This window comes from Lonchura striata, chromosome 2 (genome assembly GCF_046129695.1).
Source record: "Lonchura striata isolate bLonStr1 chromosome 2, bLonStr1.mat, whole genome shotgun sequence".
Taxonomy (NCBI): domain Eukaryota; kingdom Metazoa; phylum Chordata; class Aves; order Passeriformes; family Estrildidae; genus Lonchura; species Lonchura striata.
The window spans coordinates 87,255,662-87,538,962 of NC_134604.1; the positions used below are offsets into that span (position 1 = coordinate 87,255,662).

General features: G+C 41.6%; 6 protein-coding genes and 1 non-coding gene across 10 annotated transcripts; 3 read left to right on the forward strand and 4 right to left on the reverse strand.

Annotated features, from left to right (window-relative positions):
• The first annotated feature begins 34,771 nt into the window (after positions 1 to 34,771).
• NPAS2 (neuronal PAS domain protein 2) lies at positions 34,772 to 139,039 on the forward strand. 2 transcript variants are annotated; one of them, XM_077781540.1, is made up of 21 exons: positions 34,772 to 35,067; positions 85,532 to 85,585; positions 90,331 to 90,479; positions 93,661 to 93,752; positions 97,051 to 97,140; positions 102,985 to 103,105; positions 104,131 to 104,244; positions 113,147 to 113,265; positions 115,670 to 115,752; positions 116,669 to 116,775; positions 117,948 to 118,095; positions 118,683 to 118,764; positions 119,435 to 119,576; positions 120,293 to 120,399; positions 120,572 to 120,664; positions 126,391 to 126,537; positions 132,191 to 132,385; positions 133,599 to 133,735; positions 134,192 to 134,284; positions 136,186 to 136,372; positions 137,534 to 139,039. In XM_077781540.1, the coding sequence occupies exons 1-21, from the start codon at positions 34,775 to 34,777 to the stop codon at positions 137,714 to 137,716; spliced, it is 2,736 nt and encodes a 911-aa protein (XP_077637666.1). In that variant the 5' UTR covers positions 34,772 to 34,774; the 3' UTR covers positions 137,717 to 139,039. The 2 variants fall into 2 exon arrangements, with proteins under 2 accessions (XP_077637666.1, XP_077637667.1); XM_077781541.1 differs by lacking the exons at positions 133,599 to 133,735; positions 134,192 to 134,284; positions 136,186 to 136,372; positions 137,534 to 139,039 and having other exon boundaries at positions 34,774 to 35,067; positions 120,590 to 120,664; positions 132,191 to 133,142.
• Positions 139,040 to 142,652: 3,613 nt separating this feature from the next.
• On the forward strand, positions 142,653 to 147,637 carry RPL31 (ribosomal protein L31). The gene is made up of 5 exons (XM_021538551.2): positions 142,653 to 142,727; positions 143,296 to 143,412; positions 144,890 to 145,015; positions 146,997 to 147,109; positions 147,572 to 147,637. Exons 2-5 carry the CDS (start codon positions 143,306 to 143,308, stop codon positions 147,601 to 147,603), a joined length of 378 nt encoding a protein of 125 aa, XP_021394226.1. The 5' UTR covers positions 142,653 to 142,727; positions 143,296 to 143,305; the 3' UTR covers positions 147,604 to 147,637.
• Positions 147,638 to 148,167: 530 nt separating this feature from the next.
• On the reverse strand, positions 148,168 to 196,841 carry TBC1D8 (TBC1 domain family member 8). Of its 2 annotated transcripts, none has more exons than XM_021538527.2 (20): positions 196,675 to 196,841; positions 182,723 to 182,833; positions 178,179 to 178,297; positions 176,628 to 176,856; positions 172,840 to 173,080; positions 165,336 to 165,543; positions 163,967 to 164,161; positions 162,538 to 162,720; positions 162,011 to 162,161; positions 160,740 to 160,954; positions 159,859 to 159,976; positions 155,649 to 155,934; positions 155,053 to 155,182; positions 154,702 to 154,800; positions 154,117 to 154,185; positions 152,569 to 152,809; positions 151,267 to 151,332; positions 150,565 to 150,654; positions 150,301 to 150,401; positions 148,168 to 149,131 (listed from the first exon to the last, which is right to left on the reverse strand). In XM_021538527.2, the coding sequence occupies exons 1-20, from the start codon at positions 196,799 to 196,801 to the stop codon at positions 148,673 to 148,675; spliced, it is 3,438 nt and encodes a 1,145-aa protein (XP_021394202.1). In that variant the 5' UTR covers positions 196,802 to 196,841; the 3' UTR covers positions 148,168 to 148,672. The 2 variants fall into 2 exon arrangements, with proteins under 2 accessions (XP_021394202.1, XP_021394190.1); XM_021538515.2 differs by having other exon boundaries at positions 182,678 to 182,833.
• Positions 196,842 to 218,601: 21,760 nt separating this feature from the next.
• Positions 218,602 to 230,465, forward strand: CNOT11 (CCR4-NOT transcription complex subunit 11). Its single transcript, XM_021538502.3, has 7 exons — positions 218,602 to 219,007; positions 220,216 to 220,380; positions 224,752 to 224,904; positions 225,457 to 225,659; positions 226,429 to 226,631; positions 227,842 to 227,938; positions 230,114 to 230,465. Exons 1-7 carry the CDS (start codon positions 218,602 to 218,604, stop codon positions 230,309 to 230,311), a joined length of 1,425 nt encoding a protein of 474 aa, XP_021394177.1. The 3' UTR covers positions 230,312 to 230,465.
• Positions 230,466 to 232,516: 2,051 nt separating this feature from the next.
• RNF149 (ring finger protein 149) lies at positions 232,517 to 255,439 on the reverse strand. Its single transcript, XM_077781542.1, has 8 exons — positions 254,959 to 255,439; positions 247,407 to 247,657; positions 244,557 to 244,625; positions 241,643 to 241,725; positions 241,082 to 241,178; positions 238,198 to 238,393; positions 235,921 to 237,955; positions 232,517 to 233,112 (listed from the first exon to the last, which is right to left on the reverse strand). Exons 1-7 carry the CDS (start codon positions 255,422 to 255,424, stop codon positions 237,897 to 237,899), a joined length of 1,221 nt encoding a protein of 406 aa, XP_077637668.1. The 5' UTR covers positions 255,425 to 255,439; the 3' UTR covers positions 232,517 to 233,112; positions 235,921 to 237,896.
• Positions 234,814 to 234,926, reverse strand: LOC116184356 (small nucleolar RNA SNORD89). Its single transcript, XR_004149125.1, has one exon. It is a non-coding gene; the product is annotated as a small nucleolar RNA SNORD89 (small nucleolar RNA).
• A 3,308-nt stretch (positions 255,440 to 258,747) lies between the features above and the next one.
• On the reverse strand, positions 258,748 to 278,133 carry CREG2 (cellular repressor of E1A stimulated genes 2). 2 transcript variants are annotated; one of them, XM_021538483.2, is made up of 4 exons: positions 277,732 to 278,133; positions 275,425 to 275,594; positions 264,153 to 264,266; positions 258,748 to 262,393 (listed from the first exon to the last, which is right to left on the reverse strand). In XM_021538483.2, the coding sequence occupies exons 1-4, from the start codon at positions 278,128 to 278,130 to the stop codon at positions 262,246 to 262,248; spliced, it is 831 nt and encodes a 276-aa protein (XP_021394158.2). In that variant the 5' UTR covers positions 278,131 to 278,133; the 3' UTR covers positions 258,748 to 262,245. The 2 variants fall into 2 exon arrangements, with proteins under 2 accessions (XP_021394158.2, XP_021394166.2); XM_021538491.2 differs by lacking the exon at positions 264,153 to 264,266.
• Between the last annotated feature and the right edge of the window lie 5,168 nt (positions 278,134 to 283,301).

Below are 283,301 nucleotides of genomic sequence, written 5' to 3' on the forward strand. Positions count from 1 at the left end.
GGAAATGCCTCTCTGTTGGATGAGAGCTTCTGCATTTAACTGGCTCACAAACTGTTTCAGGAGACTCCCCCACCCTGGCTGGCCACTTGGCATTTCTCTGGCCCTTTTAGGCTGTAGCAGTGCACAGGAGCACACTACACAGCCTGCAGAGCAGGTAAGTGCACGTGGCTCACTCCAGGATCTTGCCTGAGATCAGACACAATCAGCAGTTAATCTTGTTGGGATACTGATGGCTTTCTCTGCGTTAGGCTGGGGCAACTGTTGCGTGACGCAGAGTTTGATTCTCTCACTAGGCTCCACCAGAGCTGGGGAAGGGTGACAAGAATACACAAAGGTAAGAAGAGAACAGCAAAGGCTTTTCTTGAGGTGGAAGTCAGGTGTCTGTCTCATGCTATCGAGCAGCTAAGAGACAGTCAAAACCACAAAGGCTGGCAGGCAAGTCAAAAACAGAATATATGTTAGAAATTAAAATAGAATAATGTATTAAATATTTGAATAATTATATTGAAATAGAAAAAAATGTTGTAAACATTTATCTTCCATATTGCCAAAGACAGTGGCTCTCATTTTCTGTTAGGGCACAAGGCAAATATCAGTGGAAGCACTATAACATATCACGTTCAACTTCAGCAAATTCAGAACTGTTATGGTACACAAATATGTGTAGCTGAAATGCCTGCCTACACCATGACAACTGCTTTTTCAGGCTAATTCTCTGCCTCATTTTTGTCTTGGCTTCTTGTTGAAACTGGGATGAAAATAAATAGGCAGGCAGCCTACCTTGCTAGATAGCCTTAATTAATTAACACAGTGAACAGAGCAATTTAGTCCTGTTTTCTTCTCAGAGTCAATCAGCAGCATCCCCATAAAGGCTCTGCATTGCTGAAACTAATCAGACCTCAAGAAGTTTGGCATCCTTTAGTCCCCATGAAGACTTACAGAGACCCAGACAAATATGATACAATAAATTTGGCAAGAGAAGTCACTCATATACATCTGGTGCACGTCACATACTTCATCTTCTTTACAGGAACCAGCCTGAAGCCTTCTGCTCTGTAAATGGGTGAGTATTCTGTCATCACCAGTCTTGGGGGAACCTTTCTGTTTAAGTTGTCACGCTTAACTTAGGATGTTTGCAAGATCTAAGGTGGCTGGTCACTCGAGGCTTATCTTGTAATGGTTGATGAGACTCTGTAACTCCCCTGGGGCAGCTGGTCTGACCTCCTGCTAGACCCCAGCGCCACCATGAGATGAAATACTCTCTGCAGGTGCTTGCCTCTGTCCTTTGACTATGAAAGGGAGTTTGGCTGACTAAGTCAAACCTAGATGTCTGACTTTCAGATGCCCGAGTTACAACAGATATATCCTGCCTAGACACGGTACAACTGGAGTAAAACACACAAAATATGTTGAAAGCTTAATAAAGTTTAATGCATTTCCAAATGTGGAGCTTAAAAAGCTGTAATGGTTTGCATCTCCTGCCCCCAGCAGCAATTCATCTTGAGGTAATGCAACTCTTTCTTTTCCAAGTTTACATAACTTGTCTATATTCAAGAATAAACATGTTGGTTTCTTCCATATTTAGGAGAAATTATGAAAAATAAGCAGATTTTTATTTGTAGCTGTAGTACAATGGACTTTTTGAAACAAAATGCCTGACTGGAACATTCACCTTCCCTCCAGGAATTTAAGGATCACATTATATTTTAGACAGAGATTTCTTGATCAACTCAGGGAACTTTGAACTTATATCCGTTATTGTAACATTTATATAAATATTAGCTGTCACGTCATACATTCTAAATGCTGACTGTAATGATAAGTAAATATTGTTTGAGGGGCATAGGTAAGGCATTCCAATATGATGAAATGTTAACAGTATAAAAAATCGAGGACAAATATTAATAAACTCCAAATTCCTATTAGCTGTGTACCTCTGGCAATATGTAATCCAGCTGTCGCTGAAGAAAATAGTGATTTCTTTTTACTAAACTTCATGATTTTTAAATGGGAGTGTTGTAAATCTTATTTCAAGCATTCTCCAGAAGGAAAAACTTAAGCTACTCTGGGACATTTTTGAGCTATGTCATTTTTAAACTAGACAATAACATGGTTTTATAACAGGTCACATGAACCCGGTTCAGCTGCAGGAGCAGTGCAGGCGTGCAGTGGATGTGCAGGCACTGGCTGTGGGTAGCTTTAGGCAGAAGAAAAGCTCAGTGTGTAGAGATGTGACAGAGAAATGAGCAAGGCAGTACAAGGATGGAGAGGGGTGACGTTATGCCACCAACACAATCCCCATCACCAAAAGCTGCCCCCTGCATGTCTGGCTGCACCTCCTGGACCACCATTAATATAAATCCCAGTAGCATTTACAGCCTGTGCACTTGGTGGTCTGCAGAAGTAACAGTGGAGTCACAGGAAAGAAGAATTGTAGGTGCTTTGAGGGCTTTAAATCCAGTATTACATTCAAAGTTTGATGGAACAGAAGTTCTGTAACGACCAGCCTGAAAGTTAAGCATTTCCCACAATGCAGAAATCATTAATTCAACCAAGAATGAAGACAGCACCATCTTTTTCATTATCCCCTAATTTAATTGTCACAGATTAAAGCCTGGCAAATCTGGGCACAGATTCCTGTTGTCAGACTTCAAAGAGACCTCCTGAAGTCTTCTGCCAGAATCAATGATCATCGCTATATCCTTTTCTCACACAGCATCTTATCTTCCTTAATGCTAATGAACATTATTTTTGCATGCTTCTGAGCAGGCTAAAAAATACACTTTTGAATGGCATTTCCCATGTGAGGGGAGAAATGAACCCTTCCACATTTGTTATTCTTCTCTAACAAGGATTAAACCATGGTGTGGGTACTAATGAGTGACTTGCAGTTGCCCGCCTCTCACTTTAGTTTAGTCCTCAGGAATACTGAAGATGAAATTTCTCAGCTGAAATCATAGCATGCTCTATAGATTAAATGTTTCAGAGCTGTTCTTATAACAAATAATCAAGCTGTCGAGATTGCTTGCTATGCAGACTTGCAGACCTCTTGGGTCACTGTTGCCAAGGAGTAATTTTCTTTAAAGTAGACTTGCTTGTCCATATTATGAAAAAGAAAAACAGAAATAGCAGGTTTCAAGGAACTTGGTGTGAACCATACACATTAATTTCACATCAATTTGCCTACTCTATGTGCTATATTTCAATATGCACCATAGTTGCTAATTACAAAATGAATTAGGCTCCAGAGCTGAATTAAGGTAGAAAATACCTAAAAAGAATTTCTGATGGAGCTATGACACATGATAAATTTGCTTCTAGATGTATGTTCATTTTTGTTCTAATAGCTACACAATAGTGAGAAGTCAATCACTACCATATTATCATTGTCAAGCAGAGGTCACAGAGACAATTCTCCTGTGTGCATATGTGTCTGCAAATCAGTGTCAGAGAAGTACCACATAAATTTATGTCTTCATTCTTTACTGCCCTGTTGATATTCCCCTCAGTACTAGAGCAAAGCTCATGCATCTTTATTCCTTTTCCATCCACTAAAATTTTATTTATGGAGTGGCACATTTACTACAGTGCAAAGTGCTCATACCTGGCTGTAAGCAGATGATACAAACTATGAGACATGGTGCATTAGGCAAGATGTTATATGCACTTTTCCAAGTAATTGATTTCCAAGCTAGCACTGGCTAATTGAAGGACTCTGTCATTCAATATGAATTAACCAAAAAGATCTATTGGATGCAGTGACTCATTTTTCACCATTCTGCCCACTAAATGGAGAAGAACAGAATTATAACAACAAATACAGCAAAATATAACACTTGGTGTCAGTTAAAACATAACACCTGGTGTCAGTCATTAGATCGCTTTCTTTTTGGGCTCCAAACATCAAAACAAGCAAATCTCACTTTCTCAGCAATTAGCCAACAGAAATTAGGGAAACTGATGTAGTGAGCGTCATTCCTGTCTGTGAAAGGGAGAAGGGACAAGAGGTTGAAACATAATAATCATTAATGTCCATTCCAACCTAAGCCAATCTGTGATCATCTGGAGGGCAGGAAGGCTCTGCAGAAGGATCTAGACAGGCTGAAATAGATGGATAGACTGACAGATGGGCTGAGACCAGCAGTATGAGGTTCAACAAGGCAAGGTGCCACATCCTGCATTTGTGTCACAACCCCAGGCATCACTACAGGCTGGGGACAGAGTGGCTGGAAAGTTGCCCAGTGGAATAGGACCTCAGGGTGCTGTTTAACAACAGCTGAATATGAACCAGTGTGAGCCCAGGTGGCCAAAAACACCAGTGGCACCCTGGCTTGATACCCCTGTATCAGCAATAATGTGGCCAGCAGGACCAGGGCAGTGATTGTCCTCCTGTTCTCAGCAGTGAAGAGGTCACACCTCTAATCCTTTGTCCAGTTTTGGGCCACTCACTGTAAGAAAAGCATTGAAGGGCTGGAGCATGTCCTGAGAAGGTCAACAGAGATGGTGAAGGGTCCAGAGGGTAAGTCCTGTGAGGAGCAGCTGAGGCAACTGGAGCTGTTTAGGCAGGAGAAAAAGAGTCTCAGAGGTGACCTTATTGCTCTTCACAACCACTTGAAAGGAGGTTGTAGCCAGGTGAGAGTTGAGTTCTTCTCCCAAGCTATGAGTGACAAGATAAGAGGACACAGCCTCAAACTGCGCCGTGGGAATTTCAGACTGGACATCAGCAGGAATTTCATCACAGAAAGGGTGATTAGATGTCAGAATGACCAGGGAGGTGGTGCAGTCGCTATCTCTGAAGGTGTTTTAGGAAAGGCTGGAGGTAGCATTTAGTGCCATGGTGGAGCTGACAAGGCAACGGTCAGTCAAAGGCTGGACTCAATGATCTCAGAGGTTTTGTCCAACATAAGTGACTCTGTGATTCTGTCATGATTCCATGATTCTATGAAACTTCTTTAATTTTCTAGGAGGACATCTGTAGCAGAAACAGTGAAACTGGAAGAAACCTGTCACCAAACAAGCTCCCATCAGAACAGAGACTCCTGGGCTTCCTTAAATTCACACTTTCTAGGTAAATTTGTTCCTCAGAAGGAAATCAGATCAAGGAGATCAGACAATCTACTCTTGGGAGTCTACCAGTATAGGTTTGCCTTTGGAGCATAGTCAAAGGACAACTGAGGTCAAATATGGTAGGGGAGGCATTTTTCTGGGAGCAATAGTTCTGGTATAAGGACATGCCATTTTCCTTCAGAACTTTCTGAAGGCTGCAAAGACCTGTGATATCAGCAGTTTCAGGAGATGACTTTTTCTAGTTTTATATTCTTTCATTTGGTATGGAAGAAGGGACCAAACTGTCATTCAGAGTTCATTTGCTCTCCCAGAAGGTTATCTGCCTGCTGGCTAATGACTTCTTAACAACTTGTTTGCAAGGTGCATGAAGCTCTTAAAGTTCAGCTGGCCCATGACTTTGTCATAGCTTACAGAGGTGCTGCCAGGGAGATGGCTGCTGGTACAGAAGAATTCATGTAGAGTCTATCTGAGAAAGGAGAGACACCCTGGTAAATTCACCATCATCTCAGTGAAGACACTGGGAACCCAGGAGGATGCAAAAAGAGCAGCAAATATAAACATACATATTTCAAAAGGGATTTAAAGCACAGACAGACAATGCAAATACCTTCAGTGAAATGGAAAGTGTTTCTACACATGGAACAGAAACCCTCAGAGTTTACCATCTAAGATAAATACCTATGCTGTGGATTTAAAGAGAGTTTTCCTATGGTAGATGTTTCCATAGTGGTCTATTATGGAGGTGCTTATACTTCTGAGACTCACCTTAACATCAGCATGATCCCCCATCATTTTTATGTAAGAACAAAGAAATGATGCATAGATTTCATACACTCTCAACTGCAGTTGTCATTAAGAATCCATCAGAATCTGTCTTTATTTCTCATTCTTCCTCAGAACCAACCTTCTTCATGGTTCTGCATGAAGAAACAGGCAAAAATAAATATCAAATTTATAATGATACTGCAAATGTAAGTCAAAAATACTCACAGATGGAGAGAATATTTGGAAGTGTTAAAAAAGCTCAGAAATGCTATGAAAAGAAACCAAGAAGTTCTTCCAATGGCTCCATTTCTAATGTCCACCTAACAACTTTTACCCTGACCTACTTTTTCTACAAATAAATATAGTCACTTGCATTTTATCACCAAAATAGACATATTCAGAGATGACAGAAAGTCTGAATATGATTCAGTTAGAAAAAGCAGTCAGTCAAAGCCATAGAAAACCAGATATTCACTAGAATTGCTCAAAACTGCTTGATAAGGTGAAAAGCACAAAAACCCACCCCTGGTAACCCATAGCTGTTGAAAATCTGTCCTCACCTCTGAACTATCACAATCAAAATACTTCTTTGTAGCAAAAAAAATATTTCTAAATTGAAGACAGGATCCAAATCCAAAGAGATGATCCTTTTGAGTTGGTTCTGAAGTGAAAAAATGCAGGAAAAATTACAGATCCTTTTTTTTTCCCACTGAAAATGTTATGTTTTCCCACTGCAGTCTGTTGAGACTGTGTGAGACCTAGCATCTGGCTACCTGAAATGAAGTATTCAGTCCTACAGAAGGGTATATCATAAGATACAGTCATTTCTTGCTTGAGTGCAGATTATTAGCAAAGACTTTTTTGAAACACAGTCATGAGCATTGCCCTTAGGGCTGAGTTGTGCTGCAAGGTTCTTGAGGAAAAGAAATAAATATATAAAAGGCTGGCACAGGATAGAGCCATTTCATGGGGTGCCTTAGGAAAAGAACTCCAGGGGTACTCCAGGAGCTTCTTTTCTCCCCATGCACCCCTGGCTTTCCTTCCCAGCCATCTACATCATTGTTAACTGGCCTCTTTACAGATTAGACCAGCAGATGTAGGTGTGGGGATGATTCCCCACCAACTGATGCTGGAATACTGACAGCACCTGTTATCTGCTAGTTTATGCAAATATAACAGGGAGGAAATTACCTAACCTAAGGCCATCAGAGGGAGCGACTAAGCTTTAAGTATCAGTAGAAACAGAAAGAAAATAATATACTCCAGCATTGTTCAGTTATGGACTTATGGGAAAGTGCATCATACTGATATCTTCACGATGCTGAAGATCTTCTCTGAGAAGCTGCGAGCCCTTTACTTGCTGTGCTTGATTGCTCTGAGCTCATCAGCAGAGTGATCAGTGTAGCACTTGGCTGGGCTCTGAGACATTTTATGGGAAAGAGTTTCCAGGGAAAGTTTTCTGCTTCTGTGGCTATCATGAAGCTGAATACATTTTGTCAAGGGACAGAGGGGATTTATCTCCAGGTAATCAGAAATACTCATGCTGGACTGCAGACTTCACCCCTGGGATTTCTACATGAAGGGAGTGCTGCTCAGGGACCAGAGGCTGTGACAATACAGAGAGTAAAGGCTCTCTCAGGCTGGCCTGGGACTGGCACATCTGCTCCTGAAAATGTTCACAAGGAAGGCTGTCTCCAAGTAAAGGTCTCAGCAAAGGTGGCGACAGTGTGGAGGAGATTTAAGTTTCAGGATCTGACCTGGCTCCTCCTTCACTTAATAATGCAATGTCCTGTGGCTGCAATATCCCTCTCCAGAAGATACCATTATCACACAAAAAATCTTTAATCAGAAAGCAGGCAGGTAAAAACTTTCCTTTCTGGATTACCACTGCAGTTAGTAAGGAGATGAAAGTCATTTTAGCAAACCCTTCTCTCTGTATTAGCTTTTTTTCTCTTTTCTTTTTCTGTTGCAACATGAGTGGAAACTTAGGGTCATGGTGATCACCAAGGAAACAACTACTTTGAAAAGAGAAGATACAGATTTAAAAAACAAGTGTGGTTTGGCTTGAGGGCTAGCTTGGTGGCTGCCAGACCCATATTGGATGATGTTGAAAACCTGCCTTCAATATCTTTTCTGGAATCTTTACGTAGTCTTTGCAAAGGTTTTTAGTTACTATCTAGATCTGAAACTCAACAACATCAAACATTGGAGCTCCAGGTGTGGAGGGAGTGTGTCCCACTTCTTGGGAACTGATAACCTCCTCTCCTCATGATTTGGAAGAGGGAGCAACTAGAAGGCTATGAGGTGAAGGTGATGTCCAATGCTGGCTACTAAAAGGTAGCAAAGATGGAGGGAATTCAAGTTTTACACTCTTTTTCCTATTGCACATCTTTGGAGAGGACTGCATTTGAAAGCTGAGCCAACCCAGTTGTCTCAGAGTCCATTGTGCATTGTGAATATCAAGAGAAAAGTGGCCTTCTTTATTGAAAGAGTCCTTTCTGACCCAGAAAGAGGAGCAATTAATTCCTGCTGCAGTATAGCCCGATGAGCATACCATGCTTCTTTAAATCTGTTTTTCTGGGTAGTGTCCTGTGGGAAGGATGTGGATGTTCCATAGTTTCAGCTCTGCAGTTTTATTAGAGCTACATCAAAATGTTGTGGTGCCAATTCTCTTCCATTTTTGTTAATTGTTAAAGGAAATATCTTAATTCTGTAGAAGAATGTGCAAGAGTAACATATGACTTATTATCGAGAACCCAATTTTTTTTATGCACTGTAAAACTCCATCTGTCCTGTCATCTGGAGTTGGCTACTACTCCTCTAGCACACAAACACAGATTAAGAATAAGAAGTTTTAAATATCCAGTGTATTAACCAAAGCAGGGTAGGATTTTATTTAACAGAAAGTGTTGGAACAGCAGACTCATTTCTGTCCTGTGGGTATTTATGAGGGTATTATGTAGGAGTTCCTGTTTCTGACAACAGGTAACCTAATTCACAAATTTGTGAAACTGTGGTCTATTCTTAGGGGTTTCATAAGTAGCCAGGGCCACAAGGCATTTTACTGCCTTTGGAGAGAATATGGCTTTTTCTTTTCCTACCCACTGCTGATAACATAAAGGTGTTCACACACCAGACTGCTCTGGTGTACACTGTCAGAAATTGTTCCCACCAGCTCAAGGTTTCTCACCCAATAAGCACCATGACTTTATGGCACTTGGAAGGACTGATTTGCACAGAGCCAGCCTGTCCTCTGCTTGCTGGCAGATCATGCCAGATCTGCAGTGCTCCTTCCTCCTCGCTTCCCACAGCCAGAGCATGGACCTGTCCCATATTCTTGGGAATTGAAGACTGTCAGTCTTGGTTACATCTAACGTGGCATTTTCAGCTACATAAACTCACACACAAAGATCTTGATCAGTCAATAAGGTTTGGAGTGACTTAGATATCTAAGCACAGGAGTGAAATATATGCTGGACAATTTAGGCTGTGGCTGAGCAAAACCCCATAACTTTGCTCATGTCCATTCATAGCTGCGGCCTCAAGATAAGCATGTGCTTACATGATGCCCTGAACAGCTGGATGCTTAGTTTCCCACATTGTATGGATTAGTCCTTTCTTAAAGAAAGGAAAGCAAAAGTCATTGTTGAAAACTTGGCCTTTCTTGTTCTTTCCAGAAACCTTGTGGTGTGGTGCTGAGTGTGAGATAGAGTCTGTAGCATCCACAGAAGACGAGAAGAATGGTAACAGCAGCCCTTGAAGAAGGGCAAAACATTTCACTTGGTAATTTTTTAAATATTATATAGATCTCTGGAATAAAGCAAGAGTGTTAGACAACAATGCTCATTCCTCGACCTGATCATCTCTCATAGAATTCAGAGATTCTTTTTATAAAGAATATGTTCAGTAACTATAGAAAATAATTTAATTCAGAACTGATTTAATTTTCCATTCACTATATATGGAACAGATTCAGGACTATGGTAATGAAATGTGCAACAGAAATCTCTGAAAAAAAAACCTATGGACTAATAACAGGTTCTAAGTACAACTATGTATTATACAAACATTAGATTTTTATAAGGACTCTGTGAGGGCAGAGTAAAAATGTACTTTGATGGTCCAACAGCAAAAAATAAAACAAGTCAACAAACAAAAAAAAACTACAACAACAAAAAATAATGCACAAAAACCAAACCAAAATGAAAAAAAAAACAAAAACAAAAACAAACAAACAAACAAACCTATCCCAGGTTTATTTTTATAATAGGACTGCCTCAAAAATAACCAAAATATTCCCTCTAAAGGGACTTCAGCTGAAGGAAGAGGCCAAACCCAAATTTTCTACCAAATCCTGCTGGTTTTGAGGGCTCTGCATTTTTCCCCAGTTCCCCCCAGCCTGTGGAGTTTGTGTGTGAGTCTCCCACCAGACGCTGCCCAAAACCTTCTGTCATGGGAGAAAAACTCATGCAGGCTAGGAAATCTGCTGCTATGAGCATTGAATATTCTTATTCTGCAAAAGCAAAAATGAGCGTGAGTGTCAGACAGAGACCCTACACTGTCCCCAGTGCATTGAATACACTGCCAGGGCTGCTTTAAGACAGGCATAAGGGAGGGGGCAGAGGGGATCTCCCGGTTCTGGGTCCTCCCAAGGCTACCTTGCTCTTACAGGGCAGCTCTGGGCATGCCTAGCTGCAGTGGTGGGGGGTAGGAGGGGTAAAAATTATGGTTGTAATTGATTGTGAGGTATATCCCTATATAATAAAGCTATATACAGAACAAGAAGCTACCAGGACAGAAGTGATGTGGGTAGTACAAGTATTTTTTTCCTTGAAGACCAAATATAAAATACAAATATTCCAAAACTGGAGAGGAGAAATGCAGGCATTTTCCCCTGGATGAAGTAAAAATGCACTGTGCACAAGAGGTGTGAATTCCCAGGTGAATCCAAACAGAAAAGGTATGAGGTCCCAGCTACCATCAGATAAACCAATTCACTGCAGTACTGCTGCTCTTCAAGAGAGTTTCTCCACCACTGGGGACTGTCCTGGTGACCAGATATGCTGATTTCATCCTCTCATTTTGTACCAGTCAATAGCACAAGATGTAGGAAGGACCTTTTAAGAAAGGAGCAGACGAAAGAACCATCAGCTTCCACTAGGATCCAGATTCCCTGCTCTGCTGAGCTGTGGGGCTTCCCAGGACTAGCCACCCACTTTAATTCAAAAATGTAAGAATCAAACTCTCTCAAGATTAGTGGCAATGATATTATTGCCGCACAATGGCATAGTAAGGATTTGCAGGGATAAAAGGAAGAAAAAGGGAACTCGGGAAGATTGCATAAATGACTGCCTGGGTGCAATGAAGCCATGCATGCAGCCAGCTCCTGCTGCACCACTGGCCAAGGCAGGCGCGGCTGCCCCCGGGTTAAGAGCAGCTGGGATCTGTAATCCAGCGTAACTCCACAGGCTCTCCCCGCCGGGGTCAGCTGAGGACTGCAGCTGCTGGGGAATCACAGGAAGGATCATCGGGTAATTCCTCCTTCCTCCTCTCCTTGTTTGCTCTGCCTGCTGGTGCGCAGAGCCGGGGGGGTCTGCAATTCTGTGATGCCTATTTGGGGAAATGAACCCGGGAATCGGAAGTACAGAGGGAATGCACCAAGCTTTGAAGCGCCCAGGAAGTCCTTTCCTAGGTGTGAAAACAGTGACCTGCCACAATCCCTTCGTTTCCCTGCTGCGAGCTTAGCAAGAGCAGGCTGTTTCCTCAGCTGAACTGACACCATTCTGTCAGTTTGGGAGCTGTTTGATGATGTACACTAGTGTCCTTAGGATGTGCCTAAAGACTGCTCTTTACTTGTGAGTCAGAGGAAAAAGTATGCATTTGAGAGACTCTAATGTTCTTGGTATTAAATCTGGGTTATTTTTGATGGAGTGAAAACTCGCTATAAATTTGAGCAGAAATTGGATTTGACCAGTTGGTTCACATCACAAACACATATGGAAATTCCCAAATGCAACAGTATCCCTACAGAGGAAAATATAAGCAGCAAAGAAGCAAAACCATAAAATGCAGTTTTGTAATTTAAAGGCAAGCTCAGTACTAGCCCTGATATAAGAGTTGGCTGTAATAGCTTTTTTTCCTCTTATTGAGAAAGCACTTGAGCACTGTAGTGCCAAATCCCATCTTTCCCCCTAGAGGAACCAATCAGCCCTTATAAAGCTGCCCTAATGGAGAGAGCAAGTTTGCAGTACAGAATCTCCTTGACTCATGTGATATGCTTTTACATTTCCTTCTCTCTGCCAATGCTGCTGTGCTGCGCTGCGCTGAATGAAAGAGGCAATTTAACATGGCGTTAAGCCGTGCGCTGCCTGCCGAGCCTGCAGGGATGGATTCATAGGGGTGCTTCTGTGGCACTGAGCCAACATTAAGGCAAAATGTTATGCTGCAGCATGGATCTTGCCTGGTGTGTGGCCTCCAGCTGCCTCTCGCAGGGTGAATCTGCTGGAATTGTGCAGGTGAGAGGGGATGGAGCTTTCTCTGATGTGCTGAAATAAATTTTCAAGTGTAATTTTCTCAGTCTCCCCTCTCTCCCTTCCAAAAGGAGTCAGCAAGCACCAGAGCTGCGGCATGCTGCAACTGTGCTCAGCTGTCAGGAGTGGTTTTCCCACAGGCTCAGGACTCAAGGCAGTGCTTTTGTTTTGAGGAAAAAATTAGGTACTTCAATTTTAGACAGACATTGGCACTGGCTGCCCAGTTTGACCCTTTGTGGAGCAATGATCCAGCTCTGCTTGGAAAGAGGAAAAGCAGAAATGCCTCAACAGGGCAAACTGCATTCCAATTTTGTTTCCTTCTCATGGCTGCCCGAAGTCTTATCTTGGGTAAGTTGCCTTGTTTTGATTTTTTTTTTCCAAAAAGAAAAGGAAATGACTGTCAAAACAAAACAGAGATTTGCCTGCAGGAAGATGAGTGATCTTGCTGCAACCAAGAGTATGAATGCTGTGTGAAATGCCTGTTAGAGTAGAGATGTTTGGATAAAATAAAAAGTTTTCCACTGGGGCTGGAAAAGTCATGCCAAAGGGAGCACAGCACTGCACTAACATGCTGCCTCCACACCATTCTTATCCGGGCTACTGTTGGGCACCTCAGACTCAAGTTGGCAGTAGGGTTAGGGGTCAGAGAACCACAGAGCCCACAGCTCTAGAGCATTGGGGCTGGAAAAAGCATACCAAAGGGAGCACAGCACTGTACCAACATTGCTGTGTACACTTAATTTCTAATCTGGGTCATTCAGGATGCTGGGGACCTCAGCCCCAGCCCCAGGATGCCACTAACGTTAGGGTTAGGGGTGAGAGAACTACAAAGCCTATAGCTCTAGGGATACTGGGGCTGATGTTACTTGCAAACAAATATTCCCTGAATTATAAACACTAGGCACATATAATCTATAAAATTATTTTAAAAGTCAAATGTTCACACAAGCTTATTTTCTACAGCAGATTTTTGGTTTGTTCACTATCCCAAGTATTAAATAGAACCTCTGTGTTTCTGAATGTTATCAACAACTACTGTTTCCTTGACAAAACCATGAGAGAGAAATAAATCTCATAAAGAGATTGGTAGGCAGCTGTTTGCCAATGGCTAAATGCTTGCAAGAGTTACACAGTATTATCTCTGTGTTTATGCTGCTCAGCACTTGACTAGAAATCATGAATTCTCCAGACCACCTGGTTGCCTAGCAAAATTTGGTGCATTTACCAGCACTGGATCCTTTTCTAAATAAGTTTCAAGATCCAAATCCTTCTGTATCAGTGCAGAAAATGACCCAGGATCCTTAACAGTTACTATACAAGTATATATATATATATAAGACGTGAATACTTTGGTGGAAAATTCTGCATGCCTATCACAGAAGGCTGCTACACAATTTCTGCTGTCATGAAGCAGATCTTCCCTCCTACTATCCAAAAACATAGAAACAAGTATAATAGGGTTTGGTGGCTTTTTTTGGTGGCACTCAAGACAAATTCTGGCAGAGCTTTGGTGATGTCAGCAGTCCAGCAGCCATATGGACAGCACAGCACTGCAACAGTAAATGGGCTTGTGCTGCCCAGCTGCGGTGTCACACGAGCACAGGGACACGGCTGAGTGCTCAGCCCACCTCTGACGGCCACCACGAGGTAGCCCTGCTGCTGGCAGGGATGCCAACAGCAGATCAGCCTCACCACGGGGCAGGGAGCAGAACAGAGCCTGATGGGAACAGCTAATCTCTGGGGACGCTGGGCAGCCGTGCCAGCAGCAGCTGCAGCCCCACCATCACCTCACTCAGCATCACTTGCGACTCTTCACTGTGTTTGTCAAAGTGCAGCCGGAGATACCGCACGAGGGATGATAGCCTGGGCTCAGCTTCTCCATCGCTCCACATCGACCTAACCCTGGGCTGCTGCTGCTGCTGCTGCTGCTGCAGCCCGGGCCCACCCCTCACATCAGCCCCAGTGGTCAGGCAGCCGTCGGGGTCACCCATGCAGAAGCACAGATCTCTTGCTCTGTGGCCCCATGTCACTGATAAGGGGTTCCAGGGAGAGCAGGGTGCCATTGAAAGCAGGATGGTTCCTTGGGTTGTCCTGAAATTGCCCCTGTTAAAGGATAGCTGCTCCTCTCCTTGTAAATCCAATGATGACTGTGAGAGATTTGAGTCTACAGTGGTGGATGGGGACGATCTGAATGTCCATGTCCAGTGAATTTAAAGAGCAGACCAGACAAACCTCTATTAAAAAGATTTAGAGCGGAACTGACCCTGTCTTGGGAGTAGAAGTGAGACTGGGTATCTCTTTCAGCCACGGCTTCTCTGCTGGGATCCACCAAAATATTCCCATAGATAGGAAATAAAATCACTGTACAAACAACTACACTGTGTTACTGTTTTCTTAAAAGCAGAGCTGCAAGAGAAGGCTTAAACAAAGCACATGTGGGTTAATCAAGTGAAGCTATGCCAGTCTCATGCTTGACATATGCATGCACTCAGGCATGACTCACCCTTCAAATGATGATTCATCATTAGTTTTTCTTGTGGGTTTCTATGTCTTTTGTCCATCCTTGTTACACTCTCTTGCCATCAAGTCACAAGTCCAGTGCTGATTAAAACAACACTAAAATTAGATTTTTAATTGGGACATGCACTGCAGCATGCATGGTAAAGGGTGGAGAGGTCACATGCTTTTTGTTCTGGTGAGAGATGGGGAGCCAGACTGTGGGTAATGTTTTTGAATAGGAGAAGGAGGGAAGGATAGAAGCAGAGGCGACTGTAGAAGAGTTGATTCTAGAAGGAAAATGTTTCCAAACAATGTGATCATATTTGGTTACTGCATAAGGAGCTGCAGCAGTTTGGTGAGCTTGGGAAGAGTGGTTAAAAATCACAGGACCTGCATAAAGGTATTTTACATCTTGCACTACATTTTCTTCTCATGTTTGAAGACCTGAGTTTGCAGCCAACCTCCAGCCCCAGAGGCCAACACAGCACTCAGAAGGAGCATCCCACACTGTTTTCCGAGGACATTTTCTGCAGGGTAGGGCAGGACACTGCTTAAACTATAGTGTTGTCTTCTCCTTTTGGGGTTGGCAACTCTCTCCCTGCAGGAGGAAAGGCTCTGCATTCCTCACTCACCAGGATTATCACCATTGAGTGCCCTTGCCCATCTCTCATAAATGTGTAAGTCACATCCTCTGCACTCCCAGTGCTCAGATCATGCCAGGTAACACAGCATTGGGTAGCTCCAAGTGCTTGCCTGGCTCCTCTCCACGCTCAGCACAGTATGCAATTCTGGTCCTGGGCCTGCAAAGGAGGAGCAAGGAGCCTTCCAGGAAGCTGGCTGGAGGCTTTGCTGGCAACAAGCAGCTGTTCCACAGCACCTTATCACTTGGAAAAGAAACTACCCTTTGCCAAATTGATCAGTAATCCTTCACACACCATTCACTGGTAGTAAACAGAATAGACTACTGCATCTCCTAATAGTGGAGATATGAAATAAAACTGTTTTCTTTCTAGACAGACCCCACAGCCCAATGTTTTAACCATTTGTCATTTGGAAAGAGAAATTTGGCCAGGAGATCAATGGTCTCCACATGAAAAGAAAAAAAAAAAAAAAAAGAGTCTCTTTTCATTTCAAGTATCCAGGTCTGTTTGTGTAAGCAGAGGGTAAGAGTTTACAGTGGATTACAGGTCATCACTTGTAATGGCATTTGCTCTTAAACGGTCACCGGCTTTATTATCTGTACCCATTAAAAGCGGATTTGAACAGCAATGCCAGACTGTACATATGTTTCACTTCATACTGTACAGTTCTAAAGAGAAAAATGAGCTCAGCAATAATTTTTAAAAATACAACTTCTACACTTAATGTTTTAAAACTATGTTACATGCACTGCTTCCTTTTGTTCCACCTGCTTCCTTTTTTCACTTCATTTTCTTTTGCTCTCTATTACAGTTTATGCCTCTCCTTTTGTGAGTCTAGCTTGTAATGTATTTCTTCAGTTTTCAGTACTTCTCCCCTTAGAATCAGCCTGCTCTCACCTCTCTTTCTCAACAAGTAAGTCTTCCCTTTCTTTAGCTCCTTGCCTATTTTTTTCCTATTTAATACATTGCTAAGACTTTCTTTTTCTTCCCTTTGTTACATGTCTCTCTTAAGTTAGTGCTCCTCTTCTCTTTCCCGTCTCAGCTCACTCCTCGTTTACCTGCTTTTTCAAATGTTCAGGGCTTCTCCCCTTTGTTCTCTGCTTTCCATCCCTTCCACTCTTCACCTTTCCTTGTTCTCTCCTCACCATAGCCTCTTCCTCTTCTCACCCTTCTCTTGTCCCTTCAACACGGCACATATTTTTTCCCTGTTTCTCTACATTTTTTCCTCCTCAAGAAAATGATCAAAGCCTGAGAACTCCTTTTCTGACTCCCCAAGGGTCGTTGGGGAATTTATCTCTGTTTCCAGAAGGAATGTCAGGAGAGCTGGTGTGATCTTGTTTGTATTTCCTAGGACCCTGGAGGAGGATAAAGCCTCAGGACTTACTGACGAAGTTTTTCTCTAGTTTTGTGGTCTGTAGGCATGAATGAAGGCAAAGGCTTCTTTGGCATGGCTGCATAGCCTCAGCAGATGTCTCTTTCCTCCTGCAAGACAGGGATCCAGCCCTGACCCTCTCCTCCATGGTCCCAGTTGGAAAAGTCAGGCGGTGGAACACAGCAGGGACAGTAATTCCACCACTTGCTCTGTGACTTTTGGTGCAAAGGACAGTCCTCCTTCCCCTCAGCATGGGCAAGCAGCAAAGCTGCCCTGCATCACTAGGAGAGAGACCAGGATGGGGTCAGGCTCCTGCCTCACGTGATTCACCACCTACAGGTGACTGTCCATGCCTGGGGCTTGTCACCTGAGCATACCTCAGTTTGCCTTGAGTCTGTAACTGAGATTTCAAAGTAAAACCAGCAGGCGCCTGAGCGGCAACATCCTGGGAGGAAGATATGGGCTCCTGCTGTTTGTGTTGTACAGCACCAAAACACACCAGATGTAAGCAAGGTTTGGAAACACTTCTGTAACAATAGTGAGTAGTATTAAACAGAAAAGCAATTGCTTATCACTGTTGTGCTGCTAATTAATCTTTAGCATATTGCCCTGAAAACAGGTACAAGGCACTGTAGAAGGGTCTCATCATATCCTGGGCTCCCTTCGAACTGCTGCCTAGGAGGACATTCCCATTTAGCCAGTGCATATACGTAAAGGCTGAGCAATTGCTGCAGGACCAAGCCAAGTGTGCCATGAAATCTAATTAAGGTCAACAGGCTCTGGTGTCTGGTGGGGCCTGAGGAGAGCCCTTTCACTGCCTGTGCAAATGGGGCTGTCATTACCGGTGTCCCAGGGCAAACAACCCATTAAAGGCCACTGGAAATGCTCCTGTCCCCTCAGTGGCTTTCTGTCAGGCCTAGTGTGAATATTACAAATTAAGCAGAAACAAGCAAGATTCCCTGCAGAATCCTAATTAGCCTTCATGTGGTGGCACTTCTCATCGGCAGCTCTGCTACTTGTGGTGGCACTGCCCATAGAGTGGGGGATGCCAAAAATGCCTTTTGGCAGGGATCCTCTGCCACCATGATGGCACGGCAATTGGGGGACACCAAGCACCATGTTCTCATGGTGACAGCAAATATGGCACTGCTGTGTGCTCCCTGGCAATGCAGCAAGGTGCTCAAGGCGTGACAAGCAGCAACAGGGCATCATTCCCACCTCAAAAAAAATCACTTTGGGACTGCAACCTGGGAGCAGATCTCACAGGAGCAACTGGAGAAGCATGGAGGACTGGACCATCCCACATCTACAATGTCCTTTCTTCATAGGGAGAGTTCCACTTGTAGCCATTGGTCCTGCCTGTGGAGAGGTAGGATCCAGTCCTTCCTCTCCTCCTTTCCTGTGCCCACCACTCTCTTCCAGATCAGGTAAGGTGGCAGCCTGGAGCTACTCCAGCTCTGCAAACAGGACCATGGAGGTGAGCAAACAGTGAGACACATCAGACAGCTGAAAGAAAAAAGCCATGTTCTTCTGAGTCTTTTTAATGTACAGGACCAATATTTGTGTAATATTCATGTCATAGGACTAAATATTTGCTATAGGATTAAGTATTTCTGCACTGCTCTAGTGACTTCACTAGCCTCCAGTGCCTGGAGCTGCTGGTAATGAGCTGGAGTCACATACCAAACTGAATTATTATTACTAACACGTTTAGATGCAGCCTCATACCTGATGAATGACACCTGCTGTGAAAAATGAGTGATGCTATTTTTGGAAGGTGTTTATCTGGTGTTTGGAGGGTAGCTTGAGACGTAATGCAATTCAAATGCATTTCTTTGGGTAGGATAAGGATTCTTATATTATCATATTCAATGAAAGTATATCTACAAGTACATGTTGTCTGTGTGCTGTATGTGTGCGAAATGTGTATCCTAGATACCTAATAGCAATGACAGATCCAAGCTGTAAATAAATTGAAAAGTCAAATGTGCATTACTGGGCCCAGATCACTAAAATTAGTAGGAACTGATTTTGGGAAGGAGTGCAGGATTGAATCAAACACAGTAAAGAGATACATTATTATTAAATTTTTGGAGATTAAAGCAATATTACAGATTTAAACTTGGATGACATTTTGCACACCACTTGGAAAATCACATTACAGATTTGCCAAGGCACTTAGAGCTTAGAACTCCCTTATGGAAAAATTCATAATACTTTTTTCGAAAACTGCAGGTACATTCCCCCAGTCTCTCCCTCCTTGTTCTACAGTCCTTTCTTCTTCTAATCATGTTCCACAAGTTAAACAAAATAAACAGATAAAATATTTACAGACAATGTTTACACAAGCAGGTTTTTTTTTTTTTTTAATTAGTATTTTTCACTTTTCCTGACACACAGGTGAAAGTGGGAATTAACAGGAAGCACAGGTGTGTTTGTACAGTTGTCTTGCTTGATCCCTGTTGATAGAGATATTGCCCTGGACAGTATTTAAAGTAGGTTTGAAGTGGGATTATAAATGTGGACTTTCTGATTTCATTTTTTTTTTTGAGACACCACCTTGTTCCCAGCAGTGTCACTTGGACATTCAAAAGAAACCAAAGAAAACCTTGTCCTCTCTTTCTCCCAGTAAGAAAACCCCAACATTTTCAAGTGGCCAAGTTTGGATTGTCTCAAGACTTTATGACAGGCACATGAATGGTTGTCCCTGGAAATGTCAATGATGCTGCCATCAGTAGTGTTCTGTTCAAGGATGGACCCAGGAAATAATCAGATCTGAAATATGCAATAAGCACTATCAGGACTGCGGGCTGGCAGGTCTATGAACTAAAGATGGAGGAAAACCAAAGACCAGCTTAATTCTGAAACCTTCCTTGCATTTACTGTTTTCCATCCTTGTCTTGTGGCTCAAAAGCAGGTTATTTCCTGGGCAGGTACCTGCACTTGGCTGTTCCCCAGGAGGGGCCAGAACCACAAGCCAAGTCTGGGTAAAGTGCTTGTTCTCCTCTGTCCTCTGACATCAGGCACACCAGACCCCCTCTGCTGGGGACCCATGCCCTGGCTCAGGGTTCTGCAAGCGTGATTCCCAGCCTTTCCAACTAGAGCTGCCTGTTGGCTCCAGTCCCAAGAGCCAGCAGAGCCTCTTTGCCCATGAAGCGGTGTAAAGGCGCATGCTTGGATCACCCACCTGAGCCCAAAGTACTCACATCCTAATCTAATCAGAAAATCCATATTTCTATGCTTACAGACCATGGGTTTGCTGTCAGCATCACACTTGGTGGCCTCTGACACTTGATAGCACACTTCACTTGGTTGGAGAGTTCATGGGCTATCACTCACTGGCATGCTTTTGAGATGCACAGGGTACACTTGCAAATGTGTTTTCATTTTCCCCTCCAAAATACACCTAGACTCTTATTCCCATGGGGTTTTTTTCATCAGCATAGCTCAACAAAATCACTTTCCCCTTCTTAATTAGAAAATTGCTTATCAGAAAATAAAACAATTATTTTGTCCCATTTTATTTCACATTTTCTTCCTTTTAGATTCCAAACTAAATACTTTGCTTCACAAAACTCTTTTTCACAATAGCATGATAGTCTACAATAGTATCTCAGAGTTCTCTAAACAGCCTTAGGTGCTTAACACATATATTCTTTAAACACAGTAATTTTACTCCTCACAGTGGGAAGCAGACATCATTCATAAAGTCCCTGTTTCCCCAAGAGATCAGCACTGACTAATGCTCTGAACAATTAAGTATTTTAATTTAACTGTGCATGTGAGAAGTTGAACCAGGAGCTTTTTGCAGACCAGGGCATGCTTTGAAAAACTGTAAGAAAGACAGGTGCTTGAGCAAGCTAATGTCTTTTAAATTAGTTTCCCACCCCACTCAAAATTTATCATACAATAAACTAACTTTAAAGTTAGTTTCCCACCCCACTCAAAATTTATCATACAGTATACCATGTCCCAAAAGCACAGGTTTGGTGAAAAGCTGTGATTCAGTGATAGATTGGACATACACACAGAGACAGGAGCCAGGTAGGATAAACAGGGCTTTTATGCCAGCACAGAGAATTTGAGATCTAGAGTTTCTCTTCAGAGATGATGAAAAATCTGTGTTCTACAGGAGATTGAGTTGTCTGTAATTTATGCTGCATTTATTGGTACTAATTTCTCATGCTCATCTATCAGTTTCCAATCTTTCTCTCAGTAATATGCACTCAGTAATATGCACTCAACAATCTATATTCCTGTTAACTGCTGAAATTATCTCTTGTAAGTACTGCTCAGTAGATCTATTAAATGCATTGAAAGTATTTACTGTAAAATCCAACTGAAATTTATCTAGTTAGTTTTCCCAGTTTGCATTAAGTAATGTGTGAATAATAAAACAATGGGAAAAGTATATCCTCTTATCACTGAAAAGCACATTTATCTACCAAAGTGACCTAACACAAGTAGACCTTTCTCAGCACATGAACCAAGACATGTACACCTTCTGTCTAGAACTGCAAGTCAGTTATGATTAGGGTTCTGCATTTTATTATGGCTGCATTAAAATTTGCTATTAAGCATAATATCCTCTGGGACTGAAACCTGTTAAGGTTTTAAGTTAATGTGAATTACATATAAGCTTTATCTAAACTAGTAGTGTGCAATATGCATTTGTAAGTATTTCTCATTTCTTCATTCCCTAGAAGTGCAAGCTAATGATACCACTAGTAATACATTCAGCTTTGAGGGAATTTTGTGAACAGGTAAGGATTTAATACCTTGGATCTTATATGAGAACTAAAACAAGTGGAGAAAGACGCTCCAGTTAACATCCATCTTGTTTCACAGGAACCAACAGCTCATGTACTAAAAATGTCTGACCAAAAAGAAGGACTTTAATGGGACAAAATCCAGTATTAAATCTCTAGAGGTTATTATTTTTTTCCCTAGGTATTTTATATTCATTAGGGGTGTCCTTCCACTGTAAGCTCTTGCTTGGGTTCCTAGAGTTGATTATCATACAAACTGATGTCTTTTCAAACATTTGCAGCTATTGTAAACAACATTTGCTCTGGCAGAGACAGAATACAATAGACATGGAGAAGGTGAGTGGGGAAAGGCAGTTCACTATTTCACCTGATGCTAGAACAAGGCAGCACCTCTGAGAAACACATCAGAAGAAAATCAAAGGAATGCAAAGATTTTGCAGAGAGAATATTTAAATTGTAGAGCTTAGTGCCATAGCAGTAGGTCCTGAATTTCTCATCCTAAAGAAGTGCGTGTTAACAGGTTCCAAGACAGAAACAGGGGTTTGAATTCCAAAAGGGTTTGAACTACTTCATGGAGGAGAGAGCCCACAGAGGCGCTACACAAAGTTGTCTGGATGCATTCTTCAGCATACAAAGTACCCAAGTGGTTGTTGATTGCTGAAGTTGAGTTCGCACAGAAGGTGCCAACTCTCTTTTGGACTGTCTCCTGACTGTCTGCATTGAAAACTGTGTGTGAGGTTGAACCAACCTTAACTTTGGTCTAGTTCAGACTCTCTGGTAAGTTTTGGTGACAATCAGCCCCATTATTTTTCCTGCAATTTCAGGATCATATTCTTTGGATGGCGCATTCAGGCATTCCTTCAGACATTTCATTTTAGTTCTCAAGAATCTGAAATTTCAAATGTATTTCATCTATATAAAACATATTCTGAAGCAATTTATTCTGTTTTCAGACCTGTCACTTCAATGTTCAGTTTCACAACATGAGAAGTTCTGCACTAAGGTAATGCATGCAGAACAAAAGTCCACTCACCTGCCCAGATGAGTCTGATCAAATAAGCCTTACTGATGGGGATTTGGCTGCTGATAGGGATGCTTAAATTTAGTTGAATGGAATACAGGTATGTCTATGTGAGCTACATGTCTAAGCTTCCACTAGAGCCAATGGCAGTTTAGTCAACAGGGAATGGAGTTGAGAGAAAAAATTCTTATTGTTAGAAGGTAACGTCCATCACTTGCTTAGCTGAACTATCCTGGCTCCATTGACTGTAGTCTTTAGATCTCCAGTGGATATTGCAGAAGCCTAGGTAGACAGGTAGACACAATTTGGATTCTTTGAATGGGGAGCTGAAGTAAATAATAATTTCAGCTAAAGTCTATAGCATTATAAATAATTAGTCTATATTGGATGCCTTTGGTATGTTTAGGAGTCTCAGATTTCCCTTACAGCAGACCATAGCTCTTCCTTCTGTGAAAGAAACTATTTCTTCAGGAAAACTCAGTTCTTTCAGTTGCATAGAGTTTGCTGTATTTCCTTCATGACATCAGCTGGGATTTCCATCCTTGATACAGAGAGGGACTGTCCTTTGGCATCAGGAAGCTTGACCAGCTTGTCAAACTACGTGAATTCCTGAGGTTGCACATAAACTTTTTTCCTGACTTTGGAAGATTTTTGAAATCCTGGATACTGCCTCTCTGAAAAGAGATACACTATGGCTATGTTTACACAAACAGCTTGCAGTTTCCAGATGTATTGCAGTTATTGTCTGAAAGTCTCTAACCCGGATTAAATCTCCAGTCCTGCATTCACATGTGGCTCTGAGAGGGCAGAGCATCCTGGTGCAGCACCCAGGCCTGTAGTGCTAGAGTGCAGTTGGATCCAAGGCTCAGACTGCAGTTTTTCTTCACTGTGCCAAGCTTGTGTAAACAAACTGATCCACCAGAGCAAGATAAGGCATAGCATCACATACATGAGAACTGAAATCAAACTCAAGTACATCCATGAAGACATAGCTGATTTTGATTAAAAAAAAAATACAAAGTAGGACTAACATGTTTCTCCCTGAGTATTGTTAAAGGATCAGTTTAGCTGATTGTGCTCTGCCCCATCAAACAGTAGGGGTTTTTCAATGCCCCATCCTTCTTTAGCAGCTAAAGACCAAGGGAGAGGGGTTTATGTAATTTCACTGTGCTACATTTATCTCTACCTGGCAATGATTTTGTCATGCTGCCTGAGTGCTGTACGTTCTGTACCTCATCTCCAGGATCATGTCTCTGCATTTAGAGCTTTGAACATAACAATGTCAGAGCTTCTGAAGGAAGCTAAAGTTGTCTCATCCCTTTCCCCTAAAACACATAGAATCATGTAATCTTTTGATTCAGGTCCCATGTCCTCATTGTTCAGCTACAGTATAATTTATCTTTCTTTTCCCTCTCTCTTGACAATTCTTTGTTGATGCTTATCTGATGAGCAGGAAGAGATTTGGGGGGCGGGGAATCTGAGAGGTGGGGAGGTGAAGTGACTTTCCAGTTGCCATAAAGCAGTTCACTGAACTTCTGACTTATGCCGAATTATCCAGAGTCTCAGCAAAGTGCTTACATCACCAGGTCACACCACATCCCTGGAAGTTTTAGTCCATACCTCCTGCCAGACTTCTGTGCATCTCATCCCATCTTCTCAATCTCTCTGTTTCTCAACGCCTCACATGCTCTTCAATAGCCTCTTCAACCTTGCTTCATGCCTTGCTAATATACTGCCAGTACCCTTCTCTCTACCTGCCTTTCCCAAAGCCTCTGTCTTAACCAGGCAGGAATGAATGGCTCCGTGCCATTTTGCCATGTTGGTCTCGTATTGTTGCAATTGTACAACACACTCAGATTTCTGTTTGAATAGCAAAATGTTACCAAGCTTCCACTGTGAATAGTGGCTGCCTGGGGCAGTCATGCTCACAGAAAAGATCTTTGCTCTCTATCTAAAAAAAAAAAAATATCAAAGAAAGGCAAAAGTCAAAAGCTCATCATGCCCCAAAGAAATGTCTGTATCTCCATGGAAGAGTTCCAAGTATATAAGCCAGGCTGAAGTGGTAAGGGTAGTAAATTTTCAGATCAAAGGTTTTGAAAACATGAAGTTCTGTTTGTGTGATGCAGACCAGAGCTTTTTGTGCTTCTTAGAAGTAGCAAACAGGCCAGCACACTCATGCCAATAAAGCATTAACTTCAGCTTTTGAAAGCTGAATGCCACTGCTGATTATTGCAAGAAGACCTGGAGCAGAGCTTATTTTAATTGAAATGAAGCTTTCAGGCCATTTCACTCACTCTCATAAACCAGCTGGAGATATTTAGGCACAAGTTTGGAAAGGCATTTTAGGCATGAGTTCAATATTTGCACCCCACGTCACTTGGCTTGAGGTTGTCAGACTAATCACAGGGTGGTGGCAGGGAGTACAGGCCAGTGCTGAAGGAAAAAATGGTGGAAAACCTGAAGCTGGGCATCAGCTGGGGAATTTGGGGAGTTTTGTGGTTTGCTTAGTGGAACCAAGTGGGATATAAGTATTGGTTATCCTGGAAGTAGGAAATGTTGGACTGAAACTTAGGACATCACTGCTGATTTTCTATAGTGCCGTATCAGTCTAACTTAGTAGTAGCAGCACAGATTAGATTAAATTTGTGAGATTTACAATAATACATCTAGCAAGGATTGCAAATGAAAAAGGAACTGGGTAATTATGATATTTACAACTGATTTCAAGTAATGCAAACATCTCACTGCATCTTTAAGGGCAGGGAGGATATTTTTAAACAAACAGGCTTCCTTCCTGCAAGTAATAGATTATAATAGCAACTGGCAGAAGGATTCATCTATTTTAGTTGTTCTCATGGTTTCATCAGTTTTAGCTCTAACAAAAATATTTAAAAGAAAGGAGTACATTCTATTGCAAGGAAATTATTGAAGGATTTTTTTTATTATTCTGTTCTATCCTGTCATACTTTTATTTTTATAAGTTTAGAACATTTTGAAACATTTTCTTTTTCTATTCAAGCTTTCTGCAATTGATCCCCCTTCCCCTCCCAGCATGGCTGTTTTTTGCATACATACTTAAATATAGCCCCTTCAGAAATCTTGGAAGTTACAATGAATAGGAATACATTTTCTATTTAGCAATATGCTAGCCATTCTTTTTTTTTTCAATAGAGTGAAATATGTAGATAAATTAAGACAAATTTTTATTATTTGGATTCAGACAGGCTATTTAAAAAATAAAAGGTAAGTGGAAAGGACTGTTCTTGAGCTCATGTAACTGAACTACTATGCACCTCAGAAGGTCTTAAAGACACAAGAGCCCTGTTCTAGCCCTGTGCTAGCAAATATTAGTAAAGAAAAAGCAAGAACACCATCATGCACCTGTACAGATTTAGTGTGTGTGCACTTGGATTGCCTGTTGAATGCTACATGCAGTTCTGGTCCTCACCTTAAAGGAAATACTGCAGAAAAGCATTCAGAAAAGAATCACGTGGATGACAAAAAACATGGAGCAATTTCCATACTAGGAAAAGTGATGACTGAGAGGGAGTATGCCATATGTCTATAAAATCACAAGGAGCATAAAGAGAGTGAAGAGAGACTGATTATTCTCCTTCTCTTCCAACCCAAGAACAAAAAGGTACCAAATAACACCAGCAGGTTCAAATTGAGCAAAACCAGATGGCTCTTCATAAAATGTATAGTTAAGCTGTGGGGTTCCCTGCAGGAAGATGTTGCTTATGGTGGTTACATGGGCGTATGGGAAGCTCCTGAGAATAAACCATTGATGGCTGAGAAAGCACTCCAGGGAAGTGCATGCCTGCTGCTGTTCTTACTCACCTCCTCAGACTTCTCTTTCTGGCCACTGTTAGAGGCAGCATACTTTGGTCTGGCCCTGCATTTCTGTTCTTATTTTCATAATTGCTTCCTGATAAAACCACCTGAGTCCCTTTCTTTGCCCCATATACATACCCAAACTCACGTAAGAAGTAGGACTGCAATTGCAGATATGTCTGCTTCTAACAAGGTGCTGAAGTAAATGATTTACTGAAATACACACAGCAAATCTAATCAGCAAACTGTGTTGGCATCAAGAACAGGAAAAGACTATAAGAATTTCAAGAATGAAGCAGTAATTCAGTTACTTTAGGATCTTGCAACAACTGGCACTACAACAACACAGCGTGTGAAATTCTTGTTTTTAAAAGGAAAAGGGTTTCTCCATGAGAAGTGACAGCTATTGCACTATAGATGATGGACTGTTCTCGTCTACAATCCAGCCTAGCAGAAATACCTTCTTGACCAATGTTAGCATTAAAATGCTGAGACTCACTCTTAATCCAAATGACAAAGGTGCAAACTTCCCCTTGGAGACATGTTTCCTACACAGATCCTGTAAATAGCCATTTGGAAAATATTTTCCTCTATTTAGCATTTTATTAAAAGCATTGTGTAAAATGAATTCTCTGTTACTCTGCACTGTTCATCTGCATGTACTACAGATGTAATACCAATAATGGTAATTGATTTTCTGATGGTGCATGAACCGCTAATGTAAAATGTCTGCAGAAGACTTAAAGGTGAAATCTCTTCTCCCTGCAGAAAGCCTATATAATCTGGCTTTACACAGGAGAAGTGTATCTTAAAGGAACTGGAGGGCAATGCAGTTCCTGCATCCCACTTACTGCTCCAACCTATGGTGAGGAGGTAGGCACTAGCCCACCTTCACTATGACTTCTGCAGAGGTGGCAGCATCAGCCAGACACTGGTGACAATTTAAACAAATTTGAATCCAGTGTTAAATTCCTTACACAATTTTGCACCATCAGCTCATTTAAATACATATTATTCACTGAGGCTGTGTGTTTGCCTCCACACGTGCCACTGTTTTCATCTCTGCACTCACCACTTCCATTCTGTGCAAACCTTCTGGCTGCTCCCAGTGGCATGTAGAGGGAGGACACTGGCTGCCTCGCTGGGCTATGTCTGTGTGCAGTCAGTGCCACCACACCAGAATCATGCCCTGCAGGCTGAAACAACTCACAGCCTTCTCAGCAAGCAGAGCTGGGGGCAAACATTGCCTACAGTACCTGCTGATACCGGAACACTGCAAATACTTCCAAAATCTAACCTCATTACAGTTGCTGAAGAATTTTTCTCCATCCTCTCTGGCTCATTTGCAGTTCTACCACATTCTTCTTTATGTCTTCTTTCTTTGAGTCAATATTTACCTTTTTAACACTTTCTCTTCCTATGCTTCCTTTCCTCCTGCAATGCTCTGTGAAAATCACAGCCTCTTCTAGAAGCTACATCTGTGCACTACCTGCCCCAGAGATGGAAGCCAAATGCACCCTTCTTACAGCCCCCTCTCTGACTTTGCAAAATCAAGGGAACACCTCAACGGTTTTGGGCTAACAAAATGGTTTTGTTTATCTTTTCACACTCTCCTGGGGCAGTCACAATGAAGTAAGAGACACATTTGCATCAATATGAGGGTGAGGAGCTGACAGCCACAAAAACGGAAGATCAGTCCATGAACTCACCCATTTTCATTGACAATAGAGAAAAGAAATAATCTAGTTTAAAGGAAAAAGGTTTCTGGAGTTTTTGTTGTTGTTTTTTTTAATTGTACGACTATGCTCAAACTAAGAGTTTGAAACAGTAAATAGTTTTTAAATGCATGGTTTAATTTAAGAGGTTTTTTTTTTAATTGTTACCAGGAATTTAGTATCTGTTTGAACAAGGATGAGCCCAAGGAAGTACACACCTAGGGCCTCATTGATATCTAGTGCCTATGGACTGCAGTAGTTTAAAATAGATTGAAAGACACAATGAAGACAATAAATCTGATAACACCAGACTTCCACACTGTCTTGATATGATATGATAGTTGTTTACTTCTTTGAGAATCAGAGATGACAAAGTTGAATAAGTGTGGACAGATTATACACCCCTGAGTCTGAATATTTCTTTATATTTCTTTTATTCTTTACTAAACTTCCACATTTAAATTATCCATATTTCTAGTAGCATGTGTTGTGACTAGCAACAGTATCATGAGACTTAGGTAGGTGCAAAAGCAGAGTGTTGCACAGAATCAAAGCAAGCTGAGATTAATTTGAAAGAGGGAGTATGTGGTGGTGAGTAGTATAACACCAAATATGTGAGCAAAACTGGTACCCAGAAAAAAATAGGAGGGAGAGCAGTTATCAAAATTATTTGAAAAACTGTGGAATCCTGATGGTGATGATAAAATTCAGGCCTAATCCAGCTTCTGCCAGAATCACTGGACATGGCAATCAGGCTGTGTCATGTAAGGAGATAGGCAATGGTTCACTACACCTTCCTTATGCTCATAAGAGCTTCTGCATAACGTAAGAGATCTCTGTAAAACTGGCCAGGAATTAAAACTTTTATACAGGTCCAAAAAAAGCTAACACAGTGCAATAGTAATGCAAGATGTAAAACGCAATAATTCTTAGAAGTAGTCTTTTATTCTTAGTCAAGGTAAAGACAAAGTTGCTGTGTTTGCATTCAAACTTGTCCCAGCTGTTCTTAATTCAGTTGTAGCACTACAACCCCTTATTATCTTCCATTTCACTGGGACTTCCAGAGCAAAAATAGCAGATCCCTTACTCCTGGGTTCAAACTTGAGCTTCCTTTTCTTGAACAGCTCTCAAATCTGGACAAACTCCATCAGTCTGATTTGAGACCAGAGCCTTTTTCCCAGGCACAGACATGCCATAGTTTCTTATTCCGATTAACCAGCACAGTCACACTGAAACTGGATGTATTCCCATGAGATGTATTTCCATTCTGCTGTGAGTCAACCAAAGGTCTTGTATGGGCCAAGAGGTGCACTGGCATAAAGACTGCTGTCAGCCAGAGGGTAAGCGGATCATCTCTTTCCCACACGAGAAGAAATTATTTCCACAGCCTTGAGCTTTGGCTCGCCAGGCTGACACACACACACACACACACACACACACACACACACACACACACACACGCAGTATGCTCCATGGCAATTGAGTGCACACATACAGCTCATGCTGTCTGGAAATTCTTCCCAGAAAAGATGCAAATTCTCAGCCACAAGATTTCCAGCAAGCTTTAGGGCTTTCTGGGCACCCAGCAGCAATTTCAGCCCTTCCAGACAGCAAGTCTATTCAATGATTAGCAACTAATTTTTCAACCCACACCTCTTCCTCCCAACTCTTTGCATTAACCACTAAAAGGAAACTTACAACCCCTTTTGTGAATAAGGTGAGAAAGTCAAACGCTCAGGTAGTTTGTACACCTGGCTTAGTTCTTACATGAAAACCCTGGCAATGGATTTTTTTTAAAACCAGATCTGACTGAAATAAGTTCAAATCAGCAAATTGTCTCTTGTCTTGTAATAACCGTGCAGAAAAACAAGGAGTTTGGATTTCTAGGGGAACAGATCCTGACAACCTATCAAACATCCTACTCCAGTGCTTGGGGCAGCTCCAGTAGGATTCATTCAAAGTCCATTTCACTGTGGCATCTCGCTGCTTTTCCCTGCTTCGAAGACTGTGCTGCTGGTTGATAAGTATGCACTACCTCTCCCTCCCTCAGAAAGCTGCAAGCCACAGAATGAAAAATAATGCTGATGCCCAGAAGACTATTCCTCCCTGCAGAAATTTCTAACAAAATTGGTTACAGAAGTACATTATCCAAAGAACAAGCTCCTCACATCTGTCCTTGTGCTCCCATGCTTTCCTCCCCCAGCCAGCCTGTCTGGAAAGAAGCACAGAGCTCCCAGCAAACACAGCTGGTGTGACTCTTCTGACTAACATGAGACATTAGATTTATTTGCCATTTATTTGTTCCTGTTGCTCCTGCTTTCAACATGGAAGGTAGGAAAAATTGCCCACAGTCTGTTGTGCCCCTTAATTAATATGAATCAAATGAATCCTTGTCCATATCCTTACTTTCTTGAAAACGAAACAGTTTCATATCCAGTGGAATTGGTCAGGTTTTTGTATGTCCTTTATTTTTTTTCTACCATGCAGTGCCATCTCTGACTTTTGCACCACTGTTGCCATTTATGTTGATTAGAGGATGATTATTTGGGAGAATCCTATTTACCTCTACACAAACACTAATCTGAATGTAGGCTTCACATTTCAATTATGGGCTGCAAATGACATCTTTTTCCCCACAATATCTACTGGTGTCTGCTGAAAATTAAAAGCCTTTATGTAGCACAGCCAATCAGAGAATCATCACAGAACCTTCTGGGTTTCAAAGTACATTAAAGATCATCCTGCTGTGGGCATCTTCCATTAGACAAAGTTGCTGAAAGCTCCATCCTACCTGGCCTTGATCACTGTGAGGGAGGGGCACCCACAACTTCTCTGGGCAACATGTTTTAGTGCCTCACCACCAACATAGTAAAAAAAAAAAAAAAAAAAAATCACCTAATATCTCATCTAAACCTGTCCTCTTTCATTTTAAAGCCTTTATCCCTTGTCCTATCACTACATGCTCTTGCAAAGTGACTCTGCTCTCGTGTAGGCCCCCTTTAGGTACTTGGGACACCTCTGCTTCCAGATTGTGGTGGCCAGGCTCTGACTCTGGAGCCAAGCGATGTCCAAAGTAGCTCTTGTGCCTTGCAGTGGCAGCACCTCATAAATTTAACTCCTGGCAGCAAGAGAAATCAACAGAGTTAAACACAGTGTGTCTGGGTTGAACTCACACCCAACACCAAATCCCTCCCATGGTCTTGCCACAATGGAGCAGCCGGATCCCTGGGGTGCTGCTGTCCTCTCAGGCTCTTCCCCTTGGTCTTCCTCCCTGGGAGACACCTAGCCTGTGGTTCACAGCCTATTGAAAACCCTGTTGCCTTGTTTTGGGCTGTGAAGGTTGGCCAGCCTATTCTAGTCGAAACAAAAGGGATTGCGTCTTTGAATCACAGGCTCCTGGTGTCTGAAAAGCTGCTTACTAATACTTCATTATTATTAAAAGATTTCATTCTTTAAAATTGAACGTTGGGCTCCTTGCCTAAAGTTCTTACGTGTAGCATCTAGCATAACCCTTTGGTTAATTTCCAACCCAAACATGGGATTGACAGCATTTGGTTATTTTCCATGTGTCACTGGATGGGGAGAAAGGCTTTGTGTTTTGAATGGCTGGTATTTCACAACGGGATTCAGGTATGAGCTGGGAAAAGCCTGCCTCACCCTCAGCCGCTCTGCTCTTTGTTGCCCTAATTAAAGTTTACTCTGGTAACCTAGGGAATGAATTAAGAAACAAACCTCAACCAGTCTCACTTGTTCACTTGTGCAACGGTGTCCTTAGAAATTCACAGGGAAGATGTAAAAACACAGTACGATAGAGATGTAATTTTGTACATGAGCCCCTGTGTGTCTCTGATTGCATTTCTCAACCTGGTATTTTCCTTAAGGTACTTGGTTTCCCAGCTTCTGAAAGCACAGTGTTGGTCTGGAGAAAGGATTTTGGTAGGTTTTCAAAAGGACTGGAATATCAAATCATGTAGTGTATATAATCATGGGAAGTTCCTTTTCTCTAACCTTACAAGGCTTGAAGATTTTATGTTATACTTCATTGTGCAACACAAGAAAAGTACCTCAGGAACAGAAATGTCTTTTATTCCACTCCCCATGTATCTGATGCTTTATTCCCTCAGGCACTACTTGTTTGCCAAAGGATTGTTTAACCACTGTTTGACAATTTCCAAATGGGAAAAAATGCTGGCTTTCATCCAAAGGAAGGGAGGAGCTTTTTGAAGTTTTGTATTTAATCTTCGTTAAAAGTAAACAACGTTACCCTTTCGACATTAGTCATGCCCGTTGTATAAAGAATGGTGTAAAAGTGCTCAGCAAAGGAGCACAACATTTTTCCATACTTTGTAATTACTCATATTTGCATTGGGGATTGAATTGGATCAAATAACTGGCTGGATAAGGTGTATGGCAGGAGGTGAACATCACAGCGGGATAACTGGGTGAGCTGGGTGGTGAAGGTAGTGGGAGAAGCAGCACAGCTCCCTGCAGGAGACAGGTAGCTGGAGCAACCATCAGTCCACATGCTGCACCCACACACGCATACCCGGAGCAGGCAGTGTTTTCTGCTGGTGGATATTTTGCAAGGATTAACGTGTCTTTACCGAAGGAGGCATGGGGGGGCACGGGGAAACAACACCTGCCCCACCACACAAACTATGGAAAGAGGCATGGCTGTGCAGTCAGGCCTTTTGCTAGGGACACAGCTTGCACCTCGATACGGGGGCTTTCCCTCCCCAGCAAACTCCTCTGAACAGAAAAAATACAACTCTCCTGAAAGCAAATACTGTATATCCGGGGAAAACACCTTCTGCCGGTGAAAGGTGTCCGCCAGCAGCGCCAACAAGCCCCGGGTACAAAGCCAGTGCGAGGGCGACAGCAGACAGGGGGCAATAGCCGGCGGGGCCCGGGGGACGCGGCGCCCGGGGCTGAGCCGGGGGAGGCTCGGGGAGCGCGGCCGGGAACGGCGGGGAGGCGGCGGGCTCTGCCTGAGCCGTGCCCCCGCTCCCCGGCCACTTGTGCCTTCCTGGGGAAAGAAGGGCAACTCCGGAAAGAAGGGCAACTCCAGAAGCCGGCAGGAGTGCCCGTCCAGGCAAGAGCAAGGCTCCGATCGCTAGCTCCTATCGCGCTCCAACACACCACACCGCCTTCTCTCTTACTGGTCACTTTGCAGGAAGAGTATTAAAGAAAAAAAAAAAAAAAGGCAAAATAGGGAATAAAAAGAATGACCTACTTTGAAACAAGAAAAAAAAAAAAAAAAAAAGCGCTCTCTGTCAAGGTTTTGCTCCAATTGCCTGTGCGCCGTTGCATAACCAGATCGGGAGCTCCTGTCTGTGCCCGGCGAGGCCGTGAGCCTGCCCCGGGCAGCGCGGTGCCGTGCCCCGCTCCGGCCCGGTTCCCGCTGCCAGCACCGCCGGGACAGCGGGCACGGACAGGGCGCAGGACCCCCCTCGGCGCGGAGGCCGAGCTGGGAGCGTGTCCCGAGCCCGCCGGGCGGAGCCGCGCAGGGTCCCGCCGATCGCCCCGGCAGCCAGGGCCGGGCACCGGGCGCAGTCCGGCCAGCGGGGCCGGCGGTGCCGCCGGGGGCTCCCGGGGTCAGGCTACCGAGGCGTCCGCCGGTGCGCAGCGGGGATATCGCTACAGACATATGTAAACGTGGGCACGCCGGGGTTCGCTCGCGGCGGCGGTGTGAAACCATCCTTGATGCGGGGCTGGCTCTTTGGTTGAGGATTTTTTTTCCCCTGCTTCCCCTTTCGTTCTCTTTCCAGCTTCTCCTTTTCTTGGATCCTCGCCTGTCTCCTCCCACAGAACGAGAGAGAGAGAGAGAAAAAAAAAAAGGTCACGTATGTTTGGAAAAATATGTAGGTCAGTGGAACATTCCCTGCACTTGTGCACAGGAGCTGGGGCGGGAGAGCTCCTCCGCAGCCCTCTCGCTACCCACCGCCCCAGCCCGGCCCTCCCGGCGCCCACCGCGGGTAGGGGGGCGCCTAGCGCCGGGGTCCCTTTCCCCCTCCCTGACCCATTTTGAGCAACAACCGCGCGTTCGGGCTCCCCCTGGCCCCCACTCCCCCCAGCTCCCCCCGCTCCCTGCCGGAGAAGGCTACGAGCGGCGGAGGAAAGCGGCACGGGAGATCCTCTGCCGCCGGCGCCGCGGCTGCGCCCATGGGCGCGGGGCGCGGGGCGCGCCCCCGCAGCGCCGCCCGCTGAGGGCGCGGGGCGGCGGCCCCGCGGCGGGGGCAGGCGAGGGGAGGCGGCGGCGGGCGGCGATGAAGGGCCGGCGGAGAGGATGCCCCCGCCTCGCCCGCCGGGCTCCAACTTCGCGGAGAACTATCGGCCCCGCAGCCCCCGCGCCCGCCCTGCCTCTCCAGGCCGCGCGTCCAACTTAATGCCCCAGCAGGAGCCCCAGCCAGCAGCCCCCCCGGCCTCCGGCCTCCGCACTCCCCCGCAGCAGCCCGGGCTCCCGGCGGCCTCCCGGTGCCGGCGGAGCCCCCGGCCCCGGCGCGCGTGGGTCCCGCGGCGCCCGGGGCGGCGGCAGAGCGGCATGCGGCGGCCCCGCGCACCATGAGACAGGGCACCGGCACCGGCGGCAGGCAGGAGGCGGGCAGCGTCCCCGGCTCCTCGTCGGCGAGGAAGAGTTTGCCGGCTCCCGAGGCCGGCCTCCTGCGCGGCTGGAGCAGCGGCGGCCGCTGCCGCAACGGCACCGGGAGGCACCGGAAAAGCGGCGGCATCCAGCTCGGCGGCACCAGCACCGGCGGCGGTTCCCGCGCCCAGGTGGCCACCGCGGACAGCAGCAGCAGCGGCGGCGGCGGCGGCTGGGGCTTCCCCGCCGCGCTCCCGCAGCACCGGCACCCCAGGTAACGCGCGGCCGTGCGGCCCCGACCCCTGCCTCCGTCCCGGGGGGCGCCCACTCGCGACACCCGCCCGGGGGGCGCCCGCCGGGGACACCCACGCGGGATGGTCGGCCAGCGTGACCCCCGCGGCGGCGGCCGGGGTCAGCTCCGCGGTGCCCCCCGCTCTGTGGGGGTCACGGACGCGCCCGGTGGTGCGGGGTGGCATGGCTCTGCCGCGGGAAAGTTTCCGTGGGGAGCACGCTTATGTGCGGCGTGTCTGTCCCGGCCGGGCTGGCGAGGTCCGGCCGGGCGAGCCCCTCCGTTTGGAAAATAAGTTGCCCCCTAAGCAGTCCTCCTCGCCATCTCGTTTTGGTGTGGTTGGACATTTCCTGACTTTGGGGGTTCCTATAAGCCAGACAGCAACAGGGTCTGCGATGCGACCGGGCGGGTGTTTGCTCAAGGAAAACTTCCAGTAGGAGCAGTGGGGATTTGGAATGGGTGAAAGCTCCTGGGGGGAGCAGAGGTTGTGCCGTGCGCTGGGAGAGCCCTGCTGCTGCAGCAGCCCTGCGCAGAACTCCCTTCCCGCGTGTTTGCATCCGTGTGTGGCACGGGGTAAACCTTAAATACACGGCTGAACGGCACCACCGGATTCACACGGGGTTGTGCCGTGGTGTTTTCCTCTGTGGTCACTACCTTGATTTGTCAATTAACAAGCACGCTCATCCAGAAACTTTGCTCCCTACTCCTTAGCTGTCTACAGGATGGCAGCTTACTTTCACTCAAGTGACTCAGAAATAATTAGCGGTTATAAGCGTTACAGCCAGCAGAGGAACTTGGATTTTTTCATGGCGCTAAACCTCCAGAAGGGCTGTAGGGATCTCTCGGATGGGCGCAGGCAACCTGAGCATTCAGTTCAACAAGTGGTTGCCTCTTGAAGTGGAAAATTATCTAATTTATCCCAGTGTGAGATGTTAATGCACTAAACTGTGGGTTTAATTTGTTTGGTGGTACTAAATAATTAGAGTTCACAGTGTCCAGACATAGCCAGCTCATCCACTGATGCACATCTGATTCTGAGAGCTGGTGGAGGGCCCAATACTGCATACATTTCAGTAGATGAATAAGAACACAGGGTTGCTCTGCAGAGATGCCCAGGAGTATTTGGAGAATGTGATTACCAAACTGCACATTCACTGAAGATGTGAAAATGAAGGTTTTCTAGAACTAGGTATGTGACATCAGGGTGATTCCTCAAGCTGGCAGCACTTGTGTGCTCCAAAGCCTGGGTCTTCAGTGAGCTTTCCTAAATTAGTTCTCCTTCATAAATAAAGGTGCCTTCCTGCACATTAGCAAGGTTGAATCCACAGAATTATGATTTTTTTTTTCCCAAATCTCTACACTGAAGCATGCAAGAGCCCTTGAAGGAGTTGTTTCTTTTTTCATAGGCAGCAATGTTGTCTACAGTTAAAATTAGCTAGTGCTTTCTAGTACAATGATCTGCTGTCAGGTGGTTATGCATTTCCTAAGCTTGAGCTTAGGCTGGTATTTTCCAGGATGAGTGCCTTCTGAAGGCAGACTGTCTTTGGGAAGTTTCAAATTAAATGGTTTGGTTATTTCTGAGAACGTGGTAAGACAAAAACTTGTTCTTTGACCACGTATTTGATGAAAATGGTTTAGGTATACATCCTGCATTAGGAGACCTTGATCTGGGAATCTGAATTTCTTTCACTGTGCTAAGAAACACTTTCCTTCAGATTTAAATTCTTGTGGCATCATGTTTTGGATCAAGGAAAAGATATTTTGCTTGGGATCATCTTGTGATGGGGGTGCGCATTTTGTTGATCCTCTGAGAATCTTCCAGAATTTCTTTCCAGTATAATTTTATCACAATGCTCCAGGCATGTGCTCTTGGGAGAGGACTTGTTGAGGGCTTGACTGTTGCACTTGCTTGAAGATGTTCTCAGCACAAGGCATGCTGAACATCCCAGCACTGTTAGGAGCTGAGCAACTGCTCCTCTTCCTGGGAAGGATGAGAGCATTCCAGTTGGTGGCTGATGGGCTGAATGGACTTTTCCCCCAATTACTCTTCCAAGGTGTTGCTTCTACAGTGAGTTCAGGAAGGAGAATAGAAGACTTTCTCAACTGTGCCTTCAGTGGCAGGGTGTGCCTGGTGATGCAGTGGAAGAGTGAAGCAGGAGACTGTTTAATTCACTTGAATGGTGACAAGAAATTGTGGTACTAGAACTGTCCCACTTTTGAGAAGTACTGGTGATGGATACATGGAGAAACTGAAGACAAGAGAATAGAGACAAAGGATTTGTGGGATCATGGATGACAAATCTTGGGAACAAGGTGCAGGGAACTGTAGATACAGGTGGTAAACCCACGCCAAGAGAAGGAATGGTGGAAAGGAGGAACTTGACACTTGTGTACAGGGACAGGAGACCTGAACATCCGGAAACACAGTGGTTTCCATTCTTTCAATAACCAGGACATGGTACTACTGCTTTTTCATCATTTTCCTCCCCACACTGCCTGCTCTGTGTTTCAGCCCCTGCCTCTGCTTATTTGTCTCTTCCCTGGATTGGTAAATGTCACACAGTTAAAAATAACAGCCAAATACACATTTTATGTGCATTTAATTGCTTTTCTTTCTGTGTTAGATGAACTTAGGTAACTTCCATTTGTGTTTTTAGTTTTGTGTCTAGGCTCTTAAGGGAGATGCACTTGAATTGCAGATTTTGCAGAAGGATCATTATCTGTATAAAAAGATAATTTTCCTGGATTTGGCTTAACTGTATGTTGGTCCTTGCTCTTAATAAGACTTCTTGAAAAGGTAGGCTGAGGCCATGTAAATATTTGTATTATTTTAGCTAATTTAATTCAGTGGGTAATCTGCATCAGCTGATAGACTGATTTTATGAGTCTGACTGCTGAAGTTTGAAAAGGAAACACCATGTAATAGCATTTAAGCAGAATGCGTAGATGGTGGTAGATTTATTTATGCAGTGCTGCTTTTGCTATTGCTGTTTTTTGGGAGGGTCTAAAGCTATTGTGACATGCTATGGGACATAGAATATCTACATATACATACATACATTATATATATGTGTGTGTGTGTGTGTGTGTGTGTGTGTGTGTGTGTGTGTGTGTGTAAAACAGTATATTGCCAGCTGAATTCAAAAATACAAGAGCTGCAAGGCAGAAAAGGCAAGGAGGTGACAAGAGATGTGGGTCATGTAGGCTCATGCTCTGAATAAGGAGCTGAGAAGCTGCAGATGTGGTTCATTCTCTGCTCCTTGCATTTATCTTGTGGTGGCCCAGGGATGTTGGCAGATTAGATTGAGGAATTTAGGGGAATGGCTTTCTTGGCCTCATCCATATAAATTCAACATACATTTTGGGGACAGAGGGATAAATACTGGTTTTATGCTTCTCTTCCTGTGTCTCTTCCCGCTGAAGGCAAACCATGAGGCACAACTCAGTCCCACAAAAATGTTGGTTTTAATTACTTTGATAAAGATTTTGGTGAAGACACTTCTGTTGTTTTATCCAAGGACCATGGCAGAAATCAGTGTTTATTGCAGGCTGCCTCCCATGTTTGGGAAGAATAATCTTATGCATCCCCAGTACTATTTTTAATTCTGCTCTGGTCTGAAAATCCACCTGTCACTTCAGTAAAATAAAGCTCTCACAAAACTTAGGTCACTGGTGAGCTTGGACATTTGTTACTAGGAAATAGTATTGCCATACTATTATGCCAGTATTACAGTACCCCATCTGCCTGCTGTTTCTTGTCCTCTCCTTTAGCTGCAAGCACTTTGAGGCAATGCCACCTCTTTCTCCTGTGTCTTTGTGGCAGGTAGCATGCCTTGAGCATCAAGATACTCCAAAAATGACCATGTAAATTGTGGGAACAGGGTGATTATCTGACCTTCTCCTGCTTGGGCACAAGTCTGTGTAAAACAGCTGGGCTTCTGCTAGCCTGATTATGACAGAAGGTATTTTTCATCTGTTTTACTACTATTCTTAGGGGTCTGCATAAAATATAATATTTCTAGCCAAGTGGAATGATGATACAGGAAAAAAATTTAGAGGACATGTATGTATGTTTGAGATCAGAACTCAAATTTGGAAATTTGGAAGTTCAGGTATGAAACCTCTAATTTCAAAATGTACAGGCAGTGCTGGCATGACAGTGTCATCTACTGGGACATTTCAATCACCCTTTCTCCTTGAGTATATTCAAGTGATATAAATGTAATATGCATGTCAGTTTGAAAATAAATAGAAGAAAATATATCTATAATCATATAAATTAATGGCTACAGGTCACCAAAGGTGCCAAAGCTTAGACAAAATCTTCCATGGACACCTCAGGGGGAAAAAAAAAAAAATCAGTGCAATGTGCAGGTGTGAGTTAAAAACCAAAGGGAAATAGAACATTAAGATTATTTTTAAAAGGATGGAAAATAATAAAAAAGAATAATCTTTATTTCACTGTAGCATCTATAATGTGCTATATCTTCAGTGTCCTGTGCTGTTGATTCCCCCATATCAGAGATGGATAATGGCAAGAGAGAAAGTTTGGAGGGATGTAGCAAAGGTGATCAGAGAAACAGTGTGAGGACTGACAATGCTGATAAAGTGATGGAACAAACATCTGTAAAATTAAGCAAAGCATGGAGAAGGCAAACCAGGAATGACTGATCACAGCCATAGCAGCAGAGGGCACTGGGAAGGCAGTTGCAGGAATGGAAACAAAAGGAGATTGCTCTTCACATAGCATGGTCAGACTGCTGAGCTCCTCACCACAGGATGTGGATGCTGAGAGGTTACATCAGCTAATGAGGTGACTGGATGAGTTCATGGAAGAGAAATCCATCAAGAGCTATTAAACTTAAAACCACTGCCTCTGGCATAGGAAGTTTTGAGCTGCATAATTTGGAAGCTTGGTGAGTATCCTGAAGAAATGCCACCACTGTTTTGACTTGTTCTTATACTTGCTCCTCAGCACCTGTGTCTGACCATGGCTGAGAGGGGCTGCTGAGCCAGGTAGTCTCCCTTTGTCTTCTCTGCAAAATAAAGTGGGCCAGCCCCCCTCAGTTCCCAAGGCCAAGATGCTGCTGGTGGCTTGTACCTTCCCTGCTCAGGGCTGGCCCCATTACAGCACATCTGCCATGGAACAGGCTGGCTGGGAGGAGCTAGTTGAAATGCTCCAAAGAAGAGCCAAGGCATGGTCCAGAACTGTACCACAAAAAGCACTGTACACTGCTTGAGTGCCCTCCTTGGTGTCCTGTTGTGGAGCTGTGCAGTCATGGTGAGAATTAGCTTCTTGTGTTCAAGTAGGTTCAGAAAGCAGTTCATTCAGGGAAGCAATCCCACCTGAAGGCATTGAATAACAAGATACAATGCCTGGCTGAAGAAGTCCCTGCTGGGAGACTGTAATACTGCTACATGCCCCCTGACACAGGCTTCCCCAGCCTTCCCTGCTGCCCAGTGTCAGGGAGAGCATTTGGGCCAAGATTGGGCATCTTCTCTGATGAGGTGTTGCTGTAGTTAGAGTTTCATCTGTCTCTACAAGACCAGGCTTTGACCTTCTGAACTGAGAGGACTGGGAATTAAATTTCTTCACTATCCACTGAATTTAAGCACTGGTTAAAACAGAAATGTTGTGTTGACTGCTGTTTATTAAATGGACAATTTGCTTAATCATCTGAAAGGCAGATTTTAAAGCCATGGATTGCATTTACAATGGCTGTGCTAAACCGAAGGCTGTATTGCTGTCCGCTTAAGCAATGGTCAAAGCACAATGTATTAAAGCACAGCTCACACTGATGGTGTTTTGCTGGCTTTTGGATGAGGTTTATTGCTATTAAAACAGCAAGCACCAATCCCAAACTTAGCAATGTCTTAAGCCTTTCTGGTAGTATCCTAAAATTTCCAGACACTAACTGATACAAAAACTCCAATGCAGCACTTAATGGAGCTCACAACGCCTAGCTGTATATTTTTGGGCTACCTTATGTAATAAAATGGCAGGCCCTTGCACTGCCTGCACAAACAAGGTTGCATAAGCAGCCTGGGGAAACAAACGGAGCTCCAAGAGCCCTCCTGAATCCTGCACGTCTTGTTTGATCTCATTTAACATTATTTAATAAGCAATATTAACCTTTTCCTCTCTCCCCCCTTAAATTATTTAGAACCAGCGATACTGACTTAATTTCATGCACAAACATCACTTTTTAGAGAAGTCATCAAACTTTCCGGTCAATTGAGCAGCCTGATGTCTGGGTAGCCTTGAATTTTCTGTAATCAGCACTCAATCTAGTTAAAAAAAAAAAAGACATTAAAAACAAAGCCTGGAACAGGAAAATACTTGTTTTTCACTCTCATTTCTAATTTGGTAACCATTCTTAAAGTTCATCACTATGGTTTGTTCTGTCAAGGGATAAGCAATTCATTATTCAAGCAGCTTTGGGGTTTTTTCCTTTAAAAACAGACAATGCTATTCAACCATTAGGAAGAAAACCGGCACAACAAAATTGCAATCAATTTTAACAGGCTTGCAGATGGCAATGAATTTCTTTAAGCATAATATTAGCCGTACAAACAGTAATAATTGAGTGTGATCATTTTTTATCCTTTTATCATTGATAAGCAGACCAGACTGTTTTTCTCTTGATTCCCTCTGTTAGGTGTGTCAAATTTTTAAGCTGGAGGACAATTTTAATAAGGCAGCTTCCACCTGTAATCTCTAAATCAACAGGTGGATGTAACTGTGCAAAACCTGAGCATTCCTGGTTATCTGATTGAGTCAGTGGCTGAATAAATCTGACTTTGAACATGTCCTAGACTTATTGGTTTGGGTGGGACACTCTCATTAATACTTTGGGAGAATTGACATATTTTCCATATTACGCATAAGAATGGCATGCTGGCAAAATCTAGTCAATAATAAATACTGTGTGCAGCGTGATCAGCTAGAGATGAGATATTTCTGTTATTTCTAATTCTCATACAAAATATCTGCCTTGGTGTTTTTATTGGTTATTCCATGGATTTTAGTTGCAGTATTTGGACTGTTCCTGGTTTTGACATATTAAACAGGAAAAGCTTTTAAATTGGAGGCTTTGCGTTAGACATACCCACATTCCAGTTACACTTCCACCGAGGGTTCCTTTAGTTTATAATTTATAAAGGGGAAGACAGCTATATGATTTCAAAGTGGACCATTAAGGCCACTATTTACTTAGGCAAAATCTTTATCCTGTTCATCAGATAAGCAACAAGTTATTATAATTTGCTTTATCTTTGGTTATGATGATGAGGAAAATATTTTATTCTCCAATACTTTTTAATGCTTTTTTTTCCCATATAGTAATACAATATTTGGGAAAGATCGTTTCATATAAACAGCCTAATCAAACAATAGTTCTGTAAAGCAGCTGGGTGCATTTCCAACAATTTCAGCAAGAGCAAAACTGATGAAAAATAAATAGGTCACTCATAGTCATTCCTGTATTTATATTTTTTTATAAAAAGGCCTGAAGAATCTTCTTTGTTTCTGGGCTGTCACTGAAGTTGATGGAAGCTTTGCTGGAATTATTCTGGGCCTTTAATTTGATTGTTTGTAGAGTGGCACCAGTCATTTTTTTTCAGCTTTTTTCTTTCTTCCCAGCACAAAGGACCTTATTGTCAGCTGACGCACACTGATGTAACTCAGCTCGTTCTAGCAATTACATTTATATTGCCTGGCTTCTAACATCCGTATTTATTCAAAAATGCATCATCTTTTTCAGCTACAGAATATCTTGTTATGTCTTGCTGTTATTCAAGTATAAGAAATGAAGCTGCTTTTGGAGCCTGTCCTGCTGTCCTCATTAAGGCAAAACTCCCACTGAAATCAAGGAGAGTTTGGCTTACAGAGAATTACTGACTCGAGTTTCTGAAAGGTCTAAACTTACTCACTTTCTCGGTTTGATTTTCTTTAAATGTAATTTTAAATTTTTATCTCAATTTGTATTCTAACTCTTCCCTCTCCTTTTATATTTCTGGTTTTGAATCTTTAGCTTCCTTTTCTAGGATCTTTCTTCTTTTTACTTCTCTCAGGTCTTTGCACCTTCTACTTTCCACCTTGCCCTCCCCTCTTTTATTCTCTTCTCTTACTGTCTCACACTCTCATTCAGTGTTATTCTCAACTTCACTGACTACAGCACTGGAAAAAGTTGATCTACATCATACATGTTTCCAGGAATTTAATTTAGCTTGTTTAGACCCCTTCTATGTACAGGTGCTTATTTTAAGGTACTTGCCTTAGGGCAAAGCAGCAGTTTGTAAGATTGGTGATCCAGGCAGAGATTTATTTGCACAATATTCGTCTCAGTAATCCTTCCTCTTCTTCTGGGTAGAATCTTAGAATTTCCTCTGAAGTATTGATGCAGGGTTTCAGCAAATTGAGTTTTGGACTGATAAAATAAATATTTGGCATTTTATTGCAGTTGGAAAAAAATACTCGTGGATTTTGAAGTCTGCGTAAAATGGGTTTTGTTGAGGGTGACAAAACTGGAAATCTCCAGAGAAATGGGTTTTATTCATAATTCTTCTCCTGTGCAATGTTATGAGCTTAGACCACATACATAATGCTTTCTGTGCATCACTTCTCTGATCTGTAAACTAGGACAGCTTTACAGGGTATTGTAGGGTATGAACAATTCTGGGTGCCAGTCATAACCAGAGGGGCACGAAGCAGGGGGCTCTGGGATGCTAAATAAGCCATTGGCAGGAAGAGGAGCTACAAGAAGGGTTCTTTTGGGTGTTGATGCACCTCTGTGGTTAGGATACACCAGACAGTACCTTGTCACTTTGCACCTGATGGCTTTGGAGCTCTCCCTGGATGTCCTGGCTCCATTGGTTTCCTGCACAGTGGCTTGCGTCCCCCTGCCCCCCGCACCCTGCTACCTCTTAATTGTTTGCATTTTTCAGATGGAAAGCATTTGGAGAGTGCCAAGTTATTTTCTTGCAAGTCTGACTGAAAGTTGTGTTCTTTTTCACAAGACCTAACTCATGATTGTGAAATAAATAGTAGGTATATGGCTTCTTAATGCATAGTATAGCATTTCAAGCTAAGGTTACCAGCTTTCTGCTTCTCAGCATCTGGATCCCTGCAGACATACTTCTTAAAGTAAAAGACATAACACTAAACTCTCTTATTCTCCCTTAAACAAGCAAATACATTTTCTCTTATGGGAATGATAAAAAATTTTCATGGTTCCAAATTGCCTGTTATTCTGGCAAACCTAAAATGAATCAAAAACTACAGGCTATATATAGAGAGTAATGACAGTTAAAGAAGCATTTCTTCTTTGATGCAATTTCTGTTTGATTTTCTTAAAACCCTCCTCTTCCAAAGACCCATTTCCACTACATCTGAACAATAGATTTATTGTCGTCAACTGAATGAGAAATTTGATAAAGATAGCTTTTCTATTTCCATTAAAAATAGATGATTTTTCAGAAGACTGAAGGATGTAAGTTCAATTTTTAAGTCTGAATTTCACATTTCATTTGACCAGTCTATAATATAAATTTTCAAAGTCCTAATTGGCATTAGACTTGGCGTATTTCCGTGCGTATTTTTTCTTGCCATATTTTTTCTCAGTGTGAAACTATTAGAGGGTCATTGCTCTGGTTAATGAAAGAGGGCTGATATTCTTTGTAAGTTGTGAGTGTTTAAATATTCCTCTATGTAAATTTTTCCCTTTAATGAAAAAGTTTAAAGAGACATCTTAAAAAAATTAATGTAAGTGTGTTGAAAAATTCAGGTTACATTCAAAATCTATGATATCCAGTGGTATGAGGTGATGACACATTTCAAATTTGCTACTGTATTATTAAAAGGGGATTCCATATAGGAGATGTAAGCATAAAAAATTGGGTACAATTCACAGAACTGCTGGTTTTGCTTCTGAATTCTTCAGTAGTTTTGTTAGAGTGTATAATCAGTTACACTTGTGCTGATTTAATCAATTATTCTTGTGCACAAACAAACACACACAACACCCATCTAATTTCAGACTGTATTTGAAACATCAGAACTAGAGATTTCACTTAAAATGAAAGAAAATGTTATTTTCAAGCCCCTAGAATGATTTTAAAAATGGCAAAGATATATTTGGGAATGATCATATTATTGGGTACCAGCAGCTGTATATCCTCATTCAAAAGTGTATTTGGCTGAAAGACCAATTCATAAATATTGTGTTTGAAGATTGCAGCAAGCTTTCATATTTGCAAGACATAATGTAAAATGTGCAACATTTTTTTTCTTTGCTCCAAGAAGTTTAGACAGCTTGGTCTCCCAAATCTAATGAATAATGGTCAGCAAACAAAAGTATCCATGGCTTCTTGAATAATGGAGGCTGGAGACCATTCTGTCTGTGGTGTGGAAGCAGAAAGGTCAGCCTGCTGGGTCAGTTTGAACACTCTCCTGCATACTGCCAGCCTGTGAAGTGGCTTGGAGGCGGAAGATACCAATAAATAACTTGACACTTGCACTCCATGACTTCACATCTTGTGGTCTATGAACTTCCAGGCAAGCAACAGCCTGCTTCTAGCTGCATTGCTTGGAGAAACCAAGGGATCTGGGGGAATGTCTTATTTTTCTGATGGAAAATGAATATATTTTTTTCCTTTTTTTGTAGTCCTCCTCTGCCTTGATCTGCTGTTTGGGGAAGTGAGGGGTGTAGCGGGGGAGGTAAGACTTATCTTTGATCTGATGGCTCCTTTCGTTTTGGGCTGCTCTCCAGGAAAAACTTTTTCCCCCTTCGGGACACAGTGCTTTTCATGGCAGAGGCTCTGCAAACAGGAGTGCTGTGGAAGATCCTGAGTTTGCCTGACACGTGTTTGACATATTCACACAAATTCAGCAGAGCAGCTTTATTCAGGTAAACACTTAAGCACATGCTTTACATTACTCAGAATTTCATCTGAGTTTCTTTCCTTGAATATGGAAAGACTGAAGCACATATTTAGGGGCTGAACAGGTCTCCAGTCTGACTCATATATAGAGCAGTGAGGATGGGTTGGATGGAAAGGGAGCAGTCATTGCGGTAGCATGGCAGCTGTGAAGTAAGATGCACTGTCTGAAAATCAGAATGCTACAAAGGGGCCTTATTCTTATGGAAGGCTGCTTTTTGTCTGTGTATGGTCTCAAGAAGAGGAGCGGGCCTGAACTTTTTGCTTTTGTCTACCCATTTGTTCCTCTGTTTCTCCTTATTTTGAATTACTCTGCATATGGCTTGGATGATGTGATGTAGATTTATAATTAGAATTTTTTGGTTGCTCTGCAACCTCATGTTTGTCAGTTTTAAGATTCACCCATCTGGCACCCCAAGAAGAGGACAGTGTTCTTTTGCAGAATACTTTTGGCTATCTGCATATGAAGATGATGCTGTATGCTAAGTCCTCTGAGGATTTCTCATGTTGCATCAGCCACAGAAGGTTTCAGAAATTTATTAAGTATTTGTCAGCAGTGAACACGTACCCAAACCTTTTGGCTCTTTCTAGCTACTTCATTCATGAAAAATGTTTTTTCACAGTTTTATGTGCAAAACTTAAAGTGACTCAGGCACTGATGTAACCTTTCTCGCTTCTTTTGAGGATCTGAATTACAAATCTAGATTAATGTTTTGCAACACAGAGAAGGAAAGAGAAAAGCACTGCAGTGAGAGCTCAGAAATGGTTCTGCAGGAAAGGTTGTTTTAGTGAGCCAGATCTTGTCTGTTCTTAAACATCTTTGCTGATACTAGCTCATGTAAGGGCACAGTGGTAACTTCCTTTAACAGATGTGTATTGTGTGCAGGTACTTTACTGGCAAAACTAAACTCTTCCCCTGAGCAGAATGAACTATCTCAGCAAAAGAGTGTTTCAGGGGAGCATAGTAGAGTTGGCAGAAAGATGTTTCTAACATAGGGTTTGTTGAAGGTTCTTTCACATTCCTCACTGACAGTGTCCCCTGAAATTTAAAATACTACAGACTACACCTGGATAGAATATGGATAATGGGTTCCAAAATCTCAACTGATCAATAGCCTTAATCGTTGCATTTCTTCAATGCAACAATGACTTGGTGTGACTACTGTGGAAGTTGCTTGTTTTGGGAGGATTATAATGTAGGAAGTGTCTCACTTCAGGCCAGCCCTTTTTTTTTTTTTTGCATTTTATTCTGGAGTTAATAATGTTTTAGAAGTTTCTTCCTAGTCTTGTTTCGTAGATAGTCTGCAGGTTTCTTTTGGAGAAATATATTTGATGTGAATCTCCTCTCACTCTGCCAAAGCATGACACCTCTTGCAAACCATTGTCTTAAAGAACAAAGCAGTAACTGGGAGTCATGTTTCTGGCATGAACTCAGGCAGCACTGCCCATATAGTGTATTTTTCCATTTAAGACTGATTTCCCATTGCTTCCTCAATTCTTACCCATTTTAGCTAGGGCCGTAATTGCAAGACTGCTTTTATCCATTGTATTGAATTTGCATGGAAAGTGAAGGCTATAGGTGTGTATTTTCTGAGAAACTACTAGAAACTTCCCTGGTGTCTGACAGAGCCAATGCCAAGTGGCTCCAAGACAGAGCCACTCCTGGCCAAAGCTGAGCCAGTCAGCAAATGTACTAATGATTTTGGGATAACATACATAAGAGGGAAAAAAACAGTTATGGGCAGGAGTAACTGCGGCCAGAGAGAAGCAGCTTTGCAGACACCAAGGGAGGTAAAGAAGGAGGGGGAGAAGGTACTTCAGGAGCTGAGATACCCCTGGACCCCTGGAGGCTGTGCTGAAGACCATGGTAAGGCAGCCCACACTGGAGCAGGTTTGCTGGCAGGACTCGTGACTCCATGGGGAACTCACACTGGAGCAGACCATTCCTGAAGGACTGCACCTTGTGGTAGAGGTAAACACGCTGGAGTGGTTAGTGAAGAACTGTAGCCTGGGGGAAGGACTCCTGTTGGAGTCCTCCATGAACTGTCTCTGGTGGGAGGGACCCCACACTGGAGCAGGGGGGCAACACCTTTCCCTGAGGGGGAAGCAGTGGCAGAAACAAAATGGATGAACTGACTGCAGCCCCCATTCCCTGTCTCCCTATGCTACTGGTGGGTAGGAGTTAGAGAATCAGAAATGAAGTTAAGCCTGGGAAGGAGGGAGCAGTGGCAGGAAGGTGGTGTTAAGATTTGTTTTACTTCTCATGATTGTACTCTCATTTTGTTAGTAATAACTTCAGGTAATTTCCCCAAGCTGAGTCTGTTTGGTCCCTAACAAAGTAACTCGTGGATGATGTCCAGTCTCTCTCCCCATCTTTAACTCTTGAACCTGATGCTACATTTTGTGTCTGCTCTCCAGCTGAGGAGGAGAGTAATAGAGCAGCTTTGGTGTGCCCCTGGCATCTGGCCAGGGTCAGACCACCACATCCATGTTCTTTCTGCTGCTACTGCAAAGGATGATGATGCCTTACTCCCAACTCTGGACACCAGTGTGTCAGAGCAGAAAGCTGATCTTGCTGAAATTTAGCCTTTTATTTATGTGGATGGGTTAATTGTCAGCTGTTGTATTTTCCTAAGCTGGGTTACTGTGCAGCCACACAAATTGCAGAGGTGGGAAGAAGACAAAGGATCTCCTTTGGAACCAGTGTGGGTTTAAGCCACTTTAGAGTAACTGCTAAACTTTTTACTCTAATTTCTGAATGAGAGGAGAAGTGGGGCTTGAGGGGAACTGAGTGAAGAAATGGAGTCAAGGCTGAGACTCAAGGATTTGTACTGGTCAGGCAAGGACATGATGAGCTGGGGTGAAAAATGGATCAGTAGGAGTGGGAACAGTGGGCATGGATGGAATTGAAAATGATGACCAGTAGGAGAAGGAGCATGGACGAGGAGCAAGGGAGACAAGGAAGTTTCAGCTCTAATTCCTGGCAGTGAGGAAAAAGAAGAAATGAAAAAGAAGTCCTTAGTACATGCTTGGCTAAGGAGGAGTGGTGTGATCTACTGGAAAGAGAGGATGTCATGAAGGGAGCAGGCATGGAGCTGAGCCTGGATGGCAACAGGGGAGAAAGACATTGGAGGAGAAGAATTTGCACTGAGAAAAATCTGAAAGTGAGGTTCATAGGAAGTACCTGGGACTTGGACAGCCAGAAATAGAGATGAGCATGTGCTTATCCTGCAGTGTATAACTTGGGTGAGGAGGAGTCTGAGGTACCGAAGGAGGCATCAAGCTGATAGTCAGGGAGGACAGGCAGGAAAAGCTGGCCAATGTGGGCATCTGGGAGGGCATCCCAGTGCTGGCAAATGTGGTGCCCCTCTGTGGTGCCTCAAAGCCCAGCAGGAGAGCCATCTTATCCCTACCTCTTACTGCAGCCCATTGTCCCTACCTGCCTCAGGACCCAGGGACCACTCTGGCTGATGCAGCTTGTTAGCTGTAATGAGTGTAAGGCTAATGATATTTTGGAAATAACACAACAATGCCAAATAGCGAGGTTTTCCATTTTTTTAAGACCTAACAAAGTCACACACTCACAGAAACTGCCTTTGCTACGGATGCAAAGCTGAGCACTCAGAAATTAGGAAATAGTATAATTAAGTCCGCCTGTGTAATTTTGATTTACTCCCTTCCTGTATATTCATTGTTATGCAGTACTTAATGGTTTCGTAATTACACTGTAATCAAATAATTTTTTTGTTTAGTTGTTGCTGGCCATTTTAAGTTAGCTTAATTCACTGGCAGTTCACAATCAGTTCACTAAGTCAGTTCACAACTACTGGCATAAGCTGGAATGGGCAGGGGAAGGATATGATCACTTTTGTGTCAGCAATGTTCACTTAGCCTGGCCCAAACCAATACTCAAATAACAACATTACTGTCAATGTAGATGGGTAAAAGCTCCAGTTTTATTAAACATTGGCCAATTCAGGCAGATTTTTAAATGGGGTTATATCCTTGTTGCAAAGAACACACACACCTGCAAAGCAAAGACTAACTTTTCTCATTAATATATAATCTCTACTTCTTAACTCTTCTGGCTGAAAATAGGAATCATCAAAATTCCCAGGCAGAGCACAGACTGCAGAATTTCGGCCCAAGTGGTTTAATCATGGAACTGTTCTGTATAACCAAGTGTGGTGGTTTCTTCTAAGATTATAGAAACTGGAAGAACCAGGCAAGGCTTCCAGGCAGGCTCTGTCCCCAGACCACTCCCTGGAAAAGGTAGAAGCTGAGAGAGCTCCAATGAGGCTAGCCCTATATAAAATCCATATTTCCTGCACACTTTCTTGTTTGTTTTCAGGTGTTTCTGCTGCTAGAAAGCATTGAGTTAGGTATGTTTAAATCATTTTCTTGAGATTTTAAGTTATACATTTTATCTGGTTTAAATAAATTATTTTTTTTTTCTTACTAATAAGTACTAATTTTTGTGATTTCCTTGGTGATATAGTTTTCATTTTAAGGAACGGTGCACCATTTTTGTATCTTAGAAAATATCAGTTGCTCAGGTTCAGAATTATATAAAGTTTTAACGGTTCTTTCTGATACAAATTATTTCAAGATTGTCAGTATGTAACCAAACTCTTGAGATCAAACACATTTTCTAATTAGTTTTTTGATCACCTAATTACATCTTTTAGAAACAGATTGACAGGCATTAATGGCAGTGTTAATGTGTATTTATAATTTATCAACAAAACCTTGTGTAGAAGGACTTTCATTGTCTGGCTGGATACTCCTTAAGCTAAGGAAACACAGTCTTTGAGAATCTTGAATTATCTTTCTTGCTGAGCTAGAATTGCATGTTTTGTAGAATACCTTTGACTAAACAAGGTATTAAGACTTGTGCTTAAGTTTGTTGAGTTTTAGTGCTAAAGTGACTTGATTACCCTCATGCATCAATGTCTTCAGAAGAGTAATAGGTCTTATTTGTATCATATATTTTCACACTCCAAACCTATATGTATGCAAAATAGCATCCTTTAGTTGTGAGCTCTTTAAGAACAAAGCTTTACACCTTTCTGCTGTGCAAAGCTGGAAAACTCTGAAAAGTAGAATAATGTAAGCAGTGAGAATAAAAACCTTTGTGATGTCCATATGTCACATCCTGTCAGATTGATGCATTAACTTTCCAGATTACAGGTTTCAGTCAGCAAAAAGCAAAGCAAAGAGGTGAACAAAAGTTTGACCTGGTTTTCCATATAATTAAAATAGTCAGTAGATTTAAACTGATGGAAGGCAGTGGACTTGGCTGAAAAAATTGAAAGCAAATAAGTTTCCTGTTAGATAGCTCTTCAGGAGAGAGTAATTCTTTCATTTATCTTGGTGTTTGGAGACCAAAAGCTCTCCCATAGGCTTTTGAGGGATCCAGTTACTATCGGAAGTCCATCTATAATGGCCACAATAAATACATTGTTGTCATGGTAATAGAGCGATCAAAGTCTGAGAGAAAATCTAGCATTTCTGTGGTTCATAGTGTAAGATGAAAGACAGACTTGACAACAAATAAGATTGATTATTTCATTTTTTTTGTTTTTCCCCTCTGGACTAACTTCAGCAGGTTGATGTTCTTTATATGTTGGGGGTTCCAGAGCTGAGGTCAATATTCCAGAGCACAACAGAGGGACAGAATTGCCTCCTTGACCTGCTAGTCACACTTCTTTTGGTTCAGCCTAGGATATGGTTGGCTTTCAGGGCAGTAAGCACACAAGTCCTTTTCCTCAGGGCTGCTCTTAATCCATTCTATATCCAGCCTTTGTTTATGTTTGGCATTGCCTGACCCTGGTGCAGGACCTTGCACATGACCTTGTTGAGCTTCATGAGGCTCACACAGACCCACCTTTCAAGCCTGCCCAGGTCCCTGTGGATGGTATCCCTTCCCTCCAATGTGTCAGCTGCACCACACAGCTTGGCCTTGTTGGCAGACTTACTGAGGGTGCACTGAGTGCCACTGCAAAGATGTTGATCAGCAGTGGTTCCAGTTCTGACCCCCAAGGAATGCTACTTGTCCACTTGCTCAGCAAGCTGTTGACCTCAAATCTTTCAATGCAACCATTTAGCCACTTCTTTACCCACTGAGTGGTTGATTTATCAAATCATGTCTATCCTGTGCAGGGACAAAGACATTGTGCTGGACAGTGTCAAACACTTTGCACAAGCCCAGGTAGATTATGTCAATTGCTCTTCCCTCATCCACCACTGCTGTAACACTCTTGTAGAAGGCAACCAAATTTATCAGGCACAATTTGCCATTAGTAAAACCATGTTGGTTTATCAGTCATCTCCTTATTTTTATGTACCTTAGCTTTGTGAGACTGACTGGCCTGTAGTTCCTGGAGTTTTCTTTTCTTTTTAAAACATGGGAACCTTCCCAGAAAGATATTCTGAATTTTAATTTAAAATTAAACTATTTCAATTTAATAGTGTAATCTTGCATAGTTATTCTGATATTGTTAGTACTCAGAAAGAATAATGCTGTCACTGTTGCCTGGGAAAGGTGATAGTCTTCCACAATTCTATTTCTAGTTTTTGCGGCAAAATTTACACAAACTGGTCCAATAGAATCATAAATTCATTGAATCATCAAGGTTGGAAGAGACCTACAAGATCATCCAGTCCAATTGCTCACCTGGTACCATCACTGTAACCCCTAAACCACTAATCCACATCACCCAGCACCAGATCCACATTAGACACCTCCAGCAATGATGATTCCACCTCCCTGTGCATCCAATTCCAATGTCTGACAACATAAACTGATTTTTTTTTTAAGATCTAATTTGAATCTCCCCTTTGTCAGCTTAAGACCATTTCCTCTGGTCCTATCACTGAAGGCACAGTAGAAGAGATCTGCCCTCACCTCACTACATCTCCTTGATGAGGTTCCCCCTGAATCTCCTCTTCTTGGGCCTAAACAACCCCAAACTAGGCCTCCCTGCAAGGCCATGCAAGGAAGTTGCAATGATCAACTGAGAGGATTCATAGTGAAGTCTACTGATGCCTGAAAGCTGAGGTTTCACAACAGACTACAACTTGCTTATTTCCCCTCTGCCACCACAAGTGCACTTTGGTGGTGGAAGACCAGTCCCATTTATAAATGCTGGATTTCCCTCCCATGTTCCCTGCTCTTAGCTGGGCATTTCTGCCAGTTGCCTTTTCTGTCCTACCTAACGAGGCTTCTGAAGAAGTCTTGCCAGCTTTCTCAATCAAAAAATAAAATAAAAAATAAAGGATGGCTATTTGTTTTTTTGGGTTTTTTTGCCAAATTACAGAATTTAGTGAGCTCACAGAAGGAACATGGACCAGCAGTAAAGATAAGCAGTGCAGGAGAAGCAGGGCGATCAACCACGTCCATTTGGTGGCCATAAGCCAAATTGACTGTCCCACTCTTCATGGCTTTCAGCATTCAAGATGTAGAGCCTGAGCTGCCTGCTCACCTGGCAGGCAAAATGCATGTCCCCAAGGAAGTGCAGCATAAAAGGGAGACTTGAAATCCTACCTTCTTCTGCTGCTTCAGTGCCTTAGTGAGGGCTGTGCTTAGGGCCATCTGTAAGGCAGGAATTTAAAGCCACAGTCCCGTATGCATTTATGCAACAAATCTTCCCCTGTGAGTTATTAGTCCTACAGAATATTACCCGGCTCAGATCACTTCAGAGGAATCGTCTCCTTTGCCAGCATGCTCACAGTGTGTTCCTAGCCCCAGTCCAATATTACTTGCTCACAATGAACACCTCATTATTCCAAAGCAGTGTCCTTCATTTCAGTGGTGTAGCCTAATGGGGTATGCCCATAAATCCAAATAGATCAAGCTGTGCAAGCTTTAGTCCCAGTGAAAGGGGATGACTCACCTGATGAAGTGCTCACTAGTCAAAGCAAAAGCAGCACAAAGGAAATCTGAAGTGTCAAAGTAGTCTTTTGTCAACAGGGACAGATTCTGACCTCCTTCATCACAGTGAGTGCATCTTACAAGTAGTCCCATGAACGAACTGAGACTACTTGTAGAGTAATAAAGTAGCTCTCCTAGGAGAAAGGGCACTGAATTCCAGCTCTAGGTCATTAAACTTGTGTTAAAGTCTCAGTCCATTTCTTTGGTGTCTCACAGTTAATGTTCCGTGACAGCCCTTTAATACACAAGAAAACAGCTTAATCTGAGAGCACCCTCCTGGCACGTTATAAATTTCATCAGTATTGACGAGACTATTGAAGTTCCAATTACAATAAAAGATGTGAAATGTCACACGGCATGGTGATGATCAAATGCTGAGCACTCTCCTAGCTTACCTCCTGGACATTTGAGTAGGCCCACAGCCCATTGCCCAAAATCCTTAGATAAGGGCCTAAATATGGAAGGAAAGGTGAACACAAGGGGAAATTCAAAGGGGAAAAGTGCAAAAATGAAAATAATAAATTGAAATTTCACTTCCAAAGAGCTTGATTGTCTGAACAGAATTGATGACAATGTGGAAACCTCCATGCAGGACTGACGCATAAGCAGTACAAAAAACTTAGTGCATGTGAACCATCATTCATAAAATCTGTATAAATACTGTGACTACTAATCTGGAGCCATTGCTGGATTTTTAAGAAAATCCTTGCCAGAAAAGAACTGGTGACCTTAATATTATTTTATTCAATAGTTAGTGTGTCAAAAAACAATTTAACTTTGCTGACCTAAATGATAAGGAGGTAGTTGTATTGCAGATATTAACTGCCTCATGCAGTTTTCAACCTAAACAATGTAAACAGGAAAGTAGTTTTGTCTGAGTAAGGACTTTATGATACGCCCCAGAGGAATTAAAGCTCCGGTAAAGGAAATGAAAAAATCTAGAAAATGTAGAAACTGTAATTTAAAAGCATGTTTAAAACATCCATTTATTTTAGAGCATGGGCTCAACATCTTCCTTTACTGGGTAAGAACCAGGTAATGCACGTGACTAAATCACAAAGCAAAGATCGATGAACATATCTGCAAAACTTGCATTTTTCTTGGACTCCAGCCTGGCTATAAAAAAAAAGAATTAAAATAGGACAAGGAAATTAAAGTATTAAATGCAGCTTTTTACCTCCAAATAGACTGTAAATCAACCTTCAGGCAGCACTTAGAAGTATAGAATATCAAGCATCTAAAGGAAAGACCATTACATCTGAGTGGCAGTTACTGTTCTCATTTGTACTGTATGCTGTAAATATACAGCAGTAGAACACTAATGCTCTTTGGTTAAATTTTTAAAACACAAAGAATACTGAAGTCAGAGGGACATGCTCAGTCTGACAGTCTGATAATTTTTTAAGAATGAACTCAGAGGGATTTCAGAGACTCCTAACCCCTGAATCTCCATCTTGAGCTTTTACACTTCTGCTCCTGAGTGTTTAACACATTATCTTTCTCCCCATGTCTGACAGGGCCATACAAGCAGAGGACAGTGCCAGGCCACATGTCTAATAGCATAGTAAAATAAAGGATTATCGTATAAACAAATTAAAGGTGGTTTTTTTTTTTTTTTTTAATGACAAAGATTTCTTAATTTTCGTTCAGATCACAGAATCATAGAATAGTTTCAGTTGGAAGGGACCTTCATGATGTCTTGGTTTCAACCATAACCAAGGACACCTTCCTCTAGACCAGGTTGCTCAAAGCCCCATTCTTCTGGCCTTAAACATTGCCAAGGGATGAGGCATCCACAGCTTCTTCGGGCAACCTGTTCCTGTGTCTTAACACTCTCACAGCAAATAATTTCTTTTGAACATCTGGTCCAAAGGTACTGTCTTTCAGTTTAAAGCCATTCCTGCTCATCCCATCACTCCATGACTGTGTGAAAAGTCCCATGCAGCTCACTTGCCAGGTCCTTTCAGGTACTAGACAGCTGTAAGACCTCCCTGAAGCCTTATTTTTTCCAAGCTGAACAATCCCATCTCTGTCAGCCTGTCTTCATAGGAGAGTTTTGGAATGATCCAGCCCTATGATCATCGGGGCTCACCCCAACAGGTTCACATGCATCTTATGTTCAAGGCTCCAGGCCTGGATGGAATACTGCCCTTTGGCGAGGTGTCACCAGAGGGGAGTAGAAGAGAATCACCTCCCTCAACTTGCTGTTTAGAGATGGTTGTTCTTGTACATTTTGCTAACTCTTCCTTACTGCTTTGTTACTCCTTGCAGGATTTGGTCCTTGAACCTGTATGGTTTGGGTATTGGTATAGCAACAATTTTATTGGGGAAATAAGGACTCTTTAGTCATGTTGTCTACATGTGTTTCTGTGTACTTGTGTATTTGTGTTTGTGTGTCTTTTGAACCTGCTGGCCTATTTGTCAAGTTTGAGAGAAAGATAGAGATACAGAAATTGTTGAATTTCTTCAACTTTCATTACAATAGATACCTGCAGACACTGGAGAACCTACTCAAGAGCTTTCTGACAGTTTCACCGCTCAAAAAACTTACTTTCTTCAAACACTTCCTTTTGAATTTGAATGCAGTGGAGGATCAAGTGTCTCATATTTGAAGTGAGTTGGGCTTGGTTTTAAAAAATAAACATTTTAAAAAGAAAAAATTTGCAACCAGGAAAGAAGAGAAGTAGGAACTGGTCAGAAATTGAGAAGAGTTGATGGTTTTAGGACCAAGTGTCTTGAATTCATGGTGATAGCAGTTTTGGCAGATTAAGTATTATAGTAGTGGTTGTTCTGGAGAGATTTTTGTGCCTTGACTGCATACTTTGTCACTTGTAGTCACAAAAAGAGAAATCACAAGTGAGAGAGGTTATTAATGGGAAATGCTGTATTACTTTCTTAGGTCTAATAGATGATGTGAAAAAGCAATTGTCATGGAAAGCCAGAATCACTCTGTAGCATTTTGCTATTCTAGAGATGTACAAAATTTAAAAAGCTAGAAGATGTGGTGCTGTTGATTACGTCAGTAGGATCCACTGATCTGAGCACTCATATGCAGTCAGCTGGCTCCTCTTTGAACTTTCTGAGGCCAGCCTTGCCTGTGGCACGTGAGCTGGGTGCAACAAGAGAGAAGGGCAAACACCATGAAAAATTGAGGGGATAAAGAGACTGCCTGCTGCGCATTGAACTTGCTGCTCACAGGGCCGCCAACAAATATCACAGGTTTTATCTGGAAGGTCTGAGGTCTTCCCCATCACGAATTTGTAATTTTTCTCCTCCTCCACTCCTTCACAAATCAGAGCAAGCAGAAGCTGGCTACTCTGCTTGCCCTAGATGAGTCACTCCTCCAGATAAGCCTGACTTCAAAACTGAAGTTACTCTGCAATGAGTTGAGATAGAAAAAAGCAGACTGCAAATGAGGAAATGCTCCTGCCAAATTCTAGTACCCATCACAAAAAGTAATGCTATTTCATGTGTGAGGTGACGTGCTGTTTTGAACTGACTTCAGCTGATCGTAAAACAAAAATGATATTTTAATTGTCACATAAAGGCTCCTGACATAGCAGGGGAGAAGACTTCAATCTGTCACAACCTGTTCTCTTTGAGGAAGAAAAGGTGACTGAGAAAGTGTTATTTGGCACAGAACAGTGAATCAGAAGAAGAAATACAGTCTTCTTTCATTTTTTTGGATGCGTTTACACTTGCTAATAGGCCACTTGGTGCTCTTAAAAACTCAACTATTCGCTTCTACCTGGCAGCAGACTGAGAATCTACTTTCTTAGGAACGTACCAGAAAAATATAGCTTGTTCAGAACCAAAAGTTTCAGTCAAGTTTGCAGTGCAACAGTTTAAAACAGAGAATGTGTCACTGACCTGCGGACAGGATGCTTTCCATATCCAGCACTGTGGCTGGGGATTTCCTGCATGGCTCTAAGGCAGGAAGATTGCCTTTGAGCTTTCCAGTGCCTCCACTTCTGAAAGAACTCAGCTCACTTCTGAAAAACTTAATGTGGAAACAAGAATGTTACAAAAGTGGATATTCAGACCCTCAAACTTCGGTTGGAATGCCTAATTTATCATTAGAGAGGTTGGGAAAGAGTGGGAGAATGTAAGCATAGAGAGACAGTGAACCTGCCTTCAGAGGAGCCTCCTGAAGCTGAGCAGTACTGTTTTATAGCAGTGCAATCAGGCAGTCACCTCATCATAAAGGATATGAGCCAGGCCTTTTTCAAAGGAATTCTTAGATGAGTCAAAAACTGTCAAAAACCATTTGCTTGATATTTTTGTAGAGAAGAAAGATAAATGTTCTGTGTAAAAATACTGAAAAACTCTTTACTATTCTAATAGCCATAACCAGACAATAGTATATCATCCTGGAACAGAGGAACTTCTAGAACATAGTACTAAATGGAACTCTTCCATCTCTGCTCTTCCTAATCCTGACACCTGATGGGTGTGCTAAATGGCCCACACCCAGCAGAGACTGAAAAATCCTCATCTTGCATATCTGATAGCACCCATTGGTGAACACAACCTCCTGGACCCAAATACTGGTGGCAAAATGGGCCCAACGTCAGTAAGGAATACCAGTCTCAAAGCTGCTCTCAGGCCTTTACTCCACACAGGCCATCTTACTCTGCTTGGCTTTGGGGTAGAGAAAATTAAAACTGAGATCAACATTTGGGTTATTGCTAGCAATCACAAGAGCAGGAGAATTCAATTTATTGCTACAAGAGTTCACTGGGATCACTTTAATACTGGATGATGAGAGAAAAACCTGAGTTTGAAGTCGAGCTGTGGAGGAAAGGAGGAGACTGGGCAACTTACGCAGTGTTTGTGAAAGAGATACTATTAAGTTTTAGCTGTGGAAATACTGAACAAGGAAAAATATTCATGGATTGCAGAATACTGACCAGAAGGCCAGTGTGAAGTGAGCACTGATAGCACCAAAAGCTCTAAGCTGAATTTTGGCCCCATTGGGTTTGATATAGGACAGGTAAGCAAGCTTGGGGATACGCATGAAGTGGGGCTTTGGGAATGGGCAGTTCAGTTTGCTGGTGGATCCTGCGCCTGTAGAGGGAAAGGCAAACAAGACAGGAGTCAAACACCTTAAATTTACTCTTCTAACTGTTAGAAGTCCCAGCTGATAATTAAAGATATAATAAGGCTTAGGATGGTGATTGCAGTTAAAATCAGGCAGAAGTGAGCCGCTCACTCTGCTGGGACAATCAGCAGGAATTCTTGGGCTGCAGTGAGGGTTGGGACATCTGCTGAGAGGCAGATGCTTTGCTGAGTTTTACTGTCTTCATTTTGATTTGGGTTAAGGGAAATGGGATCTGAAGTGTTTAATCAATTTTTGGTCTAAGACCCAAGGTGGTAGGATGAAAGCAGGTTTCCCTAAGGAGCTTAGAGAAAATTAGTTTTTATTTGAGGTTTGGAGGGACTGCAGAAACTGAAGGACCCCAGATTTGGAGCTAAAATGAATCCTCAGTCATTGTCTCATTCTTTTCCCAGCCCTACAGATCCAGTCAGATGTAAAACTTTTATCAGGCTCATCTCTAAACCTAACTCGCATATCAAAGGAAGTTCAGGTGCCCTTCCTCACAGTACAAATAACTATCTGCCCTTCAGCCCCAGTCCAGTCCAGTGACCTTGCAGGGTCAGTGCTATTAACACTCCTAAAGCTGGTGATTCCACTACCCCGTCTTTTAAACCTAGCTCTAACACTAACCCTCATCCTTGGTATATTTTAGCAGCCTATATCTACTCCAAGGTTATGCACAAGCCATTTGCTCTGATGGCATTTTTGCTCAGTCCAGCTCAGTGGGTCTCTTGAGACGTCCTAGCATTGCTCATCCTCATTCCCATCACAACATGGACATTCTGCTGGACTCAAGACAAAGAAGGTGCTTGCCTCAGCATCTGTGATGTGAACACCCCAGCCAGAGGGGGTTTTTTATTAGTAAAATTGAGACAATGCCAGATGACAGGCAAGAACCCTAAAAATCTTTGCTGATGAGCACATCACATGCAAATGTAACAAACCATAGAAAGCTGAAAGCTGCTTTACTCCTCAAATAATTGGTTGATGATCCCACTTCCTCATTTACTCAGAAGGAACAAGTCATTGACCAGACACCGTTCTTTTCAGCAGCAGAGACGGGGTGTCAAGAAATGGTCCTCTTTAAGGTTTCTTAAGGGGGTGTCTTGGGGCCTGCTGCCTTATATGGTATTATTCCCAAGCTACCTGCCTGCCAATCCTTGTTAGGTTCTACACAGACACAGCCAGTGCATGATAGGCCTTGGAACAATGTGTGTATTTGGTGAGACTGTGAAGCCATGCTTTTGTTCAGATGACTTTGTCCTGGCTTTTTATCTAAGCTTTTTTTTATCAACAACACTTTCATTTCAGTAAGCTAATAACAGCCCTGGAAAAATCTGACATAACAGCTTAAAGGCTTCCCATGGCTAAAAATCAAATTTGGAAGTATATTCTAAATAAATATTCTAATAGTCTAAATATTCTAAATATTGCACAAGGGTGAGCAATAATGATGCTGATATGTTGGCTCAGGCTAAGGTATAGCCTTGTGTTAGCTTGGGGAGGCATGTGGTGAGGTTTTGCTGTTGTCTTTGTCTGAATTATCAGTTAAGCCTTTGAGATCCAGTAATTAACTCAGTTCTTTGGGTTCAAACTAAGTAGTAGTTTGGTAGTTCTACACCAAGCCATTAAACCCCAGACTAACATAACCTAAAGCACATTATTCCCACTCAGCTCTACAGCTGGTCATACTTTACTGTGTTTATGCTCTTCTGAGCTTTATGGTCTTCCCAGCAATAGCACCTGCTTTTCATCCCCATCAGTCCTCAGCCCCAGTCTCAGCTCCAGCCAGAGTATTAAGAGACTTGAGCAAACTCAGGTCTTCAGAAGTCATGAATACCAACCTAGATCAAATCACAGCCTCTCAGTCTGGAGGAGCCAGCCAGAAATATTCCGCTCCTGCTTTTCCAAAGCCAGACTCCAGCTGATGACATTCCTAAACTTGTATTAGTGTCCATGTGGAACAGCCTGTGCTGTCTTTGAGCCATGAACCCGTAAGGCAGAACGATGCTTTGGGAAGCACTCAACAGCAGATATGAGTATCTTTGTTTATGGTATCAAACTTGTCCTTTGAAAATGACAGTACAATGTGTATTTTAGTTTACCTTTTAACTATAGCCCAAACACAAGCCCTCAACAATGTCCTGTGTTATCATCTAGTTTTCTTTATGCAGAAGTACAGCAGTAATTGCACATACAAGTCAAGAAATGCTTGTGAATAAAGATTACTTTTCTGAATGCTTCATTGTAAAACTCACACCTCAAAAGACAGACATGTATGTCATGCTGTTGTTGGTATTTTGGCACTGCTTTTGAGAAAGCTGGAGTGCAGTAGTTTAGTCAAGGTCACGAGAGCTGTTCTGTTAGGATGATGCACATTTTCCTGGGCAAAATCATAGTGTTATTTATCTCCAAGCTATGTTTTCACAACAGAGTAGAATCAATGTATCTGATTCCAGTTTACATACATTTATTTTACTTACCAATGGAAATTGATATTACTGGTCTTTGATAAGTACTTAAATTAATTCCTTCTAGACATTTCATTTAATGCCTTTCAGTTTGATGGAGTTAAATTAGCAGGACTAACTACTTAAGAGTACTGAAAAGAAAGTAAAACATTTTTAGGATTAGACATTTGAGGCAGATTTACACATTAGTATATTAAATCCAAGCAATGCAGGTGTTAAAAAGGGCTTCAGTTTCTCCCTAATGAGAAACAAACCTTTGATAAGACAGTGTGTGAATCTCCTTGTGAGTTTCCGTGTGGATGGGAGAACAGCATCTCTATGCATACCAAGATGCCACAATTATTTTAAATAGCACTGTGATAGCCCCTCTTCTAGAGAAGGCTGCATTCTCAGAGAAAGTGGTAATGTAAATTATTTTCCTTGGTTTGTTTTAGAGCAGTATTCAGAGCAGCAATGCTGCTTTCACTCAGCAGGACCATACTGAAGCCTGGGATCAAGCACCCACAGGTCTCCAGCCACACAGGGAGGTCAGATGGGAAGCACCACCTCTGTATGGCTTTACTTTGCTCTCTTACTGGATCTGTTGGCACCTCAGTGTCTCCTGCCATTTTGGGGGAGAAGGCCCAGAAAAGCTTTCTAATTGAAAGGCGTGAACTACTAACCCCTGCTGGTCTGACAGAATGGAAAACTTGCATGGGCAGTTCATATTTTACCCACATCACCTCCTGGATCAGGGTCTCAGGGTGATGATTGCCCAGTGTGGGGGAAGAAGCAAAAGATAATTTCAGTTTTTACTCTGGTGGACATTGCCTGCAAGTAGCTTATGAGTTGTGTGCAAATGAAACACATCCAATAAGAAATTCTGGAATATTTAAGTATCTTCCCAAATGTTTTTACTGAAAACGTCAGAAAATCTGAATTATTTCATTAAAGAGAAGATGTATTCCAGTTTTCTGTAAAAGCAGTGTCCCAAAGCTTTCTTTGAAAGATATACAAAGTGTCTCTGATGTTGGTTTTTTCCATGAAAATATTCTATTTTTCAGACAAAAAATGCTTTATCGCCTGTTTGGCAGTTTTCTCCTTAATTTATAGTTCATTAATAATATTTTGCACTTGCATTTGTTTAAATGTGCAAGGCCTAGATATATGAGGATCTAAAAACAATTACTGAAGTCTTCAATAAAAAAATAATCTCTACTTTTCATTCCTTCCTCCTCTTCGCTCCACACCCTCCACCCCACTACTCCTCAATGCAAAATAGGAAATGCAAGCTTGGAAAACTTGGAAAAAGCTTGAATTGAATGTATTTGAGAAATACCTTTTGTCAGAATTAGCACAACGCCATGTTCATGTATGGAAATGTCATCCTTCAAAGTATTTTCCATACAATAAAATATTTCCAGTTAAGCTACTATGAAGTCACTATACTATGTTAGCTATGTTATGAAAATGGATGTTTATTTTCCAAATATTTTTTCTAGGAATATGGGTGTGCATTATAGCCTTAAGTTTGCTTACTTCCTATCTCTGGGTCTTATGGAACCTTCTTGTTAATGTCTCAGTGATAGTAGCACCTTCCATTTCCATCTTTATCGTTATTTAATTAGTTCTTTTACTGCTTTACAGATATGTCAACTAGGAAGAAATGTCATTGTGTACTTTACATCTGTGTCTTTAGTACTGGACATTTTTGGTGGTATTCACAAGCCAGGATTTTTTCCTCTTTCTTAGATCTACATCTGGCAGTAGTCTATATGTGCTAACAAAACCTGGCATAATAGAGTTTTTATTCTTACAGAAGTAAATAAAAATTAGTTCTGAAGTGAAACTGCTGATATTTCAAGTTTCCCCTAAAGGGGAAAAAAAGCAAAATCTGTTACATTTTATATTTACAGTCCTTTCCAGAATATTTAGATCTCTGGGTAGACTAGAGTTTTAGCAGAATTCAGTGAGATAACCTTGACTCAGGATGCAGGTGTAAAGTAGGCGTGAAATTAGAAAGGAAAGTTTGTGAACATGGTGTTGCTTCTGTCTTTCACTTGTTTATTCTTCCTTGTGCCGAGAACCAGAAAAATGAGGGTAGGAAAGGTCAGAGAGAGGAGATGAAGGAAGCGAATCTCAGGGTTTCTTTAGCTTTCTCTGCTGCTCCAGGAAAAGCTTTTGCAATTCAAAGAGCACACATTCAAACAAAGAGGCAGACCACCAGTCGAGCAAGCTCATTTCTCAGCTCCAAAAGGTGCTGTCATAGGTTGTGTGTCATGGGCTGTAAGTGTCCTCATTTTAGGAAATAATTAAATGCCAAAGGGAAAGGTCCTATATTGGAGCAAAAGCCAACCTGCTTGTGTGCATGAGAAGAGCTGGATGGTGCCAGTAAGGCTGGATGTGCAGGTGTGGGAGCGCTCGTTTGTACTGAGCAGTGGTGGCAGCCGTGATGGATGGAGAAGAGAGAAATAAAGCACTTCTGGAAACATTTTGGTGTTGAAACTTTTTGCCCAATTGTTCAATACAACATATTTTGAAAAATAACATATCAAAACCAAACAGAAGACATTTGCATTTATGTGACTTGAGTTAGCTCAATGCAATACCGTGTTCTCCTAGGTGTGTATCATTGCTATCCTATTGAAAACAAAATGGTTCTGTATCTGAGCTTTTTGTTATGTTTCCTCTTTTCTGACTTGTCTGTTGAGAGTCATTCTTCCTAATCTTCTAAAGTGTGATAAATACATGTCAGCATTGCATAGCAGGCTAAAGGAAATTTAGTGGTAAAGGGAAAATAATGGTTTTCTGTGTCACTTTTGTCCTGCAGGAACCCAAAATTAAATAAGTATTAAATCTGAGGGAGGTGGAAGGAAGTGGTAGAATGTTAATGCACTTAGTCTCCTATTCCTTCTTGAGCTTTTTACTCTCCTGCTCTTTCTGTTAAGCACAAGTATCTCTCAGATTTCTTGCTTTCTGAGAAGAGTCACGTCTGCATTTGTAGCTAAGGAGACTCAAACTCAGTTTAATCAGAGTATTTTAGAGTAAGTCAAATGTTGCTTGGTCTCTGGTGCACAGCACAGCTTTCATTTACACTAGAGGCTGACATCCAGAAGCTCAGGCCATGCTGATTCTGCCCTGGCTTCATCCTCTTCCTATGTCCTTGGTGGCTGGCATGAGAGCCACAGGCTGCCCTGAAGTCCAAGGGCTTCCTTGCTCACCATGCTGTGCCCCAGCCTTCTGCTGGCAAGTAGGTGCAACATCTGCACACATGAATCACAAGCCTCAGAAAGCAGGGCAGGCAAAGAGGGCTCACTCTTTCTCTCTCTGTTACCTTACTGTTTTCTTTAAAACTGTGCATTCCTCCACAATGGGACAAAATACCTCATTATTTCTCAGGTCTCCTGAGGTTGCGTGTTCTAGTGATGGCATTTGCTACCTGCATGACAGGAGAGAAGATACAGGCAAGGGATGCAATGCTTGGATTAGCTATTGCAGCCACCAAAGTGGTAAAGTTGCTTGTGCATGCTTAAGTAATGACAATGCTGAGGGTAGTGGAGGAGAGTCCCCCAGGAACAGAACATGAACATTAATTATAGGGGGGAAAATATATTATTAACATCAGACTGCACACTACAGGAGATCCCAGTGTGACTATTAAAGGAAATTAATTACTACCTCTTTTTACCTTTCAGATCAACTCTTCTTTATAATGAGAAAAATTCCTTCATTGTTGCCACCAGTATTATCAACTGTAGGAGAATAATTCTTTCCTTGTGTTCCATTCACAGCTATTGTGCATCTCTGTGTTTTGGAAATAAACACTTCCAGTGGAGGTATTGCATCCCCTTTAAGGGGAAATTCCCCAGACTCAGCTCAGGCTGTGTAAAATGGGGCAGCATGCTAAAATACTCATTCCTCTGCACTGATACTTGTAAAATAGTATTCTCTGTTTAAATTATTTTCCACGTAACTCGCCACCCTAAAATAGAGCTGTTGAGAAGATACTATTTTTTAGACTACTCTAGCTTCACAATGCTCATTTCCAGATCCCAGTGTATTTTCCAAATACATCTTGCATGAACTCGCATGAGAATTTTTTTCTGGCAAAGTCAGAATTGAGGTCAAAACTGGACTAAAAGAAAGCTCATTACAACTTTAACATCTGTAATCCACCCTGAGGAGAGAAATGAATGCAGCGAGCAGGCCATGGATGCATTGTTTCCATTGTACTCTTGATTAACTTGTAATTCACAAGTGAGGGACTGTGAAGGAGACTACTGACTGATGGAAGGTCACCAATTCCAAGAGGAAATAAATGATATATAGGCATCCCATTCATCACTTTATTTGTGTAACAGCATTTGGGACTTTGTCTCTGTAGAATAAAGCCCATTTAAAATCTTTTAATATTTTTGCAAAGACAAGGCTGGGGAGGTTGTGTAATCTCGGTGACAAAAGAATTGTATGTAGAATTGACATCATCCCAGGGCAGGTGGTGACTTTTTCCTTGAAGAGGGTGCTAATACCCCAAATTCCTCATGATTGTCCTTGGATAGAGGCCAGTAATTTTCATGAGCTTTTCCATGCTGTGTGAAGATCTGCTGCCACCCTATGATTTCTAGTGCAATAATAATTCTAAGCTTTGCTTCAAGGTTCATCTTTGTATTTCAAGGAGCACCCACTTCTCAGAAAATCCTTTATTACAGGCTGTATCTTTAATTAATGTTAGGTACCCCAACTCAGGTACAATGTGAAGATATGGCATCAGTTGATCACTTTCTTTGCAGAAAAGCAGCCAAATGTGTGCAAACACGCATCAAGCTGCTTGTAGTATCTCTCTTTACCACATGGAAATGGAAGCAGTGAAACAGGAGCTAGTCAAGCCTGGAAGAAGTACGAAGAAGTCGGGATACTCCACTTGTAAAGGCTGTAGAGAGTTTGAGTCAAATAAGATGAAAAACCAGAAAGTGGGTGGTAATGCAGACATCAGTGCCAGATGAAGAAAAGCCCTTTGCATATATATCCCTATTTTTCTTTCTGTTAAGTAATACCGTTGCAATAGGGCAGCTAGACATGAATGAAATACTTTATTTTCTCTACAGTTTATTGCAGAAATAATACATGCTGTGCTGCACAGACTCAAATTGATGTATGTGATCTTCTATGTTTTTGGTAGCTAATAGGATTGCTTTGGAGCAGGTCAGTGCACATTCACACTTTCAATTGCTTTGGACAAAAGCAAACTAAGTGTTCCATGAAAAATGTCATCATGTAACATGGCATCGAAAAGATGATGTATGTCTCTACTGTGATATTTTTATTATGCCTCAGAGAAAATCCACTTTAATGCACAGCTGCAAAACACCCCACTGGTCTTAGGGCAAAAAAGACACACACTAACCAGAATGGACTAGCATTTTCTGTCACATAAACTGGCAGAACTGCAAAAATGCATGGAATGGGACATAAGCCTCATCTTTCTGGGTATTTTGATGGGTTAGTGGTAAATTTGAATTAATGAAGTTTTAATGCTGCATTTTTTTATAATGCCTGTTTGGAAGGACTGAAATGCTAGATAAAGAAACAAGGGAAAGCTATAGCATGTCTGCAGAATCTTAGGGTGTGGAGGAATCAAGGCACAATACTAAAATAAATTCTTAAGCAGCAGAGGTCTTCTTTGTTCAGCCTACTATACAACAAATATGACAAGACAGTAGGACCAAAAAAAAATCTTCAGCCAAATTTCATCTCTCTCATATGTAGAGCATGCAGCATGATTGGAGCTTTCCTGAATGGGCAAATCCTCACCCAAACCACAACTCCAGCTTGCAGGAAACCTCTTCATAAAAGAGGCAGCTGCTGTATTTGGTCATTATAGCTCCATTTCAGTGACTCTGTGTGCAGTGCTTGATCACAATTCCAGGTCAGCTTTACAGAGCTTTAGCTCCACACATTTCAAAGGACTTACTGTTGTTTCTCACTGATGTAAGAACAGTGACTGGCCTAATTTCTTTGTCCCAGCTGATGGTGCTGGAGGATGCCAGTAGGCAAAGAGTGTTTCCCCTGAACCACATCTGGATGAGAATGGCTGCGGGAAGGGTCTGTTCTTACCAGGGGTGCAAGCAGTCAGGAGGGCAGGTTCAGGCACCACAGAGAGGGCCAAAATCCAGACTGAGCCCGAGGTAATAGGTTTGATAGTTTAGGAATAAGGAAACAGCAGATGTCTTTGAATGCAGGTTAAGAGCAACCAGGTCAAAGACTTGGTTTGTGGTATTTAGGTTTTGAGAGACAGAAGAAGCAGCAGCCTGTCTTCTGACACATGGCACAAAGCTTCAGTCTTTATTTGAACATCTCTTTGGATTGACAGCCTGAGATCTTCTTTCAGATGTGTAGTGCTACTTTTTTTCCTTGCTTTGGTTTCCACGTGACAGTGGCTGCTTCTGTCTGCAGTTTAGTTCTTCAGGAGTAGTCAAGAGGAGGAAAAGTGTCTGCATCTGTGAAAGGGGATAGTGCAGGAGGTCAGAGAACATCTGTTTCCCAGGGAGCCTTCTTAATGTACTTCACCACTGACCCAAATATACATTGCAATCCGTGATAGTCAATGCAATTCCTAGCAGCACCTGGATTTTCTTTCAAGGTTTCTTACCCAGCTTTGCCCAGTCTGTTATTGCTTGTCTGTACAATCGAAAATCATCCTAGCAGCCAACATAAAATAGTTGAAAGCTAGCTATGAATTTAGAAGCTGTTCTAACTGTTCAGAGATTTATTATCTTTTTTTTTTTTTTTTCTGGGTAATGGGCAAGTTAGAACCTTTCGATATTTTAGCAAAAGAACAGCAGAAAATACCCCTGAGGACAAGCTGTCTAAGCTCTGATACTGTATCTGAAGTCCAGTACCAATGTTTTCTCTCAAGAACAAAGTAATTCATTCAGCTAAAAGAGAGTGAGATTGACTTTGAAAATTAAAATCAATGCTTTAATTCAATACACATACAATTACCAGCTGTCAAATGGCATGTAATACACTTTTACTGAAAAAAAACAACGGCACAAAAGACGAGAAAGGAGGCTTTGACAAATGTTAGGATTCTCATAATGATGTTTTTTGTGTAGTTTTGAAAGCAAGACTGCAAAGTTAAGCACTGTAGATGATAGGGCATTATGCAAAGGGTGTAAAAGGACCAATGGTGTTTTTCAGAACACATATCACTGCTCTCTGTAATGCTCTGTTGTCACAAATACATGGTGATTAGCTATTTATCAGCATGAAAGCACATCATAAAACATTCCACATATCATTGAGTTTCTAATAATCTGTGTCACTGTGAAGATTAATACATTAAGTCAGTCCACAAACTTCATGAAATACATTCTTCTGCCAAGATTTGTGTTGGGTTTGGCAAATGAAGGATGAAACACTGATGAAATGGGAACCACTTTTGTTGACTGTGAAATAACACATTTGTTTTTTCACTCTTTGACACTTTTCAGGGGATAATAAGGGTGCCCCTGGTAGCGCAGTCAGCTTCTGAAATAATACCTCACATGCCTGCTCTGCTACTGCAGTCCTTCTTAAACTGTTTTGGACTCTGACTTACCTATATTGAACCCCTGCAGACCTTTTCGCAGTGTGAGGGCATACTAAAGACCAGCATTGCATATCAAGGTCCATATTTTCAATTGTGTCAAGAGATCAGCATTTAAATCTATATTTACCCACTGCACTAACTACCCTCCCAAGCATCCACACATCCTTCAACTCCAGATTTATGACTGCCTCTATTGTCACGTGTACTTTCCCAGAGTCCCACTGTGTCTAAGGATACCCTGAAAATCATATTTTATCTAAAAGACAACCAGTATAATTACTGTTTTTGAAAACAAACAAACAAAGAAATGAATCAGCCTTAACATTGCAAAAGGGGAATTGTCTCAAATCACGGAAGAACTCTGAAAATCCATCCAAATATTAAGATGGTAAATATACTGCCATCACTGGTTTAAAACCATGTGTTTGAAAATGTTGCCCTGAGCCCACTCAGTACATGATTTGGAATTAGATGAATGATGAATCCAAAGGAAATATAACTTTCCCAGGTTAGAGTGTGACTGATGACACCCATCTCCAGTTCAGGGGGGAAGGTGGAAGTTAATTTAGATTGATTTATTAATATTTTTTTCCAGAGTCAGTAAGATACTTGATAATTAATGGCACAGAAATATGAGTTCAGCTGAAAACCTTCATAAATTAAAAGTATTTAATTTAATAGTAATTTAGACAATTTTGCAAAGTGCCAGAGCAAGATAACTGCATTTGCAGAGGAAGCAAGATTGAGAGAATTGCCTCCTGGACCGATGCAAGTAATACATCTTTATAGCCATGTGGATCAGAATTCAGTAGCAATATTACAGTCCTTCAGATCAACATTTCCATGAAGAGAGAGAAGATCTATCAGGAAAAATATTCTCTCACATTTCACCCCTCACTCTTTAGCTGCCTAGAAGTTTACTGTGTGCTTCACACAGTACACAGTGAAGTATAGTTTAAGACTTGTCATTATTCAGTTGTCAGTTTGAAAATAGCTTAGAACAAGACAGTGGACTGAGAACAACAGTGGACTGAAGCACAGCTGCAATGGCATTGCGGTTCTTTCCTGTACAATATTTTCAAGTGATAAAGAGAGAAGAGCAAATCTAAGTAAAGAGAGCCTTTTAATGCATTTATGTTCCAATTTCCCATGAGTAACAATAGCTTAAACCCTTTTGGATACCCAAGCAGTGGCAGTTGGATGCCTGTTTCTCGTGGCCAACATGTACATCAGGCTTTGGCTGTGGTAGCAGCACTCACGTGTTCCAGATATCCAGCACCAGCACAGAAGCAGGGCCTCTGGCTCGGGCACTGGCTCCAGTGAGGGAGGGAGTGGGGATGGTGTGTGGGGCAGGAGGAAGAAGCCCAGTGCCATGGTCCCCACAGTCATTGCTCTCGAGAGCAGAGGGTCCTGGCCCAGATGCTACAGACAGCTGCAGAAGCAGGACAGGGAAAAGCTCTTGCTGCTGGACATAAAGCTCATAACTGGGTTCCCAAAATGTGCCTCTATCAGCTTCCAGAAGCTGGACCAAGCTAGCTGTTTTTCAAAAAAACAGGGCAGTTAGACATAAATGGAGCATCATGGAAAAGGGTGGGTGACGTAGACAGATGTCAATATGCACTGCAAAGGTGATTATTGAATTCTCTGTGCAATTTTCCCATTTATTTAGGTAATATGGTTAGGAAAGGTAGGTTTTACTTTTTTTTTGCCCCTTGTCCTTGAGAGGGACGTGGTTTGAAACTGCAGGGTGATAATTTTCAAAGAACAGAGCAAAAGGGCTGGGGCTGAGATTTGGATGAGGATGTCCCTCTTTTTCTCATGCTTGTTTGAAAAAGCCCTACTTTGCTTTGGGGGATTTGAGTGATTCCCTGCAGCAGATTTTAGGACTGGAACATGTTCAATCATGGTCAGCGAGGATAAAGTGTACTTAATTCTCTGCTCTTTAGGTGGTTTACATTGGCACAGGCTGAAAGATTTAGAGTGCTGAAGTTTACACATTCACAGAGACTTGGTGTTCAGATTTAACATTATGTACTTTTTTCACTTGGAAGTAGAAAACAATAGGAACCAGCACAAAAGTTTTCTCAGGATCTTGCCTTTTGAATATCTGAAGAAGGGAGGCTGAGGAGAGAAAAAAAACATCCACGAAGAACCTGAGATTTTTCAGTTTAAAAGCAAAAGATCCCCAGACCCAAATACCCCTGAAATAGTGTGGCGTAGGATAAAGTATAAATATTTCAAATTTATAAGAAGTGCTGTGACATCAACATTTATACTACCTTTGGCACAGTTTCTATAAATTGGTATATTTTCACAGACACTAAAGTTGTTACAGTTTCAATAACCACCCTTGAGTCTGCTTTAAACCTACCCAACAAGAAGGAGCAATAGCATTTTTGCAAATAAACTTCCCAATCCATCCAGTAGCAATAGCATTTTTCCCTAGGATCCCCAAAACTGCCTTTGGGATCTCTCTTTTTGTGTGGATTTTTTTTTTTTTTTTTTTTTTCAGAAACATGACATGGGACTTTCCCTTTCTCCTCATCTCAACTCACAACCCTGTGATTTACGTGTCCCAGCTGCTCACGAGACTGTGAGCCAGACGACCCAACCCGACCCAAATCTCAGCTCTCTGCCAACTACTTCTTTTTCCTTCTTCTTTCTTCCTCTCCCTGCCCTCCCCCCTACTGAGCTGCCATACACAAGCCTTTTTTGGTGACACTGGTAAATATGTAAACCAGCAGACCTATGGTGAGCTGCAAGCTGCACTGATGCTGAACTACATCTCTACAGCCACATTAGATAATGTTTCAAGAGCTGCAGTTGTAGTTCTGGCTACAGAATAGATGGGATGTAAAGTACCTTTTTTTCTGCAGGATATTTAGTCCAATTTTTTAGGTTATCTGCAAAATTCATGGTGCACTGAGGGTTCAAGTCTTATCTTTTCATATGTGGTGCTCCATTAATGGGTATGGCACTCTACATAAATAAAATGTCATACAGCTTCAGTTGAGATCTAGAATTATGTCAGATTTTACCCCCTCCTAGTTTTTTCCCCTGGTAATTATGAAAGATAGGAAACAGTGTGCAACAACTGATGCCCTTTGGGACATGGACACACACTTAGCATGCCTATATGGATATTTGACACAGATGGCAAGTAAAATAGCAAGTCAGCTAGAGATTCTGACAGCAAATTTTGTTGCAAGTGAAAAAGGAAAATGCACGTTATGAGTGGAAAGCAGCACCTATCAGAGCCAAAAGATGCTTTTCTCCCAATATCATTTGCCACAGAACAGAGATTATTTTGCAGTTCTAAGTCATGCAGTACATATTTGCAAGGTGAATCAGCACATCAGTATTTCACTGTGGTTTTCTGACTGTCTCTATTCCTATTCAAAGTTACTATCTGGCAGAGGCAGAGGCATAATTTGATCTTCTGCTGTGGGGCTTTTAATGACTTCCCTGTTTCTGAACTGCTGCATTTGAGTGAATAAGCTAAAATCTAAGTGCACTTTACACTCTGTGGACTGTATCCTTCATTTAGCCTGTGTTCAAGAAGACATTAGCCTGAGAATTCTTAAAATCTCTGTTTCATTTTGGTCAATAGGGAGAGTTTAATGTACAATATGAAGTAGGAAGATTTTGATGTATGAATAAAAAATATTAACAAAAGCAGTTATACTTCTCTCTTGTTCCCATATTTCATCAGTTTAAAGCTGGTTTTACGCTAATCAGTTTTGAATTACTGGAATGCTCTATGGATAAAATAGAGTTTTTCAAGTTATTTCCTTGTGTAGGATCCTTAAGAGGATATCTGAATTCTGGAGCCAGATCAGTTTTAATTGATTCTAAATAATCAGATTCCAAACTGACCATATATTGATATTAATTATTTCAGACTCTGCACTTAAATTGAACACACAGCTTAAGCTGTAAATTTGTGTTCTTCAGAATCCCCTTTTTCAAGTCACAGATATATAAATGGATTGTTGGGATGGGGTTTATTCCCAAAGGACCAAGAGAGAGCAATTCTAGCTGCCTTGCAAGCTCCCCATGCAGCACTGCCACTCACATCATGTAACACAGCCGTGTTGCACCACAAAAATAGAGCATCTATCAATTATGGTTGAAGAGGCAAAACCTCCCTCTAAAATCCAAGACAAAATCCCCTGAGAATGTTGAAGCCAATAGCAGAAAAAGGGACACAAGGTGCAGAAGAACTGACAAATTAGATAATTTCCCATGTGGGAAGGCAATATCAGCCCTTAAAACTGGCCTTCCACTGGAGAACAATTATGAAGAGATTTTTCCTGTTTCTGTACTGGCTTTGGGGGCTGTTTCTCTACATCTTATTTTTTTATCATGCTGACCCATAAGAGTTGCCACTAACAAATAATTCCAACCAGGAAATGCTATATGTTTGCTACCGTAAAGGTTTGAATTTTCATCTTACAACATTTTGGTTTCCAAATCACTGTATTCCCAGTAGCACAGCAAAATCATTTGCTTTAATGCAATTGCTAATAATGATGATATCAACACAAACCTCTGTTTGTTCATATGTTGAGCTCATTGAATAAAGAAGCTTATCATTTATCTGTGTAGAAGCTTTTAATTAGTTTTCTGAATTCACTCCAGAGATTAATGGGCAAATGATATTCAATATATGCTTTATTGTTTTAATTTCTTTATTGAGATATCTGAATTTATATGCTCTTCCCCCTTTGATAGTTTACTTTTTTCTCTCTGTTAGATAACTGTAAAATATTTGTCTGCAAACAGACTCATAAATTCCACTAGGCCGTTGCACCTGGATGGTGGTAGGTGGGTCATAACACAACAAGGCAGCAAATTCCACTCTGTCAGGGATTATAAACTTAGAAAAGACAGTGTCACTGAAAAGAGTCGCTTGCTGGCACTTTTCAGGATTTCAAATAATTTGGGGAGGTACCTTTTCCTGCTCACACACACCATTAATAGTTTGTGTATTCAGGCATTTCTTTTTTAATTAAGATTTCTTTTGACCTGTTTCCTCAGCTGCCACCTTTTCCTGTGGCCATCAATTCCTGTTGGCCACTGCAGCATGGCTCCTGCTATCCCTCGGTATCCCGCTTACCTTTGGGACTCTTCCAGTATGGCACAGTTGTCCTGTGCAACTTCCTGCTGCCTCCACCTGACAGGTGTCTCTTTCATGCCATGGGTCACATCCTCTGCTTACTTGGGAGGTGCACGTGCTCCTGTTGAAGTCCACATGAGGACCCAGAGCAGATGAAGCTCAACCCTTGGGCTGTTTAGGGAAAAAACTTTGTCCTTTCAATGGAGCAGTGGTGTCACTGACTCCTGATGGCAGCCAGTACTCACAGCTTACTGCCGTCCTGGCTTAGGGACTGTACCCTTTTGTTGCCAAGAAAGGAAATTGAGCCCAAGCTGCTGAATCCATCTTTGCTTTTCTTGTGTCTTGGGAGAAGGTGCACCTTCGAAGTACGGAGAAAAGGGAATGGAAACTCCCAGTAAACAGTGCATCATTTTTCTTAAAAATAGTGCCCTGTGTAAATATAAAGTTCAACATTATGGTTTTGTTGGCCCAGTAGGAGAGGGATTGAAAATGCTCGTTAATGGGATTTAAAAGCAGGAGTTCAGTTTTACTAGCTACAAAAATATAATTATCATAATTAAGATTGCAAAGCACTAACGAAGTTCTTTAATAATTATCCTTTTTCCTTAGAGATTCATTTTGTAAAACCTGATTTGAATTTTACATCATGCTGGAGAAAAGTTATTTTTGTAGAAATGGGAGCCACTGGTAGCATGAAGGGTCTGAGAAAAGCGGTACTTTGCACATAGCTGGAGTATGGCTCAGTCTGAGACAGGAGGGACTCAAGGGCATAAATGTTCAAAATGGCACAAAATGCAGGTGCAGCCTTGGTCTGATGCTGTAGCTGAACTCTTGGCACATTTTTGGACTCAGATAGAAAACTGGGAGTCTGCAACTAGAGAACATTCCTCCTCAAAGTATCATGCAATCAGGCAGGTTGAGTGTCTCTATCCTTGCTGTCTTTAGGTTTAGTGTTGCCCAGGCAAATCCTGAAGCCTCCTGCCTTGCTCTGGTCAGAAATTACCTTTAAACTCCATAGGATGTGTTACCTGCAAGGGAGACAGCAAGTAGTACAGAGCTATAATCTGTATAGTCACAGGCTTGCAGGGTCCTTTCTGAAAAGAAAGAGACAGCAAATCTCAAAATTAAATGACAACAAATTGTCCATTTAAAAATATCTCCCCAAAACAGCTTTTCATGATTCATCTCCCCAGATGATTAAATATTTAGTTCTGCTGACAGGGATATGATAGTTACTATAGAGCAGAAAATTTAGTACAGTGTGTGAGTTATAAGCAGATATGTTATCAAGCTGTTAACACAAAAGTGATGGGATCATTGGTGTTGATATCTGTATTTATTTCCGTAATATTGTATAGAGATTTTATTCCTGCCACCAGCAGATCTAGGCTATAGCTTTGGCTCTTGATGGGTCAGTGAACTTGTCTTGCAGGGTCTCTGCAGGGACAATCATATTGTCCCCTCATGCCACCCACCTCCAACCCCATCTGCTGCTCAGCAGAGCAGCTGAGCACCCATGAGTGTCACCATGCTGCCATGACCATGAGGGTGGGGAGGGCCAAGGAGACCACTCACTGTCCGGTCAAGTCCCAGTCTGCTCCTTGGAGCTTGGCCCTCCAGTTCCTGCTGGTTTGAAGAAGCAAACAAATCCCACATGGGCAGGGAGAGGGCAAGGACACTGAGAGAGGACAGCCCTTCACCCTAGGTCCTGTTTAATGAAGAGGGAGATGCCACACTGGGATAGGTTCCTAAAACTTGAAGGAAATTTGGATTCATGTTTAGTTTCTTCTTTCCTGATGAAATCTCCCCAGAAACATGTAATCTGTTATTTCAGCATCTTACGTATGGAGGGAATGATCACAGCTGGTGTAAATTGTGACAATTAATTGAATAACACTGTCAAAAATTCAGAATTTATTTTTAGAACAAAGTTTTCTGTTAGCAGAGCCTTTTAAAAGAAGAGTCATTTGGTTATTTGAGAGCCATCCATAAACACTTAACAAACAAAGAAGTGGGGAGAGTAACACTTAACAATCAAAGAAGCAGGGGGAGTGAGACCAAACTATGTCACCTCCTGGACATCTTGCTTTGCATTCCAGTGCCACCATAGCCTGTTTAATCATATGGAAAGGGTCAAAATGATCTTGTCAAAACTGTTGTTGCCAGAAAACAAAGAGAATGGCTGATAACAATCCCATTGAAAAAGACTCATTTTTTGCTTCATTGGTGTTTCCCAGGTAGTTAATGTCAAACAAAATAAAAATCCTTGCATTTTTGACAAATACATCTTTATAGTATTATACTTGCATATTTTGCCTGTATCAGCTGAGCATTTGACCATCAGAAGATCACAGGTCAAATGTTATGTTATTCTACTTATTTAAATATTTGCAGAACAACATCAATAGATTCTTACAACTATGAATACTTTATAACTGAGACCCTTTTCAAGAGAAGGTTTCAGAGCTAATAATTGCAAAATAATCTGTGCAGTTCTACCTCCACATTTTGACCTGGATTTTGCAAAGATACACATAAATGAGGGCCTCCTTATAGCAGTATAGAGGTAAGCATATTTTAAAGTCTTTGTGCATTTGAGACTTCTGATATTATGAGGATTAAAGTTTTATAAATACCTAAAACAGATTAAGAACATGAGAAGTAGAGAGAGAAGAAAACCAGGTTTTACATTCAAGGGCCATTCTCCTGCGAGGCCTTTTTCTTTCTTTTTTTTTTTTTTTTTTTTTTTTTGGGGGGGGGGTTTGATTTTTTTTTGTTTGTTTTTTTTGCTAATTCTATCATAAAATGAATTTTTTAAAAATTAACATCTAGGAGTGGCATGACAAACACCTGACATACAGACATACAATGTCAAGATGTTTACCTGTTTATAAAGCAGGAGCGATGTCAATGTAGGGGAGACAGTGCACAAGCTATTTCTAGTACAGAGACCAAAAGCACAGTAAAATACATTTCAAAAATATATATATGATATAGGAACTAATTCAAGGGGACTGATTTGCTTAGGATATGTAGCCAGCTCAGTAGATCCAAAATGACTGGACAATTGAGATTTAAACTGAATTCAGGTTGAAACCTCGGAAGGTTTCCAGTCCAGCCTCCTACTCAAAGCAGGGCCAGCTCTGAGGTCAGACCAGGCTGCTCAGGGTTTTGCCCAGTCAGGCCTGCAGGGATGGGGATGGCACAGCCTCTCCAGGCAGTCTGCTCTGTTGTCTGGCTGTCCTCATGGAGGAAAGTTCCTTCTCTCTTCTTTAACCTTATGTCTGTTATTTTTCACTCTCTCATCCGGCACTACCATGAGGAGTCCATCACTGGTTCTTCCCTGACCCCTTGTAGGCAATAAGAGGACTCTTGGGTGTCCCCAAACCCATCTCTTGTCCAGACTAAGTCAGTCTGGCTACCCCAGCTACTTCTCATAAGTCAAGGGCTCCAGGCACCACCACTGGGGATGCTACTGACCTTCCTCCTGTTAATCTATCTTTTCTGTCCCAGGAACCCCCAGCCCGATCACATTACCCTGAATGTGGTATAACAGGTGCTGAGTGAAGGGACATAAACCCCTCCCTTCACCAGGCTGCGTTCCTGTTCATGCAGGCCAGGGTCCTGTTGGCCATCCTTGTCACCAGGGCACACCACTGGTTCATGTACAGCATGCTGCCTGCTGCCTTCCAGAGCTCCTAGGGCCTTTCCTGGAGAGCTGCTCTCTAATCAGTCCATCTCCAGCCTGTACCAGAGATCAAGGCTCTTCGTTCCCAGGTGCAGGACTTGGCTGTTGGCACCACTGAATTTCATAAAGTTTCTTGTCTGTCCTTTCCTTCAGTCTCTTGGTATCCCCCGTGACAACAGCCCTGCCTTTGAGCATGAAGCCAGCATAAATGACATCCACTGCTCTCTCCCCATCCACAGATTCTGTCATTTCATCATAACAGGCAGTCAGGTTATTCTCAGTAAATCCACACTGGCTATTTTTTATCATCATCTTCTCCATGTGCCCAGGCCTGTGCTGCATCAGGACCACTCCATGATTTGCCAGGGACTAAAGTGAGGCTGACTGGCCTGATGCTCCTTTCTTGAAGGCCAGCATTTGCCTGTTTCCAAACACCAGGGACTTCCCCCACCTCCACAACCTCTCAAAATGAGAGATCAGCCTAGTAAAGGACACCAGGAAGTCTCCCAGCACCTAATGAGGCAAGTAGTCAGTCCCTATCAACTTGCATGGTCAACTTCCCGCAGGCTTCCTCAAGTTCCCTGAGTTGATCCTCACCTGTTGCTGGTGCTTCTGCTCCTCCATGCCCCTGCCTCCCACACGGAGGCTGGAGACCTTGCTGCTGAAGACTGCCTTAAAGCAGGCATCAGCCTTACCTGTTTTGCTGTAACTAATTCACCCTCTCACACACCTCCAGTATTGCAGCAGTCCTGCATTTCCGTTGTTCAGCCTTTTGCTACTGATGTAGCAGAAGCTCTTCTGGTTGCCCTTGTAGTGCCCTGCAGATGTCACCTGAGGTGAGCTTTGGCTTTCCTGCCACAATCTCTACATACCCAATGAAGTCAGTAGAGAAAGACAATACCTCTGCCAGGTGATTTACCATCCCTTGCCACTTTGGCTTATGTCTAAGCTTTGACGAATATTTGGCTGTACACAAACTAGTAATAACTAAGCATTTAGCTGTGCCTATGCCCTATGCCTCAGTTTTCTCGTTGAAATGTACCCACTAACTCCAATGCATCCACCAGGCTTTGCCAAATCCCTGATCCTGGAATTGTCAGGTGTCACCATGCAATGATGTAAGGTCTGAGCCTCCCCATACGCCCCATGACAAGCCCAGGTGCTTCATCTCCTGGCTCATACAGAAGGTGAGAGGGCTGCCAGGAGACCACTGCAGTCACATCCTCCTCCGCTCGTCACACGGAGCGATGTTACCGAACTGACCTACTTTCCCCATCCGCCCACGGAAGGCTAATCCTGTTTAGCATTGCTGGAAGGGGACGGGCACGCGGGGAAGTGCTCGGAGTTATACAGATGGCAGTCTTTGCTGATTAATGTTAGTTTAATTTGTTTGCCTTTCTGTTTCCAGCCGTGCGAGGGGAGAGAAGAGCAGCGGTTGAACATGGGGATTCACAGCCTGTTCACTGAAGTCTGAATGGCTTTAGTCATTCAGTAGTAATAATAGCAGTGAGGAAGATAATGAGCGTGTATGTACTGATCTTCATCAGAGATCCAAACACTGCACAAACTTTACACGTTGCTCACAAGCCAGAGATAAAAGATGCCTCTCACCCTGGCCACCCTCCAGCACAGCATTGCTGACGTCAGCCATCTCACTCCTGGCTTAAACCGATGTGAATCACACCACATCTACAGAGAGATCACAGGCTGCACGCCCCAAAATTCAGCACCACGGTGGAGGGGGAAAGTGGTCTAACACATGGCAATAGGTGCAAGGTTTCTGACATGTGAAAAATAATACCCCTTCCCACTAAACAGAAATACTGTAAAGAATAAAACCACAATATGCTCTGAGCCTTCATTTCTCTTTGTCATAATCTCTTACTACTCAGCTCTATTACCTATAACCATCTTCCTATCACCCCCAGTTCAGAAGAGAGGAGCATTAATTTCTATCAAATTCCATTCTTTTTACTCTTCACATGTGGATTGTTTTTAATGTATGTTTGCTTTAAGCCTGTTACCATCTGACGATTGATTGTACACATATGTATGAAACATGAAACAGCCCTTGAGGTTCATGAAGTTCAGTATTTTCTCAAAAAGTTTTATTTTCTTTTTTTTTTGAAGTGTCTAAATATCTCTTGTATAAGCAAAATATAGCAACCTACTGAATATGAGAAGACCTTGCTATGCACTCTCAGGAAAAAACTCTAAAGCTGGACACTTAATGCTTCTGGATTTTTTTTTTTTTACTCCTAAAACCAGTAATTCCCATAACAATCTCAGCATAACATGACCCAAGGTGACTTCAGACTGCCATTCTCCCACTAAAAAGCCACATATCTTTCTCAAATAACCATGTATATCATCAGGAAAGTGAATTTTTACTATCTTAAGGTTTGTAAAGGATAGTCTGTTTACATTTTGATAAATCAGTTTTTATTGGTATGGTTAGGAATGTGTCATACGTAATTATGGACTCCAGCATGTTCTTGTAACAGTTCACAGGTTTATATCTGAAAAAAAGATAATAAAGTGGTATAGTTCAGTTTGATGTGCCTATGAATCTGTTGATTTGTTCTGATTTGTGTTTGTACAAATCTTTCTGCTGTGTGTTCACACTGTACCTTTCCTGGTGGGATATCTGAGTGCTTCATCCATGTTACAGAAACTTGAAACAAGGTGCTTAAAATGATCAGATGGTCACTTCTTGTGTTCACTCTGTCACCTTTGCTGCTGTTTCCTGGTTGCTGATCTTTCTCTTTGCCTTCCAGCAGGCCTTGGAAAGGAAATGTGTCACTTGTTAGTGTGATTCATTTTAGAGCTCTACTTAGCTGAGGGAAAGCAGGTAGAGTTCCTAGCCACAGTGGTGCTCCCCAGGGTGGGCAAATCCCATCTAACCCACGCTGTGGAACACCCATGGGATGATTCCATTGACCAACCACAGTGCCCAGCAGACCTAGTTCATCATCCCTGGGCAGGGGATCTGGCAGCAATGCTAACACAGTGACCAACTACTCTGTCCCCTGTGCTAGTGGGTGCCTAGAAGCTTTTCCCCTGGATCATGCCTAGAACCTGTCTACTCTCTTTTGATACCTGTGTGCCTCCTGTATAACACTGACCTCTTTGCTAGCAGCCATTTCCTTCCCTTCAAAGAGGGGATGGGAGAGTTGATGCCCTGTTGAGGCAGAACAGGAGGAATGCTGAGCAGGGATGGGCCCTGGAGGCTGAGCAATGTGTCTGGAAGGCATGGGAGCATGCCTACACTGTTGCTCTGTTTCTTTTTCCTTCACAAAGACAGCAGTTGTAGGGAAGGATCTTCCCAGACGTCAGAGGATAGTTCAAGGTGTTTCATCCCAGCATTCCAGTTTTCCATACAAGCCTTGCCCATCCCCTGTCTTTGACAGGATTGTTCTCCAAGTGCAGCATCATCATCTTTAATTAGGATTTGTTGTATTGTACCAGCATCCCAAGTGATCTGAGGTGTAAGGCTCAGGTATGTCTGCAGTGGGTGGGAGCATCCCTCTTCCCAGGGCTGACCATACCTGTGCAGGACAAGTGGTAGAATATCCAGGCAAACCTGTGGGGTGATGGAGGCAAACACCCCATCTGCTAGAGGGGGATGAGGAGGAATATCCAGTCTTTTCTTTGAGCTGCCAAACATAAGGGCCAGGGAAGTACAAACACTGTGATTTCTCATGAAGGTTCCCCAGGCACATCTCAGGACCTCTGAAGGAAGTTTACATCTCTGATTTAATTCAGCTGAGTTAAATTAATATTATTAAAAATTCCTGATAAATATCAGGTATCAGGCTGATTTGTAAGAACTTAGCTGGCCTTGTGGCAACTTAGTGGGAAATCAATAACTGATTACCTACATCTGAGTGTCTACAGCATATCCTTGTGAGCAGTAGGGCAGGAAAGAGTGAAACCAACCTCACCAGCCCAGAAAAGTAGTAGCTTAGCTCAATAAAAAACACATTTCTAGAACAGGATAAGGTGATCAGTGCCAGATGATTTTTTTACAGTGCAAGCTCTGTGTCCTGTGGGAATAGACTGTATCAAAATAAACATGTGCAACCTTTCTTCCGGAGAGTCCCTAGAGCGAGCTGGCACTCTGCCTGAAGTGCTTATTTCCCAAGCAACTATTCAATGTATGAATGAATGGGGGGGGAAATGTTTGTGCTATAATTCTCCATCTGATAACTAAGCCAGGGGTACACAGTTAACAGCTTTAGCCAGTCTTTTGTTTCCAAAATGCCATTCTTACCTACTTGTGGATATGCATCTTTCTGTGTGTTTGTATATGTTCCTCCCTGATGGGAGGAACATGAGCTTTCTCCTCCTTGTTCCAAGTAGTTCCCATCTTTTTGAGTGATAGTCTTCATTCCTTGATGATAATGATGATACTAATGAAGCTCCAAATGTAACTGTCATTGTTAAATACTCTGCTAGCAGGAGTTACATCATGTGGTGTTCTTACCTATAGGTTTCCAAATTGCCTTTCTTATCGTGAAAGGATTCTTCACAGTTTGAGAAATACTTGTGCCACTTGTTTTTTTTATGTCACTCCTTTGCAGGGGAACCGTGGCAGAGAGCCTTGGTATTTAGTGCCTGCCTCCATCATTGCAATGAGTCAGAATTTTCTCCTAAATCAAGAGACAGTAGGTTTCCAGTTTGCAGTTTGGACGCTTCACAGCTGAGGGATTGGGAGAATAACATAAAGGAAGCAGGTTGCACTAAGCTCCTTGACATGGGTTTCTCCATCAAGGTGTAAGGCAGCATCTCGTGGGGCTCTGGAGAGGGATGGTAATACCAGTTTACACCAGTTGTATACTCTGATGTATCTATTTTATTGAGAACAGTTTTAATCTCATACAGTACATAATTTCATATGGTACATATGTACTAGAAACCCTGTTAGCAATGCCTGTGATGCTCTAGAGTTTTTGACATGTGAGCAAACAGAAGCAAAATGACAATTAGATATTGTCTCATGCTAGCAACAGCACAGCAGGTCCAGAATTTCATGTCAGTCAGTGAGAAACCTTGTTTACTGGAAGCTGGCCATGAATTGCTTTACAGATTTAGCCAAATCCTTGGCAGAACAGACCAGTTAGATCTGTTGCTCTCTCTCAAGAGCAGAGGCTTCCTGGCAGTGTAATTTCTTGATAGTTTATGGGGTACACTGTAGGAAGCCCCTTTCATTAGATGCATTGTGCTTCTCCAAGAGAGCCAGGGCTGAGCAGCACCAGTACTGTCTCATCCACCTCCATCCTTCCTCACAGGCCACTCAGCACACTTGTCCACATATTCCTGCTTTCTGTTGGGAATCTGTTACAACCAGAGGAAGCCTCTGTGAGGAAGACCTTTAGGGATTCAGGGAGAGCTACTTGTGCTGCTGATACTGCCCCATTTTGATTGTCATAGCCTAGATTCAACAAGTGTTCATGCAACAGAACATTTTGCGCTGTGCTGTGCTGTGCTGTGCTGTGCTGTGCTGTGAGTGTGGTGAGACACTGGAACAGGTTGCCCAGGGAGGTTATGCATGTCTCAGCCCTGGTAGTGTTCAAGGCCAGGTTGGATAAGGCCTGGTCTAGTGCAAGGTGTCCTCCCACCATTGGGTTTAGATGATCTTTATGGTCCCTTCATACCCCCTAACATCCTGTGATTCTATGATTGTGAGCAAAGATTTAGCAAAGAAACACTGCAAAATCCTGAATGCTAATCCTACTATTTAAATGGTGCCTTCTGTATTCTTGAATAGCATAGGTAGCAATAAGTGAGCAAATAACAACAAAACACACTGAATAGTGTCACTACATTTTAGACTGAATTATTTGAAAACATACTGATTTGCATAAGAGTTTCATTATGGGATTAAGCAAATAAGCACCTAAAAGATATGTAAAACACTGGTTAATAGAATTTTACTGGCCTTATACATTTTCCTAGTCCAAAATATGGATTATGATATGGCTGACTTGCAAGTCAAAAGTCATGGCTGGCTGTTTTGCAAGTCAAAACAAATGTCTGAAAAAAGTATAAAAACTACATGGTATTATTTGTTATGTTTTTCTGAATAATGGAATTCAGCCATTTAAATCCACCAGTTATGACTGAAAAAACTAGTCCCTTGGCCTTCATATTTCTTGTTTATCTTTCATCAAAGAGCTAAGTGCCATTAAGTAGTAGCTTTACCCTCCAATCAGTGACCAGTGGCTCTAATTCCTCATAATTCATTTGATAAAAAGTTATAGGGTAGCTTTGTGTTCTTACCTAACTGTTGAGTAATGACCAGGTAGAATGTTGCTGTAAGAGAACTAGTAACAGAAGCACTGTTTTTACTATCATTGCTTTTTCACTTTGTTTTTTTCATAAAATGTTCTTTAAATAGGCAAATTTATGAGTGGCTCGTGTGCAAAATAACATGGGCTTAAATAAAGCCTAGCAATTAACTTCCTTCCTCCTCCCTTCCAATTTTATTCATGTCTTACATGTTGAAGAATCATTAAATGAGAAACATTGATTGCTGAAAAAGAGTGTTATCATTGCCTATCACTACACCACTGCTTTAAAAATGAGGCTTTGACAATATCGAGTGGCATTGTGCTGCTGTTCCAGAAAATATTAGTGTGGGATGCAGCAGCACATGGATTTTGTACCCTAAAGTGGTGCCAGATGCCATGAGGGGTGCAGTAGCACAGGGCTTCCTTCTTGGGTTGAAGAGGTTACAGATCAAGTGTTGCTGTCTCATAATGTCATGGAGCAAAGGAGGGTGGGCAGTGAGTTAGTGACAAGTGTTTCTGAGGCACTCAGCCTTCAGCTGGGCTGCTTTTGTATTTTTCCCTTTGCCTTGCCTACACAAATTTACTTAATTTACCCAATTTACCCTTTTCTGCTTACAGCTCACACTGCTGGAGCAATTGTACTACAAAGCTGAGGTCATAACACTTTGGTGATGATTAGCAAAAAGAGTGATGGGGATGGGACAGTCCCCATGCTTAGTGCCAGCATGGCTGGGTGGGTGTTCTGACTAGGCTGCAAGAGGGTTTTGTAGTATGGCTTAGGAAGTGGGATTTATAAGGACACTATGAATTTGAGGTGTTATTCACTAGAGTCATTACCATCTCTTTTGGCTTTGTGTCATGATCCACAGAGGAGGATGAAGAGCTTCCCAGTAGGAAGAGCAGAGAGGTCAAAAGCATCCGTGATGCAGGCTCTTGCACTGAAGATGGTTTTGGTGGGAACATGAGGGCAATGAAAATGCTTTTCAGCTTGAGCAGATCCCAGGCTCATTCAGCCTACAAGTTTGCGGAGAGTAACTGCTGCACAAAAAAAGTCCCCAAGACGTGGCTGTTTTTGTGCTGTGCTGATGCTCCACATAGTGCCTGGGAGCCTTGATCCCTGGCTAGAGACCCTAAGGCTAGCATAATGCTCAGGAATAACATTACCCACAATGGATATTTCCTAAAATCAAGGACTGTGGCATAGAGCACTGCTGACACATTTATCTGACCTGGATATCATCACTGTGTTATTAAATTGAAATAGAGTGACTGTGAGATTAACCTGCAAATAGAGCTAAAAAAATGACAATTCATACTGATTCTTGCATTCCTTCAACAGAAAAAACTGCTTAGACAATCTAATGGATGAAGATGAGAAAGACAGGGCAAAGAGGTGAGTATCTTTTCTTTTACAACTCTCTATGATGAGCTTGATACTGTTTGTTGCTGCAGAAGCTGTTTTATCCATAATCAATTAATCAAAGAGCAAGAGAGTAAAATACAGTCAAATGCAACTTGAAAAATTTCCATCTCAGACTCTTACTCCTGGCTGCACTGTAAGAAGAAAATAACCTAGCAATGTTTCCTGTGGAAAATGTTAAAAAAGCCAAGGCATTGATCATTTTCTTCGCATTACTGCAGAACATCAGAACTGAAGCACCAACAACATTCTTCTGCCACTATAATACATCATCTGAGCTTCCAGAGTGTACAAAAATGTTGTGGTTTTCTTTTTTCTTTAAATACATTTTGCAAAAGAAAAAGAACAGGAAAAGTGGGGTTTTTTTCCCTATTAGAATGGTCATTTATTCATCAATGCCTATCTCGCAGCAATGAAAACAGCCAGAAATTACCTTCGGAGCAGAGAAAGACCACGAAAAGTCAGGCTTAAACTGGCACAAACCCATATTCACATACAGCCTGTACTCCATTGAGTCCCAGTTGGTGGAAATTCACTGTGAACCTTTTGTTGGGAGAGAAAAGGTGTGTTTCAAGGCAGAAGACCTGTGGCAATGAAACTCATAGTAACTGTCAGAGCTGACCAGCATCTGCAGAAAAGCAGTTTGGAAGCATTTGAGGTTATCAATGCCTCAGCCTGCAGTTTAATTACTTTAGAGAGAGACAGAGGTTACCCACATTTTTCCCCTTGGTTCCTTCTAATGAGAGTATTTCCAGTCCAGGCACAAGCAGTTGATCCAATTTCATCTCTTTTGATTCCTTCTCTTCTTCTTTCCCTCCCTGCAGCTTTGTCTCACCAATATAGGTCAGCACAGGCTGCAGCCAGGCTCAGTTGTTCCCCTCTGCTTCCTTTTGGAGGGTGCAGAAAGGAGCCCACCTCGCAGCACTGCTTCACCTGCCAAAGACCTGATCATCTTCAAGATATTTGTGTGCTAGTTGTCTAGTAAAAGAAAAATTCATTAAATGAATGCATATATGAAAAAAATAGGATAAGACGTATCCTTGCTATCGGCAATTGTCATCACCATCTGGTATGGTTTTCATGCTGTTTGTTCCCAGAAGGAATTTTTGTCGCACCCTGGGGCAGGCCTCTATCAGGGTGCATAAAAAAGTTATAACTTTAAAAATTAAAAAAGGAAACTGCTTCTTCAAATTGTAATTTAAGTTCATTTTGCTTTTTAGAAATAAAGCTAAAGTTGAAATTGAGTTTGAAATCATGAGATGCTTCATGAAGGTCTAAAGTTAACACATTATACTGAAATGGTTTAGATTCATTTAAAAGCCACAGGTTTTCTTCTGGAGAGGGTCAAACTTAGGAGAAGCTATTTGATTAATATTTTGCTACTGTGTCTTGTAAACTGAGGACTCTGACCTGTCCTATACCACAAGGGAAATGCTTTGTTTTGCTTCTATTTGGTAGAAGGACTGGGTCCCTCAGGACTGAGAAGTGTCAGAGGGGATTAAAAAGCCCAGGAAATTGTTCTCTCCTTTTATTTTCTCTGTCAAAAGTAGGTGAGACTGAAAATTTCTGGACCTAAGTTTTTGGGATGGTGTCAAGCCAGGAGCTGAGTTTCTCAGGTTAGGTGGGTGTAGAGATACACATACACACCATGTATATCTGCTGCAATTTATTAGGCATGTACAGGTTGCATTATACAGACATGAAAAAAGGTTGTATTATATCGTCTCCTGAGAAGAGGTACTTGCACTCCCACCCCTGAGCCAGATGTTTAATATTTGGCCAAGATCAGGAAGAACACTGGTTAAATTGAGCCCTATTCTGCATCACCTGACTCCCTAAGGCACATCTTCACTCTGAACACCTGAGGACTAAAATGTGGGTATGATGGCACCACAGCTAGGAGCATTGAAGACCTATGTGAGGTTTTCTGATCTTCTCAGATCAGAAGTCATAGTTTCCTTTTCAGTTCTTTGATGCTAGATGAGGTTTAATTTGGTTTTAGAGATTTATTAGTTCTAAACAAAAGGTGTGCTTTGTGCACTTTTTTCTCTATTTGCTCTTCTTTCAGTTTACTTTAATAGTATATAATTTTAAAATAACTTTTTTTACAATTCAGTTGAATTCCAAAATCCAACCAAAACCAGCTTGAAGTGAACCATGAGAAAGTGCTTAATCATGAAGACTACCTGCCATTTTCCACTGAAATAAAAAGTAAATTTAAGAATCTGAATGAAGGTATGTGGTACAGTTACTTGCATTGATGCATATATAAAACACTCCACTGGACAACCAGAAGAAATCTGAAATTTAGTGTAAAGTCACATTTCATTGTAAACTAGCAACATGTAGCATCTACTACTCGGTCAGTATCTGTCTAAGAATATATGTAAGTGAATAAAAATTGCTGTTAAATTTTTGATTTTTGATCATTCTGAATTCAGGCTGTTCTGTCTTGCCTTTAGCTGTATTCACTAAAAATCGTGATTTTATTCATACTGTGTCTCCTCCTTCCCCTTGAATATGCTATAATCTTTATGGAGTAGCAAGGAGGGAGGAGAATTGGGACAGGTAGTATGCAATTAAGACAGAGGTTGTTTAGGCTTACTGTAATTTTATGCCCTAGCAGTGAAGTAAGCAAGGCTACAAAATAATTTTCAAAGGGAAGTGCTGAAAACTATGTTACTTCATGCATTTATAACTGTATTAAACAAAGTGTTTTCAACTGTGCAGGGATAGTTTTTATAATTTTTCCAATATTTTCTCATTTTTTCCATTTGAAAACTCTACTGTGATCAATTCACATCTTGGTAGAGTTATTTCCACTAGAGGAGTTTTTATATTTCCTTTGTGAATAAAATGTCAAGTGTTAAATATAGATACTTCATATTTCTGTAAAGGCTTTTTTTATTTTTCTCTTTTTTTTCTTTTTTTTTATAAAGCAACACATTCCTTATTGATAGCTGGTGGTTTACTTTATTTTCAGGGAAAATATGCACTCTTTAAGCTTAAAATGAACTGGATTGAATTATGAGAAAGTAAAATGTTGATATTCTTAACGTTGCCCTGAACTGTAGAGAAATAGGATAAGGCTGGAGCTTTTCACATCTTGTTCTGACAGCCTTTTGCAGTGTAATAAGAGCAAGCTGAAATCAGTCAGGCAGTATCCACCCAATCTCTTGTGTTCAAAGCTGTAAAATAATCAAGCATTGGCTTCTATCCAGTGTATCTCCAAGTGTGTTCAGGGTTGAGAGCAAAACAAAAATTACCCCTCTGTCAGTAGTACCATCCAGAAGCCTCTGTAGTGATTTCTCTGCTGAAAATGTTTATTGCTATCCTGGTCCTCACAGGAGATGTAGATGCTGAGCTAAATTCTGCTCTGATTTTCAGCAGTGTGCATCCAGAGCTGCTTTGAGGGATAGCAGAGATAGCTGGGACTGGGAAAGTCAGAGTGAGAACTGGCCTCTTGCCTTTTCCATCTACATGTAACCAAATTTTTCAGTCTTTGCGTAATTGACAAGGCAAGTCTCATCTGTCTGAGGAACTTTCAGAAGAATAAACAGACCTACTGGGCTATACTTATTTCTGTTTCCACATGGATACAGAAGTCCAGGTGATAACCTCCGAGTCAAACAGTTGTGGTATGCCTGAGAACAAGTCAGAAAATCCGTGTGTACAGATTGGCATAGAGTTAAAAAAAACCAAAGTGTGCATGCTGAAAAGATTATCAACAGCCTTAATGACAGTATTATGATGGTGCCAAAACACCCCAAATGAAATCAGATCCTTTCTTCCTTTGAGCTCTTGAAACACAGCAGCAGAAGGAGGCTCTCTCTGAGGAATCTGCAAGCTAAACAGACAAGACTGGTGAAGAAAGCTATAGAGTCATTGTTTTAAACCTAGAGACTTGGGGCACTGACACTGATTTTCCCAGTGGCACACAGAGATTAAGGGCAAGCACTGCTGCCACTTCCAAGACCCCAGTTGGCAATGCATCCCAACCTCAGACAATCCATGCTGATGCCCTCTCTCCTGCTTGTCATTGTGACCTTGGAAAGGAGACTGAATAAACTGGTATATGAACCAGAAGAGAGCTGCAGCAACTTCTACTCAGGTCTCTGATCTTAATGACTGGAAGACAATATCCTGATTCTTCTCTGCCAGCCTGAAGGTAGGCAGAGCACCTGTGACCAAAGCAGCAGGTCCTTGTAGATCAACCCAGCTCCAGTGCAATAGCAGCAGGACTGGGGTCCCTCTCTTCTGTTAAGACTGCAGATGCGTATGATCCAGTCTCTACTCTTCTTTATGGACAGTTTTACTGTTGTCACAATATTCCTATTTCTTCTCACTCTGAGTGCCTCCTCAGAGACAGCATGAATTTTTAAGATCCTCCATATGTCTGGGAGATGGACAGAGCTCCTTCCAACTCCAAGCTCAATGCTGTCCTGATAAGCTCAGCCGGAGTGTCCAGAGGCAGCACAGAGGAGTGAGCAGAGCCTCCGTCACCCCGCTGGACACTAAAAGTGGCTCAAAGACAAAAGCAGGAGGTGGGAACTGTTGCTTCCTATTTGCTTCTGCAGCTTTGTTGGAGTCCAGTGTCAATTTTCATATGCTGATGCGTGCAGCAAGCTAATTTTATGTAGCTACATTGCAAAGAGCAGGTACATGATGATTTTCCTTCTTGCTCTGCTCATTCTTTGTTTCTTTTCCCCTGTCTACAGGGCTTCGCGTAACAAGTCTGAGAAAAAGAGGCGTGATCAGTTCAATGTTCTCATCAAAGAGCTCAGCTCCATGCTTCCAGGCAACACTCGCAAAATGGACAAAACTACTGTGCTGGAAAAAGTCATCGGCTTTCTGCAGAAACACAATGGTAAGATTCGGTGCAGCTCTTCATGCACTTAGCAGACAGTTACTATAATATCCTGTTTCCTTTGGTGATTATCAGAACATCTTGAGGGACCTAAACGTTCCAACATAAGGTATTTGAGCTTTTTTCCTACCTCATCAAAAAAGATCATTTGCAGACAATGTGCTGCCCAAATCCATCTCCTTATTTGCTCTTTAGTTGAAGATGACTCTCAACCTGCTAGAGAAGAGGAAAAATGGCAGCAAGTGAGGGAAAGAGGGCAACAGAGTGCCCTGCAGCACTCACGAAGAAGACATATGCTTTGAACAAGAGAGATTTAGGAGCAGAGGGAAGATTCCCTTACTTGAAATTTGCAATATTCTAAGTAGAAGAACGAAGCATTCTCCCCAGTTTCTCTGAAGAAAAAAGTGCAGGGAAGCAATCTGTTCAGCACCCCAGCTCCTCAGTGGACTGTGTAGGACTCAATTTTCCACACTGAGTAGAAAACTCGGACCAGAAAATGCCTCCTTTTTTGAAGCTGGCATCAGCAAATTGCATCGACAGATAGTTGACATGCTTCACCCAGTTTGCACAAGCACAGGCTACATCACATGTGCACAGCATCCAGCTGCAGTAGTCAAGTTCAGCATCAGAAAGCCTGGAGTTCATTTTTCAAAATGCTTGCACCAGTGATATTTAAGTCCCTTAGAAATGTACCTTCAGAGAGGGCAGAAGAGATTTCTGACCCTCTACGTTCTTTGGTCTAGTTTCTATTCAGAGGGAGGAATGGGCACTGTGGCCTTCCTGATGCTTTGACATCCACCAGTAGTGGTGAACTGAAATGCTCCTCCCTTATAAATCTGGGCACTGGTTTAAAATGGGGCTCTCCTGCTCTGCCCCTATGAGGAAGAGGTTTCAGTGGGTGACTGTGGGGAATGCCCCTGGTCTCAGAAAGCAGGCAGGGGTCTCACAAGATGATGCACTACGTCACTGGGCTTACCTTGGCTCATCCAGCACCTCCCTCCTGCACTCTCTGGAGAACTCTGGGTGTAACAGGAAAGACCATTAAAACTCTTATATCATGACTTTCAACAGAATGGGGTCACAGATGTCAGTCTTACTGAGGAATTATAGTGGTTCTGGCATTAGAGTGCAGTTTCTTCTTAAATGAATTTTTGCCACAGTCAAACTAGAATCATATATTTGTTTAGGTTGGAGAGGACATTTAAGACCAATGAGTTCAGCTGTTAACCTATGGTTTGTACAGGAGGGATGACCAGGACATCTCAAAGTTGAATAGTTATGTACACTTTTTAAAAATTTGTAGTAATGACTCACCTTTTTTTTGCTGCCCAAGATGTGAATATGTGAAGATGTATATATGCTCAATTATAAAACTAAGCAAAGAACAATCACCCAAGATTTGAAATAAGTGTAGAAATGGAGCTGAAGGTCCAAATAACTTACTCCAAAAGATGCTTTTATGCTTTTCCTTGAAAAACAACTACATGAAGAAAAACTAACAGTCACAAATCTTTCCACAGCAATTGGGTCAAAGTGTGACTGGGGTTTGTGCACTTGATAAAAAAAGCAAATGTTACCTATTTTTAAACCAGATTAGTAGTCACAGAATATAATACAAAGCATCAGCATTTAAAAGTGTTGATTATCCTCAGCATACCTTGGATCTGATATATTGAGTCATGTTCCCCTTCCATTTGGTAGGCTAAACCAAGATTTTAGTCATAGCATCTAAAGAAGGTAAATTTTCAGATTTTTTTCCTTTATAAACAGCCTCCTTCATTATAATCCACAGAATCTCCCAAATCTCAAGTAATTCTTCCAACTGTCACCATTTCATGTACATTGGCTTTCCAAGTACATATCTGCTGAAAGTATCCTATATCCTAAAACTACTTAAAAAAATCTGATGGACTCTTTCTTTAGCCTGTTTTTCAAACCTTCGTGTAAAACCATAGGGACTGTGGAGAGTTTCTGTGCTTCCAGTGACAGCCCCCAGAATGCAGAAAGTGACTCAAGTGAGCTGGTAGGAGCAAACAGCTGCATCTCCACTAATACAGCCTGAGCAGAGGCTTTGATTTCTTTCTCAGTGACAAAATGCACAAGGCACTTGTAGAAATTTACTGTCTTTAGTATTTATCCATTTGCGTTTCTCTGGCCAGTTTGCATATGTGCTCTGGACGCAGAGAATTGCTCTGGAAGTGTTAATCAACAGGATTAATTAAAGTGTTAATCAACAGCAGGTGCTGAAAAGTGTGCTTACCATCCCCTCACTACTAGACCTGAGTAGAGAAGCAGAGGGAGCAGCAAACTACAAACCAGATCAAGTTTCTCTAGATGAGAGCTGTTCCCCCAGAATCCTGTCTGACTCAGAGCTAACATAAGTGACCATCTTCCAAAGGCAAACAGTGCAAACAGCTATCCAGTATGGTCCTCAGTTTCAGTGCAAAGCTGTGAGTTGTTATCCTGGTGTGTCTGCACTCCTCCATGGAAAGCCCTCCAGGAGCAAGCCCTCTGCAGGCTGCCATGGGGTCAGGACAGGACAACAGTGGGGCAGATCTCCTCTTGGGGCCCTATGGACTGGCAGCACAGGGGACCCTGTCCTCCAGACAGGATTTGGGATGAGATGCTGGTGCTCCATTAGTTCTCCTGGGCTGCTCTGCACCATGTGGCTGAAGGTAGGGAGAGGGTGGTGGCAGCAGCACCAGTGTAAAGCTGTTGCAAATGCTTGTGATTCACTCTCCTTTTGGAAAACAGAGCCATAGCTCTGCAGTTTGGGGTCGCAGCCCTTTGGGGCTCCTCTGAAGGAGCTTTCTTGTTGTTCTGTTTAGCACAGAAGTTATAGGCTGAAGCCTCTCTAGCATCCTGATTTTGAAACTGTAAATTGTAAATAGCAATTGGACACATGCTAATCCTTTCCTTGATTTTAATTTCATGCAAAGTGGTTTTACCTTTTGATCAATACTCCAGTAATGCTGCTTGAAGCCAATGGCCTTGTCAATACAGGCTCCCACTGAGGTCAGTACAAGCTGACTTGAGTAAAAAATAAGAAAACATTTTGGGCTCGAAAACTGCAACTTTTGAATACAAAGGTTATTTCTCTCTTTTTATAGCAGCCCATATGTAATATTTCAAGGTAGAAGTTAATTTCAGTTTTAAAGATGTAAATATTCTATTTGTCTAGAAGTCTCAGCACAGACGGAGATTTCTGAAATTCAGCAGGACTGGAAGCCTTCATTTCTCAGCAATGAAGAGTTCACCCAGCTGATGTTGGAGGTAAACATGCACATACGCTTTTCCTAATTTTGTCTAGCACTTATGAAAATGACCATGCATTTAGAACAGACTGTCATCTGCAGTTCCAAAAGAGGAGGTTTTGGGAACTGGTGTATGTGACCATCAAGCAGGGCTGTCACAGGGATTAAAGTCCCCACCTGTTGCTCTTCCCTCTCAGGAGTACCGTTGCGCTGGGCTGCCACAGCCTGCAGAGCTGTGCTGTGACTCCCAAGAAAAGCAGTTCAGGACAAAGATTCAAATCACAGGTTATATATATATGTATTTTTTTTTAACAAACAGAGGTGAGGTAAAGGGGACATGGCTGTTTTTCTCCTGTTCTTGGAAGGCGTTAGCATCTAATATTTATGCAAGATTAGCACCTGAAACGCAGTGGTGTCGCGTCCCTCTAGTGCTAGGTGCTGAACAAGCAGATGAAGCCTGACAGCTTCTCTTGGCTTGATACAGTTGGTACTTCTACTCTGATTTTCAAGGCCCTTATCAAACACTTCCTATTCTAGCATTTTGCAATCATAGTTTTTCAATTATAGCATAGGTTCTTTTAATGCTAGCTGGGATTTGAAGGGAGGTGATGCAATGGTGTTTATGTAGGTTCAAAATGAAAAGCAAATGAGTTTCTAGAATGTATTTTTCTCTCTCATTAATAGCTAGAACTGCCTTTAGCAAGGGTCTTCTGTACTGAACACACAGTTGCATAGCCCTACAGTGTCCTTGGAGAACAAGCTTCTCCTCCCACAAATGATGTGAACATGGCACATGATCCAGGCTCTGGTGATGGGCAGGGAAGGATGTTGGGGAGAATTTCACCACCGAGGAGTGGCATAAAGCCGGAGCACATTACTGGCTCCCAGAGGCTGGCAGTCCTTTGGACATTGCAATTTGTTGTGATGAGACTTCCCTGGACTAGTTTTATGAGACACTTTGCTCCCATTGCTCTGACAACCACCCATTTCCATCTCTGTGCACAGGAACTTAACACACATAACTCCTTCAGTCTGCACTGAAATATGTCCCTCAGATAGCAGTAAATTGACTGTTGTTTTGACAGGTTGGTCTTTGTTGATTCTACTTGTATGCTACACAATTTTAGATTAAAACAATTACTTTTAGTTTCCCAGCTTATAAATCTCCTTCTTGCTACTGTGATTTTCCATGCCCTTCAAAATAACATTGGTTATTGGGATGTCCTGTTGTGCCAGATGTTCATCATTCCCTGCTATTTTGCCTTTCTATGAATCTTATTTTATTTGCATTTGGACAAGACTGCTTGAAGTTTTTCCTATCCTGTTATTAAAAGATGGGAAGGGTTTTTTTCCGAGCACTAATTCAAAAGACTTAAGGCATAATTGACTGCAGTAATATATCAGCTTTCCTGAAAATGGCCTTTTCTTACCACATTGAAAAGGCTGTCACCAAATTACAGTGGGCATTAGGCTCTGTTTGTCTGTCTAGGGCTAATGCAATGGTAAAACCTTTGAAGAAGAAAATGCTCTCCTAATGTTGGAATGTCCAGTTGCAAGTATATAAAAAGAGATTTATATGTACACACATTAACTTGATTTTACCACAAAGTTCTGATATGAGTCACTGTGTGTAATTTGCATTGGATATTAAATAAAGAGTTGATTTTTTAAAAACTAGCAACCTTCACCATAGTAACATCCACAATCCAACTGCCTTGTAGAACCACTGCACTCTACTATGGGTTAACAGCTATCATGCTTTTTTAGAAAACAGCTTGAATGTGCTGCACTAGAGAAAAACATATTGTCTGCACCTAGATTAACAAAATCAAACTAACTATAGCAGCTGGAGGGTTTTCAGAGATGCTAAACACTCACTCTTCTACTGGGGTATAAGTTATTGACTTGCTTTTCAAAGGATTGAAGTACCAGCAGATTCTCATTGACTTAAATAGTTGTGGGTGCTCAGCATTCTCTGGAAAAAGGAACATATGTTTGTGTCTTTATTCAAGGCTTTGTGTTTTCCTTTTTTTTTTTTTTTTTTTAACAATTAGCATTTTCCAGTGTTCTCAGAATTCTTTCCCTTATTGAAGTCAGCAGGGGGGAAGGATGTGCTGTGGCTTACAAGATCAACTGCAAGTCTGGCTTGGAGACAGGCCTGGATTTGCAGTATGGTTTTGTAACGCCGTGGCTCTCTGGTCAGGCTGCTTGCAGTACACCTGTCTCCTGAGCAGGTATGGCCACTGGAGCATAGTCAAACACTGCTCTGATTCAGTCATGATCACAGTGCCTTTGCTACTCAAGTACTGCTGGCAAAACTGACTCCAGAATATCAGGGAACTGAGAGGAAGGACCCAGACTTGCTCCACTTTAAGGATTGGGAGCCTCACCAGTGACTCCCTAATGACAGTGGGAAAGTTTTAATGTATTATCTGAACACCTACTGTTATGTATTAATTTTTTGAGATGTTCTTCTTACAGTCATCTGAAGATCATCTAGCTTTAGTTCGCTCTGAGGAGAATTCCCCCAGAAAATTAAGTTAATCTTGCCTTAGATCTGAAATTCTACCTAGGTTTAATTTTGATCAAAACTTAGCTCAAAACTTGGCAGCTCAGACTAAAGAAGAGACTAATTTTGAAGGTGAAATTGCTCCTGTGCAGAGGGTGGGGGATAAGGCTGACATTTCCCTTCAGTCTTAGGAGTGAAGGGGCTTACCACAAAATGGGACCAAAGAGGAAGAAACTCTGCAGAAGGGTGAATTTGTCTTGGAATGAGTAATCTAATACCATGACCTTTAAAATAAATCACTCAATTAAAACTCAGGCTAAGGATTATTTGATCATTTGCATTGCCTTTACTTACATGAAAGCCCAGTAATATACAATGTTACATTAATACAAACTGTGATGTGTGGGGTTTGCAGAGAAGTACCATTTTGAGATAGGACTGCATCCTTTCATCGTCCTTTGATATTTACACAGTGCTCAAATGTTCATTTTAATAACTTCCAAAGGATCCAGTCTTAGTCATTTTGCATTATTAAAATGTGTGATTAATTTAAAAACTGAGACATGAAATGTTCCTGTGAGCCCTTTGTTGCTTCAATAGTAGGTTTTACTAGACTACAAAGAATCTTGTAAAGTTAAATCAGACTGTAAAATCAGAGAATTACTGTTCTGCAACTTGAGATAACATTCCTACAACTCAATGACAATATGGTGCTGAAGTCAAACTGTTTTGATCAATACATGATGAGATGTCCTGTTTACACCACTCATTCCTATTAAAGCACTCTCAACTTGTCTGTTTTCCTTAGGCATTAGATGGCTTCATTATAGCAGTAACCACAGGTGGAAGCATCATCTATGTGTCTGACAGCATCACGCCTCTTCTAGGGCATTTACCGGTGAGTAATTCTGGCATTGCCTTTTCTACTACACATTGTAGAATTGGGCACTGCACTTGTAGAAGCAGGTGTATAACAGTGCTGAGGGTAGTGTTTTCCTGAAAATGTGGTGAGGGAGTTTGTCCCTGCATTATGCTGGCTGCTGCTGTTACTTAGCTCTGCACTTTCTCTGTCTGATTCATACCCTTCAGGTTTTTGTTGCTATGAGGCACTTCAGCTTGAATGGAAAAAGCTCTGCAGGAATAGTCTGGCCAGGGGAGGGACAGGATGACCCGGCTGATCTTTTCCATCTCTGATTTCTAAGCTAGCAGAGAATAGCACCAGTGCTCCTGGCAGCCCAGTGAGGAGCTTGTTAAGGGCCTTCTTCTGCTCCCAGGGAGGTAAAGGACAAAAACCCCATTGAATTTGGAGTTAGCCAGAGACTGCTGACAGCTCTCCCTGCAGCTCCCCTGTGCTATCCCAAGGGAGCTGCTGCTGGAGCCGATGCTGGGTGTAACCCTTCACCAGCAGCCGGTGCTCGGGCACATTCAGCTGCTTTTGTCTGCGTGCTGCTCCAGGAGACACTCCCGTGTGCATTGGCTCGGGCTGCAGGAGCAGGGGAGAGGGACTGCTCCAAACCCCGTCCTGTTGCTAAGGCTGCTCGAGGAGAAATGGCACAATAATTATGGATTAATCCTCACACTCATTTTTAGTACCCTGGTCTCAAATAAATACATGCCCAGGAGAAAAAATTAGCTGCCAAATCATTATTGTACTACCCCCTGCCATGTTCTTAAGAAAATTACAACTCTCTTTCTCTCATTTAGTTTTTCACCAAATATGTGTTATGTTTTCCACCCAGACAAATATATTTCACAACACTCCTTGCTGGAATAAGAACAAAAATTATTTTCTTCTGAGACAAAAAGAACATGATGAAAGAGCAGCTCCTGGCAAATGCAAAAATATTGCTATGCAACAATAGATTGAACTGAGTCTATCTATTTCAGTTTTCTTTCATCCTCAACAGTATAGAAGACCAGTACTTGATTATTTTCTGACATTTGCCTCACTTCAAGGGTGGGGAGAGCTCTGTCCTAACACAGGTTATGGGGTTTTCATACACTTTACTGATTGCCATGAAATTTCCTTGTGTTTCATCATTTGGAGGTTTCATTGGTATCCCTTTCAAATACTGGTTCTTAGTGGAGATGATAGATCTGCTGCAGGAAAGTATTCCTCTTCAGGAAGACACATTTCAGACCCTGTGCCTGGAGTCTGAAGCCCGGATTGAACATGTATAGATTCAGGTTTATAATTCCTGAGTTGGCCCATCAGAAATTAAATGTTTTTTTCTCCCCATGACATGCTTTGTGTGATAACCTTACATGGTATCCATCCCAAAATAAGGATAAAAGTGGACATTACTTTTTATTTGCATAAAAGCAGCACATGGCAGTCCAAGTCAGGGACCAACCTGACCAGGTTGGAGGTGGAGCAGACCTTCCTGGAGCTGCTGGAGTGGTAATGGTTAACAACTGCCCCACCAGCCCACACATGTAGAGGAAGCATCCCAGAGGCCACAACTGAGCAAGGAATATAGGCTTCTGCCTGCCCCAGGTTGGCAAATCACTGTGGCCATGGGCAGGGGCCCAGCTGAGGGTGCATCTCGGTGCACACTGGGTATTTTTCTCCTTTGTTGTCCTTGTCATTTTGGTTTTTTAAGTTTTAAAACTCATCAGAGTGATATTTGGAAAATCTGTGTGGCTTATTTTGTTTACCTCGAGGATCTATTTGTAAGCTAAATTCAGTCACTGTTTGAGGGACAAAATACCAATTCTTTCTCCTCTGTGACAGCAGGGAAAAAATATTCTGCAAATCTTCTGCTTTGAGCAATGAAAGGAATGCAAAACTGGGCAGAATGCAGAGCAGGGCTCTCTGAGGGCTTCTGTTAAGAAAACTGATGTATTTTCTTTCATTAAAATCATGAAAGCTCCAGTGATGAGAACAGATATATCTGGTTCTCTTTAACACAGCTTCCCATACTTCCATGGAGCATTTTCAAACACAAACTTCCCCTGCTGTATTTTTTTTTTTTTTTAATGGGGTCTGGAGACTATTTGTAGGGTCAGCTGACATGGAGAGGTCTAGCTCACATAGTGGTGACTCTAACTGAAGTGAAATCTGATCACAGCTCATAGCATTTGCCAGTCAGGTGGTACACTACGACTTCAAGAATATGTAGTCTCTTGAGAAGGGTCCTCCCTGTCCTTTCTTGCCTGCTTTTCCAGAAGGTCCCTGGCAGGGTTGAGACTCTCCTCCGGGGCTACCCAGTGAAATTCAAGGAGCTGCTCTGCTGTGTTGGGTGCTTAAGGTAAATGTCAGGGTTGGAGAATCCAGGACATAGCACCTTAACAGTGTATAAAAGTTAATCATGCTGTGTTGCTGTTACAGGGTAGCAGTGGGAATCAGTGCACGACATGCAGATTCATATGCTGGGCCAAATCCCAGCATATAAGTGCATAGCCATCTTTATTTTCTGTGTTGATGGAAAAGAAACCTGTCTCATTTGCAGCCCTCCACCATCCTTTTCCTAGTCACTATGTTTGCTTAGATCCTTAGATTTTTTTTCTCCCTGCAGCAAGAATTTTTCCACCTACCCATTACCCCCATCCCCCAGTAAAAGCAATGAAATTATGAGGAAGGAGTTCCATTCTGGAGTACAGCTGTTTTGTTGAAATTGCAGAAATATTTTAACTATGCATTCCATTATTGCAGAACTTGATGTATTGTATTTAGAATAGACAAGCATCCATGTAGGCAAAGGTGTTCTTTTCCTGCCTTAGCTTTCAGGAGTAAATACTCCAAAGCTTCACTTAGCAGGATCCATAGATTTGAAAATGCAGAGTAGATTCCAGGCTTAGCAGCATAACTATGCATTAACATAGTTCATCTAACGAGTCTATCCACAATCACTGTAGTTTATCTTTTGTCTGCTTTGCCTGTCTCATTCAGCAATACTCTGGCTGTCTCAGCCAGTGGTACAGAACACTCACTGCAGAATAATTAGACAGAACTGCAGACCATTCCCCTCTAACTGATCCATTTTTATCACCGATGGTCAAGTTTTGTCAATAGAATCAGGTCAGAAAAGACCTGCAAAATCATCAAGTCCAACCTTTGACCTAATACCACTATTCCCACTAAACCACTAAATGTCCACTCCGTTTTTAAACCCTTCCAGGGATAGTGATTCTACCACTTTCCTCGGCAGCCTCTTCCCATGCTTAATCACTCTTTCATGAAGAAATTTTTCCAGATGTCCAGCCTGAGCCTCCCCTGGTGCAGCTTAAGGGTGTTTCCCCTTGTCTTGTCACTGGTTGCCTGGGAGAAGAGACCAACCACCACATCACCACAACCTCCTTTCAGATAGTTTTAAGAGTGTGATAAGGCCTCCCCTGAGCCTCCTTTTCTCCAGGCTAAACAATTCTAACTCCTTCAGCTGCTCCTTGTAAGACCTGTGCTCCAGACCCTTCCCCAGCTCTGTTGTCCTCTGGGCACACTCCAGCACCTCTGTGTGAGACAAATTGAGCAGCCGAGAAATGGACACAGCATCAAGGTGTGGCCTCACCAGTGCTGAGTACAGGGGGCAATCAGTGCCCTGGTCCTGCTGGCCACACTATTTCTGATACAGGCCAGGATCCCATTGGCCTTCCTGGCCACTTGGGCACTGCTGGCTCATGTTCAGCTGCTGTCAGCCAGCACCCCCAGGTCCCTTTCCACTGAGCAGCTTTCCAGCCACTCTGCCCCCAGCCTGCAGTGCTGCCTGGGGTTGTTGTGACCCAAGGGCAGGATGTGGCACTTTGCCTTGTTGGACCCTCATACAGTTGGTCTCAGGTCTTTGATCCAGTCTGTCCAGATCCCTTTGCAGAGCCTATCACCTACCTTTTTGCCATGGCATTGGATGTCTGCTCTTTGTGTCTGGTGCAGAATTAGCTATGAATAGCTTGCTTGGCATTTTCTGCAGTTCCAGTGAGACAGTGGTGTATTTGCTTCCATCTCTCTGTTTGACTTAGCAATGTATTCTGGATTGACATATTGATTCAAGAGCATTGTTGAAGTCTTGATGTGTACAGGATCCAGATATTCTGTTCCATGCACTGTTTTACAGGTGTGCCAAACCTCTGCAAGGGGCAAGAGTTTGGAATTGGAGCTTGGTCACACTATGAGACAGAAGGTTTCAGTTAGAAGAGTGATGATGGCTCACATCTAGTCTTCCTGCAGTTACTGTAGAGTAGATGGGAGATTAATTAACCTGGTGGTATCATTATCATTTACAAGAAAAAAAATATTTTCTAAGATTGCACCTAAGCCTTGAACAGAACTCAACAGAGCAGTTTCCTGTCAAAGGCTCTTTCTTCATATGCACAAAAAAATACATGAAACAATGTACTATATTTTGTGAAGTATAGTATGTGTATATATTAAGTGTGTATGTAAGTATTTATACATATATAAAAAACCTTTATCATATAGTGTATCAGTAGGATTCACATTAATAAGATACAAACTAAAGCCACAAAAATAACTTTCAAGTATTCTTCACAACAGGAATATTCAAGTAATGAGCATATATAATACTTATAACTGAATCATCTAAAGCAATTCTTGTTAAGGTGTATGTATAAAGCATAGCACTCTGATTTTTAGTCTGCTTAATAAGTTTCACCAGTCTAAACAGGAATTCCACAGAGAAAAGCTAGCATGAATAGAAAGCAGATGGAAACCAAAGCACAATCTCACACAAATAGATGGTGGTTAATAACTTGCCAATCTCATACAGAGCTTACATGTTTTCAGCATGACTGTAGAGTCTGATAGAAGCTGCTCTGATGACACACAAAGCTGTGTCAGTGTGCCAGCTCAGTCTGAGGTAGTCTCAAGTGGGACAGATGTAAGTCAATGCCATTGGAGGGTCACTTTGTCTCAGGCTTCCTTTCAGATGCACTCTGTTGGGTTAGTCACCACACTGAGTATAGGGACAACTTCCTCTTGGCAGCCCACAACAGACTCGTTGTTTTCTCCACCCTGGGCCAGCCATGGCCTTTTGCACAAATCCATCTCTTCTTTCCATTCCCACATCTCAGTTCCTTTATTTTGGATGGATTTCAGGTTCAAGCCATCTGATCATGGGGCTGGAGGTACACGGATATTCAGCTCATGGCTGGCCAGAGGGAGGGCTTGTGTTGGTGGCACTGTGAAGTCCCCCTCCCTGGAGACTAACTGCTGTAAAGTCATGTTCAGACATGGAAGTCCCCTTCTCCCTGCTCCCACCTGCCAGGATGCAGGAAGTGGGGAGCAAGACCTGCCACCCCAAGGGCATTTCTCAGGAGTTGAGGGGATCCCCTGGGAAGGGGCTTGATCTGCAACTGACCTGGCTGACTCGGGGTGATTCTCAGCCTCACTGCTCCTGCAAGTCAGGCTCTGTCAGGAAGAGAACTAATTCCAATGATCCACAACAGGCCTGTGCATGGAGCTCAGTAGCAGTATGGGGAGCCAGACACCCTTTTCCTGCCCTCTCCCAGGTCTCGTAATTTAATTCTGTGGACATACCTGCTGCATCTGATGGTCTCTGAGAAACATTAAGTATTGCTGATTGCTAAGACTTAATCTGACAACTAGCCCACAAAGAAGTGACCACTCCGTTTGTCCAACAGGTTCCCCCTCTGTTTTAGAGTACCTGGAAATCAGTGAGGAAACTCCTGTCCAATGCCACAGGCTTTGTATCACATCTTGTTGTGCATCTCTGCAAGTGTTGCTTGTTGTGATATTTCTGTTTGTCTCAAAAGTTATTTCTCTTTGCAGTGCGATGTCTTGGATCAGAATTTGTTAAACTTCCTCCCAGAACAAGAACACTCAGAAATTTATAAGATGTTATCTTCTTGTATGCTTATGACAGATTCTGCCTCATCAGATTACCTAAAAAGTAAGTTTCATTTTATCTTATCTAGTAAATGAAAAAGCACAGGCAGGATAAAAAATTTTCTCCCAGAAAGAGTTTTTTATATTATCTGCAATAAAAAAATTAGGTTCATAGCCTTTCAAAAAGATCTTGCCACCTGGAATGACCCTTTGGTTCTATTTTTAAATGAAACTCTTTGCCTTTATTTTACTAGGCTAAGACTACTTGCAGTTATGTTAATTATTAAATATCATATCATTTGAGACAGCTAAGGAAAATAGGTTAGCTGATGGAAATTGAGAGTTCGCCTGAGACAAATCGCATCTTAATTGATATTTCAGCCTGTTCAAGTAAGATGTTTTTCTCAATGTTCTTACTTATCTCAAGTAAGAGATAAGATAATGTGGCGTACCTTTGATTAGCCTTACAGACAAAAAATACCTCTAAAACTATTGTAATTCTTTTTCCAATTGAATTTTGATTTCCTTGTAAATATTTTTACTTCCTCAGCCTTACTCACTCTAGGAGGTAAGATGCAGAAAACCAAAATAGACACAATAATGTAAGATGTACATCTGCTCAATCTACTGCATCATACAAAACCTGCAGCTGATAGCTAATATGCCAAAGTTAATTTAATAGATGTTTTGAGGTAATTAAGCATAGTTTTCCAACAAGAGCTGTTGAGTTGTGAGGAGCCTAAATAGAAAAAAGCAGTAAGTGAAGAACCCAGTTCTCTCTGTTGCTGCACTAAGGCTAAGGCTGTGTAGCTCCTCTGATGAGGTGGTGTCAGAGAAGGACAAGTCTCTGAAGCTGTCCCTGAGCTGCAGGCACACCTGTGCACAGTGCTGAGCAAGCTGCATCCCTGCAAGGCTTTCTTGTAGAGGCTCTGGTCCTGCAATGTCTAGCACACTGGTGTTTAGGACTCCTGAGTGGTAATAAGCTGCTCTTGTGCTGCCAGTTGCAAGATTGGGGTTGGAAGACACCATTGGTTGTGTTTAGCTTAAATAGTATATTTATTTCTTCTTCTTCTTCTTTTAACAATCCAGCTGACAATGAACTAGAGTTTTATTGTCATCTTCTGAGAGGAAGTTTGAACCCAAAGGAATTTCCAACATATGAATACATAAAATTTGTAGGAAATTTTCGGTCTTACAGCAATGGTAAGCTTTAATTGTTGTATAAATGTTAATTTAGCTGTGTAAAATAAAATATAAGTATTGCTCCATTGAACAAGACAGGCTTTTAACTGACAGAACTATTTTTAACATTACGGATACATTTTGCTTCACACGGCTCTCATGGCTGAGTTGCAATAGCTGGATGAGTACATGTGATGAGTGAAATTGTGTTAGTTGCTTTTGTTACTGCCCTTCACTTGCAGTGATCCTGGACTCTGGGTAAGTTTGCAAATAATGACAGGTTTAGACGAGGGTTTATTTGTGCTCATTAATACTGTGTGCTAAGACCCCACCTATTAGCAAAATTATAATCTTGCTACTTTATCTGCTGGTTTACATTAAATACAAATTCCATGCCAGAACTGATAACCTGCCAAATCTGTCTTCTTACCCTTCTCTGCAAAATCCTGGGGAAAGGCAGCACTGCCGCGTTTCATCAGAATGGCTGAGGACACTGCCACCCACCTCCCTCTCCAGCTGCCATTTTGCATTCCTCTCCAGCACTACAGAACCCAATACTCTCAGAAAAAAAAGGGAAGACATGCAGTCAGCATAGTCACTAATGCACCACAGTCAGTCCAGGGAAACCATCTTTCAATGGATGAAGAGCAGATTTCCACCTCACCCATTCTCTAACAAACAGATTGCTGCACAACCATTAGTGTCAGAAATGAAATAACTCTTTTATTCCTTTCCTTCTCCTGCCTGCCCAACTTTGCTTTAGTTACTTGCCTGACTGAACTCCAGAGTGGCATTTCCAAAGTTGCTGGTATTGTTCCAAATAGGTCATCCTCTGCAAAAAAATTCCCCACCGTGCTTTCCAAAAACTGCACGCCACGCTGTGAAAAAAAATGTCCCTGTCCCCATTTAACTTTCTGCTTTTGCTCCACATGACTAGAATAGAAACCTACGTGCAGGATGGAGATATGTATTTCTTGTTTGGTGCCATCTGATTTGAGGCTTTATTTGTATGAAAAAATGTAGCTGCCTGTATGCTTTCTAGTTTGAATGAAGTGAAATGCGCCTGCCTGACAGACGCGCACACCAAGCTGTTCTGTTTTCTAGAGCAGAAACCGGATTTCAGGTGCTGACTCATAAGGATACATTTCTACCAGGGGAATTTCTGATCCATTTTCTTCAAGGATTTTCAGCCCTTTATTTTGGCGTGACATTAATACTGCCCCCTTACCGGTTAAGATTTCACATCCCAGCAATTTTATCAGTGGCTATTTCTCAGAAGAATGAAAAAAACTTACATTGCAGATATCTTCCTAGCTTAATGCATAGAGATTAAATGGGAACGTATTGATTTCAGAAGACACCAAATCATTTTCCAAAGACTCCATCTTAATAGCTTTCAAACAAGTCATGTGCTTTCTTCTTCACATTTTTTCCCCCTTTGTGCCACTTTTTTCTAACTCTTCATTTTATTTTGTCTCTTCACTCTCTTCCCATCTCTGCTGCAGTGTGACCCTCTGGTTGACAGGGAGGGGCAGCCTTAGCCTGGTTCTGTGAGATGGTGCTTCCTGGCCCCCTTGCCATCTGACTTCATTTTTGCCAGTTCAGTGAAGAGCCTGATGGAAATGCTTCACCAGTGCATGTCCAACACTGCTCCCCTTTGGCTGGGAGTCACCCCCATGGCTGCCTCCCAGCAAAAGTGGAAGCAAGCACACTGGACTCATATGTAGCAGCAGCAAACTGTTTGCTTGGTACCAAGCTGATACCCTTGGCTTACAGGGTGAGCAGCCAGAGGAGGGTGCAGACCTCCAAAGCGGCTGTCCTTGGATCCACTGGGGTCCTTGCACCAGCCAGATGCACCCTGACCAAGGCACAGGAGAATCAGCTCAAGTGAGCACCATATGAATGCTCCCCTCTTTGGGGAAGCCACCCAAGGGCTGGGGGCAAGCACCTGTGCTTTGGCACAGGGACTTGTGGCACAAACAGCTTCAAGCATTAGGTGAGTGCAGTGTTGTTCCTGCCTCTGCTTGGCCCACAGTTACCAGGGACAATCCCCCAGCCCATGCTCCTCAGGGCTGTCACCTGTTGGACCTGGCAGTAATTGCCCTCTTTTCCTCCTGTTAAATAAATACCCATTCTCCAGTCATCTGTCCTCCAGGTGTGAGGCCAAGTGAGCAAGGAAGAAAGGGGTGGGAAGGGTGGTGGAAGAGACATAGCACTCAGGGCAGCATTTGACCTATGCATATCAGCTGGCCCCAAAGCCTGCTTTTTGAAGGTGTTTGTGAAGAAAGATTATAAACTAAAGATAAGAGTTAGCTGGGGGAGAAAGACAGAAATTGCAAATTAGGCTTAATTAGCAGGAGACATTCCTTATGAATGTATTGAAGAATGTTTTTCCCTGTAGCTTTTCACAGCAGTGAAAGTGTGAGCATGTTTTTACACATGGGAGACTGATACAGGATGTTCTTTAAATACAAATCCTGCATTCCTTTTTATCAATCCAATGCAGACTCCTACCTTTGTTTCCAATTACTTGCTGAGCGTACTCGGAGCCCACTCTGCCTTTGTGCTCCTGCCACAAGGATGCCAGAGCCTCTATGACCAGGGAAGTTCTTTTATCCCTGGGCAGATTATATCCTTTCAGGATACTTAGCTATTCTATTGTCATTAATGTAGAGTCGTAGCAGGTGTAAATCTGTCTCCATTCCTTGACATTTAACTTTTGCTGATATTTTTAAGAACTGGTAGGTCCTAGTTCACCCTCTTAATCAGAAATGCCACTAGCTTTATTCTACTTCCACATAGCCTTTTATGTAACCTCCTTTGAATTATCATCTCTTTAGGCTTATTTTATTATTGTTCATTGCTCATACCATGTTGGTGCTTGGGGCAAGGAGGTCATACATGTGAGTTCCCAGTCACCTTGCCCCCCTTCCTCTTCCCTCATACCTTCTCCGTTAATCACATTGTTGACTTCTGGCTGAGAACATCATATAAGGATAGATTTGAATGGATTAGTTTGAAGGATTTCAGCTTAGAAAGCCAGTTAGGGGCTTAGCTGCTCTCCCTAACTTTGTGGGAGCTCTGAGGCTTTAAAGGCTGTTATACTAAGATGCCAAAGATAATTTTTTTCATGCTGAAGTAGGACAAATACCTGATACGTGCCAAGATGACTTCTCACCAGAATTGCTGTCAGGGAGTCAGATCACACACAATCTACATCGAACCCATGCTACTCACACAGAGGAGCAGTCACTGGCATCTTTGCTGATCCCAGGAGAGGCAGGGGCATGCATGTACAGGGCCCAGAAATTGCCCAGGAAAGCTCTCACAGTTCGCAGCAGGTATTCAGTCTTTCAGGAGATCACTGTCTCTGGAGCTCCTAGGGTCAGCTACAGCTGCAGGCTAGAGAAGCTGCACAGCCCAGTGCCAGGGTTAGCAAGAGTGTGCACACTTTGACTGGTCCTGAGGAATCTGTACTCTGCAAGCCCTACTGCAGAACATTTCTGCAGCTGTATCTGCACCAGGGATGACATGAGCTGCCTGCACATAAGTGAATCCCCATTGCATTGGCTGTGCCCAAGCGAGAGCAGCTGACCAGCGAGACAGCAATGCAAGCTGTGCAGAGCGCCTGCATGAGTCACTGGCTGTGCTAAATCAAATACAAGAGATTTGATTTTCCATTTGGGAGGATTATATAATCATCATTAATTAAGCTTCAATGAGAAAAGCACGACTGTAACCTGATGTGAAGATGCAGTTGTCCCGTGAGAGGAAAGGAGGTGGCCCATGGGCCACTCAGGGAAGGTGGAATTCCTCTTTGCTTCTGTGAGAAATGCCTACTTGCTGTCAGATGATCAGGGTTGTTTTTGTTTTATTTGTTAATAGGACCTCTGTTCAATATTTTTATGTATTTCAGGTTCTGGGTCTGCAGCCCAGATTTTAACGAGAGACATGAATGTCTGCAAACATCTGAGGGAAGCAAGTGCATCACTGTACCTATTAGCCAGTAATATCTGATAGGAGAGTCATATCAGCATCACCAATGAATAATACAGTGGCTCACACCCAGTCTTGCCTGAGGGCCGAGGGGGAAGGCAAGTAATAGGGGTAACCCTCCTCAAAAATCCAAGGAAGTGCTCAGCTCCAGTATAAAATGTCAAATTGAGTAAGAATACACTATTTTACAAAGCCGCTTAATAGCTCACTCAGATAAGAAATGATAAGATGGGTTGGATTTATTCCTTCTGTGAAAACTGATTCTACATTTGTAAACACACAAAGATCTGTCATAATTATATAACCACATATTGGCTCTGGTATCCTCTTTCTGAAGTGACACACTTGCTTACAAAGTCCTGAAAGGGACAAAACCAGGGTCCTCCCAAAAACTCCTGAAAGGGACAAAACCAGGGTCCTCCCTTTCAAAGAGTTAATCAATATTAAAAAGGACCACCAGCATCTTTTAAGCGATAGATCTGTCCTTTCATCCAAAATCCCTGAAGCTTTTCTCTTGAAGAAGTAGATAAGCATTATGTGAAAAGAGTTCCTAATCGAGTAATGTAATATTATAGTAGAATTTAAAAATGTGCATTTTTGTTCCCAATTACATAGAAACTCATGGAACTGGTTACTGGATACTAATAATAGCAGATATGCTACTGTTAGCTGATACATCTCTCAGATATAATAATAAACATCAAGAAAATTACTATGTTGAGGAGGAAAAAAGTCTTAACATTCAGAAAAATTAATTGCATCTGAATTAATTTTTAAAAGAAGTAAACAGTTGAACAGAAGATACATTGATCTTGAGCCTCCATAAATATATGCTGAAACATCTGAAACAAGAATAACTCAATCCAAAACGGATGTTTTGATCAGAACCAACAGCTGCATATTGTTATTTGCTATTAACAATATGCAGCATTCATGTTGGGCTCTCTATGCAAAGAAGAGACACCATTCCTGTCCTAAGGAATCTACTTGGGATTCATATCAGCACAGGATGGCCAGGGGAGAAACAGGAGGAGGAAAGAGGAGAGAGTAGATCCAAGTGGACAGGTGATGTATGGACAGTGTCACTGTTACTCATCTACATGGCTACTGAGAGCAGTCTGGCTTGCCACCAGCACTTTAGATTTCTTCATTATATCTACCAATTGCAAAATAGTCTGTTCATATGAGGCCTGAATTAGTTTATATGAAAAAAAATTATTTTATTCTGGTCTGTATTTATTTGACTTGTATTTTTTGAAATCACTGTTCAGTTTGTTTGACAGTCACTAAGACTGGTTCTTTAAACATAAACATCTCCTGACAAAGTAGGAAGGAGGGATTTCTTCTTTCAAATGGCATAAGCAGGAGTTTTGCTATCTTAGGAAGATTATGTTTTACACATTCCAAGTTGAAGTAAGATGACCGAGTGACTTGACTGCTTTACTATTATTAACTGAATAAAGTGGCATCTGGGGTTTTTAAAACATGTTTTCATTCATTTCATATGGCATGATTTCTCTCCCTAAGGATAAAAATCCTGTTGTCTGTGATAGTGAAGGGCTTAGTTCCTTGCATATATTATTTATTTGTAACATTCTGTTACAAGTGTCCTGGTCTTCAAAAAATAATAATAAAATAAAATAAACAAAAGAAAAATCAAACAAAGATCTCTGAATAGGTAAATCAGTTTCTTTGTGTCTTACAGGATACTTGCAGGTATTTAGTACTTCTACAAAAGAATTTTGTGGTAGTCTAGGGGAAACAGGCGTGATAGGTAACCACAAAAACTATTAAAATTCATGCTAAGGAGCATCAGCTAGCTGATAGATATGAGACAACTGTTTCACCTTTCTGATTATGTATTTAGCTTTGTCACATGACCTTCAGATTCCTTACTCAAAATATTTTGTCCCAATCATGTCATTGTGAAACACACAGTCCCTCATTTACCCAAGCCCACCGTTTATGGCCAGCCTAACATTTTCATTAGGCATCTTCTGACAAAAGCACTCCAAGCCCTATATTTGACGTATAAATGTTAATATCACCATAGCCTCATGCTTGATCCTATATTTTCTGTTCCACTATTTTTCTGTGGTGCTCTCAGAAAGCTCACTGCTGAACTTTGCTACATCAAGATGTTTTGTTTCTTTTAAAGAGACTTGGAGAGTCATAAAGTATGATTTTTCAGAAGGCCTTTTTAAAAGGTTATACCAGGATTGTATTTTTTTTAAAATTACTCTAATGACCTCTTTTTTTAACTACACTTCAAAATTCATCATCCAAAAAAGGCTGAAATTCACTGACCAGCTGCAAAAGCAAAGCAGGCTGTGCAGATAGAGCTGTGGAAAGAAAAGATACCAACAACCTAAGTCAGGCAGCAAAATAATTCAGAAGCAAATGTGAGTGGTTTTTTCCTTTCAGTTATTGTAGTTGTCATTTTCAGATGGAGATGTACTTGACAATGTAGTGTCTACCTGCCTGCATCATTGAGGATTTTAATGCTCTGGACTTTGTCAAAGGCAGCTGAGTATGAGATGGCACAGTAGCTGTTCAAAGACAGGATACCATCCAGCCAGGCCAGCTGTGTCTCATCTCTTTGGGCTTATTCATTCACTGCTGCTTAAGTTCATCATTTCCAAATGTTGTGAGGAAATCCCAAATTACTGCCTAGCTATCCTACACAGTAATTATTACCCTCTTACTACTGCATTTACCTGTTGGAAATATAATCCTATTTTGTTAATGCCACATTCAGGGATGTATTCTGCTGCCTTCTGGGAATATGTCTCAGGCTCGTGGCTGTTTACATCCAACAGCTGACATAAAAAAGCCATCTGGTCTCCTTGGTGTGACTCAGTCTCCACTTACTTCTACAACTGGTGTCATTTGCAAGCCCATGGTTCGCTAACTAGGTTAACTTATCATACCTGTATTTTGGAGGCTGAATGTGCATATCTTGTTTTCATATCTTAGAGCCCATACTGGAAGAATTTGCTATTGAACTTGGCTATTACAGAGAGAAACAGCCCCACTGATTCCAGATGTCACAACATACTACATAGCAAGCTCAGAAGTAACTTTTCATAATGCCCATAATGCAGGTTTATAGCATTCCCATTCATTTTTAAGTGGGACCAACTACAGAAATCAACAGACTTGCACTAAGTGCTAGTATCAGAGATGGATCAATAAATAACTTTACTTAGGCTACTTGTGTGTCCTGTAGAACTTAACTTTTGTTTTTCTCAGCTTTTTGTGTTAATAATCACATAGAAGCCCACATATATACACATAACTCCGGGATCAGAACGGAACACGTATTCCTAGGGAGTCCCAAGAGCACATGTGCTCTGCTGGTGAAAGGAGGAGATTTTTTCCCATATTTTTTCTCTCTATATCCAGTCAGCCATGCTCTCCAGACTCAGCTATGAGAGAGGACTTGATCTCTGTGGATGTTCACATCTGTGCTGTCTTCTCAGATAAAGAACTTCTCTTTTCCTTTTTGGTGTAATATATATTGTGCACGCAATGGCCTAAACCACTTAATCACAGGTGTGAATTCCACTCAGCATACTTTCTTTTCTGTCTCATACCCTTGTTAATAGTAATGCATCAATATTCTAAGGCTTTTAATAGGTTGAATTGGGTTCCAAAAGCACATGTGATCACTTGAGACTTCTTCCATCTCTGCAATTTGTGGCAGTGGATGAAATCCCAGTGCAGAAGCACCCCAGGATAAAAATGGCTAGTTATCTTCTCCCCATATAGATACAAAGCTCTTCAATTTCACAGTAATGCTTTGCCCTGAGCAGAAGAGCCAAACTGTCTGAAACTTCATGAAGGTGGATATAGGGGCCTAATAGTAAGGAAAGAGAGTTTCATATTAGTTTTAATCCCTATCGGCATTAAATTACCTCATATTGGTGAACTCTGGCTGCTAGATAGGAACCTCTCTACCCCTATGGGAAAAAGTTGGCGAGGCAGAGCAAGAATCCAGCCCAGTTCCCACTGCAGCCTGGCACACAGTTTTTTCATAGCTGTGGGAGTGGGATTGCCATCTCTAAACAGCTTGAACTTGGAGGAATAATTTGCATTATGTCGTTCTAACATGGGACTGCGGGCTAGTTTTCAACAGCATATCCTTTGCATCTCTGTGGCAGGAGGTGCTAGTGGGTTCTCAAAGCAGCTGAAGCCATGCAATCATGAAAGACACAGGTTAAAAGCATATACAAAATGTGTAGCCACATCACATCCAGTTTTTTCTCTGCTCAGTGTTGGAAGTTACAGCAGGTCCTCTGCAGACTCACCTGATGTGCCCATCTCTGGAGGCCAGTGCCATACATGGCATCCCTTTTCTTCTCCTTTCAAACAAAGAGAGCTTGAGCATACTGAGGACAGTTCTTTCGATGCAGAAGGGGAAGGCATTCTTCAGCAGCCAAGAATCACAAGCATCCTCCTGCTAGTTTGATGAAGCCTCGCTGGCTGTGGGCCCCAGTGTTTTGCCACTGATGACTTGACGAACTCTCTTCAGCTACCTCCTTTGCCAACACTTTTTTTCACTGCATCATGGAAGTTACAGTGCTAGGCATGCTGCAACATGTATTTTTTTTTCCTGTGAGTGGTGAAAAAGAGCAATTGGATGCGTGGGGTTTCTTTCCAGAAAACTGGTTTATGCTCTGTAATAAGGTTTGGCCTTACTTTTATGAGGATTAACCTGTAAAATTCATATTTGAAGTTAAGCTCTGATGCCTTTCTGCCTAACATGACTGACTTGGATTTAAATATATGCATATCAGCTTTAAAAGCTTTTAGAGCACTTCTCTGAATAAAAACAGTATTAGTACACTTGGAGTGTGCAAAATATTCAGGGAGAGCAAATCTTATATAACACATGACTCCAGGTCCCATTTTTTCCCCTAACTAGTGCCTAACTCCTCTTGCAACGGCTTTGATGAGGCTGTCCCAAGGGCTTACAGAACATCCCCAGGAAAGCAGATCTGCTTTGTTGCAACTGTTCGTTTGGCAACACCTCAGTTTTTAAAGGTAAGTGCTTACCCTGAGTCCTGTGCATTTCAGAGCTTCACTAAACACTTTCAGATGGGGTAACACAGAAGGTTCTTAGTTTTGCTAATTGAATGGATTACAGGTATCACATTTCATGCATAAAAATCCACTGTAGAGGATTATCAGTGCAAGCCAGGATCTGTGGCAGCAGTGTCACTTCTGCCCTCGTTGCACAGGATACAGAAACCCTCCTTGCAATAGGAATTGCAAAGTCACTTTGAAATTTGGTTCCTCGTTGCTGCTTCCTGTTCCTGTGATGGGACAATGTACAAAGGTCTCAAGGGTCTTTTGCAGCCTAGCTAATTCTGTGATTCTGTGATTTTGTGATACAGATGACCACCAACACTTTCATTTGTGCTCCTCAGCATCTTTGGTGGACTACTGCTTGTTTCCCTTCTCACAAATTCTGGAAGTAAAATAGCTGCTTGTGGTTTTAAGGATAGACAAACCAAACTTAAGCCTAACACTTCTGTTCCCTGATTAACAAATGTGAACTACTGCATCAGGTGTCCTGTGCCCAGAGTTTAAGAGGGTTTTTTTTTATGTAATTGAGATGTGACCAATATGAAATCACTGTTCCCTTTGCCTGGTTCCATTATTGCTCTGGAACTTGCAGGGCATTCTAGACTGATTCCTGACCCTGCAGGCAAGTCGAGTCCCTTCCGGGTAAGTGAGGACATTTCCCATGAATCTTAACCACAATAATAATATTAGCAGAAGGGCTGGAGTTAATGGTTCTCTGAGAACCCTAAAGGCAAATTCCTTGTCTTTGGGTAGCTAGCACCTCAAAATAAACAGGGAAACAAAATTGGCTACTCATGGCAATGAGCTGCCCAGTGCTAGGGAGGAAGCAGCTGCTGAACAGCCCTGAGAAAGTTTTTAACTGCTACAAAGTCCTGAACACACATCTTTTCAGTTCACCTGGGTGCCTAACCTAACTCCCACTCTTGACTTTCTACTATAAAATAAATGTAAAATGTTTATCTGACCAACTAAGGTAGACAGAATCAGCAGTTTGGTTGCACACAGCAGTGTTTGCACCTTGAGCTTTAGTGCATGATCTTGGCATCAGCATGTATTTTGGCCTAAACTGGAGAGAGGGGGAGGCAGGAATTTATGGGGTTTATGAATTTAAGGTGTTTTGCCTCTGCACAGCTAGTGATTTCAAACAACTTTGTCAGCATTGATATGTATCAAAGAATTGCTTGATGGTAGCACACCTCAGCTTGTTCTCTGGTCCCAACAGGGTTTAAAACATCAGTGGTCTCCTCTGCCTGAGGGACAGCAGAGAGAGAGCAGTAATGGAAATGACAAGAAGGTGTCACTGAGCTCACAGCACAGAGGGATGTGGCATCAGGGAGCAGGGGAATAGAAGCACTGGGGGCCAGTGGGCAGGCTGCCTTTACCAGTGAGGATGGAGATCCTCCTGCAGGAGAGACGTGAAGGACACAGGAACCCAGCCACAAATCCAGAATGCTGATGCTGGGAAGTCCCAGGCCAGGAGCCTCTAGGCAGCTTGTGGAGCTGCAACTGCCCCTGCAAAGCATCCAGTGGGAGAGGAGAGGTTGGCAGAGGAGAGCTTGGAGTGGACAGCAAGGTGGCCAAGGGGCGTCCAACCAGCCCCAGCCCATGCACAGGTGTGGTCTGTGCTGCCATCCTTCCCTCTACATCCCACCTCCACCCAGCAAGTGACCACCACTGACTGCCTCCTGATGCTCTTCTCTCTGGGGCAAGGCTGTCCTGCATCACAGTCAGCCCTGTGCCCTGCCTCCCATAACTCACTTATTAATCATCATGCTTGTGAGCACTGAGGGGCTGCTGTGAACCTTAAGGGCCAGCTTGTTTGCTGTGGCAATGCAGTGCAAGGCAACACTGACCCCTTTTACCCACTGGACAGGTCCCATGCAGGCTGGCTGCCTGAAAAGGCATTTACTGCAGCTACTGAGGAAAAAGGAGAGCGTCCCCCTTTCTCAGAGAGCTTGGTGGGCAGACATCCAAAAGGACCAAGGGTGGTGGGTATCTTTAGTAACACAGAAGGAGTGAAGCAAGATGCGGCAAGCCCTGGTGGGATCAGGCACAGGCTGGATGCTGGGAAAGCCCACGGCCATCACACCCCAGGCACTGCTTCAAAGCCAAAGAATTTTGGCACCCTGAGGCACAGTCTCAGCTCTTAAGTACGTGTGCATTACAAGTTCTTCTCCCTATCTCCTATAAAAAATGTTGGCATTGATAAATACAATATATTGCTCTCTGGAATGGCCAGAAAATGGGTGGATCCTCTGTTTTCTCCTGTTATGCACCATGTACTTTTAGCTAACAAAAGCTAGGTGAATCAGAGGGTGAAGCTCCAACTCTCAGTAAGTCAGTTTTCTCCACCGGACAGGAAATGTGCATCGTAGAAGAACCTCTAGAGGAATTCACATCAAGACACAGTCTGGAGTGGAAATTTTTATTCCTGGATCACAGGTTGGTGACATGAAATGCACTGCTGGTTGTGTTTTGTGCTTTTCTACTACTATTTCACAAGTACAGTTCTCTCAAGTAGTATTCCATTTCACATCTGAATCTCATGAACAGGAGGGCTGCCAACGAAATTCCTACAAAAGCTGATGTTTACTATTTTACATTTACTTTTGCTTTTATTTTTAATGGGTTTTTTAAAACAAAAGGAATCTGTTTCTTCAGCTGAATTTGTGATTAGCCTGTTCTTCCTTCCTTTAAAATTATCAGCAGACCAAAGTCTGTCACATGGCAAAATGAGCTAATTATTACACAGCTGCAGAAATCCTTCCTTCCAAATCCAGTCATTGATTGCCGTATGTGCAATTCCCACTGAGTTATGGAGGGAAAGTCTATGCTGGCCTGAGGCATCTGTGCTGGCAAAGGTACAAAGCAAGTGCCTCAGCATGCCACAGATGAGCTCTCTAGGCACCCAGAGGAAAGCAGCACAGATGATTTCCTCTCTTATCCCCCCCAGTCCCAGCAGATGATGGCTTCCAAACACCTCCCCACACATTTTCCCCTGTGTAAGGGCTGTAGGAGCCATCACAGAGCCCCTGACCAAGCAGCAGCCAAGGAACAACTCCCTCACAGCAGATTCCTGTGTAAAGGTCCCTGAGAAGCTGGACTGCTTTCCCCAATCACATTTTCCCTGAAGAAGGGGTGTTGTCATAGTCTTGTCCTGATGGGATGGTGCCTGCCGGTATTGCTGTTCCTAGCTGGGTATCCCAGGCTCAAGGTGGGGGAAAGTGAGGATCCAGCCCCCTAAGGTGAACAACAGTACACCAATAAGTGAAGTAGATCTGGGTTGTTTGCATCTCTGCATCAACATGCAGAACTGCTTGCTCAGTGTTTTATGGACTCGTGTTGTGCCCAACCGCAGAGCACCGCCGATTATCGGATACTTGCCTTTCGAAGTGCTGGGTACTTCTGGCTACGACTATTACCACATAGATGACCTAGAGCTGCTAGCAAGGTGCCATGAACACTGTAAGTATCACATGGCCCAGCTTCCTGGGAAGTCACTGGACACTGGGACACCTCTTTTCAGTGAAAAGTTGTTTGGAAGGGGAGGTTTGACTCTTGCCTCAGCCTGTATGTCTTACAGAGCTGTAGCAGACTGCAGGTACTGCAGCTGATTGGCATCTGGGACAGACTTACCGAGCTCTGAAAAATACAATTTTCCCTTCTATATCCCCAAAAGTAGCCAGTGAGACTCACTGAACGGATAAAATATGCCAGATTTGACCCCTGTTCTATTAGTAAAGAATATGCAGGAATAGTTCAAGCAATTCTTGTGGATTATGTTCTCTAATGTTGTTCACTGTGTATTTAGGATTAGCTGTGATACTTTAAATACGGTCTATTAGGATTTAATTGAAAAACTTTTTTACTTAGTAAAGAAAATAAGGCAATGCTTTTCAAATATTTGCTTACAGAACTGGCTGTAACATCTCAGATTACCACCTCTGTCTGTCTTGAAAGTATCCTGTAAACATTAGTTTTTATTTGTTGACATTGAAATATAGAAAGGCTAAATATGTGGATATTTGGGAATCCCTTGAAATCACCAGGGGGAAAAAGCAGAGATTAATTTGGTTGGTGGATCTTCAAAACCTTCAGTACACCCTGGTTTACTGTAGTTTGAATTCTTGTCAGTCTGGGAATTTTCTTTCAAATTATTTTTGTCTTTGCACAGTGTTATCTCCTATGCTTACTTCACTCTAATTCCATCTGCACACAATACTCATATTTTCAAGCATTTTTATCCTGTACTTTTCTGCTCTAGACTTAAGATGATCACTCTTAGAAAATAATCCCAGGTGTCTAATTAAGCAGTATGTGATCAGCACATAAAGCAGGATAAGATCTATGTTTAAATTGTAGTGGACACTAATTCATTAGTGTCCAAACTTAAGGTTAATTGTACTGTGTAGGAATTTACCATCCAAAGTGTCAGAAGAAGATTCCTACTAATAATTATGATTTTTGTTCTGTCAGAAGGCTGAGAGGAGCACTTACTCAAAATTGGTGCTTATACTCCTGTCTACCTATGCCAGATATTTTAGTCACTTTTTTTTTTTTTTTTTTTTTTTTCCACATTTCATGTCATTTTCACGTGGGAAATTGTGCTATAAGCTGTGTGTATTTTCTCCTGGCAGTGATGCAGTTCGGCAAGGGGAAGTCATGCTGCTATCGGTTTCTGACCAAAGGACAGCAGTGGATCTGGCTCCAGACCCATTACTACATCACCTACCACCAGTGGAACTCCAAGCCAGAGTTCATTGTGTGCACTCACATGGTGGTAAGGTATGGAAAATCCTATCAGCCGGCCGGGACATAAAGGACAGTGAGATAGGAACATCCTCATATCTGTCAGCATTTTCTTCTAAAAATATAACATCATTTACATAACAAAAAAATTTAGCCTGAACTTTCTGAAGGAAAAATACAGAAAAATTATCAGACTGAACCTTAGTTTATGTTAAGCTTATTTTTTTTTTTACTTTAGGGGCAGATGAACTATGGCATTTTTCCATTTTGTGCAAAATTTAGAGAATAGACAGATCCCTTAAATATTCACTTTCTCTAACCCTTATGTTGGTTTTGAAGAGATGTGTAGAAGCTTTCCAGTGAAGTCATAAAGTCATTGTAGGATGTAAACTTGACCTTTTTATATAGTTCTTTAATATTGACTTCAAGAAGATAGGAACAGAGTAAAACCTGAAAATTAAAACACTCTCAAATGTTATTCAGTAGCATTTGACTTACATCACTTTTCAGCTTTTCATTTAACCTGTAAAATGTACAGTAATTTGTTCCTCCACTCTTTTAAAGCACATTTTAAGAAATACAGCAGTTTGATGTTGATACATAGAATTATGTTTTCCATTCAGTTATGCAGATGTTCGGGTGGAGAGGAGACAGGAGATGGGCTTGGAAGAAGTGTCCTCAGAGGTGGTGTCCTCAGCACTAAAGGTACAAGGAGAAAAGCTTTTTTCATGAATTTGTGTAGTCATCACAACTTGTTCTATGTTAACATCACCGAAGACTCCAGCAGTGTCTTTCTCCAATGTTGGTGGATTATCTCAACTTCATTGCTCACTTGAGTTTATGGAAGGATGAACCTGGAGATCAGTAGCCGCCACAAATGAAGTGGAACATGGTCAGGGGCAGTGGCAGTGTGAGATATCTCACATTACCTTGTGTCAAGGTACCACAGTTTAAAGATTCATTGGGACGAGTTCTGTCAATCAGCCCTCTTGGCTACGTCTCAGTGATCTCTGGAGGAAAGATAGCAATGCTTATCCTCAGTGCATGGCCTAGTGTCTCACAGAGGTTGCCATTGCTGTCGCATCCAAGTGAACACAAAAGAAAGATTCAGAAAAACATCTGAAGGCACAAAGTGACTATGGCAGTAGCTTGCTATTTATTTATAGCCTAGTGATAGTTGTTTGTAAAATGCATTCATTTGATGCTGTTTGAAAGGGGCATTTATGCCTTTGTCCAGGTCTTCTGCTAGCCTACCTGAGATTAGTTCTGCTCAAGTCATTTTAGGTCTGCCAATGAACTGGTGTGCAACCATTACTAAATTTTAAAATGCTTTACCTCTGACAGATGCAGTAGCTGTTCTCTTTTCCTGGTTTAGGAAAGTGGCACCAGCTTGGATCCTGAACAGCACTTTAATGCACTTGATATTGGTGCCTCAGTCCTCAGCGCTAGTCGGACACCCTCAGTATCATCCAGGAGCTCACCAAAATCTTCCCACACGCCCAAGTCAGACCCAGCATGTGAGTGGCATTCCTGAGTTACGGAATTATTTTTAATTTAGCTAAAGAATGTGTGCTTATATACCGTAGCTGTAATTTAACGGTAAATTATGAGGTATTGATGATATGCACTGACAAAGAAGTGCAAAAGCTGAAATGGTAATGTACAGGAGGGAAGTTTCTAGCACAACCACCTAAATGCTGGAAGATGAGCAATGGGATTAGATGTGAAATGTGCTGTTTCAATCTGTTACAAAAATGTCTTTAAGATTTGAGGGCACCAGTGTGAGCAATATGAGACTTCTCTAGACTTACATGAGTATTAACAACCTGTGGGTGACTCTCTTCTGGCTAAGATTTAGGATACTCCAGTGTTGACTTGGAAAGAAAGTGTATACACTTTCTGCTTCCTGGTGTGGAAGAAAAGCCAATGAGCTAACCTAAATTTACAGTTATTCAGCCCATAAAAAGGGAGTTCCAGCTGGTTTAGAACAGTTCATGGGTCCTTTTGCACTGCTCATTGGAGCATAGAATCATAATCTGTCTCATTTACTTTTATCTTTGCCCAGACCCTCCTTAAGAGTTTAATTTTATTGCCATTGAAGTCAACAAGAACAGCCCTGACTCCCACTAGAATTTAGCCAGACCATTACAATTTCTACCCAGGTCTTGTCACATTACCCACTTCAAGCAGGTTGATTTCCAGCAGGTAAAATCTACTGGTACTTTTCTTGCAGCTACACCAACAAAGCTGATTACGGAGTCTAACACTCCCTTGCCAAGAACACCGAGCACACAGCAGGATTTATCTGTGCATAGACTCAGCCAACCTACTGCTCTTCAGGTAACTTCACAAGGAATCATGGCAATAGGCAGAGGGTGTAACAGCATGTGCTACATACGCAGCTTAGCAATTAAAAACAACTTACACGGAAGCCCCAGCATTAGAAGAAACCTAAAATTTAAAGGAGCCAAACTTATAAATAAAGTTTTGGTTTGTTTTGTTTTTAACCTAGGTTTCTTTGCCTTCTCAGCTTCCATGTGAGCTTCTCCCACAGCAGTTGCTGCCTCAAGCAACTCTGCAAAATCAGCCTGCACCTCTGGCACAGGTTAGTTGGGGATTTGGAAGTGGAATCGATCACTTGCTTATCTCCTGATACTTTCTCATTTTGGGGCTTTTAAGTTACCTCTCTAGTAACTAAAATCCCCAAATCCAAACTCCCAGACACTTAAAATATTGTGGGAAAGTAATCTGAATTGTACACTTGTATGTTTAAACATATAACTGCATGCAGGTGTTCAGAAGCCCAGGTGCATGTAGGTTCAGGTGTGCACACATCTGTTTCATAAGGAGACAAAAAACAGATAGAAAAAGACTTTTCAACTTCACTTTTATGGAACCAGGTCCCTTCAAGATCAAATTCACAATGAGAATTAAAACCAAAAACTAAGTGAGACATCCAGTCCTGCTAAAAACACCTGTTTGGTTGTGCTGATGCATAACTAACCAGTAGTAAAGGACATGCAAATTCAATAACACCCATTTTGTGAGTGTGCCAGTAATGCAGAGTATGCCACTGAAGACAAATTTCAGATTCCTCCAATCCCATATCTCAAAAAAACCCATATCTCAAAAGTTCATGATGGCCCAAAATGTTGCCTCAGGGGTACATTTGCAGCAGATTTTGAAGAAGCACATTTGAGTACCATGTTTCCAGCACATTGTTTTTCTCCTGTTGCCCTGCTGTGATGATGCACCACATCATCCTCTGATTTTAGGAATGGTGGAGTATTGCTGAACCTAGACTGCTTCCACCATTGATATCATACACTCACTCACAACATCCTGGAGTTTATTTGTGTAGCACATAAAGCATATAAAGTCCTGAGGATTCTGGCTTTAAAATAACAAATTCTCATTTATCTTCCATGTTTAATATTCTCTTCATGACTCCACGCTAGCATGCAGCGAATAAACAGCATATCAATTATCTGCTCTGAGCATTCATTTTCTTTTACAGATACTTCTCTCTGTTATTCATTAATGCATTTTCAAACATCAATTAGCTTATGTATTATAAGTCTCCATGTGTTTTGTCTGACTTTTTTCTACCTCCCTTTCTTCTCCATCAAAGCTCTTTGTGAAGAGAAGCATTCCAGTTGTTTACCAAGAGCCCTGCTGCCTTGTCCCTTCCTAGTAAAAGGCTCTTACTGGAACACCAGCTCCATTTTTTTTCTGACAAATTAGAGTGCTATTCAGTCACTGATTAAGCCTCTTTGGGCCACCTAAATCTTGGTGAAAGGAAGAGGACTGACTTGAGTCTGTCTACACAGGCAGCTCTCTGGCAGCAGTCACAGCAGTGCTCCTGGCGAAGCTCAGGATGAAGCTGGACATGGACCAGGACGTTGCATCTCAGGCTACCGATGTTCACACTCCATAGCAAAATTCCTGTAGACAGTACCAAGTCTCCACACACTTACGTAATTTTCATAAACTGTTATGAATATCATGATACTACACACTTTAAAATAATTAACATCAGCCTACAGCAACATAATTAATTATTCAAAAGACAAGGTGCCTGCAGCACTAGGTGAGTGAGGGACAAAATCAGGTACATGTGCATCCCGCCAGGTACACTTCCTTGGCTTCCTAGCTGACCATTTCCCAGCAGTTTAGTGGCAAAACACAAGCCCATTGCTTGTAGAAATAGTGTGGCCAGGTGCCCCACTCCCAGCTCGCAAGGAGGAGCTGCACAGTTTTCTCCCTGCTGCCTTTCTGTCACTTGTCCTTAGCTGAAGGTGGCTGATGGCATGAGCTGGAAGGCCCTGGGTATCGTTGTGGCTAACATTTGGCTACAGGGTGGTAGCAGCAGGGAAAACATTATAAGTGGCCACAACTGTGTCTGCAGTGAGCAGCTAGCTGCTGCCTCGGGCACCATCTGCCTGAACTTTGAGTAGTTTTATTTCCAGTGAAGGCTGTGATGGTTCTGTCTCCTCTGAAATGCGATTTTAGCTTATGCCTTGCTTGTGTGAATGAACAGACAGCAGTGTCACCCAAGATGTCACCTGAATGTAAATGGTTTACTTTAAACCAAGTGCTCCCAATTAGAATATTTGTTTGTTTGCCTTCCTCATTGTCATAAATTAAAATCCCCTGCAACACAGCGGATGTTGATGGCTGAATAATAATTAACACTAATAATTCGTTTGGGATTGAACAGGTGTTATTCAGATGACAGAAAGAAAGAACAAGTTGTTCAGTGAGCTGCAAAACTAATAAAATCCAGTTTCCCAGGGGCTGTGCCTTGAAGGGCTGGTGCATGGAGCCAGCCTTTCCCACAAGAGGAAGGGATGAGTGGATCCTTCTCTCCTTTGCTCAGCTAAAGCTTTCATGAAGTTACAGCAATATGTTATTTTTGACACTCTCACAACTCTGTTGAATGTCTCCACCAAGAAACATGGCTCATCTCTTGGGCCAGAAGAATTGAAAGAAAGTTGTAAGGGCAGGAAATAAAGTTTTAAAGGAAACTGAGCTACAAAACAAATAGGGTCTCTTTTTTTACAGCTACTTATTGTCATTACACTTGTAGGAACAGATGTCTTGGGACATACATCTTTTCTTCATCACATTAGAAATGAGGAACTATCCTGACAGACACAGGGGCCATAGGTACCCACCCCTGGCTGCAGCCTTCTGGCATCCTGGGGTAGCACTCAGTGGAGAAAAACACCTCTCCTTGGGCATGGTGGAGGAGAAAAATCACAGTATGGAAGTGACAGTCCCTCTCTCTGGGCTGTAGAGCCTCCCTGGTCTGTCACCAGCACTTGTGCATCGAGCCACTCCCTACCAGAACATCTGCTGACATGATCCCAAATGCATCACTTTATTTTACTTTTTTTTTTTTTTTTTAAGAAACCAGACTAAAATTACTGCTCTGGGATTTGCTTGTTTCTTTTGGGTTTTTTTTTTTGCCTGCATTAACAAACCTTGATTAAACTGGTGCAACTATAGAGATCTCACAGGTTTAGTCTGCCATGGTTGACTGTATTTAGGAAGATGACACTTTCCTGTGTATTACATGCACTTATATAAGAATTCTGTGGACATTTGCAAATACCTAAATGAGATGAAGACAAACTTCATCTGATGCCAATGGCAGAGTTAAAGCTGGGCAGTATTTTCTGTGGAATGTTTTGAGTTAAGCTCTTTTAATTTATTATACAATTAGAGATTTCTCCCTTAATTAGTAGACCAGTTAATGATCTTGAGATAAATACTCTCTGGAGTAGGTCAATTGCTGTTAGTGTCTCATTGTACAAAAACAATAGAAGCTCTGTAAGCACAGGGGTCATAGTTAGAGTTATCAACAATTTAGGGGGTAGAGTGGGAAGAGGAAAAAAGCAAAAGAGAAAGTTCCTTGTCTTCATCCATAACAGCTTTCACTCCGGTATACCAGCTAATTATTGATGTTAAGTATATTAATACAAAAAGCACGTGAAAAAGAAAAAAAGACAATAAAGATTAATATAGTAAATATAAGAACCTGCACAAAAAATTATGGAATAATAATTTAAAATCAACATCAATATATTCTTGTGTACAACTTTACAAAGCAAATTCAAATTTAAAACTAAGGCCTGAAAATGGATTTTGTTTCTTTTTGAAGTATCAAGTGATTGTGAAATTGCCTGGTTTAAAATTCCTTACATTGATCAATTGAAGAAAAGCAGGTTCTTTTCTCAAAGGGTCATCAAGGAATTTGCATGTTAATCAAAATGTGCCATCACCAAGCCGGGCAGTTAAAATGAAGCTCTTTACTAAAACTGTTTTTTATTCCTTTTCTAATAAGGATCCTTTTAAAAACTTAAAAGCAGTCCTCATTAAAAGAGCTCATATAGAGATGATTAGATAATTAGATAATTAATTAATTATTTATAATTGTGTTTTTAAAAGCTCCCTCTGTACAGACCAGGTTAAAGCAGGAATTAGCTGCATCTCGTCTATGATCTGTTGCTCACAGCATCATTCCACTCCTAAAATCAGGATACCTGGGACTCTTCAGATCCAAAAGGCTGGGCTACAACAAGCAGCCCTAGATTCCCCTTTGAGTCACTTGTTCTTATTCCCAAACATCTGAGGTCTCTGCTCAGCCATTCCTCAGGTTAATTCCTTATACATGAACAAAAAAGAAAGAAAGGAGACCCTGCTCTGGCTTCTCTTCTGTAACACCAATTCCAAGTAACACAAACCTTTGGGAGGTTTGACAGCATCTTCCTGCTCTGGAGAGGCGTGGGTTGCAGACGATGGCGCTGCTGTTTGCAGGCACAGGTATGGGGACACCAGCAGGTGCCACCTTAGCAGCCCTCCCTGCCCCTAGGGCTGGCTGTGGGACTGACCCCCACCTGGCCACCACTCTGTGCAGAGACCTCCTGGCTGTGTGGGAAAGCCACCCTACACCTGATAAATGGAAATGAACCTCCTGAAGCTTTCACTCTTGCTCTGCCAAAGGCCATCTACCTGGAGATGTCAGCTTTGCTAGAGGGAATGTAAAGGTACTTTCACATACTTAACTGGTTTAAGGTGAAGTAGTTAGCTGATACAAATCTGTTCTGTCACATTTAACTTCCTCTAAGTAGCCAAAAAATTCATCTGAGGAAGTGTACAGTGCTGCTACCACCAGAGCACTCCTTAATTCCTGTCTTGTTATCTTTTTTTTTTTCTTACTAAAAAGCCAGAAACAATGCAAGCCAGGGCACCATGGAGGAGGAAGGTTCCAACAGCAAGCATCAGCTCGCCCACTAGCACAGAGCCACTGGAACAAATAGAGGGACAAGGCAGCATTTTCAAGTCACAGCAGTTTTGTTGGTTTTTTTGGGTTTTTTTTTGCCTGTACACTCACAGCCCTACATGTTTTCAAGAAGATCTTGGATGCCTTGATTACATAAAAACTTAAAAAGATTTTTTGAAGGGTTTTGTTCTTTTTTTCAAAGACTGTTTTTTACTTTTGGAATATGAGCTTATCAAAAGCAATTATTCCAAAACCTATTAAGGTAATAATTAACTTCGGTGAACTTTGAATCATACCTGAAAGCACCAAATACAAGGGATTTATTGCTGTTAGTCCTCTCCACAGCTCTTGAATTATTTCAGTTTGTGCCAGTATTTCTGCTATTGGAGGTTGCACCTGCTTCTTGACCTTGATTAATGATATCCATTTTTTACTATTATTTTGAACAGCCTTTCTTCCACTGAGTTGAGCTATTCATTTTATATCACATATAAAAATAACTTAATGAGTATTTCTTGTCATTAAAGTACTACTCAGCTGTACAAATCTAGAAAATGTTTATTGTGGTCTATTGTGTGATGCCTTAGTAAGTCATCAGCAGAACAAAGCATTGCAGAACTGCTATTTCTGTTCTGAAAAAGGAAAGCATTAGTAAAGCACATCTGGATTATACTGTTATGACACAGTAAGGGCTTCAAAGTACAAGCTAATGAAAATAATGCACTCATTTGCCATCCAGTTGAGATGCTCTTGATATTTTAAAGTAGCACACTCCCAAAAACAGTCCTTATAACAGAACATGGTCAATTGTAAGCAGATAATTCTAGCTGAGGAAATATTTAATATATTTGTATAACCCTGAAAATAGATAAGATCTGTCTCTGACTACATGTTATTATATTACAAATACATTTTTATTTTTTAGCTGTGCCTTACAATCAGGAGACCAGTAACTCCTTAGAGAACTATGTTCTACTGAGGCCTGTTTGTATTATAATGACTGACTTTCCCCCACCCCTCTTGTTCTGTGTCCTCCCCCCCAGTTCTCAGCACAATTCAGCATGTTCCAGACCATCAAGGACCAGCTAGAGCAGCGGACACGGATCCTGCAGGCCAACATCCGGTGGCAGCAGGAAGAGCTCCAGAAGATACAGGAGCAGCTCTGCCTGGTCCAAGACTCCAGCGTACAGGTGAATTACTACTGGAAGGGGCAGAGTCAAGCATCCTCTCTCACATGACTGTTGATAAGCTTGGCAATTTAAAAAGTGGAAACTAGCTCATCTGAATTTTAGAGGGATGTTGCCCTCTAAAAGCTTCTTAAGTAAACTATGTCAAGAAAGATTTAAGAGCTCTCTGGAAGAATAGAAGGAGGGAATACCTCAGCCTTAGGAGGAGGAGAATAATTAGGGTCATTTACAATAGCATTTTATTACTTTATCTACCACGTCTTCAGACTGAGCAGCTGTAGTAGAATGCTGAAGTTCAGACTTCCTTGTCACATTAAAACCCCCTAAATTCTGCTGATGTTCATTTGTTCACACCTTGGAGGTATCTGAATTTGTTCTTCACCAAACAGGCTTAAGCCTTTAGGGTGAAGCTGACTAAGCCTGCTCTGCTTCTGCCTTTGACACCTCCTACACAGAGGTAGAATTCTGTAGTACAGTATGTGCTTTGTACCCCTTACATCTACCAAACCTCAGAAATAATAGCAGGTGCCATTTAGTAGATCACAGGTTTCCTTTAACAACAAATGGACAAATCATCCAGTTTTATGGGAGTTTTCTGAATGTGGGGTGATTACTGCTCTGTTTCTCATAATTTAACTATAAATGCCAGGTTAAATGATCCTTGCTAGTAATGTGGCACTCGGGACTTTGTGAGTATTATACTAACAGGATTATTTTAGCAGACAAGCTTTGTCAAGGAAATAAAGAGATATCAAGAGTATTTTCCAAACAGGATGGGACCTACTGAAGTCAATGAGAATTTTGCTTGCAACTTCCACACAGAAATAGACTCTCACCCATCATCAGCATCTGTGAAATGCAGTTTCACACATTAACAAATTGGGATTGTATGTTTAGGTAATTAAGGGATTAGCAAAGCCAAATTAGAAACTTTGCCACCTAACTTGCTGCATGTGCACTGCTGTAAGACAACACAGCAGCTGTGGGTTCCAGACCCAGAACTCCCTGTTCCTGGTGCCATACAATCATATAGGGAGACAGGTTTAGCTTCAGTGTGTGTCTTCTATTGGTTCTGCGCTGACTTTGATTAATGGGAAGAGAAGGTCTCTCTGCAATTAACAGGTGTTCAGTTCAGAATCATGTCATATGTCTGAAAGCTATTATTGTTATTATGAATATCAAGAGACATGATCTTCTCACTTCCTCTCTTTTTAATTGGGCGACAACCATTACTCTCTCCTGGTGACGTCTTCCATAATCACACACCCTCTTTTTCTTCATTATTCAGGCAAAAATAGAATTTCAGAGCACATTCTTATATGCAAGAAGCAGATTTTATTTTTAGAAAGCTGTCTCCTATATGCATTAGGATGCATTTAACAGCACAAAGACTGTGGGACAGATTCTCAGATACATTCAGAGGGAGCTCAGGCAGAGGCCCAGAGGGTAAATAAACAGTGGGTTTATTTACCAGTTTGTAGCTCTGAGTTACACCATCTGGGTGATGCCCTCTCCCATGAAGACTACACCAGGTTGGCCCAAGTATTTTCAGACCATTACAAGTTCTCTTTTGTCAGTACCTACCAATTCCCAGCTTACTGCAGATGCAGTACTGAGAGGTGGGGGAACAGAAAAAGCTTGGAAATGCAGGGGGCTGCATATTTGCCTTAAGTGGCAATAACAGTGGGGATCATCCAGCAATGCTGAATGGAGAATACATCCTCTGTATTTTGTGTGCTTTTTGCTCTCCTCCGAGCAATCAAACAAGGTGATGAGATGCAAGTGGTCACACTGACTCCTGGCCAAGACCTTTTCTTCTCCCACTTTCTCTAGGTAAAAAACTAAAAAACATGCTAAGAAATTAATGTGCTGTTGCAGGGATAGATTGAGATGAGGAATAATTTTTATCTTACTTGGCTAGGGGCAATTTGAAAGAAAGCTGCACACTTTTGCGTGCAGCTCTTTTGTGACTCACAAGCAGTGAGGAGTAAACTGTTAAATCAGAAATCCAGCCACATGCTTTGCTGCACAGATTTCATCATTCAGGGAGCTGGATGTCTGCAGACATTGATCTGTGTCTACTATCAAAGCTAAAATGCATAGTAACAAACTGGCTACTATCAGGCACATTTCTGGTGTCTTTAATACCCTGCATAATAGAGCTGTAAGTGTGGGGGAGTGATGTAGGCTGCCTGAAAAGGGGGATGGGTTCCCCCTTTTTCCCTTATTAGCTGCTTTTCCCTTATTAGCTGATTTATTAGCATATCATCCCTACTGGTTCACTCTCTTCCACATAGAAGTCTACAGGTAGCTCCACGGAGAATTAAGCTTGATTTCCATTTCCTTCAGAGATCTTCAAAACTGAGTACAGCAGTCCACCAAGAAATGCTTTCCCAGACAGACAGATGTTGAGCACAGTAGTCTGCATTAGAAACTGTTTGCAGGAGCCTTGTGCAGAGAAAGATGAAACTATCGGGAGGGTTGCAGGCCCTGAAAAAAAGTGTTCAAAACCCCATTAGATCTCTGTTACTGCTTTCCTGACAACGAAGGACAAGAGCAGAAAGAGTAACCTCAGAAGTCTGAAGGATGCTGTGTCTGCTCCAGTTTGAACAGTCTAGCTAATGATTCACAGATGCAGAGGAAGGCAGAAAGGCTGAGCCTGACCAGCTTGCAAGAAGTACTATCAAGACCATCCACAGCCACCCATCATTTGCAAAGCAGGCTCTCTTCAAATTCATGAATCTCAGCTTCCCAGTGCTGTGCTTCTCATCTTTATATATTTTACATAAAGAAAAAGTCTTGAGGCCTGTAATGATGAGCCCAAAAGCTATAATCCCCTTATTATCCAAAGGACAGGTAGAGTCAGAGAGATGTTTTCCTCAGGACGCCTTGTCAGTGTGGTTCAGCCATTAGCTGTAGGGCCCTTCTATCTTGGAATGAGGGGGCAGCAGTGTCAGAGGGCCCCTCCTCTCCCTTGCTGCTTTGCTGTGTATGTTAACAATCTGGCCAATTAAAAAAATGTTTGTAAGATGCTTCACTGACCTTGCAGTCCACAAAATCACCAACGAGACATGTCATTAGCAGCAATACAGTTAGGAGGCTGCTAATTTATCTACTTAGGGAAAGATTTTATTTTTTATGAAAAGGTTTTTCTTGTTATTTAAAACTGCTGTATTTCAGTGTGTTGGGGGAATTTAGACAAGACTATCACAAAGAAAGGCACATTATTTGAAAAACCACCATTAAATTTTGTACAAATTAAGCTTTTAGGTTTAACTAACAGGTGGAAATTCCACACTTTGATCCTCTGTTAGGTTAACTCTTGTTTTTTAAGGCATCTTGAGTTTTCAGTTCTGCAGGGACATGGTCACCGTTGCTTCCTGCTCTAAGCTTGTTTCTTCCAGGTCATTTATGTCCAGAGGGTAACAATGCTGCTTTGGCCAGTATAATGGCAGCAGAGGGTCTCCAGGTATGAAACACTCAGAGCCCTCTCAGAGTATGAACATATGAACAAATGAAATTGGCCTACTGGGATAAACTTGGTTCTAAATTTATGGTGTGTTAGCTGCCAACCATTAACTTTGCACGCTCCTACCCAGTGGCACACTCTGGTAATTGCAAAGTAGGTTACTCTGCTTTCTTTGGAGGTAAACTTCTTCATCTGGAAGTGAGGTAAGCACATAGGGAGGTCCCTACTAAATAAGTAGCAAGTTAACACTCCACCTGACACTCACCTCAATAGATGTTGAATTTGCATTGGGTGAGTGGAGTGTTTCTCCAGTGCTATGTACCACATACAAGGAGGACACTAAGCTAATCCTTCTAAAGGTCTTAATTTGCAGTGATCTGTCTAGTACCAGTGGGCTCATACTCCCTCCCCATCACTTTTTTCACATGCACCACTTACTTTGCCTGTTCTGAATTTTATATCAAATTTTATATTAGTGGCAACTCGTCTCAGTGCTAGGGCTAATCAAGTGAGTTCATATACTAAACATGTTCAAAACTTAGCTTCTGTGTACAGAAAAAAAAACAAGAAAATGAATTTTCATTATATTTGTCTTTGATTTATTCATAGTAAGACCTATTTATTTGGCAGAAGTTGCAAGACCATCTGTCTTTCTGATATGTAATGTCTCCAAACTCAGTGAGCAGTGTTTTTAAAAGAAAACACTCAGAGCTAGTTTCAGACCTGCTGCATGTAGCAGCCCCAACCCTGTCACTTGACCCATTTATTCCTATCAGACTTCTCTGAGATGTGGTTAGCCTACAGCACCTGAAACAAGCTGTTGCTTTTCCTTAATTGTCCCCCTCTCACAGCTGATTAATATAAGCATTGTCTGTACCTTTTTTCCTGGGTAAAATCTTGGCACACAGAAATGCATTAAAAATTTATCATATTTAAATAAGCTGTGTTTTTAAAGCTAGATAAATACATTCAACCATGATGGATCAAGCCATACTATTGCAGAGAAAAGCAATACATTATGCTGGGCCTTTGGAGAAAGGTATGGGCTTTTTCCAGGAAAAATTAGAGGGGACATGATAGTTTAGGGAATTGTTAATACAGCAATAAGCTGCACAAAGGTGTACTGATTACTGGGCATACCTCATGTACTGCTAGGCATGAGATGATGGATGAATAATGAAGGGAATAATTGTAATTCTGATTTCATTTAAAACTTAACTAGCTCCACTTAAATCAATGGAGTTCCATACATGTAGCAGTGGTGTGGAATCAGAATCAGGTCCAAAAATTGTGTCAAATGTGTGGGATGTGTATCTCCATACAGCCTTTGGTGGCAGAAAGGCTAGGTCTGAAATATGCAAAGAGAGCTTGTGGCATTAATAATGCATGGTTTTACAAGATTACTTTTCTCTCTTTACAGCTGTAATAAAAGAAATAGCCCCTAGAAAAGCAAAAAATCCCAAGTCCTATAACTTTTAAAGAAGAAAGCTTCATCTTGAAATGCAAAAGTAGAGAGAACATCATTTACAGAAACACTAAGAGAGGAGCTGCTAGCTCTTTTGCACAAGTCAAATGCATGGCACAGTTAGGAAGAGCACCAGGTGACAGTTACCTGATGGGAAATCAGATAAATGACAGCAACTGTCTGTTTACACATCCTGTCAATGATAAGGACACAGCCATTCAGCTTGGAGAGCTCTGGCCTGATTGTGGCCTCATTAAAAATATTTGACAACTCAGCTGGGTGTAAAGTGTAGAATTTCTAGAAACAAATTCAAAGACAGTTCTGTCTGAAAGGCAGGTGGACTTTGTTGAAAGGAGAAACAAAATGACTGAAAAGACATGGAGTTACTCTCTTCTATTTGGTCAGGATGCCCTAGAACACAGTGAATGTACTGGGAACTGCTCTTAAGAGGGCTGTGCCTGCGCCATGAAGAGAGGACTTGCATCTTCTAGACACATTTCACAAGTAATGGGTGCACTTGCCGAATAAGAAACCCAAGAAACTAGAGACAGTAGAGCTGTTAATGTAGGAATGATAGGTGATTTCCAAGTAACAGTAAATGTGTTATGAATCCAGAAATGTGGTAACTTTATTTTAGAATATATCTTTGAATTTCCTTTTGTCACATTCTTTTTTCAAAACATCTGGGCTACGTAAATAAATCCTCCCCTATTATTTTCCAGATGATCTTACAGCAGCCAACAGTGTCCCTGAGCTTTAGCAATACTCAGCAGCTGGACCCACAACAGCTACAGCAGAGGTCAGGGACTCTTTCTCAGCAGCAGCTTGTCCCCAGTTCTCAACTTCAAGGACAAATTACATCTTCACAAACAACGAACCAGCAGTCACTGAGAGAAGCAAGTGCGATATCAAGCCAGGTAATCATTTCTTTGAACAGAGAAGCATTTAGATGGAAAGGAGACACTGAGCTGTTATTAAGCAAGCGAGTAAAATCATGTCAGTCCTGAAACTGTGCCTTAGCCTTCCCTTTCTTATTCTTCTGTATACCGACAGCCTATTAAAAGGGTTTCCCTACAGCATTTACCTTACCTTTTTTTTAAGACCTCAGCCAGGACTGTTACTTGAGCAGCTGTTTCAGCTTGACATTGGTGCAGGGGGGCATGCAAAATGTGTCAGGGACTTACTGGTCTTCAGGTGGTCCTGAAAGAAACCTGACTGATCACAATGGAAACTTGAAATAGTGAGACCCCTTAGAATACTTGCTCCCCAAGCCCAGTCGGACACTACCAAAGCAACAAAGCCTGTCTGCTCTGGTGGCACACAGAATACACTGATTCATTTGAGACCCTCAGGCTGTGAACGTTAACAGGTTCCTGCAGAGCAAAATAAAGTTCAGCCTGAGCAGTAACTGAGATCTGTGAGAGCTATTAGGTTTGGTGCTGTATTTTTTTTTTCATACTGCTGGTCTCTCAACATTTCCAGTGTTTGCTCTTCCATCCACCTGTTGTACCTCCCTTCACAGAAAACAGCTCCTGTTTCTGCTTCCTGATTGCGTGGCAAGCATATTTCCATTATTGTCTTCAGAGCCCCCAGCTGTAGCATTTCACTTCCTTCATACCTGTGTTGTAATGACTCTATTAAGTGTGTAACAAATACAGTGCAAGGGGCAGAAACTGATGCACAGAAAGTTCCATAAGGAAGAACTTCTCTGTCACTGTGCGAGTGACCATGCACTAGAAAAGGTTGTCCCGAGAGGGTGTGGAGTCTCCCTCACTGGAGATTCCCAAAAACCGTCTGGACACGATTCTGTGTCATGATGACCCTGCTAGAGGAGGGAGGCCTGACCGGATGTCCCACTGTGGTCCCTTAACTGCCCCGTTCGGTGATTCTGTGAAACGGGGCGGGGGGGGAACAGAAGAAAACCAGAAAACCCCACACTTTTTTATTTTGATCTCTTCCTATCATGGGGCTTGGCGGCAGCTCCTCACGCTTAACTTCGCTCCTGCCTTAACTGGGGGGGGTTTGGGCTTGCCAGCCGGCAGGAGCTGGCCGGGCAGCGGCGGGTATGACGCCGTTCCGCCTGTGGTGGCAGCAGCCGGGCTGTCTCCGCTCTCTCCGCTTCTCTTGCAGGGCCCGAAGGCGGCGCGGAGCGCGGAGCTGGCGCCGGGCGGCGGCCGCGCCCCGCCCCGCCCCGCGGCGCCCCCCGGCGGCCCGGCCCGCGGCGGCAGCGCCGCGCCCGCGGGCTGCAGCCACGACCAGCAGCTCAGGTACGGCGGGGCCGGAGCTGCGGCTCCGCCCGGCAGCGCGGGCGCGGCGCGCAGCAGCTCTCGGGACCGCGCAGTGCGCCGAGTCCCAAAGCGTGGCTCTCCGTTACCCCGTCACGTTTGAGAACGGAAACCTCGCTGCTGGCTTTGAAAAGCGCGAGGTGAATTTAACCAGAGTTGTAAAATATTATTCAAGCATCCATATACTTAACAGATAATAATGGTGGAAAATGTGATTTATGAGGCGTACGTCCGGCACCCAGATCATCCCAGAGGGCGGGCGCTGCGCCAGCCTCCGCCCGGCAGTGCCCAGGATGCGCCTGGCACAGCAGCTGGCAGACCTCCTCACACTCAGCCTGGTGCCGTGCCTGTGGAAATGCCGCTTCTCTGCACAGTGTGGGATTTGTATGGTCCTTCTCTTCCAGCAACGTCTTTTTCTTTTTTTCCTTCATGTGCCAGATTGTTGCTTAGCCAGCCTATTCAGCCCATGATGCCTGGGTCCTGTAATGCAAGACACCCTTCAGACCTCAGCATGGCGGGATCTCAGGCCAAGTACGTGCCTTGTCGAAGATAAAACATCAAAGTTGCTTTTGAGGGGAAGTAGCCTTCTTTTGTAAGATGATGAAGTAGTTGATGAAATATTGGGAATGTGTTACTGTGCTGAGCCTGCCTTCCAGCATTAGGGTCAGCCTTACCCTGCCTGGTCGTATCAGGAAAAGTAACAGAGAGAAACACAAAGTGCCAGTGGCATTTTAACAAGCCATGGCGGGGGGAATTTTTGTCCCTCACATGCTGCCTGCTTCAGCACTAGAACTTCTGATCCACCAAAGGTAAACATGAGAAAGTCAGCACTGGCTCAGTTAAATAACTGGTGAAAATAGAAAGCCTCACCTCAGTTATTTTGTCTCCTCAAAACTTAGATGAAGAAAGCAGAACACAGTGGTCAAAATATACCTTTTTTTTAAGCTGTTTTTTGTCACTGTACTTAATTGTGAACTGATAAAATAATAAGCAACTGTTTGCACATCATTCCTTTAAAAAGAATACCTTTTACAAAACAGTACTCTTCTAATACTATTTCAGGAATGTAGGTATTCCGTACTTCCTTTTTTAAACATCATTATTGTTTTAGATTATCTTGAGTTAATTTGTCAAATGTAAATATTTTAGCTCTCCTTTTAAGCCTCTGAATAAAAGAGGCTTTATTTGCAAAGTTGCATCTCCCAGTTCATGTAGACTTACTGACCCATGGGACCCTTTTATAGGAACTCATGTCCTCATACAAGTACCCAGACTGTAGAATTTCTAACTAAACCCTAATGCTGAACAGCTGTTGAGTGAACACAAGCCACACTATGATCTCATCGCCCTTCACAGGATAAACAGAGTTAGGCTGAGTTGGCAATAGTTCCATTGTGGTTTTGCCCACAGCCTTCCACCAAACAACACATATTTAAGTTTTGCTTTGCAAAAGCAGAAGGGCAAGAGGAGATGAGTGCTTTGGTTCTATCATATCCCTTGTTCCAGAGGGTTTCTAGAGGCTTCTTCTATTCCTAGAGCAGGGCTCATGGTGATGGGAAATGCTGATCATACATGGCAATATGTGTGTGAGCAGCTTAAGAAGTAATCAACCCTAGCCATGTTTCTGCAGATTACCACCCCCCAGGCAGTCACAGGGGAGCACAGGCAGCAGGACTGGAGGTGCATTTGATTGTCTCTTGCTGCAGTTCAGGCCTCAGCATATTAAAACAGAATCAAAGGCCATTTGGTTTAATGAGCTGGGGATGTGAATGCTGTGGCTGAAGACAAGATGTGCATAAACCTAAATCCTTAATGAATCAAAAATGTGATCTGGATTTTGAGGTGAGATGTATTCTTCCCTCCAAGTCCAGCTCATGCACAGAGTAAGTGAAAGCAGTGCTGCCAGTAGTGCTGTTGTTCATATTAGCAGGTCCCATGCACTGGAATCATTTATAGGGAATTATCTGGGGTGTTTCAGCTGGAGAAGGCCCGGGGAGACCTTACAGCAGCCTTCCAATATCTGGGCTACAAGAGAGAAGGGAAGACACTTTCTAAAAGGGCATATAGGAATAGGACAAAAGTTACTGAATTTAAACTGAGAGGGCAGGTTTGGATTAGATATTAGGAAGAAATTCTTTACTGTGAGGGTAATGAGGCACTGAAACAGGTTGCCCAGAGAAGTGGTGGATGCCCTATCCCTGTAAGTGTTCAAAGCCAGATTGGTGGATGGGGCTTTGAGCAGCCTGGTCTAGTGGAAGATATCCCTGCCCATGGGAGGTAGGTTGGCACTAGCAGTCTTTAAGGTCCTTTCCAACCCACAGCATGCTGTGATTCTATGATTTACAAAGACTAGGGATTGCTATCCCCATTCTGAGAGAAAACCTTTGTTTCCAACACGTTGTTCTTGATTATTATGCTTCTTTCTTCCACAGGTATTCTCAAACACAACAAATGTTTCAAAGCTTGGAAGTGCAGACTTCCAGCAGCAGCTCTCCAATCATACTGATGGGACAAGCAGTGTTAAACCAAGGGTTCACCACTACTCCTCCTTCCCAGCCATCCTCTTTGCCACCTATGCAACTCCAGCACCAACAGCATCAGCAACAACGCTACCTGCAGGTAGGACAAAGAGGATGATGTATAAAGTGTGCACACAGAGTAACAAGGTGAGTGGGCTGTGCAAATGGGGCCCCAGGTTTCTGCTGATCCTGGCAGAAATGTCCATTTAAGAGATTGTGACTTCTGATGTGTGACACACTGCTACAATGGCCAGTACTAGTAAAGCAAGGGAGCAGTGGGAATAGTCAGAATATTTAAAAGGAAATAGCTAATTCTGTACATTTAAAGCATAATCAGATTATCTTGGATATATTTAAAGTTTATTTCCAGCTAGAGAAAATCAGTGCCTTAGGATTTGTTCTGTTCTCTTTATTCAGTATAAAATTTGCTTAGTTTACAAGTCAAAAGATGATTTTTAATTACCAGCATCAACATAAAATAGATCTGGATCAGATATCTGGATCCCTTCAGGAAATTAATATATTTTCTCAACTCCACAAGGCAAAGAAGATAAAGTGGAGCACATTGCCTGGAAGAACCAGGTGATTTGAAGATGTAAAAATACTTATTTTTTGACCTAATTTAACACATACTAAAGTAAAAGGGGGAAATGAGGTGTCTCTGTATTAGTTCAACAGGAGCTGAACTGAGTCTATGCAGGCTGGTCACATATCCAATGGCATCACTAAAAGAGTATAACCAACCTCAAATGATTGAACTCTTGTTATTGAAATGAAATCCTTATCGTAGCCTGAGAATTAATGAAAAAAAGTCTGGCACATACTGTTTCTAATAAAGCATCAGCAAAATTCACATCAACTTCAACACTGCAAGGTCACACCAAATTTAAGCTCAGGAAAAGGAAGGGCTAGAAGGAACAGCATGAGGCACATTAGAATCCTGTTCCATTTCTGCCATCCATCCTTGTCTTTTCTGACATGTTCACCCATGCTGTTCCCAAACAGGCCTTTCAGGATAACCTGCAAATCCCAGGCAGTGCATTACTATGAGAAAACCTTTTCAATGCCTAATTGCAATGTTCTTTGTTGCAATTTATGTCCATTCCTTCTAGCATTAGTTAAGCTAACCTCATGCCAAACAGCTCCAGAAATAAAAGCCAGCAAACCAGTAGTATTTTTAAGCATCATGCAACCTGATGATAAAGAGCATTAAAACGCATGAAAAAATCAAACACCATGATAAATTTTATTTTATCTGTAGGTGCAAACACCAAGTTCTTTGCACAATGAACAACCCGATTCTTTGCTCCTGCCATCTTACTCACCACAGCAAGGAAATATGGGGTATCATCAGACACAGCAGCAGCAGCAACAGCAACAACTAACATCGAGAAGAAGGAATAGTTTATCAGAATCATCAAATTTACCACAGCCACTGCGATAGAGTCCCACCAGCACAATCAATGCACGATTAGCTTTAACCAATGGGCACATGGGGCAGAAGAGAATGACTGTGTACTTACTGTTCTGGCTTTTGCACAAGCATTTCTTTCCAAGCTCTACAACAGAAGTACACCCAGAGTGCAGATGCCACAGACAGTGCATTCAGGGCACACTGGCTTCCGTTTGCGCTGTGTTGTGAGCACAGGATGCACTGGCAGAGCAAAATAAAAACAGGCACTGTCCTGTGCAGCCTCCATCACCACTGGGAGCACGGGAAGAGGTGTTCAATCCTGGTGTGTCACTCTGGAAGCCATCTGGCAATTCTAAAAGACTGTCGACAGACTCATGAGGTACTTGGCCTTCACTGTTTCAGTTCTTCTTTTGTGTATGAAAAGCACTGCATCAAAGGTCTATCGAGGAGAGAACAAGAGATTATTTTTATTATGATTATTGTTATTATTTTGCACAACTGCACAGATGAAAAAACCTAGGCACTTTCTGTAAAGAGAAGTTTGTTTCTTTATTCTTGTGGCCAAATTAGCACATCCAATGGAGGAAAAAGCCCAGCCATTGGTGAAGATGGTCTACAGCTCATAACCCTTGATTTAGAATCTGAAAAGTATTATGCAGCTTACCCTAACTGTTCTTCATTACTACAAACCAACCAACCAACCAAAAAAACAAACCCACAACCCACACTGGACTGTTTCCTACATGATTTGTGATTGCAAAGGAGAACTCAAATTGTAAGCACAATCATGCAATTCTCCAGTAGTACAACATGAATCCTTCAACCTAAACTAACCCACTCCAAGTCTCTGAGAAATATGCACTGTGTTTTGGCCCACTGTCTTGGGATGCTGCAGACTATTACATATCTCTTTCATTATAACATTTAGGATTAAATTTTCCTTTGGATGAAAAAAAAAAGAAAATGCACTTTTCGCTTTTTTTGTATGTTTTCCGTTGATATGTTTCTAAGAAAGATTTTATGTAATTATTAAACAAAAAGTAGTGTATTGTACAGCTGTTGTAATAATGACCTATTTCTATATAAAATAAAATTATATGGAATTATGTGGAAATTATTTTGTATATGAAATATCAACTCATTTCACAAGTATAAAGATTGTGCTTGTGCTTTTTTGTGAGTGGGTATTTTGTAATAAACTAATGGATTAGAAATGTTTTTGTGAAGGGAACTACTGTTTCATGCTATATACAACTCAAGCTATTATTTTTTTCCATTTAATGATGGACAGTTGTCTTTATTTGTAGAATAAAATAAAATAGCCAAAAGGCTTTATTGCAGGACTTGCACACATTTTCCTGTGACTGTTGAACTATGTGATTCACTTTAGACTTTTAATCTTGGCTACAGACTTGAATGGTGTTGGGCACCCAGTTAGCAAAACCAAGTATTTTCCCTTGTAGTTTTTTGTCCTGGCATAGACACTGAGAATGAAAGCTCAGGAAGTTTTATTAGCTGCAAGTGAAGACAGCTCATTTTAAGCACCTTTAAAGACCTCAGGCAGCTTTGTACTTCCAACCAAAGAGTTTTATATTAGCGCAAAACAGATGGTTTAAAGAACGGTTTGATTCAGCATAGGCCAGGGCTTTGACCCATGTCCAGCTTTAGTGTCATAAGACACTGCTGTCCTGAGTTTTGGGGCACATCTCTTCTGGAATACTTGCCCTGTAGACAGTCTGGTTTCCGCTTCAGCATCCTTGTGCAGGCTCCTTTTCATGTTAAATTCAAACTGACTACAGGATGGAGCAGCCCAGGTACTGGCTTGTTTTCCCTCTGCAGACAGGGAGAACCTCCAGCACAGGGTGAGGTGGGTAACTGAGTGCAGGAATGCCTTCATTCCCCTCAGTAAGACTGAACGGGGATGGCCCTCAGGGCAGCTTGCAGCCACTGCAGCCAGCATTAGGTTCAACAAAGTGCACACATGGCCTTCCCTCCCTTGAGCACCAAGGATCACATCAGCAGTTCTGGTTCCTATGCCATAGGGGAACCAATAAAAATAACTGGGCTAGGAGCTGGAAATTGTGAAGTAAGCTTTCACGGAAATGAAAAATAAAGCTTATTTGCCCTGAGTTTTGAAAAAGCTAATAAAAATCTCCTAAAGAAAATCCATTAACAAAATTACCCCAATACTTTAACTGCTAGATTGGGTGGTAGCACTGATGGGTGCATGTGTATTTCAGTCCTTCATCCCTCATTGAGAGAAGATGAAGGAATCAAGTGTGGGGTCTCTGAGAAAGTGTTTTTACTGCTAACTTTAGTTAACAGGGTGAATTAGCCTGCTCATCCCTTCCAATTCTTGTGTTCAGTGAAGCAAGAGTGACCCCACCAGATGAAGATTAGAAAGCTAGATGTGAAACTTTCACTTAATGTCTAAAGGAACCTCTCTCCTCACATTAACTATAGACAAACCTAAGCAAAGGCCAGTTGGCTAAGCTAGAGGCTAACTTCATAAATCCCAGCCGCTCCTGGGAAAGGAGGGGACAAATCTGTAAACCCAAAGTTCACGCAGGAAGAGGTAGTGAAGGAATATGAGCACCTGGAAATACCTGTGGAAGCAGCAGCTGATGGATCTCAACCACTAAGACAGGAGATAAAGGAAGGGAAAATTCTTTTAAGAATTTAAGAATTCTTTTAAGAATTTGTTCTACTCTCAGGGATTACAAACCCACATCTCCCAATTGCCAGTGGTATATCCAAACCAAACCCAGCCTTGGGTTTCTAAAGCCATTGGCGCTGTAAGCTGTTAACAGGGGGATACTGTAAATAGCATGGAGTTGCTTCCTTCTGAGCTGGTTTAACACATTGGTTAGAAGGATACAGATAGCTCACAAGAACAGATTTATGTCAACTTGGTTTTTTGTGCTCTTCCCCATATGCACATTCAGGTGTGGGATTATTGTCCTTGTTTTCTGTAGCACACACAAGGCAACACCAGTCCTCCTGACAGAGCTGGGCTGTTCTAGTTCGTTATACCCACAACTCAGCTTGTTCCAACATAATCCCTCAGCTCGGATCGGTTTTCCGGGCAGGGGGGTGATTACATCAAGCTAGTGCCCCACGCCGGGATGCCTCAGTTCTGTCTCGGCAACCAGAGCTCGAGATCTGCAAGAGGCAAAATGCTTGCTGGAAGCACCACTGCGCCAAGCCGAGTTCCTCGCACGCCATTCCAAGGAAAAGGGAGATACTCTACAGAGGAAACAAGCGGACGGGCACGAACACCCCCGGTACGGGCACAGACTGACACCGCCCCACGGCACAGCCCGGTACGGACCCAGTGACCGACACCGCCCCTCGGCACAGCCCGGTACGGACCCAGTGACCGACACCGCCCCACGGCACAGCCCGGTACGGGCACACAGCGACACCGCCCCACGGCACAGCCCGGTACGGGCACAGTGACCGACACCGCCCCACGGCACAGCCCGGTACGGGCACAGACTGACACCGCCCCACGGCACAGCCCGGTACGGGCACACAGCGACACCGCCCCACGGCACAGCCCGGTACGGGCACAGACTGACACCGCCCCGCGGCACAGCCCGGTACGGGCACAGTGACCGACACCGCCCCTCGGCACAGCCCGGTACGGGCACAGACTGACACCGCCCCTCGGCACAGCCCGGTACGGGCACAGTGACCGACACCGCCCCACGGCACAGCCCGGTACGGACCCAGTGACCGACACCGCCCCACGGCACAGCCCGGTACGGGCACAGACTGACACCGCCCCACGGCACAGCCCGGTACGGGCACACAGCGACACCGCCCCACGGCACAGCCCGGTACGGGCACACAGCGACACCGCCCCGCGGCACAGCCCGGTACGGGCACAGACTGACACCGCCCCACGGCACAGCCCGGTACGGGCACACAGCGACACCGCCCCACGGCACAGCCCGGTACGGGCACAGTGACCGATACCGCCCCACGGCACAGCCCGGTACGGGTACAGTGACCGACACCGCCCCACGGCACAGCCCGGTACGGGCACAGACTGACACCGCCCCACGGCACAGCCCGGTACGGGCACACAGCGACACCGCCCCACGGCACAGCCCGGTACGGGCACAGTGACCGACACCGCCCCACGGCACAGCCCGGTACGGGCACAGTGACCGACACCGCCCCACGGAACACACCCGGTACGGGCACACAGCGACACCGCCCCACGGCACAGCCCGGTACGGGCACAGTGACCGACACCGCCCCGCGGCACAGCCCGGTACGGGCACACAGCGACACCGCCCCGCGGCACAGCCCGGTACGGGAACAGACTGACACCGCCCCGCGGCACAGCCCGGTACGGGCACAGACTGACACCGCCCCTCGGCACAGCCCGGTACGGGCACACAGCGACACCGCCCCTCGGCACAGCCCGGTACGGGAACAGTGACCGACACCGCCCCGCGGCACATCCCGGTACGGGCACAGTGACCGACACCGCCCCGCGGCACAGCCCGGTACGGGCACAGTGACCGACACCGCCCCGCGGCACAGCCCGGTACGGGCACAGTGACCGACACCGCCCCACGGCACAGCCCGGTACGGGAACAGACTGACACCGCCCCGCGGCACAGCCCGGTACGGGCACACAGCGACACCGCCCCACGGCACAGCCCGGTACGGGAACAGACTGACACCGCCCCGCGGCACATCCCGGTACGGGCACAGTGACCGACACCGCCCCACGGCACAGCCCGGTACGGGAACAGACTGACACCGCCCCACGGCACAGCCCGGTACGGGCACAGTGACCGACACCGCCCCACGGAACACATCCGGTACGGGCACAGACTGACACCGCCCCACGGCACAGCCCGGTACGGGCACAGTGACCGCGACCGCCCCCGCCCCCGCCCCCGCCCGCCCCCACCCGCCCCTCTCGCGCCGGCGCAGTCGCAGTCGCTGCCCAGCCCGACTCGGAAGCGCTCCTGTTTCCCGGCGTGCCGCGCGCGCTCCTTTCCGGCCGGGCCCGGGCAGGGTGAGTGTGGGCCGGGGCCGGTCCCGCCGAATCCGCCTCCATCCGCCCCGCAGACCCCGCGGCGCGGCGCCGGTGCGGCCCGGCCCGGCACGGGAGGCGGCCCGGCACGGGGGGCACCGGATGGGATCTCCCGGCGCGTCCGCGTTCGGCGGGAATGGGGCCTCTCTGCCCTCCCAGCCCGGGAGGCCCGCGGGACTCCGGGACAGGGACACAGGCCGCGCTGGTGCCCCGGGCAGGACCCGCCTGGCCCCGTCGTGTTCACTGCTGGACGGGCTGCGCTGCGCTCCCGGGCCGCCTTGCGGAGGGAGGGGGCTTGGGGCTGGCCAGGAGGCCGATGTTAGTGCGAGGTGTCGGAGAGTCTCGGACGTGCTTCCTGCTCTTCTCAGGGAGATGAAAGTAAAGCATCGGTGGTGTTGGGAAGTTGCTGCGTGAAGCCTGCGACGGTGCGACCCCGGGGGTTAATGAAGCTTGGGTTTAAATTGCTGATGTGGGAACTGTGCGGTTTGCAATGGGCTGGGGACGGGGAAGGTCCGAGATCTGTGTTTGATGTGTGCACGCTGCCTTTTAGCGTCGCTGAGATGGCTCCCGCAAAGAAAGGCGGCGAGAAAAAGAAGGGGCGCTCTGCTATCAACGAAGTAGTAACTCGGGAATACACAATCAATATCCACAAGCGGATCCATGGCGTGTAAGTTCTTCTTTTCAGTGAATTTTGCCTTCTCTGAAGTGGCATTTGGAATTGAGTTCGGTAGGTTTTAAAGAGCAGAGGAGGACTGTCCTTGGGGTGTTGTGTTTGTGGTCCCTTGTGCCTCTGTTGTGTCCCAAGGTAGCAGCTCTCTGTACCTGTGCAACCCCAGACTTGGCTTGTGACTTTCAGGAATAAGCCTGTTTCTGTGACTGTGAGTGTTTTGGGACTTCTGTTCACAGATTGTCATTCCTTCCCAATCAAATGCTTAAACTTCAGCTCATTGAGAAAGTTTCAGAAATTAAATACTGCTGTGGTAAAATTACTGGTTTCATGTTTATCACATACATTTTGTGAAGTGTAAACTGGGATTTGATTTGTGTTAAAGGATAGTTGTTGTGTGTAGGTAAGAGTAGCTTTTTAATTGACCAGATTCTGAACCTCATGAAACTGTAGTGGAGAAGTGTTTCAGAGGAAGCTGCAGTGCCCTCACATTCTGTGTATGTCTGCAAGCCCATGGAAGACACCATCCAAATCCAAACAATTGGTGCAGTGGCTGACGTGGAATAGGAGAGAAATGAGGCAGTGGAGCATTGCAAAACTGTGGCTGGGAATGGAAGGCAGTGGTACTCATAAGATGTTCTGGCCTTGCCTGTTGATTGGCACTTCATTCTGTTTTAATGCTTGATGGTCCTGCTGTCCACCTTTGTGCATGTTATGCTAGAGTTAAATGCTTTTTATTTAGTGTTTGTCTCACTTGTGATCAAGTACCCACTTCCCATTTCTAGCACAAAGTATCAATAGCAGTGTGCACATAATATTAACTAAATCTAACCCAGCATGGGACCTCAGGCACTACTGGCACAGCCCCGTGTCATAGTGTGGGTATAATATCTATGGAAGAACACTCATGGTGCAGCTCTTCTGCTGTGGATGCCCAGTCCTGCAGGATCTGGCCATAATGGGCATGAGACAGGCTATACTGGGGGAAAAAACAGTTATGGTGGTATTGGTGCAGTCCTGGTAGTGTGAAAGAAAGTAACCAAGTACTGTTCAGCAAAAGCTGATAGTCAGAATAACATCAGTTTGGTTTTTCTGCTGTTTTATTTTAATACCGACAATACAGTTCTGTCATGTTTATGTTACTGTTGTTGCACTGCTTTGTCCATAGGGCTTTTATTCAGAGTGCCCATGACACCTCTGATCTCTTCAGTGTTATTAAGATATTCAAACGTGTTGACGTTAAAATGAAGGTTTAAGATCCAGGAGATCTTGCGATCGCAAAATTTTACTGAGATTATTTTACCCAAGTGCAAGTGGTTTCTATTAAAGTCAGCATCTGCCTGCCAGGGTAAAGGTCTAGTCAGGCTGGTGCAGCTGTTTGCTGGTGGGGGGTTTTATGTTGGGAGGACACATGCAACAAGTGTCTAGTGCTGACAGTGTCCTGAAGTTAAAGAAACGGCTCTTGTGTTTGTCCTAGGGGCTTCAAGAAGCGAGCACCACGCGCCCTCAAGGAAATCCGTAAATTTGCCATGAAGGAGATGGGTACTCCTGACGTTCGCATTGATACCAGACTGAACAAAGCAGTCTGGGCTAAAGGAATAAGGTGGGTTTTTGCACTTTGTGGGTCCTAGGCTGAGGAAGGACATAGAGGATAAGGAAAATTTTCATATTTCTTGAAGTATTTGCGTTTTCTCTGCAAATGCTTCCTTGTGTCATACTCGCCAACCTAATCTGTCACCTCTTGTGTTCTGGTCAGCTGGCCTGGCATATTTGTAACAAAGCTTTGGTAAACTCTGGAATTGAAAGAATTTCCTTCTACTTTTAATAAGAATAAAGCAAAGGAAAGAAGGAGTGCAGGTTTGGGGGTTGAGGGTGGGGAAGAGAAAGGATTGTGGTGTTGTAATTCTGTAGTACCTTCATCCATGTTGTAGCAGATAGCTTTATAAACCTGACCTTTTAGTGATACCTACAATCCCAGGCCAAGTGGGATTTATGCAGTGTGTCCAAACAAGATGAGGTTTGTCCAAACAGGATGCTGAAGAAATGCTGCACAAAAGGAGGTGTATTTTCAACAGGGCCATTAATCTTGAAAGTACGAATAAATAAGTAGTTTGGGGACCAAAAACTGTAGCTTCTGTTTATTCACTACTACAAAGGCAACTAATATGACGTGTAAAGATGGTCCAGTAGATCTTCTGTGGGGAGTGGGACCTCTTAAACTCTAATAAAAGGTTAACTGATCGGGACTAATGCTTTGAGAGATGCACATGGGTTTAAATCATGTCTTCTGGGAATTAGATCCTTGAGTCTGGTCTATGACATACATAGAATCTGCCTGGCATCATGTGGCCAACCCTTCCTTGAAAAGCAGAGTGGGAGGATGAGACTGAGTTACTGGGTCTTACAGGCAGGGTTTGGTTCTCTGTCCTCCCTGTTAAACTGCCCAGTTCATAGGGAGTGAAGAAGGAGCAGTGGAACCAGGAGACAGCATACGTAACCCCAGAGCTTTGTAGTGAGGCTGCTAACCAGGACTTCCTTGTGTTCACTGGTGCAAGTGCAGTCCATGAAGCAAGGAGTCCCTATATCTGTCTTTCCAGTGTGAATCTGCAATTTTTACTAGTTAGAATACATAATATATGCAAAGTAGGGTATCTTCCTCTGTAAGGATCAGCAGAGGTTAAAAACACCATGCTGGCTGGTACGATAGTCAGTGATCTGTGTAAATTAGTAAAAAATACTTCTGACTTTGACAGGAAGGGAATAAAGCAAAGCTAGTTCTTGTGTCTAACTGTTGTGTCTACCTGATGTAATAGTAATAAGCATGTTCTTGAAAAAGCTGTTCTTGCAGCGGGGAGGAGGAGCAGGTTCCTTCAGATAGTACTCTGAGCAGGAGTTTCCTAAAATTCTGAGTTTGAGGAGGAAGGTTATGTGAAAAATGGTGTGGAGAAAAAATTCTGTGCCTCCCCTCAGCAGCATGTTTTGGGCATTATTAGGTGAGGACACTAAGCTGTGATTTGCCTATTACAAACAAAATCATTAAACAATTTAGTTATAATTCCATGGGCTTTGTGCGGAAGAAATGATGATTAGTTTTGTGCCCAAAGTAAGACTTTGGTTCAGGCTTGACGCTCACTAGAATTTCCACGGCTTCTGGCAATAAAGATAGGCAATACTCTGACTTTTGACAGAGGCCTTGGGATTTCAGGGTAGATTGTTTGGGGTTTTTCTCACTATTTTGTATTTTATTAAGAAATGGTTGTTACTAACAGCTGCTTGCTGATTATGTTAACTTGATGATCATCTTCAAGGTGTATTTCCTCAGTAGTGGGCTGATGATGAACTTCTGACTTTATGCTCCTACTGGATTATGAATTCATCTTACTCAAGGCTCAGTTAAATCTTAACCTTCTAACTTGAATAAAACCAAGCAAAACACATAAACAAAAACTCCTCTAAGGCAAACAATACAGTCTCTTAAGGTACAAGATCTTGCTCTTGGTATGATGCTGAGAAAGAACTTTCCTACGAATTCATGGGTTTCAGTACATACTTCACTGCAAATTAATCTGCCATCTTCATTTTAGGAATGTTCCTTACCGTATCCGTGTGCGTTTGTCCAGAAAGCGCAATGAGGATGAGGATTCTCCCAACAAGCTGTACACTCTGGTTACCTATGTGCCAGTCACAACATTCAAAGGTAAGGAAGGTTCATGCACCTCCCATGCCATGTTTATATGAACAAGAAGCAAAGCAGGACAGCTCCTCCTGCAGTGCAAAATTCAGATGAAAAGCACGCTGCAAGAGTCAAACCACTGGCTTAACCTTCAGCTCTGCTGTAGAGAACAAGGGTCCCTGATCCACATCAAAAAGGAGTGAAATGATCTTCTAAATTTTGAGATTGAAAAACACGGGCCGTAGTCACTAAGCCCATCCTCTGCTGTCAAGAGCTCAGGCAGATTAAGCCCTCTCTGCTTGTCATCTGATAAAAATCAATTCTGTAAATGCAACTAAGTTTTTGTTTTAACATTTGGAGAAATACTTTCTATATAGTTTGCTCTTCCAGGAGTAGATCAGCAGACTAGCCTTGAAACTGTAGGTGTGCTTCTTGGGAAGACTTCCATATATATAATAGGTGGTGATAAAATGTCTTATTTTGCAGGTCTACAGACAGTCAATGTGGATGAAAATTAAATGGATTTTCATTACAATAAAAAGATAAAATATATTCTTTAGTTGTTTTTACTGTCCAGTCTTTTCGAGCTCTCAGCTGTGAAGCATTGAGTTGAACAGGTACCAGCCTTTTAAAGTATCTTGCTTTCTTCAAATTTGAACATAAAGGTGTAATTTTCCTAACTAAAGATACACTAGACTTACATTACATGTCAATGGAATAAGGAGAAGATTCAAATGTTCTTTGTGGGTGGCAGAGTTGTGGTGGGTTTGTTTTGTTATGGGTATTAAAGAGCCTTTACATAGGTATTTTAAGTTACGGTCAAGTTTGTTTTAAAACAAGAAAAGCTCAACCAAAACTGCTAGATAATATTTAATGTATGTAATCTCATGTGGATGATGTGCCCCAGTGGCCTTTTAGGCAGACTCAGTCGGCTTCTCCCAAAGTAGTTCTGTGTACAGCATAGAAACAGGTTTTGATTAGTGAAATAATTGTGATCATGCTACCTCCGGGTACTTGTTTAAATCACTAGGGACTAAAGGCACTTTACTTCGCTAAACCAGTAAATACTGTCAGTGCCAGTCTTGTACAAAAAGGGTTTATTGAAAAGTGCATGTTTTCACAGACCAACATCAGAAGCACAGTCCATGTACACTTAACATTTCAGCAAGACATAAAAATTGGAATACAATCAAATATATTAAAATAGTTTCAATTACCAGCATTGAAACAGTTTTCAGTATTAGTGCAAAAAAAGGCAACTGAAACGAACTGTGGACAGCAGATAAGAAGTGTTTTCCCCTGCTTAAAAAAAGAAAGACAACTGGAGCCAGCCTCTGCTCTCCCAATGCAGAAGAGGGCTTCAGTTCTTCACACTGTAGACAGATGTTTCCTTTTACATTCAAAACGAGAACATAATAAATCAATGGCACAAAACAAACCTACACACCCTTTTAGCTTTTAAAGCTCTTAAACTGAAAACCACAGACCCACCAAATTGGATACCAAAAGTCCACTGTCAACTGAAAGCCTTTTACAGTATGTCCTTTGGCATAATTTCAGTGCATTTCATTTTTGCTATGTTTGCTGCTACTGCATGCTTGGTTTTGCATGTTCACTCCGTGACTGGCAGCTCATTCCATTTGTTCTGAGACTGTATTGATATAGCTTTGCATTCTCAAGTTTTGGTTTCAGTTCTAAGGGTTTTTCAAAGAAGTTAACTAATGATTGTTCGGTCAAGAGGGAGGCTAGAATATGTTCAAAAGAGACAGTCCAGTCCCCTTCAGTCACAGGTGAAGGTTGAGAGTCTTTGTGAGGGGTCTTCACAGTGTCAGTAAAAACAGCATCCTGGTCTGAAGCAGAGGCCTCGGGCTGCAAATCCTCAGTGAACTCATCTGATCCGCTCCCCAGGCTGATGCTCCTTTGTCCTACTTCCCCAATCTGAAGTAACAGTGTGGTCACAGTGGCAATGGCTTGGTACAAATCATTCTCCTCTGGATCTTCATGAAACATGCTATACAACGTTTTGCAGAACTGAATGAACTCCTTCTGTAAAGGATGAAAAGTGAGCATCAAAGTCCTGAACAGCCCCGCTAAGGATCACTGCAGGAGTCAGGCAGGGCACAGTCCTGCAAAAGCAGGTGGAATGCTGTGTACATTTATGTGTTCTTATATAACGTCTGCCTGCTTTTAAAAAACTGTTAGTGAAAGGATTTCAGCCCCCAGTGGTGCTAGGAAACCCTGTGCTGAAATCAAAAAGAGCAAAGGGCAGTGAAGTATTTGATGCCCTGATGAAGGAAATCAGGACCTGCCAGATGATCTATGGGCAAGTGAGAGACAAGGCAAGGGAAAATCCCTTATTGGTGGTTGCTACACAGAATGGGTTACAACCAAATTAGCCATCCACAGGCCTGCAAACAAAATTCCCATCTGCTTCTCTCACCTCCTTCCCAGCTCGTCTAAAACAATTCAAAGATCTTTCCTACCCAGCTCCTTTCTGTCTCCTGTTAGGAGAGTTGTGAGCCTTCAGTGAAATTACGCCTTTATGAGATTATGAGCCCCTGCAGAGCTGACAGGCTAGGTTCATGCCACCCATTTAAAACTTCATTTAGCAACACAAGCACAGAAGGGATTCTGGGGGCAGTCCCATCTTTCTTTGCATGTCTGTACATTTGTTTTATTAGTATGGGGCCCTTTTCCCTCCAGTAGCTTTCCTTACGCCAACAATACAGAAAGCTACTGGCACTAGGAACCATGCAAGACTGTGTCAGCCTTCAGCTGTCTTCCTGCAGTTCTAGTCAGTGTTTGGCTAAGACAGGGCAAGTTCCAGGTGGGGCAGACTAAGAAGCTACTGCTTTGGTGCAGAGGAGGTATGGGAAAACAACAAAAATGTGCATTCTTGGGAATTCTTTGGCTTAGGAAGCCTTTTTCCAGCGTGGATAAGCCTATTTGCTTCAATATTCTGCTACAGGTGAGGGTGAGTCTGAAATTCTATTCACCAGCCAGTCAGAGCAGAAGGAACTGCTAGGAAGGTAGTTTCTTGAAAGTTCTCAAGCACCTGCTCCCTAGATCAGAGGAGCCCAATCATCAATGCCTGAAGGACTGAATCCCAGTTCAGGCTGAAGTTATACTTCGTGAGAGAGCCAAACTGTTGAATTCAAAAATTTAATTTTTCATATGCTTCTTGAAAAACAGAGTACAGCCTCTAAGGTACATACCTGGCTCATTTTTGGCAATTCCTTTTCAGTTTTAGTATCTTTTTCTTTGGCTAGATCCTTCAGCATCTGCTTCAACTGCTTTTGGTAATCTACTGCATCACCTTTTTTTGAGCAGATATAAAAAGGGTAATTAATTTTCAAGTCACTTGTAGTAAATTTACATTTCAAAATAAACCCCAGAGAGCAGAGATAACATGGTAGGGATCGCAAGTGGAAAGTTGGTTATCTCATGCACTCACATTAAGAGAACTTCTCTGGACATACCGTTTGATTTTCCAATGACCAGTGGTCTTGATGTTGACAGCAAAGGATTCTTTAACGGTGACTGGCTCTCTCGTTCATTTTCTGTGAGAGCTATTCAAGAAATGTGACAAGTTAGATCCTTTGAATTCGGCATGATGGTTATTTATTTTTCTAAAATGTACATACTTGAAGAAAGCGATGTAATTGTGCAAAGATATTTTGCAAATGTTTTCAGGTACTTCATTAAATCATACTGTAAAATCATGTTCCTGTAAGACTGGTGCTGCAATTGGAAGCTTGCCAAGAACTGCACATTTAATTTAAAACTTTGCACAGGGAAAATACCACAGAATTTTGTCACCTAATCAAAACTGGATCAAGCTATACAAGGAGATTACTGTACGTGGAGTACAAGCCATTCAAAAATGTTATTTCAGTTTGTATTTTGTCTGTAAGTAACCCATATAATTGGCTGCAAAAGATCTCTGAATCCAACAGATGTGTGAGCTTTGACATTGTAAGTGGTACATTTCATCCAAAAAGGTTCCATTTGTAATTAATGGAGTAATTTGTTAAACACAGTGAGTGTAACTACAAATGCACATCCTGCATGCTCCAAGGTGGAAGGAAGCAAGATGGGGTTATTCATTAAGCAGCTTTTTCCCAAAAGCAAGAGATTTTTTGGGGGAAACTGAGGTATCAATTTCCTTTCATATTTCTTACCTGGTGGGATATGCAGCTTATATAGTAACTTTATCTTTTCATTCATTTCTCCATTATACATAACATCTGCAAGGAAAATAAAGTACAAGAAGGAAGTGAACCAGAGCATTTACTTTCACAGTTGTAAAATAAATCAGGCATGTCTCTGTGCACAAAGGATAACTGTTTACATGGACAATAAACATATGGCCAGTGTATAACTTTAGGTTGTGCCTGTCAATGAGGAACAGCAGGTGACAGCCATCTGTTCTGGTCTTTGTTCTTGTGAAATAGATTGGGAGCACCTCACTCTGTGGAGCTTCAGCATCATTTAAAAACACCAAGGAGGATGGCAGGGAATCTAATAAAGGCTGCTTGCTGCCACACGTTTACAGAAATGTGAGGGGGGAGACAGATAATGTTGGGGATATCATATTCTTAGCATTTTTCCCCTTCAGCCCTTACTGCTGTTCTGTAGGGCAAGCCCAAAGGAGGTAACTATTTCACATGTAATATGATTCCCATTTTCAGTGACCAATAAAACTTAGATTCTAAACTTTCAAATGCACTCAAATACTGTGAGAACTTTAAATTGAAAGTTGTATCCCTCTAAGAATGAAATAAAAAGAGAATACAGGGTGCCTTAGTGTTCACATAAAAAATCTAAAAATCATAAGTAGAAAGATTACAAAATCACTGATTTTTACTGAAGCGTTGAATTTCATTTTTTTCTCACTTGAGGTCAGACAACAGTTGAGATTTGCCATTTCCCCTTCAGCCAGATTTTGGACAGTCAGTTTCACCTATTAAGACAGCTGGTGGCTTCAAGATCAACCCTAGCATAGCCCTCAGTCACTGCTGGCCAAATTTTTTTTTGTTCTGCTTACTGCCAAAATGCAAGGCAGGCAGCAGTCAGCCTGCCTTAACCTGTGTAAGGTTAAGTCTTCAAAAAGCAGTTTTCAAAGAGGTACCTTGAGATTTCAGAGGTATGCTCAGAGCAGCAACTCGTAGAGAGGATTTCCTAGCATTCTGTGCAGACCCAAGTGTAATTCTTCACTCATGCAAGGTTTTCAACAAAATTACTATTGTCTGAGAAATCTAATATTCCAATGCAACATTCAGTCATGTCCTCAGTCTGTCTTTTAAATCAAATTGACTTCAGATGATTGAAACACAAAAGAATGAGTAACGATCACTGACCTGGGTAATTACAAGCCCTAGAAACCATCCTCTCTGCCAGTTACGTGGCATTTTAACACTCCTGTCTCCCCCACGTGCCACCCCCAGCTCTGCCCCGCGGCCCAGCCCGCAGTGAGCCGATACCCAAGCAGCTGGCGAGCCCCTTGAACTCGATGAGGCGGTCCATGTTGTCATCCAGGAGGCGGAAGGTCCTGTGGGCGAGGAGGTCGGTGTGCTCCCCGCAGGTCCAGGGCGAGAGCAGGCGGTAGAGGCTGGCGAACTGCTGGGCGTCGATGCGGTACTGCTCGGCGTACGGCCTGCTGGGGTCGTGGCGCTCCGACACCGCGCTCCTGCTCTCCCAGTAGCACCTGATCAAATGTTCCCTCTAGGAGAAATCGGACACACACGAGAGCGGTTGTTGCAGGGCACGGCAGCAGAGAGAACGACCAGCAGAAAAAGGCATTCACATCAAACTATGCTGTAGCATGCTCGAAATTCGCTCTGTCATAGTGAGACCAAGACCATTCCTGTGTGAAAAAGCAAATCTTTCATCAGAGCAGCCAGCCACTCTTACAATTTCCAGTGAATAATTAATAAGGGCAGATTCTTGAAAGAAATTCACTGTGGGCTACTGAAACTCTGTTTAACATCTGACCTTAGCAGCCAAAGGTACAGAGGGTCACAAAAAACATGGAGCAACCATAGGCTTAACCTGCTCATTTATTCTGTCTCAGACCTCTCCATTTAGATACTGCAGCATTAGTCTTCTGTTAGGGGCAGGTAAAACAAAGAGTCCCAACAAAGTAAGCTGTCCCTGGGAGATCAAGGGAAATAACAAAAAAAGGAACCACTACCAGAAAATGGAATTAGAGGAAGTTAGTCAAAGATCAAAACCAACAGTGAGGAGCAGGAGGGAAGCACAGAAGAACAAGCCCCAGCAGCATCATTTTACAACCACTAATGGTGGCAGGACACAGCTGCTCTTGGTGACAAAGCTGTGTAACACTAACAACATGCCACAGTCATATTCTCAGTATTTATGGCGATGAACAATACACAGAAGAAATGATCCATTAAGGGAAGTAACTACAGCTTGGACCTCTATATCAAGTATAGTTGTATAAGCTTAGATGTCACTGTCTCCAACTTTAAGTTTTATCAAACATCAGCTTGACAGAAAGGAGCTGAAACCGCTTTTAGTTAAAAAAAAAAAAAAACAAAACAAAACCAAAAATAATTACCCCTCAAAAAAGACCCTATTAGAAAATTAGGAACAAATTGCAAGGACACAAGGTTGTGGGGTTTGGTTTTTTTTCCCCATGGAGAAGAGAGTCTTCCTTTAAAGAGCATTTAGAGAACAGGATTTAAAAGCACTGCCAATTTCCCAATGAGCACAACTACATAATATTTAATTTATTCTGCATGTGAAAGTTAACAGGGACCATTGTCAGGGACCATTTCCAAGCAGAAAGTTATAAAAAACTCTGGAGCAGTTCTCTGAAGAATCAGTCTGTTACTGTTCCTCTTTAACAACTGCACAACCACAGAAAGGACAAAATGGCAAGATCCCACCCAGGGAGCACGGCCCTGCCAGAGGACGGGAGGTCAGTGCTGCACTGCCAAGCAACAGCTGAAAGCTATGCCCAAAGAAGCCTCAATGAGGTGCATCCCCTGCTTTTCAGGGAGACCAACCTTGAACAAGTCGTACAATTCCTCTAAATCTTCAGGAAGAATCGAAACATCTGGGATGACAACTCGGAGCTTAAAAAGAAAGAAAATCATGTTAGCGACATCACTGACATGGGCTCATGAGCTGTACTTAGGTGGAACAGCTGAAAACCACTACTAAAAAAATCTTTGCGCTGTTTCCCCCTTCTTTAGGTTCACCATTTGGACACATCCATGAAAAGAGAAATCCCTCAAGGGCTATTAGAAACAAAGACAGGAAGTCCCTAAGCTACAGGTCACAGAGGCCGGGGATGCATCGTGTGGTGCTGTCTCTCCTCACGCTCTTCCCCAGGAATCTGCCAACGGCTGGCCACAGTCACAGATAAGGTGCTGAGCTGGACAGTCTTGCAGTTGTTCAGAACTTTAAAGCACCCTAAACTATAATAATGTACATGGCTGCCAAAAAAAACCCATCGGAATCCCAGGAAAGAGCTTTTTGCAGAATCAGCAATGATTTTTCAAGACCTGGTGACGCCTTTTTAAAAACTAAACCCATGTATCTCCAGAGGCAATGCTGAGCTACCTCAGTCATATTAACACCCTCCTCACCACATTCTGCTTGGTTGTATCTTCGTGGCTCTGCAGGACACGGATCCGGTGTTTGTAGCGCATGTGCTCTATCTGTTCCACAGAGTGGTCTCCAAATTTCTGTAAGAGAGGAACAGAAATTTATTATTTGTGTTGTATTTTATGATACTTGTATTAATAGGAAATTCAACTTTTAAAGTGCAGTGAGACCTTGAAGAAAAGGCATAACCAGTCTCTAATCTGGGTACTCATACTACATCTAGTTTTGTGCATGAGAGCACATCAATCAAGGAATCTGTAAACATGTGTATTAACTTTCAAAGCATCCAAGCTGAATTAAATCCTCTCCGTAGATACAAAGAATTATTTTACCTCATAAGAATCATTAATCAGGTTGGCTATTTCAGTCACTGGAAAGGATTCCTGGTCATCACTGAAGAATGCATGGTGATTACCAATAGGTGGCAGAGGGCTTTCCTCATTTTTGATATGCTCTAAAAACCTGAAGGGAGGAAATATGTCAGAACACAGACCACATTGCACTGTGTTCTTCTCAATTAAAGTAAGCAAATAAGTTTTATGGCTCAGACTTAGAAATAAATTGAGTTTTGGGCAAGCTAGACTTTTCAAAAATGCCCTTGCGATTACTCATCTGAGGAACAGCAAGCCAGCCAAATGACTAAATGCTGCCCAAGGAATAAAACTTCTGTCTCCTTGAAGTCTGGAGCAGGAAGCCCATCAGTCTAGGGAAGGCACGAAGAGCAGCAGTAAATATTGCACACTGACGCAGGCAATGCCAGGAAACTTCACAGGACATCTCGTCGACGTACAAAGCCATTGTTTAAGGCAGACACTGTGAGAGCAGCAGCAGCAGGGTGACACGGGAGGGCCCTGGTGCCTACTGAGCAATGCCTTTCTTTTAGGGCAGAACAGCCTGAGATGAAAGGAGCACTCCTGTGTGGCCATACCTGCTCAGGATCATCAGGGCCTGCCCATCATCCTTGCTGTTACACAGATCCACAGCGTTGGCTTCCAGTATGGCCAAGCCCAGCTGGAAAATGGCTTTGATGCCATCATAGAAAAAGCAGTCCACAACATTCACAGCACTTTCCAGGGGCATGATGCTGAGGAAAAGGGTAAGGAACCAGGAAAGAGAGATGGAAGCTAGGGCTGTCAGATCCTTCATATGTTCAGCCAGCTCTGGAAGTTGTTCTTTTATAAGCTCTTCAAACACTGACTGGTCTACCTGAGCACCTACAAGTCATAAAGAAAAAGCATTAGTCCGCACTGACACAGGAAAAAATATTTTTGTAAGCTAATCACTGCTGTCAACTGTTAACTGCAAGACATTCTTAAAATTTAAACTGGCAAGGTACACATGCATCTACAGTGAAAACTGCCATTATCCTCCTGCTGTGATCTCAGCCCAACCCTTGTGTCCATAAACCTTACAACTTTCTGCAAAATGTGTGTTAATTTTCCTAAGTGCCTTTAGGGTGCAATGAAATAGCAATAGCAGCAGCTGTTGGTCTTGGCTACAAAAGCACATAATAATTAAGTGCTAGCAAAAGCAATCTTAAAGCATTTTACTGCTCCACTTGGGATATATGTAGTAAAAATAAAGACAGTACTCAGTCCTTTCTGATGCTTGTACTCAAGCAAGTGGGCAGCAAAGGTTTTCCTCTGAGAAAATGTAGGCTGGAAGTCCAGATATGCCTACACACACCAAGCAGGAAGAATAATATTTACACGAAAGCACAGGCACAGATACAAGTATATACTTACAAGCACATATATCTACACATAAAGAACAAAAGACTTCCGCAATGCCCAGATAAAAGACTTCCTAACTGTCCCAACCAGTCTTTCCAAAAGGAGCAGATCTGGGCTCTGGGTTTAGCTACTAGTTCAGTTCTGCTTTGTCAGCAGCTGTTACAATTAAGTGGACTGTGTCTACAAACCAAATTTCCCACATCAGGGCTTTGCCCAAAGACACTGCAAGTTAAAAATATTCCTGAATGCAAAATGAAGTTAACATTTTCAATTATTTTGTCTTTCTTTTCAAGTTATTAATTTCTTTCTTGTTGTCCATATTCTGCTAATATTAGGACACAATATTAATTGCTGAAACATATATATCCCTAGCACTTTGTGGCAGAGGGCTTTTTAGTCAAATCACAGGGAAAAAAATACCTATGACATTTCTCAGTATTAGAACCTTTCACATCAGTCCACAAAGAGCTTCTGCTGGTGACTGAACAAACATTACAGCACCACAAATCAAAAATAAAAGCCGATGGACATCCAAAAAGCTTTTCAGAAACACATCAAGCATGATGCTTTGAAGAAAAAGCTTCCTGTAAGATTGAAGAAAAGTAGAAAGGCTAGAGGTACTCAACAGAGGGTAATTTTTGTTTGGTTTTTTAAAATAAGCTTAATGCAAACAATTTAACAGCCATAGTTAACACAGACCCAAAAAAACTAGAGCTGGATTTAGAGATATTTGAAGGAAGTCAGAGACAGGCAAGACATATATAAATAAATCATTCCAAACTTAGAGACAGCACTATCAAAACCTGAGCTTTAAAGGAACATGCAACACTGTCCAGATCTTTCACAGATCTTCTTATATATAATGTAAGTGCTGCCACTGTAGATGAAAGTCAAGCAGACATATTAAAATTGACTTTTCTGTCTATTTTTCCATTAGGCTCCCAGAAAACATGAAATCTGAGCACATGAGCATGAGACCACAATGAGGTAGAAAAACACCAGGGCATGGATTTGAAAAATTATGACCTTAGATGCAAGATAAATGACATCTTGAGGACTGAAAAGTCAAGTCAGAGAAATGAAATAAGGTTTTCAGTGCTTCAAGAATTACAGTGTCAAATTGATGACAGTCTAACAGGTAAAGTGGGGTAAGATGCCCTGCTGCTTTATGCAGGGGATAGAAAAGTCATGGTAACTGAGAATAGGATATGCCTGACCCTTGCCACCACTCTTGACCCATATACAACTTGTTTCTATCTTGCACCTATCTGCCTATAATTTCCTCTATGCATTGCAGAGAGGAGAAGCACAGGGAATTCCTGAAGGAGAAGCCCTGCCTGCAGGCTTTTCCATTTGCAAGCAGTAAAATAATGAAAAAGCTTGTGAAAGGGGTCAGAGCTGGCAAGGCTGAAGGAAGGAGATAAAAGTAAGAAGGTTGAGTAGGACTGAATTGCCTAAGTTTTGAAAGCAAAAATTCTAACTAACTAACTAAACACACACATAAATAGAAGACTCTGAAAGTCATAAAGAAAAGGTCTGAGACAAAAGGATGCTAAGAAGGCCTGTTATAACCAAGGTCATTAATTTGGTAGCTGTTTGGATTGCAGAGATTACTGTCTGACACTGCAGAGGAAAAGCACAGTGACAGGTAGCAAGATCAGAGATCACCAAAGTTATTGAGAGATCAAAATTTGGACAAACAGTATTGGCAGAGTGCACAAAGAGGAAAAGTTTGGTCTTGGAAGTGTTATGCAGGAAGAAACAATACAAAGTTTAGACAAAAGCTGGTTGCAAATCAAAAAAGGTGGACTGAAATGCAGAGCCAAGAACACTAACTCAAGCAACAGGAACCAGAGGAGGGGCAGGGTGGAGAAGATCACTAGCACCATGTTAAGTTCCAGGGTAAAGCAGAGCTGCAGAAATAAGCAGTCAGTGAAGCAACTATGCTGCAAAACTGCACCAGTGCCACTCAGCCAGGGAGAGCAGGGCAAAACTGAATTCCTGGCTCTTCACACTGTGGTGAACTATGGCAGTAGAGGGACACAGAACTATTTCCTTGCGATAAAGAGGGCCAGAAAACAGAGAGACAGAACAACCAAAACTTTCAGCACTTAATGTATGCTGTAGCCATGGCAAGTGACAGGTAAGATATAAAGCACAAATCAAGAACAACTTAAGGCAGGGATATGGCTGGCCAGGTGACACAACTCAGGTGAGCAGCAGAGAATGCTACTTAAGGGCAATAACCCAGCAAGCATCAGAAAGTTATGAGTAATCCAAAGCACGCTGTTGATATCCAGAAATGCTTGAGTAGTGATAAAGCTGTGTTTCTGCTTTAATCAAGGAAGGAGATGGACAAACATGGAAGTCAGTTATCAAAATAGCAGTTTAAAGTCATGTCTGGAGACAAGAAGAAAAATTCTGACAAGTGGGACAGTTACAATGCCCAGTCCACTAGCAGAAAATACCAATGGCACTCAAAGCACCACAACACATACTAAGCATCCAGCTAAACTTTGGAATAACTCAGCTTTAACTTACCTTCTTGCCAGTATTAAGACAGAAACTGAGCAGTGACACAGTGTTTGGAATGACAACCCCAACCTTCAAGGAAAAGACTGGAAATCTCAAATATCTCCTTCTAGTCCACAGGCAGCACGAGAGTGCCCAGACCATTTCTAGCTCCCAGAACCACTACCTCACACGTGACTCTGGTCTTTCTCTTTGCCACAGCAAGGGTGTAACAGCAGATGCTGCAGCTACAGACTAAGGTTAGCATTAAAAAGGGAAAAGCTGTCCAACATTTATGTAAGGGAAGTGACTGCAAATAACAAATACTGCTTAGCCCCTCTCTTTCTGTGCATTTTAGGCAGTCTGCACAACGATCTTAAAAATAATGGCACTATACAGGGGACACAGCACACACAGTGCGTGGCAGAGGGACTTGCATCAGCTCTCACTACAAAGGGCTAGTGCAGATGCAAGCCTGCATTGCTCCAGCAGCCAGGCAATTCAGACAGTTCAGATCACAAAGCAGATCTTTCCTACTTTCATCTTAAACAGCCTGAGTTTCTAATACTGCATACTCCTAGCCAAGACCCACAAGCTCTTCTATTTATGTAACAGCCAGAAGTGTCACCACCTTCTGACCAACAGGAAAGAAAAAAAAAAAACCACACTGTGAAGTTGACCATATACTTAGAGATTGTGCTGCTCAAACCCTTCAGACCAAAACCAACCCTGAATGGAATCTGAGCAGCCAGTGCTGCTGTCCCTGCACACCACACAAGTAGATGGAGCACCTCATCCATGGGGGCTGGACCCAGATGACCCTGAGCATTTCCCCCACCCCTGTGCCATATGGCTGCCCCTTCCCAGTCTGCAAGACAAAGAACATGAGCTCACCTATCACTCGGTGGTTGAAGTAATCGGGCAGCATCCGCTCACACACAGCAACCAGCAGCCAAAAGGCTTCTTCCTCCTTGGCATACAGCAGTAACACGGAGGTCAAAATATTCATAGACTTACAAGGGCAAAGAAGAAAATGGGATTTGTTAGTGACAGCAAATCCTACTGACAAAAGCTCAACTGTTGCTATTTTTATAGAAAGAAAAGTAGCCTAACAGGATGTAAAGAACTATGAAAAAAAAAAAGCAAGAAAAAGAGAGAATAGACAACAAATATATAATTGCAACTCACAGGCATAGCAAGTTTTCCAAGCTTACGTACACTGCTTTTCATAAGAGCAATAGGAAACAATGGAGAAAAGCACAGTACTGCATTTGCCAAGATACAAAACAGGTAACTGATACTCCAAGATGTTTTGGGGCTACTTTCACTGCCCCCTATTCTAGTCTCAGGACCACTCTGATGTTAATCAGAATTCAGGGAGCTGACCAGCTAGACAAAATACTTTGATCATTTATCATCAGTTTTGGAAGAAAGTGGCAGAAAGGTTCATTAAGCCTCTGCCCCAGTGCACTACATAAAATCTCATCTGTGCAGGCCAATTCGCCCTGCACGGCTTCCAAGTATTGTCCAAGAAATGCACTTTTCAACAAACAGAAGCAGCAGAAACAATTTTTTCCCCTCCTGTAACTATAAATGCAGTTCGCAAAATGCTGAAGGAATATCGTTGGTAGAACAGAGCCTTTTGGTGAGACCATGTAGTTGTTTTCCAAGGAAAAATGACATTTAATATCTACTATTATGTTACTTTTCCAACTGAAAGGTCTTTATTTATAAAAAGCACCATTGAAAGCACTCTCAAGAAGGGAGTTTCTCACCTGGCAGTATCCTATTTTGGGGTTCCTGTGCGCGTACGCCGTGAGCACCCTCCTGAGGGCAGCGATGCCGGTCTCGCTCTGGAAGGCCGGGTGCTCGGGCAGCGAGCGGTGCAGGTCACGCTCGATCTCCTCCGTTGCCATGCAGCACTTGCCCATGGATGCCTCCACCAAATGTACGTAGTACCCAGGATGCGAGGCGAGATCCGTCTGCGCGTCTGAAGGCAGCAGGAAGGGAGAAAGAGGAAGAGGGGGGCGCGTAAGGACGATGCTAAACCTAAGTGTTGTGGGAGTTACTGCTCAAAAGGGTGTCAGCAAGGTGTTTTTCCCCAAGGTCTGTGAATATCCAGACCTAAAAGACAAAGTCCTAGCAGAATACACATCTTGAAAACGAAGCATTAGTAAAGCTTACATGACACAACATCATCCAAAACACCTTGATTGAGCAAAAGATGTCTCCATCAGAAAGTATCGGTTTGGGTTGAAAGTATTGGTTAAAGATCATCTCATTCCAACCTCCTTGCTGTGGGCAGGGACACCTTTCACAAGACCAGGTTGCTCAAAGCCTCATCCAGCCTGGCCTTGAACACTTCCAGGGATGGAGCATCCAGAGCTTTTCTGGGCAACCCCTTCCAAGTGTCTCACCACCTTCACATATTACTGGGAGAAATGTACTCAGCACTGTTCACATCCTTCAAGGAGGAAAAGCTCTACATTTACAAATGTCTGAATATGTGATATATTGGATTAAGAACTAAACTTGAGATCACATTGTAGGCACATTCTGACTCTGCCACATTTGTCAATGAAATGAGTTGTTTTTTCCATCTCCAGTTTCTGTAAGCCCTGCCAACATTCAACGAGAAGCAGGAGCAGGTCTGCCAACTTTGAGATTATCATTATTTTGCAATAATCTGATTTGTCTAGGGCTAACTCAGTATTTACACTACAATCTAATTGTTGCTTGAAGATGAACATTGTTTTATGAAAACATGATGCTAATTTTAAATTACCTAGATTACAAAGATGTTACTTTGATTCTTCTATACATCATATGATGTCATCCTGAAATAAAACTTTTATTAGATCTACCTGGGTATATCCTTGCATATATTAGTTCAGTTCAGATCATGTCTTCTTTTTGTTAAGCACTATCACAGGTTCCATGTAAAGGACATTTAATTGCCCGTGAGAGATTTCTTGCCTAAATGTTTTGCCATGTCCAGAATCAGATGATGCCTACAGCGAACATTTACATTTCTAAGCATGCCCACCTGAGAAAAGCAGCCAGAGTTTGCCTCTTAAGGATTCAGGAATTCCCATAGCAACAAGTTTTCTGATCTTCTCTGTGCGAAACATGCACACAGTTCTGCCATACTCTACAAAATGGTCATCCCACAGGCTCTCTTTGATTTGCTCTCTAGACTGGAAACAAGAAGATATATTAAAAAAAAAACCAACATAATGTGCATGTGACACTTGGTAAACTAAAGCATTTTGCATATTAGAAACTCCGCAAGGTATTCCATTACCAATGGAAATGGGAAGTTTGCTCTAGGGACTTTGACTTTCTCCACTTTGCATATCTAATTCACCACACAGGAATAAAAATTATAAATATTCAGAATGAAATGGGGGAAGGGAGAAGAAAAAAATCCATTCAAATAAAAAAGCTGTATCTAATTCCTCCAACCAATACAGAATGCATTTTACTAAAAAGACCTATCCTGACTGAATATAACCCCAGCTTTTTAAAAAACAAAACCTAAAACTCCTACAGCACTCCCCAAATGTTACATACCTTTCCAAAATCAAGGCCTGGCACTCCTGACTGATGAAAGTCTGACCTTAGTGCTTCTGCATTGAGCAAGTAATTGTTCTCCTTTTCACATTCACTTCTCTCTTTCCCTTGTGAAGCCTCTGTTCCCAGACACGCAGGTTCATCATCCCCCAGTGTGTACATGGATCCAAGGCCAATGCTGTTCTGCAATGCCAAATCAAAGTGGTAATGACTGAAAAGGCTAAGAACTACATCCTCAACTGTCCTCAAGACAGAGCTGCATTACCCTTTGCCTTTTGCATCAAAACCTTTAACACCTTTCAGGATAAATGGTCTTACTCAAGACTTTATACAAATTGTCATCCATTTGCATGTCAGGAAAAGGGTTGTTACTTTAAAACAGAAGTTGTTAGCCAATTCTAAGTGACAAGCTTGATGACAAGCTACCCAACAGTCTCCTACTGTTATGATTTGAAAGACAAAATCACAGAACAATTTAGGTTGGAGAGGACTATTGTTTTCAATCCTCTGCTCAAAGCATGAGCCCTCAGCCCTGGAGTGTCAGCCCTGGAGCCCAGTCAAGTTGAGTAGCTCCAAGAAAGCAGAGTGCACTGCTGCTCTGGACAGCCTGGTCCAGTCCTGCCTAACCATGAGGGGAAAGCTCTCTTTTTATTTATTCAGATTTTTCCTTGGTAAATCTTGAAGCTGTGGCTGCTTGTCTTTCAACTGGTATATTGAAGAAGAGTTTGCCTTTATCTTCCAACTTGCCACTATTTGGCAGAAGTCTGGCTGAGGAAACCCTGCTCCCTCCACCTCTCCTTAGAAAGGATGTGCTCCAGACCCTGACCATCTTTATAGCCCTCCACTAAACTTATTCCAAATTATCAATGCTTTTCATGTGTAATTGAGCAGAGTCAAACTTGGACACAGTACTCCTGATCAGCCTCCTAAGTGTTGAATAAAAGGAAATAGTAACATTCCATCAACATTCCATTGTTTACAATCCTGCTAGTGCAACCTGATATGGGGGTTGTCCCTCTACATTGTAAGAGCACACAGCTGACTTACAGGCTGGACTTGTTCATGACTCCTCCACCTTTTCCACACAGCTGTTCTCCAGCCAGCCAGTCCCCAGCCTCTCCTGTCACATGGGCTTTTTTTGCCAGGTTTCACATTTGCTATTGTTGAACTTCAAGAGGTCTCTATGAGCTCATTCTTCCAAACTTTTGAGGTCTCTGTAAAGGGTAACCCAACTGCCTATCACAGTCCCTGCTCTCCCTAACATGTCAATGACAAATATGCTGTGAGTGTCCTCTATCCCACCAGCCAGGTCTTTAAAGCTGGCATCAGATGAGCATTGGATCAAGATCAATTTGGGGGCCTCCCAAAGAAGGCAGGACAGTGGAATAATGAAACATATTGAATTAGTAATAAAATAAAAGTTCGGTACCTGATTGTTATTTTGCAAGTTGTTGCAGTGCAATGGGTTGCTGGAGTTCACCTCTTTGAACCTCTGGAGCAGGTTCTCCACCAAAGTATCCCGATCCTTCAGTTCAATGAACTGAAAGGCTGTCTTACTCCTTATGCTAACAATGATGGGATTAGGCAGAAGGCTTGTATCCTCCATCTTCTCTATACTGATTACCTTTTCCAGAGACATTACAGAAAATATATTAGCCACCACATCCACAAAATCATATTCATATTTTCTACATGTACCAAAACACAGCATTTCATATGCATGCTTTAAATGTGGTTATTCATATTAGTGTTCCTTGATCAAATATATCCTATTCCCTGAAGTTCATGGTCTCTTTAAAAGCTCAAAGCAAATGCCAAAAAGTATCCTAGATGCCTTTTTTTTTCCTAGATTACTTTGCATCTCACTTCTAAACAGCAGACAGAGGGAAAAGATAAGAAAGGAATGTATGATTTAAAAAATTATATATAGAAGGATCAATTTGGTCAAATTCTGGGTGTGGAGGAGGAAATTTACTTTCCCACCTTTGAAGGTAGGGAAAAACAGTTGTTTTGTTAATTTTCATTAAGTATATAATACTGTTCTCATGTTGTTTTTTGTTTCTGCAATAGTGGAAGGTAAGTTGCTACAGGTACAATATGATTTGGATGTTACTCTATTATTAGTCCAAAATGAAAGGAAAGCTTTAATTAAGAGATCATAACAGCCTTGTATTCATAGCAGATAAGGCAAGTGTTAGCTGACAGCTTCCTTCTCCTGTTCTACTCCCACCACCTTCCCTTGCACTCTCCCTCCATTTAATCTTGTCTATTGATTTAATGGAAATTTGTCTGTCCATCACTGCATGCATAACGTCTCCTCTTTCTCTCTGCCCTACAGCCTGGCAAAGTACCCACAGGTTTCTTAAAGGCTGTCTATGGAGGGAGAGCTCAACACCAGTGTTGATCCCAGGCAAGGATGCTTTTGCATTGCTGGAATGGGTCCAAGCCAGCCTCCATCAACATCAAGCTGGATGTATGCATTTGTGGAGCTGGGAGGGGAGCCCTGTCCAGTCTTTCCCAGGTCTTAGGCCAAGCAGACTCTGGTTTTGCAGTGTTCTGTCCTGCTGCATTACGTGTCCATACTTCACTTTGAGGATAGTTTTGAATCACCCATATTTTCAGCTCAGGCCCTAATGAGTCCCAGAACAAGCTGTACAACAATCCTGCAGGCAGGATACACACAAGCATCCTGCTCTTTTTCATCAAACAACACTTTGTAGGTAACTCAAGTGGCAGCAGAGGCTTAGGGTAGAAAAAGGCAAGTAAGGACCCAAAATTAAACAAACAAAAAACTCTACCTCTCTAAGTGGGATGATAACAGTGCAGCAGCCATTTTCTTTACTGGCAAAACAGATATAACTGTCTGAAGTATACATTGTCCCCGCTGTGTGACAGCGACTGAACGGCGTCCAGAGAGAACAGTCCACAACCTCGTGCAGCTTCTCCTTCCTGGGCAATCTGAAGAAGGCCCGAAAGAATTCATTCTGTGCTCTGGCTTCAAGGTCCCTTAAGAAAAAGCAGCAAGAACGAATCACAAAATCCCAAAAGCCAGGACATGCAGTGTGAGGTTAACTTTCCTTGTTGGCTTCACCAAAAGCAAGGAACACAGAATAAAACCACCATCACAGCAATCTTCAGTGCCTATGTGAACAGAGCACTGTATAAGCAACTTTGAAATATGTTAAAAGGAAAACTTATCAATAACTGCTTGTTTAACAAATTAGGTCAAAAGCAACTAGTATAGTAACTAGTAAGGGAAAGGACACTAATTTGAATCAGCTGTTTTGCTGGTTTGGTTTTTTTTACATTATTTCTTACCCATGCATTTTCCATGGTTGCTGTATGACTTTACAGACTCCAGGAGTTACAAATTCCCATGCCCAGGAGAAAACTAAATCTTTCATCTAATGAACATATATTAGCCTAATGTTCCTTGTTTCCCTTCACAGTAGCATTACCAACATCACCCCAGGGACTTGCACCTGCACCCAAAAGTAATGCCTTTGCTCAATGACTACATCCAAAGTGGTCAGTAATAGAAGTGTTAATGATGGTGGCATTTAAATGATGGAATCCTTAATTTGCAGATATATCAGCCTCAGAGAGCCCTCAGAACAGTTTCAAAATGCAGAACAGTTTCATGTCACTTACAGGCTCAGCTGGGAATAAGAGCACCAGCCACACTCAATTTGAACTTGGCCTCCTTCCAGCCAGCCATCCACATTTTTGTGAAAAGTTTAAATAAATGAAACTTTCATTACTGAGCCACGGTTATACAGACTTGGCTTTGGGGACTTATTTTTCTTTTCCTTTCTTAATAAAGAAGCCTGCAGTAATTTAGAGAACTATGCAATTACATTAGAAACAGGCCATGGCTATTAGCTCACCAACAGCAGCTCCAAAAACATTAGGGCTTAAATTATGTAATTTTCCTTACTACAAGTAAATTTTTCCTAGCATGATTCACCATAGGGAAAAATGAAAAAAAAAAAAAAAAAAAGAAAAAAAATTTATTTTGTGCCACTGAAAGAATTTAAAACGTGGGCTGAAGCACAACAGGGAGTGGTACCTTGGTGCTGTGAATCCCCTCTCTACTCCTTCCTTCACCCACCTCTTCTGCAGACATGTTCCCTCTACTCCAGCCCTGTTCCCTTTTAAAATATAAGTTGAGAGAAATTAATCCACTGCCTCTATAAGTAAATAAATTGTTTGGGTTTTGGGTTTTTTAATTTAGTTTAATTCATAGAAAAAGATGTAGCCATGTAGAACAGGGAGGAAGACAATCCAGAACAAACTGAGACCTGAGAAGGGAGGATCTGTGTCTGCAAGCAACAGAAAAGACAGAATACGCTCAACCAGCGTTCAGCTTCTGTTTCCTTCTCAAGCATTATCTTCCTTAATAATATTATCCAAAGAAAGCAGACAAATAGTCTCCTGTTTTTTCACAGAGAACAAAGAAAAACCCTCTTTGTGAAGAAAGACAAAAAGGTTGCTCCTGAGCTAAAATTCCACAGCGAGAGTAACTCTGATAAGTGCCTGCAGCGATCTACTATTGTGACAAAGCTGGATCAGGATATGCCTCCTAGTTAACTCACCACTAAAATATTTTCCATTTCTGCACAGCACAGATGAATGCTGCTGATAGCCTCTGCAGTCAGGTCTGGTAGAGCTGTGCTCTCCTGCAATTGTGCTGCAAGCTACGAGCCTCCCAGCATCTACACGGTTGTGAAGATTTCTCGACCTTCATGTGAAAAGAGGCTTTTTACAGCAGAGTGGGACCTCTATTGAGGCACATGTCTGTTATTTAAGAGCTGACTGTTTTCTATGCTCCAAAATCTGAAGCTTCCGAGTTTTCAGGATTTTCCTGCATTTCTTGGGGCTGTGGCCACATGCAGTGTCTTTCAGACAACAAACCACAGGATTCTAACCTGAAGAAGAATTACATTAATCACATCTGAAACTAAGTAAATTCACCAGCATTGTATCCACTCCCATTCTCCCGTGGAAGGCTGCCAGTCCCAACATCCCTGGAACTGCCTGTCCCCCCATGACTCACACACAGTCTCACACAGGAACACCACAGAGAACACACCACAGCCAGGGCTGCCCAAGAAACAAGTGCTGAAATGGAGGAGGGATCTCAGAATGAAAAATGGTAGCAGAGAGACAAGATGCTGTCAGCACCTATCACTATGGGCTCAAACAAGAGGTTTTATTCCGAAGTTCAACACCAAGAATATATTTCCTGTTAAGCAAGAAAATTCTAGGGTTTAAAGGTTTCTCTTCATAAACACAGCCAAACAAAATTAGAGTTGGTTAAAAAAACCCGCAACCCTACAACTCTAAAAAACCCACAAACAAATTTAGCTTCTAAAACAAGACAGACAATTGTTTAAATATGATACAACAAAGATGGTCCATGTCACTGAGTCCCACAGCTTCCATTTAGAGTTTCAAAAGACCTCCAAAACCAAACAGAAATGCAATCTTTCTACTTGCAGCCCTACGTGTTTGAAAATTTCTACTCTTGCTTAACTATTTCCCAGTCAGTTTGGTTTTTAAGCAAATGCAGCATACTGAGTGGTACTTAACTAAAAAAAGGAAAGCTATCATTATGTAAAAGTAATGTTTACTGAGTATTCACACAAGCATTAGAAGAATAAAAGATAACAAGATGTAACTGCCTTGTTCCCTACTTTTCAAAAAATTCAGCAATTCCTTCTGAGTGCAGCTCCCAACTTGCATGTTATGGGATCATGGACTGCCTCCAACTCCAGCACTTCAAAGTGAATGGCAAGCCTGAACTGCAATAATTCCCTGTGCATGACCTCCATGTTACCTTCCAAGAGCTTTAAATTAAAGAAAATAACACACACAAGATTAGCAAAATGCTTAAAAGCATCAGGATGCTTAAAATGCTGTCCTCACTGTCAAATGTTTTTCTGTGTTTTAAGTCCAGCAGAAGCCAACTTGGCAAGACTTTAGCTCTGCTGAGTCACTTGTTGCCTGTCTAAAATCTACACAGTCTTGTTGACCTCTTCCTTTAAGAGACAGATTACTAGATTCTTCTTACTGTTGAGACTCCAGAAAGTAAGACACTTTGGAAATAACACATCCAACAATATATGGTTTGTTTTTCAGAAGAATAGCTAAATTCATGTGGCAAGAAAGGCTTCTTATAAGCAAGTCAGGAGATGTTATCTGAGAAGAGCCAACACGGACTTGTCAGGACACATGTAAACTGAACATCATTCCCTTACACAGCAGGAATACTAGACTTGTAGATGAAGGAGTTGGAATGAATGTTTTAGCCAAAATTTATGAAAGTCTTGATATATCCACTCATGTAAACTTGAAGCGGCAAACTGTTGTACCAAGACCATTGCAAAAGAGTACCCCAAAACACAGCCCTTCAGGGCTTCCTAATAAATGAGAAGGTTGTATCAAGAGGACCCCCTTGAATCTGTCCTAGATTAACTTCTGTTCAATGTCTTCATTAGCAACTTATATGATGGATCAAAAGCTTGTTACTAAACCTGCACTTGATGCAAGGCTGGTAGAGGCTAATGAACATAACAACAGGATCAGTTTCAGATTTATATTCATAAATTTAAGGGATGTTGTGGGGAAAAAAGGCATTACAAATATTTTCAGCTGTGCATCATAAACTTCACAAATGCAGCACAGAGATGACCTCTGAGGAGGCATCCCTTGGGATTTCATAGGAACACAAGCTGAACAAGAGCCAACAGCCTCATGCTCACAGGAGGAAAAGGAACACTGGCTGGGCTGCAGAAGTTTATGGCCACCAAGATGCAGCATGCCAGTCCCAGAACTGGGAAGGTATCTGGGGCAATCCTATATCCCACCACTGCATGCCTGCCCCTACATGGCATCAGTGATGAATGTCCACAGAAGAGTGACCAGAATGGCTGAAATCCACACTGATAAGAAAACCCTGGTAGGGCAATGCAGCTTAAGGAAAAAAAAAAAAAAAAAAAAAAAAAAAAAAAAACAGAGAAAGAAGATACACATCAAGCCCCAAACACACAAATTATTGCTCTAAGTGAGCACAAACGGCTCTAAAGAAAGTGAACACCTCTGATCTCTTCAGTAGTACTGGGTAGAACAAGAAGTGAGACTCAAAAAGTGCAGAAGATTCAAGTTAGACCTCAGACTTCTAAGTGACAGAACAGTGAAGTACTGGTATGGATCCTGATACACCCATTACTGCAAATCCTAAAAACCACATTAGGCAATCACAAAGAGATAACCCAAAACCTACCTTTTGCTACAGAGGTGCAATAAAAGGAAGGTTTTTTTAGTCATATACTACTTGTTGCTCAAGGTTTAAAGCATTCTCAGATTCTGAATGAATAAATGCAGATTGAAGTGACATTTATGACTCAGGATATTTCAAACAGTTTCCATAGAGCTTAGATCAGTGTTAATAACCTTCTTTGCCTTCATATGAAGCAAAGCCATTCTCATTGGTAATTCACAGTTAAACATGAAGAAAAAAACCTGATGTGGTTAGAGCCTGGGAAAACACATCACACTGTTGAAACCCTACTTACACCAGCACTAAAGCTTTTGAATTGTGGGTTCTGCTCTGGAGAATTTCTCACTATATTTGAGAAAAGCAATGGGTACTTTTACATCCTGAAAGAGATGGAAATTAGAAGTACAAGAAACCTATACCAGAAACTGCTGCAGCCTTCTTTTTAAAAAAGAAAAAATAGTTACCATATGTGTTCCAGTAAAATTATATGACATTTACCTATGTCTGCAAGAAATGGGATTTGTAGGTACCACACACATCAGTTTTACTTTGCTTTTTATGGCAATTACCTCCACTGCCATTAATCCCTTCATAATTCATTGTTCTGTGCTTATCATTTCAGTAAACAGCACAAAAAATTGCATACTGACTTGCTTGACTCTGGCCATGATATATAATTTTGTCATGGGCTGTGGGCCTAATCCCACAGCCTCTTTGAGTCCCATCCCTCCACTGCTCAGCAAGATGATGTCAAGAGCCTCAGGAATGGCAAAAATTTATGGTTTTCAGACTGTAGAATATACAGATCATGACAGCACTGAAAAAGATTTTTTTTTTTAAATAAAGATATTGAAACAAGCCTCTCACAAAAGAAAGTTTAGCAAACAAAACCCATCCACACTACCTTCATTAATTTGTCAGAGCTGGAATAGTTCCAAATATGTGTATGTCTGCTTTCATTTCCATAGATTATTATTTGCTTCCAAATCATGTTCCAGAATTAATAATGACAATTAGAGGGAATGTGCTGAGAAAAAAGTAATTGCTCTTGTAGTACTAAAATGGCTTCCAGAAAAAAAGCAGCAGCCAAAACTTCATACAACAAAAAAGTAAAACATTCCCCCCAAAACACTTAACACTAAAAACCAGTTTAACCACTATTCAAACCACAGTCTTGCTTAATCACCTTACATCAAAGTGGTTGCTGAAGTGGGACAAAGGGCACCAGAAACAGCAGCTTATCCAACCACCACCTAATTCATACAGAGGAAATGGGATTTTGGTATCTTCCGTGCCATCCCAAGCCACAGCACAGGTTAGAGAACATCTTGACAGGGAAATCTCCAGTAAATACATTTTTGTCGTTCCTTCTCCCTCTGTTCCTTTCACTTTCTTTTTTCTTCTTTAATTGGAGAGAAGGAAAGAGAAAACCTATTTGAATAAGTGTGTGGGATGGTTTCTCTTGCTTGACCACTAATAGACACATTACTTTTCAAAAATGCCACAAGGTACTTGAAAGTTAATTCCCTGAGAGCCCCTTTTTATAACGTATTACTAAGCTTATACTTTTCTTTACAACTGTAATTTTACTTTCCATTTGGTTAGTACCCCTGATTCCAAGACTATTTTGGGAAGTGACAATGATAAAAATTGGTAGATGCTGAAAACTATCTACCCCAGGTTTCTGTTACATCTCCTCTGGATTTCTCTTCTTGCATCTAACTTTTCAGCCCAAAAGCAGGAGGAACATAAAATGGTAAAGCATGGACAGTAGCTGAGATACAACCTGCCACAGCAATATTCCACATTAGCTGAAGTACACATCCCTACATCTCTTGAGCCAAAAGCCTACAATGTTAAAAAACCAAGTTACACACATAGAGTAAAAACAGTGGTAGTTCTTGTATTCCAAGGAACCCTGGTTACTAAAAAAAAGCCTGCAAAAATGTTTATGGTTGCTCATCACCACGTTACCTCAAGCAAATTCTTCAGTGATGAAATCCTGGTGTCACTGATTTTCCTTACTGTGTATGAATATGAAATTGCAGAGGAAGTCCACTTTATTGTTTTAAACTCCATTATTAAACTTTGCAGAAGTGTTTAGCTGAGATACAGGCCCACCACCACTGTAAAAATGTCCCTCAGAAACAATAAAATGGCTACTGGTCTTTCTTTTTTTGGGAAATGATACCATGCATTCCTCGTGTTTTAGTCAGGAAGCAACACCTGATTCCCTTCATACCCCTGGGAGAGGGAGAGGAAGGAAGAGCAGGAAAGGGCATGATTCAAGAGGAGATAACCACTCCACAAACGTCCCATTCAGAATAGAAGTATTTTAAATCAGCACCTTAACCTTGATGCCCCAGGCAAATTCCAGTTTGGCTATTCCATCCTGCCCACCTAAAATTCCTAAGGGCAGCTTCCCTCCCCCTTTCTCGAAGCAGCAAATAAAACACAGAGTTGTGTGTTGTGCTACCAGCAGAGAAATAGCCATCAATCTTTCCCTGAGAGCCAAATGCATTTCTGTAGTGGGAGAGGAATGCAGAGATGCATTTCAGGGATGCAAGGGGTAGAGCTGACAATAGCAATACCACAATTGTGCATGTTTTAAGTCCTGCAACTGCTCACTAAATTGGCTATGGCAATCACACTAGTGGGAATTCTATGATTCAGATATGATCAAAAGCAGTAATTCCAGAGGACTGAAGGCACTAGGAAAGCCTACACATTACCAAAAATTTAAGCAAAATAATGCTGCTCTTCAGGGAAGATGGAAAATATCCCTTGCTGCAATCTTCTCTTCTATGACTTTTGAAACTTTGTGTTGTTTAAGGGAGGAATATAAAGTCAAAAACTGTATCTTGCACACACGTTAAAATGCACCTTTTGGATACACCATAACACAATATGAAATCTCTTTTGGATCCACTCAAACAAAGCTTCAAAATCTTACCCAGCTAACACACAAACCATGAAGTCCACAACTGAACCTCTGCTCATACAACAGTTTAGCTTTTTACCTCTTGGTAATCTGAGTAGGATCCTGCAGGCCTGGATCCAGTTCAAAGATTTCATTATCCAGCAGCCTTCGGAGCGTCACATCTGCCAGCTGCTCCATGATTCTGAAAGCCTCAGAGATATTGAGGAACGTGGAGAAGTCGCGCTCTTTATTTGCTGTAGTGACACGGACTGTGTCTGTCATGAAGACATTGGAGGTTCTTTCCAGTTTCTGGACTTCAACCCAAGGAATGATAAGTTTCACTGCAATCCAAGAGAAGAGCAAAAGTGGGTTGGAAACTTTGCTTTCATCTTTCAGATTTGGGAAACAATCAAATTCAGAATGAAATTCAAACCAAAGAGGAGAGAGATAAATTCTTTTGGGCAAGATCAATGCTGAAATGTTTGTTATGACTTGGCATTCAATCTCACCCACTCCAAAAGACATATCTTTTTCAGAATCTCTCCCTCAAAATTTTAACTATCTTCACAAGAAATGCTAGACTGGGGAGTGGCGTCTTTGCAGAACATTGACCATACACTGTGCTCCTAACTCCTTTACAAGTCATTTCTGCAGCCTGCTTCCTTACCACTAGAAGAAACAGCTCATCTCCAGAATACAAAGATAAGAGGGAAAAGCTTTGTAATCTCCTAGAAACAAAACAGTAGGCAGGTAAAAAACCAATTACACGCACAGTTACTTTAGCTTTTAAAATAAAGCTAACTCCCATCCAAAAGAAAACTTTTTTGGAGTCTGCTATAAAGTGTAATTACTACTATAAACAAGACATTAGAAAAGCTGCCTAGACTTTGGATCTTCTTGTTTGGTTGCTTTTTACTGGAAAGATGGCACAGGGCACATCTTGCCCTAAACATTAACAATAGTCAGGCTTGTTTATAGAGAACAAGAAGTGTAGGACACTGTTCTCTTAAAGCTGTTGAATCATATAAATACAAGTGGCAAAGAGAATCAGCTTACTTTAGATAACTACTGCAGGATGTTACTCGCCTGTCACATCAATCTCTGGGTAGAAATTAGGCTGGAAAGGACTTTAAAATAGATTCAATTTCTTCTTAACAACTGTTGGAAGCTTCCCAGATTTCTCTGTGCCAATAACATCAGGACTACACCCCTTAACATCCCTAGCTGGTCTCCTGATGCCAATAAAGCAATAAAAAGGCAGTAATAACAAACACTGTCATATATATATGACACTTATCAAAGATCATTCATCACCTAAGGAGCTACCCTCAGCAAGCTTTCTGTACTACACGAACCACAGCTGTCAAGATTATTTACAGATTGCATTTTTTCTTACTTAAATAAAGCACAGCTGCATCAACATGCAGAGACTGTTGCAAATGATTATAAAATCAACTGTACCAGCCCAGCCAAGGGAAGAAAGTTTAAATAATGCCGTAGCAACAGCACTGCTGTTCAGGCAGGTCAGAGTCACACAGGCTCTACAGTGTTGGTTACAGAAAAAGCACAACAGCCTGTATGGGACCCAAGACCGATAAAAAGTACAAAGTCTTCAAAGTTTCAGAAAAACACAAATTTAATTAAACATGTGAAGAAACCTTGGCACACCCTTTCAAGCTATCTGACAATCTAAGCCTCTGAAATCCTACAAACACTTGGAAGCTTAGATAAAAGGGGACTTGTCCTGGAAAAAATTTTCAATGGAGTTTATATTCACATAAGCAGTAAATTAATTTCATGAGAAGTTAAAACAGGTTCTGATATTGCATTGCAGGTCACTTCAACACAAAATGAAACACGAAGAAGGGAAAAGACTTGTCAGAAGCAGAAAACTTAATGCTTCCCCTAAAAAGAGATTTCAGTATATGATTTGGGGGGGATTTTTATAGAGGTAAAACACAATTGAGAACTAATTTTATTGCAACTCATATATTGGGTTTTTCTCTGTGTAGTATTGAAGAACACAATAAATGTGATTTCTTAGCAATATTTTCAAGACCAGATTTAACCAGATTTCATTTGTGATTGCTACCTGAAAAAGACAAAGGCAATGAATCACTTGTTCTGCATGTAATCAGCATCAGCTTCTCAGACAGTAACAAACAGAACTGTATTAAATCGAGATTATTCCCCGTAACACAAATATTTCATAAACATGGCAAAACACTAGCCTAAAAACAGAAGTAATCTGCTTTATCACAATCAAGGAAGTATTTCAGCATATATGCTGCTTCCCACTGAGCTAGGGAAGTTTGTTTAACCGAAAGAAAATTCAGGGGGTTTTCTCACATTTCCATGCAAATGTATGGGAACGCATATATTGGGAAGACAATGCAACTGACTACATTGGGGAATGAACAGTGTATTTTCCAAGTTCAAAATAAAAAGTTGCAAACATGTAATTGTTTGTTTGGTTTGGGTTTTTTTGTTGATTTTCATAATGAATATTATTAAAGATATGAGAAGAAATCTCTTCTTAAACAATACAACATGATATTGTATTTCCATTATCATTTAACAATCTGTGGTATTGCATAAACAAAATTTTTGGAACCATATAAAGGGTTTTTTGCTCTCCCTCCTCCTTACATTGTTATCTATCATTAATAAGTAAAATTTCTGCTTTGTGTGCTTTGCCAGACTGGCTATCTCAGATTTAATGAGAGAAAACCTGCAATGATAATAAGAAGAAATTATTGACAAAGGATATTATTTAATACTAACCAGAGAACAAGGAGAAACAAGAACTCATGTATCTAGTATATATCAAGAAATTCCATTCTACTCTTCCCAGCAGAACTCAACTTTTGTTTTTATAGTGAATAACAAACTTCGCTGCATTTCAAATATAACTCTTCCATCTTTTGCTAACAAAATAATTGGCTTGAAATAATATAAGGGAAGAAAAGACCTCCAGCTCTAAGCATGTTTTTGTATGTTTTCAGTCTTAGAAATTACAAGTTACTATCTTTAGTAAGATGAACTTAAATTTCTAAACCTACAGCTATACCTCAATATTAAATCCAGATGGAATATGGCAAAGTTTGCCTAATTGATCTAACTGACAAACACTTCTATATTTACAGCAGTATAGGTTTCTATTGCTAACTTTGTTTAAGTTCCACCAGGATAAACAGGCCTTAAAAGGCAAGAGGTTTATTCACAATTTTATTAAATAGAGAAATGCTATAGAGTTTAAATGGCTACATTCATTTTTACCATCTTACATCCAAAAAGCCTCAGGATACACTTCTTGTGACCTTACTGCACTGCTATTCAGAAACACAAACAAATCCCTAAATTGCTGTTGTTTTTCCTTAAAAGCTCTGAATTTTCTGCTGGTTCTCCAGGGCATATTCCTTTTATTTGTCCTGGGATTTCTTTAGGCAGGCAGCTTGACTCAGGCATCCCTGTCCCCACCAGCCCTTCCCCTACTACCCTGCTGCGATGTGGGGACTCTGCCTCCCTGCCTGCAGGAGGGACTCATCCCTACTCACTATTTTCAGCACTAAAACTCCTTAATTTAGAACTTGTGGGAGGTCTGCTACATCTTAAGGTTGCTTCACCATGCCAAAAAGAAAAACTAGGTAACAACTATGTCTGTGTGCTCTTGCAGTGTTATTTTTATTACAGGATTCATACTAAAACACAAAGGCTGAAGTGAAAATTAAATTAAATAGGATTTTTCACCTGAATAACTAAAAACTCAGAAACTAAACTTCAGAGGTGAGCTAGGCTTTTCGTAAGAACCCTGGCTATTCTTGCTTTTAAATGTAGTGACATTTATATCTCTCCCCAGCATAAGATTCCTTATGCATTTACACTTACATTCTTTGCCCAAGAAGAAGGAATAAAAACAGAGATGATTGATGCTCAAATAAAGCCAGCCTTGCCGGGGAACTTTTCCTTTCCAACAGCAACAGGAATAATAGGTGATCAACTTCTCTGCTTCAGGAAAATTAAATCTGGATTCAAATTTCACCAGGGCTTCTCGGAACTTCTCAGGGTCTTCCTCCTGCTCAGCGAGTTTGCTGCTTGTTTCCTCTGCAATCAGTGCCTGAGTCCAGAACAAGACTGCATGTCAGGATAAAGCTATGGCACTCACACTCAGGGCAAGCTGCTACAAGCTACCCATTGAAATTCTAATAATGCAACACTTTCTGACAAAGAAATTCCAGTCAGTTTTCACAAATGGAGAAATTTCTCTGGTGCTTGCATCTCTCATATATTTTGAATGCTCCCAAAGCAAGACTTTTGGGGCCTTCTTTACCTTATCCATAGCTTTTTCAATGAGTCTGGCAGGACCAAATCTCTGCATTTTCATTATGCTCTTATTTCATATACACAGAGTAAAAACAGACTAACAGTTGTGGCTACTGACCAGTACTATTTACCTGTGAAAAAGCAAAGCAATCAGATGTGTCAATAACTTGAGACATGCTTGAAGCCATTACAAACATGTTTCAAGAACATCTACATAAATATAATTAAGATTTCAGATTTTTAATTGTGGTATTACAACAAAGGAGTTGAGTATGCATTGCACCATGCAGACAAATAATGCATATATTACAGCACCTGCTATAGTTTGTAATTACCAAGCAATCCTAACATGCTAAAAGCCTTCAGCAGGTGCACGGGCCCAGAACCTGGATTTAACATTAACTAATGAAATCTGAAGAATTTTAGATATGTATGTGCTAGGTAACAGGCTGTCACTGTCTTACCAAGAGGGATTAATTGAATTTGGTATTCCAGTGCACTTTAGACAATATGCCTTTTTTTAAAAAAAGCAGGATTAAAACTAGGATTTGTACAGTGATGTTTTGGTTTTGTCCTCTTCTTCCCCAGATTCAGAGCCCACACAGCTCACAGCAGCAAGGTTGAAATTCACCAAAAACATTATGTTCCTACAAAATTTCCAAACTGAAAAAGAGGCTATGGAGGGAAGAACATCCCATTAAAACTCATAGCAAGAAAAAGCTTGTAGCAGGACCTGAGGAACAGCAGAACTCACACCCCTACCCAGACATCACCAAGCTCCTTTTAGAGAATGTATTTCATTAAAAGCAGAGCTCAGGACACCAGGCTTTCTAAGTTACTCTCTACATGCCATTACTATTTTTAATCTGATTTGTGGTCACAAAATTCCTCTACTTTTAAAATTCCCTTAACCGTCCAAAAGGATGCTTATTTCTCCAACCTTGTGGCAAGCCAGCAGCTTCATGTGCTGGCCACATCAGGTGCAAGACCCACACAGAAAACAAGTCATGTTTATATGATCAGAACCAAGGATGAGTAACAACAACTTCATTATGTTTTTCTAATAAACCATATGTAATCAGGCAGGGGAGGGTGTAAGTGAGACAGTTTCCCTACCTTCACTTTCCCTTTGACAAAACTAACAATATCTTCCTTATTGTCAAACACAGACAAAGTATGGAGCAAGTTTTGTTCCAGCCATTCCCAGTGCTGGTTTATTTCCTCTGCAGTGGCACCTAGAAAAGCAAAAAACGGCATATTGAAACTAATCCTATAAAAAATAAAATTTAAAGGAAGGGAGAAAAAAAACATAATAAAATGCACTATTTCATAAATTCATTATGAGAAACTGAACTTTCAACCTCAGAATTCTTAGCAGCAAGCAGGTCAAAAAGGTCCCGTTCATAGCAGCACAGTTAGAGAAAAACAAAAATCTCATTGTTTTAGATTATTAGTTTTAGGGCTTTTAGTTTTATCTTCTCAAATGCTCTCAGCCAGCAAATGCTGCATTAAAAGTCAAAGCAGAAAAAACATCAAAACTTCATCCTGAGCTGCTAGACTGCAGCTTATTCTGACATGACATCCTCTAAGTGGCCACTGGAAACCTTTGATTTATGCCCTGATCTTCCTCTCTGCCTCCCTCAATACACACACATGCACACACACTCCCCCCACACACAAACACATGCATACCCTTTGAGAGGAATACAAAGCCCTCTGTAATAAATAAAGTACCTAAAAAGGAGTTTGGTTCAGCAACACCTAAAGGTTCTACAAGTGCACATTTCTACAGTTTGGGGAAGAAATAATGTGCACAGAAATCTTTGACTAATACAGCTTTTCAAATGTTTAAAGGTTATTTCTCTAAACATCTGAAGGGTTTGCTGGTTCTTTAAATGTAATCTGTGCACACTAACTCCAGAAACAATATTTCACTCATTAGCAATTTGCTTTGGCTCCTTCTGCTTGAAAGTGAATTGTCTCTGTATGACACGATGACAGAAAATTCATAGCAAGATGGGCACCATACAGGGTCAACAAGGGAAAATCTGCCCCTCCAGATCTAACTGGTCAGTAATTAGACATTATAGGCAAAAAACTAAGGGCAGTAATAGTTGCTTCTCCTAGTGCCTTGCTTGTGGAAGAAAGAAGATAAATAGTTGTAAGAGACATACAAATCACACATGAATATAATAATAAAATTAATCTCCAATAGAAGACGCATTATCTCAAGATTTGTTTTGTGTGTACATTAGTGATGCATCATGTTGCCTCACAACAACAAAATATTATAAATTTAGATGAGGATTTTCCATTTCCCACTGCTCTGTTTTCCATGCAGAATGCCAGCTGGCAGGGAAACCTTCCATGCTTTAACTTCCCTGACAGGAAGGTCTTGTACTGAAACTTCTTAAATATCATTAATCAAGGTTAAATTTAAATTTAAAAAATCATAAAATTAGAGACACTTAAAAGCCCTTTAGGTCAAGAAAACAAATTATATAAATGTTTAAGAACACCAGAAATACAGTCATTTTATACTGAAATGGCTGCACAAAGCAAATACTGAGTTGAATCTTTATTTCTGAGTAACCTAAAATATACCAAGTGTATGGGCAAGCTGTCAGGCTGCCTCTTGTGAAATAAACTGAGAGCAAGATCCCTTAGATAGTCCCACACTGCTGGGACTGCTCTGAGCCCAGGAAGCAGCTACACTCCTACAATATCTCCTGCCTGCCTCCAGAGCTTCTGACTGAATACCAAAAGATCATTTTGGCCCTTTCATTTGGTCAAGCAAACTCAACTTTTTGAGTCCCTTCTTTATTTCTAATTTCTATTTTGTAGTTTAAAGTTGTTCTGTGATTTGACCCAAGCATCGCCAATCCCTTATTTCCATTCCTTATTCCTCTTCCTGTGCTGATGTTCTGCACAGAATTTTATTCCACCTTTTACCACCTTCTTCATCTGTCAAGTGTTTTGTCTAACCTCATTTGTCTAGCCTCATTCCTCAGAATCTTTTTTTTAAACTCACTTTGCACCAAATCCTTTGTTCTCCCTCTCCTAAAACCAACTTTGCTTGACTGAGACTTGAGTTTCTTTTTTGCCCATGAGCATCTGAAAGGAAAATTTCAAATGGCTCTACACAAGGGATGAGGTTAGATTTTTTTCCCCTGTACTGGTATAACATGATTAACCATCGGATTAAAACATCTCTGCCAGAAGAGCTGTGCAGGGATCAGATTTCCTAGCGCCCCTCTGAGATTTGCAAATGTCTGTAACAGACCTGACCCTTATGCATATATTATCATTTAAGCCTAGAGCTCCTGGAACAGAGGACTGCCAACATACAATGCAAAATGTCATTTTAATTAACTGCTTGATGACATGATGGCTATCCACAATTAAGCTACACTGGGAGACTGGAAGGAGCTCCTGGAACTGCTCCCTGCCCTCACTATACAGCAGCAGGAACAGGCCACTTCTGTGTGGGGAATGTCCTTCTCCACCTTGCCAAGAAGGGGCTGGGGTGATGCTCGTCTGACTCCTGTTGCTAGCTGTCCCCTGGACACTCACGTCAGGGTTTCACAGCAGCAATGTTATTCACAAACAGCCTCTGCTCCATGGTTCTTTAGTTCTGTGCAGCTCTGGAAACTATGTATGTTCTACCCTGCAGAACACAAAACAGACCCCTCTGCTTTCCGCTCTATTATTATAAATCTCATTTTCTCAGTGATGAGCATCCATTCAGAAGAGCTGAAGAGAATTTTAGAAAACATTAATCACGTACGTTTGTCTCAGCAAAATCCTTAGCCATTCCAACCCAGCAAGTTTGTCATTTGGAATTCCTTCAAAAAATAAAAATTAAAAAAAAAAAAAAAAAAACAAAAAAAAACCCAAAAAAAAAAACACCACCAAATTCTGTGTACAGTAAGAGTGTGGGTGGGGCAAGGATCAGCCCCAGAAAGTAGTACTGCATATGTTCAATTAATCAAGAAGCCACGAAAGCAATGCTTTTCCAGAGAAAGCTTCCTGGTTTCATCACAGGACTGTAACAGCATGAAGGTCTTAAATTTCTCCATGAGATGGCATTACTTAAATATAAAAAGGAGGGGAGGAGGGATAGAAAGCACACAGCAATTGCAAAACAAAGAAAACCTAGCCAAAACAAAAATAGCCCAAACAGACTTTACACAAGCTTCTTCACACACACACATCTGGCCCAGGGAAAAATTCCTGGTATTAATGAGGAACAATTAGAGGGATCTCTGCTGAACCAAGGAAAAATTGCTGGATGAGCATGTAGAGAGGAAAGGGTTAGGGTGAATATATGAACTGACTCCTCCACTTAAAAGACTACTATGTCAAACACTATCGATGACATGCCAATATTTACATTATCTAACTATTTCATGGCTTGATCTGTATAAGAAAGAACAAAAAAAGATAGCATATTTTAAGTTGGAAGGGATCTACAACAATCTCAGGATGGGAAAGGTTGGAAGGCACCACAATGGGTCATCAGGTTCAACCTCCTTGGTCAAGCAAGGTTATCCCCAGAACACATTGCACATGATTGTGTCCAAATAGCTCTTGGAAGTCCCCAGTAAGGGGAACTCCACAACCCCTCTGGGCAATCTGTTCATTTAGTAACAGGCCCACATTATTCTTTGTTTTCCTTTTGTTATTGATGCATTTCAAGGAGCTCTCCTTGGTTTCCTTGAAATCCTGGGAATCATCTAGTCCAACTGACTGACCACATCAGGACAGACCAAAAGCTGAAGTTATTGAAGTTAAGGGCATTGTCTAAATGCCTCTTAAACACTGGCAGCTTTGGTGGGACATCAACCACCTCTCAGAAGGAATCCTGTTCCAGGATCTGGCCACCTTCTCGTTAAAGACATGTTTCATAATGCTCCCCAGTCACAGCTTTGAACCATTCCCAAAGAAAAAGTGCTAGGATTTTGTATATGGGAGCAGAAAATGTAAGAACAGCCCTGCACACTGGTCAAGAAACAATAGGATGAATGGCACTTCAGCCAGATAGCTTTTACTGGGTCGTGGTAAGATTGCTGCAATTCATGTTAATATCATGTTCCTGAACATAAGCTTGACTTTCAGAAGTCACAGAAACACTGCAAATGGGATTAGTGCATAACAGACCAGGAATTTGACATTCCCTCCCTCCCTATCAACTTTACCTCCTAAACTTCCTAAATCTTCTATATTTCATTACAGCAAAGTGTGTGAAGACATTTCACAGTAAGCACGTGAAAGACTAGGCTGGTGAAAGACTAGGCTGGTGAAAGCCTAGACTAAGTAGCTTCTTGCTGTAAGGGATAACCACTACTGTATGAAAAGATATGTATAAGAACAGAACCACACTATTTTGCAACAGAGAAAATGAAAGCAGCAAACCACCCTTAGCTAAACAACTTTTCCATTGAAACTTAATGCTCCTAGGTAACACTTTTTCAGTGATTTTAATCAGAGGTTAATTTGGTTGTTAAACAAGCTTTTCACACGCACACAGCTAGCTGGGGTTACCTTGAGCTTCCTGGACATGCAGACACTGACCATGCTCAGAATCGGTTTGGGGTTTTCCATCTGTGACTCACCAATAGCTATGGCCCAGTAAACTTCTGATCCATTCAATAACTCACCACATGCAATGGCAGAGTAAACCTGTGAGCCTGGAACTTGGAGCAAAATTCGAAATGGAGCAACGCGTGCGTTAGAGTCTAACACGGCATCCAGGGCACCAACCAGGCGACCTGCGAGGAGGAAAGGGGGAAAGAGGATTAATGCCAGCTCTCACTTCTGTAGCCTGCAAACTGTTTCACATTTAAAGCTGTAAAATTAAAATACAGAATGTAATGATAACAATTCTTCCCCAGTTTTATATTCTAATTTACAGGTGCTCAGAATGCAAAAGGCAAACAAGATGAGAAGTTCAAAAGCATGTAGAATCCTCTGCATTTCTGGTTTTGCCTCATATATATGTATGTAACCACAGAACTGAAGTGGAAGGACCTGAGGGCATCTTAAGAAGTTACTGTTCCAGCCCTGCTCTGAAGTTGGATACATACACCTATACTGTAAGTGGTGTTTGTCTAACCTGTTCTTCAAAACCCACCACAATCAAGATGCAACAACTTCTCCAGGCAGCCCCTTCCACTATCTTCATTAAATATTCTTACCCAAAAAAAAAAACCAACAAAAAACAAACAAAAACCCCAAAAAACCCAAATAAAAATCAAACCAAACAACCAAACAAAACCAGCAAAAACCAAACAAATCCAAACAAAAACCCTAACAAACAACCCTATTGCAAACAAACAAGTCATCTACCACAATCTTAAATTTTCTTACTGGAAATTAATCTCACTCCCTGGAACATGCAGAGTAACTGGCCACAGGCACTTCTGATATTAATTTTCAACATAATGAAAAAGTTACATCATGGTTTCCCACCCTTTAATGATTTCTCTTTTTCTAAAGAAACCCAAATCATCTCATCTATTCCTTATGGGCCATATTTTTCAAACAGCTCACTGTTCTTCAACTTACACTGGAATGTCTCCATTAAATTAAATTATCTTTAAGAATGACACTCTCAGCTGGACCTGATGCTCACTGCTACTGAAGTCTCACCCACTAGCAGAACAGAAGATCGCCTCCTCTACCTTGCATACATACCACTGTATCCAAGAAAGCCTGCAGCAGTATCCCACTGTAAATCAGCACTTGATTTCAATACAGACAAATTCATTTTTAAGAGCTGCAGCAAGTGCTGACCCCAAAAAAGACTTTCCAATCTGAAGGACACCTGGAGTTCCTGGAGCTTCTTGCTACCCATTCCCCTGAGCAGGAAAAACCAAGCTATCCATGAAAAAATTCTCTGAATGCCATGATTTGCATATGCAAGCTTGCATATTAAAGTAACTCAGAATTGGTTTATGGTGCTTACAAAGAGCAATTCAGGGCAGCTTTATACTCAATTTTCCTATGCATTCTGCAGAGACACACTCTCCTAAGGAGAGGGGTGGCAAAGGGTGAGGAACAGCTTTACAATGTTTGTTTTATCCCTAGAGTATCTAGGAAGTTTTCTGTAATACTTTTTTTCACTTTGCACATGTAACTTTTTAAACCTGCTCTATTTTTGTTTCTTCACCATTAACCAAACACAAAAGGAAATAATCTCCATCTCCAAAAAGTTTGTCAGCCCTTGGCACCACATGCTGTTTTAAATATGGCATTCCCCAGTCCATCACCCAAGTGATTAATGGAAATAATAGAGACCTACAAAGTCCTAATTGCCTTCTCACTTGGATAACAAATGACAGCTAATTAATTTGAGTACAACACAACCAAACAGCATTTCAACCACTTTCTGGTCTAGAAGCTGTAAGAAGCTCACATGGAACAGCATCAATAACCTGAGAGCACAGAGAATTACATTAAATATTTCTTCTTTGCACACACAAAAAACATTGATGATGCTTTCAAAGCCAAGCAGAAGCTGGACACAGTATGTCTTAAAACTGTACAGTGAAACATTCTTCAACAGCAGTTTGCTTCTCATTTAAACATGTGACCAGATATTACATTCATCTATTTAAAATGGAGATCTGAATTTGCAGACTGATGATATGTATAATATCTGAAGTTGCTACATGCTGTCCTATAACTGTAAGAAAAAAAGCATAAAAACTCATCCTAGTATAAGAGGTAGCAAATTGGCTGTGCTCACAGAAAACAGTGTGCAGAAAACTTTAGTGTGCAGTCTTCAAAACAGCTGGATTAAAGCCAGTAAGAGAGCATCAAATGATGCAGAGAACAAAAACAGGGTTTAAATTTCAAATTTCATAAGAATTTAGACACCACAGAAAAGAAAAATAAGACATTTCTGTGCTGGGCATGTTTTCTCCTGATGACAGGCCTAGGAAAAAGATTTTTTTCATTTCACTAAAGTCATAGAAAAAAGTCAACTAACAGCAAGTGCTACCAAAATCCCTAGGGAATGCTTAACGAAAATCTGATTTATTAAATACCTTTTTTTTTTCCTTTCAGAAACCATGAAAAAAATACATGACAGCACAGAAATAGCTGCAAATTTTTGCTTTACTAGTTCTTAGCCTGTGCAAAATTAATTCCTTTTTCTCTTCCTGAATAAAAGACCAGAAAACCCAATTCCTCTTCTCACTGTTTACTTCTGCTTACAATTTCAATTTTGCTTACAAATTATTAAAAAGAAACCCATTCCTCCTTCAACTGTACAAAGAAATAATCACCTCCCTTTTCTAAACTACCCATAGCTAAAATAATAACTCAGGATGACAAAGAGGAGCCAGAACTAAGATGAAAATAGAAGAAAAAGAGTGTGGCCATCAGGATACCTGCCAGAATAAAGCCCAGGTGGCCTGGCCCCTCTACAAGTGCTTTGCAAGGAACAGCAACTCCACACCTAAAATCTGAGCCATCCACAGGGAGTCCTGTGCCAGGAGGGGCTGCAGTGGGGCTGCTGCAGAGGGGACATAAGGGGAGCAAAGGAAAACAAGAGCAAGTACTGCTAAAATTGAGCAAGCACAAAAAGTGGGTCCCATTCCCGTGTTTGGGGGCTCCTTTATTATTTGGATGAGAGACTGAGAGAGGTAGAGAACAGGGAAAAGAGATTACTAAGAGTGCATTTGCAGAAGCATGAAAAGAATAAACACTAATACATAACATGCACCCTGGCCAATATGGTAATTTAGTTGAAACTGTGGTAGCAAGAAAACTACAAAAACTAATTCATTGAGGGTAACTTTTGCATCATAACATTGAAAAACAACTAACCTAAAGATCCCTGAGTGAAGAAACAAACGACAGTACACTGATGCTGAAACCTGCTTTGAAAAATACCCAACTTGTGAGCAAACACCTTCCTCATAACATATCCAAGTTGGTTCCATGGAAGGGCCTTTTTTAAAACAGTATCTGTTTTCAAAACAGAAGGGTATCTGGCTAGCAAGATAAATTACATTAAGAGCCTCTGGCTCACATATTGATGCATCAGCTTGCCTTCAGTCAGGGTGATACAGACCTCTTCCACATCACAGATGAAAGTGAAACCATTTATACTTCAGGACAGCAAAAAATGAAAAGGAAGCAGAAGCAGAAGAGGAAAAGAGAACTGCTACCCTGGTTTTCTTCCCAAAACTCCCTTTTTATTTCTTTTTTTTAATTTTATTTTCTTTTTACACTATATGAGACAAGATTTCTGGGAGGAACTTAAAATTCAGAGCAGCTGTTACCCTTTAATGAGCCACTTCACCAACTTCTTGTCTGTTTTCTGACCTCCCAAGACACAGAAATATTTCAAGAAAAGCAATTAACCACACAGACATGGAAAACTGCAGACATGGGTTTACAAAGCCTTCCACTAAAGATCACTGACAGAACATTGCAGGTTACTCAAAAGGTGCAGGTTTCTTCATGCAGAAGGAATATTTTTAGGCTAAAATTCACATGCAAATGTCTGGTGTAATATGCATACTTTTGACACATACGGAGAAGAAGACAGGAGAAGTGGAAAGACACTTTTCTACTGAAATTATGTGCTTCTCAATAAATCTAAACAATTTAGCTGGAAGCTGTATCTCAGATAGAGGCAATATCTATCTAGATTTTTCAAAAGTAAATTTATAAAACGTATCTGGAAAGCTCACTAGAAATCCCATGCTTTACTTGGTAGTTTTTATTTCACTGAAACATCTACTTTCACGTGTATCTCATTGCTTGAGCAAAGAAAACTGGATACCTTCAAGTAAAACAAGCCTATTGTACTTCCAATTGCACATCTATTTGTAACAAATGTACATGCATACTATGGATACAATAAAAGAAATAAATTCAAGTATAAAATTAGCAAGAAACAATTTCAAATTCTACAACAGGTAGGTACTGTCTCTCCTTTACAGAGGTCAACTTGTAACCAAATAGATCACAATCAGGATGTCATGCACAACGAATTTGCTGAGCATTTCTTTACACGCATACAAAAAAATTAATCAAGGATATTTCTATAAGAGCCAGGTTCTCAAACGAACTCTTAGAAGTGCACTACTCTTCATCTTTGAAGATATGGCTTCTTCCCCTACATAAAGATAAAAGATCCCATTACAATATCTCTTGTGTCATGTTTTCATCTAGGAACAGGAACAAGTTTACAGTAAATTAACTTTACATCAACTTCTACTAAATGTTCCATATCTTTCAAACTAAAGAATGCAGGCTCCTTTCCTGAATCTCTGTTGACCATCCACAGAGGTCAGATTTCTAAAATTGTTTTAAACTTCCAAGACATGGGGCAGAGGGTGAGTAAAGCTGAACTCAAACTAGAAACTCAAACTGAAAAACTATCTGTTATTTCCATCTTTTATGACAATGTTCAAGAGGCAGTCCAAGACACCCTCTCTACATACAGCAAGATGATTTCTACCTACCTCCATCATATATTAAAGGCCTCAAAGGGAAACTTTTGAGAACTACTCAAAAATGTGGTGGCCACTTCAGCAGCTAAACATGCTGCAAGGCAGAGGGACTTAGGAGTCTGGGACTAATACATTAATAAAACCCTCCCAAAAAAAATAAAACAAAAAAGGAAAAGGTCAAAGCTGCCGCTGCTTTTTTTTTTTTTTTCTTTTTTTTTTTTTTTGGCAGGGGAAGGGGACGGGGAGAAGAAAAAAAAAAGGGAGATTTAAATCTAAGTGACAAGGAAGCCTTTAAGTACAACATTTAGTCAACACAGCCAGGATCTTTTGATTAACATGAACTATTCATCCATTACAAAGTGGGGAATAAAAGCCAATGTACTTCAAAGATGCAATTACATGTGGTACCTGCAATTGGTCACTAAGAAATTCTGATGGCACTTTTAAAATCTGGGGAAGAGCAGGTCAGATGCACAGAGACACTTGTTCCCACACAGCCCTGAACTTCCCAAATCAAGCACTTACACCCCTCCTTACTAAAACAAAAGCAGTGACAGAAAAGACAGAATCCAGCCTGCATCTCCAGCATCCTGAGGAACACCTCTAGTCACTGTACAAACAAACTGACTGCTGCAGAAGTTTGAAGCAGAGAGAAAACTGTCCTTCCGTTTCTCCTAAGTCTACTTTGAAAAAATAAAAAAAATACTTGAGATTTCCACTGCACCTGTGACCAGCTCAGCTGGACAGATGTGCAACAATGCTTGACTTAAGAGCATCTGCCAAATCTAGCCCTTCCAAGAAAATGGGCACAGGACCACTGTTGGAGTTCTGGATGCTGAAAATTTTCGATTTTCTGTACAGACAGACTCTGACTCCCAAGACAAAACTGCATTGGGCCTGAGGTCATGGAACGAGCTTCCAAAATTGATTGACAGCACTACATTACGGGTGTGTAGTTGGTTAGAAGTTTGTAATATCACACTTAAGAGTTTGGGCTTTTAGAATATAGTAATAAATATGAAGCAAGATGGAAGTTTTAGGGCAGAGGCCTAAAACCACCATACAAAGACCCAAACCAATATGCTCAGTGACTTCAAAACTGAGGTTTCTCTTGGCTGCAGGCACCTGGCACTTCCAAAGTCAAGAAAATTATGGCACCACATGGTCTCTAGGGACTGCAGTGGCTGATCTGCAGCAACATGAAAAAAAGCAGTTGGTGGCTGCACTCACTCCTATCATGCCAAAGCCATGTTTTAAGTACTCATACCCTCTTTTTTTCAGTCAGAGTAGGTTATTTTTGTAAGACAAAACCAGCAAATTGGGGTATTTACAATTACCGTCACAGAGCAGCATTGCTCCAGTGCAAAACCATGAAGGAAAAAGCATGCCTTCAAATTCTTCCTGGGGAGCTCACTGCTGCTTGCTACATCTGCTCCACCAGAGAAAGCTGGGGGCAGAAAGAAAAATAAGCCAAGTTGTCTGAAAAAAACCTGTACTCTTACTGGAAAGGAGAAAGCACTTCCAGGAAGTGGAAGGAGCTAACAGTACAGGCTGCTTCACAGTGGCTGCAGTTTTACAAGGAGAGTCAATAGCTGCAAGAATCACTCTAAGCTGTTTAGGCACGTAAATTGGAAGAAAAGAACAAATCAAACAATTCACATGATCATAAAAAGAACAAATTGAACAATTCACATGATCATAAAAATAAAGTTTTTTTTTTAAGCACAGTGAAATTGAACTAACAGCTTCAATAAAGCAGAATTAATCTTGGCTTTTTGAGGCAGGGAAGCACTTCATACCCTGAATTACACTACTCCACATAGCTTCCTCCATCCCACAATGATTTGCAAACAATTAGTGTCTCAGAAGAGCCATGGTGGGCAGCAATTAGCCATGCTAGAGAAGGCAAGCAAACTGCCTGCAGGAACAGCCCACTGCCAGGCAGAACATAGGAAGGGACACATGGATACACCGGTCCCTTCCCCCTGACATCCCTGGGCTCCAGCTGGAACAGAACCTGCTTTTCACACCAGCCAGGATAAGCTCAGCCTGGCAAAAGGGCACTCCTGGGACAGCACCAAATAGCACAGATTGCTTGCCAGGCTCTGCAAGGCATTTCAGAAGCTCTCCCTAGGACCAATGTCCTTGCCAAGAGAGGGATGGGAGGACCATGAAGCTGATTCTTATCAGACCTCAACCAGCTCACCATGCAGGAGCCCTAACTTGTGACCATGACCCCATGGGTGGCCCAAGGCAAGACCCAGGGCTGAGATGCAATGAGGACCACTGCAGCCTCTATCCTCACCTCTTAAAGTGCCAGGCCCTGGGCATTCCAGGCTAAGGTGGAAGCTTTGGAGCTGCACCAAGGCAGGATACAGCCCGGGGCAGTGGCCATGAAGCTACTGTTGGCCAGTGGTGCCCCCAGCATAAATCATTTGGGACGTCTCTAGATCTTTCATGTTATTTGATTTCTCTAAAAGTTCAAAACTCAGATGTTTAGCAGGTTGTTGATTTCACTTAGGCCACCCTAAAAATCCATGTTTTTGATGGATAACACCATCAGTTATACAAAGCTGCTAATAACAACAGCTTAATGCAATCACATTGTCTTTGTTGAATTTTCCAAAATTGTATGAACAGATTTTGATACAGCACAGTACCATTCCAAAGCATTTATTACACTTCTACCACCAGAAAAAAAAGAGTTGCAAAACTTATTTGGTAAGTACATAAGAAAAAAAGATGGAGGACTCCAACGGCTTTAGGAAGGCTCTGTTTCCTTCAAAACGATAAGGCCTCACCACACTGAAAGATAAGTATAGACAACATTAGATTTCAGCATAAGGACCTAATGCTGCAAGTATTTATTCACCCAGGAAAATACCCAACATTCAAGCCCTTAGATAACTTCTAGCACAGACCTTGCCAGATCAAACACTGCCACTGGGTAAATTGGTTTCTGTTGAATTGGGACTTTTTTCAACCTAGTATGTAGAAAAAACAAATTGCAACAAAATACTTCATCATTATGCCGATGTGCCTGCGCTCTGGAGGGAAGGTGGACATGAAAAATGTGGGGAGTTCACGCATTTCACTGTGGGGGTTGGTGTCCCATAGTCCTCATGACTCCCATATTCTCTGGATGTGATGCTAAGTGCTTGTGTCAGACCACCACATGCAGAGGGAAAGACCACACAGGAGGAAGAAGTGAGGTGAATTATGAACTGTCTCTCCTGGAATGGTGGAAACGGCATCCCCACCCTGGAGCACCGATTACTTCTTCCCAGCACAGCTTCCCCATGGGCTGTTTCCCCAGGTGGGCATGCTGCCATGGCAAAGCCCTCAACAGCTGCTTATCTCAGTCCTCTGCCATCAATCCAGTCCAAGCCAAGCCTATTTTTATAGCCCTGAAGGCCACTGAGCCAAATGCTTTGGTTCTCATGTTACAAGTAAAAATACCTGAAACTGTTTTTCACCTGAAAATGGACAAGAAGATGAGATATACCAGTTGCTGCTGCAGCCCTGTAAATTATTCAGACATGCACCACTACTTGGGGGAATATAAAAAAAGTCTCTTTTTTAGTGGGTGCTGTAAGTAATGCTGAATAGACCAAACTAGTGATACATTAACTCTGCCACCACTGACATGCTCATTTATTTTATAGGGAAGACATTTTTTCCTACAAGGGTGGTGAGACTTAATCAGGTTGCCCAGAGAAACTGGATGCCCTATGCTGGAAGTGTTGAATGCCAGGCTGGATGGGGCTCTGTGGTAGCAGTCCCTGCCCATGGCAAGGGCGTTGGAACTAGATGGTCCTTAAGGTCCTTCCAGCCCAAATAATTTTAGAATTTTCCTGCCTTTTTCTGTGCCATTCAGCCTCCACATCATGAAAATAAAAAGCCACTGTAGGTGTTTACTGGATTAGTCTTGCACAAGGTGGTGGTCAGTCCCTGTGCAGACTTTAGCACTTAACACACTGCTAACATTTCAACACAAGAACCTGCATTTCACCATAGCCATCTCAGCACCACAGTAGTGCTCAGGAGCAGGTAACTCACCCCAGAAAGGCAAGCAGAGGGAGCCAGAGTGGAATACACGTCTCAGGGGGGTCAGAGGTCAGGAACTGGGGTGCTCAGCTGTGCAGGTAGTAGCTTGGCATCCTGCTCCTATCCCTCCTTCCAGCTCATGCCACTTGGACAAACACTGTAACAGAGAAGCCATCCTCTTGGGAAAGTGCTTCCAAGTATGTGTTCTCCTTAAAAAATGTTACAGTAAAATAAAGAGAGGAAAAAGTGGAAAAAAACCTGCTGATCTGAATTCCAGTTGTGGGCAAGGCTAGATAATGTTTTGACAAGAGTCCAAGCTTTCAATAAAGTATGTATATTTCTCCTGTGCAAGGCTTCAGAGAGCTGTTCCTTAAGGAAACAAAGCCATGAATACTGACAGTAGCCATTACCAAGATCCTTTATTGACATCAGTATTGTGGCATCTTCCTCTCCTCAAACTGCTTAATTTAAAATGAAAGTGTTCTGTTGGGTTTGGGGTTTTTTTCATTTGCGCTCAGATCGAGCCTAACTTATTTTGGTATCCTGAACATATACTAAAACAAAAAGGAACACTTTCTTGAAAACTGTATTGGGATAGGCCTTTTAATATGATTCTATTAATATGCTACTCATTTCACCTTTTGCCCCTCCAGAAAGTAAAAAAATACTATTGGGATTCTCATTTGCATTCCTTAGTAAAAATCCAAGTCTTCATGTACTTTGGACACTCTTCTGCTACAATGTAATGAACAGGGCAATCTAGATGAATTCCCCATCTGAGTTGCAGGAATCTTTATCCACTGTGGTTCTCTTACTGCCTTTCCCAGAAATAGACTCCATTATGAAATTATTTACTTCAGACCTTGGGAGATGTGCAGGGCCACTAAAAGCTGAGCTATTGACAATGATTACAGGACTGCTTGGACAGTAGAGTATGAAAGGGAAGCAAAAGATCCTTTAATTTTTAATTTCCAGGAAAATTTTCCAGAGCTTATCAGTAACCATTTCTCTGTATGCCTTAACAAGCAAAGGGAAAATAAGGAAGAAAGGTCTTATCACACCAACTAGTCTGTTCTCCACTCACAACCAAGAGGTACTTGGTAGATGAGTTCAAAAGCTATTGCCCTGCAAGAACTTTATTTAAAAGAAAAAGTTAAATCCTAAGATGGAACTTGGAAATGTATTTACCATGCCTAACACATTTATATTTATTGAAGCAAGAATAAGGTTTAGATTCATATACAGAAGATGCTTTTTTCTGCCAGTATATTATACTTAAATTTGTGAACCAAAAAAACTCATATGACCTGAAAAATAAATTAATTTCCTTTTAAAATGCTCATCCTCTGGAAGTTGCAAATAAGAAAACTATACCCAGCTTGGAGAGTGCCCTGAGCTGAAAATGGAAGTGAGAAGAAGAGTAGAGAAAAATATCATATTATTATTATATTAATATATTAATAATATAGGTAAAACAGGAACAAAACATAATATGTTATTGATCTACTTCAAGCAAGAAGTTAAAGAAGCACTGTATCTCAACCAGAGAAAAAGCTGCTTGAAACAAGAGTTCATTCTAAGGTCTTATTTCACTTTATTTATAAAAGGAAAGATTCACAAGTGTTGCTAAGTGGGTTTTTATATGCTAAGAGTATGCAATGTGAAGTACTGTATAAACAAAAACTGCAACACTAGCTGCTTGGGAAGAGTGAAAGACTACTCTCAGTCCAGCACTTGTGATAAAATCCTTCCCAACATATACCAGAATAAGCAGTTTTGCTGTCAAAATGCAGAAAACTAATCAAAAAGGAAGGCGCACGAAGGTTTCAACATCCCTTCCTAAAAATTGAAGTAGCGATTCACTTAAAGGTTAAACCATCTTGCAGTACTTATCACAAGGCATGTGACAGCATTTTTTACTACTGTCATATCCAGCTTATCATTAATATGTAGCCTCAAGCCAAAGATATCAGTAAGTATTAAATACAATTAACTTTGATCTGTTAATCATGGCTACAAAACAAATATTTTTCTGTAGGGATCTCTACAGTGCTCTCCAATTAGGCAAAGAAAACACTAAGATCAACAGACATTGATGAGCTAAATAATTGTTTTAATCTACAACTTAAAGTTAGTCATTAGTTAAAAAAATACAATTCCGATTTTTTAAGTATTTCTAAACATTTTCCAGTTTCTTATTAAGTGTCTGATCCAGCAGAGCTGTCAAGTAGAAATCCAGGTAAAGTAGCAAGTTAAATATTTACTTGAAAAAGCATATCCCTAAGGAAGACAAAAACCAGAATGAGACTGGTCAAGTAATGAAGAGTTAAATACAACCCCCATCACTGTTTGTACCCTCTGTTTGCAAGCCCAGTGTGCATTTGGAAACTGCCCTAGGACATAAATTAAATAACAGTAGGAAACATCACTTACAAACATCTGCTCAGTGTCTGACAAAAACAGTACACAAAGAAACACAGATATGGGGGGGAAAAAAACCCCTTTTGTGCAAGAGACCATCTTTAGTCCATTCTTCAGGAATTAAATCCACATAAAATACACCCTCCAGCTGTGCTAACTTACTCTTACCTAATAGTTAAAATGCTCTGGTAAGAGCAAAGAAGTGTGCTAGAAGAAAGACAGGGAAATACAAGAACTGGGCTATATAAAACATATGTCTTCACACAGGTTCAAGGCAAATACCATGTTGTGGCAACATGCACAAAGGCAACTCAGGCACCGCACCCTTCCACCCTGCTGAAAGCAAATTATGTCACAGGTGGTCAGCTGCTCCATATACACTCTAAGAAATCTAATATTCTGAGAGTTTTGTTCTGCTGATCCTGCATAGGTCTGACACAGCCTCAGGATATGCAGCCTCCTCCTCCCTGCAGGAGCTCCAAGATTCTTTTCTACTGTAGCACCTGCTCTCATGTACTGAATCTTCACATCTCTGAAACTTCTTCCTTTTCATAAAATGTAACTGCAATTGGCCAGGGATCAAGGTATTAAAGGGAAAACAGATCTGGATGTTGTTCTCACTTAAGCTGTGCTTTCCCAGTAAAACAAACAAAAACTTCTAGCTTTTGGCTTTACCACTTGGTAAACCATACTCTGAAATACGGCAGAGCTTTAATGCCCTTCTGCCAATTTGGAAAAGACAGGTACTAATTAAATGTCTCTATAGTCATGTAAAGCAAGAATCAGGAGGTAAGGTTTGCACTGAAAGCAAACACCAGCAAAGCTTTGCTGTTTCTCAGTACCCATCTCCATTTCCTTCACTCCAAGTAAAAACTGTGAAAAAAATTACACTGTCTAACCAACCCCAGCCATATCTAATGCTCCATAACTCTTGCATTTTCGTTTTAGAATTCAAATTCCTATGCCCTTTTAAATACAAACGTTTACAAATGGTTTAAGAAACCATCAGAATCTACAGTGCCCTTGGAAAAAGTGCAAGACAGGAGTGGCTTTCCTTTGCCAGCCAAAAGAGATTTGAGCAAGCCTGTGCACCGTAGATTCAGGAAAATGATTCACCTGAAACTTAACCAGAGAGAAAAGCAGTTTGTTTGGTTTAAGCTTGCAAATTTCTGCAGTGAAAAGCTCAGGCACAAGGCACTAACATTTGTGAAACTGAACCTCATGATTGTCCTGGACCTAAATCAAGCAGCTGTAAACAGCTATTTTTAACTCTGAAAGTTAATCCACATAGTCTTTACTGTCACAGAAGAGCGGCCTGACTTCCAAACAGGCGTTCAGAAGAAAATAGGAGGTTAAACATTTTGACTCGGTGGCAAAACTTCCATTTCATTAGTGATACATTGATGGCATGCAATCTACCAAGCCACAGTTCAAGTTTTGTGCACTTTATGGACAGGTAGGATAAGCTCCGATTAAAAAAGGCAACAATGAAGAAAGCAGTATTATCAAATGGAAAGGGGCAATAGTTCAGGAAAAAAAGATTTTAATAAAATAAATACAGAATGTGGTATTGCAGCTTCTTAAACTCCATAGAAAATACTGATTTTGAAAATACCTGATAATTCTTTCAAATATATAAGCTACCATCAAAAATTCTCACTTTATAATATTCAAAACAGCTTCATTTGCTTTTAAGTTAGAACTACACCGTTAAACTATATTAATTATCCAATTGCTTATTGGAATTCAGTTGCTGCTGTCTTTGAACCAACACTTTGGCCCAAATTCCTTACACTATAGCGTCAGCGCAAGCCTAACACATCATTCTCGCTGGAGTTATTCACGGATCCACACTGTTGCGAGGGGAGAGCGTGATCCGTCTCCATATCCTTCACTACGTGTATCTGGAGTGCCACATAGATATAATGTGCCGGATCTACAGCCACCATAATCCGTAGTAGAATTAATACAAAAAAATAAGACAGCATGCACTTTATCACAACTTTATCACTGAATTCAAAACCCCCGCCCCGTAATGCCGTGTATCGTCCAAAAGCCAGGAGTCCTCTAAGTACTTATACAGCTCTCGTCAAAGAAAGGGGAGGCGAGCCGCAGGTCGCGGACGGTCCCGGAGGGGCACGGGCACCACATCCCAGTGTGTGCCCCCGGCATCCCTGCACCTCTCACCGCCGGCCCCAGGGACCTCCGCCGCGCCCCGCGGGCTGCAGCGCCGGCGGCTCTCCCCAGCTGCATCCTCCGGCCACGGACCCGGCTCCGCACCCGCCCTTAGAAACCCATCGGCAGGGCACAGCGGGGAAGTAACAATAAAAGTGTCTTCAGCTGTGCTCAAGGCTACGGAAAAGCGGAGCTGCTCCCCAGGCAACTCGCGGGGAGCCGGGGCGGCCCCCACCTCCCGGCCGGCGGCTGCCTCCGCTCCGCCCGCGGCGGGGGACCCGCGGCGCCCCGCGCTACCGCCGGGCCGAGCCGAGCCGAGCCGAGCCGAGCCGGGCCGGGCCGCCCGAGCACGGCCCGAACAAAGAGGCCGCTCCCGCTTCCCGCAGCCCGACCCGCCGGGGGCCCGGCGCGGCCAAGTTCCCGCGGGGCAAACGCAGGGGAGCAGCCGCCCGGCCCGGCCCGGCCCGGCGCCCGCGGAACCCCGCGCCCCCAGGTACCCGTGAAGCGGCCGCCGCCGTCTCCGTGGCCCCGACGCCGCTGCAGGATGAAGTAGCCGCTGCTCTTCTGCGTGACCCACAGCTTGAGGGCGTTCTTCAGCAGCACCTCCTCGGGCTTCAGCCACATCTTCCCCCGGCTCGCAGTCCCGCTCTCTCCCCCCGCCGAGCCCGCCCGCCCCGCACGGCACCGCACCCGGCCGCCCGGGTCACATCGCCCCCCGCGGGCTGCGCGGCGCCGGCTCCGGCTCCCTCGGCGCGGCGCGGCCGCCGGGGAGGGGCCGAGGGAGGAGCCCGGGCGCGGGCCGCCCTTCCCGCGGAGCCGGGGGCTTTGTGCGGCGGGCCGGGCTGCTCCGCGCCGTCGGAGGGGACGGCGGGGCGCTCCGGCCGGGGCGGGGGGAGCAGGGGACGGGGCCAGGTTCGCCCTTCCGGGGGTCCCGTGGTGCCCCGAGCCCCACACAGAGCCCACCGGGGCGCCCGCGGTACCCCGGGCTCCTGGAGGATGCCCTGCCGCCGGGACCGCGGCCGGGCGGCTCCCGCTTGTTTTACAGCGGCTGGGTCAGGTGCCCGCACCCCCGGCTTGTGCCCCGCAGGTCCCCGCCGCGGAGTCACCGGGACTGCGGGAAGGAAAGGGTGTCCTGGGCTTGGAGAGAGGCTGGGGGGAAGGGGGTGTCTCTGCCTTCCTGTTTCTTCTAGATCTAAGCCTAAAGCGTGAACCTGCAGCTGCTTTGGTATTTAAAAGCCGGTGTTTGAAACCTCGTATTGCAAGGGAAAAGTCAGACTCTTAATTTTACAGTTCGGTTTTTTTCTCATTTTAAGAAATAATCTGTCACTGCTTGTGGTTGAGCTGTTGGGCAGGATCGTTTGTGAACCTGCACAAATGGTTACTGCTGCAGCACATTATTTTTGGAAACCTCTGACGCTGTATTTTACCTTTTTATTAATACAGATTGTCAGTAATGAGGATGGTGAGACACTAGTACGGGTTGCCCAGAGAAGCTGCGGATGCCTCATCGCAAGTGTTGAAGGCCACCGTTGATCTAATAAGTGTCCCTGCCCATGGGAGGGGGGTTGGAACTAGATCTTTAAGGTCCCTCACAACACAACCCTATTATTCTATGATTATAACATGAATCACTGTACTTTATTTCCATCACATTTCTTTTCCAGTTAACTGCAAATATTAAATAATTACTTTACAATAACTGAATTAGCAGGCTGCAAAACCTCACTCTTCTAGAACCTCAGTCACTGTGGGTTAAATCACACCTAAATTTCAGCAAAGATCCCTCTAAGCAGAGAATTTTGATTAGGGATTAAGACCTGAGCTTCACTTTCCCAACCTCTCGTTACAGGCGTTGTGTACCAACTCTGAAAGGTACCAATGCTGCAGTGCGCTACTTAGCACAGCCAGCAGCAATTATTAGCTGGGAATTGGAAGGTGGCCATGTGGACTGCTTTAGAGTTGCCAGTGGGATCATTTGATAGTCAAAATTCTGAATTCAGCTTCAGTTAAGTGAACATTGTGTTCTTTACAATTTCTGTGTGAAGCAACAATTTCATTTCCATACATAGAATAGCAAGCAAGCACTTTGAGCGTATTACTTGTCTGATGCAAAAATAAAACTGTCAAAAGGAGAAGATGGACATCCACATAATAATGTATTAAAAATTAATGAGAACTTGAAGAGAAATTACTTTAAATGCTCTTGCAGGATAAGAATAGCTCAGAGATTTCCCCTGCCCCCAAAACTATCCTGAAGACATGTAAGTATTGAAAGTTTAAATGCTTGGAAGTGAGCAAGTGAAGTGAGATGGTGAATATTTCTTCCCTTTGCAGATACTTGAATATTAATTTCAGTTATTGGTTTGGGGGCTTTTTTTTTACATTTAGTCTTGGGTTTTGGGCAGGCTGATTTGAGACAATTTAGAAGAGAACCAAACTAAAAGTTGCAGACCTTTGAGGTCCTTTTGAGCTTGAGAGTTAGCAAGAGTAAAGCAGTTGAGGATCCAGTGTCATGCATGCGTGCCTCTGTTACATCCTGAGAAAAGCTCCTCTTGGACCCCACCAACAGTACTTCTTCAGAGCCATGGGCTTTGGAAACGCATCCAAGTTGGCACAACACCTGTTCAATCAAAATGGGATCCCTCATGCTTTTTAAGCAGCTTTTCCAACACATAGAACTGGTGGCAGATAATTAACAATGAATCTCTGAGAAATGGCTTCAGAGAAGCAAAAGGGGGATGGATGAGATGAGAGAAAACTTATTCAGGATGACAGAATAAAACAAAGCACTTTGTAATACATATTGTAATAAATGCATCATCTACTGAAAGTAGGAGCATCCTTCTTTCCCCATATGGCATTGGACATGGCAGTCCCTGACATCCTGAGTCACAGCTTCTACCTGAAAGCTAGACAGTCTTTGGCAACAGCTAAGAATAAGTTTATTTCATTAAGAACGTCCTACAGTAATGTACTGACTATTTTCACAACTAGTATTTTAACAGGATTTGGATGATCTGAGGATCTTCTGAAGTGTCCTGTGAAGCAATAGTTTTAAAATGCTGGCGTCTAGAGCGGTACATAAAAGAAGGGAGGATGGGAATCTCTTGATTATGAGACAAAAACCAGAGTGCTGTGAGAAGTTACATACCTTTTTATTTATTCTCTGATAAAGTCTAGAAAAGATGGAACTGTCTTACTTAATTGCTTGAAGGTACTTAAGGTTACTAGACTGAAGAAAAATAGCTTTAAAAAATAAGGATGTGTTTGAAAGGAAATAACAGAAAGAAAATGAGGTTTCTGGCCTTGTATCACCCTTAGCACACACTCTGAAATGACTGTGTCAGCATTATTTATGATGCTATGTATCTTTCTTAAATTTCAGTACTAGTGGCACAAGGCAGTCTGCTATTCAGATTATGTTGGAGCATCAGTCATACCCAGAATAAACGGCAGAGATTCTGAGCATCCATTAAATAAAGTGTAGACAGCATAGGGAACAGTCACAGGGAAAACTTTGCTTTTCCTTCTTGCCTTTGTCACTGACTGCCTTCCCAGCACTAGTCATGCCCTTTAACTTCACAAGACTTCATCTTTTTCATCCATCAAACAGACATATAATTTTTATTCTGGATGTCACTGAGGTGTTCAAGGAAGGCAAATTCCTCCTGTGCATAAAATGAATGATGGCAGAAAAGAGGCAGCTGTGGTGCTCTGAGCCTCCTTCCTGGCTGGCCCACTGCAGAGGGTACCAAACCCTCAGAGAGGCCTGGCAACACTTGAACAAACTTGGCAGACTGTGAGTGTGCAAAGCTCTAGGATAGGCTCCAGGGCTTGCAGGTGCATGATTGCTGATGCACATATTGGCTGCTACAAAACCAGGCTGTCCATGCTCCCTCCCTGACCCCTGTCAGACTTTCTGTAGTGAATGGCTTTAACTATCTAAACCAGTTGAAAATTTTAACTTATTAATGTGTTTCTGGCTAAGTTAGTTCCTTAGTCATATTATGACTGCTGGAATTTGGCTATTATTCTACAGGTACACAGTCCAATTATTTCCATGTTTCCAGTTTTGATTCTTTAACTTGTATGTTTACAAGTGTCTGAAAAACTCTGATCAGTTAGCTGATTCAATTCCTAAGACACAGTTGCTGAAACTGTCAGATGAGCCTGAGTTTGGACATATCAGAGACAGCAGTGGGTACAGAGAAATAATGTTTAGGATGCTAGGGAAATAATACACAATAGTGAATATAACACTGGAAATTCAAACTGTTGGCTAAGACCTCTAGGAAAAAATAACTAAAACATACTTTTTTCAGGGGATAAAAAGAAAAAGTACCTCACGGAGATGAATCAACAGCTGCTGTTTGCAACCCTTTATTTTCTGAAGCTCCAAAAGTATTCCACTATAGCTTCAGCCTCCTGTAGACCACATGACAGTAGGCATCAGTACATTTATTTTTCTTTGTGGCATGTCCCCTTGAAGCCATCTGCCAATGCAGAGATCCACAGCCCCTGGGCTAAAGACCACTGAGCACTCTGAGAGCAGGGAAGGGCTTTTGCTGAGGAAATGAAGCCACAAGTCTTCAGAGTCACCATATAGAAAAGACTTTATCTCCCACCTACACCCATCAAAGGAGAGATGTAGTGGCACATCGGGTCAGTGCCCAGTGGCAGCCCTAAGCCCTCAGCATGCTGCTCCAGGCCCTGGCTCACTCTTGAAAGAACTCTCAAGATCCAAAATACCCCACTGCTCAGACTGCTGGGCTTTCCATACAATGTAGGATTATATTTCCTGCATTGCATAGACAAACCCCCATCATGTATCAATATATCATATTGATTTCAGACTACTTCAGTATTTGAAAAATGTTGATGTAGTGGAGAAAAGACAAGAACAATGGGAATTATTAAGGGTTTAAAGCTGACGTGTGAGCTCACATTGCAGTGCTGTGATATATGTGTAGCTCATCTGAAAGCAACAACTGAAGTGAAGCACAAAATAGCTGCCTACAAGAACCTGTGTGTTAAATACAAAGAAGGTGATGTATTTGTTGCATTAAAAAGGTGATTCACTAAATGCAGCATGAGAGGTTTGGTTTTTTGCTGTTTTAAAAAAAGGAATATTAGATTAAGGACTAAGCTTACCAAGCAAATCAGATTATCTGAAAGTTTTTTTACTGTGAATAGCACACCAAGTACCAGATTAGAGGCATTTTAGAAATAGTATAAGAAAAATAATTTCATATATGTTGGAGTTATTCTGTGATGTTAACTTTGTGATCAGAAAGATTAGGCAACCAAGCAAGATACCCTCTGCCTTTTAAGAACAGGTAATGACTTTTTTCTCCACAAGAAATCCCCTACAAGAGGGGATTTTTAAAAGGTGCTTTGAAAGGCTCTTCTGCAAGGTTTTTTCCTGTCAGACACCCTTCCAGATATTGTGCTGTTGGAATGGAGCCATGTTTGCTTCTCACTCACAGAAGGTCCACTTCAGGTTTGGCAGAGATGAGAGGGCCCAAAGGGAAATCACGGTAGCTCACACGCAGATCCCAAATCCTGGCACCATGCCTCCATTGAAAGAGGACTACAAAGACCCCTCCTGCCAGACAGATCAGATCCTGGGAATCTGTAAAAGCAGTTCTTAAGCTCAGATCTTTTGAACAGATTCAAGCACAAGGTGCATTTTGGTTTGAAAGGGTCACAGAAATGTAGTAGTCAAGGTCTTCCACACCGAGAACTGCTGAGTTTCAGAAACACTGAAACTGCCTGAGCATTCTCAGCTTCGTCTCCAAGTAATTTAATCTTCATTGTCTTCCTCTTGTAATGGCTGGATTGCAAAAGCTAGTTAATGTTTATGAGTCCATATGTTTTTGTCTTCCTGCCTGTTTTAGCAACGTAAAAAACTGTTACAACCTGTAATTAATTCCAGAGGTTTCATTCATTATCTCTGATTAAATTAATGCCTGTGCAATAAAGGAGATATAAGAAGATATAATACACTGTCAGGAGCAAGTGTAATTAATTTATAGTCAACATTATAAAAACATGTTAGAAGTCTTGACTCACAGTTTTATGCAATAATATTTCCTGGCTTTTTCCCTGTCAATAACTTTATAATGTGCATTTTTATATTTTAAGTACCAGCAATAAAACAGTAATATCCAAAATGATTATGTGGCTGATTCCACTTCTTATTTTACTTCCAGCATCACTTCCTCACTTCCAGTTTTAAAACCCACTTCTGCAATTTAGCACTGCTAAAGCTCTTCTGGGAACCACACAATTACTGTGACACTGGAAAGGTCATCACATTTCAAGGTGTCTAACAAATATTTCCTATGAAAACAGCCTCTCTCAGGACATGTGATTAAAGTAATACATACATGTGGTTTAAGGCAGTAAACTCCAGCTTTTTTCTTGTCTCATTAAACTTCCAGTTCTCCAAAACACTGGATGAGAAAAACAATCCCTTAGCCCTTTACTCATAGATAGCACATCCCTGCAGAGCACACAGCTGATAGAGAAGAAACCAAGGCAGGGGCTTCAGTGGCCGCTATTGCTCCAAATGACAGCAGGGGAGTGAGGCCTTGTCTTGCCCTGTGCACTACTTGACATCCTCTCCACCAGTGCTTAATGATGTGTCTGCACTCTGCCAGAGCTCAGTCACACCAGCTTTCCTCCCCACCTTCAGAAGGTGCAGAAAACCTCTGTTCAGAACAGTGATAGTGACCCCCAGAAGCTGGGAGGAGATGTGGATTACTTCAGATATGATGGAAAGAAGAAGGTATTTCTCAACTTACTGCCCAGGATACCCTCCTTGCACATCCTCATTTTCATTCTCAAGATATGATTATGGGTAGACCCAATCCTCTCAGGATTTTTATATACTACCCAGTTTGACATTGAGATAAGACACTAGAATTATTCTGGTACAAAAGAAGAGGAATGGCCAGCCCCATATAAGAAACTGCATTACAAAAATACAATTTATTTCTGGCTTGGCATAAGTCACTGCAATATAGTGAGAATAGAAGTGTTGGCCTCCTAAAATGGATTTCTGCTCTTTAGGGAGAATGAAGCAAGCAGCCAGTGATTTTTTCTACCTTTTGGTAGATATGAGACCTTAAACAATAGAGCAAATTAGCAGAGCCAGGAACAAAGGAAGCAGAATCAAAAGCAAAGGTGCAAAGGCTCCATAACTTGTGACAAGGTGAAAAGCCCAGAGCAGAGAAGACAACACTTCCTGAACAGAGATTTCAACCTGCCCCTCTTCTAATTGCACTTTTCTGTAGAGCAGTGGTGTTTCAGCAGCAATAGCAAATTTCTTTGATAGGAAAAATGTATTGCTGCCCTAACATACTACCAAAACTGCAGCTGCTGGCACTCACTTGTGCCAGGCAGTCTCAAAGGAAGCCTGAAGTGTAATGGCCAGTGTTAGCTTCTGTTAGCAATAGCTGCCTTGGGCACTGGTTCCTGATCAAAATTCCCATACTAATTCATCTTCCAAGATCAAAAGTCTTCAGGAGTTCAGCAATATTTCAGTGATTTTGGGAATAAAAAATCCAAACCTAAACCACTTCCAAAAGTATGCCAGCATTGTTTATAGTGCCCCATCTTGCTTCTGCATGGAGATGGGCAGTGGTTTTTCTACCAGAGCTGTCTTTTGCTGGATATGGGTACAATTTGCCTTCGCTAAAAGTATGGCCTAGGAAACTGGAAGAATTTCCATTTTTCTTGGCTGCACTTGGAAACAGAGATTCTTGTTGTTTTAACAATTTCCTTTAGGTGCTTACCCTGTTCTTCCTTTGATCCCCTGGAATATCAACTTGTGTAGACAGTAAGACCTTTTAAAATAATGAATTAATGGTGCCTTTTTCTCAGTCAGAGATGCCTCACAAGAGCTGCATAACAGAAACACATTAAATATTAAATATTATATTATTAACACATATTATGTCCCTTGAAGTCATGATGGTCTCTATCCTGCCTGTATGCCACAAGGTCTGACACTGTACTCCATGGGTTGTCATAACCCTGTGCACAGTTGGGACCCTACAACCAGTTTGAAGCTACATAAAGCTCTACTGTTTTCCATTTTTTGTGAATCCTGTCTGTCTAGAAGTTGCAGACAGCTGGCACTGAGGGTGGAAGCACCACATTATCACCAAAGTGGCATCAGGGTGAGCGTGCTGGGACTGCTGGTGCTGCCTGTGCTGGGCATGGTGCCACAGTAGAAGGTGTAGGGAGGAACTACCACTTCTGCTCACCTTCTGAGGAATTCAAAATACCTGTGGGGACCTTCAGCTGCAAAAGTGGCAAAACTGTGTCACAGCACAAGCCTGGCTGTCGCAGAAGTGTCAGCGCTTTGACACAAGTTTTAAAATGTGTATGTGAGTGCCTTTGAGGCACCCTTTAACATATTTTTCTGGCAACAGTTTCCTCTTTTTTATGCACTGTGGATCCCCAAAGGAGCATTTCTGTTGTGATTCTTACATCTTCCCACTATGACATGCAAAGCTATGCTGAGCTGAGCTTGGTACATCACTGATATTACTGGGTAGGAATCGTACTGCACACACCTAGGACTGGGTTTGAACTTGCTGTCTTTGATCAGCGCTGCATTTCTGCTTCTACCTGACAGCTATATTCTGTGTGAAAGCTCCATGATCTCCTTTTGTTTTGCCTGCTAGCTAATTTAAATATGACACCTGCCATTCTAATGGAATTTGGAGGCTTTTTCACCACCTATGTTTTTGCAGGTATGCTAACAAGATGCTAGTCTTTGCATGGCCACAGAACAATTCAAACTGGAAATGCATGATTCCAAAGAAAATAAATTCTCTTCCCCTTTTTCATTATACTGCTAGGTTTTTGTTTCTTTTCTAGACTACCAAATCACATGGTTTCTGATAAAGTCCTGTTGTTTCTTCACTCAGTGAAGCTGGTGACTACATACACATTCATGTTTTCTATTCCTTTCAGGGATAAAATATTCAACACACACTTATAGAAATGCACCCAAACCATCTGCCTAGTCTTTATGGGAGATGTAGAAAGATTTGAAAACATGCTCTGCTTCCTTTCCTATTTGCACAGGGGAATGGATCTTCCTGAACTCTTTTTTTTAAACCTTTGTTTTACTTTGCTCTTTCTCTAAGTGTCTTAGGCAGCAAAGTCTTTGTTTCCATTCTTGTCATGGTGCAATAGAAAAAAAATGGTTCTGCGTATCTATTTCTCTCATAAACCAGTTTCTCCTTACATACTTTGGGAGAACCCAAAAGGCTTACAGAGCCTGAATTTTCAAAAGATGCTTTTGAGTGTGCATGTTTAGACCTAGCTTTGCAGAAGTAAATAGCATATAATCAACATTGATGATAACAGTGAAATCAATCCTTTCAGAGGTTTGGTGCTGAGTGTCAAGGAGGGCTCTTAAAAGGAGTTTCTCCTTTTGGAAACTTTGGACTTGAGCCAGAGCTTTCATCTCCTTATCTGTGAAAATGGAATATGGCTTAAATACCTGTTCAACAGCTCATGAAACTTCATTAATGTTTATAAACCCCTTGGAATTGAAAAGCACTGATAACTACTGATTATTTATTAATTCCTGTTGTCTTGCATCTTCACATTCCTTTCACATGTCAAAGAAGAGGATTTAGCAGCCAGAAAAACCAACAAAACCTGTAACAGCCTCTGCTCTCCTGCCCCTCCCTTACTGTAATAGTCTCCCTGTACCCTCTCTCCACATCCTCATGGTTGCCTTTACCTCTTCAGTCCCCTCTTCCTGCAATGCTTCCTGTTTCCCCTCCTCCCAGCGTGGCTCGGACTCTCTCCTAAAGCCTCCCTGCTGGGTCCAGCTAGTCTGACACAGCTGCAAAATGGCCGAGAAATGAGAGAGGTTGGTACAAGACTGTGCAAATACAGAGTGGTTTCTTCTTTTGTTGATCAAGTAGACATTTGAAATGCTCTCTATGTTCAGATCATAAATAAACCACACTGAGCAAACTCAATTTTTCCAGTTGAAACCATTTATGTAAGCACACTATTGACATTTCTCCATGCTTACTTTTACAAGGTTATACTCACCTTGGTAGGTGTATGAGAGTTGCTCCATTCATGGTACAGATTAAGTCTTCTGAAGGACACAGTGGCTTGTCTCAAAGTGTCTATGTTGTCCAGCAACAAGACTCAGGATCTCATCAAAACAGCATTTTCTGAAGTATTGCTCTGCTATCAGACTATCTTAAAGTAGCTCTCAGTCCATCTGCCTTGTGCCAATGAGACATAGAATTTACTCTGAATTGGCATGGCCTGTGGAAGCTGCAGCAACTGCTTCTGGCCAGATAAAGGATGTTGTAAACCGAGGAGCATGCTCTAGGACATGTCATCTTCTAAAGATGAAAACCATACCTACAAAAATACAGGAATGTGTACATCCATAGAGGTACTTTGTATACCTACAAGGCAAAACCAGTGAGCTAATGGGGAAACTGAAATCAAGGTAGTAGTGTTATTGCTTTGCCCTTTTCTCACTGCAAAGGAGCCCTGGGACTTGGGAAACTTTCAGCTCTGCTCCACATTTACAGCTCTGCCAAGTTATACTTCTGCCCATTTCTTGCTGTAAGATTTACCCTGGCTTACATATGTGGGTGTGGATACCCAGAATAACCAAACATGCCCAAAGGCACACATTCAATTCACAGTTCTAGATTCAAGAAGGAGTTCTGGGAGGCTGGCTAGAACTTCAAATATTGTAAATGTAGGTGAACTACGTGGGAAGAAATGATGATGTCTGACTCCAGTTTAGAAGGCTTCTTTATAATAACTATACTATAATACATTAATATACTATTTAAAGGAGATACTAAATCTACATACTTATTTTTTCTAACTACCATACCTAACTCCTTCACAACTCATGACCCTTTTGCTAGAGTCCAGACACAGGTGGACTGGATTGGCCATCAGGCTCAAACAATCCTCACCAGAATCCAATCAAGGAATCACTCCAGGTAAACAAGTCTTCAAACACATTCCACATAAAAAAACAAGGAGCAGAAACAGAAATTGTTTTCTCTTTCTTTCCTCTGTACTCTATAAAAAAGTCCTAAGAGAGAGAAGAATGTGCCTACCACATTCAAATTATCACCAGCATGAAGTACCTAAGGAAATGTTTTACCATGTGCTGTGGAAAGACATGTTTGTTTTTCCTCAACTCTAGCTCACAGACCTTCCTAGTCCATTATTAAACTACTAAAAATAAAATATTTCTGATTCAGCTTTTTCTCTCCTGTCCTCTCCAGCTGCTGCCCAGGCATGGATCCTGCACCATTGAAAGAGCTGTTCCTGTTTTGGACTGTGATGTTATTTCAGAAGGATGCACACAGGAGGCTCTGACCATGAAGGGCATTTCAACAGTGGTCTTTTTTAACCCTTACTTGACAGTCATGGGTTCTGGCAAAGAAATGACACTGCTTATGTTGCTGAATGTTGACAGCTGTTGTTTACCTCAGGCCTTGCCAGTTGAAGTTTCTGGTGCTGCAGGGTTGTGAAACCTCATCAAGATATAGAGTAGGGGTGATAAACAGAAGCTCCAGAGTTACTGCATAGGGAACTCTGCCCCCTTGAAGCCCTCTGAAGACCTTGCTTTGACCCAAAACTTCTGTAATAAACCAGAGACAGGGCCTGGTGCACGAACAAGTCACCACTGCTAACCAGGAGGTGGCTGTGACAGGCTTAGGTAACCATTTTTTTGTTGATTAGACAACTTCTAATGCTGTGATAGGAAGAAGTTTGTGCTGATGCCAAACCACAGGCTCCGGTAGCTAATACATGTGAAATAGTAGCTGGCTGAGGGAGAGTGCACTTTTCCAACTACACTGAGTGCATGTGTCTGTCCTTGGTGTGATCTCTACAAGAAATGCAGGAACAACTGGCATTCAGGGACACAGATCTGCAGATGGTGGCTGATCACAGGCAAACATTTATGAACCCAAGCATGGGATACATAGAGCATGAAACAAGGATCCTGAAGAGATCTAGGGTTTCCTCTTTGGAGAAAGGACTCAGGTTATTTCTGACAGTATATTTACAAATAGAAATACTCTACCCATTATTACTTCATTTGACCCACCTCACCATCTTCTTCTATCCTGGCAGGTAAAGTTATATGCTGAGGATGGATCACCTGATAGGAAAAGAAGGTTTAATTATATATTAAATATTTGCAAAAATAATTCAGTTGCTGAAGGCAAAATTGCTCAGCCTTCAAAATTGTTTGGACATCTATGTATTCTAGGCCATTTGTGTTAACAGCACTCTGTACCTTCACACCTTCTGTGAGGGCATCAATTAAGAATGTCAATTTTTCAAGATAGGCAGGGACAGCAAGAGAAATCAAGGATGCTACAAGGATGTCACACCTCGGTCTTCCCACCTCTGAAATACTGCCAAGTACCTCTACCACTGCACTGCAGGTGGCATGTTTGTGTGCACCACAGACTTTGTGAGTGGGACAGGAAGATGTTCATGCTGTAGGTAGCTCTCGACTCTTATTTCTTTTCCATGAACTCCAAGCCCAACTGCATGTTAAAAAATTTGGACTTGTGCCTAAAATAATAAGCACCTGCAGGAGAACAGGAACCTTTATCCCCTCTCTTCCCCATCCATCCCCTGCACCCCCACTCCAACAGATTCTTGCTTTGTCATGTTATCTAAGAAGATTGCATTTTTTTTTTTTTTGGTGAAGTGGAAATGGGAGAAGAGTAGGTTCTTATTTACTTTGCTCAACAGAATACAGTTAATGTTTTTTTTAACTTTATCTCATCTTTATCCATTAACCTGCTCTGAATCCCTTGCAGACTCCAGACTCAGGTACTTCAGATTTAAGCCTGAAAGAATTTGGCAAACAAATAGCTGGGGTTTTGTGAGGAAAGGTAGGACAACTGAAGTAAAGGCATGTCACCAATAGTGTTTTAAATGCATTTTTAGAGTACTGACTTGCTGGAATTCCCTAACAGAAGAAGCTACTTCCCAGACCTATAACAAGAGACCTTATCTCTGTTTAAATGTTATCTGCTGACCGGCATATTAATGAATAGGGAGGAACTTACGGAAGCTTGGTCTCTTAAATGATCTTACCAATTTCTCCATTAAAATAAATCTCAAACATCACAGTAAAGATGTTAGGAAGGCATTAGTAGATGTCAGACTAAGTTGGAGAAGCTGTCTGAAAACCAAAACCGCTTTTCATGTCCACTTCTCTGGCACAGGCTTTGAATTTCTTTTTCACCATGTTCCTTGAGCCACCACTCAGAAGCTCCCCAGAATATGACCTTAACATTCAGCCCCTTTGGAGTATAAAGAAAATTCTAAATTATGCTCTGCCCTCTGCATCCCACAAGTCCCACAACCCCATTCCTTCCCTTGCTTTCCCCTTTGCCACCATATCTCCCCACCCCTGAAATATTGCCAAGTACCCAGGAGAGCCTCTCCAGAAGTACTTCTGAACTCCCACCCCAGTGACTGCTGTTCTTCTACCTTCAGGGGACGATGGGCATCCTGTGGTGTTACAGCTGTGCTAAGGTGCCAGCCCTTTGCTGCCCACCCACTGAATTCAGCCAGAACTGACTTCTCCCATGAGGGAACTGATAAGATCTCTCCTCTGGCACACCCACTCATTTTCATAAAACTCATGTGCATTTAACACTTTTGAAATAATTTTGCATTTCTTTCAGATCTGGCTGGAAGAAATTAATGGTGAGAAGTTGATGGGGGGAGGGAAGAGGGGAAGGGGGCCAATTTGATAGACAGACAAATAGACAATGTGATTGCATCAGTCTCATTTCCTAAGGAAACTGGACTAAAAATAAAAGGTTTTATTTGCCCCTGAGAATAAAGAAGAATGTCTCTTACATCTTTACAAAACCTTTGTTTCTATGTATACTTATAAATAGTCAGGATGAGAGAGGAAGTTTGCACTGGATTTTGAGCAAAGAATTAAAAGGAAGAGCAGGAGGTGTGTGAATTGCACAATCTGGGATTCTTTTAGGCAAATGAGAGCAGAGCAATGAATACAGGACCTTGTACACCAATGCCACATTACCCAAGAGTACACATCTCTGCCCTGCAAACCTGTTTTTGCCTGTTGGGCAATTTTTCAGACCCCCACAGAATGCATGCAGTTCTACTGCATCAGTGATGGATGATGTGCTTTAGGTCAAACCCTTGGTGCACTTTATGGTCAGCACACTCTCTCAGGTGTAAGTGAGCAACACAGAAATTGCATATTTGTTCAGATTTATGGTCTAGAAATTCCTGTCTAATGGTGACCAAGACAAATTACAACCAAGAAAATAATTCCCAAAAAGATCTCAACCATCATTAAGAGATTGCGTAAGATGATGAAGCACTTATGCACCTTCTAAATTTCTCCTTTCCTGAATTTACTCTAGATCTTTTGTTATCTTTGAAAATGTCATAGGCCTCCTTACAACCATGCTCTCTGTGACAGTCTGTAGTCACATGCTGTATATAAAATGCCTTTTGTTTATGAGATTTGAATTTACTACCTTTCAGTTTCACTGAACAGGCAGCACTGGAGACTTGGCTTTTACAGTCTTGCTTAACAGACAGGGAACAAAGTAGTTCCACATCCTCTAGAAACTTCTGATTGTTGCAAGACACAAGTGCCAACAAGCAGGAGCCACAGGAGACTTCCCCCAGGGCAGGTGGGCAGAAAGAAGTGGTTGTATTGTACAACCCATTTGGTTTTGCACTACCCATTAGTTTTTGCTTCCACTGCCTATGCATGGAAGCACCTTCCTGAGACATACCAGAATTTCCATTGAAGGGATACTGCACAGTCCCAGAAATTGCTGTACTGAGGACTGTCACTAGATGCAGTCCTCATTCTGGAGAATTTAAGTTTAAACTATGAAAAATCAGCACAGTCTGGGGAAAAGGGATGCAACACACCACTGGAAGATTAGAAAAGGAGTGAGTATCTTGCCTGAAGGTATGACTGGGGCTCTGACCAGGAGTTAAACTTCAGCTTGGTGTCAAACTTGATCTTGCTTCTCCAGGGGATGGGATTGATCTCCTAATTTAGAGGTCAAAAATGAGATGTCTGAGGTCATCATTCTACAATTCCTCCTCCATCAACCAAGAGAATCAATTTCTTTTGGAAACTGTTCATGTGTCTTATCTTAAATAAAAGGTAACAGTAATTTCTTCTGTTTTCAACTACAAGCATAAGAGATTTCTTCTTTGACTGGTTTAATATCCATGGCCCACTCTACTGCTTTTAGCAGAGTTACTTACTAATATCACCACCTATACAAGGTACAATAAGATGGTTTTCTTGCTCATTTATTTTTCTAGTTAGAATAGTCTCTGGTAAGGGCAGAAATAGAGCTTAACTTCCATTTTAACAACAAAACATGTATATGCCTGTCTTAGGTACCTTATTTGATAAGCAGTTTTGAATTTTCAGATAACCTCTGAAAATTGTGTATCATAATTTCAGTCTAAGGTGCATTCTTGGAATTACTAATAATTCAAAAAGCATCTCGGACTTCAAAATCACTTACATATTCTCAGAAATTTTACTCCTGATCTTACTTGCATCATCTTCTTGAAAGAAAACCACAGGATCAAGAAAACATCTGAACAAAATGATAATGAAAGCAGCCACTTTTTTTAAGCTTGATAGCAAAACCCCTGTCTAATTATATGCAATTGCAATGAGGTCTGAGTCATGACTTGTCAGATGATCCTCTTATTTGATGTGGCTACAAACCAAAAGATATACATTGGGAAGGCAAGCAAACTGAAGACCTCACAAAAGCATAGGCCTTCCTTGTTTTGCTGGTCCTTTGCTTTTCTCTCTTTCTTTATGTATTACCTTATGTTCAACCATCCCACAGAGCAGAAGCTGTATTTCCTATAATCTTGACAGCATCATGCCCATTTATGGTGCTGTGCAGATGATTGATGGGCAAAGAATATGAATGATGCTGTGAAAAGACAGAGGGGTAATGTGTAATGATATAAACTTGACCTGTATTCATTCTTGATAAACACTCTCTGAAAGAAACATGCCACAGGACTTGAAAATGAAGGTATTTACATATAACACTAGGAAAACATATTGCCAGTAGAGCATGGCAATATGTTGCTGCTGTTAGTTTTATGTCCAAGTAGCCACACACATAGGCTGGCTAGGACAGTATATGGCTGCTTCACATCTTGCTTTTTGACTTCTCCGAAACCTCTCCTGGAAACAAAACTCTTCATATGATTTAACTACTGAGTTATTAATCAAAAGGCAGCTGCTATCTTATGCTGATGTGTATGTTTGCTGATGGCATTTTTCTTTTTGTGTTTCTTAGTTCACCAAGTGAGTGTGAAAACTGTCTAGAGGGTACCCTTGAGCAGTTCAGTCCAGAGCTAACTCACTGTGTTCTCTGGCAGCACTCACTGGATGTGGATCATTGATATCTTTGTTGTGATCAAAACAGATAAGCAAAACTGTGTCTGGATACTGAGATTTTTTTATTTTCCCTTTTATTTTCTCATACCAAGTATTATGGCATGAGAAAATGAAATTATTAGTAGTATTATTACTTTTTAAAAAACACTGAAAATTACATTTTTCCAATGTGGATGATTGCTAAAAAGATTGCAGGAGAGGGGAAAAGAGAGTCAGGAAACAGACAATGTGACTTTTTTTAGTAGAGACATATTGCATTGCATTTGTCTTGTCTTTAAATCACATTAAATATACACACTGTTAAAAGGCTATTGAAATGTTCAAATGTCGGTGTTTCAAATGAAAATCAATAGCATGCTATTATGCTTATTATATTGCTGTTATGCATCATTAAAACACATTTAAAAGCTTTCAGCATAAACCAGGAGATGGGATGAATAACAAGACACTTTGAGAATGTGCAACATACTTAAAAGGAAATAAAAGGCAAAAGAGAAACTTTGTAGGCACTGGGATAGAAAGCCCTTGAAGGAGCTCACTGGGTGTTAGAAACATACCTGAACATGAAAAAATGAATGACATGGAATTCAGGATACAGGCAAATGTGTGAAGCTGTGCCACTGAAAGTATATTATCATATGAAAGTATGCATATGAGACTAAGAGAGATTCCTTACTAAATTTTAAAATTTTCTTTCTAAAGGGAAAGACTGGGAAGAAGTGACTCTCCCAATGGCTGGGAATTTAAGCAGGCAAGAGGTGCAACAGATTTCTATTCCCTTCACACATGTATTTGTATGCTTTTACACCTGATTGCTATAGTGCACATTTGCCTTTTTTCTGAAGAAGGACTACAACACAGACCACCCACAATCCTGAATGTCACACTCCATTAAATCCATCAGATCCTGCTTTTTCTCCCTTCCTCTTGTGGTGAATCTTTAATGCCTGTAAAGAAAGAAAAATAACTTCAGCCAAAGGAGATAAACACTCCCCTCTACTCCTAATAGCCATAGCCTGGGCTGGAGTTTAAACCCCTGTAGGGAGATGAAGAAAACCCGAATCTCCCACTTCCTGGACAAGAGCTTTCTAATCAGTTCAGAATTATTGAATATTCTTTCAGAAGGTGGATTTCAAATTTGTACCTTAAACATAAATCACTTCCTCCTGCAATTTTATCTGCAAAAATAAAGATTCTACTTAAATTGATTTTGGATGAAAACAGAACCATAAGGCATAAATCAAGTCATGGAGTCAGGGAACGGAAATAGTTCCATTTGTATCAGATATGTAATTGCATAGCTCAAATTAAAAATGCTGAGTGCTCAAATTAAAGTTCACAGTGAAGACTTCCCAAGCAATGCACAGACTGAATGTTTCTACACAGAACATATGCTTAGATATTTTTAAATTACAAATGGATTTTTAAAAAATCCTATCTAAAAAAAGAGCAATAAAAAAAGGAAAAATGAGAATATTATTTTGCTTCAAACAGTTTTTGAAGGAAAAAGAGTTTCTAAGTGATCAGGAAAGGGCTTCCTTGTCAGAAGAAGAGTCTATCCAAAGACACATATGCAAATAGCAATACTTTATGCTGCTTTTACGTGCCAATATGTCCCTGTTGGAGTTTCACCATAAATCTAATTGGGCCAAAGCTCTGTCTCTTCTGGGAGCATCCAACACTCAAATAATCAAGAGAGTGGACTAACATTAATTTACAGGTGTGATCACATGTGGCTTAAAATGCAGAGACCTCACTAAAACTTGCAGCAATGACCATGTTTATTTCTAAGCCACTCAGTATTCAGCACTTATGAAGCCATTAATGCAATGATATTTTTGGTGTTTCTTAAGTGCTTTTCAAGCTGTATCCAAGATACCTTGGCAGCTTAAGAGAGTTAACAAGTGAAGATGTATTCTCATACAGTTACTCAGGAAGACTTTTAGGTATTGTTAGCATGCCAATATTGTTGATTACTCCAGGAATAACAAAATCTGTTTCCGTATTGGTGGTCCTGTCTCATATTTTGAAATGAAAAGATGAACTAGGAAGAAAACATTTAACTGTTGCTAGAAAGATACACATAAAGAGATGTACACAGAATGCATATTCTCCTTCCTTTCTCTGATATGCTGCTATTTAAAATACACTGTAGACAGGATGGGTCACTTTAACTACTATGGAAAGGAATTTGTTTACAAGAGAGAATTCTCATGAGAATAAACAGAACAATCTGGAAGAGTTTTAATTCACCCGTTGACTTTAAGGTGTGACTTAATTCTTTCCTACTGTGTCCCTCCTAAATGAACTGTGGGGATAAAAGATAGGCTGTTGGAAGTTGTTTCCTGAGTATTTAGCCTCTTTGCTAGAAGAAGCTAAAATACTGGCTGGATAGTTTTTTAATACTTTTATTGCTCCTTCCAAATGTTGTCTTTTTCTATCTATCCCTCATTAGGATTTTTTTATAGTACCTGCAATGTAGCCTGTGTTTCTTATGTGTCATCTAAAATACAATAGTAAACAATAAAAAATACAATAGTAAATAATATCATAAATTTTAAGAAGGAAAGAAGGAAAGAGGACTCCTACAGTTAAATTGCATAGCCTTGCCCTTAGCTCCGGAAATCAAATCTGATTGTTCTCCTTTGGTTGTGAATCTAATTTTCCAGCAACAATTACAAGTCATCAAAAGCTGATGTTCTTTTAAATACTACATCAATTGCATTCTAACAGCCCAATTATTTTGTAAAGCTTTATTTGTATTTGCAAAGAGTAACCTGCCAAACTAGATTGCCTTTATCACTTCTAGTCTGGGATCTCTGTGTCTGGGCTAATATGTATTAGCATGTTTGAGCCAACAGAACAGGGTTACACAAGGGGCATGAGAATCAGAAACTTAAGTACAGCCCCAATCTCTTTATTCCTCTCTAGCACCTCAAAGCATGTTTTTTACTGAGGTTCTTCCTTAAAGTCAAACATAAAAAATGACAGGTGTATTTTATGCTTATATTGACCATTTAATAGCTATTCCACAGGCCATCTAAAAGAAATGGAGTATGCTCAGCCTGCACCCAGAGGCATTGTTCTGCAAAGGGAGAAAACTGAAGTCTTCCTTTTATGCCATGAGACTGTGTTGCACTGAGACATCTCCTGCAGAACTCATCCCCCTGGCCCACCAAGGGAACTGGGGTCCCAACCTTGCTCCCTGAGTATAATGCAATCCATTTCAGATCTGGCCAAGAATTTCTTTTATCTGAGTCTGCACTAGTACAACACACTCTCGCTTCTTCGTTACACAAGTTTTGAGCCCAAGGATGTCCAATACACCCATGTGTACGCAAAATACAGTGCCCTGTGCAGTCACAGAAACACTATTTTACTTACTACACTTCCTGTCCCAAGACCATTTTACACTCATGGGTGTTTTTTTTTTTTTGGTTTTTGGGGTTTTTTTTGTTGCTTTTTTTTTTTTTTTTGGATTAAGGTTTTTCCTACCCTGAAATGGTAATCTGTTTTAAAATCTTTGTGACTTCAAAATTCCCTTTGTCAACTGATGCTCGTGCCTATCCCACTTCCTAATAAGAATTCCATCTTCTAAATTGTTAGCTTTCCTGTTCTGACAAAACCTTTTAATTTGTATTGAATGCTTCCATATGGCTGCATTAGTGAGCACATTTGAGTAATACAATTTTTTTGCTATCTCAGTCATCAAGGAAAGTTTTTATTTCTCTAAAGTCCATTTCTGCAGTTCTGCATCCATTATTCCAGTAAGCACAACATCAAAGAGCGAAGTATGATTCTGAAATCTACAGGAAAAGAAGAAGCAGCTTTCTCTTTCTAAACATATTTATTCTTTTAGCTCTGCTGTCTTCAGCAGAGTTTGTTATTAGGAGCAGGCTGTACAAAAAAGATCACCCGGACAAAAGCATCAAGGTTTGTTTGGGTGCTAATCCACCCAGCAAGCCATCCCTCAATATAAGGCACAATTTTAGATGTGATCATTTCTATCCATAAACTTCAGGCCGAAAATGAACAAATGCAACTTTTGTCAGCACACTAGAAACAGAAAACCTGCTGGTTGGTCTGAGGCCTCTGCTTTCCCAAGTTTTCCATCTAGCTCTACCACACACATACATAGTTTACTTCCTCAGCTATCTGCAATGCTTTCATCTTCTTCCTAAATCTTACAATTAAAGTAATTGTTGCAGTTGTTAGTAAACTCTAAATTGGCCTAAACTTCCAAATAATGCTTTGTTTCCTTGAATACCCTTGGCCAGGTCAGGGAGTTCACTGGCATCCTCTTCCATCTGCTTTACTCTTCTAGCAGCATATGTTGCAAGCAGACTTCTCGCTGTGATCCAGTCCGCTGGTAACTGCTCTGTCAGCAAGGCTTTCATATCTTGCCTTGCCTGGCTGTAGACCTTGTTTTCCTCACAGACCCATCCTTTTTAACCAACTCTATATGTACATTAATCCTTTACACCTCTGGGATCTGGGTTTCTTTCACACCAGAAATGTGAAATAGAGAACACCTGCATTACTTGATCTACACAAGCCTTCAGTTTATATTACTTTAGAAACTGAATCCCATCTTTTACACATGTATTGCTGTCTGGAAAACCAAGATCCTTAGGGCTGGGTGAGTTGGGAGGAATACTACTACTAGAAGAATCAATGCCTGTTCTCAGGACTTCCTAAGGTCTTCTCCTCTCAGCACATTCCACAGAAAGCCCTTCCTCCAGGCCATGACCTCAGCACTTCTGGTTAAGCCAGTGACTTGCTGTCCCACAAGATGTACTTCCACAAGATAAGCCAATGAAACATCATCACACTTCAGAGGGATGTGCTTCAATCCCTGACTCCCAGGCACACATTACTGCAGCCCACCACCCTCCAGCTCTGCTGAGAGCCCCACCAGCAAAGTGGATAGTCTCAACTGCACTGGACCATGGAAGATAAGGATGAACATAAGCCCTGCAGAATCAGTTAGATTGAAAGGATTTCTGAGATCATTGAATCAACCTGTGACTGCACACCACCTTATCAACTACACTGGGGCACTAAGGGCCATATCCAGTCTTTCTTTAAATACTTCCAAGGATAGTGACTCTGCCACCTCCCTGGGCAGCCCATTCCAATGTATAAATCACCCTTATTGTGAAGAAATCCCTAATGTCCAACCTAAACCTCCCCTGGTGTCTCTTGATGCTCTGTTCTCTCATCCTGTCGCCGGTTACCTGAGAGAAGAGCCTGGCCCCCACCGGGATACAACCTCCTTTGAGGATGTTGTAGAGAGTGTTAAGATCCCCGCTGAGCCTCCTTTTCTCCCGGTTCAACAACCCCAGCAGCCTCAGCTGCTCCTCATGCAACTTGTGCTCCGGACCCTTCAATGGCCCAATCCGCGGTGTAAGTGCTGCGGCCATGAGGTGTTCCTCGGCCACGAGAGCACCCCCGGCCCCGCAGCCGGGCAGGGCGCGGGGGCTCCTCCGCGGCCGGGAGCGGCCCCGGCCCGGGAGGCGCGGGCTCCAGGCGCAGGGCTCCCAGCACGGGCTCCCGGCGTAGGCTCCGAGAGCAGGCTCCCAGCACGGGCTCCCAGCACGGGCTCCCAGCACGGGCTCCCAGCACGGGCTCCCGGCGCAGCCCCGCCGCCGCGGCCCCGCCGCCATGGCGCGGCCCCGCCGCGACGCACGGGGACAGCGCAGGCAGCGTCGCGCGCCGCCGGGCGCCCCCTGCCGGCCCCTGCCGGGAGCGCGCGCAGCCGCCGCCCGGGCCAATGGCCGCCCCCGCCGGGCGGCCCGGACCAATCCCGGCCCTCCCGGCCGCGCGCGCCGCCCCGCAGCCCGGCACGCCGCCGGCGCCTTTCGCGGCAGCGCCGTAAAGCGCGGCCGGCGGGGAGCGCCGGGCCCGGAGCGGCGGCGGTCGCGGTCGGATGCCCGGGGGCGGGGGCAGCCCGGCGCCCGGCACGCAGGCGGCGGCGGAGGCGGGCGAGGCGGCGGCGGGCGGCAGGATGAGCCTGTCGCCGAAGGAGCTGTCGAGCCTGCTGAGCATCGTGTCGGAGGAGGCGGGCGGCAGCACCTTCGAGGGGCTCTCCAGCGCCTTCCACCACTACTTCGGGAAGGCCGAGCACTTCCGGCTGGGCTCCGTGCTCGTCCTGCTGCTGCAGCAGCCCGACCTGCTGCCCAGCCCCGCGCAGCGCCTCACCGCGCTCTACCTGCTCTGGGAGATGTACCGCACCGAGCCCCTCGCCGCCAACCCCTTCGCCGCCGTCTTCGCCCACCTCCTCAACCCCGCGCCCGAGCGCGGCGGCGACGAGGCGGAGCGCACCCCGCTCTCAGGTGTGTCCCGGCCGGCGGGGAGCGGGGCGGCCCGGCGCTGTAACCCTCCTGGGGAGAGCGAGTCCTGCCGGCGGGGGCTTGGTGCCGGCCAGGCCCTTGCTTGGACCTCGTAGCTCTCTACAGCTGCCTGAGGGGGCTGGGGCTGTTTAGCTTGGAGAGGAGGAGGCTCGGCCACTTTCCGCTCTCCACAACCGCCTGAAAGGAGGGAGGCTGTAGCCAGGTGGCGGTCGGCCTCTTCTCCCAAGCAACCAGCGACAGGACAAGAGGACATAGTGTAAAGCTGAGCCACGGGAGGTTTGCGTTGGATTAAGGAGTCCTTCACAGAAAGGGTGATTAGACATTGGAATGGTCTGTCCAGGGAGGTGGTGCAGTCACCATCCTTAGAGGTGTTTAAGGAAAAACTGGACGTGGCACTCAGTGCCCTGGTGTAATTGACATGGCAGTGTTCAGTCATAGGTCAGGCTCGATGATCTCGGGGGTCTTTTCCAACCTAATTGATTCTGTGATAACGTGGAATTTTTTGGGGAGAAAGCAGTCACAAAAAGCTGGAGGTGATAGGAGGCTTCTGACGGCCTTAAAGCTGTGAAACAAAACTGTTAGAGAGAAATACATGAGAGTGAAACACTTTTTTCCTCTTCAGTAAATATGACACTACCAGTGTTGAGTAAAGCAGTTTCTAAAAAAAATAACCTGTTGGAGAGACTACAGAGAGAACCACCAAGTTGGTTAGAGGGCTGGAGCACTGGAACAGGCTACCCAGAGAAGCTGTGGAAGCCCCATCCCTGTAATGTTCAAGGCCAGGTTAGATGGAGCTTGGAGCAACCTGGCCTAGGGATGGCTGTCCCTGCTCATGGCAGAGGATGGGAACTAGATAGTCCTTAATGTCTTTTCCGACCCAGGCCATTCTCTGATTCTGTGAATTTCAATGTCAGGTCATACTTAATAGCTCACTTTTTGTCTGGATTGGAAATTGTGTGAATGAACCCGAGTGAGCATCAGGTGTGGCTGTCATCATGCAGAATACTGATCACGTAGTGCTGTATTTTGCATTAAAACAGTTCTGTGTGTGTCACACACTCTCCAGCTGCACCTACCTTGTCATAAATAACAGATCAGTTTGTCTTAGTTTTGCTTGTTATACAGGAAGAGCACAGAAACTGTTAATGCTCCTGCATTAAAAGCCATGGATTTTCACTGTGTCTCCACAGGCTTCTTACCTCCCATAACTCCTCCAGAGAAATTCTTTCTTTCACAACTGATGTTGGCCCCTCCTAGAGAGCTGTTCAAGAAGACTCCTCGGCAGATTGCTGCAATGGATGTGGGGAACATGGCCCAGTCGGTGGACATCAGTGGGCTGCAGCTGGCATTAGCAGGTAAGGAAGGTTTGTGGCTGTGGTGCTCTTGGGGATGGAAGGTCTCATTGGAATGTGACTGTGGGCCACCTGAGAAACACCTTTTTGTCCTGAATATGGACAAGTTTGAACTATGCTTCAGGGTCTTCAAGCCTGTGTTCAAGCACTTAGAGAAACTTCAGGCAGACATTACATCCTAACTGTTTTATCCTCCTTAACAAGTAAATTTTAAAGCATATATGTAATTGCCTTAAATACAAGAATATTTTGCAAGTATAGGAAGATTTCAATCTAAAGCTATGAGGAGTGTTTTTTTTTTTTGGGGGGGGGGATGAGTTTTTCAGGGTGGGACGTTTTTAGTGGTTTTTTTTTTTGCTTTGTTTTAGTTGTTTGTGTGGGGTTTTTTTGTATTTTCATCCCTTTTCACCCTCTGCAGTATTTCTATTATGACAGAACAAGCATAACTGTCATGCTATTACATACCAGTACTTCAGCTGTACCTGGAAAATTGACTATTACAATTATATCTTCGGTTTACTGCAAAGTTAGGCCTTGCAGTGTTAGCTCAAGAGTTGGAATCCAGTTTTACTAGATTGAAAAGAAAAGCAATGTGATGCTTATCCTTTGACAGGAGAACAGGAGGGACATGACTGTTCATGTCACATTTGGAGTGAAGATGAAATATTATACATTGTTGGAAACAAGGAACCAGTTTAAACAGAAAAAAAAAATCCTTTTTCCCTTGGTATGTTGGAGTAGACCTGCTTGCTTGAAAACTAACCATTCCAGATCTGTGTCTGTACAATGTGATTTATTGCTCTGAGGTTGGGCACCATTTATATCCATTTATATTTTCTGTGTCCTGCAGTTTTATCTTGGTATTGTAATTTTATTTTTTTTTTTTCTGTGGCCTCTGACATTGACTGGTAAAGCTGTGGTATACTGTCCTTTATGTCTTGTGAGGTCCTCCTTAGCTGCTATTTACAGACTGGGATAATTTGAAAATGCAAATCGAACACCTTAACACGCCATTGTGAACAAACTTTTCTGGTCCTTCTTGTGTTCATCCTGTCTGTATTTTGTAGACTACGAATTAGCAAATTAAAATTTTGCTTGGGTAATTTGTCATTTTTTTAGTCCAAGGCATATGTGATGCCTTTAGAAACCTCAAGGTGCTTTTATTTGTTTTCCCCTTGATACTGTGTTTGCCTTCCAAATAGTTTGTTCTCATTAAAGATGAAATAATTGAATCACAGAATGGGTTGGGTTGGAAAAGACCATAAAAATCATCTACTTCCTCCTTCACCCACTGTGGGCATGAACACCTTCAGTAGTCCAGGTTGCTTGAAGCCCCATCCAGTCTGGACTTGGACATTTCCATGGATGGGAATCCACAGCTTCTCTGGGCAACCTCAAAACTGTGGTTTGGTGAATGTATGCTCTAGGCCACATACTGTACTTTAAAATAGAAGATAATGATGGCTGAAAGTAGAATAGAAAGTCATTAATGGTGCTTGTATAAAATTTATATAATTGTTTACATAAGCCAGTAAATGTGCACAGTTGCTTACAAGCAGTTGTAGAAGTTATGTAACAAAACCAGCTGCATCTGAAAAAGCTCTGTGCTGTCTTTCTCAGACTTATTGCTGTAGGGCCCCAGAATAACTATCTGCTTTCTAATCACTTTCTTAGAAGATAAATATTTTACTTGTTTTAAAATTATGATGCTTCTTCTGTTTGTTGTGTTTTGGAAAGTCTATGATTTTTTCACTAGTCTTCAGTATATTTCTCCTAATGCTTCAATAGGCAGAATGAAGCTGGTGCAGGATGATGACACTAAGATGCAATGTTTGAGGTGTTTTGTTTACACCCTTTCCCCAGGATGTACAGAATGTCACAGCTATAATATAACACTTGGTAGCTTTTTAGAAGTATGGTCCTTGAGATGAGTTCTGGGCTGTTCAGAGTAGGATGAGTTTGACTTACTTTAGCAAAATCAAATGAAATAATTTAGAAAACATTCAAATTTTTTATCAGTTTATCTTTCCCAATCCTTTTTTTGTAAAGAAAATGAAAACACTTATCCTCTGAATCTGAGCTCACTGTGACAGTTTATTTGCAACTCTAAGGTGGATTTTCTATTTTTGATTTTCTTTTTTGGTTTTAAGGTTTTACACCACAACCCCTCAAAAGAAAAATAGAATGCTGGGATCAAGCATCTTGGGCATGAGTATTAACACTTGTTTTGTTCTCTCTTCCCTGTGGTCTGCAGAGAGCTAATTCAAACTTTGGTTCTGCCCTACAATATGTTTTTGTTCACCTGGTGTGCTACCCTATCCAAAAAAGTAATTTTCTCCTAGCTGCAGGGATGGGTCTCCTGGCAAAGTGTTCCTCAGTGTTTGTCTGCTAACCCTTATTTGATGGGGGAGTAATTGACCTGATGAAAGTAAAGCTTTTGATACATTGTTGAGCTTTCCTTAAGAATCAAATAAAGTTTCTTTTTACCTGTAAAAATAAAATAATAATCTCCATAAAGGAACCTAAGGATTTGTTTTCAGTTTAGTTTTGTAAAATTTAAATGTCTTAGTCGAAGCTGCTGTTAGTTTCTGTTAAATCACTGTGTTGTAATTCTTACTTCTGCGTACCTGAAGCTGTTAATTCAGCCCTTCTTCTTGAAGCAGCGAGGTTGAGCTTCTGAGCTTCAATGCATATAACTGAGGGCTCAAGCAGGTTTCTCAAATCAGTGAAGTGAAATATCACTAATCATCTTATCTAACATCACTAGTAATTTCAGATTATTAGGTTACAAACAAACTCATGACTTACAGACTGATGGATTTAAGTTCTAGACTATAAATGAAAATATGGAAAAAGGACACCCAATTCCTCTCCCCTACTCTTTTGTTAAATCAACCCATCTGTTCAGGGGCTAAATGAAAATACTCATGAGATGAAGTTTGAAATAGTTGCTAAAGTAGAAAATATGTTTTATAAACCAGCTTATTTGGACTTCGCCTTTAAAATAGGTATTTTTTTAAAGTAGCTGAAAAGTATTGTAGTTGTTGCCTTTAATAGAAAAATATACCCTACTCTGCTGCTTCAGTGAGCATATATGCACGTTTGCATTATCTGAAATAGTTGGATAAAGTAGGACAGAAAGCCAAAAAATTAACAGCTTTGTTCTCATGATGCTCTTACCACTCACAGTGTTGGGCATCTCTTGCAGATTTTTTGGAATCATATGAAATTGTGTGTGTGGGCAGCTGGGAAGGGTCAACATGACTGCACAAAAAGGAGCAAACATGCTTTGCTTAGAAGTCTTAGGGTACACTAAATACAACAGCACTCACTCAATTAGCCAGAAAATGGAGTGGTGTTTAGTTTCATCTGGAACTTTTTTAAGGGATTTCTTGTGTGGTACCAGCAATTTTGAACTTCAGATTGCTTAAGGCATAATCTGCTGCTTAGTGTTCTCTGTTAACAGGGTGGGGAGAGGAATGTTAAGTGGTATTCTGTAGAGGGGATTTTTCTGCTTTTTGTCCTTTGGAGTTTTCTTTGCCAAAGCAATGGAAAACAGGATCTCTGAAAATAGTACAGAGAACACAGAAGATCAGCCATGAAGTCTCCAGATAATGAAGAGCAATAGATTATTGACAGAAGGGCACATAAAAATCTGATGATGAAAGCAATGTGTCCCACTTTTTATTTTTGGCCAATTTGTTCAAAGTCTTTAGCTGTATATACACTAACCTTAATGTTATTTTTCTGTAACTTGTTTATGTTCTGTAATTTGGCCTCTAAAGGGATCATTTTAGTTCCTTTCAGGTTTGCTTTAATGATGATGTCTGCAGAATCAGGTAACCATTAAAACTCCATTGTTTACCACTAAAGCACTGATTCTGGCTTGACAGTGAATGTAGAAGGAGCTCAGACAATGCCACAGAAATGTGTAGGGTAAATTTGAATAGCTGACTTCAGGTGTAGTATGACCATTATCGTCTGTAAATTGATCAGTTTAGATCTTTCACTTTCCTTCTCTGAGAAATGATTACAAAACTAGATACAGCATATGAACTCTCTGAGTAGCAGCATGGGAACCTACTAATGTGCTGCTTTTAGATGTAGATTACATCAGTTATGTGCCTTTTCTAAGGCCAAGACTATGTTTCAGATTAGCATTGATTTCTTCTTTATCCTTGCTGCATACCCTCTGTCCTTGCCTGTCAGCTGGCACTCAGACTGCTGACTGCCCAACTGTACTAAATTTCATGTTGATACTATCTATTGGGATTTTTTTTAAGCCAGTTCTTTTCTAAAGCTGCTTGTTTCTGACTACTTTTAGTATTCCAGGCATCTCTGTTCCAATTTTATGGTTTAATATTCTTCTTTCAGAACGTCAGTCCGAGTTGCCAACACAGAGCAAGGCCAGCTTCCCCAGCATTCTCAGCGATCCTGACCCAGATTCTTCCAACTCCGGTTTTGACAGCTCTGTTGCTTCCCAGATCACAGAAGCATTAGTGAGTGGACTAAAGCCTCCTATAGAAAGTATGTGCATTTTCACATCTTTGTTTCTGTAACTCCCTACATAATGTGTTATTATACTTCAGATAAAATGTAATGCAATTCAGAAATATTTTCAAGGCATGAAATGGAAATTAAGGTGAATGGAAGTGTGAAACTGCATCAGGCTGTTTCTAGATCCTATTCGAGTGTTCACATTTACAGACTTCTAGAAATCTGGAGTCTATCTTCAAGCCATTCCACGTGTCATCTGTTGAACAACAGATACTAGTCCCTGCACTGAGATCTGCATTGGCTGGTAACACCTCCCAGGGAAGCAGTTTCTGTGGAAGGGAAAAAACCCCACAGGATCAGTAACACAGTGATCTGAGTCAAGAGGACAAACAGGTGGATGCAACAGTATCACTAAAAATCAGAAGTAGATGTTTTTCTGGGAGGCAAATAGGATTGTAATGCTGTTCTCAGTTTTATAATAGCTTAAAGAAACAGTGGCTTTTGGGGCATCTTCTGTTTTTTACTGATACAGAACTGAATACCCAAAGCTTAAGAAAACATTTCCTATTGTTGTTTTTTTAGGTCACTTTCGACCAGAATTTATTCGACCACCACCTCCACTCCATATATGTGAGGATGAATTGGCATGGCTAAATCCAATCGAACCAGATCACACAATTCAGTGGGATAAGTCAATGTGTGTTAAGAACAGCACTGGAGTTGAGATAAAAAGAATAATGGCAAAGGCTTTTAAAAGTCCTTTGACTTCCCCACAGCAAACACAGGTAAGGATGATGCACTTTCCTGTCTAAAATTATTCTCTAAGAAGCTATTAACTGTTGTGTGTTAGAAAAGTTTGAGCACTTTATTTAATTGGTCTGTGTTTGGGTTCAGGAAACTTAAATTGTAAAAATCCAAAAATTTTGACTTGGATTTATCTGAATAAGGAAGATAATGTTCATACAATTGACTTGATGTAGTTACAGTTGATCAGTAGTGGCACCGACATTTTCTGCATGGAAAAATTATTGTATAACTGAATGCCTTATGCTTCTGTGAAAGTTTTTAATAAATAATTACTTCAGAAATATCAACATTTTTTTCCCCCCTCAGTTTGATAGTATTACCCCTGATTTCAGTGGGCTTTTTTCATAATCATTATATGGCACTATAAAATAAACTTTATTTGCACTACTTTTTCTGCCAAGTGAACTTGAAATTGAGATTTCCTTCTACTGGACAAGAAACTAAAGGAGGCTGAAATTTTTTTTCTTTATTTTTTTCCATAAAAAAAAATTCATAATGGAATTTTTTTTTAACTCCCTTCTTTGCCACCCACTGATGAATGACTCCTAAATGCATTAATAAAGGCTTTATGGACACAGTTGCCTGTACATAAAAATTTTAAAGAAGCCCTCCAGTGCTTTTGAATAGAGAAGCCTAAATCTAAAGGGATGTAATTATCCTGGATCTTAGATTTATTATAACAGTTTTTTCAAGCAGTAACGTGAATAGTTGAGGAAAAATCATCTGAGGATTTTTTCTTCTTCACAGCTCCTTGGAGAACTGGAAAAGGACCCCAAGCTTGTTTACCATATCGGTCTCACTCCTGCCAAATTGCCAGACCTGGTTGAAAACAATCCTTTAGTAGCTATAGAAATGTTGCTGAAACTAATGCAGTCTAGCCAAATAACAGAGTATTTTTCTGTCTTGGTCAACATGGACATGTCCTTACATTCAATGGAAGTTGTAAATCGGTGAGTATGATCTCAAATCAAATAAGGTTTCACGGAGTATGTAAAATGAGCAGTTTTGTTTTATTAGGATATCTGGAAATGTTCATTCTGATCCTTCTTGAGGCATGTCTGTGTGGGAGATAGAAGATTACAGTGGGACAAAGTGCAGTTATTGTGAGAATCCTCCACAAACAGTTAATGCCACATGGCTAATCTGCTTAATTGCAACTTGTATTCTTGATGCAGCTTAAGTGAACACAAGGTGCTGTTGTTAAACAGCTGCCCTGCTGTACATTCATGTTCTGTTTTCATTGAGAATAATTTCTGCAGATAGGTACAACCCATTTTCTTAGCAGAATGCTAGCCCCTTAAATAGGAATACTTTTCAGACAGCTAATTCCCACAAATTTACACAAATACATCTCTCCCACTTAGTTTTTTCTTGGCAATTACTGAATGTGAACTACCAAATAAGCCTCAATCAGCAGTCTCTTTGAAGCAGAGTTGAATTACATCTTAAATATCTTCTGATTAAAGAAACAGTTCAAAATAAATACCTTGCTGCTGGTGCAGACTGACAGCAGTTACTGTCCTGAAGTGGGGCTAATGATAACAACATGCAGAAAGAGTGGTGAGAGAAGAGCTTTTACCTGTGTCCAGGAGAGCTACATCTCCAGTCAAGCATGCTGGTTCTTCCACAGCATAGCTACCACAGGAACTTTCATCAAACTGCAAAGTGACTGTCAGTGCAAACAGGGAGAGCACTGACCATTAAGGGAAATAAGATAAAAAATTGAAACTGCACTTGAAACTAAAACCTTCACCTTTTTCCCTATTGTCCTCCTTTCACTATTTGAGATAGGACTGATTTGAGTTACTTTGGTCAGATTCTGTTGTAACCTTGTGGTAGTTCTCCATTTAGTGCATGTTGTTATTTTAAGAGAGCTGCATTGCTCTTTCGGTTAAGAAGCAGTGCCAACTCAAATGTCAGATGTAGTAGAAACCAATCTAACTTAGCTTCTGTACTGTCAGAGTTTTAAAAAGTTTTACTCTTAATTTAGAAATTTAAATGACTAGAAATACATCTGGAAGCTGTCAAAAATCAGTTCTGTATGACAGAGCTGGGAATAAATTCATATAACAGGTCTAATTGATATGAATTGATATGATTTTTCTACAAAACACTAGTTCTATGGCTTCATAAACCACTGAATATCTTTTACTTGAACAGGCTTACTACTGCAGTTGATCTCCCACCTGAATTTATTCATCTTTATATCTCCAATTGTATCTCCACCTGTGAACAGATTAAAGACAAATATATGCAGGTGAGTGCTTCAATAAATTGGTTAGGAAAAAGTATCCCATATATTGCTCTGTGAAATATGTGCTATGATTTTAATAAGACTGATAGCATTAAGTTACTCTGTTTTACTGCTTTTTTATTTTAAAGGCACTTTTTCTTCCTAACACTCTGCTTCCCAAGCCTGTCATATTTGCATGCTGGTACTGAGGAAGTTGTAGCCACTGCAAGGATCCCTGACTAGGGAGGGTCAGAGAAAACCTGAGGAGGTTTACACACTTCTGGCATTCAGGGTTGTCTGCATGCTGTGTTGAGGTACTTCCTTCTCTCCTAAACTGATCTGTTGGTTTCACCAGGTGCCCAGTAGAACTTTTCTTGGGTATGTCATTGGTGAAAAACAGTTCTGTATTCAGTTTCTCTAAGGTTTTTTGAATCCCAAGTTCTGCCTTAGCTTTTTCCTCTTCATACTGAAGGACTGTAGTGTCCTGAGTCTCTTGCAGCAAGACAACTGTTCGTTTCCCATTAAGCTTTTTTGGTGTCCTCTAGTGTGTTCTCCAGCTCAATAGTATCCTTCAGCCACAGAAATGAAAGTTGTGTGCAGTGCACAGGATATGGCTGCAATGTGGTTTTTAGATAGGAGCAGTCCCCCCATCTTGTTCTCAGTCCCATTCTGATGATGACTGACTGTGAGTTTTCTTTTGGTGGTTGCTGATGCTTCTCTGCTTTCTGGTTCTGCCAGACACACATAGGTGACTTATCTGTGACCTGCTGAGTAGCTCTGCCTATTACATTTGGTAGTGGAGTAGGAAAATACCAGCAGACCTGGGCTGCAGCTGAGAATATGCCCAGAATGGGACACTCAGAGGGGCTGCTGAGAGCACATAGCAGCTGTGCTTGAGGCACACAGGGAACAAAAAAGAGATCTGAGGGTCAAGGAACATACACTGATTACTAAGCAGCATGCAAACCTTCAGATCTAACATTTTTTAATGTGTATGGGGCTTCACAGCAGCTGAGACACAAGACGTTTTGTTTAAAAAGCATGGTACAAAATTATTGTTGGAAATGAACCTCAGAGGCTGGGAGTCAGCCAGTAATCTTGTATTTGTTCTTTTGCCGAGTTTCATGTTCCTGGATTATTAAAATTATTTGTCTGAGTTGTGTTCCAGAGAAAGCATGTGATGCCTTTTGATCACAATGAAGGAAATAAGTTGTTCAGTCTCTGAATTCTCTCATTATAAGTAGCAAATTTTGCAGTAGTAAGATCAGTTCCTGGAAAAATAGCTGATATCTGATTTTCAGTGTCAAATAATCTGAAATGCTTTGGACACTTAATCTGTCAAATCCTTCAGTTCTGTCTGATAAACATTGTTCACATATATAATTACTTTTAGAGGTAGGTTTGGGTTCAACTCTTTCTCATAATGTGAAGTATGAGAGCACTTTAATGATAAAAACTTGGTTTTGTCCTTGGGGAAAAATGTGCTCTGTGTTAAACAGATGGTTGGTGACTGGACCTATGTATGACAGCTTTCAGTGCTAGTTCCTAAGCTTTCACTTCCAATTCCCTTTGTGCTCTTCAAGGTATTGCCTAAGTAGCTCTTAAGAAAGGGGAACACTTTTAAGATCCTGTCTTTTCTCCGGATCAGGCAGGAAATGAGACATGAGTTCTTGGATTAGGTGTCCCTGGAATTGTTTTTCCTTCTAATATAGAGCAAAAGGGTTACCTGCTGATGCAGCAACAGAGCACATTCCATGAAGGAAGTTTGGAATCAGTTTGGTTGATGTCACTTCCTATCTGGAGTTCCTTGATGATGTGGTTGTAAGAAATTTTAAGATGTGAAATTTGTTTAATTTTCTTTATGGGGTTTGTGTAGAAAATAAGACTAAGCAAGACTCAAATGTTGACATAATCTTCAGCTATTATCTCTTCTTTGCCTTTATTCAGAGATTCCATAATAAATTCAGTGATAGGTAGATGTGGTGCTTCATTTGTGCATCTAAAAGTACCTAAAAAGCAGTTAATTTTTTAAAGACATTAGTAGTATGGGAAATGGAAGAGAAGGGGCAGCATGTAAAAAGCTCGGGAACAATATAACTGCTGAAACATCTCACTTGTACTGCTGAGGGCCAACAGTCCTGACTTGGTTGCAAACATTTATTTGGATTATTAAACCATCTCTCTTTTCTTCTGTTTCAGAATCGCCTGGTCCGTCTTGTTTGTGTCTTTCTTCAGTCTTTAATCAGAAACAAAATCATTAATGTACAGGACTTGTTTATAGAAGTGCAAGCATTCTGCATTGAGTTCAGTCGGATACGAGAAGCAGCTGGCCTTTTCAGATTGCTGAAGACACTGGACACTGGGGAAAATCCATCAGAAACAAAAACATCAAAATAAAGTGACTGTCAGTGGCAAAAAATCCTTCTTGCTAGTGTTCTATACCAATTAATTGTACATTTTAAACTTAAATCCCTGAATTAATTATATATTATGTTAATTACATTATAAATAGCATTTTATGCATTTGAACAATAAATAAGACTTTTTCTGATACACGTTTTAGTTTGTGAAATATGTTAGGCCTTACACTGTTTTTCACTATGCTTAAATTTGTATGTCATATACATATCCTGAAATTCAGGCTCTAGTTCCAGAGAGAATATAAATGATACTTAGCATTCACAGCAACTTTAAGCATTAATCTGGCACTCACTGTCTTTGGGTCCAAAATTGTTTGTATAGACCTAAAGTCAGCCTGTATCAAGGTGAGTAAGTTCCTTGTTTTACCTTTTGTTTACTGTATAAGACCTTCTAGGAGCTGGATAGAACTCCTAACAGTATGTTCTGGTGAGTAAGGGAAAGTCTGTCTTGGTATCTTCACAAGGCAGAAATGAAGTTGGGTGCTGTAGGCTCACAGCAATATTCTCTCCTATCAAGACCACTGAGTATTTTCAGAATCATGCCAGCAGCAGTTGAAATACCATACCTTACATGCTTGTAAAAATCTTTTAGGTAGGAAAGAGGGTCACATTTCTTCCATAAAAATCAAAATAATTCCAGTCTCTTCTCACTTCTGAATTTGCACAGGCACTTGCTATGTCTCTTCCACAGTTAAACAACCTCTTCCTTCTAGATCACAGAGGCAGAGTAGCTTTCATATTAGATGCCAGGTATTGGGGAAACTGGGGATGGAGTCTGCTAAACTGTAATTTTAAACAGATAGTAGAGTAGCTGCTGTTATATTTAAGCCCCAAGACTGGAAAGGAAAGTAACTTGGAAAGTTAACAAGTTCTATTTTAATGCTGCTTGCTAAATGAAAGTTGTTTTAAATCTGCATGTGCTTCTCAAATTTTTAGGAACTACAAGATCAATAATGCAAAGTAAAGATGGTCTTTTGGCTCTTTCTTTCCAAGTAATTTAAGATGTGAAAGTGCTTGGATTGATAGGATTTTCAGTCTCTTGTCTCATTTAGTATAATTTTTCAGTTAAAAGTCCTGTGAGAAATGGGCTTAGACTTGTGCAGCTTTCCAGTTAAAATCTATCAGGTCAACTAAAGTAACACCTGTTAAATAAGATCTGTTGCAATTCTACACATTGTTTCCAACTACAATACCTTTGCTATCAGGCATTTTTAGTGGCAACACTTAAGGCACAAGCTGGTTTAAAATCATACCTTAATGTTTTCTGTCTACTAAAACTGAAGCCAAATTTGACTATATTCTGTGTAGCAGTACCCTTCTTTAAAAACATGTATATTTTAGACTAGTGTCATAGACTAATATAATGGTGCTACTATGATATTATAGCCAAAGTCTAGCTGTTCTGCATCTTCACCGTATTTGCTTGAGTTGCACTGATACATGTAATTTTTATAATTCTGTGACAAATCCAAGGGCTAGGGACTTATCAAGAAATTTTATGATTTTATCATAGATATGTCTGAGACATATTAATTTCAGAGCGCTGTGGTACTGGGGAAGTGCAGGGTGGCCTTTGCGAGAAGAAGGTTGCCCTGTTCCAGACCCAGCCAGGACAAGCTGGCACAGCAGAGCCCCTCAGCCAGACTGGTGCCAGCTCAGTGACAGCCCTGGAGGGGTCTACACCTGATGGAGAGGATCCACACTGAAGCAGTCCTTGGAAGGAGCTCAGAATGGAGCAGGGCAAAAGGGTGAGGAGGGAACAGCAGAGACCACAGGTTACAGGCTCACCCCTGCACTCCTGCCACCATGGATGGGAGAAGTGTCAGCTTACCAAAGGGTAGTTTTAGTCCTCTGCTACCCTACTGTCAAACTAATTTATTGTCATTCCAAAGTAATCTTCATGTAGTCACATCTCTTGTGCCTGTGATGGTAATTGGTAACTGTTTCTTACATTGACCCACAAGTTCTTCCATCAATTTTTCCCCTCCTCACAAAGCAGCCAGCCAAGGTTAACCCAGCCCTCCCAGGTATTGATGACATAGGGAAAGCACCACATGCTGAAAGGAGCTTCCCCATAGCTACTCAGCATCAAGTTAAGCTTGTTTTCTGCTGTGCTAGTGCCGAGTGTCTCAGATGCACTTCCTAAGTGTACCAAAGAAAAAACTCTTCACTTTCTCAGACATTTTTTTTTAAAAGGTCTGTATAATTTATTATGGAATTTGAGCTTTTAGCCATTAAGTTACAACAACAATGCATAACTTGACATCCTTACAACTGTACATACACAATGGAAAAGACAAGTGCTTAATCCAAACAATGCAACCGAATTAGTTCAAGGTTACAATACAAGATTGTTATGAATAGTTTTTGACAGACTAGCAAATTCAAATAGTTCTCTGCAGGTATATGGTTATAGTAGAAGTGGCTTCAAAGTTTTGGAGTTAAGCTTCAGACTAACAAAATGATGGAAACTTACTCTGCTCTTCTGAATTAAGGATATGCTCATTTAAAAATGCAGTAACATTACCATGTTTCAGATGGTGAAAAGGAGCTTCAGGTTCAATGGAAGTATAATGGACAGTCTCAGGCAATGCACTCTTCACATAAATACATGCAATTATAAAGGCATTCTATTTTAAAAACTTTCTTAAATCAAGTTTTGCAATACAGTAGGATATCTGAGGAGAGATCAGAATCCATACTGAACAAAACCAAAAGCCTTCAGCTTGATTTGTGCACTTTTAAATCAATTCCAATTCTCAAATCTTCACATAACACCTGTGAAGGAAAAGAACACATCTAGTAAAGATCAGTCTCAAGGACATGTCACAATTTTTTACAGGCATTCAGTTAAAAAAATTATGCTGACATATTCCATTTCAGGAACTGTAATGCACAATGGCCTTATTATAAATCTTACCCAAGGGGACAGTCTTGTTGAACTCTGCCCAACTACAACTGGCTGGTTGTAGAGGAACCTTGCAGGATGGGCAAAAAATCTGAACGACCATTCCCAAATCAAAATTTTAAAATTAAAATCAGGTAATTAAAAAACAGCTTTGCACACTTGACAAAGGTGTTGCAATGGTGTTTCTCTGTGCCAGTTACAACATAAACAGGATCAGAATTCACCACAGGCCAGCTTTGGCAGGAATATACTGGTATATTAAGTCAGCATGGATTTAAGACATTTTCACTGTAGGCAAGTTATTCTACAACTCCTCCAGTAGACCTCCAAAATCTAGCCCTAATTACTGGCAACAGGCTGCTGGACTACAGTCACATGCAATGTGGGGGGTACGGGGCAGAGGAAAGGAATTGCTGCTATCCTATCAGACTTCTCTAGTACATGCCAAGAATGTCCTCCAAGCATTTCTTAGAGCCAAAGAAGAATCCAGTCTAGCAGTCATTAGTAAAAGAAATCCAGACTTTCCAGTTAAATTGGTACTGCAAGTAATTAAACCATGAACATGCTTTTAGATCTGAAATGTCTATGGTTCATTTTTCCTTGCTATCAAGTCTGAAAGACAGTTTAGACATTTACTACCAAGTTTTTTCCAGTTTGTCATATGTAGACTATTACTAATAAACTAAAATTTCTGAACAAAGAGGGGCCTCAGTTTTTCCTTTAAGATAGCAATTCCTTTTGACATGTTCATAGCTCCTTTAAAAAAAATTAAAATCACTTAACTTCACTAAATTTTTCCCTAACAGAAACAGCAGCAGTAACAAAGCCATGCCAATTAACACAACACTAAGAAAACTTATCCCACAAAAACCAGCATCCCCAAGTCCTGCCAGGGATTTTTCTCAAGTGATCTATTCAGCATCACAATTGAGGGGCTTTAGACTTCATGTGGGCTCTGCAATTTAGCTTTTTGCAAAATGATACCACAGGAATGTCTCCAATAAGCAGCACTCTGCCTGATTACAGCAGAATCTAACAGAGGGACAGAGCTGTCCAAGACAAGTTCCTGCATGTTTTACAAAAACTGTGCAGCTAGGAAGAGAAAAGTGATGAGGGCAGGGGGAGGTAGCAAGAGCCCACAGCTGCAGCTCCCACACTAGGCAGGATATGGCTGAAGCAGCAGAGGCAGATTATAGCTTCCCCAAATGGAAAGGGAGTCAGGAAGCAAACACCCTACAAAAAGGGATGAGGAGGTGAAAAAAAAAAAAATCACTCATTAGTTCTGACCTTCATACAAGTTTTTGGTAGGTAAAGCGTTCAAAAATAGCAATACCAGTTTGATCCAATTTAGTGGGGATCCAGATCAGCAAGGTCTGTGCACCTGTATTTACCTACAGCAGCCTACACCCATTTACTCAATGTAATACATGAGCTTACTCCTTCCTTCTGGAGTCTTATCTTTCTTGTTTCTAAGCTTCTCTTGCTAATGTTTTAAGCTCCCTAGATCGTATTTTTCCTGCCCCGTACTTTTTATCCTACCTCTCCTTTTACTAATGCATGTCAGCTTTCTGACTGAGGTCAGACTAGTGATTCGCTTCAGGTGATTTTTGTCATTGTGCTTCCAAGGAGAGCAAACTGTTTGCTGGAAGCACTGCAATTCGGCCTTTTGTCATCATTCCTCAGCAGCACAGCTGGCCTCACAAGACTTAACTATATCAAAAATCAACTATGTGCAAACCTATTTGACTGAAACAACTGTAACTATTTTTGTGAATGACTGAAATGAAACAGGTGCAGTACCAGCATGCAAAACAGACCTCAGGAGTCTTCACACTTGGATATTTTTTTAAGTCAGCACATGTGAAAACCCCGGCCTTGCTTTGGGGCCTCATGTGGTGGTGAAATTCCTCCTCCAACCCGTGCTTCCAAAGAAAAACTCTGCAGGCTTAGCTGTTCGGTCTCAAGGCAGTTTATTGCTAGTTATCTAACAGATTATGTTCTTGGACTGCAGCTATTTGATCAGTGGCCTGGGTAGAGGCGCACACACACTGACATCCTCTCTGTCTGCTGTCTTCTTCGTCTCTCCCCGCCCAGGGTTGCTGCTATCTTTTATAAGATATATTATGTATAACATGTTTACAATTATCCCCCAATACCTACTACCTACGTTGCCAAGTGTTTTTCTACTCTAAACCAATCTGTGAGTGCCAATATCACCAAGAACATGGAGGTAAGGAAAAAGAAGGAGGAAGAACAGGATCAGCCCACTTTCCTCCATCTTAGAACTTCTGACCCCCATGTACAAAGTGAAAACCCCCCTGTACAATACTAAAAAAATTTCCCCTCTACTTTGTAACTACTTTTACTATACTATCTAACCTTTTGAGATTGCTTGTTCCACCTCCAAAGTTGGTAATTCATTCCATGGCTCAAACTCAAAATCACAGCTGTTTTTCAGCTGTCTGCCAGGGTCTAGAATGCCTCTGACCAAGGCCTGGAACATCTAAAAATGTCTGAGAGACATTTTGAGTTCCCACAAGCACACACCAGATTTTATAAGCATACTTTTCAGTTTGCAGGTTCCTTAGCTTTTCTTCCATCTTTCTGCCAAATCTCACATTTAATTCTTAAGAAAAGCTTTTGTTTTATAGGTATTACATAAAAGCTCAAGTACTTACCACAATTCTCCTCTCCAGAATGAATACTGTGCTGTAGGTATCAGCAAGACACAATCCACAGACTGACAACACTTCTCTTGGTAACTTCTCTTTTGGTTCCTCCTTGAGCTAGAATTTAAACCCTCTCAACATTTACTACATCAATGTTCAGTTTTGTGTTAAAGAAGAGGGAGAAGACTTAGTTTTTAATATTGAAGAGATAGTTAAAAAGGCAGTTCTGGAAATGTTGATAAGCTTCTTTTGGAGACGTAGGTGTCCCTACACATTGTCTGCTTTAGTTGTGGGTTGTTTAATTATTTGTTCAGTTTTGGAGATGGCTGGTCAGTCATATTCCATTCTCATGTGCTTCTTGTAAGATAAAGGCATCACAAAAACTTGCACCTGCTGGTGACATCAGAACTACAACCTGACAGTTTTCCAGTAAACCTAAAAGTTATACTCCTACAGGGAAGAGGCAGATTTTTTTAAAGTAGGGATTAACAGGAAATTTTTTTAAAGGAAATTCAGGGTGAAACATCTGCTCTGCAAACTGGAAGTTCAGATTATATTTCCCCCTCTGTCATTTCTGGAACATTCATTGTAAAATTAAAAAAAGTTATTGCTTCTATTGAAGCTCAATGTAAATTAGAAAAAGAATTGCATATTTTCTTAAAAACATTCCAAATATACATTTTAAAAACAAAATGCAGTCTAAAACAAATGTCTAGTGAAAGACACTGTTTTAAGCAATCTGTAGCAACAGCTTTACAAAGAAAATTGAGGAATGTAGCATATTATTTATAACATGACAATGCTAAAATCCTAAACAATTCACTTAACACTCTTAAGTAGTGTTTTAAATATACACATTTCTTTACAAAACAGTTTAGCAATTCCTTATACCACTTACAGTATATAAATATTTGAATAAGAGGTCATAATGGGAGATGCCAGGGTTTATATTTACTCTCAGATGCTTCAGATTTCTTAAGTGTTTTACTATAAGGCACAGTACTGCTAATCTAAAAAAAAAGGGATAAAAGCTAATGGCAAACCCGGTCAAAATGCCTAATGCGGAATATCCAAGAGAATTCCAGCATCTCTATGCAAAGGAAAAGAAAAAGCTAAACAAACCCAAACTTTGTATTTCTTAAACGGTTTCAATTTGTACATAAAGTGGGTCAGGATAGGATCAGGAGCAAGCAGAAATGACATAACTTCTTATAAATAGACTAATAAATATATTTTAGCCATAATTAGCCCTTTACCTCTGTTTTAAGATTGAAAGAGGTAACCAGTGTGCATATACTAAATGTCTACATGCTCAGCACGTGAAGACCACCTAGCACAACCTATTACTGCCAAAATTCAGTACAGAAAGCTAGCAAGATGGAGTTTTCCTTTTCTCAACATCCACTCTGAGCAGAACACATTACAAGATAGAATAAGTACTCTTTACATGTTGCAACCAGCAATTTTTCCATCACAAGGAAAGGATATGCAATATATCCATTAACTTATTTGATTCCTTCAAGGTTAATGTCTTTTCTGAGAATATTCATCTCCAATTACAACAGTTCAGGACTTTCAGAACATTTTAATAGTTATAGCTTGTAAGTGTTCTCCATGTGTACATACTGAATGTAAATAGTGCATCCAAAATATTTAACCATTACACATTCTACATTATTTTCACTGCCTAGTCTTCAGCTTTGTTACAGCCCTCTGGAACACAATGACATTGCAACAATGCTTACAGAAAAAGGGTTATTGCATTTTTTTTTCGGATGAGACATCCAGAGAAGATTTTATAAAATCCTCCTATGTACAAAATTCTTAGTTATTAGCCCTTTTGGAACACCAGCTAGAAAAGTTTGAAAGGTAAAATAATTTACATTGTTATTTTTTTCTGTTTTCACTAGACAAAAGTCCATACTAATTAAATAAAAAATAATAGTTCTTCAACAGTCTATTCAAGATATCTTCCATGAAGCAGTTCAGTGGGAATTTCCATTAGATAGATGTTCTCCATGACGGTTATTACTGGCATCGACATCTAGATATCAGGAATTAAAAGAAAAATCGTTACACTGCTTATATCTTTCTTTCCCCCAAGTCCAGTTATTTCCAGCTTGACAGAGTTCCTTGAAAATTTGCTTGTATTTTCTGAAGAGCAGTAGTAGTGACACCACTCACTGCTCTACACTGCAGTACTACCTGCTCATACCAGCTAGAGAACAGCTTCTAAATGCAATGTCTTGTGCTAAGATACGTCCAGTGAAACACTGAATTACTTACCAAGCAATGCTGTGGTTTCCCCTGCATCCTCTTTTAAGCTGGTACACTGCAATACAGATTCATTAGTGGAGGAAGCTGACAATTCGCTTACTTCATTTCTGTCATCATCTTGCAAAGCAATACTCAGACTTCCAACTGAAACGCTGCCACTTATGGATTCAGGTATTGGAACTTCAAGTACATCCTCAGGGTCCCCCTACAAAATTAAACATATTTAACTGTCACTTTTGTCTACAGTCAGACATCAACATTCGTCCATGTCATCTTTTGTAACCTCACCTTATTGGAAAAAAGATCAATTTTTAGCTATTACATGTGCACTCCTGGGAAAAGTGTTGATATTGCCCACTTTCAAGGTTATTGTCTGACTGCAAGAAAGAAAGCCAACCAAAAGAAAAGCCATTTCTCCAAAGCTGCCCCAAAGCCAAGAGCAGAAACAGGAAGAGTCCACCCAGTCAGCCTTTTGGATGGATTACTTCAACCCTGTAGCAACAGTATTGCTGAAGGTTAGGAGCAGGCTCAGCATATACAAAGTGCCCACTGAAGAAGCCTACTGATTCTTTGACTTTGCAGAAGTTTCCAAGTCCTGTTTCTTCCTGTTTCTTATAGTAGTAGTTGGCCACGTTTTTGTATTTTTGGTTTGTTTTTTTTTTAAACTAGGGTGAACAAACATTTACACCAGAACCAAATTCTCTCCTCTATCTCCAGCCTAACTTTAAGTCTGTTCCAAAAACACAAACACACTGGCTTGTCACTTTGCAGGAATGTAACATCTGCATCACAGGCAAAGGGATCTATTTCACCTATTGCACAGCATAAGCTATACAACTCTGAATTAATTTTCAGAATGGATCAAACTCCTATACATACCGTTCTGTTTCTACAACTAAACCAACTACCTTCATTGCCACAGATATACTGATATTATTTATACATAAGCAAATATATTGCAGTTTAAGTAGCTATTCTTTTTGCTTACTAGCAAGTATTTTTTCATTCCTCAAACAACTAGCAAAAGCCCATCTTAAAATTTAACAAATTCTAGGCTGATTCTTTCTTTAGCATCAAATCAGCATAATTTAAAATGTACTGAATTCTAATGAGCTATAGACATGATACAATTGAACACAATCTTTACATTTGCAGACAGGAGGGGGCATTAATGATTCTGGTTTCCAAAACTTAAACAGTTCAATAAGCACTGAAACTACAGAATTCAGTAATGCCCTACAAAATCAGTCAGACATGCTGAGCTGCAGTTCTTTCTCACATAAAAAATAGCATAATGAAGAACAAGACCACTGAAGTCTGCTCTTTACAAAAGACGTGTCATAGGACTTAATGCCTTTTTTCTACTTCAAGCCTTTAAAAATGTAAATACATCTATAGTACTTGTTGTCCATAACTGAACTGAGCCTTGAGCCTCCCTGCAGAAGGTTTAGTATATTTCTATAATGCTGCATATTCTTTTCGGCAGGTTCAGAGTGCAGTGCTGAGAGAAGCTGCCTTGCTCTTTGCACTTCTTTTCTTCACATCAGTAAAAAAATCCAGGCAATCACTCCACAGACTAGATTGGGCAACCTGAACAAACTAAAAACTAAGCTCGAAAAAAATTCCTGAATGGTTTACTACATTAGCTTCAGTGCAACTTGAACAACTGATGCAAACACGGGATCTATTTGCCTCATTTCATTAGAAAAATGAACTGGGCTTCTCTATTTAACATAATCCCACTCAATCTGCTTTCCAAAAGTCATTTTATCCAAAAAGCAGAGGAGTTCTTACTCTTCCTGGTTGGGCTTAGTATCCTCTGCAACAGCACAAATTCAGGGAATATAATTATTCTGAAGGTTCCAGTATTTCAGTTTCCAGCCTGTATTCAAAAAGTTAATTCCTTCTGCATCTAATACAAGATACATTAACCCCAAGATTTGAATGTGAGCAGAAACCAAGCTGCTAATATAACAATATTAAAGTAGCAATAGCTATTCCACATGACAACAAGATTGCAATTCCCAGGTAAAGTCTGACTCAATACACAGAAGCACCAAAATCTGGTATATACATATTATATAGCAAGAGTACAAAACAAAACAGTAATTCCTAACACTCTTCCACAGATCTGGTAAGTCTCTGCAATGAAGTAAGAGAAAAGGTAGTCAAAACACAAACCTAGTATTTGAAAGGAAAGTCCTTGAAACCAAAAAACTGCCTCTATTTTCTAGAGATATCTGTAGATAAGTAGGAGATAAGAGAGGTACATTCTTGCCTATAGCATTTTAGTGAAACTCAAGACTATTTATCAACAGTGACTGAGTAACCTACCGCATGTGTCTTCATCTCTCTTTTCTGGTGCTGTCAGAAAGAAATGAGAGCACATCATTTTCTCTACTTAACCAGTTTCTGGTGAATGTTAGGAAGGTTTTAGGTACCAGCTCATTTACAGGGATAAATCATGGGGCATATATGGAAGTACACAAACATTCTATGTAGAAAAATTATAATTTCTTCCTCTGAACCACAGTTCTCAACAACATAAAATGTATGTTCTATATTTATTTAATTTAGTTATATTTTTGCAGCCTGAGCAAAACCTCTGTTTCAAATTCCCTAATATTATCAGCTGGAGATAGAAAAAAATGGTTATCAGCTGGAGATATAAAAAAATGGTTATCAAAGAAGATTGATAAGCTGCTCAATACATTTAAGTTTTTACCCATAAAATTCCCTTATTTTTCTGGTTCTCATTCAATTACTCTTTGCATCTTTGTCCAGCTTCTCAAGTCTTGTCAAATAACAGCTGCTCTCATTCTAAACAGTTACACAAAGTCTTGCCTCCCAAACTGTACTTCTACTTTGAAGATTAAAGTAGTGTGCAACATACCCAATATCCCAGAGCTTTGATAACATCTAGTTTACACATTGGACAAGTTCGGTGGTCCAAAAGCCAAGGATCGATGCATGTTCTATGGAAGATGTGCCTAAAGAAAAGAAATGCTCTTTAGAACTTATCATGAAAGCCACAGATCCCTCTTTCAAACAGGGTACAAGACACTAAAAATAAACTTTTCCTTTATAATCTTGACTTATTAGCTGCTGCTCAATTTACTAATACAGACATGGTTCTGGAAACCTTTTGGTTCATGCCAGCTTTCTGAAGAGGAGATGCTAATAACCACAAAGCCACCACGCAGTTATCAGTTCAACAGTGTACAGTTCTAATTTAAGCAAGCTCTAATTCACCACTACAGTTCTCCCAATTGCTCCCTAGCCTCCACATACATATGAAGTGCTACACAGTCTCACAATGGCCTTCAACATTTAATGGGCCACACAAATTGCAGCTTCAGCTCTGCCACCATAGGTTCAGAAGAATTTATAGGAAGATCATCTCATTTCTTTAGAAAAACACGCTATAAAGTAAAGAGTAACTACGACCACTTACTTGCATGGCAGAATTCGGACAGTGTCCTTCAGTTTGTAGTTTTCAATGCACACAGCACAGTTTTCCACATCAACATCTAAACCCTAAAAATGACAACATATTTAAGTGCATTACATTCACACTTCATTACAGAACAAGCTTTGTATAATAGCTAGCTTCAAAGAATGCAGAATATATTAAATATAGCAAATAAAAAAACCTACCTCTTTTAATTTGAGATTGTATCAAGAGGTGGTTTGATCAAGTTACCAAATACTAAAAGCAGCCAAACACAGATTTTCTAATTTAAATAACTAGACATGGCATCCTAAGTAATTCATTAAGTCTCACATATTGGCTTTGTTCATGGGTGCACAAGAATGTTTCAGTTGCAGGTAGCTTTAAGATGAAAACATTTTAAGAAATCAGCACAAATCAAAGTGTGCAATCTAATTCTGAACAAATGGTCCCAAAGATTTTGAAGAGCAGGAAGAGATTTTTGGGGTTGAATACTGCAAACCTCTTCTTCACCTTTTTCTTTCTTCTACCACATCCTAGCAGATATTCCTTCTCAGCCATAAGAGAACACAAGTATACAATTTGGTTTAAAGCCTTTCTCCAAGTTCACACTATACAGAACACCATTTCCCCACATCTACTTTTATCTAAGGGTTAAATATCTTTTCTAACAGGTCTTACTGTCTTCCTGAAGCCATGCTTAGAGTTGCAGTGTAAATATGATGGATAGCTCCAAATACAAGAAAAATAATCCAACTTTAATTGGGCTGCATAAATTCTAAGTATTAGAAGAACAGCCAGTGGAAAAATTCCTCTGCTTCCATCCCCAAAAAATTAGTATTTTTGATTTACAACTTACTAAAGCACTTCAGTTTCAATACATGCATTTATCTAACTAGTTCTGCAAGGAAACTTCCAAGTTCAAGGCCAGTATTTCCCTCCTTTGCATGCTATGAATTTACACAATTAATGCCTTAAATTCCTAAGTAAATCACATTAAGACTGTTGGGTTTTTGGGGTTTTTTTTAGGTAAGCAAAGTTAAGACAAGTGCTTATTCTATAACAAGTTATTTTTTATTCTGTACAAGAGGCAAAATCCAAGCACACCATATGTAGCACATACTCAAATGAGTGTCCATTTTACAATAATCCTGTAAGCTTCTCAGGAAAAATCTACATGACAGTAAATACACTTTTAATATATGACCTATTTTTAGTTAAATATCCTAACCTGAAGTGGGGATAATGAAAAACTGTACTGTATCAAAACAAAAGAAATAGACTCTTTAAATGGCTGAAAGGAAATATTGAAAGAAAAAATATACATTTACAGAGTAGACAGGACAAATGTCCAAATTTATATTAGTTCACGAAAATACCTCTGCATCAGTAAGTTACATAAATTTGCTGATAGCAGGTTGATTCAAATCACATTAATGAGATCTACCACACACAAAAGCTCTATTTTAACAGAGAGATTCTAACCATATCTCATTCTACTCTTAATGAACATGATACTCATAGGAATAATCAGCATACTGTATAACAACAAATTCCCCCATTTTATTTACTTTAGCCAAGGGTCTATTTATTGGAAGGAACTCCCTGTATACTAAAAAAATCATGCAATACAAATACTATTTGGAGGATTTTACTGAACATCAATTTTAAAAGCTGTTAACATCTTCTGTATGGTTTTTAAGATAGGTTTTATCATGACCCTTCTATGTCCCTTTCTTCCTACACTGACATTATGCTCTGATAATGCTTTATACAAGTTTGGGTTCAATGCTGTCTTTCTTGATCTCTAAGGCCACCATTGTATGAATTGAAGTATGAGTATCCCTCTGTTCACAGCTTGAAATATATGCTAAACTCCCTCAAAAAATAATCTAATTAAAAGTAAGAAATATTTGTAAAACACTATTTAAGCATGTTGAAAGCATAAAAGGAAAAGGCAAGAAAGTTTAAAAAATCCCAGAAGTGTCTTTGAAGTTTCAAAACTGATTTACTAAATGAAGGACATATTCTCTGTAGCACATGACCTGAGTAGAACAGCTTCTGCTGGACTACTGCTTTTAAAGTTTTTACATATCAATGTCATTCCTCACTTTAATTTTATTCACAGACTTAAAAATAACCTAATCCTTGCTTTTCATCTCCAAGTAAATCAGTCCTTAAAAACTCATCAAGACAAGGACTGAGGGGAAAAAATTCCTATGTAGCAGCAGAAATCTAGTCAGAAGCTAATTTTGCATCTAGGATCAGCACTCTTGAAACTCCAACTAAAATATTTTCTTTCAAAATGTTGGCTTTTCCTACTTCAGTTATTCTAATACAGCTGAGTTTATGCCATATACTGTCTAAGCCAACTTCCTGAAGTCTGCTTTAATTTTTAGATTAGCTTTATTTCATAACACAGAAATGTACTTTAAAAAATTTATGCTTCAGGTTAAGCCTACACAGCTCCTTAATGTATTAGATGTCAAAAGATGAAACAAGTGTTTTATTTTTCAAAGCTTTTTATATTTTTAAGGCCTTCTGATCAATAAGAAGATGAATGTTCTTTTAAGAAAACAGAACATTACATCAGCTCTGAGAACTGCGCGGAAGTATTTTGCAATCCACCTGTTGATGTTTTCAAGTGCTAAAGATAACAAAGATAAGAATGTTTCCTCATCTCTATAGTAGCAGTTCCCTATACATTCTGTATAACCAGATATTATTTGCAACAAAGTAGCCTTAATTTCATAAGCAGCTCAAGTTTTACTGCTCAATTTTAAATTTTGCCTTTTAAACATAGGCCCTAACATAAGCCTAGAATTACAATTATATTGTGGTAATTTTAGTTTAAATTCTTTGAAGACTTTACAACCATATTTAAAATCTACAGCAATAACTAGAGACACTTAATTACCTTTTCTCCACGTTTCACAGTATGCAGCTGAAGCTGGCTGATGGCTCTCTTGGTTTCTTTCCTATGTCCCTTGAAATAAGATTTTAAGTGTTAGTATACACAGTAGTTTCAGGAACTACATTTCAAAGTTTTTAAATACTTTCCATGTGAATTGCTGTGTTTTCTTAACGTGTCTAAAATAACTAAATTGATCTCTGTGCAATGAATTTGCTATAAAACATTTCCAGGCAGCAGATATTCAGTAAGCTGTGTGCTCCTGAGGCTGGGCAGGCGTGCGGGGCTAGCCGAGCCCGCCGGCAGCCGCAGCCCCGCATCCTAAGTACCGCCATCAAGGCCCTTCCCACCCAGGAAAGCTGAAACCCTTGTAGGCTTTAGAGGCAAGCAGAGCTGTAACAACAGCCACATAACCAGACCTTCCAGTTAGGCAAGCCCATGAGCAGCACACCGTACGTTTTGCACCAGGCTGGGAGAAGTGGAATCCGGCCAGGCAGCCTACAGCTGGCCACCAGGTCAAAAGGCTGCTTGTAGCTATTAATACTTCCCCTCAGTTAAACACCGTGCTGGACAAAGCTTTGCACTGAAAGGACACATTATGCAAAGGAGATGGCAAGAAAGGCTTCACAGACATGATGCACCATACTGGACTTCTAGGCAGTATAATTATGCTCAGAGGGGAAGCGAGAAAAGAAAGCAGTACTGTAGTCCAAGACAAAGTGCTAACTACTGCAAGAAACTGAGAAACTAAACACTCTCAGTTGACAGAGGCTGACCTGTCTAGCAGCAACCCTCAGTAAAGAAATATCATCAAGGAATAAAAAACCCCAAAGCCATAATGGCAGTTTTTCTCTGTAAGAATTATGATAACATATATGATTTTACAAATGTATAGTACTGAAAATTGTGATTTTTTAATTTTTATGGAGTTAAAGATAAGTTGTCTGAAAGGTCTTCCAGAAATGGACAAAACCAGCAGAAGCCTATTCCACTTTCTCAGGGTTTTCTGCACAGTCCTGCTTTCATCTTCAGTAGCAAGGAGATCTTCTACAATTTTACTGCTAAACTGATACTAGAATAAATTTTAAGATATCCATCTTCATTTAGCAATTATACTGCAGCCTGCTTTAAAGCATAACATATTTAACTCACAAGTTTTAGTTTTAATTGCGTCTGTAAGCCAAGCAAAACAAGATTTGAGTTAGAAAGTGACTTTTTGTTTCCAAAGTTCCTTTAAGACTCTTAATACATCTTAACTAATATAATCAAAACATTTTCCAACTTTGCATCATTTTTATTTTCAATGGCTATTTTAGAAGAGAAAGAATTGAGAAAAGGGCATAACCTTCTAATGCTAGACTGTTTCATTTATTTAAGAAGCATTCAGATGACAAGTACTAGCAAAATCTACTGGCATTTGGATGACAATAGCAAAATCCTATTAAGAGTTTGTGGTGCAAGTTTCTTAGAAACATTGAATTCACATCCTTAAAACTAAAATATGGTGCTTCATAAAGCATGTGATCTTTCCTCTGTGTGAACTATTTAAAAGGCAACAGGAAGAAGGAACTTTTTTCACCAAACAACTATTACAACATAGAAACACATTCCTTTGCCTATAAATGGTTCTCAAAATTTTTAGATTTGTTTTCCCAAAAGTATTCTCAGAAAGTAAATGCTAAGATTTAAAACTTAGTAAAAAAGACTCTAGAAAACCAAAACCTCAGGGAGACCACAAGGTTAACCAATACAGAAGTCCTGTGTGTTACCCCCAGTTACTGAAAAGAGAAATTAAGTATTTTCCTAGAAGAGTCCTCTATTTATAGAGTTCAGACTTCTGAAAGCAAACAAAAATCCCTTCCTTCCTCCCCCAAAGCTAGAATCTACATCATGGAAAAGGCAGAAGTCCACATGCTAAGCACTAATTGAAACAATATTTTTTCTTGAACGGAGGATAAAAAAAAAAAGAACCTGCAAACGGTAGACCTGCTGATGATCATGGAAGAAACCTAACCTATCTGCAGTAGCTGAAAAGCAGAGCTAAGTGCCATTCTAAGGTATTTTCAAAACTCAGGTGGACTTGCATCCTCAGTAACTCCATATACGTTGCTCTCTTGATTGCAGGAGTCCAGAGGTCCCTTACAGCCTAAAATGTTCTATGATGAAGTTCTTTCCTCAGGGGAAAAAAGTAAAGCTGGGGGGTTTTTTATCATAAGTACAGAAATGTGAGAAGGGCAAATAAGGCAAAATTACTCCTTCCAAACCTTCTCAGTACTCTCACTGTTCTCAGTATCTTGAGTAGCCCAAGAGAGCTGAATCGCACCACACATGCACCTTCTAATCTGCTGTAATTCAGTAACTCTACAGTGGAATTGTAGAATTACAACTACCAAAAGTAACATTCATAAATTCATAGAACTAAAAATTCGACCCTGAAGAATTTCTGGGTTTTATAAGAAAATTAAAAAATAAAACCTTACCATGATCTCTTTCCATTAAAAAGTCTGGTTAGTGCAGTTGTACTTTCAAAATGAAAATTACAGAAGAACGAAAATAACTTTTCATGTCAAAAGGAAGGAAGCTCAGTTAGGTGACAGATCACATAAGAAGCTGTTGTTGACAAGTGGCTAAATGTATTTCTTATTACTTCATATGAGCATCTAATAATTATAACTAGTCAAACTTGTGATGCCAATTAGCATAGTGCTTATTAGCCTCACTGACTGCTGCTGAGCAGCATTCACAATTAGCAAAATAGGAAGAAGGCACAGATCTTCAAGAATGCAATCAAAGTTAGGCAACTGATTTGACACAAGAAGGAGGTATCTACTCTTAAGTGCCATTAGCTCCATTTACCTGGTTTCCAAACTGTGATCCCGTATAGAGGAAACGCTGTATATAGTAAAAGATGAGCCAAGCAAGCGATATAATCATCATGGTGATGAAGGCAATGGCTACAAACACAACTGATTGACCACTAATGTATTCTTGCACATGGCGTGTGCCAACAACAATACTCATTGTTACTGGAATCCCTCTTCGTACTGGCTCCAATATCTCTATTCCTTTTGGATAGCCAACCATTATCACCACTGTATTTCCTGTTCCTGTTGGAGGGAATAAAAAAAGGAAAAAGTCAGCAGTCACAGTAAAAATGAAGGCATTCTTACTTGAGGGTAATTTGGCCTCTTCAGTTAAGATCAGCAAGAAAAGTTACAGGAAAGCCTCCAATGCTTTTCTTCAGGCATAACAGAACTGATAGAAAGTTTAGTGGTAAAGAATCCTTTATTTACTTTCAAAAACTCTCAAACACAGGATAAAGTTCAAAAGATGCATCTTTACTCTTCAAGGCCTACAGTCATCATTCCACAGCGAGGTAAGATGTGGAACCATGCAAAAAAACAGACAAGTCACACACAGCTCATCTCAAAGCAGTTTAAGTTCTAGCCTGCAGCTCAGAACAGCTGGTCTTTTATTTGTCAGTGTGGGAATTTTAGTTGCAGATGGAGACAGTATGTGAACATCACAGAGAGACATTTCAATTTAGTTTGAATCTGAATCTATAGTCCAATTATACTGGATATATAAACAAAAGAGAAAAAAGATTCATATATTTAATAATAAATTAAATAATAAATTATTTTAAATATTGAAATACTTAGAGATTCTTTAATACTAAATATTCAAAATGTAATGAGACTTCACGACAAGGACTTGTCAAGAAATACTTTGTGACTCTTTTGGGAGCAGTGAACAAAAGAACTTTTCTAATGTATTAGAAGTCTAGAGCTCTCATTTAATATGAAAAAAAACTAATTTCGAAAAAACTCCAAAACCTTTAGGCAACATACTGCCACCAAAACCAGTAAAATACTATCAAGACCAAATAGCAAAATCCAAAGGCCTCTGTGACCAGTGTTTCACTCAATTTTTTTTCTGGAAGAATACCCAGTATTCTCAGAAATATCTAGCCCAAGTATTACAAAACAAATTACAAACAAATGTACTTCTTAAAAACATCACATTTTCACTGCTCCATGCTATTTCTATAGTTCTTACTTTGTGTGTACCAACACTGCTGCCACCTTGGTAAGTCACAGCTTCATAGTTTACTTTGCTCTCCTGCCTCTGAGAAAAAGTTAAACCAGTCTTGATTCAGAGATAAAGGAAAAAAAGAAAGGGGTTTTTCTAGCTGAAAATCTAAAGCTGTAATGTTACAGCTACCTTTTCTAGATTCACAAAAGACTACCTACCTGCAACAAGACCTCCCCCTGAAGGCTTAAAGCCTTTTTCCTTTCTGGCTGTGTTAGATTCTTTATGGAGAAGCTATGTCAGAAGAAACGGCTTCCTTATTTATCGCATCACATCAAATGGGGATTTTCAAAGTTCAAAGCTGCATTCTGGCCTCAGCCACCTCTGCCTACTAAGACAAAGAGTTTTTTTGCCTGAACTATTTAAACCAAATCCCTTTAGTTGAGACAATTCTGGCTGTGACAGCTTTTCAATCTGGCCACTCTGCTACCAAGAAGTTCGCAGAAGTTTCACTTATGTATATAGAACTCTTCCCTCCATAAGGCATATATAGCTCGCTCTGGTTGAAAAGTAAAGGTTCCAGGCATTAGCTGAATAAACTTCCCTTCTCAACATCACCTTAACACAACCATTCCACCTCTCATCACCCACTCTAAGAGCCATTACACTGTCTGCTAGATCCAGACCCAGTAAAAAAAGTAGATTTTCCTAATGGGGTTACAGTTACACCAACTTGTGCCTCCCCTCAGGCACCCCACTCTGCTCACCAGCAACACTCACCCCACCTATGTTGCCTTGCTTGGTGGGTGTGCTTGAAGGCACAAAGCAGTGAAGCTGAAGACAGACAGACAACAAGCACCCAGGCTCCACTTACCTGCTCACCAACAATGTGTTGACCTACTCGATACCCCAAGTCCAAGCATACTACAACTTGGTTAATTAATATTGTTCTTCTCTCTGAAACAGCACAAAAGCACTGCCAGAGAGCCCGATGAAACTCAGATTAGAGTGTGAAACACTCTCTGCTCTCTGACCCTGCACAATTCCACGGGAGTTAGCAAGATAAAGACATACAAAAGTAGGAATTTATCTTATATTGCTAAGAACTGCTATCCCCATACCTAAATCAGGAAATTAGGTCCTGTGCCCTTCATCAATTTTAAGGGTTACAAATAACAGGAGGGATGCCTAAGGATGGTCAGGGAATGGTACAAATCTGTTGGAAGATTTATGTGGTTTCATCCAAGCTTAAGGAAGAAAAGGAAATTTCAACATTAGAGACAACCTGGATTTTTAATCAGTAAATTTCCACCTCAGTCCTGAAATCTTAAGTCAGTTTAATTCTGCTATCTGATTCTCTGTACTATTTCTAATGATGAAGTATTTAAAAAAACCCACAGCAAAGAGTATTGTCCTTCTCTGCTTTGTCACCAGAATGCCCAACTATCAGACAGTTATTTCCTTGAAATGAAAGTCAGGCTACTTTTGCACAATGGCTGCTAGACAATATGACACCTTCCACTTTTAGAATTAACATAAGCATATGACACATTTTTAAATAAATACCCATTAAAAGCATTTTAACAGTTTTAAAAATCTGCTGATGAACCTGCTATAAAATATACATGCAACTAAACACAGTGGCCTTGAAGGTCACGAGACAGAAGGGGAAGAAGAGAAGAATAATTCCAATCCATGATTACAAAAGGAACAAGAGCAGTCTCAGAGAAGCAGTTGCCCTGAGCAGCCTGTAACACTAAGGGTTTTAACTCATTCCTTGCTAATTTTAGCCTGCTGCTCTGAAACTCATTATTCAAAGACTGAAATGATGGTGAGTCATTCCATCAACTTCAACTGCCACACAACTTAGACACCTCAAATCACATTTATAAAGAAAACTCCAAGTGTCACATATATGCATCTACTGAAAGCATGTTGTATGGGCTTTGCCTTTCTATAACCTTCTAGTTTTACAATAAATAATCACATTTTTACTCTGCTAGAGTAAATAATTCTTTTTTATAGGTTTGATTGATGCTTCAGTGAAATTGGGTCCACTTAAAATTTAGTCTGTGCTTTTTAACATTATCAGGGCTGGCAGAGCCCTAAGGATACTTGCAAAAAAGGGCAAATCTGGAACTCTGAAGACAAATGTATGTTTCCTGTCAGTGCAGATAGTTTTACTCCTACCACTCCCAGTATTTTCTTGCAAAAGGAAACCAGCATTCTACTGATGAGAAAAAAGTAGGACATCTACAGGTCTTGATTGCAGGCACACCAAAAACTACATTTATTTCCATTCATACTTAGAGATTAAGATCTTTTTCTGTCACCCGGAAACTGATCACAGACACACCCTACTTTCTGTCCTCCTGAGAAATGTCAGAAAGCTCCCACAGCTCCACCATCTTAGTAAAAATGTTTAAGGTCAGACCATTGTTTATTTAAGCACAGCACCCTAATAATATTGCCACAACTAACACCACATATTCTTTTTAGCTCCTGTTCCACACAAATGCTAACACTATACTAACAGTCCCATAACAAGCTTTGTCTTAACCATCTACCCCAACCTCATCTCACCTAATCCCTGGTGCATGTTGTATTTTCACCTGCCTCAAGGAGGATATATAACCACTAATACTCTTTCCACCTGAGTGCCAATACATATGCACTTTTATCTATGAGACAGATTTAAGCAGTTACTCCTGCTTCTTCAGAACAGCATTACCAGCTCAACATCATACAGTCAGGTCTTACTAAAGCTAGCCACAGTCCTTTCAGCAGTTACAGTACCAGAAACTTTCAGTAGAAAACAGCAGTAATACAGAAATTATACAGCATTTGTGAATCCTGAGTAGTCCTGAAAGCACTGTAGCTAAGAGTTGAACTACATGCCAAAATAACTCTAACTCTGCTGCTTGGGAGATGCCAAGAACATATAGAAACATGAGCACAAAGTAATTTCCATCTGTTTTGTTCAATACATGTACATTAAGAAAACATGACAATGGAGGAAATAACTATTTTGATGTATGTTGGTAAATCAAAGATCATTTTCATTATGTAGCCAGTCATATACTCAAATTAAGTCCCAAGCTTCCCTTAAATCCACAAACCATGAATTAAAGCCCTAATCCAGACCTACCTCAAACTATTACAGCCAGTGCCTCCCATCCCTGCATGTCAAGCACAACCGCATTTCATTCCATAGTCTATGGTAAGGTGACTTATGTTCTGATCAGGATCACCAAATCCTAGCTTGGGGGGGATACAGAGATGGTTGGGTGTTCAGCATGAAGTATAACAGGAAAACTATAGAACCAGAAGATCCTGTTTTCTTTCCATTGCAATATACCTCTGCCTCTCCCTAACTTCAGAACCAGAACTGAGCCTCTGACTCTACAACACTCCGCACTTTGCCTCTCCAGATTCCTCTCCAACCCACTCCCAGCTAATATTTACCTGCAATATTTATTTGGGTTTTGGAAAGCAATTTGAAGCTTCCGTATTGTATTAAGTTCATCATCATCACCAAAAACGAACAGTTAGGACTGCCTGCCAAGTCTGTAAAACTGAAGTCTGAATTTATGTCATTCAGATTCAGTAAATGAAACACAAGTCCCCAGATCATTTGGGTAAAATGAGAGATTTTCAATGGAAAGATCATCTCAGCCACACATGAAATTGTGCCACTATTACCTTCCTCGAGGAGAGAAATCATACAGCATTTTGAACAATGTAATTTGGACAGAAAGCAAAGGCTTGAAATGAGACATATCAGTAGAGTCACATTTGCAGAACCTTCTTTTGGAAGAAGGGACAGGATTTCAAGCCTACGCATTGAAATTCTTGGCTCTCTTGTTCCAAAACTTTAGTTAGAATCCCTACTCACTGCATTCATGACAATTACAAGGTGAAAAATACAGATTATTTGGAACATTTGTCCTTTTTTAAACACTTTGACACTAGCTATAACAAATAATTTCTTCACCTAATCAAGAACCTTTCTTTTTACTCAGGGTGAAACATGCCTATAAACACCATAAGGCAACCAAAAAAATAGCACACATGTATCACATACATCCCAGAAAATTCAAAGGCTAGGTTTTCCATGATGAGGAGAATGAAAAGATGGCACTGAAATCACAAAAGCTGTCTATCACCTTCACATAATTTGGGCTGCATATGGCTCTATGAGCGATAACCACTGTTCCATTTCACATAATTTTCAGTGCCACTAATTGCAAATGCATTAAGCGGATTTTACTTATGCATGTAACTCCACTCCTTAGTAACTGCACTGCAGATTTCCCAGAGCATTTATCCTCAGCACTCCTCCCAGAAGGAAAGCTTGCTTCCTTATGTGCCAGTTCACAAATACCTTCACAGAAATGAAAATGCAGATCCTGTAAACTATAGCTTTACCTTGCCCATTCTTCTCTGCCAGTCTCTCACAGACCTTTCCATCATCTCCCTTTAAATAGCCCAAGATTTAAAACACTAACAGTACTGCTTCCCTTTATTCCCAAAGTGCACTGAAAGTGTTTAAACATTTACAAGTCTGAAAGTGTCAACCATGAAACAAAATTTATGACTACATTAGAGCTTGTAATTATATTGCGATATATTACAATTGCATTCATACAATTGTAAAGTGAAACCCGCATTTATGAAGCCAGTATAAATACAAATGTATTACTGTATATATGCACTATACTAAAATCACACTTTCTATATAGGTGGAACTTTAATCAGCAACATTCTACCAGTTCAAGGAAAAAAAAACCAACAAGCAGTCAGAGAGCACGTCTCTTTACACTACTGGCCAATGTAACTGTACTAGTGAAGTCCAAAAACTGAGTATTAAGCCCAAGAAGGTCTTTCGTAGTACAAAGATGACAGCAGAAAAAAAGAATTTTTTTTTTTTTAATTATAAAATAAGCAAAATGGGAGAAGGAGAAAAAGATTCAACAAAAGAGCAGATAAAACTTATGAGAGGCTACAATGAGGAATTGAGAAGAATGAGGAAAAAATTTGTACTGAATGGCCAATACAGGGTGAAAGTAAAAAAAGAAACTGTTTCAGATGAAAGCAGTATTACACAACAAAGTATCTTAATCACCACCTAGGATCAAACCCAAAGGTTCATTTTATCTAGCATCTCACCTCCACTTTCACAGTGAACTAAGAATATGAAATGGACCAGGCTGATCTCAAGCAAGCAGCAGGCTAAGAACAAGAATCCAAGAATCATTATTGCAATCCCCCAATTGGTGCCACTGGGTATTCCAAGAGGCGAGACGTGTTTTCCAATAGATAAATAACACGTGCAATAGAGCAATAGCTCCCTAGCTGAGATTTTCAGCTCACTACACTAAGAAAATAAGTTTGTTTACTTTAGAGACACATTATAGCTTTGCTTCATCCAAGTCCCTGGTCCTTCCCCTCCTCACAACCAGGATGAGAGCCCAGGTACTAATAAGCTCATTGTAGGAAAACCATATGAAACACGCATATACAGAATTTTTTACTTAGTTTGCTTTGTCTTTACATCTTTCTCTGAAGACCTTCCTGTTTCTCAAAAATCTACAAAAGCAAACAGATTTTACTGCCAAGTTTTGAGGCTTTTTTTGCCTCTTTGATTTAATATTGTCATAACCATAAAAATTCAGCAAGTCTTTTGTGTCATCGCCCAAGCAGGGACTGTGGTGACAGAACATCTGGATTCCTATATGGGCAAAAATCACAGAACCTTTCTGCAGGCTACACAGCAGCAGTAGTATGCTGAGACATGCCAACATCCTTCTGCAGGATTCAGTTTTCCTAATGCATTTGCGAGCTTTTAAGGATTACCTGATGCTTACACCTTTCTCTCACTCACAACAGACCTGCGCAGGAGAGGACGATGAAGCTATTACAACAAAGCCTGTTCTAAAGATATCTTCAAATAGCTACAGCTGTACCTACAAAAGCACCCGAAGGCATCTCCGGGATATCTGGTGCGTTTCCAGACGGCCTGCAGAAAGCGGCCTACCTGTGACCGCTGTAGCCATTCTGCCAGAGGGTACCAGGCAAAAAGGTGTCCCTAAAGGAAATCCAAGCCTCCCGCCCCAGTCTGCCACACGGCCGCCGGTCCCGATGGCTGCGCCGCATTTCCTCCCTGACGCCCGGCCCCTAACTTGGGAGACAGAAGATGGTCCCGGCTTTTCCCCTAGCGTGGCTTACAGCAAAAGAAAACAAAATCCCGGTTCTGTGTACCATTTTTACAGGGATTTCTGCCTCCCCACATGCCCATTCCTCACTGCGCAGAGCCGCATCACCGATGCGGGCCGCGTTAGACAAAGCGATGCCCTCGGCAGCGCGGGGAGCTCACCCAGGTGGGACATGGAGACGGTGCTGTTGCCGAAGCGGGCCTCGTTGTAGATGACCACAGCGGCCGCCCGCTTCCGCGCCGCGTTGGTGACCTTGTCCTTGAAGGTGCAGCCGCCGCGGGCCACCAGGGCGATCCAGGTCGGTGGGTCGCCCTCGGGGGACCCGCGGCCGCCGGGAGGCAGGGGCACGTCGTAGTCGGTGTCGGCGGCGCAGCCCTCCATGTGGCGGGGCGAGGCGCCGCGGGGAATGCCCACATGGCCCCGAGCGCTCTCCTTGGGCGAGCTGTCCCCGTAGCGGCCGCTCTCCGTGCTGCCGTGCACCGTGCGGTTGCTGAGCGGCTCCACGTAGACCGTGCTTACCCACGCCGTGTACCACTCCAGCGCCCGGGCGGCCGCGCATGGCGGCGGCGGCGCCCCCAGCGCCACCAGCGCCGCCGCCACCAGCGCCAGCCGGGCGCGGCGCACCATGGCCCGGCCGCCCCCGCCGCGGACCGGAGAAGCGCGCGCAGGTCGCTCCGCCACCGCCGGCGCGCTCTGCCCCGCGGCCGCCCCGCGCCGCGCAGGGACCCGCGGTGCCGCCCGGGGCGGAGCCCGCCCGCCGCGGCTGAGGGCGAGCAGGGGGCCGGGCCGCCCCGCCCCGCGGCATGCCGGGAGACGGGGGCCGGCACACAAGGTAGGCGGGCGGGGCCGGTGGCGGCGCGGGGCTTGAGGCTGCCCCGGCGCCAGCTACGCGGTCTGACAATCAATTGGGTTGGAAAAGACCTCTGGGATCATCGAATTCAACCTGTGATCGAGCACCGCCTGTCAGCTAGACCATGGCATTCAGTCCTACGTCTAGTCTTTCCTTAAACACTCCAAGACCAGATGACTCCGCCTCCTCCCTGGCCAGCTCATTTCAATGTCTTACACCCTTTCTGTGAAAAATTCCTCCTAGCATCCAACCTAAACGCAGCCTGGCGCGACTTCAGGCTGTGTCTTCCTGTACGGTCGCTGGTTGTCTGGGAGAAGAGGCCGACCCCCACCTGGCTACAGCCTCCTTTTATGTGGTTGTAGAGTGGCAGTCTCCCCTGCGCCTTCTTTTCTCTAGGCTAAACAAACACAGCTCCCTTAGCTACTTCTAACAGGACATGTGCTCCTGCCCCTTCACCAGCACCACTGCCTTTCTCTGGACCAATTCCATCACCTCCATATCCTTGAACTGAGGGGCCCAGAACTGGACACGGCACTCGAGGTGCTGACTACAAGTGTGGAATTACTTCCCTAGCCCTGCTGGCCACTCTGTTTCTAACACAAGCCAGGATGCCATTGCCACCGGTCTGCCGGGGCTGTTTAAGGAGCACAGCTCAGCCCCGGCCCCCTGTACGCAACTGGTGCCCACGGGGATCAACCCGAAGCGCCTCCCGCACGGAGCGCCCACTGCCCCTGCCTGGCACCCACTGCCCCTGCCTAGCACCCACTGCCCCTGCTTGGCACCCACTGCCCCTGCCTGGCACCCACTGCCCCTGCCTGGCACCCTCGGGGCTGCCCGGCCTCGGACACCGCCGTGGGGGCGGTCCCGAGTCCCGCACACCAGCCCCGGCAGAGACACACAAGCCAGGTTAAAAGAGTCACCACCGCACCCTCCGTGCGCACCGCGCCCGCGTTCGAGGGCGCAGCATGACTTCCTGAGGAGTGGAGGGAGGCTGGAGCACCAGAAGCAAGGACACAAGGGAATAAGAGGTGGCCAGAAGCCAGCAGAGAACGGAACGACGCACAGGCATGCAGGGGAAAGGGAACGGAGCTGCACGATGTCAGATAGACACGGTGCCCGTGCTGTTGTGCTGAAGGGAGCTCGTTCCAGAGCAATGAAAAACGGTGGCAAGGTCTGTACCGTGTCTGGAGGAAAAAGTATGTAAGTACAAGATTAAGGTACCGATTAGACGTGATCATTCTGCGGACTTGTTTTCCTTTAAATAGAAGTATTTGACATACACCCCTTCTTGAATAAACACAGAGTCTTCTCTGCTTTTTTCATGGAACACATCTATATCTTTTCCCAGCTTTTAAAATGAATCACTTGTTTTCACCAGCTACCGGCCTTTTTTGAATGGTTGTTTTCCTTTAGAGTTTTGTGTTCCTGCACTGTTACCTATGTTGTCAAACAACACTGTCAAACTTTGTTGATGTCTTTCCTAATCATGATTATATGTTGTGGGTGCTGACACAGGCAGGGCCTAATAGAGCCTCTAACAGTTTGTGTAGAAGATACCATTGGAAAAAGTCATAAGCTCGATGAACTGCCCTATTCTGTGTCGGCATCAAGGCCAATATGTTCCCATTTCTGTTCCAGAGGCAGTGTTTCAACAAACAAACAAATACCTTCAAATCCAAAGTATTCCTTAAAGCTACTCTCTAGCATTCTCCCAAAATAAGACTCGGCAGTGTTAAGACTCTCTCCAAAGGCACTGAGCATAGTGACAAGAAGATTAAAGTAGCAAAATCAAGAAGACAGAAACACTGAGCAAAGTAATGTCTTTAGGCTGTCTTTGGGCAGAGTAATGAAGGGGTTGCGGAGAACTTGGAAGCTGAGGGAAGAACATAGAAAAATGAGAGTTAATGAAAAAAAATAGAGAAAAGAGAAGGAAACAGAACCATCTAGCAAAATGTTAGATGGGAGAGGGCATGTGGAGGTGGTAAAGGAGAAAAGGCAGGTAAAAGGTGAGCTTTATTGAAGGATGACAAGCACCACAATTTGGAAGAAGCACAAATTCAGTATTTAGCAAAAAGAAGATTAAAAAATGAAAGTACTTCAGTGATTCCAAAAATGTTCAAATTAGGGTTTGGTTGGGGTTTTTTTGTTTTCGTTTGGTTTGATATTTTGTTTTGATTTTTGTTTGGTTTTGTTCATTTTTTTGTAAATAAATGAAATACACTTGGTGTAGTCAGAATAGACATCACCCCAGAAATGGGATAAATGTAAAAACAGTAAGTAAAAAGGAAGAAACCAGCTGCAGGAAGTGTTCTTTTAAAAATACAGATTACTGGAAATAATAAACTGGTGTTGACTGAGATTTGTGCAGGTTAGGGAACTGTAGTCACAGTTCTTATGAATGCAGTCCAACCAGTGGCCAGAGCAAGATTTAAAATGTAAATAGGAAACAGACTGTTATTTGATCCTAGCACAGACTGTTATTCTATTCTATTCTATTCTATTCTATTCTATTCTATTCTATTCTATTCTATTCTATTCTATTCTATTCTATTCTATTCTATTCTCATCTTTATTGGATATGAAGTGGGAGTTTTAGTATGAGAGCTTGAATTCTGTTGAAAGGAGATGGTGAGGGAAAACAAGATGAAAAGGTAAATTGTCAGACTTGGCTTAAGAAAACACATCAAAGGAAAGTGGAGAGAAGAGAACAAGCTGTAACAAGAACTTGTAAGAGCAAGGCTGGCAAGGGAAGAAATAGCACTAAGGAAACTTCCAAAACACTATTAATGCACACCTAAGAGATGAGTCTTCAGTTCCTATGTGCAGAAAAGAAGAGTGAACTTTAAGAGTGACATTTAACTGCTAGAGTGAAAGCAAAGAACACAATAAATAAGAAGATGAGGGAACAATAAAAGGTGCTTGGCTGGACTTTTCTCCACAGAGAAAAGGTAGATTGGACTCTCAACTCCCACAAATATTTTGAGCAAAATTAACTTTGTACAGGAAAACTCAGGGAGAAAAACAGATAGAAATTGTAATGATTGTTAGCACAATGTGGGTTACTCTGGCAAATGCTATACTGAAGAATATCCTTATACAGTTTCAACTTTGAAATTTGTTTTATTTACATTTCTTCTTCATGGCCATTTTGTTAACAACTTTCAATATTTTTAGAAATCAAAGTACATTGCAAATTGCAATACACATCCAGAAATGAGACAGGTTGCATTTCAACCACTGAAGTGATGAAACATTCATCAGAAATAGAGCATTATTTGGTTAAATAAGAACAGCAGTTCAAATAGCTGTGCCTAAATCCTGTACATGCATTTCTTTTACCCAAATTAGCAAGAAGTGAGAACCCAAGTTTTTAACTTCATTTTTCTTTTTCCAAGTATACAGAAATTAGTAAATACATCTTTTAAATATTCCAAGATCACAGGTGAAATTTTACCATATTGCACAAACTTTTTTTTGGGAAGCTACAGAAATAATGAAAATATAGAACACATGGAAATTACACATCAGCTAGTTGAAATGCTTAATAAATATTTAAGAGCTTATCAAGACTTATTAAAATGCTTGTTTGATCCAATAATTAAAGCTCAATAAATAAATATGATTTTTTATACTGATTGAACTGAAGCAAGATCAGATTCTACAGTCTTAAGGAAGTATGGTTTTATTGTGGTATTTCAGATAAAACTCTGGGTTAAAAGCTTCAATAAAAATCACTTACCATGTGATGACCAATATTACTTGAGACATTTGTCTGTTGAAATAAAAATTACAACCATCCCATAAATAATAATATGCAGCCCAAATGAGCAAACTACTATCATCTCCCTTTTTTTTTTTTTTTTTTTTTTTTGGTCTGGAAAATTCCAATCAAAATCTGCAGGTTGTATTTTTGATGAATTTCTACAGACTTTCAAGGACTCACATGGTAGTTATTCCTTGGGTGAAGGAAGCATGAAATGAGAACAGGTGATACAACACAGCATTTATTCATTCCCTTTTGTCACTTGACATGTCACCAGCATTTCATTTTTTGAGGTTCTGTCAAGACCCTCATGGCAGGTCCATACAGAAAATCATCTTGATGAATGTGTCATTTTACAATACAGAAGCTACTCAAATTAATCTGTGCCTGCAGAGAGGCAGCCTATAACAAGTAGGGTGTTGTAAATTCAAAACTTCCTTAGTACACACTGACTTCTTAAACCATTAAAACTCTTCTGAACCATCTTGAAACAATCCCTTACTGCTTCAAGGCTTGTTAATAAGGTAATGGATTGGATGGACATAGGACCATGTCACTGTTGCCAGGGGATGTGAATGAAATTGAGAGTATAGTAACAGTAGCATTTTTAAAATTTTTCTATCTTCTTCAGTTTGTTTAAACATTAAAATTGTACTCTGGATTTGCTTAATCTGTGTGTATATAGGAGTGGGGAACATAATGGGAGAATGGGGGGGGGGGGGGGTTTAAGGTTTCTCTGGGAATAATAGTGAATTGGGATATGGAAATTTTAATTATATTTTCACAGAAATGTTACACCTGTGAAATTCTCTTCCAAGGATTGGTATTCTTCCTGTGAAACTCAGATTTGAAAGTCACATAAATCCTAAAGGATAAAGTCATCCCATAGTGGAAAAAGATCCCCATGGCAAATTATAGGAATCGAGGAGGATTTCACTTGATGGTATTCTATAAATCTGTATAGGATGGGCCATCTTGCTTCAGTGTTACACAATGCAAGATTCAGGGGCAAACTCAAATGTGAAAATGCAGCTCATCTGCCAAGAGAAAAAAAAAAAGGAAATAGATGCAGGCAGGACACTTCCTCCTTTTGTGCAGTTACCTCTGCAAAAGATCTGCACAGCTAACAAAGTCTCTGGCAATGAGACAAGAATAAAAAAAAAGCTTAGTGAGTGTCTAAACAGTTTTTCCCCCTCATTTGCCTTAGCTTCTTACAGAATATCAGGAACAGTACTGATGCCTGGGGGCTGGGACTCACCCTAGGGCTATGTTGGGCACCCTGGGGCCCCTTGTAGTTAAAACAGCATGGTGCCCAGCTGTTCTGGGAATGACACTCTCTCTCTCCATGCCTGAGCCAAAATAAGCTCAGCTACACTTAATTGGCTTCCAGCTGATCATAGCTCATGCAGCTGCATCTGAACTCTGCCCAGGGATTAACCTGTACAAGCTCAGGGCACTCACCCAGGCACCCAGGCTCCTCCCCAGCCCAGATGTGGTGCAGGCTGATGACCAGAGCTCAAATGCACTCTCAAGGATGCTGGAAGGTCATCCCCACAGGCATATAAACCCCATCTCAATGTGTCTCCTTCTTAATGTAACAGGGAGAGCAGCCATCTAATTTTCAAACTGTGTGGTGATTTGTCTGGCTAGCCATAGGATTTTTTTTTCCATGATACCCTTAAGAGCTGCAGAATAAGTTTACCAGGAGGATATCTAGAGAAAGAGCTGACAGTGGTTAAAGTACCTTTGAACTCTTCTGGTATTACCACATGAGACACTTATACATAACGTGTTTGCAACCAAGTTTGCACTTTCCACGCTGGGAAAAGCAGGTTTTCAAGGCCTGAAACACCCTTTAGGCTTTGTTAAAAAAATAAATGCATGAACAAGCCCTTTAAATCTTGGTGAGGAAACAGAGTTAAGGAACAGGCTCCACCCCTCTGTGAGTTAGTGAGGGCTTACAAAAAATCACTTGCACAAGCCAGTTAAAAATAAAGCAGTGGCTGGAGCAGAGAGACAAAAAAAATTGGGACTACAAGCTATTAGAAATACTTTTCCTGTCTCAACAGGAACAGGCTGAGAACATTTACTCGGATTCTTCTTAGGAGAATGTTTATACTTGTATTGAGATAATCTTTGTGGGGCTGATTTGATTTTGGCCTTTAATGTGTTTAACTATCTTTGTGTCAGAGACAATTTATATTGGAGCTGTGTTGTTTGAACTGATTGTATTTTTCTGCTAAAGAGGGAAGTTTTACTCAATTTCCAAGTGAAACATCAAATTATCTAATTAGGGAAAAGCACACATAGAAAAGAGAAGTTAGAAAATGAGGACAGCTTTAGCAAATAATTTGTTTTTAAACTTAAATACCTAAATTTGCAGCTATTAAGTTTCTCCTAAAATTCTTACAAATCAAGGGAGACCAAGCAGCAGTAATACCTCCACAATGCATAGAGGGTTCTGAGTAGGCAATTTGCATTTTCTGCAATTCAGAACATTATATTTAGCACATAGTGTAGTTTCCCTGTGGGTGCACAGCATTATAAGTGAAAACAAACAGATACAAAGCATTTTAAAAACAGCATTTCAGATGACGCATTGCCTGCTTGAAATGACAAGTGTGTACATTGCAGGGTAAGGCTCATATCCACCTCTCCTTTATAATTTGAAAGTCTGTGTTGATTTATTTTCACTCTGCTCCATGTGAGACAGGGCTATTTTGAAGCCTTTTGGGAGAAGAAGAAAAATATCACTGTAAAGAAACCATCTACCATGAAATTTTAAAACTGCTTGGAAAGGAAACTCAGGAGATTTCTATCTCAAAGCCCATCCAATCATCCTTTATTTGGAACTGCTTTTAAATACTCTTCTACTGCAATGGGAGAAACTTCTCCATACCAGCTTTGAAGCCAGATGTGTTCAATGTTCATTTTCATGAAGAACCACTCATAGCTACGAGGCCACTTTCTTACCACTGGGTGCCTGGAAGGACAAAGAAAAGCAAAAAAAAAAAATATTAGATGTGCCAAAGCATATGCATAGTCTGCTTTTTTTTCAGCCCACTGTGCTCAGCCAGAATGAAACCTGAGATATGAGAACACCACCATTCATCTTTTTGGCCCTTCCTTGGTGTAAGGTTTACAATCTTTCTCACCCCAGTCTGGGGAGAACTGCAATGCAGGCCAGCAATCACCGTCCCCCACTGCAGAACCCTGTCTCTAAAGGTAGGTGTTATTTGGTCTCTGAGTAAGAGAAAAATAGTTAGAGAAGACTCTTTGAATGTATATCAGGGTTGTGCTTGTATCTGTTTAAAGGAAACAGTGTCCTGAAAATACCACATCTTTGGTAGCAATTGGTGGTATGGAAGGAGGGCTAATAAAACTGGGTAGCAGATAGAGCATTGCTTCTGCAAACTGTCACCTCCAACAGCCTTCTCATCCTGTATCTTTGTCCCATTTCTCTGGTCTCCCTTACAGCTAGGTCAGACAGATTCTCCCTGACTGGGTGCAGATGTCTGCTCCCCAAGCCCCAGCAGGCATAGCTGTGTGAAGCTCAGCAGTGATGCACAGAGTGGATACCACAGTTCAAGTCAGTGCTTGCAGGAACATGGGCGGGGAGTGGTGCAAGTCTTGCAGGGTGGCTCACTGCCCTCTGCTCCTGCAGAGGACCCTGCAGCAGATGTGCTTGGTTTGGCAACCTCTTGGTCTCCCTCTCATTAGGAAAATGGTGTTTCCTACCATTTTCTGAGTTGTTCCTTTCAGCACCTATGATTCTGGGGTTGGTAAGTGGCACCAACTTACCATAAGATGCTGCTGGCACTGGATGTGCCCCAGCAGCCCTCACTTTATCATTCTTACTCTTGCACCCTGACAGCAGAACATCCTCTGCTGAGATGCTGCTGGACTCTGGATCACATGGAAATCTAATTCCTGTGAAGTTTGTAAAGGTTAGTTTGTCAATATGGCTCCATTTGTTCATGGTCCCATTTTTGCTATTGGTGGCACACACTGACAGAGTCCCACCCTGACCCCATCCTGTAGGTGAGAAGGAATACCACCTCTGGGCTGTTTTGGATCTAAGCTCATGCCAGTTTCCCAGCAGTATTTGATTGACCAGGCAAGGTGCACCTGGAGGACAATCCCTGGCGGCCCGTGTGGGAGGTGTGTGCCCCAGCTAAGGTTTAGGCTTTTCATGCCTGTAATTCTGGAAATCTACTGAAGGGCATGGGAGCACGCCCTGTGTGCATGCTACACATCTGGGTTGTGCCTGCCTCTGTTCAAAGGAGACTGTTCAGACAGCACTATGGCTTTGAAGCAGCTGGGACATTAGCAGATATAATTAAACTTGTAAACTCCACCCTGAAAATGTTTGTAAACCCAAAGGCAGCAGACCTCTGCTCTGTCTCTGAGTCCACTACCTGTCATAAGGTGGGGTAGAATCATTAAAGATAACAAATACACAGTGGAGTTATGGAATCTTTCCTTGGTACCAGGTGACATATCTTCATAATTCCCAGATTATAAATCGAGTCGAGTCCAACACTAACTGCATTTCCATATTTCATTTCCTCAGGAGTTAAAAGGTCTGTCATTCCAAGCCACACAGAGGCCAACATGCTTCATGGCCCCAAAGCAAAGGTCAGGTTTGTTATTTCTCAGATTTTTTGTACCAAAAGGCCACATTTGTGTATTTGTCTCAAGCCTATGGGTTGCACTCTACTACATGCCTGTTAGATACAGACCTGGAAAACACTGCTTGCTTGGCAAATTCTACTTCCTCCGGAGGCACCGTGACCATCTGTCCTGTGAGAGTCAGCCTGGTGCACCTTGGATCCTCTGGATCAATTACGTTTTTTCTGTGCACAGAGAAAATTGCTCATGAGTAATAGCTTGCTTTCTTTCTTAAGGGTTTTTGGAGAAGTGTGGACTCCTGCTCACATATAAAAAACTCTGGCAAGCCTTGTGGGTCTTCTCTACTCCCAGCTATACTGTTTGGTGGAGGGGGGAAATCTGGAAGGAACACTTTACTGACACATAGCTCTGCTGTAGATAGTTGATTAATCTTAATTTATGCTCACAAAAATTGGATTAGTATATATTAGCTTGTAAAAAAATATGAAAATATCAGTATTCTCAGACAGATGTACAGTCCTGTATTTAGGATTCTGAGAAGTATTGAGATGGTTAGTCCCTGCCATACAGAAAAGAATATGAATATGTGTATCTGTAAGTAAAACATAAGGTCTTTTCATTGTGCTTATCCTAGAAAATGAATCCTTGCTCATTTTTTACTCATTTTTCAACCGCTTTGCACCAAATCTTGTTACTTTATGGCTCTTTGTATATATTAATAATAAATAACTCCCATTAGTAACTGCAGGGCAATTGCTGACTCTGACATATACAATACAAGGATATAAATCAGAAGTAAATCTACCAATTGCAAAAAAAAAAAAAAAAGTGTATTAAATGAGTGCAAAGGCTTGATCCTGGCAAAGACTGAGCAGCCCTAAGTCCTGTTGCCAGTAGTTTGAGACTGCTTAGTGTCTCAGGGAACCATGTTCACATGTCAGCCCAAGAAACTACATCAGGAAATCAAAGCTGCATTTCTTCTTTGCTGTGTTTTAATCACAGTAAATTACATCTCATCCATGTACAATTTTACTTAAAGACCTTGGCTTGAGCCCTTTAGCCTTAACTGTGTACATTCTGCAATGGCTTCATTTTTGGTTATATTTCTCAATGTGTGTCTAGTGTATGCAGGAAACATATGGGCATCCTCCTGCAGCTAATTTAACACCTGCAGATTCTCCACAGATGGCTATGAGAGACTGTGTAGCTCACTAGATAAAATAACTGCTTTTCTAAAGAGGGTCATGAACAGATATATGTAAGGAAGTACAGGAGGCTGACTGATACTTGACTATGTCCGGTAAACACTTGCCACTGTCTGCAGCCTGACCTCCAAAGTGCCATTTGCAGTCACATCATCTCAGGGACACTATTTCAGTGTCCTGCTCAGTCTGGAGCAGCAGTTGAAGGCGATGTTCAGTTTAACAACTTTTGGACAATTCCATTTGTATTTGTTTTCCTCTCCCATGCTTACTGATGGAAGGAAGGGTCAAGGCCAAAGATCAGGCTCAGACTTTCTGTCTACATCAGCTTATAAAGGTCTCATTTTCTCTGATACAATTTTTAAACTTATAAAACTGGTGTTGTGAGTACAAAAATCTGCATTTCCTGCCTAGGCAGGGAATGGGTTTATTAAACATGGGTTTATTTCTATTAGTGTGTATGCAGAGTACAAACTTGTCTATATTATTACCTTGGTACACCATAGATCCTCAGCACTGACTCCTACTGCCTGCTGAAGATGTCACTTCATGTCTGGATTCCAGTGGCCTGAAAGTGCTCTGTCCCTAAGGAACACAGCTCCATGCCCCAGGGACACCCATAGCTCCTGGGATTCCCTAAGGAACACAGCTCCATGCCCCAGGGGCACCCATAGCTCCTGGGATTCCCTAAGGAACACAGCTCCATGCCCCAGGGACACCCATAGCTATAGCTCCTGGGATTCCCTAAGGAACACAGCTCCATGCCCCAGGGACACCCATAGCTCCTGGGATTTCTTTTGCATAGGCTTTGGGTGTTGTGTGGCTGCCCAGCACCCATGGCCCAGTGAGATGCTCACCTACCAAAACAAATAAATAAAGGAAAATACAGTGAATACAGCTGAAGAGAAAGAGGGGTGTCAGCTGAGGGTCTGTGTGTCCAGCAGCCAGGGCAGTGCACATTCACACTCTGGCAACTGTTGGCCCTGGATGATGAAGTGTTCAAGTCCATTTGAAGCAATCTCCTGATCTATTGTTGTCTTTTATGCTTAATCTTAATACTGTGTCCAGAGCTCTCTGCATAAATATATTCAGTATATATTTAACATTTATATTGATGAAGGAAAGGGACTTACTGCATGCAGAAATTCAGTTCAGAAAATTGCTTTAAAACAACTGTGCATCTGAATATATGATACTATTTCCTTCACAGCCAAACAGTATCATAAAACAACTGAAGAGCCAGGAAAAGCAGGAATATTTGCAAGTGTATCTTGCACACAACTCCTAGGTAATACATAGTTAATTTCTTTAAGAGAGGATTTTGAAAGAGACTGTTATTAAAAGATGACTATGTTTCACAGAGCAGGTTGAGGTGATAGATTTTGGATGTGATCAGGAGCAGTGAGAAATTTTGGTCTGACCTTCTCAGATTATATATATTGGTGTTTTTGTGAAAGTCCATGTTTATTCTGAAAGCATAGGATTTGATTTTGAGTAGGCAATAGAGCTCATGCTGGTGTGGTTAAGTAGTGAACCCTGCCTCCCTTTGCTGAGAAAGTTTTGTCTAATAGGACTAGTGTCTGATGTGACTCTTCCACAATTGACATGAAAAGCTGCTCTCCACATATTTGGATGACAATAAAACCCACACATTGTGCATCCATAGCTTGAATAGGTTCTTTTATGTTTTGGTTTTTTCCCCTGGCTTCTTCTATTTACAGTTTTCTGTACATTCTCATGAAGCAGGGTGCTACAATGATTGACACATATAATACTATCTTTCCAGTAAAAATATTCAAACTGAATTTTGCATATTGGAATAATATTCTGGAGGGTCAGTTTGTTTTTCTGGGAAAAGACTCAAACAAATTATTTGTTGAGATACTGTTAGGTGAAGTTTTGGAAGAGCTGAACAGGGCAATGGTACATTTGACTGTTATTACTTTCTTGGTTTTGCTTCCAGGCCTGCCTCTTATAATAGGTTTTCTGTTTCAAATTAGGAACCTTGTATTCTAAATTGACATTAGCATTAGTATTTTCTTTTTCAAATGAACCCTTCATATTCTGAAGTGAATCTATTTCTGCATTTATTTTTTGGCATAGTATTTCACCTAATGATGCTTGATTACTTGTATACTTCTTAAACCATCAAAACCCACTAAACTTACAGCTACCATTTCTGAATGTTGTGAATGGGTCTTGAGTTTTCAGTGTTGTTACCAGTGCAACTAATACAAATGCAGGATTTGCTTCCTTGGAGCAAGGTGATATAGTCAGGTATTTATATAATATTTTTACTAAAGATAATAAAAGGATATTTACGAAAACATTCCTCACTTGCATCTGTAGAGGTCTAGTCATGCATTCACCAGACATTTCTTGCCTCTGCGTAAAGTTCCTCTCATTTTTGCTGGCACATGAACAAGTTGATGCAGTTGATTTTTTTCATGCTTATTTCAAATACATATGCTTTGCTGCAGAAAATTAGGAAGGCCAGATTAAAATGGAAGATTCAGTTTATGCATTTTATAAGAAAACAGTGCATTAAGAGATATCATCTTAATTATTCATCTGATCTGTGAAGACAGAAGAATTGATTGTTCCTGTTCCTCTTCTTACAGTGAGCAAAGTAGGTATGCAGAGTTTGACCCAGTCCAGGCATTTTCTTCCAAGTGTGTGAGATGATATCACCTACAAAGGTGCCACCTTTACTGAGCTTAAGGAGTGGCCTGCATCCAAGTGAAAAGTATTTCCCAACAGAAATGCAATGCTGCAAAGCACACTGCTAATGACCATGTCCCAGTTATTTTACTGTGTAACACTTACACAGTTTCCGGGTCCTGGTTCAAGAGTGGTTCAGAATAAAGAGTGGCACCTACTCATTAAATTGTTTACTACACTAGCCATCTCTTGGAGTTTAATTAGAAGGATTTTATACAGCAACTATCCAAGTCCAGGTGTTATGAACCTATACTTCAAGCTGCTGTGTCTATATTGGCACATAAGATGATGATGTTTGAACTTGGTTAGGATTTCCTTTCACATTTGAGAACTCTGCTTTGACTCCTGATGATGATGGTCTGTCTCCTGGTTTCTGACCAACTATCACTGATTATTATCTTCATTCTCAGCCTCTGCATTCCATTAGTGAGGTGACACTGATCTGCCACAGATCAACATGAAAAGCAAATTAAGAGTTTGGAAGGCACTTGGGAATGAAAAGCCAGGAACCCCCAAGAAGGAACTGGTAGGAGAAAGGCAGGAGGGTTTAGTACTGTTCCAGTCTGGGTGTGGAAGCAGGGGTCTATGCAGAGGAATCCCTCTCTTCTTCCCCAGACTCCTTTTCCCACAAAGGAGCTGATATCCTTCTTCTCCACTCCCTGAGGAAACAAGACCTTCCATCTTCCCTGGAAGGATAAACATATGTCCACTGAACACATTTCTCACTGCCGTGTGAGAAAACTCTGCTCTTATCCCTCTACTTCTTCAGAGTTGCAGAGACAAGAAGCTGGGAAAGAGTTTTCTCCTATTGCAGAAAAGAAGAGACAGAGAGCCAAGCACACGGCTCATGAATGGCATAAGGGCAATGACTGCTTCCACATATTCTAAGCTCTCCTATAATGGTAGCAGTCATGAAAACCCATATAATTAGGAGATGGGGATTGGCTGCTGATACAGCTCATCCCTGTCACCTCCCATGGATGCAAGGTAGGTGACTGTCACACCCTGCACAGGGCTCCTCTTCATGTAGCCTCAAACTAGGCACAAGATGAAAAGGCAGAATTATTTTCTACTATAAAATGCATCATAGGATTTTTGTCCCCTAAAAGCTACAGAGAGGAAGGGAGGGAATGCTCAGTCCTTAGAGAATTATTGTAAAGTGTATATAATTTTGATTCATAAATATGATTAATTTTTAAAAGTAAGTTACTCTCCTCATTCATTTCATTTGTTCACTACTAACTACCAGAGTCTCTGAAGCAGAAAGAATGTATTGGTGCTGCTAATCTGCATGGCATGAACGTCAAACAAAATCTCCACTGAAAGCAATTTCATAATCTGAAAAGCTGTTGCTGGCCTTCAACCGGATATGACTAGGCAGATCTGATTTTGACAAGAATTTCTTTATCAGACATGGTTGGGAGCCAGCAAAGTTAAAATATTTTTGCTTTTGGAAGGGGTCTTCTGTTCTGAATCTGAAGTCAAGTCAGAGAGCTAAAGTGTATTGGTCCAGTGGCTATTCTTTCATTTAAGTGAGTCTGTACTCCTAGTATGTGTTTCAATATGTTAATGTGTTCAATATGTTAATAATAGTTAATGTGTTTTAACTAATTTCATTCTTTCTAGAAGATAATCCTTCCTAAAATATTTTAATTACAAAGTGTTACACGAAGCCAGTCTGTTTGCCTCTCTCAATTGACAATAACAATGCATTTTTTCAGCTGAACTCTGTGTTTCAGACAGGAAGCTTTTATATAGTTTAACCATAGACAATTCAGGGAGAAAAAAAAAAAAAGAATCACAGCATCAACTATTTTTGTAAACACAGTCAGAGAAACAGTATTTCACTAGAAAAGGGATTTTAGGAAGTCGGTTATTTAAGAATATAGGAAAAACAGTAATTTAGAGCTGTATTGTGTGTATAGGGTTATGATGATAGTAGGTTTCATGTTTGACTTTCTAATTTGGTACCTTCATTTAAATTTTTTTTTAAAATACAGATTTTTCAGGAACAACTACTGATGTAATTATTTGCATATGACTAAAAAGGGCCAATATAAATACCAGAACTAGAAATATGTCTGTGCCACAGAATCGGGAGGTGGATCTCAAAAAATTATGGATGTCTGAATTCACCTTTGTCTTCTGCATGCATAATTTCTCATTGTGTGAAGGTACAGTACCAGATTTCTTTGTTATATTAATCCTCATATTAACAACAGTGACTCTACAAACCCAGCAGTAGTTATATGTTGAGTGGCCATATGACATCTCAAAGGTTGTGCCTTCCACCCATGGCAGCCTTATTGTCCCTCAGGATTACCAAGGAAACGAAGCTGGATGTTTGTGCATGCTGCTGATCCACCACACAGCAGGAACCCAGACCCACAAAATTCCTCTTCTCTTCCCATGGCTTGGTGGCTCAGCATTTCCTGCCAACATTCTCCATGCAGCATTTAGGAAATCTACAGAGGCAGCTTATGTCCACTGAAGACATCTGCCTGATCATGCCAATCTGCTACCTCAAGCACCAGATAAGCATGGTGAGTAAAATGGCTCTGATGGAGATCATAAATCAGGAGGGGAATCTGAATTCATGAAAATCACTCATGGCCTGCAGTATGGATTTGAAACACCATCCATAACTAATAGCAGGAAAAAACCAAAGGTGGACTGATTCCAAAGCTTGCTGCTTTTCCCTTGTATGAAAACCAGTTCATGGCAGCCATGTAACCGCTCCTTCTCTAAGAAAGCTGTAGTGTGTCCCTGTGAATGTGCTGAACCTGATGTCAGGGAGGTGACACACGTTTAAAATTAATTGCCTGTTTTCCAGGCTGCAGCTGTAATGAGGCAGACTCAGGAGCTTACTTGGAAGGAGGAATCCTCTGAGCAGCCTGTGTGTTGTGAAATGTGTTTAGAACAATAGCTGCTCTATTCTTTAATGTCGGGCTTGGTCTTGCTCCCTCTGAAAGCTGCAAGAATGAAACTTAATCCTTTCAGCTTGTCAGTAGCATAGACATACCAGTATATTTATAGCCCTGAACCATTTAATTTTTCTTGCTTCTATTATCCATTTATCAGCCTTCAGATAAGATGCTGTGTAGTTACTGACAAATGCTGTCTCTATCCTGGCCATCAGAGCCTTCTCAGAGAGGGGCAGCCCATCTCCCTCTGGGAAATGGTAATCTCTAGGTCAGAGATGAGGAATCCAAACTGTAGCTGCAATACTAAAATGTCTTGAAGTTAGTGCCTAGTCAGATGCATTGCAGTCCTCTTTCTTTCAATATTAAATGTTATTTTTCTTATTAGTTTAGGGTTTTCAAATTTTCTCTCCAGCTGATTAAATATTGAGGCTGGAGCACCATAAAGGCCAGTCTGTATTCCTCACATCCTTGAAAGGGAAAATATTCATTATCAAGGTTTGGAACTTGAGTCTGTTCTGAAACAAAACAAATGAAATTTGCTACTAAATAAATTTAATATCAAATTGGTGTACACAAGTCACTTGAAACTCATTAGGTACACGAAGACATTGAAATGTCAGCTATGTTTTCTTTCTAAAGGCCAGAGATTTCTTTTGCATGCAATAGGTCAGAAGCATTTTTCAGGAGAGTGCCAAATACTCCCAGGAGCATTGGCTACAGGCACTGATCAGCTTTCTCATTTATTTTGATTCTTGCAACTCAAAGTACATTAATAATGGAACTCTAATGAAGTTCCACATGAAAACAAGCTACAAATGCATTACCAGCATACAAGGACATGAACTTTCTCACAGAGAATATTACTCATTTAGCTATTTTACATAATTATTTTGAAATTAAAACAATTAATGATGCACTGAAGAAAATGTATGACAAGAATGACACTTTCCTGTGCAAAGAAAACCTCACAGATACCATTTTAATGCTAGCAGGACCTGAGGTCTCACAGAGCAAAAGGTCTCTCATATAGTGCTAGTAAAGGAGACTTTTGCTATACCAAACTTGAGCCATCACATAAAGCTCTGCACTGGGGATGCAGTGTGCTGTTTGCATGGCACAGACCATCTATCTCAGCCGGTCAAGTGCACCCTGAAGCTGGGGACAGGCCACCCCAAGCACTGGCAGTGGGGCTTGGACACCTTTTTGTTTTCTTCAGTGTCGCACCACCCACAGAGCCCTTTCAGTGGGGGGACAGTGGGGTGCTGTGCTGGGCTGCAATTTTTGATGGTGCTGCTTTTAAATGTAAAAATCGGTCATGGATTCCTAGTTTGAAACATACATTAATTTCTGACCTGGTTATAGGGGAAGGGAAGAGAAGAAAGGTAAAATCCATTGCCTATACCCTTCCTTGCTAAGAGACAGTCTCAAATCTTGCTCACATGGAGCACTGATCAAACTGAACCTTCGTAGTCAATTCAGTACTAACTCAAATATTTGGAGTATGGCTACCTGCTGAAATGAGAATATTCTATTTTCCACCACCTTCTCTTTGCCTTTCCCCTCTACTTTGCTCTTCTCTGCCTCTTGAGGAGCTGATTCACGTTACTCAGACAGTAGAAATCTCATCCAGAAAAAAACCCCAAGAGGTTTCTGCTGGGTTACTGAGCAAAAATAGGCCCACCATATGGTCAGCTGGAGGGTGGGGGTGGGATTGCATAGCCAGGAGCAGTACCAGCCACAGGATGAAAAGAAGAAGGATCAGCATAAAAACTTATTCTTGCTGTCAGGATAATTTTCTTCACATTTGTTTCAGCTCAGGCTGAGACAAAGCCCAGAAGTGATGGGGGGCAGGGTAGCACATGACTGGGTGGTAGGGAGGGAGAGTATGGATGTGGCAAACGGTAATTAGTTTGGACTAAGCCGTTTTGGAAATCCAGGTTCAGCTTCTTGGCCCAGAGAGCTCTTCTGACCACAGAGCATAGTCTCAGGCTGCAGAGAAGACTGGAGAGTCAAGTGACAGAATCCAGGTTTCCCTGGCTGCAAAACAAGCAGCAGCAATATCTGGCATAGTGATCAAAATAATAGGGTTTTGAAAATTAATAGTGATGTAATAAAAAGACATTGAATAAATATCCTCAAAGGTTTGTGATGTATATGGATTTCATATTTCTGTAAATCATACAGCTTTTCTCTTTTGTTGGTGAATTAACACTTCCCAAACAGGTAAATAGGGCGGTGATGTTGCTAAGCCATAAAAGGCAAAGACTTTCAAGAGTGGCTGTTTAAAGTTAGGGATCAAAGGCCACACATAAGTGCCTAAGTGGGTGTGTGGTTTTCAGAAGTGCTCAACACTACCACATCATCAATGGAAGCTGCTCTGAGTCTTGGGCCTCTGAAAATAGGGGCATTGAGCAATCAGACATAGGACTTAAAATACATTTTTAAGCACTTGGTCTGAATAGTAAGTTTACTATTAGACTGAATTAAAAAGCTCAGAAAGCAGCAATAAATGCCATTAAGCCTGCAATGATGGATATTTTTATTTTCTAAATTATTAATCCAAAATATTTAATTGAAAATATTTAAGCAATAAGCAGAACCATTCCGGTGTTAACTTCACTACTTCACTGACCTTTCAAGCATTCAAGACTGAATTAGCGTAACAAATGGTGGTGGTAGAAGTTTCCTTTTAGGTGTTTGACATTGTAAGAGGAAGCCATGATTTCCATTCCTTGTGGCTAGGATGTCAGCCTGAAATTACTTGTACTGCTTCAGACTAAGAAACATTTCATTTTTCCACCATATAACTCTCTAGAAAACAATATATTCTGGAGACAAATACAGACAAGTTTAACAGTAATGTTTTATATTTGCCATTCCCGGCTTTTCCCAGGGTTCTTCTCAGCTAGCAGGTTTGAGAGGTGGAATGATACTCAAGGCAATCTTCAGGTGAGGAAATCTAGTCTTAAGCTAAAACCTCTCCTTCCCCAAAGAGGACCTTAAATTGGAATAAAAACTATTAATGCCATTTCTTTCTGAAGGACTCTGTTCTTCCCAGTTCTCTCTCTCTCCTTGGAACGTCAGCTACGACCTGCTTTGGTAAGAGACAATTTCTGTCTGACACCATTTCGGTGTCATGTACCTCGTCACATAAAGAGGCCTTTGTAAATAACACTTCACACAAGGCTGACCCAGCCAAGTTTGCCACAGGATTGACTGTAAACAAACATATGGTAGAGCTATGTCTTTTTCAAGGAGACAAGAATGGAGAGGGGAATTGAATCATCTTTGAGGTTACATACATGCATTTTACACATGTAAAGCTTTGGGGATCTGAAGTTATTCATTATATGCAAAGGGTGAAATGGAGCTGTTGGAGCAAGTCCAGAGGAGGCCATGAAGATGATCACAGGGTTGGACCACCTCTCCTACAAAGACAGGCTGAGCAACTGGGGTTGTTCAGCCTGGAGAAGGCTCCAGGGAGACCTTATAAGCAGATTTCCAGTACCTAAAGGGATCCTACAAGGAAGCTGGGGAGGGACTTCTCACAAGGGCGTGTAGTGACAGGACAATGGGATAATGGATTTGAACTAAAAGAGAGTAGGTTTTGATTAGATGTTAGGAAGAAATTCTTTGCTGTGAAGGTGGTAAGACCCTGGAACAGGTTGTTCAGAGAAGCTGTGGATGCTCCATCCTGGGAAGTGCTCAAGGCCAGGCTGGATGCAGCCTTGAGCAACCTGGTATAGTGGAAAGTGTCCCTGTCTGTGGCAGGGGGTTGGACTTAGAATCACAGAATGGTTTGTGTCGGAAGAAACCTTAAGGGCCATCTAAGATTCTTTGACATGATTAAGAAGAAGTCAACTCACTGATGTCTCCGGAGAGAAGCACCAGGGATTGGATGTAGATTGGTAAACCCCAGATGTGGATTTCTCTATTTGGGGGGTCATTTATTGACTGTTTGTGATATACAAGGTGTAAAAATTTTGCAAAGCTATCACATTCCATCGTATTCTCTGAAGAGGCGGAAATCAGATGGAGAGTCACAGGCCTCAGAATGTAACTTGTGAACTGAGATCCTCTTACAGAACCCAGAGAGCTGGAGCCCTGTCAAGGCATTTAGCAGGGCCTCCAGAGTTTTCAGCAGAGCAAAGATGTGAATTGGATAGCCTCTAAAATGCTATGGATTTTATTGGCTAGATAACTATAGACTATTATAGGATTGTGAACACCTACATTTTATGTAGGCATGTCCAAGAAGAGATTAAAATTTAAGCATGTTAATGTTCAAGCTGAAAGCCACTCCAGCTGTTGATGCTACAATATAGTTCAGTGACACCTCTGTTTTCTCTACTATGCTTTACCAGGGGAATTTACTGGAAAATAAACCAACCAAAAAAAAAAACAACAAAGGAATGAGCATGTAGCTGATCATGAGAGTCAAAAATAAATGCAAGACGTTGAAGGTGGGGACCCAACATTCTGCTTTGAGATCTCTGTTCTCACTGAAGGTGGCAGGAGGCAGATAGAAGTGTTACCTGCAGAAATTTCCATCTGCCTCTGGAAGGGTCAGAGAAGCCATGGGATTCTTCATAAGATCTGTCACAGTGTTATCCTTTGGTGTCACATAAAAGAAAGGAATTCCAGTGCTGTTATTGATGGGACCATCGCTGAGAAGTAAACAGTTCCCGTAGGGCATACCTTGGATCTGCAAAATCCAAATAAGCAACTGGTTACATCCTTGCACATAGACGGTTTTCAAGGTGGGGGATTCCCTCAAGGGCTCTAGGAGAGAGGACAGCCAGCCCCATTGCTCCCACTTTCTGTTATCATCATGAGACAGCATTTCTTCTAAATTAGATCCACCTCCTCTAAATTAGATCTATCATGCTTCTATGAAAAGAGATCTCTCTTCTATTTTTTCTCTTTAGTCCTGACCATGACACTATAGAGAACTTTTTCTCTTACATTAAGCTTAAAGGAACTACCAAATTAAAAATGTTAAAGTGCATGAATGTCTTTTTTTTGCTGCCATTGATGCCAGGAAATGTTTACTCTAAACCAGTGCTGGTACCTTTCCTTAAACCCAAAAGGATATAGGGCCTAATTTAGACTTGATCCAGCCTGCTTTGTACTCTAATAGTGCCTCCTCTTTTGGTTTTGACTTGCAATATGATTGCATCAGTTTGCAAAAACAAGAAAGCATTTAAGTTAGAATTGTGTTTGAAGTCAAACTGGACATCAGCTCAGCTTCCTGGGCAGGAACATCAGATTCCTGATGGGGGGGTGGGGAGGGAGTGTGTATCTCAACTACCAAGCCAGCCAAAGTAAAACCTCTTCTCATGGCAGAGAAGGGACACTAAGGAGCCAAGCTTTCAAAAATATTTTCTCCCATACACTGCCCTATGTACACACAGTGGTTACAATGCATGCAAAAATGTTCTTGCCCAGTAGTGACACTCCTCAATATGCTTCAGAATGACATATACTCCTACTGTGCTCTTCATCCCATTATAAATAGTAATGACAGATATTCAATTAATTACTACTTTTTTCATGTCTTCAGATATTTTTTCTTCATGGTCTATTAAATGTTAAACAGCAAAATTATCTGTCATTGCATTAAATCTTTTTCAACAAAATCAAATTAAATATGGATAGTTAATAAGAAAACCCTGGATGATGTTGTTACCTCGGTAGCATGCTTTCTGATTTTTAATGTTTATATGCCTGCAAAATTTTAATGCTTATAGTGCTTATAAATGGTCTTTGTTGGCTTTCCTTAGAAGTAATGCTTTAATGATATTACATAACTTAGAAAATACAATTCCTTGTTTATTATCAAGAGTTACAATTAAAAAAAAAAATGCTCTCAGTAACATTGCAGGATGTGTTCCCATTGCTTAAAATAGTCTGCCATACAAGGTTAATGTCACTCTGGATTCTCAAAAATAATTGTGATCACAGGCAGCATAGTCCAACATTCACAGCAGCAAACACCACCCCCCGAATTTTCAATTTTATTACGAATCAGATTTTTCTGTATTACTTCTGTCTTCTGTCTGGAGGCAGATAAATGCAGACTGTATTATGGCTGTAATTCGACTGAGGGTTTCTGGCGAGAGCATAAACCAAAAGAGTTAATGATCATATGGTTTAATAGGATTTTCAAAACCCGATGTAGAATTACAGGCCTCTCTGTCTACACATAGATTCATTTAATAGCATCTTTTTTTCAAGCTGTTACTTTGTATTTCACAATAACATTAACTGCCACTAACTCAGCCAAGCTTCCCGAAGACTTAAGTGCTTTTAAATTTAGTTCAAAATCATAAGCAAATTAATCTGTGAATACTTTCAACTGAAAGTTAAGAATGTATTTTTAAATAATTTTTTTCCTCTTTTCTTCCCCTTTTGTCTGAGTGGTACTGGATGCTGTGTCTCATCAGAACGTGTCACTTTAAAAAAGGAAATATTTTAAACCTGGAAAAAAGACTGACCCTAATTAGCAGACCAGCTGTTTTGTTTATTGTTCCTGACAGAGAAATCGTCCTTTAAACTGGTATAGCTGGACGAACGGGCAGATTTTGCGGTAGCCCAGCAGGCTCTCCTCCTTCTCCTCCTCCTCCTCCTGCAACAGCCCCTTTCCAAACCCTGCGATGCAGCTCTGCCTTCTGGCCTTGAGATTTTGGGGTTTTTTTGGTGTCTCTCTGGTGCGGCTTTTAGCGTGCATCCTCCCTCCCTGTGCTCCGGGCACGATTCCTCCAGAGTTCGCGCTGCTCCCTGCGCGGCGCGGGCGCTCGTCCGGCGGGTAACGCGTGGCGCGGGCGCCGCGGGCACCGTACCTTTCCTCGGGCGGCCCGCGTCGCCACGAAGCCCCAGGCGCTGTGTCGGGCGAGGAAGCGGGCGGTGCCGGCGCGTCCCGGCGCCCCGCCGCCCTCCCGCCGGTAGGAGAACATCCTGGAGGGGGCGGCCCCCTGCCCCGGCCGCCGCGCCGCCGGCCCGGAGCCCAGCGCCGCATCCTCGCGGTACGCCGAGGCCGGGTAGCTCTGCTTCCAGAGGCCGCCCGCCTCCTCCAGCAGCGCGGGCAGCGCCTCCTCGGTGGAGGAGCTGTGCAGCTCGTCCGCCGCCGCCCCCGCCTCGGGCAGCGGCCACGACACCGAGCTGACCACCACGTACCCCCCCGCGCCGCCGCACAGCAGCGCCGGCAGCAGCCAGCACGGCCACGGCCGCCGCGCCGACATCTTCCGCGCCGCGCCCGCCGCGCCCTCCCGCGGCCGCGCCCGCCCCGCGCACGGCGGCGGCGGCTCCGCTTCGCCCCGCGGCCGCGGCGCGCCCCGGGTGCGCGCCGCTCTGGGCCCCTCGCGGCTCCCAGCCCACGCGGAGCTCACTGCGGGGCACCCGGGAGACTGCTGGAGCCCCTGGTTCGGGTGCACGGTCCAGCAGGTATCTCACGTATTAAGTTCTCTACACGCGCCACAAAACCAAGGAGATGGAGCTGTCCGGGCAGAGGTGGTGCGACCTCTCCGTTTATTAAAAACGAGATGATCCACGAGGGAGTGTCCTTGCGAACACTCCCGTTACAGGGAAAACTGTTTGGGCACTGGGGGCAAGTCACAGCAAGACCCCAAGTCCGAGATGGCAGGCAGCATTAGTTTGGTGCTAGCAAGAACGCGTTTTTGATATGCAGATTCATGGAACTGATATTAAACGTTTTCCAGGCGAGGTTTTAATTAGGCAAAGATTTGCATATATATGAATTTTTATCAATAGCCCAATTTAATAAAGGCACATGTGCATACAGTTTCTTTCTTGGCAGTAGTCATCTTCAATATGGCAATGCAAAGCTGTAATTCTTTAAAACATATGCTTGTAAACTTCCATTGCATTCATGCAAATTATTTAAAGAACAGAGGTTCAGTAGGCGACAGGGAAGAATGAATCTCTCAGAAGCCTCTGCCTGTCAGAAGGTTCTCAGGTACATCTAAAAGATGTTCTCAGGTACATCTTACTTTTTCATGTTCATGAAGAAGAGATTCCAAGATCAGTCCACTGATACAACTTCTGCTTAATTGTGCCATGAGAACAGGTATATCTAATCTAGAATCTAAACTCGTATAAATAAAAGTGGACTGGAGAACACTAGTATTTTTAGCTTATATTTTTTTCCTACACTCTCTATTCTTGTTTTTTTCCTTCATCATAATAAACATTAGGAATAGTGGAAATGGGTATAATAGGCCTTAAGACCCTAATAGTTTTTTCTGATTGTAAAGATACTTTCCAAGAAGATGTAATTTTGGCACCAAACTCTTAATCTTATCTGCAGAATTGAATATATTACTACCTTTTCCTTTATCACATGGCCCTGTCTACATCTGTGGCAATACCACACTTTTGAAAATTGATTCCCACTTGAAATCTTGAGCTGACACAGATGAATGGAGATGCAAGCAGAAAATCAGTGTAGATTTCCAAACCCAAAATGAGTGAAAGCTCCTGACAAGTGCTTTTCTCTGATTCAGGATATGTCCCTTCTTAAAATATTGAAGCAGTTGTCCCTTCTTGAAATAGCAACCAGGCACAGATAACTCACTGCAGGCATGCTCTTCAAAAATAGATAAACCCCCCATTTCCATGGTGTTTTAGGGAATTTCCTCACACAGTCTGATGCACGCAAGATATAAATCTCATCATTAATATTTATTATTTTCTATGAATTTATGCCAGGGTTTCTCTTAATAAATGTATTTGTTTGTACTTTACTTACAGAACAAGCCCAAACAACCTAGTTTTAAACATAATAAAATAGTAACATAATATGCAGCCTATTTTATTTTGGTTAATAGAATTATATGTGAGATATTGACTCTTGTATCCTGCAGAAATGGTAAACAAAGCAGGAATTTCTAAAGACGGAATTAGTACTAGGTTTTATATTCAATAAATATAAATTTTAAATTCAACACTGTAGACATAAAGCAGCATTAACACAGGGTCATTCATTTATCCTGTAGCTTCCAGATAATTTACCATGATTACCTCAGGTAGGTCTTCAGCTTTACTGACACCAGAAATATACAAGAAATACATAAACCAAGCCACAAGTACTTCACCTTTATCTTCTGAAGATTTATTCAAATTATTTAAATCAAATCACATGACAACTTAAAATAATTGCATTGCTAGACCAGTTTTGCATTTCGTATTTTCAAAAAAAAAAAAAGACCTTAACATTTAAGAGAATGAAAATGGTATTTCTTAAACTTTCATCAAAAAGTAAGAATGGCATATCATTTAGAATATTACAGCCAGGATGCTTTTCTCTGAAGATTTGCTGTTCATTGGAGGCAAAGAAATATAAATTCATCTTTTTGAGTAAGAAATGTTTCTTTTCCAACTTGAAGATCCAACTTAGTACATGATATAATAATTTTCTCTTCCTAAATTACCTGGATGTGCTGAAAATTAGAAAAGAAATATGGAAATTGTAAATTATTTGTTTCTCCCTCCTTTCAAAAAAGTCTTCTCTATTCTTACTTGCTGAACCTGAGGTATTTTATAGATATCCAGCCTTATTTTACATCAAATAAACCCAACAAGAGGAAGCACACAGTGGGGTCATCATAGGATGGTAAAGGTCTGACAGAAGGGCATATCCCCTTTGAATATGTCATTCATACTTCTCACACTTTATTTGTTTTGAAAATTAATAGAAGAGCTTACAGCTGACAAACAGTCTCAGCCTCTCTCCTGATGGGGACTGCTTTTTCATGCTGAAATGCTGGCTTTCTTAAAGTCAGCAGAAGTTTTGACACTGAATTCAATCAGGGTCATGATTTTCCTCTCATTTTTTTGATCATTTTAGTTAATAATTTCACTTGATCTCTGTATCCTGGTTTATACAGACCACTCAGATGAACACTTACCATTTCTATAAGTCAAGTAGTTAACTATGTCCTATTTTTTTCTCCCTTTTTAACAAATCAAAGTGTTTGATTAGCTCTCTGCCAACAGAGCTAGGAATAGCATACCCTCAGTCTCTTCGTGCCCTGATTTGCAGTATATTGTATGTTACGAAGGTGTAAAATTGGATTAAAAGCTACAGCACAGTGCTCTACAGATGATCCCACTGCAGGTGTGCTGCTTAATAGGATTTTAATTTGGTAGCATGTGAAAAAAAAAGCAGAAACCTAGAATGAGATTTGCTAGATGAAAAAAAATGCTATTCATGCTGAGAGAAAGCAACTGCACGCACTGTGATAAGGAATAAAGATCTGGCCAATTCTCTCTGAGCTGCACTTTTAGAGATTATGGCTTGTCCAGAGTATCTCTGTTACTGCCACTGATTTAATCAATTTTCAGTTCATATATGTTTGTGTCTTTAGCATTTCATCTGCCACACTTCCCTGCTAAGCCAGTGTGTACGAATCTTCTACTATCTTTCCCTCTGCCCTCTACTTTTTTTTTGTATTAAAACCAATGTTTTCCTTGGGAGATGCCACCAACCTGGAATGTATTCTGTTTTCCAGAGTATTAACTCTATGTATTAATTCTATGTATTAATTATTTAAATTATATTTAAACATAAGATTCATAAATGTACTGTGCTGTTCAAAATAAATGGGAAAAGATGGTCTCCCTGCTGAGGAGTCTAATTTATATTCAGCATCAACTAGGAATGGAAGCCTAGAAACAGATGGAGAAGGAAGAGGAAGAATAAAGGTGACAACTAAAAGATCAGGAAGGGATCTGCTAAGTCACACATACTGGTGCTTCTGATATCAGGGTAAGGTTGGGAGATTCTTTTCTGATTTATGTTACCAGTCTTCCCTCGTATTTTTCCAGGGATTTGTAGCAAGACTGAGTGGTTAGCACTAATTTCAATGAGCTGAGTGGGGAGGTGCGATGAACAGATTTTTTTTTTTTCCACAGCATAACAGGCTGTAGAGAAGGCATAGAAATGCCTTGTGGAACAAGATTAAAAACTATGGAGGTTGTGTGATGCTGGCATTGCAGGGAGTGGAGGATGGGAACTGATGAAAAGCTCTGGGTTGCAGAAAGCTGCCAAGCCTGCCTAAGGTGAAGGAATTAAAAGCAAAAATTATGAAATAAGCCTGAGCGATATGTCAGGCAGCAGAAATGTGGTCCAGGAAACAGCAGTGGGGCTGGTGGATGCTGCTATGGCTGCTGAGGGCTTAGATACCCAACAGAATAGCCTGTGGGCAAAGGAGGATTAGTCAAGAGCAGGGACAGATGGTTCCTTGGAAGCATGATGATGATTTTTGGTCATCAAAAGTCACAGAACAGAAATCCTCATGCAATGGAAATCTTGTCAGAGGATCTACAGAGATGACAATACAAACAAAGCAGTGGGTGATAGAGATGCTTTTGGCAACTGTGTTTTTCAGCAACCCATGGCATCAGTGTTGATATACAAAAGAAAGAATCTGCAGTGGTCAAGGCAGGAGCACCACTCATCTGAAGAACATGAATGGACAGAAGTGCTCACTCACTCTCTCACAGCTCCCGAAGCCCTTTTGAGCTGCAGGTTCAAGTTTTTCGACTCCCTCACAAACTGTAAGCACTTGAACCACAACATAACAAGTACTTACTAGAATATATCTTTTTCATCCCAGCTATTAGCATCTTGTACATGGATTGGTAGAATCCATCATCTGATGGCTTATTTGATGTCTAAACTGCTACACTTTCTCAGTCATTCACTATGTGCTTCCCTCATCCACACCTTCTCCCAAGTCCTCATACTCCTCATTTCACATTTTACACTCTTCCCCTCTTAATCTGAAAGAGATTATTCTTCATGCCTCACTCTAATCAGCCTTGCTCTGTTCTTGTGATCAGGTACAAAAAATTCAAAACTGATACATATTTATGAGCACATCACTTACACAGACCAAACCTGGGTCAAGCCCTTGTCTGATAACTTGTGCAAAAAGCATTGCAATGGGCATAGGACATACAAAATGCAGCACAGTGAAGAACACCGGAAATGGGGAGATATTGAATAAAATTTTTAGTGGTTCATTTCCTCATTTCTGACTATCACTGATTTAGAGCTTTCTTGCAAATTGTCGGCACCCACCACAGTTTATGTTTTGACATAAAGGTGGCATGGCAGAATGGGTCTTTATTTCACATTTCAAAAATAACAAAAGCTGTCAAACATGCCCATCACATGTATAAATTATCCTTGGTTTGTCCTCTGTACCTGCTTTCTCCCCTCCAGTTTTCTTTGCTGAGCTAGTCTTAGTATACTTTAAAAAAATTAGGGTCCCTTACAGGGCCTTATAATTAATAAAGATATTTGTAAAACAGTCAATTTCCACTCCTGTCCTACTGTATGGAAACTGAATACCTCTTGGGAATAAAATAACTGTAGTAGTGTCACCCC

What these genes read in the sequence shown, in the direction of transcription:
- NPAS2 (XM_077781540.1), top strand. Translation starts at nt 34,775, where the DNA reads ATGAGACAGGGCACCGGCACCGGCGGCAGGCAGGAGGCGGGCAGCGTC. An exon ending in CAACACCTCAGTTTTTAAAG is followed by an intron (nt 113,266 to 115,669) that starts GTAAGTGCTTAC and finishes TCCACCGGACAG; the next exon opens with GAAATGTGCATCGTAGAAGA. An exon ending in CAAGTGCGATATCAAGCCAG is followed by an intron (nt 132,386 to 133,598) that starts GTAATCATTTCT and finishes CTTCTCTTGCAG; the next exon opens with GGCCCGAAGGCGGCGCGGAG.
- RPL31 (XM_021538551.2), top strand. Translation starts at nt 143,306, where the DNA reads ATGGCTCCCGCAAAGAAAGGCGGCGAGAAAAAGAAGGGGCGCTCTGCT. An exon ending in CACAAGCGGATCCATGGCGT is followed by an intron (nt 143,413 to 144,889) that starts GTAAGTTCTTCT and finishes TGTTTGTCCTAG; the next exon opens with GGGCTTCAAGAAGCGAGCAC. An exon ending in GTCTGGGCTAAAGGAATAAG is followed by an intron (nt 145,016 to 146,996) that starts GTGGGTTTTTGC and finishes TCTTCATTTTAG; the next exon opens with GAATGTTCCTTACCGTATCC.
- TBC1D8 (XM_021538515.2), bottom strand. Translation starts at nt 196,801, where the DNA reads ATGTGGCTGAAGCCCGAGGAGGTGCTGCTGAAGAACGCCCTCAAGCTG. An exon ending in ACTCTGGCTGCTTTTCTCAG is followed by an intron (nt 160,955 to 162,010) that starts GTGGGCATGCTT and finishes TGCTGCCTTCAG; the next exon opens with ACGCGCAGACGGATCTCGCC. An exon ending in ATACAACCAAGCAGAATGTG is followed by an intron (nt 154,186 to 154,701) that starts GTGAGGAGGGTG and finishes TTTCTTTTTAAG; the next exon opens with CTCCGAGTTGTCATCCCAGA.
- CNOT11 (XM_021538502.3), top strand. Translation starts at nt 218,602, where the DNA reads ATGCCCGGGGGCGGGGGCAGCCCGGCGCCCGGCACGCAGGCGGCGGCG. An exon ending in GGAGCGCACCCCGCTCTCAG is followed by an intron (nt 219,008 to 220,215) that starts GTGTGTCCCGGC and finishes GTGTCTCCACAG; the next exon opens with GCTTCTTACCTCCCATAACT. An exon ending in GCTGCAGCTGGCATTAGCAG is followed by an intron (nt 220,381 to 224,751) that starts GTAAGGAAGGTT and finishes TTCTTCTTTCAG; the next exon opens with AACGTCAGTCCGAGTTGCCA.
- RNF149 (XM_077781542.1), bottom strand. Translation starts at nt 255,424, where the DNA reads ATGGTGCGCCGCGCCCGGCTGGCGCTGGTGGCGGCGGCGCTGGTGGCG. An exon ending in TCAAAGCTCTGGGATATTGG is followed by an intron (nt 238,394 to 241,081) that starts GTATGTTGCACA and finishes TTAATTTTGTAG; the next exon opens with GGGGACCCTGAGGATGTACT. An exon ending in GGAAACCACAGCATTGCTTG is followed by an intron (nt 237,956 to 238,197) that starts GTAAGTAATTCA and finishes CCTGATATCTAG; the next exon opens with ATGTCGATGCCAGTAATAAC.
- CREG2 (XM_021538483.2), bottom strand. Translation starts at nt 278,130, where the DNA reads ATGTCGGCGCGGCGGCCGTGGCCGTGCTGGCTGCTGCCGGCGCTGCTG. An exon ending in CGCGGGCCGCCCGAGGAAAG is followed by an intron (nt 275,595 to 277,731) that starts GTACGGTGCCCG and finishes TGGATTTTGCAG; the next exon opens with ATCCAAGGTATGCCCTACGG. An exon ending in AAGCAAGCAGTGTTTTCCAG is followed by an intron (nt 262,394 to 264,152) that starts GTCTGTATCTAA and finishes TTGTCCTTCCAG; the next exon opens with GCACCCAGTGGTAAGAAAGT.